The sequence below is a fragment of the Bos indicus x Bos taurus genome, chromosome 3 (assembly GCF_003369695.1).
Source record: "Bos indicus x Bos taurus breed Angus x Brahman F1 hybrid chromosome 3, Bos_hybrid_MaternalHap_v2.0, whole genome shotgun sequence".
Classification (NCBI taxonomy): Eukaryota; Metazoa; Chordata; class Mammalia; order Artiodactyla; family Bovidae; genus Bos; species Bos indicus x Bos taurus.
This window is the reverse complement of record NC_040078.1, coordinates 20,170,159-20,452,959: the sequence shown is the minus strand read 5'-3', so window position 1 is coordinate 20,452,959 and position 282,801 is coordinate 20,170,159. Positions and strand designations below refer to the sequence as shown.

The 282,801-nt window shown below is 43.4% G+C and overlaps 11 protein-coding genes, 2 long non-coding RNA genes, 1 other non-coding gene and 1 pseudogene across 32 annotated transcripts; 11 read left to right on the top strand and 4 right to left on the bottom strand.

The window, feature by feature from the left end:
- The first annotated feature begins 7,446 nt into the window (after window positions 1-7,446).
- On the top strand, window positions 7,447-14,631 carry CA14 (carbonic anhydrase 14). Of its 3 annotated transcripts, none has more exons than XM_027534667.1 (11): window positions 7,447-8,343; window positions 10,497-10,517; window positions 11,470-11,649; window positions 12,290-12,432; window positions 12,657-12,752; window positions 12,949-13,015; window positions 13,195-13,352; window positions 13,457-13,577; window positions 13,803-13,823; window positions 13,945-14,029; window positions 14,123-14,631. In XM_027534667.1, exons 1-11 carry the CDS (start codon window positions 8,289-8,291, stop codon window positions 14,163-14,165), a joined length of 990 nt encoding a protein of 329 aa, XP_027390468.1. In that variant the 5' UTR covers window positions 7,447-8,288; the 3' UTR covers window positions 14,166-14,631. The 3 variants fall into 3 exon arrangements, with proteins under 3 accessions (XP_027390468.1, XP_027390458.1, XP_027390478.1); XM_027534657.1 differs by having other exon boundaries at window positions 7,448-8,343; window positions 14,152-14,631; XM_027534677.1 differs by having other exon boundaries at window positions 7,448-8,343; window positions 10,497-10,593; window positions 14,152-14,631.
- Window positions 14,632-14,941: 310 nt separating this feature from the next.
- APH1A (aph-1 homolog A, gamma-secretase subunit) lies at window positions 14,942-18,782 on the bottom strand. The gene is made up of 7 exons (XM_027534688.1): window positions 18,460-18,782; window positions 17,503-17,673; window positions 17,258-17,331; window positions 16,899-17,021; window positions 16,617-16,744; window positions 16,086-16,209; window positions 14,942-15,740 (listed from the first exon to the last, which is right to left on the bottom strand). The coding sequence occupies exons 1-7, from the start codon at window positions 18,570-18,572 to the stop codon at window positions 15,676-15,678; spliced, it is 798 nt and encodes a 265-aa protein (XP_027390489.1). The 5' UTR covers window positions 18,573-18,782; the 3' UTR covers window positions 14,942-15,675.
- Window positions 18,783-20,539: 1,757 nt separating this feature from the next.
- On the top strand, window positions 20,540-27,981 carry C3H1orf54 (chromosome 3 C1orf54 homolog). Of its 2 annotated transcripts, none has more exons than XM_027534708.1 (6): window positions 20,540-21,177; window positions 22,388-22,471; window positions 23,086-23,144; window positions 23,561-23,668; window positions 27,187-27,285; window positions 27,905-27,981. In XM_027534708.1, the coding sequence occupies exons 1-5, from the start codon at window positions 21,132-21,134 to the stop codon at window positions 27,280-27,282; spliced, it is 393 nt and encodes a 130-aa protein (XP_027390509.1). In that variant the 5' UTR covers window positions 20,540-21,131; the 3' UTR covers window positions 27,283-27,285; window positions 27,905-27,981. The 2 variants fall into 2 exon arrangements, with proteins under 2 accessions (XP_027390509.1, XP_027390502.1); XM_027534701.1 differs by having other exon boundaries at window positions 27,184-27,285.
- Window positions 27,982-30,315: 2,334 nt separating this feature from the next.
- On the top strand, window positions 30,316-33,825 carry CIART (circadian associated repressor of transcription). Of its 2 annotated transcripts, none has more exons than XM_027534636.1 (6): window positions 30,316-30,400; window positions 30,971-31,396; window positions 31,559-31,634; window positions 31,865-31,943; window positions 32,045-32,156; window positions 33,170-33,825. In XM_027534636.1, the coding sequence occupies exons 2-6, from the start codon at window positions 31,031-31,033 to the stop codon at window positions 33,692-33,694; spliced, it is 1,158 nt and encodes a 385-aa protein (XP_027390437.1). In that variant the 5' UTR covers window positions 30,316-30,400; window positions 30,971-31,030; the 3' UTR covers window positions 33,695-33,825. The 2 variants fall into 2 exon arrangements, with proteins under 2 accessions (XP_027390437.1, XP_027390443.1); XM_027534642.1 differs by having other exon boundaries at window positions 30,326-30,400; window positions 31,225-31,396.
- A 6,100-nt stretch (window positions 33,826-39,925) lies between these two features.
- MRPS21 (mitochondrial ribosomal protein S21) lies at window positions 39,926-52,910 on the top strand. Of its 2 annotated transcripts, none has more exons than XM_027534618.1 (3): window positions 39,926-40,026; window positions 40,481-40,595; window positions 51,155-52,910. In XM_027534618.1, the coding sequence occupies exons 2-3, from the start codon at window positions 40,513-40,515 to the stop codon at window positions 51,333-51,335; spliced, it is 264 nt and encodes an 87-aa protein (XP_027390419.1). In that variant the 5' UTR covers window positions 39,926-40,026; window positions 40,481-40,512; the 3' UTR covers window positions 51,336-52,910. The 2 variants fall into 2 exon arrangements, with proteins under 2 accessions (XP_027390419.1, XP_027390425.1); XM_027534624.1 differs by having other exon boundaries at window positions 40,006-40,160.
- Window positions 52,911-60,391: 7,481 nt separating this feature from the next.
- On the top strand, window positions 60,392-79,101 carry PRPF3 (pre-mRNA processing factor 3). Of its 3 annotated transcripts, XM_027534612.1 has the most exons (18): window positions 60,408-60,510; window positions 61,684-61,775; window positions 62,772-62,962; window positions 64,316-64,446; window positions 65,661-65,756; window positions 66,393-66,539; window positions 67,852-67,935; window positions 68,163-68,383; window positions 69,042-69,348; window positions 70,023-70,189; window positions 70,933-71,012; window positions 72,828-72,971; window positions 73,669-73,768; window positions 73,941-74,054; window positions 75,120-75,238; window positions 75,492-75,575; window positions 76,612-76,673; window positions 78,736-79,101. In XM_027534612.1, exons 6-18 carry the CDS (start codon window positions 66,522-66,524, stop codon window positions 78,880-78,882), a joined length of 1,647 nt encoding a protein of 548 aa, XP_027390413.1. In that variant the 5' UTR covers window positions 60,408-60,510; window positions 61,684-61,775; window positions 62,772-62,962; window positions 64,316-64,446; window positions 65,661-65,756; window positions 66,393-66,521; the 3' UTR covers window positions 78,883-79,101. The 3 variants fall into 3 exon arrangements, with proteins under 3 accessions (XP_027390417.1, XP_027390413.1, XP_027390406.1); XM_027534605.1 differs by lacking the exon at window positions 65,661-65,756; XM_027534616.1 differs by lacking the exons at window positions 61,684-61,775; window positions 65,661-65,756 and having other exon boundaries at window positions 60,392-60,510.
- Window positions 79,102-88,086: 8,985 nt separating this feature from the next.
- RPRD2 (regulation of nuclear pre-mRNA domain containing 2) lies at window positions 88,087-180,469 on the top strand. Of its 5 annotated transcripts, none has more exons than XM_027534505.1 (11): window positions 88,087-89,304; window positions 135,436-135,565; window positions 152,805-152,905; window positions 155,044-155,096; window positions 155,679-155,805; window positions 157,275-157,450; window positions 169,349-169,631; window positions 171,045-171,305; window positions 173,314-173,514; window positions 176,897-178,078; window positions 178,219-178,307. In XM_027534505.1, the coding sequence occupies exons 1-11, from the start codon at window positions 89,100-89,102 to the stop codon at window positions 178,305-178,307; spliced, it is 2,808 nt and encodes a 935-aa protein (XP_027390306.1). In that variant the 5' UTR covers window positions 88,087-89,099. The 5 variants fall into 5 exon arrangements, with proteins under 5 accessions (XP_027390306.1, XP_027390291.1, XP_027390275.1 ...); XM_027534474.1 differs by adding an exon at window positions 153,703-153,780 and having other exon boundaries at window positions 88,088-89,304; window positions 171,042-171,305; window positions 176,897-180,048; XM_027534483.1 differs by adding an exon at window positions 153,703-153,780 and having other exon boundaries at window positions 88,588-89,304; window positions 176,897-180,469.
- LOC113887441 lies at window positions 132,754-135,428 on the top strand (annotated as a pseudogene).
- Window positions 180,200-200,233, top strand: TARS2 (threonyl-tRNA synthetase 2, mitochondrial). Of its 4 annotated transcripts, XM_027534553.1 has the most exons (19): window positions 180,200-181,475; window positions 187,156-187,347; window positions 188,969-189,165; window positions 189,490-189,613; window positions 190,281-190,405; window positions 191,197-191,314; window positions 191,432-191,496; window positions 191,746-191,824; window positions 193,004-193,150; window positions 193,346-193,444; window positions 193,958-194,175; window positions 194,634-194,796; window positions 195,011-195,148; window positions 195,329-195,406; window positions 197,553-197,653; window positions 197,854-197,955; window positions 198,134-198,206; window positions 198,720-198,834; window positions 199,732-200,233. In XM_027534553.1, the coding sequence occupies exons 2-19, from the start codon at window positions 187,288-187,290 to the stop codon at window positions 199,878-199,880; spliced, it is 2,151 nt and encodes a 716-aa protein (XP_027390354.1). In that variant the 5' UTR covers window positions 180,200-181,475; window positions 187,156-187,287; the 3' UTR covers window positions 199,881-200,233. The 4 variants fall into 4 exon arrangements, 3 of the variants coding, with proteins under 3 accessions (XP_027390354.1, XP_027390363.1, XP_027390347.1); XM_027534546.1 differs by lacking the exons at window positions 180,200-181,475; window positions 187,156-187,347 and adding an exon at window positions 187,391-188,646; XR_003509732.1 differs by lacking the exons at window positions 180,200-181,475; window positions 187,156-187,347; window positions 199,732-200,233 and adding an exon at window positions 187,386-188,646 and having other exon boundaries at window positions 197,858-197,955.
- A 154-nt stretch (window positions 200,234-200,387) lies between these two features.
- On the top strand, window positions 200,388-206,281 carry ECM1 (extracellular matrix protein 1). The gene is given in 11 exon segments (XM_027534574.1): window positions 200,388-200,876; window positions 201,974-202,036; window positions 202,117-202,218; window positions 202,323-202,400; window positions 202,663-202,743; window positions 203,455-203,565; window positions 203,568-203,776; window positions 204,044-204,418; window positions 204,903-205,123; window positions 205,292-205,379; window positions 205,796-206,281. Coding segments are annotated over 11 exon segments (1,629 nt in total). The 5' UTR covers window positions 200,388-200,806; the 3' UTR covers window positions 206,027-206,281.
- Window positions 206,282-206,744: 463 nt separating this feature from the next.
- Window positions 206,745-238,671, bottom strand: LOC113887449. 3 transcript variants are annotated; one of them, XR_003509743.1, is made up of 4 exons: window positions 238,582-238,671; window positions 234,937-235,095; window positions 230,616-230,796; window positions 206,745-207,186 (listed from the first exon to the last, which is right to left on the bottom strand). It is a non-coding gene; the product is annotated as an uncharacterized LOC113887449 (long non-coding RNA). The 3 variants fall into 3 exon arrangements; XR_003509745.1 differs by lacking the exon at window positions 238,582-238,671 and adding an exon at window positions 235,515-235,802; XR_003509744.1 differs by lacking the exon at window positions 206,745-207,186 and adding an exon at window positions 226,694-226,844.
- Window positions 231,767-231,838, top strand: TRNAS-GGA. The gene has a single exon. It is a non-coding gene; the product is annotated as a tRNA-Ser (tRNA).
- ADAMTSL4 (ADAMTS like 4) lies at window positions 236,162-247,099 on the top strand. 3 transcript variants are annotated; one of them, XM_027534526.1, is made up of 19 exons: window positions 236,189-236,284; window positions 236,779-236,893; window positions 238,588-238,819; window positions 239,036-239,093; window positions 239,382-239,737; window positions 239,919-240,600; window positions 240,825-240,927; window positions 241,664-241,800; window positions 242,163-242,367; window positions 242,635-242,807; window positions 242,953-243,064; window positions 243,156-243,341; window positions 243,521-243,650; window positions 244,203-244,407; window positions 244,716-244,892; window positions 245,188-245,394; window positions 245,489-245,668; window positions 245,940-246,084; window positions 246,235-247,099. In XM_027534526.1, the coding sequence occupies exons 3-19, from the start codon at window positions 238,800-238,802 to the stop codon at window positions 246,369-246,371; spliced, it is 3,213 nt and encodes a 1,070-aa protein (XP_027390327.1). In that variant the 5' UTR covers window positions 236,189-236,284; window positions 236,779-236,893; window positions 238,588-238,799; the 3' UTR covers window positions 246,372-247,099. The 3 variants fall into 3 exon arrangements, with proteins under 3 accessions (XP_027390316.1, XP_027390327.1, XP_027390335.1); XM_027534534.1 differs by having other exon boundaries at window positions 236,195-236,284; window positions 236,729-236,893; XM_027534515.1 differs by lacking the exon at window positions 236,779-236,893 and having other exon boundaries at window positions 236,162-236,284.
- A 9,999-nt stretch (window positions 247,100-257,098) lies between these two features.
- MCL1 (MCL1, BCL2 family apoptosis regulator) lies at window positions 257,099-261,865 on the bottom strand. Its single transcript, XM_027534463.1, has 3 exons — window positions 260,978-261,865; window positions 260,385-260,632; window positions 257,099-259,847 (listed from the first exon to the last, which is right to left on the bottom strand). Exons 1-3 carry the CDS (start codon window positions 261,663-261,665, stop codon window positions 259,731-259,733), a joined length of 1,053 nt encoding a protein of 350 aa, XP_027390264.1. The 5' UTR covers window positions 261,666-261,865; the 3' UTR covers window positions 257,099-259,730.
- Window positions 261,866-273,057: 11,192 nt separating this feature from the next.
- On the bottom strand, window positions 273,058-275,741 carry LOC113887356. Its single transcript, XR_003509720.1, has 2 exons — window positions 275,087-275,741; window positions 273,058-273,748 (listed from the first exon to the last, which is right to left on the bottom strand). It is a non-coding gene; the product is annotated as an uncharacterized LOC113887356 (long non-coding RNA).
- Between the last annotated feature and the right edge of the window lie 7,060 nt (window positions 275,742-282,801).

Below are 282,801 nucleotides of genomic sequence, written 5' to 3'. Positions count from 1 at the left end.
GGGTGAATTTTACTGTACATAAGTTATACTTCCAGAAACCTGACTTTAACAAAAGGAATGAGTGTGAAATTATCATAATAATTTTTTAAAGTATACACCCTCTTTTGATTTTACTTCTAGAAAACAGTTGAACAAATGTGTAAATCTATATGAACAAAAATATTCTAATTGAAGTATTGTTTGTCACAGGTAAAAATTGAAAAAAAAAAAAAAAAAAAACAACACTACCAGTCCAAAGCTACAGGATTCTTTAATCGGGTTTCTATTATACAATACTTTGCAGTTTAAATTTTTGACAGAGATATACACTTACTGATACAGAAAAATGCTCACCAAATAGTGTCAAGGAAAAAGGTTACAATTATGTATACAGTTTGGTCCCATTTTTGTAAAAAAAATGTATACACACAAAATATATACATTTAGTTATAGCTTCATAGAAAAAAATTGTAAGATAGCAGAATGGTAACAGACTTATCTCTAATTGGGAGAATTTTGAGTGATGTTATTTTTCTTTTTTGCTATTTTGAATCTTCTCTTTTCCTAAAAATGATCTTCTCTTTTCCTAAAAATAATCAGGTATTATTTTTTAAAATAATATTTAAGAGGAAAAAAGACAAGACACTGCTAAGATCTGATATTCTCTACCATTCTGGAGCCAACTCCAACATTTCCTTTTCATTTTTTAAAAAAGGAGTAAACAGTCAATTTTTCCCCATGTGTATGGATTTGTAACCAACCTGTGACAGCGCTATTTATATAAAATACATGAAACAATAAGCATGTTCGATAGTAGAAAATGAGGGAAAAGGGGAGAATTAATAACTGCATTTCACGTTTGCAGATGTTGCCCGGAAATGACTTGAAGCTTTAAAAAAAAAAGGTTTGTTGATTTTTATTTCCTCCTCAAAGCAATGCCTCCCCACCAGCTGCGAGGAATAGGCAGAAGCAGCCAGAGTCAAAAATGTCACCAGTTTTTTTAAATTTTGGTTTTGTTTTTAAAGTCTCAATGCATTTTGAGCAGTGAGTCTGTCAGAGCCTGATTCTTTGTCCTAGTAATATTTCTATACGACCCCAGCCAAGTCATTTTACCCTTTAAGACCCATGCTTTTAAAAAAAAAAAAAAAGTATAGATATTTAGAAGCAAATAAAATGTCAGTGAAAGCACAGCCTGTTCTTTTGCTTTAAGGTTTCAAAGAAAACCAAATCATTTGTCACAATCTGATCTGAGAACAGACTAATTATCTGGGGGATGATTAAGCCAGTAATAGGGGTGTCCCAATGGCTCAGAGGTAAGGAGTTTGCCTGCAATGCAGGAGATGCAGGAGCCAAGGGTTCCATCCCTAGGTCTGGAAGATCCCCTGGAGGAGGGCATGGCAGGGTATTCCAGTATTCTTGCATGGAGAATCCCATAGAGGAACCTGGCAGGCTACACTCCAAAGGGTCACAAAGAGTCAGACACAACTGAAGCGATTGAGCACAGCACTAAGCCAGTAATAAGCTACCTGTGGTCACAAGATCTCATTTTGCTATATTATTTTCTGATGCCCATTCCTACAGCTATTTGCATATAACAATTCTTTAAAAACCAAAGAAAAAAAATCTTCAGAATCTTCTCACTATTGAAGGGAAGCAGCGTAAGTGTTAGTGTTTTTTGTATGGGTTGTCACACACAACCTTCACTTGAATTAGATGAATGGTAGAGAATAAAAAGAAAAGGGAAAAGTCAGGCAGAATGAGGAGGCCACCAGAGCAGCTGGAACAAATTATTATAATTTCCAGGGTGGCGCTAGTGGTAAAGAACCCGCCTGCCGATGCAGAAGACATAAGATACCTGGGTTTAATCCCCGGAGGAGGGAAAGGCAACCCACTCCAGTACTCTTGCCTGTAGAATTCCATGGACATCGGAGACTGGCGGGCTACAGTCCAGTTCAGTTCAGTCGCTCAGTTATGTCTGACTCTGCGACTCCATGGACTGCAGCACACCAGGCTTCCCTGTCCATCACCAACTCCCGAAGCTTGCTCAAACTCAAGTCCATCAAGTCACTGATACCATCCAACTATCTCGTCTTCTGTCGTCCCCTTCTCTTGCCTTCAATCTTTCCCAGCATCGGGGTCTTTTCTAATGAATCAGTTTTTCACATCAGGTGGCCAAAGTATTGAAGTTTCAGCTTTAGCATCATTCTTTCCAATGACTATTCAGGACTGATTTCCTTTAGGATTGACTTGTTTGATCTTCTTGCAATCCAAGGGTCTCTCAAGAGTCTTCTCCAACACTAATTATCCAACACTTCAATTTTTTGGCACTCAGCTTTCTTCACAATCCAACTCTCACATCCATACATGACTACTGGAAAAACCATCACTTTGACTGGATGGATCTTTGCTGATCTTTGTCAGCAAAGTAATGTCTCTGTTTTTTAATACGCTGCCTAGATTGGTCATAGCTTTTCTTTCAAGGAGCAACCGTCTTTTTCATTTCAGGGCTGCAGTCACCATCTGCAGTGATTTTGGAGCCCAAGAAAATAAAGTCTCTCACTGTTTCCATTGTTTCCCCATCTATTTGCCATGAAGAGATGGAACCGGATGCCATGATCTTAGTTTTCTGAATGTTGAGCTTTAAGCCAACTTTTTCACTCTCCTCTTTCACTTTCACAATGAGGCTCTTTAGTTCTTTGCTTTCTGCTATAAGGGTGGTGTCATCTGCATATCTGAGGTTATTGATATTTCTCCTGGCAATCTTGATTCCAGCTTGTGCTTCATCCAGCCCAGTGTTTCTCATGGTATACTCTGCATATAAGTTAAATAAGCAGGGTGACAGTATACACCCTTGATGTACTCCTTTCCCAATTTAGAACCAGTCATTGTTCCATGTCCAGTTCTAACTGTTGCTTCCTGACCTGCATACAGATTTCTTAAGAGGCAGGTCAGGTGGTCTGGTATTCCCATCTCCTTCAGAATTTTCCAGTTCGTTGTGATCCACACAGTCAAAGGCGTTGGCATGGTCAATAAAGCGGAAGTAGATGTTCTTCTGGAACTCTCTTGCTTTTTCCATGATCCAACAGATGTTGGCAATTTGATCTTTAGTTCCTCCGCCTTTTCTAAATCCAGCTTGAACATCTGAAACTTCGCGGTTCATGTACTGTTGAAGCCTGGCTTGGAGAATTTTGAGCATTACTTTGCTAGAGTGTGAGATGAGTGCAATTGTGCGGTGGTCTGAGCATTCTTTGGCATTGCTTTTCTTTGGGATTGGAATGACAACACCTTTTCCAGTCCTGTGGCCACTGCTGAGTTTTCCAAATTTGCTGGCATATTGAGTGCAACACTTTAACAGCATCATCTTTTAGGATTTGAAGTAGCTCAACTGGAATTCCATCACCTCTGCTACAGTCCGTGGGGTCGCAAAGAGTCGGACATGACTGAACGACTTAGCATGCATCATGATATGCTTCCTTGAAGGGAAGGCAGCTTCTTAAATATATTAAGGAGAAACCTGCTTTGACATAACACATTCTTGGGTGTCACTCTTAGAGACAAATGAAGCATGGGTCTGCCTGCTGTGGAGTGGCATTTTTTATGTTCTTATATATAACTATAGGCCCAGGCTATGCAACCATCACAAGACTGTTGACATCAGGTAAAGAAAATCTCACTACTAATTACCCATCCCTCTTGGTTCCCATAAAACTTTGTTTCACCACTATTTAGAACTTCTCATGGCTGTATTCTGATAATTGGGTAAGGTATCTGCATCCCCTAAAGAGACTGTGAAATTCTTGAGGGCCGGGATTGTGGTTTATTAATTTTTTATTTCTAGAGTCTGCCCTGTTGCCTAGCACTCAATGTATGTTTGTAAATTAGTGACGGTATTGTTGCTAAGCTCTGCAAAAGTGACTGCAAAGAACAATTCTAGTTGGCTAGAATCTCTGCAGAGAATGGCAAACTCCTGGGAATTCCCTGGTGGTCCGGTGGTTAGGACGCGGTGCTTTCACTGCCATGGCCCAGGTTCAATTCCTGTCCAGAGAACTAAGACCTTGCAAGCCACGTGGTGCAGCCAAAACAAACAAAGAAAAAGGCAAACTCTATCACCTCTGCTCCTTCAGTAGATATACAGCATTGATTCTCAAGTGTGGACCCTCAGACCAGTACCATCTAACAGGTCCCCAGGTGACCTGTTAGAAATGTAAATCTCTGGGCCACTCTCAGCTTCTGAGAAGGACCCACATTCTGCCTATGGAATGTGTCCTCTACTTTCACTTTACTATGGCTTGCTCTTGAATTCTTTCCTGTGCCAATCCAAGGACCCTCACTTGACAGCCTGTCCCCAGGAATTTGACTAAGACCTGGGACATGACCATCCTCTTGTGCCCCATTTTCCTGCAACGTCTTTGCAAAGTATATTAATAAATCTACTACTTGAGTTTATGTGCATGCTCAGTCATCTCTAACTCTTTGCGACCCCATGACTGCAGCCCACCAGGCTCCTCTGTCCATGGAATTTTCCAGGCAAGAACACTGGAGTGGGTTGCCATTTTCTTCTCTGGGGATCGTTCTGATCCAGGGATCAAACCTGTAGCTCTTATGACTCCTACATTGGTAGGTGAATTCTCTGCCACTAGGGCTACCTGAGAAGCAAATCGACCTCTTAGCTATCAAAAAAATGCAAATCTCTGGACATACCCCAGACCTACAGAATCAGAAGCCTTAGGGGCAGAGGCTCAGAAATTGGTATTTTAACAAGCCTTCCAGGTGATTCTGATGCACAATGATGTTTGAGAACCCAAAGGAGAAAGTTCAACGGTGCCTATGTCCTTATCCTGGTTTAGCTTAGCAGCTATATACCTAGCCAAGGGAGAATCCATAAATCCCTCAAAACTCAGTCTTTAAAGGGTATAACAAGGGAGCTGAAATGATGATTGAGGACCCTTCTAGCCTAAAATTCTGGGAAAAGGCAGAAAGTAAATAAATGTTCCAATGACCAGATGCATTCATTCAATCAGCAAATATTTATGTACCAGGCAGTGCTTTGAGCATGGAATCAGTGCATGACACAAATTTACTCCTTTTTAATTAAAATTTTAATTTTTAATTAAAATTGTTCAGACCACAAACTTGGAACTGTCTTCTGTCTATAAGATTCTTCTACTGCATCTGCCATGCAATGTGAACTGGAAAATCGAGAAATGATCCAAAAGAGTTCTGGCCACCTTCTCCCCTAAATTACTTTGACTTCAATTCTTGAAAGCTTCTGTGTTTGTTTAAGAGCCTTCAGTATCAGTGTGTTAGAAGACAAGGGAGTGATAATAAATGTGAGTATCAAAATAGACTATCTCTGGATCTGTGTTACTTACATCACAAAGTTGCTTGCTCTTTTAGGAAACTGAATCCATCTAATTCCGTCTCCTCATCGATTCTCTCTTCTCGGCAGTGAGTCACCACCTGGACTGTTTGAGTAAGTTCCCTGTGTCTACCATTCCTCTTTCCTTCTGATCTGCCTCCCTCCCTCACTGAACTCTTTTTCCCCACCACACAAATTCAGAGCACTTAGTGAGTTACTGTAAGGTATTTTAGACTATTTAGAATGTTTAGTCAGTTTAAATCTTTTTTAAAAAGGACCTTTTAAGAAAAACCAACCCAGAAGTCACCACACTTGGATACCATCGATTCTCTGCCCAGTTCACATTTCACTGCATTTGGAAGGACAGGAGATGGCGCCAGAAAGCCATTTTGGTTTCCAGTCGGGATTTTCACCAAGCTCAGAGTGAGCAAAGGGCTACAGAAGGAGACCTAGGAATTGAAACAAAACCGCCAGAGTTTTAGTAGCACCTAAGTTGGGGGGAGGTGAGGTGGGAAGAGTTTTTTGTTTGTTTTTTTATCATATAACGGTCCTCTTGACACTACTCCAAATCAGCCCGGTGACAAAAGAAATATCCATAGTAAAGCCAAAGATAAAGACATTGCCAATAAAAATTTTAAAAATAAATAAATACAGGCAAGCCCCTGGAGTTTGCCGCCTTTCCCCTCTTTCCTACATACCAGGGCCTTTGTCCATTGGGGACACAAGGGCCGGGAGGGGCTGCTCACTCCCAAGTGGGAAGCCGCTGATTTGAGGCTGAGACATCTCTGTGAAACAGTATCCACTTGTACAGGCAAAATCCCAAAGCCCACCAGCAGTGAAACACTTCTGAGAAGGAATCACATGCAAGACATTTTGAACTGGAACTTTAAAAAAGTTTAAAAATTCATGGACAACCAGGAGGTGGCGCCTGATAAGACACATTATCTATCTCGGGAGGCTGCATCTCAGCCCCGGACACTCCAGGGAACTCTGTCCCGGCAGAGGTCATTCTGTCCAGGCCTCTTCTTTCCTACCTTGCAAAAGAGGTCTCTGCTTGCTTGCTTTTTTCTGTTCCTCTGTGTTAACGGTCCTGATTCCCAGGAAGTCTAATTTACACTTTAAGCCTTTTCTTCTTCTTAGATGGGATGAGAGGGGTTTAGGGGGAACCTCAAAACAAAATTTTTCTGGAAGGGAAAAATAACTTGAAGGGTGATGAAAGAATTAAAAAGGATATGGCATCTGCAAAATGGCTTTGCTTTGCAATCAATCACAGTGGACGGAAAAGCACCCAGGCTCCTGTTTCAGCAGGGGCTGATGATCTAGCATATGCATTATTTCTGTTCACTTGGCTTTTATCCTTCCCCCTTATTTAGCGTCTGCTCCCTTTGTTTTGACTATATTGCCACTGAGCAGGAACAAGGAGGGCAGAAGGACCTCACATGGGTGCCTCCTCCAGTCTGAGACTCTGGTGAGGGAAGGGAGAACTGGGGCCAGTGTTTGGCCTGAGGTTATCTTTGAGTCTCACAGTTCATAATGAGGGATTTAGGATGTACATTCCAATCAGGATTTCCAGTCCCATGGGGGAACAAGCACCAGCCTGCATTCCTGAGATTCAACGGCCTCTCTGCTCCACTTGCCCAGCTCTCCGGTGGCAGTTCTTACTCAGTCCCCAAAGTCCTGCCCCAGCCTTTGATTGGGCGGGTGGGAAGACCCTGGGCCCCTCTCCCACTCCAATGTGATCACATGGCCTCTCTCTGCTCCCTCCCCTCTCTTAGCCTGGAGTCCACCTTTTTTTTTTTTTTTTTTTTTGATGGTGGTAGTGATTGTTTCTAAGGTCTCCCCGCCTTTCCTCCTGCCCTGGCCACCGTGCCCAGGGTCTGTGTCCTCTTCAGTGACAAAAGCCGCCCTAGATCTGGGCTCCCAGGGGAGGGAGGTGGCTGGGTCTGGCAGTTGCAGCCGCTGTCTCTTCATGGTGCTGCTGCAGCCCCTCCCCCCGCTGGGCACACAAATGAGCTTTATCTAGCAAACAAAACCACCCCCCACCCAGGCCACAAAGGCACGTGGACCCAGCCTCACCGTGGGAAGGGGGTGGTGACAGGCGCAGGAGAAAGAGCGCTCCAAACGAGCTCTCCTCGCCCGCCTCACTTCTCTTCCTCACTTTCCACAACCAAGATTTTAGTCCTTGACTTCCTACCCTCCAGCTGCACCCTGAGTCCCCCAAGTCCCTTTAACTCTGCACTCTTCCTATTCCAGGGCACCTCACATTCTGCAGGGATTTGGGCACGGGTCCTCCCACTATCTGTCCCACACCCAGGGAGCGGCCCCTCAGAGGAGAAGCCAAAGTCCCTCGGAGGGGGACTGGATGGGACCCCAAAGGATCGGACCCCCAAAACCTCCGTTCCTGCTCCTGCCCGTTCCCAGGGACACCTTTCTCCACAGTGTCTGTGTGGATAGCAGAGGAAGGAAGAGCTCACCCCAGCTGGGTTCCTGAGCCAGGGCCAGGACTCCCGTTTTCACAGCCGCGCTCTACTCTGAGCAGGGCCATCCTGCATGCTTAATCGGCTATTTAAGGAGCTGTTCGCCAGCAACCCGGGCAGCCCCCCCCTCCCCACGTACACCCGTCCAGAGCCACCTTAAAAGCAGGAGGCAATTGGAAGTAGCTGGCCAGCAAGTGAAGACTGCAAAGAGAGGTAAAAAGAGAGAGGGCAGAAAGAGAAGCAGCGAGAGATTTATCCTGGGACCAGAAACTCACGGTACCCCCACTGAAAACCAAATCCCCTGGAAGCCCGCAGAGACACAAAGACAGCAAGAGAGAAAGACAAATACACTCAACTCCAGGAAACTCCTGTCCCCCGCCCCAACCCTCTCTCTCTCCCTCCCCGCTCTCTCTCCCTGCCCTAGTCCTCTAGTCCCCAGACCCCCAGTACCTTGCACTCCTTCCGGGCACACCATGTTGTTCTTCACCCTCCTGCTAGAGGTGATTTGGATCCTGACTGCCAACGGGGGTAGGTACATCTGGGTGTCTGTGTGTCTGTCTGTGCTGATGTACACATGTTGCCTTGCATGTTTAATGGAGGAAAGGAAGCCTGGGGGCTAGAATAATAGGCTCAGGCTCAGAGATGGAGGGAAAGAGAGAGGACTCGAGAGGAGACCACTGTCCTTCTTTGCCCTTTGATTTTCCAGCTTTGTTGTGGGTGGGGATGGGGGCAAACTGACCTGGGGCAGAATATGTACACACGCCTCCCGCAGAATCGATTTGCAGACTACAAAGTCTCTTCAGAGCTCTTTCCCCACTGCCCTAGTCCCTGGCTACCCTCCTGGCCTTCTTTATTTACAAACTCATCCAATTAGGGAGCCAAAGAGGCCTGGAGAGAAAGGATAGAGGACTCATGGAGGGGGTGGTCAGGAGAATATTCCTACACTTCCTGCCAAACTCAGACCCCGATCCCTGACTACGAACCTCGTGGCCAAAGTCCCCTCTCCTTTCTAGGTGCGTGTGTGCTAAGTTACTTCAGTCGTGTCTGACTCTTTGCGACCCTATGGACTGTAGCCCACCAGGCTCCTCTGTCCATGGAATTCTCCAGGCAAGAGTAGTAGAGTGGTCTCCGTTCCATGGGGTGACCAATTTCCTGGTTTTTCCTGAAAGCAGTAGCAATAATAGTCCATATTGTTAGTCCCTTACGATTTACAAAGGACCTTCAGGAGCTCCTAGGAGAGGAAGAGGGTCTCTCAGGGGAATGGCTGAGGTGTTCCGGGAATGTCCCCAGGACCCCTACCACTCATTTCTGTGATCCCTGTGTCTGGTGCAGTATCCAGCAGTGGAATTAAGATGTTTTGGAAGAACGGGCTTGGGAGGTGTCTAGAGGGCAGGAGGAAAATGCAAAGAAGATGACTGGGCAGAGGGGCTGCCAAGGAGAGCCGCAAATTCCACCCTAGGAGAAAGGAAAAAATCAGGAAAGAGGAGGAAGAGATGTGAGACCAGTGTGTTGAGAATTTGGTGGGAGGGAAAGGGCAAGGCTGTTAGCCTGCCCAGAACCAGGGGACTTGAGTTGTTGAGGTGTCCCACTGAGCTGGTGAGTGCAGGGCTGCCTCCAGCCTTCCTCTGGGTTGCTTTTCAGAATTGTGTGAACTGAGGGATGAGCCAGTCCAAGAGCCCAGTGATGAGATCAAGGGTATCTTAGCAGTCTAAGGGATTTATTTAAGTTAATAAGAGAGCAGAGGTCGCTGGAGGCAGGGGACAGGGGGTGGAGATTTAGAATTTTACTCCCAAGTTTCTAGCAATTTGAAAAATACAGAGACAACCTGCAGGAAGGCCTCCTTTTCCCCTTGAAGCAGTTTGGTCCTGGGTGAGGGCTGGACCAGCAGACCCCAGACCTTCCATCCAGAAGACAGGACTGCATGAGAGCCTGGCATGTGACCCAGCTGGCAGCTCTCATTTCCACACACAATGCTTTACTTTCATCCTGTCCCTGCCAGCCTGGCTGCCTGTGCCCACCCACCACGCTCCACGTAGAGTAGACCCTGCCTGACTCCCACCTCTCCTAGTCATCTGGGAACCTCGGGAGCAGAGGTTCCTGGTGATGGGGAAAACTTCCTTTAGAATTATTGGGACAAGAAGGAGAAACGCAAATGTTCATTTACAGCTCAGTGCCTGGGTTTGTTCATTTACAGCTCAGTGCCTGGGTTCGTACATTTACAAAGCTCAGTGCCTGGGTTCGTACAAAGCTTCAAAGCAAAGGAATACTCACCCTCTCCTCTCAGCAAGATGGCCCCCGACTCTGAACTTCTTGCCCCTCCCCTTGTTCCAGTCCCCTTCCTCCAAACCCTCTGCCTACACCCTCACCTCAGCCCAAGTGTTAGACTGGCTTGGCACAGGCTAGAGAAAAGTGAGGGTTGGGCATTTTGCACATTTGGATCCAGGTTAATTTTAGTCTCCTGGCTTTATCTCTTTTCAATTCTCCTCCCCCTTTACTCAGGGAACACAAGCACAGCCTGGCTGATTTTAAATAGACCCCCCGACCTTTCCACTGCGGTGTCCAATTTCAGGGCTTCCTTTGGGAAGGGCTGGAAGGAGGGAGGAGAACGGGAAGGGGGGAAGTGGAGGAGCTCCCTGCCTGGGGCTGTGCTGGCTGTAACTCAAAGTTACTCTGCCTTGCAGGTCAACACTGGACGTACGAGGGTGAGAGCAGAACCCAGGCCTACCAACGCCCTTTCCTCACTGGGACTTCTTCACCTGGCGGGAAGACTTATGCCACGTGGGTGGGGAGGTTTCCGTTAGCTTTTCATCCTAGCTCCTCCATTCCCCAACTCCCTGTGCCCCATCTTTCGCTCAGATTGATTCTTAGATCCTGTTCTAACCATCAAATCCCACACCCCCTGATTCAGCAGAAAAGCCAGTTATGTCCTCAGTCAATCTCTGTGGGAGTGAGGGAGCCGGAGTGGAGAGGGAAGTGGGTGGGGGAAGGTGCCATGAGCTTAGCTGCCCCTTCTCCTCCTTGCTCATTCTATCCTGATCGATCCTACCCCAACCTGAATCTGGAACCGGGACAGAACCTGAGGTCAGGGGTGAGGGAGAGGCCAGCAGGACAGTGTGTGACCCTGGCAGAGGTGCAACCAGATTCCTTTCAACTTAAGGAGTCCCTGAGTCAATGCAAGGTCCAGTGTGAGAGCAAGGAGTCAATGATGGGAAGTCAGCAGGTCTGAATCTTAAGGCCGCTTGATAGGGGTTCCCCAGAGACCCTACCTCTCTAGAATAATTTTCCCAGCTTTCCTGCTCCCACTCAAATCCACCTCTCTGGCTCTGCGGACTTTCTACCCATCTTCTCTTCCTCTCATTAGCTCTTGTATCCTCCAACAAGAGAACCAGTAAGTAAAGGCAACTGCTCCCCATTCATCAGGAGAGCAGGGGAATCATTACTGCCCCTGGATAGGCGATGGGAAGGATGGGAAGGAACTGCCGCATTGAGTCCAGCAGGGACTCCCCCCTCACCCAGCCCTGCATAACTAAGGGCTTCATATGGGGTAGAGAGAAGTGCATGTCCGCCTCCACGTAGGTAAATAGCTTGGTGGAGGGTTGCTGAAGGGTGGTTGGGGCTAGAGGGCAAGACAAATGTCTGTGATAACCCCACCAGGTCCACATGGTCAAGACCACTGGCCCGCCTCTTACCCTGAATGTGGAAGCAATGCCCAGTCCCCCATCAATATCCAGACAGACAGTGTGACTTTTGACCCTGACTTGCTACCTCTGCAGCCCCACGGATATGAACAGCCTGGCACTGAGCCTTTGAACCTGCACAATAATGGCCACACAGGTAAAAAGACCTGGCCTCCAAGGAGATTAAGCTTCAGTTCCAATCTTAGGAGTCAGAGGTGAAGAAGCATTCTCCTAACTTCTAAATTCTCAGGAGGTTTTATCTATAAATTTGGAGACAAGAGAATGGGGATGAGGTTCCTGTAGCCAAAGGTGGTCGAGGGGTGGGTGAGCATCATAGTACTGCCTTGATCTTCACTAGAGAAGCAGTGGCTGGGACTTTCAGCCAGTGGTCCAGTGGTTAAGACTCCATGCTCCCACTGCAGGGGGCACGGGTTCAATTCCTAGTTGGGGGACTAAGATCCTGCATGCCAATGCCCCAGGGTGCCACCAAAAAATAGAAAAGCAGTGTCCTATGGGAAGAACAGAGGATGATATGGTTGAATGGCATCACTGACTCAATGGACATGCATTTGAGCAGGAGATAGTGAAGGACAGGGAAGCCTGGAGTGCTGCAGTTCATGGGGTCTCAAAGAGCTGGACAGGAGTTAGCCACTGAACAACATGGAAAAAACTGGGTGCTGTGCAGAGAAAGAGAAAAGGCTGGCCAAGTTTCCCAAGAAGTGGTGGCAACTGCGGGGGAGGGTAGGAATGCATCCAGATTACTCCAACCCTAACTACTTGCTCTCTTTCCCTCATAGTACAACTCTCTCTGCCCTCTACCCTGTATCTGGAAGGACTTCCCCGAAAATACGTAGCTGCCCAGCTCCACCTGCACTGGGGTCAGAAAGGAACCCCCTGGGGGTCAGAGCACCTGATCAACGGCAAAGCCACAGCTGCAGAGGTACCAGGAGCAAGGCCTGGACTAGGATGTAGTGATAGGCACTGTCGGTCCCAGGGATCTGGAAACTGAGAACATGGTTGGGGTGAAAGGGCAAGCTTTGTGGGGCAGATTTACTGCATGCAAGAGGTGGTGGTGGTGGTGGTGGCAGCGGCTAGGATCAAAGCCTTTGGGACTGGGTAGTGGAGAAAACATCAAATGATTCAATTCCCTGTCCTCTCCCTTAGCTCCACATTGTACATTACGATTCTGAGTCCTACGAAAGCCTGAGTGAGGCTGCTCAGAGGCCTCAGGGCCTGGCTGTCTTGGGCATCCTCATTGAGGTCAGTGGCCCCCGATCCCTCCGAGGCCCCCCTCCACTCCCTCTGCATCCCTCAGTCCTATTCTGTCCATGTCTGTTGCTGGTCATCCTCCCAAGACAAGTCAGCAACCCATTTACACCATGTATCCTACACACAAATGTCTGACTTCTAACATGGACTCATCCTGAACACTCTCCCCCATTTCTTCCCCATCCAGGTGGGTGAGACTAAGAATCCAGCTTATGAACACATTCTGAGTCACTTGCATGAAATCAAGTATAAAGGTGAGCCCTAAAAATCTATCTGAAGACAAAGTCACATTAGACTTCAGGGAAATTTCTCAAGGCCTGAGAGGCCTGGGATGAGGCACTGAGTTAGGGACCAAGGTGTTTGCTTCTAGGAGCCCTGTCTAGGTAAGCGAGGGTGCAGTGAGGGAGATGAGCCTGAATCTGTCCTTGCCCAGATCAGAAGACCTCCATGCCTCCCTTCAACGTGAGAGGGCTGCTCCCGCCGCTGCTGGCACAGTACTTCCGTTACAATGGCTCGCTCACCACTCCGCCCTGCTACCAGAGTGTGCTCTGGACTGTCTTCCATCGAAGGGCCCAGATTTCCACGGAACAGGTGAGCAGTGGAGAGGTGAGGCAGTGGAGTTATAACCTCAAACCCTTCCCCACTCCCCAAAGCAAGGGCCACTCGTCCCTGAGTCCAACGCTTCTGCTCCTCAGCTGGAAAAGCTTCGGGAGACATTGTTCTCCACAGAGGAGGAGCCCTCTGAGCCACTGGTACAGAACTACCGAGCCCCCCAGCCTCTCAATCAGCGGATGGTCTTTGCTTCTTTCATCCAAGGTGACTGTACAGGGCTTGGAAAAAGGGACAGGAAACTGGGGGATTCAATGGCAGGAACTAGGATGCCCTTAAGAAGGAAAAAGCTACAGGGGGAAGGGATTCCCAGGCCTTGCTTGGACTGAGACCCACCATGCCCCAACGTACCCAGCCCTCAGGACTGGCACAGGGCAGCTTCTAGCTGGGTGGGGATCTGGTCTCGCTGACCCAGGTTTTCTTCCCTTGCAGTGGGACCCTCGTATACCACAGGTAAGACAGTCTTTCCCAGGTATCGAGGTGTGGGGTACAGGGTATGGTGCTCCTCAGCAAGTTAGGGAAAGGCTCACTATCTATGTCAGTCCTAGGCAGACACCCTCCATCTCTCTCCCAGGTGAAATGCTGAGTTTGGGAGTAGGAATCCTGGTTGGCTGTCTCTGCCTTCTGCTGGCTGTTTATTTCATCGCTAGAAAGATCCGGTGAGGTCCTACTCTCCAATCTTCCAGTCCTTTCTTTTGTCCCAAAAAGCATGCTCCTAGTCCACCTCTAATCTGTTTCACATTGGACACTAGGCATTTCCACGAACCATTCTCCCTTCCAGGAGGAAGAGACTAAGAAACCGGAAAAGTGTGGTCTTCACCTCAGCACGAGCCACCGAGGCATAGACTCCTTCCTGGACACTTCAGATGCCTTCCACTTGCTCGGCTGTCAGGGTGCTTGTCAAGTGAGGCGCCGGGACTGGCCAGGAAATACTGTAGGAGTAGGCCAACACCCCTCTTTCCTCCAGACAGTCCCTACACAGAGGTAGGGACAGGCTTTCATTCAAGGAAGAAAAACAGAACCTTCAGCCTCTCAGAACATGGAGGAGATCAGGACAGTCCTAAGGTGACAATGCAGAGGCTCAACTGTGTGTAGTTGTAGGAGGATGTGGCCCATAGTCCCCTGTCCCCTCATCTTTATAACCCTGTCCCTAGATATAGCTGTAAGATCTCCCCTTAGGAAAAAGGGTTGCTGCTGTTTATTTTGGTGTTTTGTTCTTTTTTTTGCTCAATATATTTGGAAATTAAAGCTGCTGACCCCACGTCTGGTTTTACTCCTGGAGCTCTTGAGAATGGGAGTGTTCCTTAATGCCTCAGATGGCAGAGGTGGGCAAACGGAAGCGTGGGTGAGTAACTCCTTTTACTCCAATCCTGGAGGAGGGGAGATCCACTTCTGGAAGATGCTTAACCCAGAGTTTCTGACATGAGTTCAGACTCCCTGCCCTTGCATCGAAGCTATCCTTGGAGGGAACCAGAAATTGCCAGGTTAGAAAGGAGGTGGAAAAGAGCCATGAGAGGGCAGAAACCTCATTAACATGTTTTCCCCTCCTTTTAAAGCCAAGTTCCCCCACAATTATAAAGTCCTTTTTATTAGTCAAAATCACAAACACCTCGATTAAAAGGATGGAATACACCACCCTCAGCAGAAAATGATACAGTTTATAGAAAACCTCCCTGCCCCCCACACACCCCAATTAAAAACTAGAAAAAAATCTGCCCTCCTTCCCTGTGATGTCATGGTAGGCTGACTCCTCCAGGAGCACTGCAACTCTGGAGTGGGCCAGCTCCCCGCAGCACCCTCCACTTCACCTTGGGGAGAGGAGGGATGCTGGTGGTCAAGGAGGTTAAAACATTAGTTCCAGTAATACCAGTTCCCAAACATGCACTTCCTTCCTTTCCCCCAAAGTCTGGGACCAAGGGGAAAGCTGGACAGTTATAAGCCCAGTCATAAGGAGCAAGTTGAGGAGGGAAAATACAGTCCCAGGAGGTTAGGAGAAGAATTCCAACATACCTCCTCCCTCCCCCCACTCAAAAAAAAAAAAAAAGGCAATTTGGGGTCTTTATCACACCAAAAATAGTTCCCCTCAGACCTGAGAAAAAGACCAAGATGTCCAGTCTGGGGAGGGGGTACTGGGAAACTCAGAGCTCGTCTACCCTTGAACCTCCATTGACTTCATCTCCACGGCAATGGCTAAACTAGGTCCCTTTTCTTGGCCACCTGCACTGTCCAGAACTGGAGATGGAGAAATACAGGGCGAGGAGATCAGGAGGGCACCCCAGGCCCAGGGGTCCCCCCCAAGGTTCCCTCAGTCCTCGGGTGGGATGCGCAGGGCAGAATACACCATCACCCGACTGTCCTCCTGCCGTCGGCCTGCAGAGGGGAAGGGGGGTGAGTCTTGGGCAGGGTGAGGGCAGAGCACTGACACATGGGGAGTCCTGGACAACACGGGGAAAGGGGAGTCCCCAGATGGTGGGGACAAGTGCAGATTCAAACCCGCCAGTCACTGACTGGCTGAACCCAGACTGCTTCTGGTAAAGCCTAGAGACTAAAGGTCACACACGAGTGGACAAAGCAAGACCCTGAAGGTGGTGGAACAGACCGACGAGGAGACAGAGAATGCTGGGCAATGGACCGGGCTGGGGCTGGGCTCAGTCATGGGCAGTGGGCAGGCAGGTGGGATCTGTCAGGCGATCGGTCCAGGTAGTCAGTCCTTACACGAGAGACTGCGCTGGATACTTCGGAAGGACCCTCCAGCTGTGATGAAGGCCCAGAGCCCCATGGAAATAGTGACTGCATAGATGGGCAGCAGGCTGGCCTCATACCAGGGGTTCAGGAATGTCTGGTGATGGGGGAAGAATAGAAAAGAAGTTAGATTCTCCCTCTAATCCCTATATTCCCATTGTGCCTTTGACCCAAATCTCCCTAGAGATCTCCCTCAAATCCCCCAGTCCTTCAGAGCACCAGTAAGTATCTTGTGATGTTCAACTCTCCCAAAGATTTCTGCTATTCCTGCTCACCTCAGGCCATCTGCATTATGGTTTGATTAATTCATTCAAAGTCCTCCCCAGAGAATCCCCAGAGCAGGATATACAATTGATGCTGAGCTGAGAGATGTCTCAAGACTCACCTTTCTGCCTCTTCTCAAGACAGATTTTTAAATGTTAAGAAGTGAGGATGTATTTCCCCTCCATCCCACTCACCATTAAGTTCTTTTCTCTCTAACTCAGGCCCCTGTCCCCAACTCACCAGTCCTGATGTCAGTAGGTGACTCCCAACCACCAGGCCCAAAGCCCAGTACCGTCTCCTCTCACAGGCATCAAAGAACACAACTCCCCAAAAGGTATGGAGCAGGATAATGGCTGCTGTCAGAAAGGCTGCAGGGGGGAGATGGGGATGAGATACATCCCTCGTCTTCTCCCAGCCTCCTGAGATGCTGAGCCAAAGAAGTCTCCCAGGGAGGGCCAGTAAATCAGGTCAGGGCTAAGGGATGGATGGGGCAGGACGGCAAGAAAAGAAAGTGGACCTTACCTGAAGTCAAGAAGTAATAGGGTGAGTCTCCGTGGATCCCAACCACACCTGGCCCAAGTGCATCAGCCAAAATATTGATAACAGAGAAGACACCACTGATGATACCGAAGGAAAGACCAGAAACTGGGGGGAGGGAGGGTCTCATCAATGCCAGAGATCACTACAGCCTGACTGCCAGTGATCCCTCCCCATTCTCAGGCACAAGTTCCCCCCCACCTTCTCTCCCTCCAGGCAACCTATCCTTGGAAGTCAGGTGTGAAGAAAAACAAGAAGCCACTTAGGACATGTGGATGTTTAGAGGCTTCCCTGGGAGAGACGAGTGTCCAACTCCCTCCTCCAGTCCTTCTCCCTTGGCTCACCATAGGCCATCTGGCGGATGGAGATGGGTGATCTTCCGTCCTCACTCAGCGATGCTAACCCTTCATCTGCCTTCCTGGGGTGTGGTGGGGTGGGTGGGACAGGGGAAACATGAGGGAGGGCAGGAATCTCCTTTCCCTCTAATGTCTTCCCTTAGTGCTTCCTCGTCCAAACCACCACCCAGGGTTGCCCCATTTATAGTTCAGTCCTCTGCCCTTCTCCCCTTCAGACCATCCCATCTTCTTACTTAAGCAGCTTGTAGTAGGCAAAGCGGAACACCTCCTGTAGAAGGACGGAGACTGCAGCACCAAATATCAGAAGGCCATACTGGAGCCGGGCATCTGACCGGTCGGTCACATGGACCAAGATGAACCAGACCACAGAGGCCAGGAGCAGGGAGACCAGCCAGAAAAATGCCCTAAGGAAAGACAAGGGCAATCAGACAAGCAAGGGTAGAGGGCATCCTGAGAAATCAAAGAGGGAAACCAATCAAGGCTGCAGCATAAAAAGCGGAACTTAGACTTCCGGATGGCCAGGGAGACAAGGAGGAGATAGGATAGGTGTCTCCACCAAGGGAGTTTGTAGGGATCTGAATGCAGGGGAAGGCTTAGAAATCTGATTAAAGGGTCTGCAGAGCTATGAAAGCCAGAGTGTAGGAGCACAAGAGGGCGAGGTATCCATTCCTGGATACTCCCGTAGGGACGGGTGAGGTCAGCACAGCCCCTTCACTAGACTTGGCCCTGGGCCTCCTCTGACGTCGCCAGGAGGAGTATAGGAGGAATCTGTGCGATCCCTGCAAGGCGGAAACCAACTGCGGGAAAGGGCAAATCAATCAGATCCCTTCCCAATCTTCACCTCCAACTTGTCTCCCCCTACTAAGGCTTCCCTTGGAGCGTCCCAGGTGGCTCAGTGGTAAAGAATCCGCCTGCTAATGCAGCAGACTCAGGAGACGCGGTTTCCATCCCTGCGTAGGGAAGATCCCTGAAGTAGTATCTTCAGTACGGCAACCCACTCCAGTATTCTCGCCTGGAAAAATCTCATGAACAGAAGAGCCTGGCGGGCTACAGTCCATAGGGTCGCAAAAGAATCGGACACCACTGAGCAGGAGCAAGACTCAGGTTCCCAGGCTCGCCCCAGGTCCTCAAGCTCCTTTCGGATCTCACTCTTCGGCGTCCTTCCGCGTCTCCCCAACCCCCTAACTTACCCGGCGACCAAGATAATGACGCGAAGCGGGTCTCCAGCCACAGTGATCAAGAAAAGCGCAAAGGCCGGGCCGAAAGCGACGAAAGTGCATCCAAAAAACACTGCGGCCCCCATGGCTGGGCAGCTGGGGGGGGGGGGGGGGGTGGAGACCCGGCCAAGAGAGGGGAAGGGGAGGAGCACGCCAGCTAGGGTGTCCGGGTGGGGTGGCGACGCGACCCCGTGAGGGGCGCGGTGCAATGTCACCCCCGGACCCCCAGGAAGGCGGGGATACCGAAACCCCAGACACAAGTCCGCGCGACTTCCTCTACGGAAGCCGAGGAGGGAACAAACCCCTTTGCAGCCTCATGGCCACCTCCCATCTAATCCCCACCCCCTGGAGGCCAATGGAGGGAGAATCCGTAGGGGCGGAGCTGCGGAGGTGGGGCGTGGCTTCACGACCTGCTGGGAGTTGTAGTCCAGGTTTCCTTGCCCTGGACCTCGGACCTGGGAGTGGCTCCTGCCGGTTAAAGCAGTGGGCTGGGCCCGGCCCAGGTTCCTTGGTTCGGTTCGGTTCGGCCTTGGTCGCTGTTTCCTTTCGTTATTTTATGGGGCAGAGTGGTAGCACTCCTACCTTTTCTTGAAGACCTGCAGAGGGGGAAGATCCTGTTAGAAACTAAAGAACAAATACAAAGAAATCACAGGATAGAGGATGCCGGGAGATAGGGACGGGTATTGTTCTTACTTGAATGAGAGGAAATGAGCTGGAGATACTGCCCAAGAAATGAAGGTTACACTTAAAAGTAGGTGCGCTTTGAACAGGCTAGTGTAGGAAACATACAATACAGTGTCGCTAATGAAGCTTTCATCTGTAATGACAAGCGAATAAGAAAGAAGTTTAAAAGAAGCCTGGATAGCAATGTTAGGTAGGTTAGAGGGGATTTTGAGTTAGAATTGGGAGTTAAAGCTGTTTGTAAAAAGCAATTATAGCTGTGGAGTTGAAGGAAAACTATCTCCCTCCCCCCCACACCACCAAAGTTACTCAGTTCCTTTTATGTCATACTTCCTCTATTTATTTTCTGAAAATGAACATCAGTGGTGTCTTTTCCTCAGACTGGGGGAAGGGAAGGCAGAAGGGATGCCTTTTAGAGAGAAAGAAAGTTAAAATGTAAGAGGGTACTGTAACTTCATAGCAGGGTTAGTCCTTAGGGAGGATGTTTTGGCAAAAGAGTGCCAGGATGGGAAGATGAGGGAAACCAGAACATTGCTTTTGAGAAAGTTATCAAAGTACCCCCAAAATACTATAAAAATTGTTCAAAGAGAGCCAGCCTTCCTTTCTTTCTGGAAATGATTTATGGCAATGCATAGATGTATATCCACATAAGAGTTTTACATTTTTTTCTAGAAAATTCTGGAAAGGAGCCAAAGGAGTAGATTATATAGAATTATATGAGAACAAACCATGCAAATCTGCCCCCAATAAGGTTGAGAGGGTGGGAGCATCCTGGTTGGTACTCAAGACTCTATATTGTCTTGCTTCTGAGCATAGCAATCCAGAAGAGATGCGGATAAGACATCATTTCTCCTCTGAGCTGTTATCACAGCATCTTCTGACTTAGGAACAGGCGCCAAACCTATCTTGTTCATTAGTGTTTCCACGGAGACTTGCATAGTGCCTAGCTCATAGTAGATGTTGAATAGATGTTTATTAACTCCCTTAAAAAAAATTCTTTATTTCCTTGCCTCTGAACCCTGAATTGCCTGTCAGACTAGGCCTAGCACACTGTGCCCAGCAATTTGTCACTAAATGTTTCTACACTGAATGGAATGAAAATAGGAACTATAAAAGCAGAGAGAAGAATAAGATGAACTCCACCCCTGTAGGCTAGGAGGAAGGGAACACACCAAATGACTGAAAGGGGAGAAGAGGTGTGGCATATACCTCAGGGAAAGAGTACCTGCTTCCTCCCTTCTCCCATCCTGTGTGCAGAAACTTGAGAAAGGGGTGAGTTGAGGTCAGTACTTAGCAGAGAGGAAGGAACTAGTCTTGACTGAAAGTTGTTTTTTTTTTTTTTTTAAATCAGAATCGATGCAGCAGGTGCTTGTAGAGTCGGATGGTGATGTTGACACTGCTCCCATACTTCGTAGTCTGAGATAAGCAGGGATAGGGAATTGTTCTCACTCTAGAAAAAATGCTTATTCCTTCCGCAGAATATTTTGACTGTGAAGAAAGAGACTGTGATGAAGCCTCAGAAAGAAGGGCAGTTCTGGAGAGGATAGTCAGGGACAGTGAGAGGGAGAGTGAGCTTTTTGTGAGGACTGGGAATAAGGAAGGAAAGTAGGGGAGAGGGGAAATTTCAAGGTAAGCTGGGTTTTTTGTTGTTGGTTGGTTTGTGTGTTTTGTTTTTCAGAAAGTGGCAGCAGGTGGCCTGATTGGATCTGGTCTAGGGCCAGGGAGTCTCAGTGAACATGTTCCCGTCAAAATTCACTCTGTCTCTCTAATCTGGGCCGCTGTGACTGAGAACTGTACCGGTAGTAGCTGATGGCCTAGCCAGGCAGCAAGTGGGCGGGAATTCCCCCCGTGGGAGAAGAGTTGCTGCAGCTCCTTCGCTGCTTTGGGGGAGGGCAGAAGGCGGGGTAAGTTTGGTGGGAAACGCTGCAATTTCCTTTTTACAAGGAGCTAGAGCAGAATCCAGAATGGATGTCCTCTTTGTAGCCATTCTTGCTGTGCCACTCATCCTGGGTAAGTTCATATCTCTCCCTGGGCTTTTGAGCCAGGTCTTCTAACCATAAATGGGGAGAAACCATAAATGGTGGGAGAAAAGCAAATGAGAGGGCAGGAGGTGCAGTTCAGTAAGGAGGGATAACACTCTCCCATCGGAGTTAGATGTCAGGGGCAGAGGGAGGACCTGGAAATTAGAGACAGGAAACGGGGAGGAGAGCAGAGTCCTGTCAAAGAAGAGACAGCTGGTGCGGATGGAGCCCCAGACATGGGGAGGTTCTAACAAGAGTGAACTCAGCTCGCCATCATCACAGACTTCAGTGAGATGAGAAGGACTAAAGTGAGAGTGGACTGAGGCAGACTCCTTGAAGGTGGAGCAGTCTGAAACTATCGAGGGAAGCCAGGGTATCTTCTTTGCCAGAGAGCTGGAGAAAAAGCCTTGTATTAGTAAAGACCCAGGAGGGCTGACCTTTAGAATACTGAGTACGGGCTGCCTTCAGTGACAGGGTCCCAGAAGTAGCTTGGCTTCTTCCCTGCTTTGTTCCCAGTCTTCCAGGTGCTCTCATTGTTTCCTTTTCCTCCAGACTGTTGTGTCACTGCTTGGGGTTAAGAGAGCGAATTCAAGGAGTTTAGAAAAGATTAGCAGGAGGCCTAGAATTCCTGACCCAGTCCTGTCAAAGCCACATATTTTTAATCCTGGGAAGGAAGAAAAACTAAGGCAGATGGTTCATTTAGTCCGTCTGACTCATTCGAAGAAAGCGGGTGTTAACTGTGTTGTTCAGAGATATCCTGGAAGTTAGCATTGAAAGGAGAACCAACGCCCAAGTCCAAAAGCCTAAGGCCGTGTGTATTAGTTAATTGTGAGGAATACTGCTAAGAGGAGATCGCTCACAAATACAGTAGGTCTGGAGCATAATACTGAGAAGTAGATTTGGAGGTCTTAATTTCTGGTGTCTCCCTGCTTCCTACGTTTTTAAGGCTTCGTTTGGGTTCCAGTATGTGAAGGGACCCATTTTCAGTTCTGGGGATTCCCGGGTTGAAAGGGCACAGAGTAACAGGCCTTGTCAGCATTAAGGAGCCCGGAAGACTGAGAAGAGTTTAGAGATACAGAGGCAGGGAGATAAAAGAGGGGATGCAGAGACAAAGAATACTGACAGAGCTGAGGTCAGCGTCTGGTGTCTGTGTTGCTAAGGCTTTCCAGATGCCTCTTGACCTCTAGTCCTTGTCCTAGGACAAGAATATGAGGATGGAGAAGAACTGGAAGAGGATGAATATTATCAGGTGATCTATTATTACACAATCACCCCCAGCTATGGTGAGTACATATAAGGTTCTGATCCTTCACAGGCTGGAGAGAGGTTTGGGAGCTACTCAGTTCAGAGACTCTGACTTTTCCTTTTGCAATGGCATAACTAGATCAGAGAGAAATTTGGCCCTGAGCAAAAGCCATCAAACTCATGATGTTATTTCTCAGACTGGTGATCCTTTAGAAACAAATCTGTGCATGATTTTAGATATCAGGTTGAAAATATAAATGCATACACATTCACAAACATTTTTAACATTAGAGTTTGTTGTGTGCATCTGCTTAGTCGCTCAGTCCTGTCCGACTCTTTGCGACCCCATGGACTTTAGCCGATCAGGCTCCTCTGTCCATGGAATTTTCCAGGCAAGAATACTAGACCTGGTTGTCATATCCTATGCCAGGGTATCCTCCTGTCCCAGGGATCAACCCAAATCTCTGCATCCCCTGCATTGGCAGGCGGATTCTTTACCACTCTGTCATCTGGGAAGCCCTTAAAGTTTGTGGAATTATATTATACCGGTTAATTTTATAACTTGAGCAAACTGAAGTATTTCTTCCTCTTCTCTTTTCTGGATCTAGTGCTACCTTTCTGATTTGTAACTAATTTTTTTTCTCCTTCCCAGATGAGTTTGGTGTGAACTTCACTGTTGATTACTCTATGTTTGAGTCAGAGAACACAGTGGTGAGTGACATCTACATGATCCTCTAGGAGGATCAGGATAGGTAGCAGTTAAAAAGAAACTAGACATTGTTGAAATGTGAATAATGAACAGGAATAAAAACTAGTTAGGTGAAGCGAAACTAGGTAGTGAATCTGAAACAAATATGTTAACCACAGCTGGGAATGAAGCCAGAATGCAGTAGGTTTGCTAAGACACCGAAAGGGAGGAACAGTCCTCGAGTCAAGGGAGTTGGTGAATGGGGTGGGTACATAATCCATGCAAACATGAAGTAGGAAAAATCCCTGAGTGTAAGTCTTGGATGAGGGGTTGGAGGGAAGAAGAGGTGGTGAAGTAAAAAAGAAATCTAAATAGAGAATCTATGAGGATGTTGAACGGAGGCAATGATAACTCTGTTTCCTAATCCTACGGAGGGCAGAACAGGTTGGATGAGAAGGTGGAAGCATCAGAGACTACCATTAGTTACGAAACAGACCGCGCTGACCATCAGAAGCCTGTAATAGAGAAACCAGTGACAATGGAACCAGTGAGTGGATTGGGGATAAGGGGGGGAGGGAGACAGACATCCCTTACCCCGGATGGATCCCCAGACTGGTGACGTGGAGCAGAGGGAAGCTTTGGTGGATGGGGGAACCAAATAACTAGTACTACAATGCACGTGTTCATCTCAGATTGGCCATCATTTCTTTCACGGAGATTTAATACTAACCTTGTATACAGAACACAGGGAAGAGTTGGTGCAGTTAAATTTCAGTTGAATAGTGTTTAATGTGTTTATATACAAATACAGAGTCTAGTGCTCTGTCATGTCCAACTCTTTGAGGTTTTGTGGTCTGTAGCCCACCAGGCTCCTCTGTCCATGGAATTTTCCAGGCAAGAAATACTGGAGTGGGTTGCCATTTTCTTCTCCAGGGATCTTCCCCACCCAGGGACTGAACCCCTGTCTTTTGTGTCTCCTGCACTGGCAGTCAGATTCTTTACCACTTGGCCACCATGTTTTTGTAACCTATGTGTAAAGCTGCTAAGGATGTTGCTGCTAATGAAAAATAAATCTATGATGTTATGGTCCTCAAAGTATTCATAAAACTTTATGAAACATTTGGAACAAAATGGAAAGGTTTTTAACAGTGTTAAATTGCATACAAATTTGACAGCATACAACAAACAATTGCTTTAGGCGGTGGAAGGAGAGAGATTAGTACAGGTTGAAGTTGTCTGGAAGACTCTCAGAAGATGACTGTGCTTGAGATACTTCTTTGAAGAATAGGTGAGCTTTTGATTGGCAGTAAGTTATAAAAGGTTGAAAGCAATTCGGAAGAAGAATAGTTCTTCCAAGAGTGAAAGAGCTGCACAGACAAGGAGGATGGAACAAGAAGGGTATATTTAGTGGTTGAGGTATGACTGAAGGAGATGGTATATGAAAAGGAACAATAGGAAATTAACAAATAAAATGTTCAAGGATACATGTATTTGCTTGGTAATTTCACATATGGGAACACAGGGCCAAATTACAGAGTCTGAAGTGTCAAGGTAAATTTCAGACTTATAAACAATAGGGGGCCTAGTATGTTCTCCCAAGTGCTAAATGCACCATGAAAGTGGTATTTTTGAAAAATGATTTATCTGGTCGTATGAAGGATTCAATGGACTGGAGAGAAATTAATGAGATTTGCATCCATTAAAGGTCTGGATGAGGGAAGTGGCATTTTGTTTGTTTGTTTATTCTTGGCTGTGCTGAGTCTTCAGGGCTTCTCCTTGCAGTGGCTTCCCTTGTTTCGGAGCACAGGCTCTAGGGCAAGCAGGCTTCAGTAGTTGCAGCTCCTGGGCTCCTGAACACAGGCTCAATTGTTGTGGCCCACAGGCTTAGTTGCTCCAAGGCATGTGGGATCTTCCCGGATCAGGTATCGAACCCATGTCTCCTGCATTGACAGGTGGATTCTTTGCCACTGAGCCATCAGGAAAACCCCAGAAGTGGCATTTTTAATGGAGCAGAGAAAAATAAACACTTTGAAGAAAATGCCTTGCTTCAATGATAATTTCATATGGGCAATAAATAAGGGAGAAGGAAATGGCAACCCACTCCAGTATTCTTGCCTGGAGAATCCCAGGGATGGGGGAGCCTGGTGGGCTGCTGTCTATGGGGTCGCACAGAGTCGGACATGACTGAAGCGACTTAGCAGCAGCAGCAGCAAAATAACTTGAGTTTTAAAAATAACTTTAAGTTTTAAATATGGGCATCTCGGAAAATGGTTGACTGAAATGGGAACTGTGATCAGAGATCACAGTGATCAGAGTAATTTAGGGGGGGAGTTATAAATTTGGTATTGGCCAAGTTGAATTTATGGTCACAGCCTATGCTGCTGCCTATGCTCCAGCTCTAAGTGCAAAGTTATGAATGCAGACAAGCTCAGTAGATCCAGTATTTACAGAATACGGAAAGGCCAATGAGTGTGCCTTTAGTTAGTAGGAGAGGAATCAACCAAGGAAAAGGAAACAAATTGATTGGAGAGGTAGGTAGATAGCCAGATTTGTATTATCGAGTCTAGAAGAGAAAGTTTAATATAGTCAGTCAAAAGCTACCAATAAGTCAAGAAGGAGGTCATCGATAACCACAGAGAAAGCAGTTTCAATTGAGTGGTTGTACCAAAAGCTACTTTCTGTGGCATTAGAGAGGAAATATATTGTGAGGAAGTGGAGGGAGAGGATAGACCAACTAGCTGAGAAATCTGGTAATGAAAAAAGAAACAGATGACTTCCTTGAAAGTCCAACAGCTAAGACTCTATGCTTCCAATGCAGGGGTATGGGTTCAATCCAGGCTGGGGAACTAAGATCCCCCATGCCATGAGGTGTGGCCAAAGAGAGAAAGAGAGGAGCAACAACTAGAAAGGGCCACAGAACCAATGCAGTCTGAATACAGTTGTACATAGATGGGAGGAATCGGTAGGAATGGAAAGCTGATGACTGACAAGGACAGATAAATATTTTAAAGTATATAGTAGGCTCCCTTTTGGAGAAGGAAACGGCAACCCACTCCAGTATTCTTGCCTGAAGAATCCTGTGGACAGAGGAGCCTGGTGGGCTGCCATCTATGGGGTCGCACAGAGTCGGACACGACTGAAGCAACTTAGCATGCATGCATGCATGCATTGGAGAAGGAAATGGCAACCCACTCCAGTATTCTTGCCTGGAGAATCCCAGGGATGGGGGAGCCTGGTGGGCTGCTGTCTATGGGGTCGCACAGAGTCGGACACAACTGAAGCGACTTGGCAGCAGCAGGCTCCCTTTAGATTGTAAACTCTGTGAGGGTAGGACCAATGTCTTAATCATATTATCCCCCTATGTGGGCTTCCCCAGTGGCTCAGCAGTGAAGAATCTGCCTGCAAAGCAAGAGCCACAGGAGACCCAGGCTCGATCCCTGGGACAGGAAGATCCCCTGCAGAAGGGCACAGCAACCCATTCCAATATTCTTGCCTGCAAAATCCCATGGACAGAAGAGCCTGGTGGGCTACAGTTCATATGGTCTTAGAGACCCAACTGAAGTGACTTAGCACACATGGCACCTGTGCCTGAACCTGGTGCCTCAGACAGTAAAGAATCTGCCTGCAATGCAGGAGACCCAGGTTCAATCCCTGGGTCAGGAAGATCCCATGGAGAAGGGAATGATTATCCACTCCATTATTCTTGAAAATTCCATGAACAGAGGAGCTTGGTGGGCTGTAGTCGATGGGGTTGCATAGTCGGACACTACTGAGTGACTAATATGGCACCTAGCACGGTGACTAGCACAGTCATGTACATAGGTTAAGAAACAAAAAACATGTCACTGAATTGAGTCAGGCCTCCCTAGTATGGTCAGGAATGACTGAAAAGCACAGGGGAAAGGACTTCTTATAGTGATGGGGAGGAGGGCTGGATCTTTCTCTAAGCTCAGAGGAAAGAAGACAGAGGTTGGCATAAAGACATGGTTATCTTTCCAGAGTGGGAACTGGGTGGTGGGAAGGATGATACTAGCCTCCTATGAGGGGATGTCTGTATTTTAGCAGAGTCCAGATCTGAATGACGCTGTATCCGGTCTGCAGAGTCCTGGTCCACTCCTCCTGTCCTGGGCCCTCATTCAGGGGGTGATGTATTTCCTGTAAAAGGTAAGAGTGCAGCCACTGGCCTTGGGGGAGTTTTGAAGTTTTACCAGTATCTCCAGCTAGTGTTCCCAGCCTGGTCAATTCTCAGCTGCTTAAAGGAAGAGGGATCACATTTAGAAAAAGCTTATCTAACTTTAAGGAGGTTTAGGAGATGTTAAGGCAAAGGCCTTTGTAATAAGAGTCATTACTTTTTCTGAACTGGGATGATTTCAGGACCTCCTACAGCAGAAGCAGGTAGAAGGGACAAGAAACTTCTCCAGGTTTCCAGTCTGCCTTGAGGAATCAGAGCTGGTTTCGGCCTGGACTGGTTTAAGGTTCTGCAGGTGCCAGAGGGCAAAATGAGAGGGGCCCTGCAACCTGACAGAGTTGAGAGGCTGAAGTTCAGAAGCAGGGGCAGGAAAGGAAGGAATTTAAGTTGGTAACCACAATAAGAGGCATGAAGAAGTTTAGCAGAAGGAAGGAATGAAGGAGGGAGACACATCTAATAGATGTCATGAGGAAATCTAGCTCAAAATATAAAATCCGGGCAGTTTCCATAGAGGTGGGAGATCCTGGAAGGTTTCCTGAGTCCCCTGACCCTGATTTTCCACAAACCGCCTCCTCTCCCGATTTTTTTTTTTAGGAGAAGGAAGACTCGTTGATGGGGATTTGGGAAGAGGAGAGTAGAAGATTAAATAAATAAATGAAGTAATCTGGTTACTCTCTACTCCTTTATGAGGGCCAGTTCTAAAGCCACAACACTGAAGAGAGCACCAGGATATGTGGGAAGGATGGATTAGAGACGGAGCTCAGTTCAGCCGCTCATTCACGTCGGACTCTTTGCGACCCCATGAATCACAGCACTCCAGGCCTCCCTGTCCATCACCAACTCCTGGAGTTCACTCAAACTCTTGTCCATCGAGTCAGTGATGCCATCCAGCGACCTCATCCTCTGTCGTCCCCTTCTCCTCCTGCCCCCAATCCCTCCCAGCATCAGGGTCTTTTCCAGTGAGTCAACTCTTCGCATGAGGTGGCCAAAGTACTGGAGTTTCAGCTTTAGCATCATTCCTTCCAGTGAACACCCAGGACTGGTCTCCTTTAGGATGGACTGGTTGGATCTCCTTGCAGTCCAAGGGACTCTCAAGAGTCTTCTCCAACACCACAGTTCAAAAGCATCAATTCTTCGGTGCTCAGCTTTCTTCACAGTCCAACTCTCACATCCATACATGACCACGGGAAAAACCATAGCCTTGACTAGACGGACCTTTGTTGGCAAAGTAATGTCTCTGCTTTTCAATATGCTGTCTAGGTTGGTCATAACTTTCTTCCAAGGAGTAAGTGCCTTTTAATTTCATGGCTGCAGTCACCATCTGCGGAGTTAGGTGACAGTAGACTTAAGAGGGAATTATTAGGACCTTGGGGAGGGGGGTGGAACTTAAATTTTGGGAAGAACAGAGAAAAGCACCCACAAACAGGTTTATTCACAGCCTATAATTCCCTCTAATTCTACCGTTTTACCTTATCATATACAGGATTGAAACAATATGCTTGGAGAAAGTTGAAGTAGAACCCTTTTATCCTTTTTATAAAATAAGCACGTTGTTAAACAAACATAAACCATCAAAAGCTACTTAGAATAGATTTTAAAAATTCACACCCTTTTCTACTTACTTTCCCCACCCCTACCCCCTGCCCTCCGCCTCTAAATATGTACCTTTTTCAGTTAGTAATTAGGGCATGCAAGGACAAACTTTAAATTTTTTTTCCCCCCTTTATCCTTGCGACCCTAATCAGAACTAGGCTGCCCCCTTGTGGTCTCTTCAATGTTACAGCTTTAATCAGCCCACAGTCCCTGAGTCCCCGTCCCCTTCTCTCCACAGTGCTCTCAATACTGCAAGGGGCGTTCCCTGGTTGCTTAGTGGTTAGAACTCCCGAGCTTTCACTGCTGTTGCCCGGGTTCAGCCCCTGGTTGGGGAACTGAGATCCTGCAAGCCTCCCGGTGGTGCAGCAAAGAAAAAAAAAAAAAAAAAAACCTGCAAGGGGCAGTGAATAGTAAACTCCAGACTTTGCCACCCTCCCTTCTTCAAATCTTCTCTAGAGGACCAATGAAGAAACTAAAGCTGAACAAAGGCATAATCTAGGAAATCAGAGACCTACCCGCCTCCCCATTCCTTGTGCTAAGTAAAATAGAATTAAGGGCACAGGGCCTGAGGAACCCGGGTAGAAGTCAGGAACAACCCGGCTGGGCTTTGACCTCTAGATTGATGGCGGGCTGGCATCTGAGCTGGTAACGTGCGTGGCGGGTTATATAAGGAAAGGGCTGGAGGAGCCGCCCCAGTGGGAGCCGGGGAGAGGACGCGGTGTTCTCGGCAGAAGTCCCCACCCTCCTCACCCAACAGGGCAGGAGGCACCCAACTTGTAGGATAAGGAGGAGGAGGGGAGAGTGAAACAGAGACCGGGGAGTCACGAGGGCTGGGCCACGGAGAGCGGAGGGGGGAGGGGGGAGGAGGAGGATACACAGTGGCACACGTCCATGTTCTCACACACGTTGCAGACGCAAGTCGCTGACGGGTTCCACGTGCTGCACTTGTAAGCGGAGGCGCTGAAAAAGCGGGGACAGGGGTCGGTTACCAAGGAAGAACCAAGAGTCCCACACGGCAAGGCTCACATCTCAGATCACACTACTAGTCTGCACACTCCAGCCGCGCGGCTGCAGCACACCACCATCCTATTTAAGGCCACGGGCTCCGCCCTTTTTCTCCCCTCCCTTCTTTTCCACTCTTTTTCCATCCTCCTCCTTTTCTCATCACCGGGTCCTCCTTGCTAGCCGCATGTAGGGGCGGAGCACAGAATACTTACCATCCAACCAATCGTCCCCTGAGAGCCGCTTTATTGGCCGGACCCCTGTAAGCTGTAGCAAATGGGATGTGAACGTCAATAACGAGAGTCACGTGTCACCGGCTACACAACCAATGAGGGTGCGAGGTCTGTGTAAGCAGGGGGAAGGCACGTGCGGAGCTGCACGTGTCCTGGAGGGGGAAGGGGCGGGACCCAGTGGGAGGGAGCCGGAGGTGGGTAGCAGAGACTCGAGAGTCTGAGTAGGAGCTGCACACAGCCTGAACTGAACCAACTGACACAGGTGAGGAGACTCTGACGCCAGGGAGCGATCCGCGCGGGAGGATCAGACCCGGTGGGAGTGGGCTTTGGGACTCGTTGCAGATATTGGTATTGCAAGGATTCGCATCACGTGGCAGGTGCGACTGGAAGTGGTCCGGCGCAGGGATGGCAATCAGAAAGGTTGGGAAGAGGCGGGAGTTTCCTACAGGGTCCCTAGGTGGGTTCAAGTGCAGCAGATTTCCGGCTTGCTGGTGGTGTGAGCTCAGGTAGAGAGGCTCGCTACGGGGTCAGGATGAGACCAGAAAAGCGAACCGGAGAAAGGGGTCATATCATGTCATTTACTCTGAACTGAGGGAAGAAAGAACAGCCTGTGTCAGGCTAAGAGCTGCTCCGCAGAGGGCACAAAGGCAATCCAGGTTCTTAGTGGAGAGGGGGAGGTAGGGAAGATGACTTTTTCTATTGTGCCCGAGACAGGATAAATATTGGGAAGGGAGAGAAGAGATGTTATTATCGTATACAGTACACCCTACTCTCTCAGTCCATTTCCCAATCCTCAGATTCTGGTTTCAGACTCCCTCGCTTTGCTCTTCAGTTGCAGGTCCCGATCTTTGGGTACTCCGGGAGCTGCTCTCCAGACCCTGCTTCTGAACCTATGGATTCTCCATCTAGCGTTTCTTCCTATTCTTCCTACTCTCTTTCGTCCTCTTTTTCCACCTCCCCAGTGAACAGTGACTTTGGCTCCCCCTCCGATAGTGAGGGGGAGGACAAGTGGGCTCCTGGCCCCAAGCCAGACTCTGTTGGGCAGAAGGAAGGTTCTCGGCCCAGCCCTGGTCCTATCCGCTGCAGGCAACGACCCAAGGTTTCCAGTAACCAACATGTAGCATCTCACTCGGAACAGCGGGGCTTGGCTTCTTCTATGTCAGGATCTGGGATCAAAAGATCAAGAGATGGTGAACTGGAGACCTGTATAAACATCCAGGGTTGTACCACAGAAGGAGACCTGCTCTTTGCTCAGAAGGTAAGAGAAAGCTGGGAAAAGGAGATGGGACCAGAGTGGCTTAGTATTCATTTGGTTGATAAGGACCCCACAAGGAGAGTATTGGCTCCCAGGGATGGAAAAATAAGTACTGGTGTGGGCAATTCTTGGTCTTCTCATACCATTTGTCCTATTTTCCTACAGTGTAAAGAGCTCCAAGGATTCATACCCCCTCTCACAGACCTACTGAAGGGGCTGAAGATGGGTCGATTTGAGAGAGGTAATTATCTGATTAGTTGCATTCATTTGAGCTAGGCTCATATCTGTCTCTGTCTCCACATGTGTTTTAAATGTGTATTTCTCATAAATCTTTGGGGCCTAGATGATTCCGGTTTGCTCCTGTGACAATTTACTTAGGTGAATCGATTTTAACTCCCTTCTGTCTTTCCTTGCGCTCACTAAATTCTTGAATCTCAATCCTTGATCTCATCTTCTCTCTCCTAACCCCAGGATTGAGCACTTTCCAGCAGAGTGTGGCAATGGACAGGATCCAGCGTATCTTAGGAGTTTTGAAGAAGCCACAGATGGGGTAAGTCCCCTTCTTTTCTCTTCTTCATAAAGTGCTATTTCCAATCCTGTTCTGTGGCTTTTTTCACACCTAATGGCCTTTTTTTTAACTTTCCCTCACAGAGAACGTTATCTAGGAACTCTGTTACAGGTGGAAGGAATGTTAAAGACTTGGTTTCCTCATATAGCTGCTCAGAAATCATCATTGGGTAGTAGCAGGAACCAGCTGACCAAGGTGAGAACTTATTATCGGAGGAAAAGTTGGGGAAATAACCAAAGAAATGACGTGTACATACAGAAAGGGGCTCCCGCTCCCATTTTCTTCTGGGTCTTTTCATCTTTTCAATAAGTTTCTTTTCAAGGAAGAGAATGCCTAGATTCCTTCATAGTCTGATTTCTAGATGTTTTTTGGCTCTATTTTGTTTGGGTCATTTCTAAGAACTCTATGGAGTTTAACCCCATACCGTGTCTTGTAGCTTATCTGCTTTCTGTATAGATAACAGAAGACTTTTTACCTGGCCAAATGAATCATGCAGGAAGATTCCACAGCTTGTCTATGAAAATCTTTTCTCCTCTGCTGCTTCTAAGCTGCTTTTCCTCTCCTTTTTACTCCTACCGAAGGATCCTTGTATCCCTCTGGAAGCATGGGTATTGAGGAATGATCACAGTTCTTAAGGAACTCAACACAGAAAATTAGAACTTAAAATACAAAAATTGGAAAATGATGATTCCAATTAAAAACTTTAGAAAGACGTTCTAAAATGAATTTGTTTATAAAGAGTGGAAATTTGTGAGACTGTTAGTTTTATTTTGTATACATCTGAATTGTTGTTTAGTTGCTAAGTCATGTCCGGACTGTAGCCGGCCAAGCTCCTCTGTCCATGGGTTTCCCAGCCAAGAATACTAGAGTCGGTTGCCATTTCCTTCTCCAGGGCATCTTCCCAACCCAGGGATCAAACCTGCATCTCCTGCATTGGCAGGCGGATTCTCTACCACTGAGCCACCAGGGAAGCCCTTAAATGTCTGAATAGCCAGTGCTATATAGTATGTGGTATATATAGTAGGGCTTCAAAAATTTGGTTACTAAAACTTTTACTTAATCATGGCCTGGCAGGAAATTATCTATTGCATAAAGCAAGGTATGTTAGCATTACAGAGTTCCCAAGGAAACCAAGATTTAAGCATCCAGGTGGAAGTAATCTGAAAGCTTTCTCACATAATTTTTTCTCTTTTCTTCCCTCTCCCTAGTATTTTCCAAGCCACCACAGTTATCCAGCTGCTTCCTCTCCTGCACCTTCCATGGAAAAGATGGACCAGACACAGCTAGGACAGCTAGTATTAAAACCAAAGCAGCCTTGGCACCTCACCGAATGGCCAGCTATGAACCTCACTTGGATCCACACTACTCCAATTTGCAATCCCCCTCTCAGTTCCCCAGGTACCATCTCCTTTAGCCATGGTCCTTTAGGCACTGGAACCAGCATTGGTGTCATCCTTTTCCTCCAGCATGGAGTACAGCCCTTGACTCACTCAGCCCCAATCACTCCAGTTCCATCTACGACAGCATCTCCTGTCATCCCTGGTAATCATCAGAAACTATCTGCAGAGGGGTCTCATTATTACAATTTTCCAGTAACTCTGCCATCAAACTGTAGCTGTGCCCTTTCCCCTCTTGGTCTACCTGCCTCGACCAGAGAGAGGACCACAGGACACCTGGAACAGATGAGAGGCCATCCTGCAGTTGCTCCTGCTGTCCATCCTCTCGACCCCTAATCCAGGACCTGAGACTGTAGTTTCTAATTTGTGTAAATATATGTCTCTCTCTCTTTTTTTTTACTTTTAATGTGTGCATTTGTGTTGAAGAAAGAGAAATCCTTTATGATTAAATACATTTTATACCTAAAGAGTTTACTCACTGGGGGAAATTGAAACCTTTTGCCTCAACCTTTTTTCCTCTGACCTGCAGAAAAGAAAGGGGAGGGAAATGTTTGTGAACCCAAGCTCCACCAAATTAGAGGTCTGGATGGGACAATATTATGTCCTGCGGGAGAGGAAAAGGGACTCTCTGCTGCTAAGTTCCTAGGAAACACCTTTGGGACAGTTAGGGGTTCAAAGCTGGGTCTGTTTTTTCATTCAGGCTCAGAGACTAGTACCTTTCCCTTTGTGTGTCTCATGCTTGTAACCTTCCAGCTGGTCCAGACTAGCAGGTTCTACCACTCAGGGGTAGCTCTTTGCTTCACTGGGAGCTGTTGATTCTTGTGGATAAATGCATAATGTAATGTACTGCTGTCAGGAAAGGGACACCAAAGCCAGAACAGCCACCGTGGTTGCTAGTTTTGAAGAGGAAGGGATGCCTTAGAACTGTCAGAATGGTGAGTCCTCTTAGATGCTGGGCCTAATCATTATTCAAAAGCTTCAGCTGCTAAATGTATGTTACCCAGTGTCATCAGACCACAAAAGTGAAGTCTGTGAATTTACTTACCTCTGCTCTTCTCCATGTATTGTTCTTTCTGATCTATCCCAGTTTCCATCACAACCATGTCCTCTCCCAGCCTTAGCGATGTATCAGGCTACCTTGTCATTTTACTTATATTGCATATTGGCTGCGTAGCATATTTCTCATAGCTAATTGTACATCTTTCACCTGTTTCTCAACTCTGTTCTCAGTAGATTATTGTCTCCTTTTATTTCAGACAACATGCTCTCTCTTCTAAGGCAAACTGCTCCAGTTGTGCTTTTGATTACCTTTCACCTCTGGAATTTCTGCTGAATCACTTGTCCCTTCTTTACTTTGCAACTTCCGATTGTTATTGATTTGTTTATGCTTTCTTCCCTCCTGCAAGTATGATCAGGTACCCTCTTCATGAAAATATCTCTTGACTCTACTTGCCCTCTTTCCCGTCTTTTTTCTCTAATTCTTTTTATTTATGTATGTATTTATTTAGCTGCACCAGGTCTTATTTGTGGCACCTGGGATCTTCATTGCGTAGGCTTAGTTGCCCCGCAGCCTGTGGGATCTTTGTTCCCCAACCAGGGATCGAATCTGTGGCCCCTGCATTGAAAGGTGGATTCTTAGCCACTGGACCACCAGTGGCTAAGGGGAAGTCCCTTTTCTTTATTCTTTAATTCTTGACAGAGTAGTCTAATCATACTCTTTCTGACTCCTTCCTATCACATAATCCTTAAATCTTACAGCCTAGCCTCCACCGCACCCTCTTAGTCACTAATGATCTTACAGAATTTGAGTATCATAAAGTAGCTTCCACCCAATCAATAGCTAAATCCAGGGGCTTTACAAAGGCTAGGTACTCAGTGCTCTCAGAGTGCTCTTCTCCCTTGGATCCCATGTCAGCACACTATCCTAATTCTCCTCTTACCTATCTGGCAACAACTTCTATATCTCGTAATAGCCTCACTTCTGCCCACTCCAGAGTATGGGTGTTCCCTTAGGCTCAATCCTTGGCTCTTTAACTATATTCTTTCACTTCAAGCTTTCATCTTCTTCATGGCTCTAATTATTACCTCAACTTAGAAGACTTCTGAAGCTTCCTCTCCAGTCTCAATCTTTCCCATGAGATGACATACTGAATGTATACATTTCTGCTGGACAGTTTCATTTACTCATTACTAATACTTAAAACTTATTAAACGTTTCAGCATTTTAGAGCCAAGAGGGTGACATGAGAGTGTGATTAGTCTATTCAGTTGTGTCCTAATCTTTTCGACCCTGTGGACTGTAGCCTGCCAGGCTCCTCTGCCCATGGGATTCTCCAAGAAAGAATACTGGAGTGAGTTCCCATTTCTTCCTCCAGAGGATCTTCCCAATCCAGGGACCAAACCGTGTCTGCTGTATTGGCAGGCAGATTCTTTACCTCTGAGCCATCAGAGAAGCCCCAAGAAGGTATTATTTGTAATTTTATAAATGAGGACACTTAGGTAGCTTGTGTAAGACAAAACAATGTGTCATACAGGACTCTTGTTTTCCAGTCTGATGCCTTTTCTAGTGTTGACCAATCAAATTAGTGTTCTTCCTGTTCTGCCTTTTTACAGCCTCTTTTTCTTCTGTTAATGCTGCCTATAGTACCATCTTTTTTCTAGATAACTAGGTTTAAAAGTTGGTGCTATTTAGTCACCAAATCCTTTTTATTCTATATTTGGAATGGCTCTTAAAATCTGTTTCTTCCTTTCCATTCCATCACCACCTCTTTGGTCTAAAACTTGGCTATAGCAATAGCTTCTCTTACCTCTAATCCCTTCTCACTTAAAAACAGATTAATTTTCCTGAAACAATGCTTTGCATGTCATTTCCTATTCAATGGCTCTCTGATATTTTGAGAAGAAAATCCAAAGCAAAGTCAAGGCCTCTGTTTCTCTCTCTGCTCCCATGCATGATCCGTCTGTTCTACGCTGTTTTGTTGTTGCTTGCTCCCAGAAACTGTAAGCCTTTTTGCCTCTAAACTCTTGTTCATGCCACTCACCTTGCCCAGCCTTTCTGCCCTCTGTTAACTAAGCCCTCCGCTTCTTTCAGTGACTAACTCAAGTCCTCTCAATTGTTTGCCCCATTAAACACGATCTATATGCTTAGGCTTTGGCCCTTTACTCCATCAAATGAAAGGAGGTATATAAACTGCCTAGTATTTGGTATCTAATTTGGTATCTAATACCCTGATATAAGATTCTCAAAAACACTACTTTTCCTCTTCCTTTCTTTCAAAATATTTTTCCGTGTTATCCCTTTTGATTCCCATGACAAATTATGTGTGATTGAAGGCACATATTAGTTCAATTTTACAGATGAGGGAACAGACTGAGTTTAAATAAGTGGTCAGCAAAGCAAGATACATGCTTTGTGGGCCATACATCTTGCTGGAACTACCCAGCGCTGTCATTGTAGCCCAAACAGTCATACCTAATATATAAACACACAGCAGAACTGTGTTCCAATAAGTTTTTTTTTTTAATTTTTGATTCATTTTTTTTTTGGCTGTCAGTCTTCGTTGATGTGAGCAGGTTTCTCTAGTTGAGGCAAGTGGGGCTTGCTCTTCATTGCAGTACACAGCCTTCTCGTGGTGGCTTCTCTTGTTGGGGAACATGGGCTCTAAGTGCTCAGGCTCAGTAGTTGTGGCACATGGCCTTAGTTCCTCCAAGGCATGTGGAATCTTCCCAGACCAGGGATCGAACCCATGTTCCCTACATTGGCAGGCGGATTCTTAACCAGTTGACCACCAGGGAAGTCCCAATAAAGTTTATTTACAAAAACAAGAATGGGGCTGGATTTGACCTGTAGGCAGTACTTTGCAGACTACTGATTTAAGTGATTTGTTCAAGGTCATATGCCTGATGAGTATCAGAATTTTGATAGAATCCAGATCACCTGACTTCCAATCCAGTGTTTTTCTACTACAGTATGTTGCTGGCTATATAATTTATTTTGCATTCATCATACGCTACCTTGTTGTACTATTTATCTTTTTGGACACTTACTATGTTTTGGTAGTTCAAGAGGCAGTGGAGGAACTTCCCAGGTGGTATAGTGGATAAGAATATGCCTGCCAATGCAAGGGACAAGGGTTTGATCCCTGGTCAGGGAAGATTCCATATGCTGCAGAGCAACTAAGCCTGCCTGCCACAAATATTGAAGCCTGAACACTCTAGGGCTGGAAAGCTACAACTAATGCTACAACTCTTTAGTTGTAGCAACTAATGTGCTGCAACTACTGAAGCTCATGCTCCTAGAGCCTGTGCTCTGCATCAGGGGAGGCCACTGCAATGAGAAGCCAAGCACCACAATGAAGAGTAACTCCTGTTCACTGCAACTAGAGAAAACCTACATGCAGGAACAAAGACATAGCGCAGTGGTGAACGTTTGTGAAAGTCGCTCAGTTCAGTTCAGTTCAGTCGCTCAGTCGTGTCTGACTCTTTGCGACCCCATGAATCACAGCACACCAGGCCTCCCTGTCCATCACCAACTCCCAGAGTTCACTCAAACTCATGTCCATTGAGTCAGTGATGCCATCCAGCCATCTCATCCTTTGTCGTCCCCTTCTCCTCCTGCCCCCAATTCCTCCCAGCATCAGGGTCTTTTCCAATGAGTTGACTCTTTGCATGAGGTGGCCAGAGTATTGGAGTTTCAGCTTTAGCATCAGTCCTTCCAATGAGCACCCAGGACTGGTTTCCTTTAGGATGGACTGGTTGGATCTCCTTGCAGTCCAAGGGACTCTCAAGAGTCTTCTCCAACACCACAGTTCAAAAGCATCTTCCGCGCTCAGCCTTCTTCACAGTCCAACTCTCACATCCATACATGACCACTGTGAAAACCATAGCCTTGACTGGACAAAACTTTGTTGGCAAAGTAATATCTCTGCTTTTTAATATGCTGTCTAGGTTGGTCATAACTTTCCTTCCAAGGAGTAAGCGTCTTTAATTTCATGGCTGCAGTCACCATCTGCAGTGATTTTGGAACCCCCAAAAATAAAGTCTGACACTGTTTCCACTGTTTCCCCATCTATTTCCCATGAAGTGATGGGGCCAGATGCCATGATCTTAGTTTTCTGAATGTTGAGCTTAAAGTCGCTCAGTCGTGTCCAACTCAGGGAATTCTCTAGGCCAGAATACTGGAGTGGGTAACCTTTCCCTTCTACAGAGGATCTTCCCAACCCAGAAATGGAACTGAGGTCTCCTGGACTGCAGGTGGATTCTTTACCAACTGAGCTATCAGGGAAGCCAACCAAAAGTAATAATAAGTAAATAAGAGGTAGTCGGATGACACAAAGTAGGCACTCCATAAAAGTTTGTTGATAAGCAAAATCATGTCCCAGACTAACTCTATTTTGGTTACTTTGAACCTGGCTTACTTTAAGGCAGGCTTCAGTTTTTGTGAGTCCTATTAGCATAACTGATGTGGATGCATCTGTCTCTGTGTATGTTCCTGTGTGTTTCAGGGGAGTTACCCAAAGAACGGTATTGCACAAGTACCTGATTGACATGCTTTCTTCTTCTGAGCCTTTCCCTACTGTTTTCCAGTAGCCATTTCCAGTAAATCTGAACTTATATGAATACCCATAAAATAAGATATATGTAGACATAACATATGAATAAAAGGAAAGCTGGTTCCACAATGAGGAAAAAGTAAAAAAAAAAAAAGTTTCTACTAAGTCTCACTAGGAGACAAATGGGATAGAAGCTGGCATAAAAGAGTCTGATTCTAAATCCTTTAGATGAGTTTTCTGACTCTTTAGTGATTCCACTTTGTTTAGTGAAATGTCTAGGGAGATGGTGATATAGGAAACTGATAGTATGTTATTTCATTTCTTGCCCTTAGATTTTTGGGTGTAAAACTGTTTTCCATCCGCAGTTCGCTACGTTGTGTTCTATTCTTTTGTGACCACCCACCACCCTGCCCCAACCCCCCCCCCCCCCCAATGGACTGTAGGTAGTAATGTGCCAGGCTCCTCTGTCCATGGGATTTCCCAGTAAAGGATACACAGTGGAGTGGGTTGCCATTTCCTTCTCCAGAGGATCTTCCCCACCCAGGGATCGAATTCGGGTCTCCTGCACTGGCAGGTGGATTCTTCCCACTGAGCCACCATGGAAGCCCCTTCCACCCTGAGAGCAGCTCTCCAAGAATCCGTGTCCTTTGTGAAAACAGGAACCATGCCAGGAAGCTTCGCCTATTTCTCTCATTTTCCGTCCGGAAAAAGAAATAGATTGAATATCTATTTAAGGTTTAATAGGATTACGGCAGAGATTGGCACAACATTTTAAATCAACTCTACTTCAACTGGAAGGGGGAAAAAAAAGATTTAATAGGATTAAAGGGTACAGAATCGGGCTGACCTCAGAGGCCAAAGGACCGTGACTCCGCGAGAAAGCGAAGAATCTGTTTTGGGACAACATAAGGCAACAAGTACTTTGCTTTGCCAGCTGTAGAGTGCTGGCCCGGGGGTTGGCAGTGGCTGACCGAACCGAAAAAGCCCCTACCCCGGCCAGACGGTTGCCATGGTTTCTTCGTAGCGTCTCTTCCTTTTCGGCTTCGTTGTCCCCTTGCGATGACCCAACTTCCGCTTCCTGTTGGGGCGGGCTTCCAGTTGGCTGGGTGCTAAGGGGTGAGGGGCTCCTACTGGGAGGTGAAAATAAGGCGGGTGTGGCGGAGGGAGAGATTCCGCGCGGTTGCCCCCTTTCCGAAGCACAGAGAGACTGTGCCCAATTGCCGCCCCAAACCATCCTGGGAACTTTTGCGGTAATTAGGAGAGGGAGGGGGCGCCCGCGGCGCGTCCCAGTTCTTCCGTGCCTGGCCAAATAAATCTCCGTCGGTACACCCTGCTACTGTCGCGTTTCTTCCCTGTGGCAGGATTTGTATTGGCAATGAGAGTGGGGGAATCTTGATAACGAGTCACATGTACCTTCCAGGATATGAGGTCTTGCACGTGTCCCAGTCTCCTGTTCTGAGTCCGTTGCATTTCCAGACCCTAAATAAGCCACGCGGTTCTGTATTCTATTGTGTTTCTCTTTCTTAGCGGGTCTCTATACTTAACTTCCCCATTCTCCATCGTACTTTAGGTCCTGCAGATTGAAGACTTAAATCCAAGGTCATGGCAAAACATCTGAAGTTCATTGCCAGGACTGTGATGGTACAAGAAGGGAACGTGGAAGGTGCATACAGGACTCTAAACAGGTAACTGGTTGGGGACCAGAATCACGTCTAGGCCAACTCTCTTGAGAAGTGGGGTGATTATTCTGTCCCTCCCTCTGTCATTTGCTGTTGATCAGTCGCTCAGTCGTGCCTGACTTTGCGACCCCATGGACTGCAGCATGCCAGGCTTCCCTGTCCTTCACTCTCTCCTGGAGTTTGCTCAAACTCATGTCCATTGATTCGGTGACGCCATCCAGCCATTTCATTCTCTGTCACCCCCTTCTCCTCCTACTCTCAGTCTTCCCAACATCAGTGGGAAGACTGATGAGTGAGTCTTCCCAGTGAGTCAGCTCTTTGCCTCAGGTGGCCAAAGTATTGGAGCTTCAGCTTCAGCATCAGTCCTTCCAATGCATATTCAGGGTTGATTTCCTTTAGGATTGACGGGTTCGATCTCCTTGCTGTCCAAGGGACACTCAGGAGTCTTCTCCAGTAGAATTCAAAAGCGTCAGTTCTTCAACGCTCAACCTTCTTTATGGCCCAACTCTCACAATTCTTACATGACTACTGGAAAAACCATAGCTTTGACTATTTGGACCTTTGATGGCAAAGTGAGGTTGTTTCTAACCAGTGCCAGCCCAGGTGTTCACAGTCTTGGAACTTCTCAGTCCCTCAGTTTACTGTCTTAAAATTGAAGTTCTTCCCCAATCCTAACAGTGTGAGGCATATTCATCCACAATCATTCCTTTGATGATGAACCTGAATTCTATCCAAGACTTTAGGAAAGAGCCCAAAGGGAAAACCAAGTTATAAAATTGCTAGTCAGCAGGAATATAGTACATGATACATGGAAAGCTGAGCGAGAGATTGGTGTGGGACAAGGCTAATGGAAAAGGTGAGCTCAGATTTAGGATCTTAAAGGAGCAAGCAAGTGATGGAAAACTGAAACAGGTTCAGAAAATAGGTTATAACATAAGCAAAAACATGGAAATAAACTCTCTGAAGTGGAGGAGCTGTGTTGAAAGGTTTTGAATGCTAGGCTGATCCCTAATAAAGTTATGTTTTCTAAAGAAAATAGTTCATTAATCTGCTCTTATCACTAGTTTTAAGGATTTTGACTTTCATTTATCATTTTCTCTCCCCAGTGAAGCAGAGTTTGGAGAAACAAATGCTTGTTGAATTGAATTATATGAAAGAGATAATACATGAGCTGATCTTCTGCCTTAAGGCCACTAAGGTGGTTGCTTTATTAAAGAAGTAAGAGAAGCCTGGGAAGATTAAGTTATATTCCTTGGGTTACAATTATTGAGTGGTTGAAAGAAGTATAAAATACACACATTTTTCTAGTGCAGTGTTCTTTGCTCCATGTTATAGATTACTTACTGGCTTCTGTGGAAATGAGGAGACCTATGGCAGTCATTCTCCAGTTAAGAATCCTTATATGATTAGGTTTAAATGTAGGTGGGGTTCTTGGGGACTGAGAAGATAAATGAAAGAGAACTACTTCTTAGCAGAGCAGAGAGTTCTAAGTGTGGAGGACAGAAGACCATAGTAGGTGAAGACAAAGATGCTGCCAGAAGCTGTGTGATTGAGAAGCAGTTGCAGGCTCAAGATGATTTGTATGTCTTTTTAAAAAGTCAGCCTCTTTACCTCTTATGGTGTCTGAACATGCCAGTCATATCCTTGTATAGTAGAAGCTATTCCCACTGTACTTTCACTTAAGTTGAAAGGATAACAGGGCAAGTAAGATAATCCTATTTCATGTTTCTCTATAATTGCTCATTCTAGACTCTTCTATTTCAGACTTTTAAGTGGCATGTCTGTGGGAAGGTTGAGATGTCTAATGATCTCTGCTCTTACACTGGAAGCACTAAGTGAATATCTTTACAGATTCTGTAGCTAATTAGCTAGTGAGATGAAATGATGAATTTGGGGAAGGAAAGTCTTTCAGATTACCTCACCCTTTTTCTGACCTATCCCTATAAGTTTTTTTCTGTGTGGTTTATTTTGGTGAATTTAGATAGGTTTTGTTGTTGTTGTTCAGTCAGTAAACCATGTCTCTCTCTTTGCAACTCCATGGACTGTAACACACCAGGCTTCCATGTCCTTCACTATATCCTGGAGTTTGCTCAAATTCTTATCCATTGAGTCAGTGATGCTATCTAACCATCTTATCCTCTGCTGCCCTCTTCTCCTTTTGCCCTCAAGTCTTTCCTAGTGTCAGGGTCTTTTCCAATGGGTCAGTTCTTCACATCAGGTAACCAAAGTATTGGAGCTTTAGCATCAGTCCTTCCAGTGAATAGTTAGGGTTGATTTCCTTTAGGATTGACTGGTTTGATCTACTTGTTTTCCAAAGGACTCTCAAGAGTCTTCTCCAGCACCACAGTTCAAAAACATCAATTCTTCAGCACTCTGTCTTCTTTATCCAATTCTCACATTTGTACATGACCACTGGAAAAACCATAGCTTTGACTAGTCGGACTTTTGTGGGCAAAGTGATGTCTTTCCTTTTTAATACCTGTCTAGGTTTGTCATCGGAGAAGGCAGTGGCACCCCACTCCAGTACTCTTGCCTGGAAAATCCATGGACAGAGGAGCCTGGTAGGCTGCAGTCCATGGGGTCGCTAAGAGTCAGACACGACTGATTGACTTCACTTTCCCTTTTCACTTTCATGCATTGGAGAAGGAAATGGCACCCCACTCTAGTGTTCTTGCCTGGAAAATCCCAGGGATGGGGGAGCTGCCGTCTATGGGGTCGCACAGAGTCGGACACGACTGAAGCGACTTAGCAGCAGCAGCAGCAGGTTTGTCATAGCTTTCCTTCCAGGGGGCAGGCATCTTAATTTCATGGCTGCAGTCACTATCCACAATGATTTTGGAGCCCAAGAAAATAAAATCTGTCACTGCTTCCATATTTTTCCTCTTCTGTTTGCCATGAAGTGATGGGACCAGATGCCACGATCTTAGATTTTTGAATGTTGAGTTTTAAGCCAACTTTTTCAGTCCCCTCTTTCACCTTCATCAAGAAGCTCTTTAGTTCTTCTTCACTTTCTCCCATTAGAGTGGTGTCATCTGCATATCTGAGGTTGTTGATATTTCTCCTGGCAATCTTGATTCCAGCTTATGTTTCATCTAGCCTGGCATGTTGTGTGATGTACTCTGCATATAAGTTAAATAAACAGGGTGACAGTATACAGCCTTGTCGTACTCCTTTCGCAATTTTGAACCAGCCAGTTGTTCCATGTAAGGCTCTAACTGTTGCCTCTTGACCCCAAATACAGGTTTCTCACAAGACAGGTAGGGTGGTCTGGTATTCCCATCTCTTTAAGAATTTTCCACAGTTCATTATGATCCACACAGTCAAAGGCTTTAGCATATATAGTCAATGAAGCAGAAGTAGACGCTTTCTGGAATTCCTTTGGTTTCTCTATGATCCAGCAAATGTTGGCAATTTGATCTCTGGTTCCTTTGCCTCTTCAAAACCCAGCTTGTATATTTGGAAGTTCTTGGTTCATGTACTGCTGGAGCCTAGCTTGAAGGATTTTGAGTATTACCTTGCTTGCATGTTAAATTGTACAGTAGTTTAAACATTCTTTGGCATTGCCCTTCTTTGGGATTGGAATGAAAACTGACCTTTTCCAGTCCCATGACCACTGCTGCCTTTTCCAAATTTGCTGACACTGAGTGCAGCACTTTAACCGCATCACCTTTTAGGATTTTAAATAGCTCAGCTGGAATTCCATCACCTCCACTAGCTTTGTTTGTAGTAATGCTTCCTAACGCCCTCCTGGAGGAGGAAATGGCCACCCACTCCAGTATTCTTGTCCTTTAGCTGCCTTTTCTGTATGTCTCTCTTAAATTCCGGCTTCTTATTTCTCTCATATTTTTGATAATAAGTTGCATATTCTGCAGTTGAATTACAGCAATAGGTATGACAACAAATGAGAAGAAAGGAAGGTGGTTAAAGCTTTAGCATGTTTAGAACACAAATATAGTCTTACAAAGAAAATAGTCTATGTGTCTGTACAGTGAGATCACCACAGAACGCTTTTTATATAACCAAGGGCCCTCGTTGGTGCCCTGAGATGAAGAGATGGAGACTGGGGGTTGCTAGGAAGCCCTGCATGATTGGCTGGCCCCCAGGTAAGGAAAGTCAAGTACTCAGGAAGTGTGCCCAGTTGACCCCTTTTATTCCTGGTAGGAGAGCCTCTGGGCCCATTGAGTCGTCCTGTGTACACTCTTGTCCTGACATAGGCTGGCTACAGTGACGTGTGTCTGTCGCCCTCAAATTCCTCCCGCTCGGGCAGCTTAGCTCCTTTTACATAATCTGTTGAATTTCACTGAAACTGGAAGCTGACTGTCCTGCAGTATTACGTTGCCAGGCACCCAAACTCCAGGCTGATCTGTTTACTGTGAGCCTCTTGGTCTGCTAGTCCTTGAACTACCTGTGGAAGCAGAAGCATCATTATTACTTCTATTTACTTCATAAGTTCTACAAAGCTCTTCTTACATCCTTGTTTATTAGAAATAAGTAGATGCCTTTACTGTAGGGATTCTGGAACATTTGAGGATAATCTGTTCTATTTTCAGGATAACTAGAAAGTGCAGCGGAGAAGGCAGTGGCACCCCACTCCAGTACTCTTGCCTGGAAAGTCTCATGGACGGAGGAGCCTGGTAGGCTGCAGTCCATGGGGTCGCTAAGAGTCAGACACGACTGAGCAACTTCACTTTCACTTTTCACTTTCATGCATTGGAGAGGAAATGGCAACCCACTCCAGTGTTCTTGCCTGGAGAATCCCGGGGACGGGGGAGCCTGGTGGGCTGCCATCTATGGGGTCGCACAGAGTCAGACACGACTGAAGCGACTTAGCAGCAGCAGCAGAAAGTGCAGGGTGAGGAAGGAAATCCTCACCTGGCACCTTGGAATTTATTTGATATGTGTTTTGGAAATAGAACCATCCAAGGAATACCATTTAGCAACTCCATCATTATGTTAGGGGGCACCGATCTTTTCATTTTTTTTCCCCTTCTTCTATTCTTTTATTCCTTTGATACTTTTTTCTTGTTTTTCTTTTCTGCCTGACCACACAGGCATTTACTTGATAAGATGATCACTTTTGTCTGTTTCAGAACTCTTTCGAAACTCCAGTAGGATACCTAGTCTGTTTCTCAACTCTTCCTTTTGCACTTCTCTTTCATAGTACTTTTAAACTGTCCTTGTCATTCCAGTAGGCTCCTCTTCCTAGGTGAAGTCATATCTAGGGTCTGTGTTCTTTTCGTGTGAAAGTGTAGTGTTACTCAGTCATGACTGACTCTTTGCGACCCCATGGACTGCAGCCCGCCAGGCTCCTCTGTCCATGAGATTTCCCAGGCAAGAATCCTGGAGTGGGTTGCTATTTTCTTCTCCAGAGTATCTTCCCACACCAGGGCTTGAACCTGCATCTCCTGCATTGATGAGTGGATTCTTTACCCCTGAGCCACCAGGGAAGCCCAAACAAAGCCTAGACAGAAATAAATACTTAGTTGTTTGGATCAATGCCTTTCCCTTAGTGTGCCATGTCTTCTTCGCTTGCATCTTTTTACTCTAATTAAGGAGTCTGGCTCAGCTTTTTCCTCTTTTATTTTCTCTTTGCCTGTGGGCACCGCAGTAATTTGTCTTTTGAACCTCCGTGATTTTTATTGGAGAAGCAGAGTGCTGTTATAAAGCACTGCACTAAAGACCTGAATTCTACTTCTAGCTCTATTTTGTGATCTTGGGCGGGTCAGCCTCACTGAACTTCCGTTTTCTAACCTGTAAAGAGATGCTGGGGACTTCCCTGGTGGTCCAGTGGTAAGATCTCGAACGCAGCACAGTGCAGCCAAGAAAAAAAAAGATGACGTTACCTGCTTAATCAGTTTCATAGAATTATGATTAGGATCATGGATGTGAAAATGCTATCTAAACTCTAACATGCCATTTTAGTAAAGGTAATGTTGTGGCCTTCTGAGCTAATACTCCCAAGAACTGTGTCTCTTATAAAGTAACAATCCCTTGAGCTGTGGACATTTGTCAGTCACTTACAGCAGCACTCCCCAACCTGTTTGGCCCCAGGGGCCAGTTTCTTGGAAAATTTTTCCACGGACTGGGGTTGGGGGATGGGTCAGGTGGTAATTCAAGCAATGAGGAGTAGCAGATGAAGCTTTGCCTGCTCATCTGCTTTGCGGCCCAGTTTCCTAACAGGCTTTGGACTGAACCAGGGGTTGAGGACCCCTGACCTAGAGGATTCATTTTTGTCATACATTTACTGATATTTGCTCTTTGCCAAGTATAATATTAAATGCAAAAATGAAAGACTTAATCTGTAACCTTAGAAAGCACACAGCCCAGTAAGGGAGATACACTGTCTGATCAGTGTTTTAACAGTGTGCTGTGGCATTGGTTCTCCCTGGACCGTCAGCTGCAACATCACCTGGGAGCTTGTTAGAAATGCAAATTCTTAGGCTCCACCTTAGACCTGTATGAAGTCAAAAACTGGAGGTGACACAGCGATCTGCAGGGTTTTTAATTTTTAAACATTATTTATTCTGGGCAGCACTGAGTGTCTTGCTGCATGTGGGCTTTCTCTAGTTGCTGCAGGTGGGGCCGCTCCCTAGGTGCGGTGCACAGCTTCTCATGTGGTGACTTACCTTGTTGCAGAGCATGGGCTCTAGGACTTGCAGGGTTCAGTAGTTGTGGCTCACAGGCTTAGTTTCCCCGCTTCCCGGCCCAGGGGTTGAACCCCATGTCCCCTGCATTGGCAGGCAGATTCTTAACCACTGGACCACCAGGAAAGTCCCAGCAATCTGTGTTTTAACAAGTTTTCTAGGTGGCTATTGCATGAGTCTCAAACTTTAGTTTGAGAACCACTGTGCTTTGGGAACAGAGGGAAGGCATGATTAATTTCTCCTGTATCAATTTACAAATGTCGTTACCCATTGGTTTACGCCTTTGAAGAGTAAATAGCATTTTATACAACAGAAAAAGAAAGGAATAGGGCTTCCCTGGTGGTCCAGTGGTTAGGTGTCTGTGTCGCAATGCAGGGGACACAGATTTGATCCCTGGTCTGGGAGGATCCCACATGCCTCGGGGCAACTGAGCCGGTGCACCACAACTGTTGAGCCCACATGCCGCAACTACTGAAGCCTTCGAGCCCTAGAGCCTGTACTCCACAACAATAAGCCACTGCAATGAGAAACCCACGCGCTACGACTAAAGAGTGGCCCCTGCTTTCCACAACCAGAGAAGGCCTGAGCACAGCAACGAAGACCCAGCACAGCCATAAATAAATAAATAAATAATTTTTTAAAAGTTTTTTTAAAAAGGAATCATTGTAAAGAGGATTGTGAACAAATGTAAAAAATAGATATGTAATGTGTTTGAAGTAAACACATAGTTCAGTGTGACTAGACAGGCTTTTTAGGGCAAGTTATTAAAGATAAAGCTAGAGAGAAAGGGACGATGAAACTCAGTTGTTTAGGGCTTTGAGCTTAGACTAGTGGTTCCCAAATGTGCACTTTGCAATTACTAGGGGAACTTAACAAACCCTGCTCATGTCCCTCCCTACTTGTAATTTAATTGGCCTGGAGTGGCCTAGGGTTTGGAATTTTTAAAAGATCCCCAGGATTTGGATTTTTAAAAGATCCCTAATATGCAAACAAGTGGGAACCACTGGGTTAGACTATTTTGTTTATTGGGAACAATTTTTATTTTTTTAACATCAGAGTGACATGCTCTGATTTATGTTTTAGGACAATAATTGGTGTAGGGAAAGAGAATGGAAATAGGGCAACCTGTTTATCCTTCACAATTCAAATAAAATATCCTTTAGGAAGCTTTCATAACCACCTTATCCTCAAGTCCTCTCCTGTGGGCTTCTATAACAATATTTCCCTTATCTTTGCATCTGTCACACTCTATTGTAATTCTTTTGTCTTTACTAGACCACAAGGGTAGGAAACCATATCGAAGTTTGTTTTCTATCCTCAGCATTTAATGCAGTATCTGGTATAGAGTTGATATTTCATAAATACTTACTGATTAAATGACCAGTTAGGTGATCATTTCAGTACAGGTGTAAGATAAGGATCATAATTAGAGCTGTAGCCATAGGAAGAGAGAGAAGGAAGAGATCTAAGAACTATTTCAGGTTATAGAATTTATAAGATACTGTAAATGTGGGTGTAGCAAGAAAAGAAGTCCTAGTCCAGGAACATGAGATTTTAGCTTGAGTAACTGATGATGCCATTAACAGATAGAGTATAGAGGAGGAAGAATGAATTTTAGTTGGAGAAAATAAGTTTGTTTTTTGTGAGGTTTAAGGCAATTGGAAGCATTGGCCTAGCTCTTAAGACTGGAACTAGAGATAATGATTTAAGAGTCAGCAGTGTCTAGGTCAGTTCTCAAGTGTGGCCCTACATTAGAATTACCTGTGGGGTCTTTTAAAATATACCCAGTATATAACCCCACTGTAGACCAATTAAATCAGAATCTCTGAGGAATGGGACCGAGGCGTGAATACTTTTTAAAGGCTCTTAAGGAGATGATTCTGTTGTGCATCAGGGTTGAGGCCCATGTTATAGTTTAAGGGAATCATGTAGAACCAAAAAGGAGGAAATTTACAGTCAGAATCTGGAGTGATACCAACATTTAAGGGTAAGATGAGGAAGAAAGCCAGCATTGGAGACCCTCTGTGGGCAAAGGTATTGAGTGTTTGGTGCCCTGCTTTTCTACTGTACAACTCTAGTGTTGGATCCACTTTTGGGCATGACTGTGTTTTCAATAGAACCCGAATTATCTGCTCCTTCCACCGCTGGGAGTTTGAGACAGTTCCCTCACCTCCCATCTCCCTGCCATTAAAACCTAGACAAACTGATCTTACAAATCAGCAGGAGTGTAAAAGTGTCCCAAAGGACAGTGGTGCCCATGTCTATTCACATTAGTAATGTACCCAAAGCTCAAATCTTTTCAAGCTCATGTTCAATCTATTATTGTTACCTTGGGCTTCTGGTATAACATAGCAGCAATACATAGGGTTTCCCACTGAGCAGAAGGAGCAGGTAGTTTCTCTTATTTCCTGCTTCTTCTGTCTCCCCTCTAATTATGTGCTTAGTTGTTCAGTCGTGTCTGACTCTGTGTGACCCCATGGACTACAGCCCACAGGCTCCTCTGTCCATGGGAATTCTCCAGGCAAGAATACTGGAGTGGGTTGCCATGCCCTCCTCTAGGGGATATTCCCAACCCAGGGATCGAACCAAGCTTTCCTGCATTGCTGGCGGATTCTTTACCGACTTAGCCATCTCCAGTTGTGTTTCTGACTGACTTTTTACGTGTAATGAAAGGAAAGAGTAGGCAGGATTGGGGTCATGTAAACAATGCAAGATTGGAGGGCAGGTGCCTCCAGACTTCTCAGGACCAGCTGATGATGGGTTGAGAGGGAGGAACAAATTGCAGATTGGAGCCAGAGCTCTCAGGTGCCTCGGGATAAAGTAAGTTATAGAATAAGCCCCTGTGTCTTCTTGGCTCAGTGAGAACAAAAAGGTGATTTTGAGGTATGCATGTTATGAATCCAGCAAGAGGAACTGTTGAAGTAGTTAGGTGGGCAGGAAAAAAACCTGAGCTAAATTAAGATGAATAAAACACACTTTCTGCCTTCAGGGATTTTCAGTCTAAGGAGAGAGACATCTGTATAAATAACTAACAGAATGGCAAAATGAAATAATCTCTACATAGGTGTTCAACAAAACAAATTATCTTCTCTCTAAGATGAGAAAGGTTTGTGGAGAGATGGTATCTGGATTTGGCCTCAGAAAGATGTGGAAAATCTCCCAAGGGGAAAAAAAAACATGGAAAACCTCGAAGGTTGGCAGTTTGGAGCTGTGGATGGCATTCTAGGCTGAGGAAGCAGCCCTGAGTAAAGACCTGGTATTAAAAAAAAAAGCTCCTATGAACACTTAAAAAGATTTGCTATTAATGTGTGTTCAGGGAGTAGTCAGATGTGTGGTTGGAGCATGTGGTACATGGGAAAAACATGGTTGAGGCTCTTATTTTGATGCTTCTATCTGTATCACTGGTGTGATAAGGGTCTCTTCTTTCCCTGTATGAAGTAGGCCGAGATTTCCTAAATGTTCATAATTGAGCTGCATCAGCTCTTAAACACAGTAGGGGTGGAACTACATTCTCCCTTAAGGACCAGGTAGGAATCACCTCTAGTTATTTTCTTTCCTACTGCAAATGACTTATCCCATTTGAAGATTCTGAAATGGTTGAGACCATTGGTTGAGACCCCCTGCCACTGCCATCTCTCTCAGGTGTGTTGTGGTAGGAAATAAAAATGGTTGAGAACATGATAATGACGATAAACTCCCCAAGAACAAGGACTGTATAATTAACTGCCTTTTTATTTCCCCAGGTATTCCTGTTTGGGGCCTGGCCTGTATATGTAGGCAGTGAATGCTGTACTGTCACCATTGCACACTATCATTTTTACAGATACCATTCGTTTGGTCAGTTGACTTCTGATCATTGTGAAACTGGAAAAGAATAACAATGAGCCTAAGCCTCTAACTTCATTGCCTGTCCTTAAACAGAATCCTTACCATGGATGGGCTCATTGAGGACATAAAGCGACGGCGGTATTATGAGAAGCCTTGCCGTCGGCGACAGAGGGAAAGCTATGAAACCTGCCGGCGGATCTACAACATGGAAATGGCTCGCAAGATCAACTTCTTGATGCGAAAGAATCGGGCGGATCCATGGCAGGGCTGCTGAGGCCTGTGGATAGGAGGCCCAGTATGAAAACCCTTACCAGTTGTCTGCACCTCTTTTCTTCCTCCAATTCCATTTACCTTTCTTAAAATAAACTCAATCACATATATGCAAGAAGCAATTCCAGTAGTCAGCAGTGGATACTCTTTTATTAAGTCAAAAGACAACTGAGTCAAAAAGTAGTCTAGGGATAGAATGTTGGTTGCCAAGGGCTGGTTTGACAGGAGGGGGATGGGAAATTATTGTTTAATGAGTATGAGTTTCAGTTTGGGAAGATGAAAAGGTCTGGAGATGGACGATGGTGGAACTTGCACAACAGTGTGAATGTACTTAATGCCATGGAATTGTATGCTTAAATGATCAGTTATGGTACATTTTGTGTTTTGTATATTTTACTGTAATTTTTTAAAAAGCAGTCTGAGGTGGGAAATTTTTCTCAAATGTAGTAGAGTATATCTCCCATGTTCTGACTAATTTTTATGAAACTCAAAGCAAGATCTTATGATTGGAAAAGGATCTATTCCTCTTTACTGAACTGCCTTCCAGCTGTTGGCAGGCAGTTCAGTAAAGAGAGAGGAAGTATGTATGTATTGGGAGTAAGTTCCACTTCTGAAACACCCATCAACCAGAGTAGTAGAGAGCTGAAACCCTTCCCCAAAAGAATCTTTAAGTCAGTCTAACATTTACCCCTGTTTTGTCTTTTCTTTAATTTTCCGAAAGGAAGCTAATGGAGGGTTGGTATACGTGAAAGCAGTAGATGGATGGTAGGAAAGAGGGAATGGGGGAGTGTTAAGAGAAAGCCAGAAAAACCTACAGTGGTGGTTCTCAAAATGTGATCTTCAGATCAGCAGCATCACCTGAAAAACAGCTTGAAATGTACGTTTTAGACCTACTTTAGACCTTCTGAATTGGAAATTGAGGTTGGAGCCCAGCAGTCTAAAGCCCTGTGGGTGATTCTGATGCCTGATAACATTTGAGAATCATTGCCCTATAGTACTCAAAAGAGACTCCAGGTGGAGGTTCTGACTACTACCACTCCCTGTCCTCAGCAGGCACTTCCAGGTGAGAGCTGGGGCAGCTGACCAGCTGCTCTGCTTCCTCTCCTGTTGTGTTTTTTCTGACATTGGTCCCCTTACAGTCATGCCTGCTGGTACAAAGAGAGTTAGCGCCAACCCCTGTAGAATGCAAAGGGTAGTCACCTCTCCTGACCCTGACTGGAGCCCTCTCAGATTTAACAAGAGCAGACTGCCTCACCTCCTACCTCTCCACATCAGTAGCGTTCAAACATTGCCCCCTTGTGGTACAGCAGCATGACTTCAGATTTCTTCTGGTTTTAATTCTGTCTTCAGTGTTTTTTCTCATTTTCATGATAACCATATTTATTGATTAAATATGTGATGGAACAATTTTATACAATCTCATAAGAAATATTTATACTTCTGAATCTGATTGAACCTTTCAATCTCTGAATTTTGTCTTCAGTACATCACTTTTGAATGATTTTGAGCCATGGCATGGTATCATCTGCCAATTGCTGTTGCTAAAGAATAAAGACCTGGCTTCTGCCAAAATGGTAAATAGGAGAACTGGGTCTGTTACTTGTCAGCATTTCCCTGAGGCTAAAGTTGTTTTTGTCTTCCCTGCAAAATACTAAGGGGTGGCTAAGGTCTGGAATTTGTCTCTGAAATTATCCCCTGCTTGTCCTAATCTCCAGTCCTGACCATCTTCCATGTTCCCTGGAGCAGTGAAAAATAATGGGTTGTAGCAGGTAGCCAGTTGAAAAGGCCTCGTGTGTGAAAAGGGAGTAGCTGGCTGGCTGAAGTCCTAATCAGCTTGTGCTGTCGTGGAAGGAAGAAAGACCTTCCACTCCCTGCTCTGGAAGCTAGAAGATACTTCATGGTCACTTAATGAATGGGGATTACCCTAATCTTTTTATTTCTGCATTAGCTTTAGAAGAGGGGTGGTTTAGTACCTTTTGCATTTCCAGGTAGCGTTAGTGGTAAAGAACCTGCCTGCCAATGCAGGAGACATAAGATGCAGGTTTGATCCCTGGGTTTGGAAGATCCCCTGGAGGAGGGCACTGCAACCCACTCCAGTATTCTTGTCTGGAGAATCCCATGGACAGAGGAGCCTGGTGGGCCACAGTCCATGGGGTCGAAAAGAGTCGGATGTGACTGAGCATACATGCAGCACGGCTTAGTATTTACACAGTTACAGGATAATAGATACAATACCTCCTACCTTGATCTTAGGCATCTTTGCCCTCTCTTAGATGTCCACCTGATTGCCTCTGGCAGGCCTGTTCTGATCATAATTTAAGGATCTTATCTTTAGTGCTCCAGAAACAGCTACCTCTTTAAAATCGGACTCTGAAAAAAAAATAAAATCGGACTCTGTTGAGTAACTTTGACGTTGCACTTTAAAGTTTTCAGAAGTGCTCTAAGTACAAAATAAGTATGCCTATGGGTTAACTGAAAATACTAAGGAATAAAAACTCACTAAACAAGTAAAGTAATAATGGATTACTGTATTAAAAGGTAGTTGAAGGAAAAGGAAAAGATTGGAACTTCTAGTGTGTGCCAGCTACCTAATATACATAGTTTTTTACATAGTCAAAAAGATCTAGATTCAGTCATGACCTTGGCAAATTATTTACATAAATTCTAAGAATTTAAATCTATCTGATTCCAAATAATGGAAATAAAATCAGTTCCTAAAAACCTATTTCCCTATGGGGAATTGAATCCAGGTGACTGAAAGCACTGAACCTAAATTTACAACTACAGAGTTGGAACTCATTAACCCATTTAACAGACTTTTTGGAGTGACTATTTGGAGCCGCAAGAGTCAGACACGACCTAGCGACTAAACTACCACCACCATTTATGTGAGACATTAGTTTTAAATATTGCAGATAAAATGAGCAAACAGGCATGAGTAGTAGTAAGTTGAGCAAGAGGCACCCTCAGCTTCTTACTCAAAGCCAAAATGTATTCATTGTTTCATGCTGCACCATCAGTGAAGGTTGATTTTAGTACATTTTTCTCAAATTTATTAAAAGCCAGACTTTAAATATAAAAATCTTGTGTTCCCTGGGAAACTCTAATAATCTCCTTAAAGAATAACTGCAATTTTCCAGTGAACCTATTATCTTAAAATACTGGAATTTCTTAAACATTTTGGAATTTTGGTTTTTGTAGTTTGTAATCTGAAAATAACAATTTTTTAAAAGATGGAGAAGCCCTACACAGTCAGCAAAAACAAGACCGGGAGCTGACTGCAGCTCAGATCATGAACTCCTTATTGCAAAATTCAGACTAAAATTGAAGAAAGTAGGGAAAACTACTAGACCATTCAGGTATGATCTAAATCAAATCCCTTACGATTATACAGTGGAAGTGACAAATAGATTCAAGGGATTAGATCTGATAGAGTGCCTGAAGAACTATGGATGAAGGAGCGTGACATTGTACATGAGGCAGTGATCAAGACCATCCCCAAGAAAAAGAAATGCAAAAAGGCAAAATGGTTGTCTGAGCAGACCTTACAAATAGCTGAGAAAAGGAAAGATATACCCATCTGAATGCAGAGTTCCCAAGAATAGCAAGGAAAGATAAAGCTTTCCTCAGCGATCAATGCAAAAAAATAGAGGCAAACAATAGAATGGGAAAGACTAGAGATCTCTTCAAGAAAATTAGAGATACCAAGGGAACATTTCATGCAAAGATGAGCATAATAAAGGACAAAAATGGTATGTACCTAACAGAAGCAGAAGATACTAAAAAGAGGTGGCAAGAATACACAGAACTATACAAAAAGATCTTCATGACCCAAATAACCATGATGGTGTGATCACGTACCTAAAGCCAGACATCCTGGAGTGTGAAGTCAAGTGGGCCTTAGGAAGCATCACTATGAACAAAGCTAGTGGAGCTGATAGAATTCCAGCTGAGCTATTTCAAATCCTAAAAGATGATTCTGTGAAAGTGCTGCACTCAATATGCCAGCAAATTTAGAAAACTCAGCAGTGGCCACAGGACTGGTAAAGATCAGTTTTCATTCCAATTCCAAAGAAAGGCAATGCCAAAGAATGTTCAAACTACTGCACAATTGCATTCATCTCACATGCTAGCAAAGTAATGCTCAAAAAATTCTCCAAGCCAGGCTTCAACAGTATATGAACCAAGAACTTCCAGATGTTCAAGCTGGATTTAGAAAAGGCAAAGGAACCAGATACCCAATTGCCAACATCCACTGGATCATAGAAAAAGCAAAAGAGTTCCAGAAAAACATCTGCTTTATTGATTATGCCAAAGCTTTTGTATGGATCATAACAAACTGGAAAATTCTTAAAGAGATGGGAATAGCAGACCACCTTACCTGCCTCCTGAGAAATCTGTATGCAGGTCAAGAAGCAACAGTTAGATCTGGAAATGGAACAATGGAATGGTTCCAAATTGGGAAAGCAGTATGTCAAGGCTGTATGTCAAACTGGCACCCTGGTTATTTAACTTATATGCAGAGTACATCATGAGAAACGCTGGGCTGGATGAAGTACAAGCTGGAATCAAGATTGCAGGGAGAAATATCAATAACCTCAGATATGCAGATGACATCACCCTTATGGCAGAAAGCAAAGAGGAACTGAAGAGCCTCTTGATGAAAGTGAAAGAGGAGAGTGAAAAAGTTGGCTTAAAACTCAAAACACTAAGATCATAGTATCCAGTCAAATAGATGGGGAAACAATGGAAACAGAGACTTTATATTTTCTTGGGCTCCAAAAACCACTGCAGATGGTGATTGCAGCCATAAAATTAAAAGACACTTGCTCCTTGAAAGAAAAGCTATGACAGACCTAGACAGCATATTAAAAAGCAGAGACATTACTTTCCCTACAAAGGTTTGTCTAGTCAAAGCTATGGTTTTTCCAGTAGTCATGTATGGATGTGGGAGTTGGACTATAAAAAAAAATGAGCACAGAAGAATTAATGCTTTGAACTGTGGTGTTGGAGAAGACTCTTGAGAGTCCCTTGGACTGGGCAAGGAGATCAAACCAGTCAATCCTAAAGGAAATCAGTCCTGAATATACACTGGAAGGACTGATGCTGAAGCTAAGGCTCCAATACTTTGGCCACCGATGTGAAGAACTGACTCATTGGAAAAGACCCTGATGCTAGGAAAGATTGAAGGTAGGAGACGGGTACGACAGAGAATGAGATGATTGGATGGTGTCACCAACTCGATGGACACAAGTTTGAGCAAGCCATGGGAGTTGGTAATGGAAAGGGAAGCCTGGCGTGCTGCAGTCCATGGGGTCACAAAGAGTCGGACATGACTGAGTGACTGAACTGAACTGGACTACAAAATGTGGAAGGCTTATGAAGGTAAAACCCACAGCATTATAGGTACATGAGTTATTTGTCAATAATTATATTTTGGAGCTGGCAAGAAGTAAGGTTGTTTGTTTTTTGTGTGTGTTGTGGCTGCACCAGTCAACTCGTTGGGTCTTAGTTCTGATCCTGGACTTCAGCAGTGAAAGCACCAAGTACTGACCACTGGACCGCCAGGAAATTCCCAGTGGTAGTTGTTAAGTAAGGGTCAGCTGGGGTTCGAATTTGTTACATGGTTATAAGGGAAGACCCTGAGACCATAAGTTGCAGCTGGCATGTATTGTTCTGAATATGACTAGTGTCATATTCAGACACTAGTGGTGTTTTGGGGTCTGGTATAGTCAAGGCTATGGTTTTTCCTGTGGTCATGTATGGATGTGAGAGTTGGACTGTGAAGAAGGCTGAGCGCTGAAGAATTGATGTTTTTGAACTGTGGTGTTGGAGAAGACTCTTGAGAGTCCCTTGGACTGCAAGGAGATCCAACCAGTCCATTCTGAAGGAGATCAGCCCTGGGATTTCTTTGGAAGGAATGATGCTAAAGCTGAAACTCCAGTACTTTGGCCACCTCACGCAAAGAGTTGACTCATTGGAAAAGACCCTGATGCTGGGAAAGATTGAGGGCGGGAGGAGACGGGGACGACAGAGGATGAGATGGTTGGATGGCATCACCGAGTCAATGGACATCAATTTGAGTAAACTCTGGGGGTTAGTGATGGACAGGGAGGCCTGGTGTGCTGCAGTTCATGGGGTTGCAAAGAGTCAGACACGACTGAGTGACTGAACTGAACTGAATCATAGTTCAGATATACAAAAATGCAGCTGGGAGGCCATTAAGGATCTGGTTTAAGACACATCTCTGCCTGACTGAGAACTTGAACTTTCTTTGAATTATCAGTTCAGTTCAGTTCAGTCGCTGAACTGGCCAAAGTACTGGAGTTTGAGCTTCAGCATCAGTCCTTCCAATGAACACCCAGGACTGATCTCCTTTAGGATGGACTGGTTGGATCTCCTTGCAGTCCAAGGGACTCTCAAGAGTCTTCTCAAACACCACAGTTCAAAAGCATCAATTCTTCTGTGCTCAGTTTTCTTTATAGTCCAACTCTCACATCCATACATGACCACTGGAAAAACCATAGCCTTGACTAGATGGACCTTTGTTGACAAAGTAATGTCTCTGCTTTTCAATATGCTGTCTAGGTTGGTCATAACTTTCCTTCCAAGGAGGAAGCATCTTATAATGTCATGGCTGCAATCACCATCGACAGTGATTTTGGAGCCCCCCAAAAGAAAGTCAGTCACTGTTTCCCCATCTGTTTGTCATGAAGTGATGGGACTGGATGCCATGATCTTAGTTTTCTGAATGTTGAGCTTTAAGAAAACTTTTTCACTCTCTTTCACTTTCATCAAGAGGCTCTTTAGTTCCTCTTCACTTTCTGCCATAAGGGTGATGTCATCTGCATATCTGAGCTTATTGATATTTCTCCCAGCAATCTTGACTCCAGCTTGTGCTTCCTCCAGCCCAGCATTTCTCATGATGTACTCTGCATATAAGTTAAATAAGCAGGGTGACAATGTACAACCTTGATGTACTCCTTTTCCTATTTGGAACCAGTCTGTTGTTCCATGTCCAGTTCTAACTGTTGCTTCCTGACCTGCATACAAATTTCTCAAGAGGCAGATCAGATGGTCTGGTATTCCCATCTCTTTCAGAATTTTCCACAGTTTATTGTGATCCACACAGTCAAAGGCTTTGGCATAGTCAATAAAGCAGAAATAGATGTTTTTCTGGAACTCTCTTGCTTTTTCCATGATCCAGCAGATGTTGGCAATTTGATCTCTGGTTCCTCTGCCTTTTCTAAAACCAGCTTGAACATCAGGAAGTTCACGGTTCACATGGTGCTGAAGCCTGGCTTGGAGAATTTTGAGCATTACTTTACTAGCGTGTGAGATGAGTGCAATTGTGCAGTAGTCTGAACAGTCTTTGGCATTTCCTTTCTTTGGGATTGGAATGAAAACTGACCTTTTCCAGTGCTGTGGCCACTGCTGAGTTTTCCAAATTTGCTGGCATATTGAGTGCAGCACTTTCACAGCATCATCTTTTAGGATTTGAAAAAGCTCAACTGGAACTCCATCACCTCTACTAGCTTTGTTCATAGTGATGCTTCCTAAAGCCCACTTGACTTCACATTCCAGGATGTCTGGTTCTAGGTTAGTGATCACAGCATCATGATTATCTGGGTTTTGAAGATTTTTTATCTATGGTTGCTGCTGCTAAGTCATTTCAGTCGTGTCCAACTCTGTGTGACCCCATAGATGGCAGCCCACCAGGCTCCCCTGTCCCTGGGATTCTCCAGGCAAGAACACTGGAGTGGGTTGCCATTTCCTTCTCCAGTGCATGAAAGTGAAAAGTGAAAGGGAAGTCGCTCAGTCGTGTCCGACTCTTAGCGACCCCATGGACTGCATCCCACCAGGCTCCTCTGTCCATGGGATTCTCCAGGCAAGAGTACTGGAGTGGGGTGCCACTGCCTTATCTATGATTACTCCATTATAATTTCAATTTTTCATCACCTGTAAAAATATGGTGGCCATTAAGTGAGATGAGGGAGACTGTGTTGGGAGCTGGTTTGGGGAGGACGGTGGTGGTTAGAATCAGGAGTTTAGACTTTGTCATGTAAGTTTAGGACCTCTACATGTATGTAACCAACTGCATATATTGTTATACACCAAGCAGCTTTACTGAACTCTCTGAGAAGCACTGTCACTCTTGTGGTCTTCACAGCAACCCTATGAGGTGAATTTTTTTTTTTTTTTACACGTGAGGAAACAGCTTAAGGAACTTGCCTAATGTCACAGCTAATGAGTGGGAGAGCTGGAATATAAATACAGACGGCTTTAAAACTCGTGCTCTTGCTTAAATCATTAAGTAATACTGAATCTCAGTGGATGCATGACATATAGTAATAGATAGTCATTAATTATTTGTTCCAAGAAAGAATGGAAGGAAAAAAAAAAAATACTAAAAGGGGGGAGGGGCTACCATCTTCAGAATCCTATACTCACTTTTCCTGAGTGATCTCTGGCACCACTGTTAGGTTAGGGACAGAAGCTAATGAGGGAATGCTACAGATCCTTAACGCTAGGAATCACGACTCTCGGAGGGTTTACTTTGTACTAGAAAGTCCAGGTTTAGCCCAAACGCAGAAGCCCTGCTTTTAGTTGTAGCATAACCTAGTGTGGCACTTATTCGCCACACTAGGAATACTACCAGTGAAAGTGAAGTTGCTCAGTCGTGTCCGACTCTTTGCGACCCCATGAACTGTAGTCTACCAGGCTCTTCCATCCATGGAATTTTCCGGGCAAGAGTACTGGAGTGGGTTGCCCCTTCTCCAGGGGATCTTCCCCACCCAGGGATCGAACCCAGGTCTCCTGCATTGCAGGCAGACGCTTTACCGTCTGAGCTACCAGGGAAACCTGGAAGGGATACTACAGTCAGCCCGATTTATGCTTCACGTAACACTAACGTTGCACACCTTTACCTGGGGAAACCGATGAGGCGAGGAACTAGAAAACGTGTAACTTTAGGACTCCGCTACGCATGCGCTCCCTCTCTCGGGGAAAGTGGCAACTACGGCTGCGCGAACCGGCGGCCCCACCCTCCCTCGTCACGCGTTGTGGGACCGCGGCGTGGCGGCGGCCGCGGCGGTAGGACGGCAGGCCATAGGGCGGCCAGAGGGTTTCCGGTTCCGGTGTAACGTTCGGGCTCCGTCTCAGGGGCTGAAGTTTGTGAGGTGAGTAGTGGCCCGGGGCCCGGAGAGGGTATCCTGTTGTCCAAGTGATTGGGGTAGGGTTCAGTTCGAGAGAAGGACAGAGGCGGGAAGGTTCAGCGGAAAGGAAGCTGAGAAAAGAACAAGGTTCTGTGGGAGAACGGGTTGGAATGAGGTTGTTGAGAGGGAAAGGGCGGGGGCGGGAAAGGGACGAGCTGAGGGGACTAGCACCGAGATGAGGAGTTGGGGTAGAACAGGTGAGTAGCGGGCTGCTCAGAGAGGCGGAAAAAGCAAAAAAGAAACGAATGGGAGTTTCAGGGATGAAATTCGACTTCAAGCAAAGAACACAGAGAAAGGAAATCCTTCAGAAGATTAAATTGTGTTCCCTGCTCATTCAGAGATCATTCTGCCTTCCTCTCCTTCCACACCAGAACCACACCCCACCCCTACCCCACGCAGTCACTGTTGAACAATTGATTAGTGACAAAGCTCGTTACTGTTTGGAACTTTTATTTTGCCTATTGGCTGTTTAGTTTGCACGTTATCTTACGGAGAAATGGGTTGAAGTTGTGTACATTTGTTAGTATAGTGCTTGGGCACACCTTTCATCTAATAGAGTGATGCCCCATTTGTAACTCTGGATTTTCAAATTGTTTACCCTTTCTAGCCTATGATTCAGTTCCAGTGGAATATAAGTTCTGTTAAGGCAAGAATTCCTGTCTGTCTTTTTCACCGTTGTGTGTATCCTCAGCACTCAGTAGGCTGCCTGAAACTTACTAGGTTTGCAGTAAATATTTATTGAATGAATTAAGTGCCTTGTAAGAATGACAGTTGTCCTCATTTTGTAGGATGAGTGAACTGAGGCTCAGAGGAATTACTTTTCAGAAGGCTGGTAAATAGTAGAGGTGCATGTGAGCTCTTCACTCTATGGTGTCTGAATATGCATCTTTTGAGCAATGCACAGTTAACATGTTGAGATTGATAGGCTATCCTGCTATCTCCTGATGGGTAAATAAAGCCACTGCGGATTTATTCATATTACATGTCACCGAGGCACAAAATACGACACCCCTAGTTTCTGACTTTAAGCTACTAGTTTCATATGGTTATACCAAAATTACATACATTATTTAGCAATAGGTCTTCTGGAGGATAAACCTGCCAACAATTAGAAGTTAATCAAGCTGTACCTTTTAGGGAAAAGATGTCTTAAAACATCTTGAAAAATTGACACCCAAATCGAACCCTGATGTGTGGCACTTCTGGGAGGAGGTTAACTTGGATTTGAGGTCAGTCTAATTTATTGTCTTTTAGACAATATGGAGAAAATTATAGAAATAAAATTTTCTTTCTGCTCATGTAGAGTTTTGAGGTTTCAGTAGGAGATAAGACTGTAAACATGAATAAAGTTCAAGAATTGTACCAATTTGCATTAAATAACAGATTGTTGTAGAGTCTTGTATGATGGTTTCTGTATTAAGCTAAAAAGTAGAAGGATAAAGGTGAAAAGAGTACATCCAAAATGAGGGTGATCTTTTTTTTAATTAATTTTTGTTGGAGTATAGTTGCTTTACAATGTTGTTAGTTTCTACTGTACAGCAGAATGAATCATACATATACATATATCCCCTCCCTTTTGGACTTCCTTCCCATTCAGGTCACCACAGTGCATGAGGGTAACCTTTTCTGAACTGAGGGATTACTTATGACAGAGACCCTGTAGAACAAAAGAGAAAAGGATCTGGGTACAGAATTCTCACTGGGATGACAATGAATACAGAGAAATGTGACAGAACAGTCTTGAGGATTAGGAGCTTTAATGTAAGATGTAACCCGGATAAGCCATCTCTTATTTGTCTCCCTTAAAAGAAGCCCTGGGTTAAGGAATGCCTGCCTGGAAGTAGGAAGAATAGAAAAGTTGGCCTGTGAGTGGGCTTTTTCAGTCTTGTTTTCATGTTATATGTTTGACAGTCCTTGTTGAATATGATAATCAGAAAAGAAGCTAGAACTCATTTCTCAGACTAGGTTCTTCACGAGGGTTGTTTGTTTATTCCACAGATTTCATTGATTAGCTGATGATATTACTGAGTTAGGGTTAAAAATCAAACAGAATGTAGTTCTTTCTGTTTTGAAGTATAAGTTGAGAGTATTTGGCTTGAAATGAGGTTAGAGGAACTTGCCTAGGATTGAGAATAGCAGTGGGGAAAGTATTCCTGATATACTAATCATTGCCTGGGGTCCTTTTAGTCTTTTCCTGTTCTCTAACTTTACTGATTTCTTTTTAGGTGCAGTATTGAATCCTGTTTTGAGCTATCCTCCTTTTCCCAAAGAATGGCACTATCTAAGAGGGAGCTGGATGAACTGAAACCATGGATAGAAAAGACAGTGAAGAGGGTGCTGGGTTTCTCAGAGCCCACAGTGGTCACAGCAGCACTGAACTGTGTGGGGAAGGGCATGGACAAGAAGAAAGCAGCTGGTATGTGTGATCTTTCTGAATCTTTTGGCTTAACATGTTGGATGACTGCAAATGCTACTTTGAAGTTCCCCAAAATTCTCTATGTTAGGAGCATCTGAAAAAAGGTCAGGCCACATTTTATTTTCTCTTGCATTATAATTGTTGTTGTTCAGTCGCCAAGTTGTATCCGACTCTTCATAACCCCATGGATTATAGCACACCAGGCTTCCCTGTCCCTCACCATCTCCTGGAGTTTACCCAAGTTCATGTCCATTGCATTGGTGATGCCATCCAACAATCTCATCCTCTGTTGGCATCTTCTCCTTCTGCCTTCAATCTTTCCTAGCATCAGGGTCTTTTCCAGTGAGTCAGCTGTTCGCATCAGGTGGCCAGGGTATTGGAACTTCGGCTTTAGCATGAATCCTAAATAAAATGCTCAGGATTGATTTCCTTTAAGATTGACTAGTTTGATCTCCTTGCTGGCCAAGCGACTTTCAAGAATCTTCTCCAGCACCACAGTTCGAAAGCATCAATTCTTCAATTCTCTGCCTTCTTTATGGTCCAGCTCTCAACAACCGTACATGACTACTGAAAAGATCATAGCCTTGACTATATGGACCTTTGTCAGCAAAGTGATGTCTTTGCTTTTTAACACACTGTCTAGATTTACCATAGCTTTCCTGCCAAGAAGCAAATGTCTTTTAATTTCATGACTGCAGTTACCATCTGCAGTGATTTTAGAGCCCAGAAAGAGGAAATCTGTCACTGCTTCCACCTTTTCCCCTTCTATTTGCTGTGAAGTGATCCGGTTGCCATTCTCTTAGTTTTAATATTTAGTTTTAAAGTGGCTTTTTCACTCTCCATTATAATGGAAATAGCCTAAATAATTAATTTTCCTTTTTTTTTAATACTATTTGTGACGTATTTTGAATCTCAGACTGATTTCCTTTGACCGCTGCACTGAGTTACCTAAATTATATTTACTTAGGAAATATGCTAAAGTCAGATGGGTATATTCAGGTCAACATCTAAGCATATAGAAGTCTCTATAAAATACATTTAAAAAGTTGAGGAGGTAGATTTTGTTAATGGTAGTCTCCTCCAGCTTGCAGTTTAGGAAAAGTTACAGTGGTTATTCACCCTAAACTTTGATGCTCAACCTAAACAGGTTGCTCTGGCTCTGCTACTTCCTACTCCAAAAAATTAAAACTGTATTTTTATCTCATGGGGCAAAATCATTCAGTGTAAGAGAATTTATGAGAATCCTACAAAAAACTTAAGAAAGCATTTCCGTCCCTCTTAGGCATAAAATTCCAGTGTTGGTATCTGGATGAAATACCTTTTCAACCTTGCCACCTCTCTTTTTCTTGTCAGACCATCTGAAACCTTTTCTTGATGATTCTACTCTCCGATTTGTGGACAAACTGTTTGAAGCTGTGGAGGAAGGCCGAAGCTCTAGGCATTCCAAGTCCAGCAGTGACCGGAGCAGGAAACGAGAGCTAAAGGTAGGTTACAGTTAACTATCTGATGAGTGTTTTGAATGGTAACAAAGTTGCTGAGCTTACCTGGCTCACACTTTAATATCCATTATTAGAATACCTGATATTTAAGAGAGATACTTAGATATAGAAGTAGAAGGGGTGAACTTGTATTATCACCATCTTATGGTGATGAACTGCCTAAGTTCATGGGTTAAAATGTTCCAAGAAAACGGTTGCTTTGTCCTTTTTCATATACAGTTAGGAGTTTGGGTTCTTATGTTTCCCTAAATCTCCTTTTTAAAAAAATAAATTGATTACTTTAAGATTTTATGCTTGAGGCCTAATAGATTGCTCAGAATGTGACTTTACTGCTCCTTGAGCTATAGACCTCATTGTTCTGCTTTTCAGATATTTCTCTGCAATGACTTGCAGATGGGATACCTAAGAACTCACTTTTTACCATATGTCCTGAGAGCCTGCTCTTTGCTGTATAGCATATTGCAGGTCACCTGGCCCCATGAGTGGAATACTTAAAGGGACCATCATTACTCCCTTACTTTCTTCACTTTTTATCCAGTAGCTGCTGATTGGTCATGGTCTCTTTCAGTATTAACAGTGTCAAGTAGCTGATCAGTCTCTTTTCTTTGTCTGTCTCTTAAAATCTTTTCTGTGACTTCTATCAAACCTTCTAAAGTGCTTTTGATTCCTTGGCTATCCTTTTGCTTTTCCTGAGGCACAAGAGTGAATAAGCTGTGTCTGTTTGGTTCCTGACCAGGCTGTGGAACCAAGAGAAATAGAGATTTGTGTGCTGTTTGTGTTGAGGGTTTTGCAGGGTGATCAGAGGAATGAAAGATAGTCCTTGCCTTAAGGAATTTTCAGTTCAGGGGTTTGGGGATGGGAGGGCTGAACAAAATACAGTCACAAAAATGATAAAATCCAAGTAGCAGTTTTCATGGAAAGTTTAAGGTTGACTATAAAGTTTCAGACTTAGTTGAATTTTGTTACACTTAAGGAGAAATTCATAGATCTGTAGAGTGAAGATTATGTTTTTGGTAGGACATGGTACTGTATGAGTGCTGAGGGCCTGCTACAAATAAAGTGACTACATTGGGTGGGATTAATAAAAATGGTTTCTTGAAGGAAATCTAGATAGCCTTGGGAGTTGGGTCCCATTTTGGTCCATTCAGTCCCCATCCCACACAATATATTATGGGAGAGTCCTTTTTCTTGAACTGTAGGAGTTCCAGGAAGCGCTCGCCCCTGGCCGAGGATATGTCCTTGCAAAACACGAGCCCTCCTAGTGAAGAGGGGATGTCACCCAAAGCCTACCACCGGTGTGTACATTTGCTTTTTCCCATTGTCCCTTCCAGTTGGCCACTCTTGGTCCTGTTAAGTTCATCCTGCAAATTAGTCAACATATTTGAGTTCCCATTGTTAGATGAGAACAAAGTGTTATTGGGGAATATTGAAGAAGAGAGAAAACCCCTATCCTGGAAGAGCTTAGACGCTAGCTGGGAGAAAGTACATAGTGACATTGAAAGACTTAACACTTGGCAAGCAAATACCAACAATGTAATTTTACTTAGTATGAACCAAGTTCTTAAGTACTAAAGGGATGTGAAACAACAGTTTGATCAGAGTGGGATGAGATTATTAATGAGGAAAACTTCCTGGAGGAGGTGAGTTTTAGGGAGGGTTTGGATTGGGGGAAAAGTTGAGGGAGATAATTACAAATGTGGGCGGTAAGATTTGCAAAGACCTTGGGATGGGAACATTTATAAGAATATGGGGATGAAATTTGTTTGACTGGAGTAGGAAAATAATGAAGTTGAGATGGGTGAGATGGTCCATTTGGTGGAGGGTATAGAAGACTCTGGGAAAAGCCACAGAATACTGATAAGGACTAGAATTGTTCTTCCCTTCTCCCATGGGCAGGGATACAACTCTTCTTTCACCTTGGGTTCCCTTAGGAAGTGTTTGGTGATGACTCTGAGATCTCCAAGGAATCATCAGGAGTAAAGAAGCGACGGATACCCCGTTTTGAAGAGGTAGAAGAGGAGCCAGAAGTGATCCCTGGGCCTCCCTCAGAGAGTCCTGGCATGCTGACTAAGCTCCAGGTTAGTAGTTAAGAACTGGAAGCGGTGGTTTTGAGAGTTGAAGAAGAAAGAGATGGATTTATTGTATCCTTAATTTAAACTAAATGTTAGCGTTGGGGAAATTTTCTTTTCTGTTTTATGTTTCATCATTTCTTGGTTTAACCAGGAGAGATTCCAGTTGAATGGAGAAGGAAATGGCAACCCACTCCAGTATTCGTGCCAGAATAATCTCATGGACAGAGGATCCTGGCGGGCTACAGTCCATAGGGTCGCAGAGTCAGACATGACTTAGTGACTGAATGACAACAACAGCAGCCCAGTTGAAGGCTATTGAAATAGCATTTTGAGCACCTATTATGTGGCAAGGAAGGTGTGTTACATACATCATTTGCTCAGATATCTACCTCACTGTGTCATTAAGAAAATTATTGAAATAATTAGAACTCAGCATGATGGCAGAGAAGAATTTCCAAATAATATAATGCAGAAAGCTTAATCCACTTAAATAATTTCAGATTGACTTGGTTTTCTTTTTAATAGAAATTATCTATGTATTTAAAATGGGCATTGTTTAAAAATTCTGATACCATATAAATAGTAAATATTTTCAGAGTATACTTTTTGTACTTCTTGAATTTTAAACTATGTAAATATGTCACTATTTAAGAAATTGTTAAAAGTAAATTAAAAAAAATAACCTTGAAGCACCTTGACAGCAGACTCTTTTGGAAAATTCAAGAAGAGTTACTGGATCATGTTCTCAAAGCTTATTTTTCTGAATTTCCTTAGGACAGAGGAAGGGATTGATGGAGACTAGGAAGCAAGTCTACATTGTGGACTCTGGTTACCCAAACTAGGAACTCAAAGACCAGTAGTGTTGTTTTTTTTTTTTTTTTTAATAATGTTATGGATTCTATTTTGCATTATTTAAATGTTCACAGTTGCCCTGTAAGGTAGGTACTGTTTTTACTCCTTTTAGACACTTGGAGATTTAAGAATTAAATACAATGTTCAAGGTCACACAGGCATTAAATGGCAGAGTTAAGATTCAAACTAAGGTTTCCCTGACTCCAGAGTCTTACTCATCAAGCTGTGTTACTACTTAACATGCCAGTCCTGCCTTGGGAAGATAGGTTGAAAAATTCCAGTGATCAACTGTGTAAGCTTATCTTTACTAAATTTGCTAGCCTATGGTACAGGCAGAATATGATGGGATCATTCAAAAAATACTAGTTTCTCTAGACCTAAAAGCCCTTTGAGTTGAGGAACCTGTATGGGAGAAATAAAAAAGAGCTGTTAACTGTTTTTCAACTTTTTACCCCACTGAGAGCAGATCAAACAGATGATGGAGGCAGCAACACGGCAAATTGAGGAGAGGAAAAAGCAACTGAGCTTCATTAGCCCTCCTACACCTCAGGTATTGTAACCTCTTTTCAGGTTTCTCCAAAAAGAAGACTGTTAAACACAGAATTTCTTGCCACGTACTCAAATGAGAGTCCAGAAAATGACTGCATGTTCCACCCTCAATTTACCACAGTCCACCGCTCCGTGTGTGTGTGTGTGTGTGTGTGTGTGTAAAAGAGAGAGATCTGTTTGCCTATGTTAATTTTTTCTGATTCTGATTTCTTTTTCTCTATCTCACAGCCAAAGACTCCTTCATCCTCCCAACCAGAGCGACTTCCAATTGGCAACACTATTCAGCCCTCCCAGGCCGCCACTTTCATGAATGATGCCATTGAGAAGGCAAGGAAAGCAGCTGAACTACAAGCCCGCATCCAAGCCCAGCTGGCACTGAAGCCAGGGCTCATCGGCAATGCCAACATGGTGGGCCTGGCCAATCTCCATGCTATGGGCATTGCTCCCCCGTGAGTATCTATTTCATGGAATTCGTTTTTTCTGAAGCTTGAGAAGCAATAAATACCTTTGAGTGTTACTTATCCTTTCCTTCCAAGGAACTTAAATCATTTCTTGGTTTCATATTTCTTACATATGTTCAGTAAATACCAATTGAATTTTTTCTCTTGGTTTTTTTGTTGCAGAGTTTAATTATCTTCTTTTTATGAATGGTAGAACTAAAATTAAGATTATTCCTCCAGTATTAGAGCTAAGAACAGGATCAGGTCTCCTGGTTCCTAACTCAAGAGCTATTTCCATTAAACCATATTGAGTGAGACCAGATCTGAGAGTTCTCTGCAACTGGGTAAAGGTGATAGGCTTTATTTTTAGTATCTCAATTGGCTTGCCATTCCCTGACTCAAGAATTCAGGAGTAAAGAATGATAGGATTCCAACTTCTTGCCATTGTAATTTGTAAGTTCATTTCATCTGATTATACTCCATACTCAACTGTCCATCTTCATATATTCAGTCAAGATGTTATTACTCATTGATGGGTTTATATTCCTTAGAATTTTGTACCCTAATTGTGTTTGGTGGGTTTTGATTTGTTTGTATTTTTTGTCTATTTGTTTGCCTGCCTTATTGTTTTATATGGGATTTATTCCTCTTTCGGGCTATTTTTTAGGAAGGTGGAGTTAAAAGATCAAACTAAACCTACACCATTGATTCTTGATGAACAAGGTCGAACTGTAGATGCAACAGGCAAGGAAATTGAGCTGACACACAGAATGCCTACTCTGAAGGCCAATATTCGGGCTGTGAAGAGGGAACAATTCAAGCAACAGCTAAAAGAAAAGCCATCAGAAGACATGGAATCTAATACCTTTTTTGATCCACGAGTCTCAATTGCCCCTTCCCAGCGCCAGAGACGCACTTTTAAATTCCATGACAAGGGCAAATTTGAAAAGATTGCCCAGCGGTTACGGACAAAGGTATCTGGCTTAGAATAAAATCTAGAAATTTGAAGAAGTTAGGAAGGTAACAAAGGAAACTGAATATAATCCTGAAATACTGTCAACTTAATTCTCTATGTTTTTGGCAATTAAATAAATAAGTAGTAAAGCAATGAGTAATTTTTAAAATACTGTATTTATTCCTGGAATACTTGATTTTTAGTGATTTGTTTTCTCAGTTACTTACATTCTACTTAGGTAGAAAGGAAATTGAATTTGAAAATTCTGTACATACAACGATCAGTGGAGGGAACTGTTCAGAAACCTCAGGACATCTGAGGAAAGCTAGCCTGCTGTTAAAATTTGCTGCAGACAATCCACATTCCTGGATAGTTTAATTGACCATATATTCAATGACTTTTACCTTCTTGTTTTCATCCTCTCAGAAGTTTTCCATAAAATTCCATTTCTGCATATTTGCTGCAGGCACACACTGGGATAGAGGGGTGATGATGAGAGCCAAATATATGGAAATCAACCAAGTAATGAATAAAGTAAAGCAGAACAGCTCTTTTTTCTTAGCTTTCAGAAAATCTGAATTTGTTGTGTTAGATGTAAAGAGTTCAACAAGGGAATGTTTTAAGATTTGGGATTCTACTACTTCCTTGTTTTCTTTGATTCCCGTTTATCTTCTTGTCTTACCTTGTCTTTAGGCTCAACTAGAGAAGCTGCAGGCAGAGATCTCACAGGCTGCTCGAAAAACAGGAATTCATACTTCAACTAGACTGGCCCTCATTGCTCCTAAGAAGGAATTGAAAGAAGGCGACATCCCTGAAATTGAGTGGTGGGACTCTTACATCATCCCCAATGGCTTTGACCTGTGAGTTTGTTGGTAAATACCTTTTAATAAGGCTAGAGTTTTAATGGGAAAGATGGTACTCATGCATTAAGTAAAAATTTTAAATCTAAGGCAAATAGATAACCATATACAAGCTCCATAAAGAATATGTTCTATGGGTTGCTTTTAGTTTTTTGGGTCAATAAATGTAGGAGGATTGGACACAAATATTTTCTGCTTGCTTTGTTATACATTGTTAGTGTTTTAGCATATTTGTTTTCTTAATTACCTTCTTTTGCTACTTAGATGTTTACATTTCTTAAAGATCCAGTCCTAGAATAGAGAAAGGATTCTTAGTTGATGAGGGAGAGAATGATAAAGTATATAAGAAACATTCAGAGACCTTTAATCATATCTGCTCCATTATTCTGATACATGACTTAAGGAGACTGTGTCTCAGCCTTTCCTTATGCCTCCTTTGTCAACCACTGTCCCAGAGAATTATTGTTACTAATGACAGAATATGGTATCTGTTAAGTGTGTTAGGGTAGAAAAAAAAGGTTGAGAATGACTGGTGTAGAGAGTGCATCCAACCTTAGTGGGACCATTTTCTTATCTTGAAAATTACATGTAATCTAATTGCATATATAGATATGCAAATACTTTTAATAAGTACTAGAATGCACTATGGCGAGTGGATTTTTTTATTGTGTTTCTGAGATTGCCTCTCTCTTGGAATCGTCTCTACCCACATATCCTGTTTTCCCTTCTTCCTCCAATTTTAGTACAGAGGAAAATCCCAAGAGAGAAGATTATTTTGGAATCACAAATCTTGTTGAACATCCAGCCCAGCTCAACCCTCCAGGTAATGTAGAGATTACTCAGTCAAAGCTCTAGACAAGTATTAGCCCATAAGAATTTATGTGATAATGGATATAATCTCTGGGCTGTCTGTACTATAGCTGCTATTCACACATGACTACTGAGAACTTGAAAACTGAGTTGCACTAATATAGCTGAGGGACTGATTTTTTTAAATTTTTTTCAATTTTAATTTAAATGTAAATAGTACATGTGGCTAGTGGCTACAGTGTTGGAGAGTGCAGCTATTATAGAGCGTTGAGGTCTAAATTAGAGATGGCCTCACTGATGTATATCTGTATTTCAAATTGGGCTTTTGCAATAGTGTTGACTCCCAACTCTAGTCTAGCACACCACCACTAAACCCCTGCCATCTTCAGTCTGCCTTGTCTTCAGCCTTTCTGTTTATCTGTTTTGTAGCGAAAATCTGTTGGCTTAGTCAGAAGAGATAGGTTTTAGTTGTACCTGAAACCCCTGGATAAATCACTTACAATACAGAATTTTCTCATATGTACAGATAACACTATCTAACATTCCTTTTTCAAGTGATAACAGAAGATGCTAACAGTTTGATCAGATTTGAGATGAACAGAGAAGGTTAGTTTTTACTCAGTAAATTTGTTTATCAGGATCTCTAATAAATTCAGAAAAATAGATTCAGACTTTGAGATAATAAAAATAATAATAACCACTGAATTGTACTTAATCAGAATCTATTTAGTTGTCTTCAGTGTGAATCATTAGAAGAATGTAGGGGGTTTTGTTTGTTTTAATATATTGACTTGGGAGCCCAGAGGATTTTTCCCAATCCCTGTAACTCTTAAATTAGAAATTTCATCATCTTGGCCAGTGGTTTTAAGTTGGATTCCGTAGACACCTTGAGGTTTAGTAGGTAGGATCCAGATGGGATTCTGGATACCCTCTGCATACCCCAAATCCTCACACAGAGCAGTCAGAGCAGCTCTAATCTTTTTTTCGATATCTGCCACATTTCAGTTTATCAAATTCAGTTGCTTAAAGAAAAACAAGTTAGAACATGACTCATGAAAGATAAGAATGCTTTTTACTCCTTTTTTTTTTTTTTAGTATTTATTTATTTGTTCGGCTGCACCAGGTCTTAGTTGCGGCATGCAAACTCTTAGTTGAACCATGTGAGATCTAGTTTCCTGACCAGGGATTGAACGCAGACTCCCTGAATTGGGAGCACAGAGTCCTAGCCACTGTACTACCAGGGGAGTTCCAAGAATACTTAATAAAAACATAACTGTAATACTACTATGATGACCTAAAAATAACTAAAAACAAGCTAAAGGTCCTTTTTTAAAAAAATTTTTATTGGGACATAGTTGATTTACAATGTTATATTAGTTTCAGGTGTACAGCTCAGTATATCATTTATACATAAACCCACTCTTTTTTAGATTCTTTTCTCATATAGGCCATTATAGAGTATTGAGTAGAGTTCCCTGTGCTATGTAGTAGATCCTTATTAGTTACTTTATATATATATAGTAATGGGTATATGTCAATCCCAGTCCTCTAATTTATCCCTCTCCCTCTAGCCCCTGGTAGCCTTAAGTTTGTTTTCAGCGGCTGTAACTATTTCTGTTTTATTAAAAGATAAGTTCATTTGTAGTTTTTTTAGGTTCCACATATAAGCATTATATATTTGTCTTTATCTGTCTGACTTATATCACTCAGTCTGACAATCTTTAGGTCCATCTGTGTTGCTGTAAAGTTCTTTTTAATGTGATTGATATTCACCCATATCCCTGTAATATGCTAATTGCTTTGGTATATTCATTTCTCTGCCTGACAGTTGACAATGACACACCAGTTACTCTGGGAGTATATCTGACCAAGAAGGAACAGAAGAAACTTCGAAGGCAAACGAGGAGGGAAGCACAGAAGGAGCTACAGGAGAAAGTCAGGCTGGGCCTGATGCCTCCTCCAGAACCCAAAGGTACAGATCTTAGAGGCAGGGAAGAAAGGGTGGAAAGTTTTTCTTCCTGTCATTATAGAGGATCTTTAGTATTTCTCTATATTTGAATGCTTTTTGTTTCTCAGAATCATTCATTGGTTTTTCCTTTCCCAAATTTTCTACTGTCTTTCTTTATTAAATCAGGTCAACATAGTCATTGTAGAGGTCATTTAAGCCTGTTTCTTAAGTAATATTGACCATATAACATTCTTACCTTCCTGGAAGAAGAATAGTCTTGAAGTTTATGGAGATAGTAGTTGGAGTATTTGCACGGAGTTGTGGTATACATAATTCTTAAATGTTTAAAAAATGAAAATGCAGTTTAAAAAACCTCACTCCTATAGTTTCCAGGATCAGTTAGTAGTATTTTGAGTGAGCACTGTTATGTATAGGATCTTTCACTAAATGCTGCAGTGAAAGTGAAAAATGCCAACAAAATTAAGTTCGTTTTCTTTCACGAATTTTCAAGCAGTGTGAATAAATGTATACCAGTTACTGAGATTAATTGACCTCCTGCAAATGCTGAATTAATTGGGCTTTCAAGGTAGAAGTATTTGGAGGAAGTGAGTTTTGAGCAGATTTGAAATAGGTGAACAATATGAATTAGTAGGAAGAGATTGCCAGATTACCCTAGCTGGAGTGGTGACTTAGATTGATCTCTATCATCTCTTCACTGCAGTGAGAATTTCAAATTTGATGCGAGTATTAGGAACAGAAGCTGTTCAAGACCCCACGAAGGTAGAAGCCCATGTCAGAGCTCAGATGGCAAAAAGACAGAAGTAAGTGCCATGGGATTGGGTGGAAACCCAGGGCAAGTACCTTTCCCGAACTCTTCTGGGGGATCCATATTTGGAGGGAGGGGAGAGTTCTCCGTTGCTCTCTCTTTCCCTCAGCCCTGCTTCTGATCTGCAATGCCTTTCTCACTTGTGGATGTCCTTCCTGTCACGACAGAGCGCATGAAGAGGCCAATGCTGCCCGAAAACTTACAGCAGAACAGAGAAAGGTCAAGAAAATTAAAAAGCTTAAAGAAGACATTTCACAGGGGGTACACATATCTGTATATAGGTAGGTGTCCAGACTGGGCCAGCGTTTCCCTTAGAAATACCAAAACATTTTCCAAGTGCTCAAGGCAGAATCACTGGTATAAAGCATACCTAACATCAGCTCTACTCTCTTTAATGATCCTGGTATACATCAAGAGCTAGTAGATCTTTTACAGCGATGAGGGTTAGAAACTTACTCTTCTGTCTCTGAGGTCTTAGTGAACTAATGTTAGTTCTGAAGAATGAATGTGAATATGCTTGTTCAGGTCAAGATGTGAACTAAGGCTCATTCATTCTTTATGAAGCATAAAATACTGTTTTTGTAGGAAACATTAAAAGTTTTTTTCCTCAGTTAACTGTATCCTTATCCTAGTGTATTGCAGTAATCCTTTTATTTCCACTCCAGAATGGACTTTATGTGTTGTAATTATTTTCTACCGTTTGTGTTGATTTAATGTTTTCATTTTACTCTTTTATGTCAAGTATATATATGTCTTTTATTTAGATGTGCTCATGTTTAGTAACTAGTTCTTTATTATAGAAACGGTACATTATTATAAAAGTAGTGAATGCTTACTAAGATAAAAAACATTCTAGCAATACAGAAGGACACTTACTGAAAAAGTCCCCTTCCTATTCTCTGATCCTCAGGACCACTCACTATGGGTAATTGTCTCTAACAGCTTTTCATGTATTCTTGTAGAAATTTTCATGCATAGTATTGTGACTACTTTACATTATAAGCATCTAGAGGGCAAAGAATTTGTTGATCTTTATATTGTCAAGAATAACCAAGCATATAAATATTTGTGGATGATGGTTAATAGCTCTCCTTTGTTCTTAGAGTAAATTTTGATTACCTGCTACTTGTTGTAAAGTGTACTGTGTTAGACTTTGAAGAAGTTTAAGGCAGTAGAAGCACTTGTAGATTCATCAATTCTACCTTTCAAGCATTAGTATATTTGCCTACTCCAAATGCCTTTGTTTTTAGAAAGAAAACTATTTTGGACCCATCTTTATTTGCCATTCCATTCAGTCAGCTACTGATGCTAAAATGAAGCCCATAACTAAACTTTCCCTTCTCCAGAGTTCGAAATTTGAGCAACCCAGCCAAGAAGTTCAAGATTGAGGCCAATGCTGGGCAGCTGTACCTGACAGGGGTGGTGGTACTGCACAAGGATGTCAACGTGGTAGTAGTGGAAGGGGGTGAGTCTGAAACACGCGAGGCGCCTAGGCCTTGAGTGACTAGCCTGGTGGGAGAATTGAGCAAAAGAGTCATGCCTGTGTTCAATATCTTGGGCCTCTGTTTCTTTATTTATTGAAGTAGAAGAACCTAGGATGTGGTTCCTGGGATTGCTTCAACTACCATATTAATGTCTGAGCGTTGAGTGAGCTCAGAGGTTCCTTCTACCCCATGGTCTTCCACAACTCTGGCAAAATTCTTCTTCTCTGTTTCTAGGCCCCAAGGCCCAGAAGAAATTTAAGCGTCTCATGCTGCATCGGATAAAGTGGGATGAACAGACATCTAACACAAAGGGAGATGGTGAATGGGGGTTAGAGGGGATTAAGTGGGAGGTGGGTGGGATGGTACTCGGTCCATTCATCTATTCCCTCTCTCTCACACTCTTGCAAATACTAGATAATGTTCAAGAATCTTAGAAAAACCCTTTTGGACTTTAAATATGCTAGACATTCATAAAGTATTTACTGTATGAATATTAGCTATTCTCCTGCCTGTCCTGTAAGGCCTTTCTACTTGCTGGTTTCTCTGTTAGCCCAGAATTTAGATACCGACTACATGAGTACATTTAGTTTGTGAATTTTCAGCAAGCTGCACGCTCATATGTGCATTGTCTATATTGTATAGTTTTTTGATAAAAAGCTTTTTAAAGGATTGAAGGCAAAAAAAATTTTTTAGACCAAAAAAAGTTCTGCTTCATTCAGAAAAATACACTTTTCTTTTGCCCAAGTTTATCTTGTATATATTTATTTGACATCCTCCTGGCCATCATTCTTCCATCAATATTTATCCTTGCCTTCTTTGAAGACCTAGGTTAGCATTTACCATGTACAGAGAACCTTATTTTTCATAATTTTGGCCTTCTTATACTTTTTGTTCTTCCTCATTGTATTTTTGTACTTTAAGTACAGTTTTTATGATAATTGACTTGTATTTTGTTTTGCAAGTGTTCTAAGATATTTTCATTCCATATATCTGCCCTTCTTCATTAGACTAAAAACTCCTTGAGAATGGGCTCTATTGTTTTGGCATCTAAAGTGCTTAGGACAAGTTTTTATTGTTCTTTATCTCCTTATTCCCAGTACCTGGCACAGCTCTTGACACAGAGTTGGTACTCAATCCATATTTGTTGAATTAATTAATGTCCCTGCCAGATAGGAGATATCAGTCTAATTGGGGGGAAATAAAGAGTAACAGAAGATATTTGATCCCAATACATGAGGAAAAAATGGTAATATTTAAAAGAATTTGGGTAGGCTTGAATACTGTTTGTTTGAAACCTGAATCTTGGTGTCTAGTCTAAGTCTAGAGCAAGATTTAGCTATATTGTCTTTTCCAGATGATGAGGAATCTGATGAGGAAGCTGTCAAGAAAACCAACAAATGTGTACTAGTCTGGGAGGTAGGTGATCCTCTGTTAAACAGTGAGGCAAAACTTTAGCTAATTCCTGACTGTTTATACATAATAACTAATCCCTTAAGTACTTTGTGTTTCTTTTTGGAATTCATAGTTAAGTATTTGGCAGCAAATCCTTCCTGATTATATTTTAGTTAAACTGATGGGTGTATAGTTTATGCCATCTGGGGAAAACTATGGAAAACTGGTGGCAAGAATAAAAATTCTCTGTTTATTTATTTCAGTCATGGATATGACACTTAGAAAGAGGGGAATGAATTGTAGGATTTTTCTTTGGATATAGTGAGAGAAGTACTAGACTTAGGAGTATAAAGTTGCGGACTTCCCTGGTGGTCCAGTGTTAAGATGCTACACTCCCAATGCAGGAGGCATGGGTTTGATCCCTGGCTGGGTAACTAAGATCATGCATGGCATCGCCAAAAAAATATATATATATAAAGTTGACTAAGTTGGCAGTATCACTTACTAGCTGTGCAACTGGGCAACGAAGTAACACTTAATATAAAATACTGTTGCTTTGTCTATAAAATATGGATATTATTTTCCCTTGCTATTTTTTTTTTTTTGGTGGAAAACCTAATTATTATGTAATGATGCTTCGTAAAATGTGACTAAATCACTGTTTAAATGGAACATTTTTATGGTTGTACAATTCTTTCATCCCTAAAATTTTCCTAGTGAACCACTATTAGTTCTGAAGAATGAAGAAATGAGTGCATATGCTTGTTCAGGCCAAGTTGTGAACTAAGGGCTCATTCACCCTTTGTGGAGTGTAAAATATTATCCTGTTTCTCCAGAAAGCATTAAAAGTTTATTTCCTCAGTAACTGTATTCTTAATTTGATATACTGCAGTAATCCTTTATATTACCACTTTAAAATACCTTTTATACATTGTAAGTATTTTCTACCTTTGTGTTAATTTTTTCATTTTATTCTTTTAGGTTGAATACATGAGTATCTTCTAGTTTTAAAATGTGCTCATGTTTAGGAACCAGTTCTTTATTATAAAAGTAGTACTTTGGGAATTCCTGGTGGTCCAGTGATTAAGACTCCACACTTCTGCAGGGATCATGGGTTCAGTCCCTGGTTAGGGAACTAAGATCCTGCATGCCCCAAAGTGTGGCCAAAAAGAGTAGTATTTTAATTCAAAAGTAGTGAATGCTCATTACAATACATTCTAACCACACAGAGCCTGACTGAAATAGTCCCTTCCAGCCCCCTGATTCCTTAAGACCACTCTATAGGTAATTGCTACTGATTGCTTTTCATGTGTCCTTCTGTCTTATCCCAGATCCCTCCAATTTATGCATACTAATTAGGTGATAATAACCATTATAACTGTTTCTGTGTCTCATAAGTCCCCACTTGCATATTTAATATTCCAGCCCCATCATCTCTTTAAAATTCTCTTCATTTACCTCTGAGAGTCCTCAGGAATTGTCTCTCAGATTCAGAAACAAGCCAAGTTCTGCTCTTGCCTCCTTTTTGGAATCTGGTCCCTGAAAAGCCTCTTGAGGTTGCATTTGTGACTGACATTGCAGCCTTTGGTGAGAACACGATTCTACCACGTACTGTATCTTTCTGTTGTAGTTGTCTGCAAGAACCCCCCCTCACTCCCATTCCTCTCTCCCCCTCACCCTTGTATTGTTCTTTGTCACTGGGCCCCAAACCCTCCTGCTCGTATGAAAATCTCACTAAGTCTTGTGAAAAGAGTCCTTTTAGCCTCTAACTCCTTTCTCCTTAAAGGTCCTAGAGGCCTGGTGGGAAACAAGTTCATCCCATCTCCCATAGTCCTTCCTGACGTACTCTTCCATCCAGGCACCTGAGCACAGAAATCCTGTATTCAATTAAAAAAACAAACCCACAGAAAGTCATGAGAACTCAGCAGATACCCAGGGGGGTAGAGGTTAGAATTGTTTTTACCATAAAATCACTTTCAGCTAGGCACTTTGCTACACAGTGTTACCAGGTTTTATAAAGGACTATTATATCTGATTTAAATTAGAAATTGCAGTGTTTCTATTACATGTTTTGTCTCTTTCCCAGGGTACAGCCAAAGACCGGAGCTTTGGGGAGATGAAGTTCAAACAGTGCCCTACAGAGAACATGGCTCGGGAGCATTTCAAAAAGCATGGGGCTGAGCACTACTGGGACCTTGCGCTGAGCGAATCTGTGCTGGAGTCCACCGACTGAGACTACTGCAAGCCCTTCCTCTCCCCTCTTACCTTTGTCTCTTCAGTCCTCTCCCTTATTCTACTTCCACACCCAGCCCCACTTGTGTGTGTAATCTCAGAACGGTGCCAGGCTGACATCTGGACAGAGGGAGAACTCCTTGCTCCCTTCCCTAGTCAGCCTGGTGCTGCCCTTTATTCCTCTTATGTGAATATGATTAAAGAGTTATTTTTAAAGTCAGTATGATATTTTTCACACACTCATAGGTATCAGAGTTTGGGTCTTCAGGTGATCTTTCCTCCAGACTTCTAGCAACTGCTATGGAAAAAGAAAATTTTGTCATTGATATTTATGTATATATAAATGAATGAATGAATGGATGGATGATTGGATAATGGAAACTTCTGACCTCATCTTGGAGCAAAAGCGATCAATACCATTTTCCTGGAACAGAGTGAAGAAGGAAGAGGTGGATAGAGGAGAGGGAATGTCTCTTAACCTTCAGTGGTTAGTCACAAGGTTGACAGATTACTTCTGGTCTTGGCCGAATAACATTAACAGGAAATCCCTTCCTCACACGGGTGAATATATGAGAATGTGTGTTGTGAGTGAAATGGACACAGAGGGAGAGTCCAAGGATGATGTTATAGGTCAGTTTGTAAAATCAAATAGGATTTGAGAATTTAGCCTATTTCTTCTCTTTACTAATTAAAAAAAAAGCAATCCTTTTCTAAAAGACAGTGTGTAGTTTCTTTTTTTACCCCCCTAAGAATCTGACAAGATGCAGTTCTGTTAAGCACTTAATGTTTTTGGTTTGTTTTTAGGAGTCTTTGGGTCAGAATAAGTGTCCAAAGAAGTCCAAATTCTTACCGTAAATATCCTATTTCATGTTGCCTGTTGAGGACATACTGAGAATGGATTGTACACAGGAGCCATTAGAGCTCCTTCCTGCTAACTGAAGTTTACTAGGCAATAGTATCAGAGAATGCTTGACCAGAAGTTAAAACAGTCTATGATATCAAATTAACCCTTTTAAAAAAGGTTATGTGGGGACTGCTCTGGCAGTTCAGTAGTTAAGACTCTGTGCTCCCAATGTAAAGGACAATGTGGGTTTGATCCTTGGTCAGGGAATCCCACATGCCCTGCATCACAGCAAAAAATAAAAAGTTTTAAAAAGTAACATGTTTTAGGTCCTAGTTGGAGTTTAAGGCAGTATTCAGTTCAGTTCTGTTCAGTCGCTCAGTCGTGTCCGACTCTGCGACCCCATGGATCACAGCACGCCAGGCCTCCCTGTCCATCACCAGCTCCCGGAGTTCACCCAGACTCAAGTCCATCGAGTCAGTGATGCCATCCAGCCATCTCATCCTCTGTCGTCCCCTTCTCCTCCTGCCCCCAATCCCTCCCAGCATCAGGGTCTTTTCCAATGAGTCAGCTCTTCGCATGAGGTGGCCAAAGTACTGGAGTTTCAGCTTTAGCATCATTCCTTCCAAAGAAATCCCAGGGCTGATCTCCTTCAGAATGGACTGGTTGGATCTCCTTGCAGTCCAAGGGACTCTCAAGAGTCTTCTCCAACACCACAGTTCAAAAGCATCAATTCTTTGGCGCTCAGCCGTCTTCACAGTCCAACTCTCACATCCATACATGACCACAGGAAAAACCATAGCCTTGACTAGACGAACCTTTGCTGGCAAGGTAATGTGTCTGCTTTTGAATATGCTGTCTAGGTTGGTCATAACTTTCCTTCCAAGGAGTAAGCATCTTTTAATTTCATGGCTGCAGTCACCATCTGCAGTGATTTTCAAGCCCCCAAAAATAAAGTCTGACACTGTTTCCACTGTTTCCCCATCTATTTTTCCATGAAGTGGTGGAACCGGATGCCATGATCATTTTCTGAATGTTGAGCTTTAAGCCAACTTTTTCATTCTCCACTTTCACTTTCATCAAGAGGCTTTTGAGTTCCTCTTCACTTTCTGCCATAAGGGTGGTGTCATCTGCATATCTGAGGTTATTGATATTTCTCCCGGCAATCTTGATTCCAGCTTGTGCTTCTTCCAGTCCAGCATTTCTCATGATGTACTCTGCATATAAGTTAAATAAGCAGGATGACATTATACAGCCTTGACGTACTCCTTTTCCTCTTTGGAACCAGTCTGTTGTTCCATATCCAGTTCTAACTGTTGCTTCCTGACCTGCATACAAATTTCTCAAGAGGCAGATCAGATGGTCTGGTACTCCCATCTTTTTCAGAATTTTCCACAGTTTATTGTGATCCACACAGTCAAAGGCTTTGGCATAGTCAATAAAGCAGAAATAGATGTTTTTCTGTAACTCTCTTGCTTTTTCCATGATCCAGCGGATGTTGGCAATTTGATCTCTGGTTCCTCTGCCTTTTCTAAAACCAGCTTGAACATCAGGAAGTTCACGGTTCACATATTGCTGAAGCCTGGCTTGGAGAATTTTGAGCATTACTTTACTAGCGTGTGAGATGAGTGCAATTGTGCGGTAGTTTGAGCATTCTTTGGCATTGCCTTTCTTTGGGATTGGAATGAAAACTGACCTTTTCCAGTGCTGTGGCCACTGCTGAGTTTTCCAGATTTTCTGGCATCTTGAGTGCAGCACTTTCACAGCATCATCTTTCAGGATTTGAAATAGTTCAACTGGAATTCCATCACCTCCACTAGCTTTGTTCGTAGTGATGCTTTCTAAGGCCCACTTGACTTCACATTCCAGGATGTCTGGCTCTAGGTCAGTGATCACACCATCGTGATTATCTGGGTCATGAAGATCTTTTTTGTACAGTTCTTCTGTGTATTCTTGCCACCTCTTAATATCTTCTGTTTCTGTTAGGTCCATACCATTTCTGTCCTTTATCGAGCCCATCTTTGCATGAAATGTTCCTTTGGTATCTCTAATTTTCTTGAAGAGATCTCTAGTCTTTCCCATTCTGTTGAGGCAGTAGCAGTATTAGTACTAGGATAAAAAAGGTGGAAAGAGACAAAGGACTGCAAAAGACCTGAAGGAAAAGAAGCAACCTCCCTCTTAGAGATGAACCATAACGCAGACAGATGAAATTAGTAATTCCTAGAGCAGGAAGAAATCTTAAAAAAGAAGCCTATGTCCGTGAGATTTAGCAGCTAGAGAACTGAACTCATTTTTTATATTTCTTGATTCAAGCAAATCCAGGAGAAAATGTCAGAAATACATGCTTTTGGCTTTTATTACAATAATTTATTACAATAATGTGTGTAAATAATTTATACACAGCTTCAAAAATGTTTGCCGAAGAACTAAAAGGAGTTTTATGTTCTTTATAAACTACCCTTAATGAGACTTAATCCTTGTCTTGAGTAAGTGTGTTTAACTCCCTGTGTCTCAGGATGTTACTTGTTTGTTTTTTTGGTTTTCCTGATCCTATACTATATTGAGCACTGCTCAGTAAGCATTATCTCTTTTATCAGAACAGACTTATGAGGAAAGTAGGTCTTACAGGTGAGAAATCTGAGGCTTAGAGTAAGTAATTTGCTCCAAGGTTATGGCTAATAAGTGATAGAGTTTAATTTGAACCCAGATTTCACTAGAACCCAAACTTAGTCCCTACATATGCTATGTCACTTGTGAAATAGGTGTTAAGAACAGATGTGTTATTTTCCAATGAACGCTGATCTCAGAATAGTTCCTACCTTGGGATGCTGTCACCACTTAAAATACCTTGTGGACTTTAATAATTTCTTTCATAATCTGTTTGAATATATATCTTTAGTTAATGGTAGTTTTTTGTCCTCTGTAGACTTCTGGTAAGAATTTTAAAAGTCATTTGGAATTTGTTAAGGAGAATTAAGTGATATGGTCAAGATAGATAATAACTTTCTTTGTTTAAAAATGTGAATATAAAGTAATTGATTTTTCCTTCCTCTACGTGGCTTACCTTGATGAATTTCCAGAAATATCTTGAACAATGGCAGTATCATTGTCATATACCAATAATTATTTTTGGGTAAGAATTTTGTCATAACTAACATGGACTCGTTGGAAAAGACCCTGATGATGGGAAAGATTGAAGACAGAAGGAGAAAAGGGTGACAGAAGATGAGATGGTTGGATTGCATCATCTATTCAATGGATATGAACTTGGGCGAACTCCAGGAAATGGTGAGGGACAGGGAAGCTTGATGTGCATCAGTCCATGGGGGTCATGAAGAGTCAGACATGACTTGGTGACTGAACAACACCACCACTATTTAGCAATTAGGGTGCTTTTGCATGTTACTCAATGCAATATTACTGTAGGTAAGTAAATATAAATAATTTTATTCAGGGCAGAAAATGCTACTGTTCAAAAGAGAAATTCAGTTGGAATGATCAGGGAAGTTTACATAAAAGAGGCAATTCAAGATAGTTCTTGAAAGATAGGTGGAATTTTGGTAATAGAGGCCATTTTAGAAAGAATTTATAAACAGAAAATTACAGATACATTTAAGAAACAGTTTGGAGCCCAAAGAACCACTGTGGAAAGGTATTTGAGATAATACTGGGGAGATGGATTGGAACCATTGTGGATGGTCTTCAAAGCTAGAGCATTTACTTGGTAGATTGTTATCTGCAATCTAGAAACAAGTTTTTTGGTTGTGATTGAGTAGAGGAAAACTAGGACATTATATACTGGTAATGTATATAAGCTAAAGAGAGAGACTAGGAAGCTGATCATGATGCTGTTGACATAGTTGATTAGAATGGTGATGATAACCTTTAGGTAGAAGGCAAGGGGATGGAAAGAAGAGAATTTATGCAAGAAATTTTTAGGTAGAAGTCTATAGGATTTGATAACTAGGTGAAAGTGAAAGTCGCTCAGTCTTGTCTGACACTTTGCAACCCCATGGACTATATGGTCCATGGAATTCTCCAGGCCAGAATACTGCAGTGGGTAGCCTTTCCCTTCTCCAGGGGATTGTCCCAACCCAGGTCTCCCGCATTGCAGGCGGATTCTTTACCAGCTGACCCACAAGGGAAGCCTAAGAACACTGGGGTGGGTAGCCTATCCCTTCTCCAGGGGATCTTCCCAACCCAGGAATCAAACTGGGGTCTCCTGCATTGCAGGCAGATGCTTTACCAACTGAGCTATGAGGGAAGCCCTTGGAACAGGTAAAATCAAAGGTAACTAGGATAACAAAGATAACCAGGATAACTTTGTAAGTGAATGCAGGTGATAAATTTAACCTTTGAGAGAGAATAAGCAGAAAGATGAGAGAAGGGCTAAAAATGGAACTTTGGCAAACTCAAGTTATAAAAACTAGCAATGGGCAGAGAAAGGAGCCATTTAGTGGGATCTGATTAAAAACTGTATAATAGAAGTAAACGGAAAGAATTTTAAGAAAGATTTAAATATAATAATAGCTGACATCAACATCATCATCAAGCCTTACTAAGCTAGACAGCACTGCTTTGAGCACTACATGCATTAACTCGTTTAATAATTATAGCACCACAGATAGGTAAAGAAATTTATCTTTGGCCACTGGCAAGTAAATTGCCACTGAGAGTGGCAGAGTCTAAATTTGAGCTGTCTGGTTCTATGTTTGTACTCTAAACCATTACAGTACTTAACAGAAAAGATAAGGGTTGAGATTGTAAACGGTGCACTGGAATTGGCAATTAACAGATCTTCACTCTTTTTTAAAAGTGTGCTTCCTCAGCACATATTTCACTGAGAAAAGAAAGCAATTGAAGAGAATTTCTGCACAGTCTCAACAACTATCAACCTACTGGAATTTCTACCTAGACTCTCTACTTTCCTGTTACAAGAAAGGAACTGTCTATGGACTTAACATTTTATCTATCCTCTCCCACTTACTCAAGGAAATCAATTCAGCAATTGTCCCATCTTACGTGTATCAGCCGTAGCATCTGAAAATAGGTACATTATTTTCCATCTTAGAAAAAAAGAAATGACCTGTGAGCCCACGTTTCCCTTCAGCTTCAGCTCCATTACTCTGCTCCCACTTTATTTCTTGAAAGAGTTGTCTATATATGATAATGCCACTTCTCCCATTCTTTCCAGAGCCCTCTCCAGTCAGTTCCTGGAAACAGCCTTTGTCAAGCCCACCAATTACTAGTGTGTTTCCCAGATTCAATGATTATCTCAGTTCTCCTGCAACCTATGTAGCAACATCTGACACAATTACTCCCTCCTTAACAAATTTTCATGACATGGCTTTCAGAATACTACTTTCTGGGTTCTCCTTCACTGGTCATTGTTTTTCTATCTCCTTTGGAACTTGCTTCTGATTGCCCAGTCCTTAGACTTTTATTAATACCTATGCTCACTCACTTTCTGGGCGGCCTCATCCATGTCACAGCTTTAAGATCATCTCTATACTGGCAATTCTTAAATTTATGTTTCCTACCAAGATTTCTTTTATGAACTTGAGGGAATGAAAGTTTTAGATATTGCAGTGCTTTGTGACTTTCCAAAGCTGAACTCTACCCAACAAAATCTTTTTTTTTTTTCCCCGCCCTACCCAACAAAATCTTACCCTTTATTTAACTTCTCTCATTTTCTTGGCTATGACATAAGAAACAATGACATTGAGTTCATGGAAGATACAAAAAATGTATGCAAAATCAGTGCTACAAAACTATGAGGAACAGATGGCTGTGATTGGAGAACTTCATCTCTCTCAAATGACCTATTTTGAAGTCAGTGGCCTACTGACTGTGAAGTAGCGGGCTTCCTAAGAAGTAGTGAAGGAAATGCCTACACACAATTACTGCTGTCAGAAATGTTATGTTTGATTCTCTGTGCTTCTGTGCATGATTTGGACTTGGAGAAGCAAATAAAAATTGTTTATATTGTATTATTCAATTCTACAAAAATTATTTAACTCATCACTAACTATGTCAATTCTGAGAAGAAAAAATGTCAATATTTGAATCTCTAGCAGCTAGCAATTTTCTCATGTTGAATAAAAGTTCACTAAAATTTTTTAAAAATTAATTTTTCAATTATTTTACTGGAAAATAAGTTTTGAATGATTTTTTAAAAACTGATTACATTCTGTTATGTATTTATATATATTGGTAATTTACATATGTAGTGTAATGAATTACAACTTATAGAAATAATGTTTACTCAGTAAATAGTTATAAAATCATTATATATTACTAGGACTAAATTTTTTTTAATTTAAAAAACGTATTTTTTGGCTGCTCTGGGTCTTTGTTGCTGTGCTCAGGCTTTCTCTCATTGTGTGTGTCTGTAGGGCTCCTTTCTAGTTGTGGTCCAAGGGCTTCTCACTGTAGTGGCTGCTCTTGTTGCAGAGCACTGGCTGTAGAGCTCCAGCTTAGTAGTGGTACACGGGTTTTGTTGCCCCTTGGCACGTGGAATTCTCCCTGATTAGGGATTGAACCCATGTCCCTGCACTGGCAGACAGATTATTAACCACTGGACCACCAGAGAAGTCCAAAATATTTTAATTTTTAACTTAAAGATTTTAGTCATCCTTAATTCTGCATTGAATACAAAGTTCATTCTTATTCTTGTATAAAGAACAGATACATAGACAGTACATAAACAGATGTACAGTATATTTGTGGCATTAACATTTCATGGGGGCTAGGGGGAATAGGAACAAATACCTAAGCAGAATCTTTAGGGTCAACAGTTATGGAAAAAAAGCTGAGAAACACCGTTTTAGTTGCTCAGGTCTAAAACCTTGGTGCCATATTTGCCTCTTTTTTTTTTTTCTCATATTCTCCTTAAATTCATGAGCAATCCTCTGGACTCTACCTTCAAACTATATCTAGGATCTGACACCACTTCTCTCTCTCTTTTTTTTTATTGCCACCCTGTAGAAGCCACCATCATTTCCTTGTCTGGATTACTGCAATAGTCTCCTTAACTGGTTACTCTGAAGTCTATTTTCAATATAGCAACCTATGTAATCTTTTAAAAAGAATGCTATGTAACTTTCTTGTTTAAAGCTGCTCTGCTTAAAAGTGTTTCAAATCCCAAAGTTAAAAGCCAAAGTTCTTAGAGTGGACTTCCAGGCCACATGAATTATCTGTCTTCACCTCTCAAATCTCGTGTTTTACTATTTGTCCCCTCTTCGTTAGTCAAACTGGCCTCCTTGTTCTTGCTCTATTTCAAGACATTTGTGTTTTAGGTCTTTTGCACTAGCTGTTCCTTGTGCCAGCATGCTTTTTTCTCTTCCCTTCCACATATTTGCTTGGTTACCTTGAGCTCAACATTCAGATCAAATTATCACTTCCTTCCAAAAGCCGTCCTTGGTCACCAAACCACCATTCCACACACACACACACTACCCTCTCTCTCTCTCTCTCTCTCTCTCTCTCTCTCTCTCTCACACACACACACACACACACACACACACACACAGTACCCTCTCTCTCTTACCCTGCGTGGATAGAACTTATTGGTGGTGGTTTAGTCGCTAAGTCATGTCCGACTCTTGGGACCCCATGGACTGTAGTCCACCAGGATCCTCTGTCCATGGGATTCTCCAGTCAAGAATACTGGAGTGCGTTGCCATTTCCTTCTCCATGGGTTTTCCTGACCCGGGAATCGACCCAGGAATCGAACCCTGGTCTCCTGCATTGCAGGAGAACTTATTATTCCTTGATATTTTTATGGTCTCCTGCCAATAAACCCCAGAAGAAAGGGATTTTTGTCTGTTTTGCTGTGTTACCGCCCCACATCTAGAACTGTACTTGACACAAGACACTCAACAACTTTTTGTTGGGTTAACATATATGAAATGTGAGCTTGACAAAACAGGTGAATGTGAGTCTAATGTGGAGACGTGGGAGAATTAAAATACAGTAATTGTATGTGCTTAGTGGAACACAGAAGCCTCCAAATCCATCCAGAAGTTTTACATAGGCAGATGCTATGGCCTGGTTAATTTAGGCTGTGCTAATCAATATAATAGATTTCTAAGGGTTTTGTAAACTATAATGCATTATGCAATTGCGAGACTGTATGATAATTGGAGAAGGTCAATCACATCTTGCCTTTTATTGTTTCCTTGTCTCGAAAATTCTACAGGGAAAATTTTCGTTTCACGTCATTTACTTCCTCTTCCTATAATCCAGTCAAGGGGCTGTGAATGGTATCGTCCAAGGGGAGTGTAAAAAGTTGTTTCGTCTGGGAGTCTGCGTAGTGAATGGCTTGCCGAGGCTGGCGCATGCGCACCTTCGGAGGCACCGCAAGATGGCTGCCATCTACTTTGTCGCGCGTCAGTGTCCCGAGGAGTTAGCAGCGGCGCCGGTAGCGGCAGCTGCAAGTGCCAGAAAATAAGTGGCCGCTGAACGGTGGGAGTTTCTCGGTCCTGTGATGTGAGCTGGACAGCTCCAAAAGAGACACCTCGCTAGGAAGCAAAACGCGGGGTTGGAGCGGTGAAGCCCCTCCCCCCAACCTCTCTTTAGTCCGACCAACTCCCTCGCCTTTCCCTCCCCTTTTTTCCTCCCAACCCGCTACACGCTGGCCTGTCGCGCAGGCGCACAAATCTTCGAAGCGCCTCCTTAGCCCTTGGGGCTTGTGGGCTTCTGCGCGCGCTTCTTCGTCTTCTCCTTTGATTGGCCAGATTGCCCCGCCATGACGTCTCCCTCTGCTTTCTAGGTTGAGAAGGAAGCAGGGGGGCGGGTCCAAGCAGCGCGTGCGCGATACTGTTGCTGTCCCTTTGCTGCTATTGCGTTGCAAAAAAATTCCTGACTAGGTAGCCTTGGGCTTTTCTGTGCTAGAGGACCTAAAGGAGAGAGAAAGATTTCTGCAACTGAAGGGGCAGTCGGGTAGTATTTACTTTAAGATATTAACGCCCACTCTTAGAAGAGTGTTGGGGAAGGGCCTTAAGCGTTGAGAGCCGAAGAGTATAAAACCATTTAATTTCCGGGCCAGACGTTTAGAAAGGTTTTGCAGGAGCTGTTCTCTGCGTAATTCTTCGTGATTGCTGACTGGTTTAAACACAATCCCTTGAACAATTCTGATAAACCTTCGAAACCCGCAGCCCCTCCTTGCAGCGTGTAGGAGCCGCCAGCGTGCCCAGCACCTGGTCCTCCCGTCCTCCCTCCAGAAGAGCCTAGCGCGTGCACCATCCCCACCCCCTGGCCTCCCTCCCCACCTGCGGCTTTCACGCACTCGCAGTGATTGTTTTGCCCGCTCCCGCCGCCGTCGCCGTCGCCGCCGCGGCCGCCAGAGGAGAGCAGCGCTTGTGCAAACCGGGAAGATGGCGGCCGGCGGCGGCGGAGGCGGCAGTAAGGCCTCCTCCTCGTCGGCCTCTTCAGCAGGGGCTCTGGAGTCCTCGTTGGATCGAAAATTCCAGTCGGTAACTAACACCATGGAATCTATTCAAGGCTTGTCGTCTTGGTGTATAGAGAACAAGAAACACCACACTACTATCGTCTACCATTGGATGAAGTGGCTACGGAGATGTGAGTGTTGGGGGTGGCCAGGGAAGGGAAGACTGGGGAATGGAAGGAAATACTGCTCGAAACGTTTAGGGTTTCCCTGTGGAGCCGCTGCATTCGGTTGGGGTTGTTCAAATTAGAGCTTCAACCCAAGTGTTGCCAAACCCTGACTTATTTCTCACCGGGATTGTCTGAACTGTAGGAGGTTCATCATTTCTTGGATTTTACAGCCACTGACTTGGTGTGACCTTGGGCCGCTGGGCCCAATTCTGTAGAGATTTATATGTTATTTCAGAGCCTTGTGAGGTGGTGGTGTATTTACTGAACGTTCACAGAAATTGTCGCGTCCGTTTATTTCTAATAGGCCTTGATGTGTTAATGATTTCTCGTACTGCTATGGTTTAAGCAGTAGTAAATGCACCTACTTCGCGGGAATGTGTTGGACAATTCTATTTTCCACTGGCCTAAAACTTGTGATGTGTAGTAAGAAGAACCTTACCTAGATGAAGAGGTAACGTGAGCGCCACATAGAGCTCAGGCGACCGACCACCTGAGAGGTTTTCCTCGACTTGTGTTCGCTGCAGTAAAGTACAGGCTTCTTAATACTGACCAGAAACAACCGTAGTCCGTATTGCCACTAATACCTTAAAATGGAAAACATATCCGTCTACTTTTCAGTCAGTTCAGATACGTTTTTAAAGAATAGGAATTGGTTTCTTAGGTAACCAAAACAAGGAATCAGAAGTGCTCCTTTTGAATATATACTACTCCCCCTCTCACCGCGAGTTAATTGCTTTTTTGTCTACTTCGCTGAATTTATTTCACTTTGCTGCTTTACTGCGGAAAAGAAGTCTATTAAATTGTCAGGAAGCATGGATTGTTTGCAGATTTCAAATCTTGAGGACGAAGGAAGTGTGGAGAAGTCATTGTTGCTTCCTACACAGAAGAGATGGTTGACCGTAAATCCCTGTGTATCTGAATTTTATGTTTGTTGTTGCTTCTTGTCTATGGCTGTCACCAGTGAAACCCATCATTCAGTTATTATTATTATTCCACTTTTGCTACTCACTCTGTAGTGTTTTGATCTGTGTTTACTTTTTTAGGGAACCGATGGATAAAACTTGCAAAATCATAGACCCCAAAACTTCAAACTATTTGTGTATAGTTATTGTTGGGAGAGACGTTTTGCGAGATTACCTGTATTTACCAATAGCAGATCAAAGTTACCTTCTTTCCAAGAGGTAAAATTAGAAAATACAATATCAAGTACGGTACTCCTCACTATCAAAGACTCACATGATAAGTATCTACTATGTGCCCAGGCCATTTGTCATTTACAGTGTATCTAGTATCTCATTCTACCTTAAACTAACCCAAAGTAGATTTTTTAATCATTGATTTACCCATGGGGAAACTAAGGCTCAGAAATATTAAGGAAGCTACTAAGCTTATGGTGGAGTTGGGATTTGACTCCACCATATCAGATGACAGCGGTCACATTTAATTTTGTAAAATAATGTTTTCATGCTTTTTCTTTAATGTATTTGGTCTACCAGTGGTAGCAAGCAGTGCTCAAGCTTGAGGACATACTGTTCTTAAACATATTTTTCTTCCTGTTTTAAAACGTTTTCCTACCTTTGGACTCTGGTGCTTTAACTGTATGGGTAAGTTGGTCTCTATCCCTGCCTGTGGGATTATATATGACAATTACAGTATATTTTTTCTAGTCAGCGATGATGAGATACACTGGAGCCAGAATTTTTCTGCCTCTACTTTTTACATTGTGCCTGAGCTTATTTCCCTTGCTGGTATTTTAAGAGTGAAAAAGAGTGGTTGCTCTAGGAAGACAATACTTCATTTGAAGTGCATTATATGTAGTTTGTGTCGCTAAATGCTTTTGGCTTTCTATAAACCTGATTTTTTTCCCCTGGTGAAATGGGCTTAACTTTCTAAAATGGTTAAGGGTAATTTGTAGCTGTTTTGTGTTTACGTTAGTGAATGTCATCTGTCTTATTGTAAATAAAACCTTTTGAGAGAAATATTCGGGAGAGTAGTGTTAGAATTATTTTGGAGTTTGGCTTCTAAATCAGGTTTAGGCAAATTTGTGCAATAGATAGATGTCTTTGGCATTCACAGCCTTTCTGTCCATTTTCCTGATGCCACTTTTGCTTCTCTTTTGGCATCTGTTCTTTAGTAATTTATATTTAGACTTCAGCGTGAATTTACGTAACTGTATAACTCTTCCTGAGATATTTTCATTTTATCTTTTATTTCGTAATGTATATTAAGAGACTTTAGTTCACTTTAAAGGAAATAATTTTGGGAGTTCTTGGTGGCCTCGTGGTTAGGATTCTGGGCTTTCTCTGCCATGACCCAGGTTCAGTCCTCAGTTGGGGAACTGAGATCTGAAAGTTACGCGGTATGGCAAAAAAATAAATAGAAATAAAGAAAATAATTTATTAGAGAAGGCAAGTAGTCTTCCTGAAGACACACTCCATGGTGGGTTTTACCAATTTTATTCAGGTTTGTTTTAATTTGTTTGACCCTTCCACTGCTATCATTTTCCAAAAGTGATCTTTCTGTAGCATGAACCCATGTCATTTCTGTGCTTTAAAACCCTCCAGTGACATTCCATTGCAACAGGCTTAAGAGTTAAACTTCTTTTACTACAGGTAAAAAGGTCTACACATTCTTATACTATCAGCCCTGCCTACTACTTGTCAGGCTTCTTCCACTGCTGTCTTCTCATCATTTTAGATCCAAGCTCAGATACTACTTCCTCAGAAAGGTCTTCTATAATGATCTTATTTTAAGTGGTTTCAGTTGAATTCTATCATATCACTTTATTTTTCATTTTATGAAATTACATTATTTATTTATTGTGTGTTTGCTATGTTATTTCACTAGGGCTATGTCTTCTTTGCTGCTGTATCCCAAGCAACTAGAACAGTGTTTGGCACACAATAAGTAATCAGTAGATATTTGCCAATATAATTTTGTGAAATAGTTAATCAAGAACTTGAATGGTTTTAATTTCTGTTTATCAGAAGGCCACATTTATAATTTAGTAAAAGAAATAATAGATATGGTTGTTTACAGTTTCAAAATGTGGCTCTTGCATAGGCTTGATGTGCAATATGACTATTGTCATTTCTGTATTTCATTCATCCCTCCCATTTTTAATTGTAAATGGAAATCAAGATGGAAAAGTAGAAAAATACAGACTCTAGACATAAGTTCACATCATAATGCCATCAGTTAATAACCTGGGTGATTCTACGCATAGTGCTTAAGTTGTGAGCCCCAATTTCTGATTTGTGAGTAGAGAGAATTATCTCTCATAGGCTTGTTGTCTAGATTTAAAAAGATAATGCATGTGTTTTAGTATAGGTCCTAGCATATAGAAATATGTTCAGATTACTTATGATAATGATAGCGATGATGTAGTTAATCTTAAGGTCCTGACTATTTGAAATAATAACTGTTTTGGGAATGGTGTGGAAAACTATACCTAGTCAGGGGCAGATGATTTGAGCTAGCCTTTCTGTAGTGAATTAGCAAGTTCTCTGAAGAAGTAGTAGGAAAAAATAAAATATGTTGTGTTCATGATATCTCCACGATGTTCTGCTTCCAGCCATTGAATGGGTTGGTCTGTTTTAGAAGGTGTATGAGAATTTAAGTGAGTTTTTGAAGAAAAGCGGGATATAGGAAAGTAGAATCATTTGTAGAACAGAAAAATCTGTTAAGATTTCCTGTTAGCTGTTTCTGATACGAACTTTAAATATGAACAAAATTAGAAAAGTAATGACATCTCCCCCCACTGATCACCTCACTTCAGTAGTTATCCTTTTAAGGGCCGATCTTTTTTCTCCTATCCCCTTAACTTTCTCCCCCTCCCATTTGAAACAAATCTCTACAATCCGGTATTTTGTCCACAAGAGAAACTGTCATATAAACGTGGACTGGGAAAAACTTTTTTCTTCATACAGGATTAATCTGTTGCAGAGAATTTGCGAAGTGCAATTACTAGTTTTGGTGTATGGCAATGGTTTCTCAAATCCTTGGGTGAACCATGAAGATGGCAGTTTTCTAGCTCAGTTTTATCGAGTGCTTATTATGTGCCAGGTACTGCTCCAAGCATTTTACATACATTAATTCATTCGGTCGTCACAATTCTTTGAAGTACGTATTATTATGATTCCCATTTTACAGATGGGAAAACAGAGGCCCTGAGAGGTTGAGTAGCTTGCCCAAGGTTAGAGAGGTAATAAGTGATGGATCCAGGATTCAACCCAGGCATTCTTGATTTACAGCATACACTCACACTCAGAGCCACTGTACTAGTCTTTCTTACATTTTCTACAATGCAAAAAACCTTTGATAACCTGCCTATTTATTCATTGTTAGGCCAGATTAACTAAAATGTCTAGATCTTGAAGCTTTGCAGGGTTTGTTTGTTTTTACTTTTGCTTTCTGTGGGAAAACTGATTATCTTGTATAGATTTGAAGTTCTGATAGTCGTTCATAATTTTTAAAAAAGGGGGAAACAAAGCTGAACATGTTAGGTATTAAAGTTGTCTACTTGATAGAAATCTCTAAATGTTAAGTGGTTTTAGATTAAATAATAGAATTTTTTGGTGGTAGAAAGTTTAGGGTACCACACTGGTAGTTCCACTGGTCAGTGGAGAGTGAAGTCTTTAGTCTTTTATTTACTATTCCATAAATCTGAGGATCTGGAACTATTTTCTGTGGCTCTGGTATCTGAAATGTAGCTGTTCCTTTAACTGCTTAGTTTCCTTGTAATTCATCCTTTGTAATAGGTATGTTGGTCAGGCATATACAGTATAACAGTACTGCCTTAGGCATATGATTTTTTAATCATGTATCACATGTGTACAAATGTAAGTGGACTTGGTACAGATTTAAAGTTTCAAGATGAATTTTGCTTATAAATCCTTACATTCAGTGCTTTTAACAATGCCTTATTGGATACCTGCTGTGCCTGGCACTGGGGATATATCAGGTGAACAAAATGGAGGAAAACGTTTGCCCTCTTGGAGCTTATACTCTCGTAAGGAGAGACAAGCAGCAGACAAACAATGTTAAGTACATTGGAAGGTAAAAAATACTAGGAGTGCTGTAGAGAAATATAAAGCAGGGAAAGGGGATACAGAGTGTTCAGTTCCATTTAGTCACTCAGTTGTGTCCGATTCTTTGCGACCTCATGGACTGAAGAGTCTTCTCCAACACCACAGTTCAAAAGCATCAATTCTTCTGTGCACAGCTTTCTTTGTAGTCCAACTGTTATATCCATACATGACTACTGGAAAAAATATAGCTTTGACTAGATGGACCTTGACTGGGCAGCTTCACTTTCACTTTTCACTTTCATGCACTGGAGAAGGAAATGGCAACCCACTCCAGTGTTCTTACCTGGAGAATCCCAGGGACGGGGCATCCTGGTGGGCTGCTGTCTGTGGGGTCGCACAGAGTCGGACACGACTGAAGTAACTCAGCAGCAGCAGATGGACCTTTGTTGGCAAAGTAATGTCTCTGCTTTTTAATATGCTGTCTAGATTGATCATAGCTTTTCTTCCAAGGAGCAAGCGTCTTTTAATTTCATGGCTGCAGTCAGTATCTGCAGTGATTTTGGAGCACCGCCCCCCCCCCCCCCAAAAAAAAGTCACTGTTTCCATTGTTTCCCCATCTATTTGCCATGAAGTGGTGGGACTGGATGCCATAGTCTCAGTTTTCTGAATGTTGAATTTTAAGCCAGCTTTGTCACTGTCCTCTTTCACTTTCATCAAGAGGCTCTTTAGTTCTTCTTTGCTTTCTGCCATAAGGGTGATGTCATCTGCATATCTGAGCTTATTGATATTTCTCCTGACAATCTTGATTCCAGCTTGTGCTTCATTCAGCCCAGTATTTTGCATGATGTACTCTGCATATAAGTTAAATAATCAGGGTGACGGTATACAACCTTGATGTACTCCTTTCTCTATTTGGAACCAGCCTGTTGTTCCGTGTCCAGTTCTAACTGTTGCTTCTTGACCTGTATGCAGATTTCTCAGAAGGCAGGTAAGGTGGTCTGGTATTCCAGTCTCTTTCAGAATTTTCCACAGTTTGTTGTGATCCACACAGTCAAAGGCTTTGGCATAGTCAATAAAGCAGAAGTGGTTTTCTGGAACTCTCTTGCTTTTTTGATGATCCAGCGGATGTTGGCAATTTGATCTCTGGTTCCTCTGCCTTTTCTAAATCCAGCTTGAGCATTTGTAAGTTCACGGCTCACATACTGTTGAAGCTGGCTTGGAGAATTTTGAGCATTACTTTACTAGTGTGTGAGATGAGTGCAATTGTGCGGTAGTTTGAACATTCTATAGGAATTTAAATTGGGTGTAAGGGAAGGCCTCACTGAGAATGTGACAGTTGAGCAGGGAGATGAGACACTATAAACAATATCGATACGAGTGTGAGGGGAGAACAAAAACACAAAGGTCTTGAGGTTAGTGTGTGCCTGGTGAGTTTAAGGAACAGCAGGAAAACTTTTGTGACTGGAAAGGAGTAGAGAAAGAGAGGATTAGCAGATGAACTCAGATTTTGGTGGGTAATATGGCAGGAGGGACAGATCACAATTTTATAGGCATCCTTAGACTTTTATTTTTAATGAGATGGGGAACTTAGAGCCAAGGAGTGATGTGAACTGATTTGTGTTTTTAAAAGATCATTCTAATTGCTGCAGAAACAGGAATGCCAGTAGGTGGCTGTGGTAGTAGTCCTGGGATAAAATATTGGTGGGTTTTGGACCAGATTGTGAAAGAAATAAAAAGTAGTTTAATTCTAGATTTGTTTTTGAGAATAGATCCAATCGAGGTTCTAAATGAATTAAATGTGTGGTAACAGGAGGAGCCTGGTAGGCTGAAGTCCATGGGGTCACTAAGAGTCAGACGCGACTGAGCGACTTCACTTTCGCTTTTCACTTTCATGCATTGGAGAAGGAAATGGCAACCCACTCCAGTGTTCTTGCCTGGAGAATCCTGGGGATGGAGGAGCTTGGTGGGCTGCCGTCTATGGGGTCGCACAGAGTCGGACACGACTGATGTGACTTAGCAGCAGCAGCAGCAACAGAGGATAATAATCAAGAATGAGTGTTGTTTTTTTCCTTGAGTGACTAGAAAGAGTTAACATTTATTGACAAACTTCACTTATTTAAAGTGTACAATTCATTTACTAATTTCAATGTATTCACACAGTTGTGTGACAGTCACCACAGGGTGTCTGTTGAGTCTGTAAATTGTCTTTAGAGACAGCCTGGAAGAGATGTACTAGAAGTTAAGTGTAGATAGAGAAGCCACTGTAGTAAGTTAGGGTGGTAAGTACAGATAGAGAAGAAGTCCAGAGAAAAGGCTCTAGGGCATTCCAGTGTTTTAGATATCTCTTTCTACTTAGTTGGTGTTCTGTGTTATTGGCTTTGGTTCTTTTTGAAGTTCAGGGTAAACTAACTTTCAGCTCCCCGAAGAAGTTATAAATCTATTTTGATCTCTTTCATGTTTCTACTCTTGGCTTGGGTTTAACGGCACTTGTGAATCAGTTAGGCGTTAGGTCTGTTGTAATTCCCAATTGTAAAGTTATTGCATAATCAGTCTTCTCCCTGCCCTTTGGATACCTTGGTCACCTTTTCTTCCTTCTCCTGCCCTCCTTTCATAGAGATGTAGATCATTTCCATGTTTTCAGACAGTGTTTCAAAACATGAAGTACCTTAGTTATACACCTGATTATTATAATGGTGTGTACTAAATGAGCCTTTTTGTGTGTATTGAGAGACTTTACAAGTAGTTGTTGCAGTCTTCATTTACCTGCTTTGTCTCTCATGCTGAAGGGTAGTATTATATACATGACCCTAGGTAGATTTAAAACAGTATGTAAAACATAATTTTGTTATGCATCCTATAGTAAGCTAAAATGTTAAATTATGTAGCAGATAAACATTTCCATAACTCAGAGTGTGAAACACTATTGAAATAATTCAAATGATTTTGTGGTGTGGAAATACCTTGAAATTCCATTGGAAATTTTCATTTCCCCTGGAAAATTACTAACATTTCCTTAAACAGGCCACCCCCCAAATTACAGTTTTGTTGGTAGAGAAGGGGTTGACTGTATGTATGTGTGTAATGTTTTAGAGAGTGAAGACTTACTGATTTTATTTTAGTGATTTGGCTTCCTGCCTTTCATAAACTAATAATAGTTGCATCCAAACTTCTTTTTCTCCTAAGCTTTTGTCATGCAGTTACCATCTTTCCTCTCTCTTTTCCGCCCCAATTTCCCCATGTTTAGTGTTTTCTAGCAGTACTTTAAGAAATCCTTAGGGTATATTTTGAGTTCATTGCTTTAAATTTTCAGCTATCTGAGAACTGAGAATACATAAGAGTTGTGGAATTTTTTTGTTTGTTTAACATGAGGTTTTTTTTAATGTGTAGAAGGATTTCAAGAGACCCTAGTAAAAAAAAGTTACCCCAAAACTTAACACTGTTGCACAAACCACCTTGACTAAGCTGCTCCTCGGTTTGTCAAGGAAACAGAAAGGAGTTTGTACTTCGTAGTGCTTTTGATTCCCCTGCACCCACAGATTTTAATTATAGAACAGTGGAGAAAGGCACATCTTGTGGAGAAAGTAGTAGAACCCAGTTACTGTTTGGAAAAAGGCAACAGTTCCATTTGTGCTTTAGAACATTAAAGTATCTTTCAGACTAAGATAAAGATAGTTTTAAAAAAATACCTCTTTGTTTTTCTTGTTCTATAAAAACACTGGATTAGAGGCTGTTTGTTGAAAGAAAATGTTTAGAATGCTGGTTTTATATTTTGGTTGCAGCCTTTATCTTTCCCTTATCTCTCTTCCTTCACTCACTAGTGATTAGTTTCACTGACTTTCAGTTTATTGTTCTTTGGTACTCACTGAGGGGCAGAGAGAGAGAGAGAGAGAGAGAGCAGATTGAGTATTTCCGTTAGTGAAAATTTCACTGTTAGAAGGGAAAATTTTTTTTAATGTTAGGTTTTATAACTTCATTTTTAATTAAAAAAAAAAAAAAAGACCCAAATGGGTCCTGTTCTGTTTTTGTGTTCCCTTTATCATCGTGATAGTTTTAAAGTGGCAGGATCATTATTTTAAAATTATGATCTCTGTCCAAGAGGCAGTCAGTATTACTTGAGTTATTAAAACCTCTTTTATTGTGTGTATTCCTATGTCTAAGGATACAGAATTCAGAAAGTGAATTTGGAAATACTATATGTTTACTCTATATAAAACTTTCTTAGGTTGCGGAAAGAGATGGAGTTACAAGGAACTTAATGTTTTGTAACTAAGATAAGAATTGAACAAAAATAGCTGGTTCTGGGAAGTATGGTAATATGAGTTTGTATATGCTTTTCCAGTTTAGAAGAGGTATCATGTTTTGGTTGGAGTGAAGGTATCATTCACTGAGCACCCTTTCTGGATGTCATATGTATATATGTTACCTGTAATCCTAACATAAGCTCTGTGAGATAGGAGTTATCCTCACTTAAAATTTTTGTAAAATGAGGCTTAGAGATGTCAGTTGATTATTTTGAGGCAATTGTCAGAACATTTTTCTAGCATAGGAAAGGGAAGCTGCTTGTTTTCAGGGTGGCTAAGCATAAGCTAGTTTGTTTTCTGAAGGCAGAAGGTAACAGCAAGTGGGAGAAAGAAAAGATGTACAGTGGATTCAAAGCCTGAGTTACTTACAAGTACTTTGTTATTATTTAACAGTGTTCTTTATTAAATTTCTCATCATTAGTACAGTTACCTTCACAAACATTGTCACTCATAGATTTAGTAATAAATAGACAATGTTAACTGAGTTCTTAGCATGTGATCTCATAACAATTCATGAAGTAAGTATTATGTAATGTATTGCTTAGTAAGTCTACTAGTGATATATATGTAAAATTAGCTATGCTGGTGAGGGGCAAAATAATAAAATATTATAGATGATATAATTGAAGCACTTGAAGACTCAGTGAGGTAAAATGAATTGTTTAAGATTCACAGCTAGTGAACAGTAGAGCCAGAATTCAGATGTAAATAGTTTGACTCCAGAGCCTACACTCTACCTTTGTGTTAGACCGCTTCCCACTTCTTTCAAAGTTTACTGGTATTTTGTAGTGTTGTATAGTGTAGTATATAGAATATAAGACAGTAGCCCTTGTGCCTGTCTTTTTCCCAGCTTTTTGATATATTATTGACATAACATTGGATACGTTGTGATGATTTGATACATGTATGTATATTGCAGAATGATTACCACAGTTAGGTTGTTGAACACCTTCATCACCTCACATCATTACCCTCCTTTTTTTAGGAGAACATTTAGGATGTTGTCTCTTAGCAACTTGTGAATATATAAGGCCACATTGTTAACTGCAGTCACCCCGCTTTACAGTAGGCGCCAGAACTTATATAATTGTAAGTTTGTACCTTTTAGCCATCATCTACCCATTGCCCTACTCTCTGGCTCCTGGCAACCACCATTCTATTCTCTGTTTCTGTGATTTCTGTGCCTGTTGATTTTTTTTTTTTTTGCAGGCATAAAATTTATTATTACAGACATAGCGTAACAAGTGGGAGAGTACATAGAGAAATGGTCTGCTAAGATAGAAGCAAGGCAGAGAAAGGGCTTGGGCGTCACCCCCAGGGAGGGGGACCTGTGCCTGTCTACTGTGATGATTTTGCTAAGCTGCAGAGGTGAAAACAATCCATTAACTTGTATACAGCAATAAATTGGATATAGAAGCAGATGTGAGAGCCTACCTGTCTTCTATTAAGCCAAACATTAGATTTTCAAGAATATAAAACAGTGCTGCGGTCCTCACTAAACTTTTTGTCTTGGAAATATAGTTGCTTTTAATAAAGTATATATAATTTATTAGCTGAATGGTTTATTATTGTTTTTAATGAGTTGATAGATATTTTAAATTTCTTAGTTTTAATTAATTATACAGTAAATAGATACATCTAACCCACATAAGCTTCCCAGGTGGTGCTAGGGGTCAAGAATCCACTTGCCAATGCAGGAGACACAAGAGACGTGGGTTTGATCTCTAGTCTGGGAAGATCCCCTGGAGTAGGAAATGGCAGCCCATTCCAGGATTCTTGCCTGGAAAATTCCACGGGCAGAGAAGCCTACCAATTACAATCCATGGGGCTGCAAAGACTCTAACACGACTGAGCACACACAACCCACTGAAACAAAAGATGATCAGTAGTTTTTAGGGGTATAAAGGGATCCTGAAACCAAAAGTTTTGAGAGTTCACTGATTTATATTGTAAAATGACCTTTATCAGTTTCTACAAGGTCAGCATCCATTGTCTGTCATCTTAATGCCTTCTGTTGCCCAGAGGTTTCCAGATGTTATTTTATAAGCATTATTATTTTTTAATTTGTGAGATCTTAAGTTTACTGACTTTTATCTTGCCAAATAAAGTTGTAAAATACACTACCATTTATATTATCGCTACCATTTTATAAATTACAACTTTATATGAAAAATTTGCCTTGAAGTCCGTGTCTTTCAAGTCTTAACTCAAATGTCATCTCCTTCGAGGTTGTTCCCTATCGTCCTAGCCAAAGAGCTAGTGCCTACTATCCCTTTTGCACCTGCCTGTCATTCTCTTTAATGCATCACTGTGTTTTATTTTCTTTGTATACCTTTTCTAATTGTAAGATTCTGCCTTATTTGTTTATTTCCTGAGATGTCTTCTCTTGGAAGCCCCACGTGGCTGCCACTGCAGGAGACAAAAGAGACTGGTTCAGTTTCTAGGTTGGGAAGATCCCCTGGAGGAGGGCTTGGCAACCCACTCTAGTATTCTTGCAGAATCTTAGTTCGCTGATCAGGGATTGAATTCATGCTCCCTTTTTTGAGAGGGCAGAGTCTTAACCACTAGACCACCAGGGAAGTGCCCACAATTGTTTTAAATGCAATTATGTTATGTATTAAAAAAAAAAAAAAAACCTTTATTTTGTATTGGAGTATAGCTGATTAACAGTTTTGTGATAGTTTCAGGTGGACAGCAAAGGGACTTAGTCGTACATATACATGTACCCATTCTCCCCCAAATTCCCCTCTTATCCAGGCTGCCACATAACATTGAGCAAAGTTCCGTGTGCTATGTAGTAGCTTTGTTGGTTATCCATTTTCTCCCAGTTTTTAAGTTTTTGGTTTTATATATATTTTCTTTATTTTTAATTGAAAGATAATTGCTTTACCGTGTTCTGTTGGCTTGTGCCGTACAACAATGTGAGTCAGCTAAAAGTATACATATATTCCTTCCCTCTTGAGTCTCCTTCCTCCACCCCTCTAGGTCATCACAGCACCAGGCTGAGGTCCCGGTGGTATACAGCAACTTCCCACTAGCTGTCTGTTTTACATATGGTAATATATATATTTCAGTGCCACTCTATTCTAGATTTCATATCTACGTGTTAATATACGATATTTGTTTTTCTCTTTCTGACTTACTTCACTCTGTATAATAGGCTCTAGGTTTGTCTGGGTTATTCATTTTAAATATAGCACTGTGTACATGTTGATCCCAAATTCCCCATCCGTTTCCCCCATTCTTCCCTCCTGGCAACCATAAGTTCATTCTCTGAGACTGAGTCTGTTTATGGTATTTATTTTTATTACACCATATTTCATGCAGGCCTGTCTGCTTAAGCTGTAAATTCTTCCAGTTAATCCTGCATACGCTAGGTGAAATTTTAAGGTTAATAGTCCAAAGAAATGAACATGGAATTTTTGGTCTTTCCTTTGTTAATATTAGAGAATACCTGGAAAATGCACTAATTTGGGAACTGTTTACCTATTTTGAGTATTTGAAGTGCCTATTCATATAATAGCATCTTGCAGTTCTAGAAGTTCATAGAATTTAAGAATCTTTCATATGTTTTTATAGCTATTGTGCTAATATGAAAATGCACCTCCATAGGGAATTTCATAGAGACAGCAGTATCTTTAGTGTTGCTGGATTTTTTAAAATGACCCGTTAAAAACAAAGGGTTTCTAAAAATTGAAGTTGGAATAATAAAGACCAAATGTTAATCATTTTCATGTGCATTTTTCTTTTTTTTTTTTTTCATGTGCATTTTTAAATTAAAGATTTTGTAAAAGAACATTTCATTTCATAACACATTTTGGAAGGTCAGTGTCACGTTTTTAAAGTCTTTAAAAACTTGATAATAAAAAAGTGAAGAGCTTTTGAAATCTGCTTTCAGGGCATCCTTACACATATATACTATGTTTAGTGTAAACTAGGATGAGAATTCATTACTGTTCTCTTACTTACCCTCAGATTGTCATGTACAATTGTATAAGATTGCTATGTACATATGTGTAAACTGAGAAGTGTGGATAAGATACCGAGAAAATAAAACGTAGCAATGAACATCAAATACTGTATGAATTTGACTTTGTGCAGCAGCATTCCCCCAGAAAATGGTGATGTTTAGGGTGTCACTGTCAAACCTTCAGTTCAGTTCCGTCGCTCAATCATGTCCGACTCTTTGCGACCCCATGAATCACAGCACGCCAGGCCTCCCTGTGCATCACCAACTCCCGGAGTTCACTCAGACTCAACGTCCATCGAGTCAGTGATGCCATCCAGCCATCTCATCCACTGTCGTCCCCTTCTCCTCCTGCCCCCAATCCCTCCCAGCATCAGAGTCTTTTCCAATGAGTCAACCCTTCGCATGAGGTGGCCAAAGTACTGGAGTTTCAGCTTTAGCATCATTCCTTCCAAAGAAATCCCAGGGCTGATCTCCTTCAGAATGGACTGGTTGGATCTCCTTGCAGTCCAAGGGACTCTCAAGAGTCTTCTCCAAGACCACAGTTCAAAAGCATCAATTCTTCGGCGCTCAGCCTTCTTCACAGTCCAACTCTCACATCCATACATGACCACAGGAAAAACCATAGCCTTGACTAGACGAACCTTTGTTGGCAAAGTAATGTGTCTGCTTTTGAATATGCTATCTAGGTTGGTCATTCATAACTTTCCTTCCAAGGAGTAAGCATCTTTTAATTTCATGGCTGCAGTCACCATCTGCAGTGATTTTTGGAGCCCCAAAAATAAAGTCTGACACTGTTTCCACTGTTTCCCCATCTATTTCCCATGAAATGATGGGACCGGATGCCATGATCTTCATTTTCTGAATGTTGAGCTTTAAGCCAACTTTTTCACTCTCCACTTTCACTTCATCAAGAGGCTTTTGAGTTCCTCTTCACTTTCTGCCATAAGGGTGGTATCATCTGCATATCTGAGGTTATTGATATTTATCCCGGCAATCTTGATTCCAGCTTGTGCTTCTTCCAGTCCAGCATTTCTCATGATGTACTCTGCATACAAGTTAAATAAGCAGGGTGACAATATACAGCCTTGACGTACTCATTTTCCTATTTGGAACCAGTCTGTTGTTCCATGTCCAGTTCTAACTGTTGCTTCCTGACCTGCATACAAATTTCTCAAGAGGCAGATCAGGTGGTCTGGTATTCCCATCTCTTTCAGAATTTTCCACAGTTTATTGTGATCCACACAGTCAAAGGCTTTGGCATAGTCAATAAAGCAGAAATAGATGTTTTTCTGGAACTCTCTTGCTTTATCAATGATCCAGCAGATGTTGGCAATTTGATCTCTGGTTCCTCTGCCTTTTCTAAAACCAGCTTGAACATCAGGAAGTTCACGGTTCACATATTGCTGAAGCCTGGCTTGGAGAATTTTGAGCATTACTTTACTAGCGTGTGAGATGAGTGCAATTGTGTGGTAGTTTGAGCATTCTTTGGCATTGCCTTTCTTTGGGATTGGAATGAAAACTGACCTTTTCCAGTGCTGTGGCCACTGCTGAGTTTTCCAAATTTGCTGGCATATTGAATGCAGCACTTTCACAGCATCATCTTTCAGAATTTGGAATAGCTCAACTGGAATTCCATCACCTCCACTAGCTTTGTTCATAGTGATGCTTTCTAAGGCCCACTTGACTTCACATTCCAGGATGTCTGGCTCTAGGTCAGTGATCACACCATCGTGATTATCTGGGTCATGAAGATCTTTTTTGTACAGTTCTTCTGTGTATTCTTGCCACCTCTTCTTAATATCTTCTGCTTCTGTTAGGTCCATACCATTTCTGTCCTTTATCGAGCCCATCTTTGCATGAAATGTTCCCTTGGTATCTCTAATTTTCTTGAGATCTCTAGTCTTTCCCATTCTGTTGTTTTCCTCTATTTCTTTGCATTGATCGCTGAAGAAGGCTTTCTTGTCTCTTCTTGCTATTCTTTGGAACTCTGCATTCAAATGGCTTATATTTTTCCTTTTGTCCTTTGCTTTTCGCTTCTCTTCTTTTCACAGCTATTTGTAAGGCCTCCTCAGACAGCCATTTTGCTATTTTGCATTTCTTTTCCATGGGGATGGTCTTGATCCCTGTCTCCTGTACAATGTCACGAACCTCATTCCATAGTTCATCAGGCACTCTTATCTATCAGATCTAGGCCCTTAAATCTATTTCTCACTTCCACTGTATAATCATAAGGGATTTGATTTAGGTCATACCTGAATGATCTGGTAGTTTTCCCTACTTTCTTCAATTTCAGTCTGAATTTGGCAATAAGGAGTTCATGATCTGAGCCACAGTCAGCTCCTGATCTTGTTTTTGCTGACCATATAGACTTCTCCATCTTTGGCTGCAAAGAATATAATCACTCTGATTTCGGTGTTGACCATCTGGTGATGTCCATGTATAGAGTCTTCTCTTGTGTTGTTGGAAGAGGGTGTTTGTTATGACCAGTGCATTTTCTTGGCAAAACTCTATTAGTCTTTGCCCTGTCAAAGCTTAGGTACTATGAAATTAAAGATAAACCTGTTTGATGCTGCTGGACTTGAATAAAATGCTTCATAAATTCCCAGGAGAGGCGGGGGATAGGCTGTCAGTATTTTCTAAACTTACTTAACCGTGGCATTCCTTTATTTTCTCACCATCTCATGTGAACATGGAACACACTTCGGGAAGCTTTGTTATGAAAGTTTTTCTAGGAAACCCCCAGTTAAAGAACAGAGAGAAATTTATATTTGTGTGTAGTAAGAAAGACTTCATGAAGGAAATACTTGTACAAAAATAATGAAGTAGGTGAGAGAAGACATTCCAAATACAAACAAAAGTATACGAGAATCAGAAGCAGGGAGTGAACAACCAGAAGTACATGTAGACAAGTGAGGGTGGGAAAGACAAAGAGAAGCAACAAAAGCCGTGATTCTTAAGACATAGTTGGGGGAGGAGGGGGAGCGTATGTTGAAAACAAAGTAACTGTGTCAAGGCACAAAAGCTGCAATAGATAGTGATTTTAATACTGGGCAAATTATTTTTTTGTAATACTGGTATTATTAATAGTATATTTTTAGGATTTATTCAAAACTTTAAAAATTTAAAAATTGAAGTCAGTGAGCTCAGATTTTTAATGTATTTTGTATTTTAAAAATTATATTTTAAAACCCATTGTAATATAAATCATCGGCTGGTCCTGGACTTTGCTGCTTTCTTTGACTTTGATCTTTTTGTCTGAGGCACTCTTGTAATTGCTATGTGGTGATGTAGCTGATTGGATTGAACTTTAGTATCTTCTTGCCATGTTTAACTCCCCTGACCAGTGCTTTCAAAACCACCTGTCTGTGTTCAGTAATATAAAATTGCCAAAGTTTTGACTTTTTCTTGGCCAACTTGGAAAACATTTCCTAAATGGAGTTTAAATCCTTTCTTTTCCCTAGGCGAGATTCTTCATTATGGAACGTTCTTTCCCTCAGGTTCAGACTCACCCTATAAGTGGCCCATGACATGGGTAGAGGTGGGTGAGTCTGGGGAGTTTCCTGAGCTATGTGGTAATTAGGGTAAGGAGTTTGGGTGAAAGGGAAAGAATGGGAATGGGTGAGTAGGTAGCAAAGAGATAAAGACAACCAAGAGAATGAATGAACTGCTTTTGTATTATGCCCCCCAAAATATGTATTTTGGTTTTTAAAATAGCAATACCTGAGGCTGATATTACAGTTTCTAAAAATAAATAGCCCCCAAAAATATGTATTTTGGTTTTTAAAATAGCAGTACCTGAAGCTGATATTACAGTTTCTAAAAATAAATAGCAACATATTTGGGGGAAATGTCAGAAGCCACTAGAATAATATAACCAAATTACAAAGATCTGAAAGAATATAGTGGTAGCGCCGGGCAGAATGACTGCTATCAAAAAGTCTACAAATAATAAATGCTGGAGAGGGTGTGGAGAAAAGGGAACCCTCTTACACTGTTGGTGGGAATGCAAACTAGTACAGCCACTGTGAAGAACAGTGTGGAGAGTCCTTAAAAAACTGAAAACAGAAAACTGAAAATCCTGGCTTATGACCCAGGATTCCCACTGCTGGGCATACACACCAAGGAAACCAGAATTGAAAGAGACACGTGTACCCCAATGTTCATCGCAGCACTGTTTACAATAGCCAGGACATGGAAGCAACCTAGATGTCCATCAGCAGATGAATGGATAAGAAAGCTGGTACTTATACACAATGGAATATTACTCAGCTTTTAAAAAGAATGGGTTTGAATCAGTTCTAATGAGATGGATGAAACTGGAGCTTATTATAAGTAAGTCAGAAAGAAAAACACCAATACAGTATACTAACGCGTATATATGGAATTTAGAAAGATGGAAAGAATGACCCTATATGTGAGACAGCAAGAGAGACACAGATGTAAAGAACAGACTTCTGGATTCTGTGGGAGAAGACAAGGGTGGGATGATTTGAGAGAACAGCGTTGAATCATGTATATTACCATATGTGAAACAGATGACCAGTCCATGTTCGAAGCATGAAACAGGGCACTCAAAGCCGGTGCGCTGGGACAAGCCAGAGGGATGGGATGGGAGGGAGGTGGGAGGGGGGTTCAGGATGAGGGACACATGTACACCCGTGGCTGATTCATCTCAGTGAATGGCAGAAACCATCACAATATTATAATTAGCCTCCAATTAAAATAATAAAAAAAATAGAATATAGTGGTAGTGGAGAGGACAGATAAGATCTAAGAGGTATTTAGAAAGTAGAATTTGATGGAAGTTGCTGACCACTTGGATGTTGGGGATGAAGTTAGAAGAAAGCTTCGAAAATGGATTCTGTGGATTCTGTCTTGGGTGACAGGAAATTTGGGAGGATAGGTGATGAAAATGGACTTGAACACAAGGATTTGGAGTGTTTGGAGGGCATCTGAGACAACTTGTTTAATAGATAACCGTTTTCCTAGTGCTTATAATCCTAATATTGGCTAATATTTATTTTCAGTTATATACTTGATCCAATTCTAGGAATTTCATGTATATTACATAAGTTTGAGAAAAATCTTTGAAAAGGTAGATACTATTATTATCTCATTGTATAGATGAGAAGAGCAGTCTTGAGTCATGCAGTTGGAAATAGGGGCTGGCCTTTAAAACTAGTTCTGACTTAAAAAATAAATTCATAACTACTCTGTTGTGTTTATTGTATTTGAGAGGGAGCTTTGGAACAGAGATGTAGACTGGGGAATTGCAAGCTTATCTATAGCAGTTAATGAATGAGCACTTAGGGGCATGATATCTTAAGTGAGAAGAGAATAGGGCCAATGAAAGAACCTTGGAAACACGAGTGTTTCAGAAGAAAAGATATCCTAGGTAGAGAAGAGGATCAGCAAAGTAATTTCTCAGAAATTAAGGGAAGAGAAAGTGTGCCAGTGGAGTTTCCCAGAACATGGTTCTGGGAAAGAGCAAGATTGTTCTGGGCAGAAGGGTGAACAGGACAATTTCTGTCTCAGATGATAAGACAGACTAGATATTTTGCAGGGAGACTATATTTTTTGCACTAAAAACATAGCTAAATCCTGCAGAAATTGTAATATAACTTAAAAAAATACTTTATTCTAGAATAGCTTTAGGTTTACAGGAAAATTGCAGAGTTAGAATAGAGGGTTCTGGTATACCCGACACCCAGTTTCCCGTGTTGTTAACAGCTTACATTGGTATATGATACATTTGTTACAGCTAATGAACGAATTATTGATATGTAATTGCTAACTAGAGTCCATACTTTGTGGTTTCCTGAGTTTTTGCCTAATGTCTTTTTCTGTCCAGGATCCCATCCAAAATTTCATCTTATATTTAGTCATCATGTCACTTTAGGCTCCTTTAGACTTTTAACAAGTTTTGAGGATTATTAATCAGGTATTTATAGACTGTCCCTTAGTATGGATTTTTCTGGGAATTCCCATCTGGTCCAGTGGTTAGGAATCCACAATTCCACTGTAGGGGATTTGGGTTCCGTCTCTGATCAGGGAACTAAGATCCCACAAGACACTCGGCATGGCAAAAACAAGCAAATAAATATATGAATTTGTCTGATATATATATATGTGTGTGTGTGTGTATATATGTGTGTATATATATATTTTTTTTTTTTTCATGATTAGCTAGAGTTACAGGTTTTGGGAAAGAAAACAGGAAAAGTGCCATTTGCATCACATCATATCAGGAGCATCCTGTCAGCATGACTTACCACCAGTGGTGCTACCCTTGATCACCTGGCTGAGGCAGTATTAGTTAGGTTTCTTCATCAGCCTGTGCGCGCCGCATCCCCCGCCCCCCCCAATCAAACAATACTCTTTGGAAAGAAGTCACTGCCCACAGCGCACACTTAAGGAGTGCAGAGTTCATGTCTTGTCTCTTTGAAGGGGCAGTATCTTTGCAAATTATTTGGAATTCTTCCGTATGGAAGGTTATAAGCATAATTTCTAATATATTACTGAGTATGCTAAAAAAGTAAGGCACTCTCTGAGGGCCTGTTTTCACAAAAGGGAAGAGGCAGATGAAGCAGGATCAGTGAGCTGTGGACAAACAAAAAAGGCAAGGCTGCTCTCTCTCTAAAGGCAAATGGCCACACTAGCAGTGATGGGAAACTAAACCTTTGACCCACAGCAAAGCGCAATAACCCTCGGAGAAAGATGCGAAATTGGACCAAGGTCAGCTCTACCCCCTTTCTGCCGGAGCAATTGGAAAGATATTTTGAGAGGAAGTTTTTTTCTGGTTAGGCTGTTTGAATTCCCACAAATAAAATTCAGCAAAGAATTACTAAATGCAAGGATAAGTCACTTTGAGTGAGATTTAATAGGAATAAGCCCCTAAAAAGTTAAACTGTTGGACTGATATAAAATAGTCATATATAAAATGTTTAATAAAAGATGGAGTTGCAAATGTAGCAAGAAATGAAAGACCGTCAAACATGATTATGTAGATATATAGAAGAACCAAAGTGAAATGTTAGAGATGAAAAATATAACTGTTGAAATTAAAATCTTGGTGGATTAATGAACTGAGGGATAGACCTAAATTACTTATCCAAAATGTAGTGCAAGAGACAAATTGATTGGAATGATACAATAATGAATCTAACATACGTGTGATTGAAGTCTCAGGAGAGAATTGAGAGCAAGCCATAAAGGAATAATGGCTGAGAAATTTTAAGAATTAATGAAAGACATGAATGTACAGAAAGTAGAATGTATATTAAGAATATTAAATAAAAAGAAATTTATACCTACACACTCTGTAGTTAAACTGAAGAATACATTCAAAGATAAAGAGAAAACCCTTAAAAAGAGCCACAGAGAACAGACAGGTAGCTTTTAAAGGAAGGACAATCAGTCTGGTAGCCACAATGGAAGGCTGAAGACATTGAGATCAACTATTCAAAGTGCAGAGAAAAAACAGCTTTCAATCTATAATTGTACACCTAGCAAAGTAATTTCTTAAGAACAAGGGTAAAATGAACTCATCTCCAAAAAGATGGAAGCTGGAAACCAACAGATCTTTGCCTTATGACCTTCTAACCGTCTTCCCTGGTGTCTCAGACAGTAGAGAATCTGCCTGCAACGCAAGAGACCCTGGTTTGATCCCTGGCTTGGAAAGATCCCCTGGAGAAGGGAATGGGGGCCCACTCCAGTATTCTTGCCTGAACTCCATGGACAAAGGAGTCTGGTGGACTACAGTCCATGGGGTTGCAGAGAGTCAGACACAACTAAGTACTAACACTGCTGTACCACTGCCAGTGGTTGTGTACTGAAGGACGAAGGAAGATAACCCCAGGAGGAGTGGCTGAGAGAGAAAGTGAGTGTTGAGCAAATAGGTTGGTGAGCATGAGAGTACATCTAAACGTTATCTGTATGAAATAATGTTTAATTTGCAAAGTTTAAGAGAAGTCAACTAACACTAGACAACATATTGTGGATCAAGAAGAAGTTGATTTGAAATGAAAGTTTTCTAAAATCCTTGTATTTTTTCAGGACACAAGATGTTTAAAATATTGTTTAACTTGAGACCTTGTTTATACACATACACGCGCACACGTTCACACATATATATGTCCCCCAAGAGTGGATGCTAAATGACTGGAATAGAATATGTGATTTCCAGCCCTAGAAGGGGAGGAGATGGAATTTAAATAAACTCCCCAGAGGCATGAATAGAGAAACATGAATAAAGGAAAAGCAGGGTAGATTAAAAGTCCAAATATATCAGTCACAATTAAATGTAAATATAATAATCCTGTCAGTTAAACAAGAGATGATCAGTTTGGATTTTTTTTTAGCAGTCTATTTATACAGACACATTTCTTTTCTTAGGGATGGTCTTGATCCCTGTCTCCTGTACAATGTCACGAACCTCTGTCCATTGTTCATCAGGCACTCTGTCTATCAGATATAGGCCCTTAAATCTTTTTATTTGTCACTTCCACTGTATAGTCATAAGGGATTTGATTTAGGTCATACCTGAATGGTCTACTGATTTCCTCCATTTTCTTCAATTTCAGTCTGAATTTGGCAATAAGAAGTTCACAATCTGAGCCACAGTCAGCTCCCGGTCTTGTTTTTGCTGAATGTATGGAGCTTCTCCATCTTTGGCTGCAAAGAATATAATGGTCTGATTTCGGTGTTGACCATCTGGTGATGTCCATGTATAGAGTCTTCTCTTGTGTTGTTGGAAGAGGGTGTTTGCTATGACCAGTGCATTCTCTTGGCAGAACTGTATTAGTTTCTGCCCTGCTTCATTCCATATTCCAAGGCCAAATTTGCCTGTTACTCCAGATGTTTCTTGACTTCCTACTTTTGCATTCCAGTCCCCTATCATGAAAAGGACATCTTTTTTGGGTGTTAGTTCTTAAAGGTCTTGTGGGTCTTCATAGAACCGTTCAACTTCAGATTCTTCAGTGTTACTGCTTGGGGCATAGACTTGATATTGAATGTGATATTGTGATATTGAATGGTTTGCCTTGGAAACGAACAGAGATCATTCTGTCGTTTTTGAGATTGCATCCAAGTACTGCATTTCGGACTCTTTTGTTGACCATGATGGCTACTCCATTTTTTCTAAGGGATTCCTGCCCACAGTAGTAGATGTAATGGTCATCTGAGTTAAATTCACCCATTCCAGTCCATCTGAGTTCACTGATTCCTAGAATGTTGATGTTCACTCTTGTCATCTCCTGTTTGACCACTTCCAATTTGCCTTGATTCATGGACCTGACATTCCAGGTTCCTATGCAATATTGCTCTTTACAGCATTGGACCTTGCTTTTATCACCAGTCCCATCCACAACTGGGTATTGTTTTTGCTTTGGCTCCATCCCTTCATTCTTTCTGGAGTTATTTCTCCACTGATCTCCAGTAGCATATTGGGCACCTACTGACCTGGAGAGTTCCTCTTTCAGTGTCCTGTCATTTTGCCTTTTCATACTGTTCATGGGGTTCTCAAGGCAAGAATACTGAAGTGGTTTGCCATTCCCTTCTCCAGTGGACCACATTCTGTCAGACCTCTCCACCATGACCGACCCATCTTGGGTGGCCCCACAGGGCATGGCTTAGTTTCATTGAGTTAGACAAGCTGTGGTCCGTGTGATGAGATTGGCCTGTGGTCTGTGATTGTGGTTTTGGTCTGTCTGCCCTCTGAGATGCCCTCTCTCAGTGTCTACTGTCTTACTTGGGTTTTCTCTTACCTGGGACGTGGGGTAGCTCCTCTCGGCTGCTGCCCCCGCCTCCCAAAAAAAAGAAATGCAAAAAAGCAAAATGGCTGTCTGAGGAGGCCTTACAAATATCTGTGAAAAGAAGAGAAGCGAAAAGCAAAGGAGAAAAGGAAAGATATACCCATTTGAATGCAGACTTCCAAAGAATAGCAAGGAGAGATAAGAAAGCCTTCCTGAGCTATCAGTGCAAAGAAATAGAGGAAACCATTAAAATGGGAAAGACTAAAGATATCTTCAAGAAAATTAGAGATACCAAGGGAACATTTAATGCAAAGATGGACTCAGTAAAGAACAGAAATGGTAGGGACCTAACAGAAACAGAAGATATTAAGAAGAGATGGCAAGAATACACAGAAGAACTGTACAAAAAAGATCTTCATGACCCAGATAATCACGATGGTGTGATGACTCACCTAGAGCCAGACATCCTGGAATGTGAAGTCAAGTGAGCCTTAGGAAGCATCACTACAAACAAAACTAGTGGAGGTGATGGAATTCCAGTTGAGCTATTCCAAATGCTGAAAGATGATGCTGTGAAAGCGCTGCACTCAAGATGCCAGCAAATTGGAAAACTCAGCAGTGGCCACAGGACTGGAAAAGGTCAGTTTTCATTCCAATCCCAAAGAAAGGCAATGCCAAAGAATGCTCAAACTACCACACAATTGCACTCATCTCACATGCTAGTAAAATGATGCTTAAAATTCTCTAAGCCAGGCTTCAGCAATATGTGAACCGTGAACTTCCTGATGTTCAAGCTGGTTTTAGAAAAGGCAGAGGAACCAGAGATCAAATTGCCAACATCTGCTGGATCATGGAAAAAGCAAGAGAGTTCCAGAAAAACATCTGTTTCAGCTTTGACTATGCCAAAGCCTTTGACTGTGTGGATCACAATAAACTGTGGGAAATTCTTCAAGAAATGGAAATACCAGGCCACCAGACCTGCCTCTTGAGAAACCTGTATGCAGGTCATGAAGCAACAGTTAGAACTGGTTATGAAACAACAGAGTAGTTCCAAATAGGAAAAGGAGTACGTCAAGGCTGTATATTGTCACCCTGCTTATTTAACTTATATGCAGAGTACATCACGAGAAACGCTGGGCTGAATGAAGCACAAGCTGGAATCAAGATTGCCAGGAGAAATATCAGTAACCTCAGATATGCAGATGACACCAGCCTTATGGCAGAAAGTAAAGAGGACCTAAAGAGCCTCTTGATGAAAGTGAAAGTAGAGAGTGAAAAAGTTGGCTTAAAGCTCAACATTCAGAAAACTAAGATCATGGCATCTGTTCCCATCACTTCATGGTGAGTAGTTGGGAAAACAGTGGCTAACTTTATTTTTTGAGGCTCCAAAATCACTGCAGATGATGATTGCAGCCATGAAATTAAAAGACACTTACTCCTTGGAAGGAAAGTTATGACCAACCTAGATAGCATATTAAAAATTAGCGATATTGCTTTGTCAACAAAGGTCCGTTTAGTCAAGGCTGTGTTTTTTCCTGTGGTCATGTATGGATGTGAGAGTTGGACTATAAAGAAAGCTGAGCCCCAAAGAATTGATGCTTTTGAACTGTGGTGTTGGAGAAGACTCGAGAGTCCCTTGGACTGCAAGGAGATCCAACCAGTCCATACTAAACGAGATCCGTCCTGGGTGTTCATTGGAAGGACTGAAGTTGAAGCTGAAACTCCAGTACTTTGGCCACCTGATGCGAAGAGTTGACTCATTGGAAAAGACCCTGATGCTGGGAAAGATTGAGGGCAGGAGGAGAAGGGGACGACAGAGGATGAGATGGTTGGATGGCATCACCAACTCAATGGACATGGGTTTGGGTGGACTCTGGGAGTTGATGATGGACAGGGAGGCCTGGCGTGCTGCGGTTCATGGGGTTGCAAAGAGTCGGACATGACTGAGCAACTGAACTGAACTGATACATACACAAAGAGACGTGTAAAATGGAAAATTAAAGGTAAAATGTAATTATAAACAAAAGCATACCACTATGGTAGCTGACTGAATAACAAATAGATGAGACTTTAAGGCAAAAAAATTTATTAAAAACAGAGCCCCTAAAATGACAAAAAAAATTTAGTTTACCTGGAAGAGTCAACAATTTTAAATTTATATGCATCCAATAAAGGGATGTCAGTATATACAACAAACATTGATGTACAGGCATACCTTGTTTTATTGCAGTCTGCAGATAATAATGTGTTTTTTCTTACAAACTGAAGGTTTGTGGCAATCCTGCATCAACCAAGACTATTGATACCATTTTTTTCAACAGCTTTTTAAAATTATGGTGTGTACATTTTTTTTTTAGTCATAATGTTATTGCACACTTAATGGAGAAGGCAATGGCACCCCACTCCAGTACTCCTGCCTGGAAAATCCCATGGACGGAGGAGCCTGGTAGGGTGCAGTCCACGGGGTCGTGAAGAGTCGGAGCCGACTGGGCGACTTCACTTTCACTTTTCACTTTCATGCATTGGAGAGGAAATGGCAACCCACTCCAGTGTTCTTGCCTGGAGAATCCCAGGGACGGGGGAGCCTGGTGGGCTGCCATCTGTGGGGTCGCACAGAGTCAGACACGACTGAAGCGACTTAGCAGCAACAGCAGCACACTTAATAGACTACAGTATAGTGCAAACATGAGTTTTACATGTACTGGGAAACCAAAAAATTCATGTGACTCACTTTATTTCTATATTTGGAACTTGACTTACAATAAACTGGAACTGAACTCGCAGTATCTCCAAAATATGCCTGTATGGAAAGGGAAATTTACCAGCTTTGTTATCTGAGTGAGAGAGTTAAAATGTAGCTCTAAATTTTTGGTAGTTTAAACAGATACAAATTTGTAAAAATACAGAGAATTTAATACTATACCAAATCTGATTTAGTTGCCTCACATGTAGAGAACCCTGTGCTCTAAAATTACAAAGTATGCTTTTTTTTTTTTTAACAAATCAGGACTATTTTAGCCAATTAGTGATGCGTAGTGGCCCCTCAGAAAAGATTTATTTAATTTCAGATGCTCTATATCATATGGATTCATGTACTTTAGTCATGTAGTAGTATTAATTTAGATGTTATAACCAAAAGAAAAATTTTCCCTTTGCTTGGAAATTAAAATGTATATTTCTGAATAACTCATGAATCAAAATTCATGAAATTTAAAAATATACAGAGCTGAATAGTAATAAGAATACTGTGTATGTGCTCAGTCGCCTCGGTTGTGGCGCATCTTTGCAACCCCATGGACTGTAGCCTACCAAGCTCCTTTGTGCATGGGATTTTCCAGGCAAGAATATTGAAGTGGGTTGCCATTTCCTTCTCCAGGGGATCTTCCTTTCGCAGGGATCAAACCCACGACTCCTGTATCTCCTGCATTGCAGGCGGAGTCTTTATCCACTGAACCACTACATCAAAACCAATGACTCATTTTTTTGAGTGCTTACTATGTGTTTATTTGGGATCCATCAGTGACTGCATTACAATTTCTTGTGGAGCAATAAATATGAAAAAGTAAATTATCTAGTATGGTAGAAAATGATGAAGTCTTATGGGAAAAAAGTAGAGAGCAGGGTAAAGGGCATTGGAATGAATGGTTGAGATTGTGGGAAAGGTTGTGGTATTAAAGGAAGCACTTAAATTAGGCTTCATTGAGAGAGTGAGAGCTGAGCAGAGACCTGAAGACACTGAGTTAGCCCGGTGGATATCTGGAGGAAGAGGATTCTAGTTAAAGGGAATAGTTAGAATTAAGACCTGAAAGTTTGAGGGAATCTGGTGTGTTCAAGGAATAGTGTTCCAGAACACTGTGGCTGAATTGCATGAAAGTAGACAAGGTCAGAGAGATGAGGGAGATGGCAGATCACAGAGGGCAGTCTTTGGCTTTTACTCAGAGTGGAAGTAGAAATCATTGAAAGGTTTTGAGCAGAGAAACAATGTGCTCTGACTTTATCTTTTAAAAGAATTGTCCACTGCCATGGTAAGAATAGACTATAAGGAGGAATAGAAAAAAGCAGAGAGACCTATTTCAAGAGTAATGTAACAGTCCAGGTGAGAGATGATGGTGGCTTAGATTGCAGTGACAGAGATGAAAGTAGTAAGAAATAAATGATTTCTGGATGCATTTTGAAGATAGAACAAATTGTTGACAGTATGAGAAAAAGAGCAATTAAAGATAATTCCAGGGTTTGTGTCCTGAGTGATAGAAGGATGGAGTTGTTAATTAAGTGATGAAGGCTTTGAGTGAACAAGATTTGGTGGTAATCAAGAATTTAGTTTTTAATATGTTGAGTTTGAGGTATCTTTTAGATACATCATTGGAGATGTCATTTTAGGTGGGTATATGGATCTTGAGTTAAGGGAAGAGGTCTGGGCTGGGATGCAGTAAAAACTGTAATTAAGGGAAATATATAACCTAAAATGCAAGAGGCTGGAAATTAATAAGCTAAGCATCTTTTGTTTAAAAAAAAAACAGGCAAAGAACAACAGAGTAGGCCCAAGGAAAGTAGAAGAAAGGAAATTAAAAAGAAAAACAATAAATACAGAAGAAAGAAAAGATCAGCAAAGACAAAATTTGCTTCTTCAAAAAGCACAGTAAAAGATAAACCTTTGTCTGATTGACCAAGGAAGAAAAAAAGAGAAAGCTTAAATAAAAAATATTAGGATTGGAAAAGGGGGCATGACTACAAGTAAAGTAGAAGTTTAAAAATCATATTAGCAACATTAGCCAGTAAATGAAAACTCAGATGAAATGGACAAATTCCTTTAAAAATAAATAATGATCCAGAAGAGTTAGGAAATTTGAACAGTTCTGTAAGTACCAACCAGATTGAATCAGTAGTTTGTAAAATCTTCTTATGTAGAGGACATCAGGCTCATGGAATGAACATCTTTGGCCAGAGGGCAAGAATATCTCAAAAGACCTCAAAGATGAATGAGATCTTCATCAAAAGGATATAAGAGCTGGCTTGAAAAGGATTTTGCTGACTAACTGTGGGACAGTTTGCACATCAAAAACAATGACAGTAATGAAGTATGAAAAAGTCCCTGTGTCTGTAGTCATATTCATGAAAAGAGAAAGAGAACAAGGTGGGGCAAAAAAGAAAAACTTTATAGAAGAATGTCACCTAATAAATTGTGTATTTTTGTATGTTTAATATTAAATGACATACATATTTTTTTAAGTAAATAGTCCTAGGTGAGGACATGGAGAGACATCTGGCCATTGTAGTAGATATATGAATGAGGAAGGCAAGTAAGAAGTGAGAAGGTAGCTATGATAGATTATGTAGTTAAGGGAGGATTATTTTCAAATGAGTCACTTCAGTATACATTGTTAGGGAGCTATTCACTAGTCTGATTTTTAAACTATATTATAAAAGTGCATGGTAAATAAAATTCAAACTCTGTATGTGTTAAAAAATGAAAAGCAAGTTACCCTTCACCTTCATCTGTATGCCCAGTTCCGTTATTAACAGTTTCTTATTTACTACTTATGTACATTAACATTGTTGAACAACCATCATCACTGTCACTCTTGAAATTTTTGTTTTTTTAAACTGAAACTCTGTACTCATTAAACAGTAACTCCCCATTCCTACTATCCCCCAGCCCCTGGTAACCAATTTCTGTTTCTGTGAATTTGATCCCTTCAGAAGAAATGGAGTAGCCATCATGGTCAACAAAAGAGTCCGAAATGCAGTACTTGGATGCAATCTCAAAAACGACAGAATGATCTCTGTTCGTTTCCAAGGCAAACCATTCAATATCACAATATCACATTCAATATCAAGTCTATGCCCCAAGCAGTAACACTGAAGAATCTGAAGTTGAACGGTTCTATGAAGACCCACAAGACCTTTAAGAACTAACACCCAAAAAAGATGTCCTTTTCATGATAGGGGACTGGAATGCAAAAGTAGGAAGTCAAGAAACATCTGGAGTAACAGGCAAATTTGGCCTTGGAATATGGAATGAAGCAGGGCAGAGACTAATACAGTTCTGCCAAGAGAATGCACTGGTCATAGCAAACACCCTCTTCCAACAACACAAGAGAAGACTCTATACATGGACATCACCAGATGGTCAACACCGAAATCAGATTGATTATATTCTTTGCAGCCAAAGATGGAGAAGCTCTATACATTCAGCAAAAACAAGACCGGGAGCTGACTGTGGCTCAGATTGTGAACTCCTTACTGCCAAATTCAGACTGAAATTGAAGAAAGTGGAGGAAATCAGTAGACCATTCAGGTATGACCTAAATCAAATCCCTTATGATTATACAGTGGAAGTGAGAAATAGATTTAAGGGCCTAGATCTGATAGATAGAGTGCCTGATGAACTATGGAATGAGGTTCGTGACATTGTACAGGAGACAGGGATCAAGACCATCCCCATGGAAAAGAAATGCAAAAAAGCAAAATGGCTGTCTGAGGAGGCCTGTGAAAAGAAGAGAAGCGAAAAGCAAAGGACAAAAGGAAAAATATAAGCCATTTGAATGCAGAGTTCCAAAGAATAGCAAAAAGAGATAAGAAAGCCTTCTTCAGCGATCAATGCAAAGAAATAGAGGAAAACAACAGAATGGGAAAGACTAGAGATCTCTTCAAGAAAATTAGAGATACCAAGGGAACATTTCATGCAAGGATGGGCTCAATAAAGGACAGAAATGATATGGACCTAACAGAAGCAGAAGATATCATATAGAAGAGATGGCAAGAATACACAGAACTGTACAAAAAAGATCTTCACGACCCAGATAATCATGATGGTGTGATCACTGACCTAGAGCCAGACATCCTGGAATGTGAAGTCAAGTGGGCCTTAGAAAGCATCACTACGAACAAAGCTAGTGGAGGTGATGGAATTCCAGTTGAGCTATTCCAAATTCTGAAAGATGATGCTGTGAAAGTGCTGCACTCAAGATGCCAGCAAATTTGGAAAACTCAGCAGTGGCCACAGCACTGGAAAAGGTCAGTTTTCATTCCAATCCCAAAGAAAGGCAATGCCAAAGAATGCTCAAACTACCACACAATTGCACTCATCTCACACGCTAGTAAAGTAATGCTCAAAATTCTCCAAGCCAGGCTTCAGCAATAACGTGAACCGTGAACTTCCTGATGTTCAAGCTGGTTTTAGAAAAGGCAGAGGAACCAGAGATCAAATTGCCAACATCCGCTGGATCATGGAAAAAGCAAGAGAGTTCCAGAAAAACATCTATTTCTGCTTTATTGACTATGCCAAAGCCTTTGACTGTGTGGATCACAATAAACTGTGGAAAATTCTGAAAGAGATGGAAATACCAGACCACCTGATCTGCCTCTTGAGAAATTTGTATGCAGGTCAGGAAGCAACAGTTAGAACTGGACATGGAACAACAGACTGGTTCCAAATAGGAAAAGGAGTACGTCAAGGCTGTATGTTGTCACCCTGCTTATTTAACTTATATGCAGAGTACATCATGAGAAACGCTGGGCTGGAAGAAGCACAAGCTGGAATCAAGATTGCCGGGAGAAATATCAATAACCTCAGATATGCAGATGACACCACCCTTATGGCAGAAAGTGAAGAGGAACTCAAAAGCCTCTTGATGAAAGTGAAAATGGAGAGTGAAAAAGTTGGCTTAAAGCTCAACATTTAGAAAATGAAGATCATGGCATCCGGTCCCATCACTTCATGGGAAATAGATGGGGAAACAGTGGAAACAGTGTCAGACTTTATTTTTGGGGGCTTGAAAATCACTGCAGATGGTGACTGCAGCCATGAAATTAAAAGACGCTTACTCCTTGGAAGGAAAGTTATGACCAACCTAGATAGCATATTCCAAAGCAGAGACATCACCTTGCCAGCAAAGGTTCGTCTAGTCAAGGCTATGGTTTTTCCTGTGGTCATGTATGGATGTGAGAGTTGGACTGTGAAGAAGTTTGAGCGCCAAAGAATTGATGTTTTTGAACTGTGGTGTTGGAGAAGACTCTTGAGAGTCCCTTGGACTGCAAGGAGATACAACCAGTCCGTTCTGAAGGAGATCAGCCCTGGAATTTCTTTGGAAGGAATGATGCTAAAGCTGAAACTCCAGTACTTTGGCCACCTCATGTGAAGAGTTGACTCACTGGAAAAGAGTCTGATGCTGGGAGGGATTGGGGGCAGGAGGAGAAGGGGACAACAGAGGATGAGATGGCTGGATGGCATCACTGACTCGATGGACGTGAGTCTGAGTGAACTCCGGGAGTTGGTGATGGACAGGGAGGCCTGGTGTGCTGCGATTCATGGGGTCGGAAAGAGTCGGACACGACTGAACGACTGAACTGAAGTGAGGTACCTCATTAAGTGAAATCAGACAGTATTTGTCCTTTTGTGACTCACTTATTTTACTTGGCATAACGTCTTGGCAATATTCCTCCATATTATGACGTGTTGAAGTTTCTGTCCTTTTAAAGGCTGAATAATATCCCATATATGTATGAGATTTATATATATATATATATATATATATATATATAATTTTATTTTTACCCAGAGTGTTCTTAAAAGAGGACTCACGTAGATGCAGAGATTTTTTAAAAATTGTAAACAATACATGTTCAACTTTAATAAGTTTTAAGGCCTAAAGGAAATGGGAAAATGTCCATAAACATATTAACCCTTATTGGCTCAAGAAGTAGAAAACCTAAAAGAGGCCTCAGACTCAGCTGGTTTAGCCGCCACATATATGACCATATATGTGTGTTTAACATTGTTTTGTGGCTGAGTATTAGTTTGAAATAGTTTTTTATCTTCAAAATTTTAAATGAGATGGTTTTTCCTGTCCAAGTAGATGTCTTTGCCAGACTGCATCAGATCTCATCAAATTAAAAAAAATAATGTTAGTTACATTCAAAAAATCATAACTACTCAGGATTCAGTCTATATTATAGTTGCTTTTCTGTGGTAAGTAGTGCTGTTATGGATACTTTTGGTTCTATACCTGGGCACATGTGCAAGAGAATTGCCAGATTGAAGGGATTTGACTTTGCAAATGTATATTGTCAGTTTGTTTCCCATTTAAAATGCCATTAAAACTACTTTGAGATGATTGATGAAATTAATAAATATTTAGCCAGATTCAGGGAAAAAAGAAAAGATGCAAATTACTATGCCTGAAATGGAAAAGGAGCAACAGTACAGATCCTGCAGACGTTGAATTTACAGAAGTTTTATAGTTAGGTTTTACATTTCAGTCTGTAATACATTTTGAGTTAATTTTTGCAAATGGTATGAGGTCTTTTTTTTTTTTAATGGATGTCAAACTATGTCCTTTCTTCATTAAATTGCCTGTGTACCTTTGTCAAAAATCAATTAACCAGACAAGTCTATTTCTGAACTCTGTTTTTTGTCCCATTGATCTGTGTGTCTGTCCTTTTGCTAAAGTTTACTGCCTTGATTATTATATCTTATTTTGAAATCAGGTAATGTGAATCCTCCAGCAAAATTTTCAAAGTTATTTTAGCTATTCTAGGTCTTTTGTCTTTCCATTTAAATTTTAGAATCAGTTTGTTTTTTTCCAAAAATGATGCTGAGATTTTGATTATGATTATGTTGAATCTATACATTAAATGGGAGGAGAATTGACATCTTAACAATATTGAGTTTTCTGACCCATAAATACGATGTCTGTCTCAACTTATTTAGGTCTTATTTGATTTCTTTCATCCATGTATTGTATTTTTTTTTTTTTCTGCATAAAGATCTTATTTTGCTAGATTCTGTCTTTCATGTTCTTGTAAATGGTACTACTAAAAAAATTTTTTTCCCTACCTATTGCATATCCTACAACTCTACCAAAACTCACTCACTAGTTCTAGTACCTATTTCGTGAACAAATCTTGTTGTTTGCCACAAGAGACAGTTTAATTTCTTCTTTCCAGTTTCTATGCCTTTTATCCCTTTCTCTTGTCTTACTGGTCTGGCTGGACATCTAGCTGTAGAGGAAGGGTGAAAGTCAACACCCTGCAGTTTCCAGGCTTCTCACCTTCATGTCTGAGAAAGTCTTGGTGACCTTAAGGTAGGCGGAGACTTCTTAGATAGGACACAAACAACACAGGCCATTAAAAAAATTTTTGTAAGCTAGACTTCATGAAAATTATTAAATTTTGCTATTTTAAAGATATTATTAAGAGATATTTGTAGTGACTTTACTCATAATTACTGAAAGTGAAAAAGTTGGCTTAAAACTCAACATTCATAAAACTAAGATCATGGTATCTGGTCCCATCACTTCATGGCAGATAGATGGGGAAACAAGGGAAAACAGTGACAGACTTTATTTTTTGGGGCTCCAAAATCACTGCAGATGGTGACTGCAGCCGTGAAATTAAAAGACATTTGCTCCTGGGAAGAAAAGTTATGACCAACCTAGACAGCATATTAAAAAGCAGAGACATTACTTTGCCAACAAAAGTCCATCTACTCAAAGCTATGGTTTTTCCAGAAGTCATGTATGGATGTGAGAGTTGGACTATAAAGAAAGCTGAGCACTGAAGAATTGATGCTTTTGAACAGTGGTGTTGGAGAAGACTCTCTTGAGAGTCCCTTGGACAGCAAGGGGATCCAGCCAGTCCATCCTAAAGGAAATCAGTCCTGAATATTCATTGGAAGGACTGATGTTGAAGCTGAAACTCTAATACTTTGGCCACCTGATGCGAAGAACTGACTCATTGGAAAAGACCCTGATGCTGGGAAAGATTGAAGGCGGGAGGAGAAGGGAACAGTAGAGGAAGAGACGGTTGGATGACATCATCGCCTCAATGGACATGAGTTTGAGTAAACTCTGGGAGTTGCTGATGGGCAGGAAGGCCTAGTGTGCTGCAGTCCATGGGGTCTCAAAGAGTCAGACACGACTGAGTGACTGAACTGAAGCCCCTAATAATTTTAGAATATTTCTAGTCTTTTGTTGAAAATAGTGCTGTAAAGAATATCTTTGTACCTAGGGACAAGCATGCTGGTGGAATTAATTCCCAGGAGTTTGGAGAATGCACTGAAACTAGAGATACGGATGAGTAATAAAGAGGTTTGTTGTTGTAATGATGAGAAACTGAAGTAGGGTAGAGGCAAAAGAAATGGGTATTTTGCCAAAAGTTTTACTTTTTGTTTCAGGTTCTAAGAATTCGTTAACAAATAGGTTCAACTTTTAATAGAAGATTGCTGCTGCTGCTGCTAAGTTACTTCAGTCATGTCCGACTCTGTGACCCCATAGACGGCAGCCCACCAGGCTCCCCCGTCCCTGGGATTCTCCAGGCAAGAACACTGGAGTGGGTTACCATTTCCTTCTCCAATGCGTGAAAGTGAAGTCGCTCACTCGTGCCCAACCTTCAGTGACCCCATGGACTGCAGCCTTCCAGGCTCCTCTGTCCATGGGATTTTCCAGGCAAGAGTACTGGAGTTGGGTGTCATTGCCTTCTCCAATAGAAGATTATGTAATTTCAATAGTCATTAGAAAAAAAATAGAAGTAGCAGCATGTGTGTGTTACTTGCGCAGTTGTGTCTGACTCTTTGCAACCCTTTGGACAGTAGCCCACCAGGCTCCTCAGTCCACGGGGTTCTCCAGGGAAGAATACTGGAGTGGGTTGCCATGCATTCCTTCAGGTGATCTTCCCAATCCAGGGATTGAACCTGTGTCTCTTATGTCTCCTGCATTGGCAGGCAGGTTCTTTACCAGAAGTGCCACCTGGATAAACATCACCATATTGAGCTGACCTACATCCGGATTTGAACAGTCCTGAGAAGTCCCACATTAACAGTGCTGAGAAGACTCCAGCAGTTTGGAGTCTCCATTGGGAAAGGATTTGGGGGCTCCTGTTTATAATCCCAGGCCACAAACCGATATCATCATCAGGGCTGGCCAGGCCCTCAGGGGCTTAAGAGGTTCGCAGAGAAACTCCTTTTCTTTTCTTTTTTTTTTTGAGAAACTCCTTTTCTTACCTAAAATGCCACTTGACTAGCTGGTAACAGTTGGTGTGCCAGCAGGCAGGCTTGTAGTCCACGCAGGGTTCAGGCAAAGTCAGAAGTTGGTCAGAGGCCTGTTCCCCTACTTCTGAAGCCTGAACAAGATACCTCCATTTTAATTTCCCTCACAGTGAGGAGGGGAAAAATGAATTAGAAGTTATGTACTTCATCAGTTCTAAGATGTACATTGTCTTTTCACATTTTAACATGTTTGAAATCAGTGTTTATTTTACAGTTGATGGCTTCGTTCAGCTTAACTGGAAGTACTTTTCAAATTTCTTTAGTAGCAGTATGTAAAATGTGCATGTTATAAACAATCTTATCTTAAATTCAGGAATATGCAAGAAAGGATTAACAGGAAGGATTGAAATGTAGAAAATAAGGGGAAGCAGCAGGCAAGGTTGATATTCCTTTTTTGTTTACTTTCAGTATGTAAACCATTTTTCCATTTTCTGTATGGTTTTCATATTTGATTTAATGATTGTCAGCTCTACTATTAGTGGATATTTAGATTCTAATTTTCTTTTGCTCTTTACAGATCATTAATGACACTGAATGGTTTTCTGTTTAGAGTTAGGGAATGTTTGAAATTAGTCAGTTGTTGTATATAATGATATTTAACAAATGTTCTGAGTGGCAAATTATTCAAAGAATTTCTGAGTTGATACTTCACAACTGTTAAGAGACCAGTTTGAATTTTTTAGCTTAGATGTGGTTCTTTCAGTGTACATTGAAGTCATTTACTCGGGACTTGGGTTCTAAAATCAATACCTAAGAAAAAAGATTATTCTTAAAATTGTGCACTAATTACAATACCTAATGGTATCTAGTTCTTGTCTACCCTGTGTAGTTACTCAGAGGCAGCTACTTTATGGGGTTATTAACCAAACTGAAAAGACTATAGTACTCATTTTTTAATTCCTTTTCTTTGTATTTTCCTTTCTTTTTTTCTTATTTACTTTTCCAAGAAATAGTGATTGAAAACCTACTCTGTTAGGCATTGTCCTAGGGGCTGAGAATTCAACACTAAACAAAACCGACAAAAGCCCTTACCCTCGCAGTGCAAGACAGGCGAAAAATAAATTAAGTAAATTATATTGCTGGGGGGGAGGGTAACACAGAAGGACAATAGTATTGGTGGTTTGATGTTGCAGTTTTCCTGGTCAGGGAAGTACAGAAAGCCACTGAGAAAGTGACATTTGGGTGAAGATTTAAAAAACAGTGAGAGCATAAACTATGAGATTATCTGGGAAAAGAATGTTCCAAGCAGAGGGAGCAGGGAGCTCAAAGGACTCTGAAGTGGGTATATGCCAAGTAGGAGTATGCCAGGCGTGTTGTACATCTTGCAGCTGCAAGGTGGCCAGAATAGCTGGAAAGGAACGAATGGTTACCAGGACTAGGGATTGGAGAGATAATGCAAGGTCAGAATTTAAGGACTTTGATCTTTACCCTGAGTAAGGATGGGAGCCATTATGGGAGCAATTTAAAGCAGCAGAGTAACATGATCAGATTTATATTCTGAAAGGATCTAGACTGAAGTGAGGCAAAGGCAGAAGCAGGGAGACCAGTTAAGAGGCCCATATAGTAATTCATGCAAAAGACTATTATAACTTAGACCAGGAGGCAATGGTAAGTAGTAGTTGAAGTCTGTTTTTTTTTAATTGTTATTTTTGGTAAATAGTAGTTGAAGTCTATTTTTTTTTAATTGTTATTTTTGGTAAGTAGTAGTTGAAGTCTATTTTTTTAATTGTTGTTTTTAAATAATTTCAAATTAAAGTTGCAGTATACTATGAAGATCTCTTGTGTGCCTCTCTCCAGATTCCCCAGTAATTAATGTTTTACCATATTTACTTTAATCTCTTAACTGCTCTTTTATACACATATGTACACTTACACACACTTCAGAACTATTTGGAAGTATGTTGCAGACATGATACCCTATTTAATACTTCAGTGTCCATGCTGCTGCTGCTGCTGCTAAGTTGCTTTAGTCGTGTCTGACTCTTTGCTACCCCATGGATTATAGCCCGCCAGGTTCCCTTGTCCATGGGATTCAAGTAAGAATACTGGAGTGGATTGCCTTTTCCTCCTCCAAGAGATCTTGCTGACCCAGGGATTGAACCCAAGTCTTAAGTCTCCTGCACTGGCAGGCAGGTTCTTTACCACTAGTGCCACTTGGGAAGCAATGTCCATAAAAGCAGCTATTCCCCATATATAGTTGTATTAATAAGCTTGGGATGTGATAACAAAATACCACAAACTGTGTGGCTTAAACAGCAGAAATTTTTCTCAGAGTTCTGGAGGATGGGAAGGCTAGATCAAGGACTGACAGGGTTCAGTTTCTGGGAAAAGTTCTCTTCCTGGCTTGTAGACAGGCTACCTTCTTACTGTGTCCTCATGTGGTGGAGGAAGGTTGGGAGGAAGGAGAGTTCTCTGATGTCTATTATAAGAACACTCATGTCTTTTTATCAAGGCCCCTTTTGTCCTCATTCAACCTTAGTTACCTCCGTATAGACCTTATCTCCAGACACAGTCACATTGGGGGTTCAGTTCAGTCATAGCTGACTCTTTGCAATGCCATGGACTGCAGCACACCAGGCCTCCCTGTCCATCACCAGCTCCCAGAGTTTACTCAAACTCATGTCCATTGAGTCAGTGATGCCATCCAACCATCTCATCCTCTGTCGTCCCCTTCTCCTCCCACCTTCGATCTTTCCCAGCACCAGGATCTTTTCAAATGAGTCAGTTCTTCGCATCAGGTAGCCAAAAGTACTGGAGTTTCACCTTCAACATCAGTCCTTCCAGTGAATATTCAGGACTGATTTCCTTTAGGATGGACTGGTTGGAGCTCCTTGCAGTCCAAGGGACTCTGAAGAGTCTTCTCCAACACTACAGTTCGAAAGCATCAATTCTTCAGCACTCAGCTTTCTTTATAGTCGAACTCTCATATCCATACATGACCACTGGAAAAACCATAGCCTTGACTAGATGGACCTTTGTTGACAGAGTAATGTCTCTGCTTTTTAATATGCTGTCTAGGTTGGTCATAACTTTTCTTCCAAGGAGTAAACATCTTTTAATTTCACAGCTGCAGTCACCATCTGCAGTGATTTTGGAGCCCCAAAAATTAAAGTCTGTCACTGTTTTCCACTGTTTCCCCATCTGTTTGCCATGAAGTGATGGGCCCAGATGCCGTGATCTTAGTTTTCTGAACGTTGAGCTTTAAGCCAACTTTTTCACTCTCTTCTTTCACTTTCATCAAGAGGCTCTTTAGTCCTTTTTTGCTTTCTGCCATAAGGGTGGTGTCATCTGCATATATGAGGTTATTGATATTTCTCCCAGCAATCTTGATTCCAGCTTGTGCTTCTTCCAGCCCAGCGTTTCTCATGATGTACTCTGCATAGAAGTTAAATAAGCAGGGTGACAATATACAGCCTTGACGTACTCCTTTCCCTGTTTGGAACCAGTCTGTTGTTCCATGTCCAGTTCTAACTGTTGCTTCCTGACCTGCGTACAGATTTCTCAAGAGATAGGTCAGGTGGTCTGGTATTCCCATCTCTTTCAGAATTTTCCACAGTTTGTTGTGATCCACATAGTCAAAGGCTTTGGCATAGTCAATAAAGCAGAAATAGATGATTTTCTGGAACCCTCTTGCTTTTTCGATAATCCGGCAGATGTTGGCAATTTGATCTCTGGTTCCTCTGCCTTTTCTAAATCCAGCTTCAACATCTGGAAGTTCATGGTTCACATACTCTTGAACATTGGGGGTTAGGGACTTCAACATGCGAATTTGGGAAGACACATGAATTTCGGGAAGACACAGTTCACTACATTGCAACAATTGTGTAACATCTGAACAGCCACCCAAATCAGGAAATGAACATTGACACAGTACTATCCTCGAATCCACAGACCCTAGCTGAATTTTGCTAGTTATCTCAGAAATAGTCTTTAAAGATCCAGGGCCATTTGTTAGAATTAATTGTCATGTCTCTGTAGTTCTTTTTAGTTTTCTTCAGTCTGAAACAGTTCTTTGATCTTATCTTTCATGTCCCTTTAATTTTTTAAGACTATAGATCAGTAACTTGTAAAATAACCACAAATTTGTATTTGTCTGATTATTTTAAAAATTAGATTCAGGTTATTCAGTTTTGGGTAGAAATACCACAGAAGTGATGCTGTGTTCTTAAAGCATTATGCCTGTTTGGAGGAACATAATGTTAATCTGTCAGTTTTGTGGGCAGGAAGTTTGAGACTTTACAAATAATACTATTCTGCATTAAACTGTCTCTCACCAGGTTTAGCATCCATTCATGATTGTTGCTTGAGTCAGTTTTTGGTGTGATGTTTGCCAGATGTTGGTTTTTAATTCCTTCATTCCTTACACATACATAGATTGGCATTTGATTATAAGGCAGGGCTTTCCCCCTTCCAGTGTATTTCTTTCATTACTTTCATCAGTATGTATTCATGGATTGCTACTTTATTCAGTTGGTTATAGTCTTTTCCTAGTATTTATTTTGACATGGTTTATCCATGCAATAGATTTGGCCAGTGGGAACCTCTTGAAGGTAGTGCCTGTATTCTTTGGACATCACTGTTTGTGCACTTGACTAGTATAAGATGTTCTGAGCTCTTGTATCGATACTTTCTTTCCTGGCCTGGAATCAGCCATTTCTCCTGGTTCCTCTAAGAAACAAAGATCTCGGTATTAGGTGCCTGGGATGTTATTACTTCTAGGCCTTTTCAATGGAGAGATTTAAGAAATAATTGTATGTAGACAAATACATTTATTCACTGTATGTTTTCTGTATATAACTATGAATTCATGCCAAGACTTCCAATTACAATCCAGCACCACAGGGTTTATTTCTAACCTTTTTCCTTCCCACATTTGTAACTTCCTAAATCTGTATATATTTCAAAAAGTAGCATTAATGAAATGTGTATTTTGAATTTGGATATGTAATGTGAAAGAGAGGAGTCAAAGATGACTTGATTTTTGGCTGAGAAAAGCCACCGCAGAAGAAATGCCATTTATAGAGATGGAGAAGACTGTAGGAGAGAAGAGAATTAAGAAGAAATCACAACATCACATGTTGAGTCTGAACTGTGTATTAAACATCCAAGAGAGACATTGGGTAGGCATTTGGGTATCTGAGTCTGAAGTTCAAAGAACAAGTCCAGGCTGAGATACAAATTAGTTCAAGACAATCAGTTAAACTTTTTGGACAGAAATTATTATATTTCCTTAATCAGTTATGAAAGGATCAAAAATGTATCATATTAATAGAAAATTAGAATACAAGCAGGGAAAAGGGAAAAAACTAGAGATCTGTACTCTTAAAACTTAATTCCATATTCTTTCTGATCTCTTTCATTGATTTTTTTTCTAACACGAGATCATTCTGTAATTACTGTTTTTTTCCCCCAGTTGATGATTTCTTTATTTCCATTTCTGTAAATTTTCATTTTCCCTAGTCCCAGACCACATTCAGATTTCTTCAGTTGATCCAGAAATGTGATTTACAGCTGATGTCCAAACCTGTATCCATTTCAGGAACACAGATTAGTTATATTAGATTACTCTATACCTTGAGTCTCTTAATCTCTCCAGTAATAGTTGAGGGTGGGAATTCCCTGGTTAGAACTTTGTATTTTCATTGCAAAGGTCCTCAGTTCAGTCCCTGGTCGGGTGAAACTTAAGCTCCCACAAGCCATGGGGCATGCTCAAAAAGAAAAAAAGAAAACAAAACTTTGGGATGATTTGTTCTGGGGAAAAGTAGAGATGAGGTGGAGAGGGGTCAGAATCTGACATGAATTAAATTTAAAATTTGGGGCTTTTTTCTATGGGTGAATAGAAATCACTGACGATTATGTAGGATAGGGTATCATAGAAAAGGAAAGTTCTTTGTGAGGTGTTTCTGGGGACTGTGAGTAATTCATTAAGGGTAGAACTTTGAAGGGGAAGAGATGAGACTGGAAGAGAAGGTAAAAATCCAGAAAATGAGTGAAAACTAAGGTGTTTGACCTAGAGAACATATTAAAAAGCAGAGACATTACTTTGCCAACAAAGGTTCGTCTAGTCAGAGCTATGGTTTTTCCAATAGTCATGTAATGATATGAGAGTTGGAATATAAAGAAAGCTGAGCACCAGAGGATTGATGCTTTTGAACTGTGGTGTTGGAGAAGACTCTTGAGAGTCCCTTGGACTGCAGGGAGATCCAACCTAAAGGTTCCGTTAGTCCATCCTAAAGGAAATCAGTCCTGAATATTCACTGGAAGGACTGATGCTGAAGCTGAAACCCCAATACTTTGGCCACCTGATGTGAAGAACTGACTCATTTGAAAAGACCCTGATACTGGGAAAGATTGAAGGCAGGAGGAGAAGGGGACAACAGAGGATGAGATGGTTGGATGGTATCACCGCCTTGATGGACATGAGTTTGAGTAAGCTCCAGGGTTGTTGATAGACAGGGAAGCCTGGCGTGCTGCAGTCCATGGGGTTGCAAAGAGTTGGACACAACTGAGCAACTGAACTGAACTGAAGGTGTTTGGACATTCTCTAATAAGCAGTTGGAAATCATTGACAGATTTCATATGAGAAATAATTGGATAATGTTTACATACTAGAAGATGAATTTGGCCAACAAGGTATAGAATAAATTTGAGAAGATCAGGTCCAAGGCAAGATAAACAGAAAAGAGGTTATTGCAGTAGTTGTCCAGGTCAAAAGTGATAACCCAGCAAAGAGCAGTGGTAGGAAGAAAAGGAAAAGAAAGAAATTTAGCATATATTGGAGATAAAATTGGTTGGACTTGCAGATTTATCAAAATGGAGTAAGGATTAGGTAGGGAGAAAGAAGAGCCAAAAAAGACTGCTGAAATTCTAGCTAAATATAAGAACAGTAACAGATGGACGAGGAGGAAGATTATTAATAAAATATTGAGAAATCAAGTTCAGGGTACCTCTGAGATGATTGAAGTAGATGTCTGCGTTGACTGGTAAGGGAAATCCAGACATGAAATCTATGGGTGTTGGAGTCATTGATACACAGATGGTAGTAGTTAAATGTGGATAGTTCTGCTGATAGCATTCCATTTTCTGTTGACTGAGTGCTATTCTAAATGGTTTACATACAATGTTTTATTATTTAATTCTTTTAACAACCCATGAAGTTGTCATTTCTCAAAGGAAAAAAGGTAGCATACAGAAGAGTTAGGTTATGTATAAGCCCCTAAAGCTAGTAAGTGACAAAGCCAGGAATGGAACAGACTGATTTCGAACCTGAAATCTTAAAACACTGCACCTTGGGAAGCACCAGCATTTAAAGGAGGAGGATCACAGGCAGAGCTGCCTGTAACTATACATGCCCCCTGTGTATATATATGGAGGAGCAGCTAGAGATGTCAGAGGAGAAGTAAGAGCGATTAAGACAGAGCCCAAAAGAGGGTTTATTAGATTATTCTGTGTACCAAAAGCCTGGTGGAAATGATACTTCTCTGTAGAAATAGCATTTAGAAAAAACTCGCCTTGACCCTCCGCCTCGGCCCTGAAGGGGCTGAATGGGCGAGTTGGGTGCGATGGCTTGAGCCTGGGTGGCTGCGGCATTAGCTGGAGGCAGTGGTGCGTCCTCCTCGCCCCAGCGGTGATTGGAGCGAGCGGCCCCGGCCCCGGCCCCGGCCCCGGGCGAAGCTGCTAGTGAGCTGACTGCCTAAGCCTGGCGTCCGTGTAGCTGGTGCGGAGGGTGTGGACCCTGTGGAACCCACTCACCCGCTCCCTGTAAATGAACATGATGAGTGGCCGGGGCGCCCGGCTGTGGCCACAGGCGGCAGGAAGGAGAACCACCGTGGTATGTGTGCAACAGAGAAATTAAGCTCCAGGCTGTGTCTGTTCAGAGTTACCTTGATCAGGGAACACAGATCTTCTTAAACAACAGCAGTGAGAAATTGGGCTAGCTGTTTATCCAATTATATCACTCATTCACTTGTTTTTAGCCTGTTTATGTCTAGAACATCTATCAGCTAGATCAGATCAGATCAGTCGCTCAGTCGTGTCCGACTCTTTGCGACCCCATGAATCGCAGCACACTAGGCCTCCCTGTCCATCCCCAACTCCCGGAGTTCACTCAGACTCAGGTCCATCGAGTCGGTGATGCCATCCAGCCATCTCATCCTCTGTCGTCCCCTTCTCCTCCTGCCCCCAATCCCTCCCAGCATCAGTCTTTTCCAATGAGTCAACTCTTCGCATGAGGTGGCCAAAGTACTGGAGTTTCAGCTTCAGCATCATTCCTTCCAAAGAAATCCCAGGACTGGTCTCCTTCAGAATGGACTGGTTGGATCTCCTTGCAGTCCAAGGAACTCTCAAGAGTCTTCTCCAACACCACCTAGAAAGAGGCTCAATGTTTGTGTTTTCACCAGATCAGTTTCAGAGACTGCTTAAAATTAACCCGGACTGGAAAACCCATAGACTTCTTGATTTAGGTGCTGGAGATGGAGAGGTCACAAAAATCATGAGCCCTCATTTTGAAGAAATTTATGCCACTGAGCTGTCTGAAACTATGACATGGCAGCTACAGAAGAAGAAATACAGAGTGCTTTGGTATATAAATGAATGGCAGAAGATAGGGTTTTAGTATGATGTCATCAGCTACTTGAATTTGCTGGACCATTGTAATCACTCTCTGACTTTGTTAAAAAGATATCAGAAGTGTCTTGGATCCAACCAAAGGCAGGGTCATCCTTTCTTTGGTCTTTATGTGGAGAACGTAGGTGGCAAATGGTATAAACCATTGGAAATTTTGGAAATCAAGGAACAGAATTGGGAAAAACAAGTAAATAGTCTGCCTGACGTTTCCAGAAAAGCTGGTTTTGTTATTGAAGCTTTCACCAGACTGCCATAGCTGTGTGAAGGCAACGTGTATAACGACTACTACGTTCTGGATGATGCTGTCTTTGTTCTCAAACCCATGTAAACATGTGAAGGTTGAGGTCTTCCGAGTCCATCCCAAGAATGTACACTCTGGAAGAGGGTCTGTGTGTTCAGTTATATGAAAGGAGGACCTTTGGGGACTGCCATTCTAAATATCATGTAGGATTTTTAAAAGCCAAAATACTAATTATTTCCTTGTAGTGTGTAAAAGGAATGTTTTTTAAAAAACAAAAAACCCAACTCTTTGAGGATTTTTAACTCTTACGCAATTATGTAGGTCACAGTCTGATTATGGAAGATATTTTTTATACTTAATTGCAGTAGGGACTCATTCCCAAAGCAATAGTCATGACTTCACAGGGAACTAGTAAATGTGGGTTGTTTGTAATAAAATGAAGACTGGGCAATAAATCTGTCTTTCCAGTTGAAAATACTGGTTATAAAGTATAGCCACTGATCCTCTTTCATTATTCAACAAAATTTTTTAATCATGCTAATCTTTTTTTGGAGGTGGGAAAAAAAAACTCGCCTTTGGGTTTAGTAAGTTGGAGTTTATTGGTAACCTTAGTAACTGCCGTGTGAGTAAGTACAAAAAAAAGGTAGCTCCTATAATTATGGAGTTACTAGAAATCAAAGTGGAGACAGTGACTATATAATACTCTTTCAGATCCCTAAATCTGAAAGATCTTAACCGTCTCAGCTAAGTTGATTTGGATTGGTTTAAATATGGGTACATTTTTTTTTGTCGGAGCCCTGTGGCATACGGACTTTTAGTTCCCCGACCAGGGATCAAACCTGTGCCCCCCTACATTGAAAATGTAGACTCCCAACCACTGGACCACCAGGAAAATCCCCATGGATACATTTTTGAGAGAACATAAGTTCCATCTAATGATTTCTGTTTCTCTGAAATAGCATATTAAGGTTATCTCCTAAGAGTGAGAAAGAATGTGGTATACGTAAGGGTGCATCATAAGAGTGGTAAAAGTTTGAAATAGGTCTAACAGCAAAGTAGAGAAGATGCTAATTAAAGACACGTGGAAGGAGGGCCCAGTGAGGAGGAGACTGAATTGTTTCAATACTCTTGGTGTGATTTTTCTTTGGCAGAACCCAGGGACAGAAATATAGGTGCAGTAAAGGCATTCAGTTGGATTGATCCAGATTTAGGATTTTGTTGAATACATGTGATAGGCTATAAACTGTAGGGAGAATGAAAAGTATATGAAGGTTTTAATATGAGTGATTTAGATAATCAAAAAGACTCTGGAATTGGTAGAGAAAGAATTGAGTACTAGAAGAGACTATACATGAGTTAGAGAAAATAAAGAGACCTTGATGAAATTGAAGGACAGATACAACAGAGTGGGTGGTTGTGGTCAGAAAGGGTGATTTGAAAGTGTAGAAAGAAGTGGTTCTTGGAGGTCACTGAATTTGAGGTTGAAACTAGAAAATGTGATGAATCATCCATATGGACATTAAGATTGTTCAGGATAATGATGAAACTTGGGTTTGCTTGGCTCAAGTTTCCAGATAGTAAATAGATTGGGCCTTGCCTTGGACCTTTAAAAAAGATTGACCGAGGTATGTTTGGGGGCTCAAATTACTTATTTCCCAGGACATTCACCTGGTGATGAAAGTGGCAGCAAGCCTCTCTTCAGTAGATGGGAAGGTGAAAAGAGTCTGTCTACAATAATAATGGAAAGGAGGTTAAGCAGTTTGTCTAAGGTCACATTCTGATTGGATCCTAAAGCCCACACTCCTTCCACTAACCCTGGTGTCTTTGCAACAAATTGAACTACTTCAGCTCAGTTTTTAATCTTCCCAGATGTTTGGGAGAACAGTTTTGTCTTATTTTAGCTTCTCCAAAGTTAATGTATTTTTTAGTGCCAAACATATACAAAGTAAAGTGGAAATCTGCTCAAAGGAACACTTTGAACAGAAACTTAACCTGAAACAGTCAAGGTTTTTAGGCATTAGGTTCAGTAAATTGATCCATTAGTTCGTTTGTCTGTCTGTATTTGGAGTAAGTTACACCAAGTATAACTTGACTAATTTGGTTTTCTTTATTGTCTTTTCTCATCTCCAGCTGCCTATCCCCACCGTTTGAATCTCTTTTACCTTGCCAATGATGTCATACAGAACTGTAAAAGGAAAAACGCGATCATATTCCGCGAATCATTTGCTGATGTACTTCCTGAAGCAGCTGCTCTAGTGAAGTAAGTAAATTCTCACTCTTCTTTGGGATCTAAGCTTAGAAAATTTAGAATTTCAATTTCCCATCCTGCCCATTAGTAAGAATTATAAAAGTTGCACAGGCTTGAAGATTCAAGGGTATTTTGTCTCTATTGTTCATTATAATCTTTTTGGTAATAAACATATTTTTCTTTTAAAGAGTTTTTCTTCCCTTTTTGAAAACTTGTCTGTTATCTATGCTCTGCCTGTTTTCTCCTTATTTGACCAGGAGAATGTATCTCCTGTTCATACTCTCTGATTGTACTTCTTTCTGTTTTCTTCTGTTTTGTGATTTTTATATATTTCCATTTTTCTTACAGTCTTCCTGAAATCTTGCCCTCTTCATGAAATCTGTGTAATTAGGAAAAATGAAAATATATACTCCTAACTCCATATTAATTTACTCCATTCTTAGCAAAATTGTATCCAGCATTTTCCAAAGTGCTGGAACACTCGTATTTGATCCTATTTGCCCTGTATTAATAGTGTTTTCCTTGTGTTTCATGCATATTTGTAAGTTGTTTGCTTGGTGCAAGAAGCACACACATATATACACAATTGAAGGATAAACAGTTATGTGGAAAAATAAAAGTAGCCAAATATTTCCTCAGATTATATACTTGTTGTGATTGTATGAATATATAAATATTCTGTTTTATTGACCCATTTCTTAGTATTAACCCAGTCACAATGGAATGATCCTTGTCCTTTCCATTGGATTGTAAACCTGAGATGGTCTACTTTGGTATCATAAAAGATTAAGATGTGATCTTACTTTCAGGTACTAAGTAATAAAGATTTATACACACGTCAGAAGAACATAAAGTAATAACAGTAATAGTACCTACCTTTATTGAACATTCATCATTGATCAGATACTTACACAAAGTGCTCTGTGTACTTCAGGTTGTTTAATCCTGAGAACAACATTTAAAGTGGCTACTACTATTGTTCCCGTTTTAAGGAGAAGAAAACTGACTTAGATTGCTTTGCTTGCCTAAGCTCTCACAGCTGTGGGGGGGCCGGGTACGGGGTAGTGGTATTTGGCAGAATTCCTATCCAAGCCTATCTAGACCCCAGAGCTTATGTTCTGTGCTGCCTCTTTACGTATTTAAATTCAGTATAATTTTGAGTAAGAAAAGCAGTGTCCTAAATGATCTCCACTTATGATTTCTGCTGTAAATATCATTATAGTCTGGAAAACTTAACCTAGTGTTTCTTAGACTTAGGTTTCATGACCTAGTTCATGGATTAATATAGGGTTGCCAGCTTTTATTTTACCATGTAAAGATTTTTTTATGAACAACTACTTTGTGTACAGTCCTTTAAAATAAAATTTTAAGCTCCAAAAATGTTTTCAACTGAATGGAGGTTATCTTCAGAAACCTGTAATAAAATCACTTAATGGTGAAATAGTAAAAGCATTTCAGGACAGCGATACCCTTTATCATCATTACTATTCACCATTAGGTTGAGATTCCCTTTATTTCTAAATAAGTAAGAAGAAGAATGCATTTAGAAGAGATAGAATTATCATTATTGGCAGATAATATGATTACCTATATCAGGGGTGGGCAACCTTTTCCTATAAAAGACCAGATAGTATTTTAGTTTTTGCAGTCCATAGGATCTCTATTGCCACTATTCAACTCTACTGTTCTATCATGAAACCTGCCATAGACAGTACATAAGCAAATGGTTATGGCTGTGTTCCAATAAAACTTTATTTACAAAACAGGCAGCAGACCAGATTTGGCCTGAGGTTTGTAGTTTGCAACCCCTTGGCCTACATAGAATCAATGAATAAGAGAGTTCAGTTAAATAGCCAGATTCAAGTTCAACATAGAAAAGCAGTAGATTTCCTGTGTATGTTAATAGTAACCAATTACCAGTGTAATTAGGGGATTTATGGAAGGCTTGCTTCTGCCATGAAGCATAAAGGCCACCTTCTTCCTGTAAGTTTGTTGGTGGGCCCAGTGCACCTTTGTGGGCCTCTGCCAGTGTTGAGTAGTCATGGACTAGCAACCAGTTGTTCGTTTGAACTGTTTTTGTATTGTAAAAACTAAACATTCCAAGGACAAGACACTTAACATCCTGATAGAGAAACGAGCAAAGAATGGGGACAGGCAGAAGACATATAAATTAAAGAATTTTCAACTCAACTATACAAAGAAATAGAAGTTTAAACGCAACTTTTCACACTAATCAAAAGAGTGGAGTTCTTTTTACTAATGGAAGCCAGGCGTCTCTGTACTGCTGGTGAGAGTATAAATTAGAACCTTTCTTGAAAGCCATTTGGCAGAATTTGTTGAAAGGCTTTAAATGATCTGTCCTCCAGAAATTCTCGAGTAATTGAGAGCCTATAAACTCTCCATCCTCTTTGACCCAGGAATGTGACTCATAGAAATCTATCTTGAAGAAAAAAATCAGAAATACAAAGATTGTCTTCAAAGGATGTACACTGCAGAATTTATTGAAGTTGGAAACAAATGGTTAAATTGTGATTATTTTCTTTTAAATGTAATTAGGGAAAAAAGATTCTTTTTGCAACACAAAGTAATGCCTCCTGTCCCCCAAGTAAAGGAAACCTTACCCAAAAATAACATAAAAAGTATGTAAAGCTTTTACAGAGAAGAATTTTTAAACTTTACTAAAGGATATTAAAGAAAATGTGTAAATCAAGTGATAGATATATAATTTTGAAGGGAAAGATCTGGTATTGTTATTCTTTCCCAAAATGTAGACTATAAATTCATTGTAATCATAGTCAGAATCTCAATAATATTTAATGTAGAAGGATAAAATGTCCAAGATGATTATTTATAAGAACATTGAAGTCAGAGCTCCCCTGTCATATATTTGTATATATTTTAAAACAGTAATAGAATGAGGAGTAGAAGACTGTTATGAGTGAAACAGAATATATCCTCACTTATAAAGAAATTGATTGTAATATGGTGTTAGTTGCACAGTCGTGTCCGACTCTTCGCACCCCTATGGACTGTGGCCTGCCAGGCTCCTCTGTCCATGGAATTCTTCAGACACTAATATTGGAGTTGGAAGCCATTCCCTTCTCCAGGGGATCTTCCAGATCCAGGGGTCAAACCCAAGTCTCCTGCATTGCAGGCAGATTCTTTACCATCTGAGGTAAAGTATATGATAAATGAGAGGATATTAGGATATGAGCTTTAGTATTCCGTAAACAGCCACATCCTAACCACCATTACCCCCTTTTAAATTTCTGTTCACAGTTACACCTTGCAAATTCATTTCTCTTAATTTAAGGCTATCATTTTAATCGCTTTAATTTAGGAGGGGCAAATGTTTAGAAATTCCAGGCAGGTAACCTAGGTGAGTGAAGTGGGTTGATTGTAAGGAAAAATCCATCTAAAAGGGACAGCAGCCATTCAGCTCTAGCCTATGGCCGTAAAGAAACATAACTTCAGTGTTAACATATGTTGTCAGACCTTCCAAAAATCTTTGTCATTTTTAAGCTAGGTCAAAATCTAGATTCCTATATGAAGTTTCCCAAATTTTAAATGTGTGAAACTAAGTCATATTCTAAAAAATTTATTGCTAGCCAAACAAAATATATCTGAGAAGTAAATTTTAGGGTTACAAATAAATTTTAGCACGTGGGTGAATTTGCAAATACAAAATCTGCAATTAATGAGAATCAGCTATATTTAGAAATCTTAACAAAAGATGTATAAGATCACATTGAAAAAATTATAAAACATAATTGAGAAACAGTATGGAAAACTGAAACAGATAATTCGTGAATAGGGAAGACTCAATATTTAATGATATTATTTCTTCCCAAACTGATTTATAAGTCCAATGCAGTCTTAATTAAGATCTTAATAGTTTCCCCCCATTTTACAAATTTATTTATTTGCTTTTGTACAATTTATTAATTCCTGGAACATATGTTGTGTATTTACTAAGTGCTTCGCACTGTTAATGATCTGAGATTTAGACAACGAATAACACACGGTGTAGCCTGGACACAGCATGAATAGGTGTGGACCAGTAACGTGATGACTGCTGCAGTGGAGTTACCTCAGCTTGCAGTGGGGGCAACTAAAATACAAATTGATTTTGAATTTTGTATGGAAGTGCAGAGAGCTCCCTCTTCTTCCCCCACGAAGAAAAAGCCGAGAAACTCTTGAAGAGTAACAAGGTGGGAAGACAGGCTCTACCAGGTTTCAAGACTGGTAAAAAAGCTATGATAAATAAAGCAGAATGATATTTGCCCAGAGATAAGCAAAGAAAGCTGTAGAACATAATACAAAGTCAAAAACAGACCAGTGTATGTGTATACTTGGTTGCTGTGTGAAAAAGAACTGTTTCATAATATTGCTGGGGCAGATTTGCTATATAGGAAAGATTAGATCCTGTGCACATCATACACAAAAATCAATTGCATATTAAATACAAATATGAAAGAGCTACAAATCTTTTGGAGACAACACAGGAGATTGATAAATTCAGCTACATTAAAATGAAGACCTACCATTTAATCAAAAGATACTATAAAGAAGGAAAAGACAAGCCACAGAGTGAGAAAAAATATTCTGCAGTCAACAAAAGATTTATATATAGAATATATAAAAAATTGCAAATAATAAGAGAAAGATAATATATTAAAGATTTTAGTTTTAACTGGCTTATATGAGAAATCAAGCCAGAAATTGTTTAAATATTTATTAATGACTTTTTAAAACAATAAATGTTAATAATCAAAACTTATAGTTTTAATAGTGTTTTGTGTTCTTGCAGATCTCTTTAATATCTGGCTTAATAGCAGACAGCTGTATTTTCTTACCTGCTTTTGCATTCAGTCTGTTTTGATAGCACATGTCATGTAGCCCTAGAATTGCTGAAATATATCATTACATATCATATATGTTAAGTCCTGATCGGGAGAGAGAAATCACATACCAGTAATTTAAACAGGGAAAATTTAATACAATGGATCGTTGAGGGGCTTTTCTGCCAGTCCAATGGTTAAGACTCCATGCTTCCAGTGCACGGGGTACAGGTTCAATCTGTGGTCAGGGAACTAAGATTCCACATGCCACAGGTGTAGCAAAATAAATTTTAAGAAGCTTAACTTTGGGGGGGAAAAAAGGACCGTTAAGTAGGTAAAAGGTAGCTAACTACTAGAAAGAATAAAATAACTCTTAAGGTGATATGGAATAGTATGTGCTGAAAGCAGCTACTACTTCTGAACCTGAGGGAAAAGTAAATAACTACCCCCACCCTAACCCACTCCAAGCTGAGACTCAGACCTCAGGAAAGAGTAGATGGCTGTAAGAACATGCTACCTGTCACTAGTGGTTTAGAAACAGGTCAGAGAGCGCTCACCACTGAACTACAAGAGCTGTGCTGAAATGCTGCCAGGGTACCTCTGTGCTGATCCACTTGAAAATATAACCCTGAAAGAGGAATCCCTACTGCTTCTTCCAGCCTCTCAGTGTCACTCCAGGGCTCTCTGTTGGCAGAGTCCAACTCTGAACCAATGGGAAATAGAGTTTTCAGTGTCTGGCCCCAGTACAAGGAAGGACGTGTTGGAGCTTAGAGTCAATAAAGCAATAACTAGCACACATACAAATCTTTAAGTCCACCAGTACAAACATTAGCAAAATTGTGGCACAGTGGAAGCTCTCTTATACTGTTGGTTTTGAGGGTTGATTGGTATAAAACAACCTCATTTTTTTTTTAAGTTTGTTATATATACCCTATGATCTTGTAGTTCCAACCCTAAGCTTTTAAAAACCCTGAGAAACTTACATATTTGCAGCAAGATCAGTGGAAGGGAATTTTTAATACCAACTTTGTCTATGGTAATAAAAATTTGGGGTAATTCCTTGGCAGTTCATTGGTTAGGACTCCATGCTTCCACTGCAAGGAAGCCAGGTTCAGTCCCTGGTTGGAGAATTAAGACTGCAAACCACACAGTCCAGCAGAAGAAGAATAAAGTGAAAACCTTAATTAAAAAAAAAATTGGAAACACTTTTTACAGTAAGGTGAATGAATTGTGGCATACTGGAATATCAAACAGCAAAGAAAAGTAATGGATTTCAGTTATATGCAATGATATAGATAAATCTCACAAAATACTGGTTGGAAGTACAAAGGAATATTTCTGTATACATAGTATGAATCCATTTATATAAAGTTCAAGTTTGGCAGAAAAATAAACTTGTTTATACTTCAGCCAGTCAGTGCAGTCACTCAGTCATGTCTGACTCTTTATGACCCCATGGACCTCAGCACGTCAGGCTTCCCTGTCCGTCACCAACTCCTGGAGCTTACTCAAACTCTTGTCCGTTGAGTCGGTGATGCCATCCAACCATCTCATTCTCTGTCATCCCCTTCTCCTCCTGCCTTCGATCTTTCCCAGCATCATGGTCTTTTCCAGTGAGCCAGTTCTTTGTATCAGGTGGCCAGAGTATTGGAGTTTCAACTTCAGCATCAGTCCTTCCAGTGAATATTCAGGACTGATTTCCTTTAGGATGGACTAAAGGAACCTTTAGGTTGGATCTCCTTGCATTCCAAGGGACTCTCAAGACTCTTTTCCAACACCATAGTTCAAAAGCATCAATTCTTCAGAGCTCCGCTTTCTTTATAGTCCACCTCTCACATCCATACATGACTTCTGAAAAAACTATAGCTTTGAGTAGATGGACTTTTGTTGGCAAAGTAATGTCTCTGCTTTTTAATATGCTGTCTAGGTTGGTCATAACTTTTCTTCCAAGGAGCAAACGTCTTTTAATTTCGCGGCTGCAGTCACCATCAGCAGTGATTTTGGAGCCCCCCAAAATAAAGTCTGTCACTGTTTTCCCTTGTTTTCCCATCTATTTGCCATGAAGTGATGGGACCGGATGCATGATCTTAGTTTTCTGAATGTTGAATTTTAAGCCAACTTTACACTCTCTTCTTTCACTTTCATCAAGAGGCTCTTTAGTCCTTCTTTGCTTTCTGCCATAAGGATGGTGTCATTTACATATCTGAGGTTATTGCTATTTCTCCCGGCAGGTCTTGAGATTCCAGCTTGTGCTTCATCCAGTCCAGCATTTCGCATGATGTACTCTGTATAAGTTAAATAAGCAGGGTGACAGTATACAGCCTTGTTTATACTTGCCTATTTTTAAAACAAAATTAAGGAAATAGGCATAAAAGTCTAGGTAAATGGTAAATTTACACAATCCCTTCCATCCCAGGTAAATGGAAGGGATTGTGATCTTGAAGGGACCCACTCAGGTCCTCTAGGTAGCCAGTAGTGTATTATTTCTTGACCTGGGTTGTGATTACATGGGTATTCACTTTTTGAGTATCTGTTAATATATATCATATGTAATTATATATTATATGCAGCTTTTCTGTAAGATTTATTTGGACTAAACAGTTTTCAAATTACAATTTTAAGTAAATGAATTTAAGAAGTTGGTTCCCTTTGAAAATTGAATTGGCAGCCTGGTAGAACAAATTGTGTAGTCAGTCATAGAGCACTACAGTATTCCCAGTTAGGTATCAGTTCTGTAAGATTTTATTTACTCTATGCCTTCACCTTTCTTATAGATCTAGTATCCTCAAGAAGTTTTCCTAACTGGTTTTTCAAATTTTACTTAATCTTTTTTTAAATTTAAACGTATTTATTTTTGATCGGAGGATAATTGTTCCATAATTTTGTGTTGGCCCTGCCATATATCAACATGAATCAGCCACAGGTACATGTATGTCCCTTCCCTGTTGAGCCTTGCTCCCATCCCCTACCCCACCCTTCCTGACTTCTCTTCCCCAGTCTGGATTAAGCAGGTCTTCTTTGCTATCATTATACCTACCGCTTCTTTTGTCATAGCCCCTAACACACTGCTTTATAATTGATATACTTGCTTTTTGTCACCAGTTTCTATCTCCCAGACTTCGAGCTTCTGCTCCCAGCACAATGCTTGTCACTTCATAGGTGGTTGGTTAGCTTGATGCATGGATGGAAATACCATGGAGTGCTATAAAGCTGTGTTTCTTAGGTATAGGCCTAGTTATTCATTGGTGGGTCCATGCATATAGTTTAAAGCGTCATTGGATTGTCTAAGCATATTGAATATCATCTGTATGATCACCTTATTAGCAGTTCTGTGAGTCATTTTCAGTGGCTCTATTGTGTGTTTGTATTTTGGTATAAGACAGTATTACTTTATCAGAGGCTAATGAGGAAAGGTTAAAGGTAACTTTAAATAATTGTATCAGTTGAAGGCACTAATAATTTTAGCATACACTAAAGAAATAAATTTGTAGTAGTTCAAATGGATAAAAATGGTGAAATACAGAATGATAATGGTATTATGGTCTTAAAAAAGTTTCAAACAATGTATACAGTATCATATTTGCATTGCAATTTGGTTTCAACAAAATATCAGTTATAACTTTAAATCAGTGTTTATATGAATGGTATTTACTATATTTTTGTTTAATTTGAAAATTTTGACTTGTAGTTGTTGAAGAACTATAAAATGTTTTCCAGAGAATCATATAGGGTAAAAAGATATAGAGACTTTGTGATCATCTTCATAAGCAATCCAAGAGAATTTACAGACTTATGAGGGTTCAGTGAGGTTGCTGAATACAGATCAACATATAGAATCAGTAGCATTTCAGTTGGAGAAGGCAATGGCAACCCACTCCGGTACTCTTGCCTGGAGAATCCCAGGGACAGGGGAGCCTGGTGGGCTGCCGTCTATGGGGTTGCACAGAGTTGGACACGACTGAAGTGACTTAACAGCAGCAGCAGCATTTCAGTATGTCAGATATAACCAGTTATAATAAAATGATATTATTAACAGTAACAAAAAAGCTCTAGATACCTAGAATAAAAGTGTGTTGAGACCTTTATGGAGAAAACTGTAAACTTTCAAAAAGATAAAAATCAACATATAAATACAGTACACTTTAATCAAGTTCCCAATAGGATATTTTAAGAAATTTGTTATACTGATTGTAAAATTCATATAGAGGAGTCATTGTCTTAGGAGTAGCCAAAACTGTTGATAAAAAGCAAGTAGGGGACTTCCCTGGTGGTACAGTGGATAAGAATCCACCTGCCAGTGCAGGGAACACAGGTCCAACCCCTGGTCCAGGAAGATTCCACATCCCTCAGAGCATCTAAATGCTTTGTGCCGTAACTCCTGAGCCAGTGCTCTAAGCCCATGAATCACAATTGCTGAGGCCTATGTGCCTAGAGCCTGTACTCCACAGCTAGAGAAGTGAGCACACTGAGAAGCCTGAGCACCTCAACAAAGAGTAGCCCCTGCTCACTGCAATTGGACAAAGCCTGCAAGCAGCAGTGAAGACCCAGTGCAACCAAAAATAAATAAATTTAACAAAACAACCAAGTAGGTCTTAACCTATGAAATATCAAGAGTTATTATTTGGTTTAGTTTCTAATACATGTTTTTAGTGATACTGTGTGTGGAGGGATGATGGGATGGCTGAAATAGCTCTGCCTATAATTTCATGACCTGTATTTTTGACAAAGTGATAAATAAAAAAGTGAGATTATTCTCAGTAAAAATCTGATATAGGGAAAAATAATTATTATTTGGTACAGTAATTAAAAGAGGATGATATTAATGCAAGGATAGACAAATAGATTTAAGGAACAAAACAGAGAGCCCACAGATGCACCCATACCTATATGGGACCAATGTAAATGGTAGAAGTCGCATTGCAGTTCATTGGGGGGAAGATGCAGTCTTCAATAAATGATTCTGGGACATGGGCTTTCTGTGTGGAAGAAATAAAATTAAATGTTTCCCAATACCGCACACAAAAGCTTGTTCCAAATGAATTACTCTGATGTATAAAACAAAACTTTAAAATGTTAGAAGAAAATGAATATTTTCCTGACTGTAAGGGTTAGTTTAGAAAGCTCTTAAGACCTAAAGAACAGATAATAAAGAAAAGTATAAATTTAATTACATCAAAATTAAACTGCATTATAGAAGACACCCTAAAATTAAAGACAAGTGACACACGAGGGAAAACATGTTATAGGCAAACAAAAAAGATACATTTTTATAAATGGGGGTTATTTTAGGCTCTACAGAGCAGTGCGTTTTTATTTATTTTTCTTTGGCTGCCCTGGGTGTTTGTCACGGCGTGTGTAGGCTTCTCGTTGCAGAGCGAGAGTGCTCAGTAGTTGTGGCTCGTGGGTTTCTCTTGTTGCCATGCATGGGCTTAGTTGCCCTGCAGCATGTGGGATCTTAGTTCCTTGACCAGGCATCGCACCCGAATTCCCTAGATTGGAAGGTGGATTTTAATTAAGTATTGACTACTTGCTCCTTGAGTTGACCCCATTATTTGGTCTTCCGTTTGGTGAGTTGGCAAATATTTATTAAGAAGCTTCAAGATACAGCACATTACTGTAATGATGTACCAGAAATAAGATATTGATAAAGAAAAGATATTCCCTCAGGGAATATCTTGTGAGGCACAAAATTATGCGGTTTGGTTCTGGTTGGTTGTTTGGTTTTGTGTTGTTCATGTTTGTTGTTGTTGGGTTTTGGCCACATGGCTTGTGAGATCCCAGTTCCCCAACCAGGGCTTGAACCCGGGCCCTTGGAGTCCTAACCACTGGACTGACGGGAAGTTTCCTAATTCTGTTTATTTTAACTCTGATAACTGGGCATCTCTTACACTGTTCATCAGCTTTGTGCTTTACTTTTTTGTTTTAAAAGTGGTCCAAGGCAAGGGTTGCTAGTATACAAAACATCTATTCAGCATCCTAGCAATTGTGCAAATCAATGAATTTTTTTGTTACTTACAAGTCAAACAGCAAAGTCTATATTTAATTATTTTATGATGTGTATATGTGGTAGTAGTTGTATGTTCTGTAGAAATTGAGGTTGTGATCAGTAATGGCTGAAATAGAGGTCTAGAATTACAAGGTAAGTAAAACAGCTATTCTGGATTTTTTTTTTTTTTTTTTTAATTTTACTTGAATCTGTAAATTCAAGAGATGGTTATATTGTGGGAGTTTGAGAGCTCTGTGTTCATATAAATGAAAAACAAATTTAGCCAAGAATTTTAAACCTAACAAATTATCTAGTAAAAATAATTTTACAAATGAAGAAACCTAGTTCCCCAAAGACTTTTTACTAAAACCAGAACTAAAATGTCTAGTTTCCTCATCTCATGCTTTGTTTACTATATTTTACTCTAGTCTTATTTACATGATTTTCTATCAATTGCTGTTTCTCCAGCGTATTTTACTTGAGGATTTTGGTGAATAGCTCTTGGGACTTCATAATGAATAGTTGGGTTTGAAAATGACAAAGTCTAGTTGTCATTCATTCATTTACTATTTAGTGAACACCTTGTAGATGCTGAAGAGTTCAGTTCAGTTCAGTCGCTCAGTCGTGTCCGACTCTTTCCGACCCCATGAATCGCAGCATGCCAGGCCTCTCTGTCCATCACCAACTCCCGGAGTTCACTCAGACTCACATCCATCGAGTCAGTGATGCCATCCAGCCATCTCATCCTCTGTCGTCCCCTTCTCCTCCTGCCCCCAATCCCTCCCAGCATCAGGGTCTTTTCCAGTGAGTCAACTCTTCACATGAGGTGGCCAAAGTACTGGAGTTTCAGCTTTAGCATCATTCCTTCCAAAGAAATCCCAGGGCTGATCTCCTTCAGAATGGACTGGTTGGATCTCCTTGCAGTCCAAGGGACTCTCAAGAGTCTTCTCCAACACCACAGTTCAAAAGAATCAATTCTTCGGCGTTCAGCCTTCTTCACAGTCCAACTCTCACATCCATACATGACCACAGGAAAAACCATAGCCTTGACTAGACGAACCTTTGTTGGCAAAGTAATGTGTCTGCTTTTGAATATGCTGTCTAGGTTGGTCATAACTTTCCTTCCAAGGAGTAAGCGTCTTTTAATTTCATGGCTGCAGTCACCGTCCGCAGTGATTTTGGAGCCCCCCAAAAGAAAGTCAGCCACTGTTTCCGCATCTATTTGTCACTGAGTTATACATTTAAAAAATGATTAATGGGCTTTCCTGGTGGTCCAGTGGTTAAGAATCCATCTGTTGATGCAGGTGACACAGGTTTGATCTCTGGTCCAAGAAGATCGCACGTGCCACAGGACAACTAAGCCGGTGTACCACAACTATTAACCCTGTGCAGCGCCCCCCCCCCCCCAAAAAAAAGACATTAAAATGGCTTAAAGAGGAAGACTTGACACCATAAAACTTTAAGAAAACATAGACAAAACATTCTCTGACATAAATGTTTTCTTTAGTCGATATCCCAAGGCAAAAGAAAATAAAAGCAAAACTAAACAAGTAGGGTGTAATTAAACTCAGAAGCTTTTGCACAGCAAAGGAAACCATTAACAAAAAGACAAGTTATGGACTGGGAGAAAGTATTTGCAAATAATGTGACTGACAAGGGTTTATTTTCCAAAATATAGCTCATTCAGCTCAATTAAAAAAAAAAACTGTCAAAAAATGGACAGAACACTTAAAATTGTGTTTTCTCCAAGGACAACATCCAGATGGCTAACAGGCACCTGAAAAGATACTCGACATCACTGTATTAGAGAAATACAAGTCAAAACAATAGTGAAGAATCACCTCACACAGAACTGGTCATCATCAAAAAGCGTACAAATAATAAATGCTGGAGAAGGTGTGGAGAAAAAGGAACCCTCCTATAGTGTTAGTGGAACTTAAATTGGTACAGCTACTATGGAGGACAACATGGAAGTTCCTTAAAAATTAAAAGATACATATTCCCCAGTGTTCATGGCAGCACTGTTTACCACAGCCAAGACATGGAAGCCACCTAAGTATCCATCAGCAGATGAATGGATAAAGAAGATATAAGTTATAAATGATACAATGACTTTATTTACAAAATAAAAACAGATTCACAGGTATAGAAAACAAATTTATGGTTACCAAAGGCAGAAAAAGAATGGATAAATAAGGTTCGGATTAATAGACAGATTCTGCTATGTATAAAATGGATAAACAACAAGGTCCTACTGTATAGCACAGGGAACTATATTTGATACCTTGTAATAACCTATAATGGAAAAGAATAGGAAAAAGAATATATATGTGTATATAACCAAATTACACTGCTTTACACCAGAAATTAAAGCAACATTATAAATCAATTCTACTTCAATTTTTCTTAAAGAAAAATACATTAGGAAGCCAAATCAAAAGGATCATATACCATGATCCAGTGTGAGATACATTCCAAGGATGCAAGGGTGGTTCATCTGTAAATCAACATAATAATCACATTAACAAAAAGAATTAAAAAACATGATCATCTTAATAGAGGCAGAAAAAGCATTTGACAAAATTCAACACCCAGTTATAAAAACTCTCAATAAAGTGGGTACAGAAAGAACATCTTTCAGCATAATATTATAGGCAGTATATGACAAATCCACAACTAAAATAATACTCAGTGGTGATGAACTGAAAGCTGTCCTTCTAAGAATAGGAACAAAGCAATGATGTATACTCTTGCCATTCTTATTCAACATAGTATTGGAAATTCTAACCAGAGCAATTAGGCAGGCAAAAGAAATAAAAGGTATTGGAACAGAAGAAGTATAACTGTCACTATTTGTGGATGACATGATTTTATATAGTTGTTATTTACTCACTTAATCATGTCCAATTCTTTAGTGATCTCGTGGACTGTAGCCCACTAGGTTCCTCTGTCCTTGGAATTTCCCAGGGATTGAATCTGTGTCTCCTGCATTGCAGGCAGATTCTTTACTGCTGAGCCACCATGGAAGCCATAATTTTGTATAGAGAAAATTTTAAAAACTCCACCAAAAGCTTATTCGAAACAATAAGCAAATACAATTAACTTTCAGTATACGGAATCATTATACAAAAATCAATTTCATTTCTGTGTTAACAACGAGATAGCAGAAAAGCAAATTAAGAGAAAAAGCAATCCCATTTAGAATTACAACAAAAAAGAATGAAATACCTAGGATAAATTTAATCAAGGAGGTAAAAGACTTGTGCACTGAAAACTGTAAGACATTGTTGAAAATAACTGAAGACACAAATAAATGGAAAGATATTTAAAGCTCATGGATTGAAAGAATTAACATTGTCAAGTGTTCATACTACCTAAAGCAATCTATAGGTTCAGTGCAATCCCCATCAAAATCCCTATCAAATATCAAAGGATGTTTTCCACCAAAATAGAAAAGAAATTCTAAAATTTATATGAAACCACAAAAGAACCTGAATAGCCAAAGCAATACTGAGAAAAAAGAACACAAAACTATAGTAGGCATCACACACCCTGATATCAAATGATACTACAAAGCCACAATAACAAAAAACAGCATGGTATTGATAGAAAAACAGATACATTGATCAGTGAAACAGAATTGGAAGCCCGGAAATCTATGCATTTACGTACAACTAATTTACAGCAGAGACGCAAAGAATATACAATGGAGAGTCTCTTCAGTAAATGGTGGGGTAAGAAACAAGAGCAACATAAAAAAGCTAAACTAGGCCACTGGACTCATACTGTACACAAAAACTAACTCAAAATGAATTAAACTTAATGTAAGATCTGAAACCATAAAACTCCTAGAAGAAGAAAACATAGGCTGTACATGCTGACATTGGTCTTAACATTATTTTTCTGGATATGTCTGCCCAGGCAAGCAATACAAAAGGAAAAATAAACAAATGGGATTACATCAAACTAAAAAGTTTCTGTATAACAAGGAAAACCATCAATAAAACAGAAACATAGCCTACTGAATGGGAGAAGAGATCTGCAAATCAAATATCTGATAAGGGGTTAATACCCCAAATATAAATAACCCATACAACTCAACAACAGAAAAACCAATAACTTGCTTTAAAAAATGAGCAGAGGAGCTGAATGGACATTTTTTCCAGAGAAGATATACAAATGGCCAATAGGCAGATGATGTTGAACATTACTAATTGTTAGGGAAATGAAAAAAACCACAGTGAGCCATCACCTCATACCCATTAGAATGACTGTTTTCAAAAATGCATGAAATAACAAGTGTTTGAGAGGATTTGAAAAAAATGGAATCCTCATACACTGCTGGTGGGAGTATAAATCCATGCAGCCACTGTGGAAAACAGTATGGAGATTCCTCAAAAAATTAAGAATAAAACTACTGTATGGTCTGAGTATTTATACCAAGAATACAAAAGTACTGATTGGAAAAGATTAATGCACCCCTATGTCCATCACAGCATTATTTACAATAGCTAAGAAATGTAAACATTGTAAGTGTCCATTGATAGTTGAATGGATAAAGAAAAATGTGACATATATATATATATATATGTATGTATGTATGTATACACACACACACAAAATGGAGTACCACTCAACCATTTAAAAAAAAGATGATCTCTTTCCCTTTGGCTCACCACTGAAAATCCTGGTGTCACCATGGGCCGCCGCCCCGCTGGGTGTTACCAGTATTGTGAGAACAGATCAGATCAGTCGCTCAGTCATGTCTGACTCTTTGCGACCCCATGAATCGCAGCACGCCAGGCCTCCCTGTCCATCACCAACTCCCGGAGTTCACTCAGACTCACATCCATCGAGTCAGTGATGTCATCCAGCCATCTCATCCTCTGTCGTCCCCTTCTCCTCTTGCCCCCAATCCCTCCCAGCATCAGTCTTTTCCAATGAGTCAACTCTTCGCATGAGGTGGCCATAGTACTGGAGTTTCAGCTTTAGCATTATTCCTTCCAAAGAAATCCCAGGGCTGATCTCCTTCAGAATGGACTGGTTGGATCTCCTTCAGAATGGACTGGTTGGACTCTTGCAGTCCAAGGGACTCTCAAGAGTCTTCTCCAACACCACAGTTCAAAAGCATCAATTCTTCGGCGCTCAGCCTTCTTCACAGTCCAACTCTCACATCCATACATGACCACAGGAAAAACCATAGCCTTGACTAGACGAACCTTTGTTGGCAAAGTAATGTGTCTGCTTTGGAATATGCTATCTGGGTTGGTCATAACTTTCCTTCCAAAGAGTAATCGTCTCTTAATTTCATGGCTGCAGTCACCATCTGTAGTGATTTTGGAGCCCAGAAAAATAAAGTCTGACACTGTTTCCACTGTTTCCCCATCTATTTCCCATGAAGTAGTGGGACCGGATGCCATGATCTTCGTTTGCTGAATGTTGAGCTTTAAGCCAACTTTTTCACTCTGTGTTTTAAAAATTAAAAATAAAAATAAATAACCAAACACACACACACACAGATACAGAGGACCAAGTAGTGGTTACCAGCGTGGGAGGGTGGTAAAGTGTGAAGTGGATAAAGGGAGTCAGCTGTATGGTGACGGATGGAAAATTAAACTTTGATTATAAGTATGCTCATGAATGTATATAGAAGTAGAAATATAAGGTACTCATTAAACATGTAAACCAGCATTAAAGTTCAATATGTCATCCATAACCTCATTTATGTTACCAATAAAAAGTGTCGAACAAGACTTTTTTAAGATTTTAGCCCTAGACATCAGAAAAAAATGATTTAAAATAAACATGAAAAGACATTTGGAAAATAATTTTTAAATTAATTTTTATTTATTTATTTTTGGCTGTGCTGGGTGTTCGTTGTGGCACACAGGGTCCTCACTGCTGTGCACTGTGTTTCTCTAGTTGCAGTGGGTGAGAGCTGCTCTAGAAGCGGTATGTGGCCTGCTCCTTGCAGTGACTTCTCTTGTTGCGGAGCAGGGCTCTAGGGCATGTGGGCTTAGATGCCCCACAGCATGTGGGATCTTAGTTCCCAGACCAGGGATGGAACCGTTTCCCTGCATTGGGCTTCCCTGGTGGCTCAGCTGGTAAAGAATCTGCCTGCAGTGTGGGATACCTGGGTTCCATCCCTGGGTTGGGAAGATCCCCTGGAGAAGGGAAAGGCTACTCACTCCAGTATTCTGGCCTGGAGAATTCAATGGACTGTATAGTCCACGGGGTCACAAAGAGTCGGATACAACTGAGCGACATTCAGTTTCCCTTTCCCCTGCATTGGCAGGTGGATTCTTAACCACTGGACCATGAGGTAAGTCCCTGGAAAATAATTTTGTTGACAACTTTATTTTCATATTTCTAGTTTGAGACGCAAGTTTAACACTTTTGTGTCTCACTTTTTCTTTCTTCTCAGGGATCCATCTGTCTCTAAATCTATAGAACGAATCTTTAAAATCTGGGAAGATAGAAATGTATACCCAGAAGAAATGATTATGGCATTAAGAGAAGCTTTGAGTAAGTATCCTTTCTCTCTGAAAAGAAAGACTGAATCATTATTCAGTCTTTAAAATTATATGTACTTTACAGGTCCAGTCCTTTTGCTTATTAATGAAAGACAAAGTTTGGGATATGGCCCTATTTGTTTAAAATTAAATAACTGTACAAATCTGTTTGCATTAATTTAAGTAGAATGGTTTGGAGAGGGTTGAATTTGGGTTTTTTGACTTAAGAAAAGGCAAGCATATTAAGTGATGATCATTAATTAATTTTCTCCAGCCCTGTCCTCTTACTTTTGGGAGAGTTTTTAGACAAGGTTTCAGTTTTCACTAAATTATTTGATACATTAATCATATATTGATATTCTTCAGTCTCTTTTAGTTTAGATTTACAGTAAGTTTTGTACAGGTGTTTTTAAAAGTATTTAGTTTCTATGTTACTAGATTCGTGTAATAAAGTCAGTGAGTAGAAGTTGGTGATATTTGATAACATGACTGTAATTTGACTAGAAATTTGCTTTAAAAATAGCATCTTCTAAGAAGCTGTTAAATTCTTCATTTGAGTGAGTTACCTAGTGTTTTTAAACTTCCTACCCTATTCTTCTCCAAATTAGTTATTTCTTTGATACAGAAATCATGTTTATTTGACAGCTTCTTAGATCTGGTGGGTGTTTTTATCTTTTTGTAAAAATAAAAGAAAAGGAAAGAAAGAAACAACACACAGTCTCGGATTGCCTTTTTTCAACTTTGACACTGAAGTGGACAGACAGAACAGCTTCCCATAACGCCAGATTGCAAAACTGAAATGTTTTCCAGGTACCACTTTCAAAACTCAGAAGCAGCTGAAAGAAAATCTGAACAAACAACCGAATAAGCAGTGGAAGAAATCACAAAGTAAGGAACAAAATCTCAACTAATATAAATTACCTCCTCTTTTTGGAGCAGAAGAAAATGTAGACCATTTGACATCGTACCTGGCATAAACCATGGGCAAGCCTGTGTTTTCCAGGCCTGGGAGGCTCCCAGTGACTTACACTAACCAAGCCATCATGGAGTTACTTCTTTAAAAAAAATAAAAATACTTTTAAACAAAGGAAATGCAGAAAAAGGGTTTAAATGTGTGAAGATTCAAGAGTAGTTGGGGGATTGGAAGAAGAAAAAAATACATGATAGTGCCCGGGGTACCTTTAAGGTTCAAAGCTATGTGAAGTTAGAGGCAGCTGGCATTACAACCGAGCTGAAGAGGAGACTAGGCGTTAAGAAGCATTTCTGTGGGAGCCATGAAATCCTTCAGATTTGGGGAGATACTCTACCAGATTAGACATGAGCCTCAAATCCTGGCCAGAAGCCATTCTCTTAACAGGAGCTCCTGCTGTGTTTATCATGTTTACCCAGCATGAGATCATGGGAGTGGAATACTGCATGTGATAGGCTGCTGTGGGCCAAACTGAGGAATGTTGAGAAAGATTTGAAGGTGTGGAGGGAACAAGGTAAAAGACAGACTTGGGAGGTGAAACAAGACACTTGGGATGGTTTTGCTCCAGCAAGCATGTGATATTCATCATGATTAAGGGAGTCCTTTCACATCCTTTTGGTCATAAGTTGCATGCTTAGGAACAGCAAGAGTCATCATTTCAGCCAAAGTTCAACCACAGTAGTATTGTACCTAGAACTTTTCCTGCCTGTTTTTGCTTTGAATTGAGTCAGCAGAAAAAAGAAATCCAAAACTAAATACATAGGAATAGAGTTGATGCTTGGAAGTAAATTTTCTTCAGCCAGTGATCAGAATTAATTGGATGTCCTGCTCCTGGACACCCTTAATTTGAGGTGTTAAGATCCTGTTACACTCAGTCAGTATAGGCAGAAAGATACTTCATGTATCTCCAAGTCAGTAATTCTAGGACTTCAGACTTACAGAATATATTGGAGGTAAGTAGGTTAAACCTATCTAAATAGTACATATTTTTATACTGACCATGCTTGGGAGTTTTCAGTTTACATATCCACTGTATGTTCTAAGCGTTATGATTTAAATGTGCATGTTTGACATATATTCAAAGAGTATATACCCTCAACTATAAAGCTGAAAATTTTCCTAAATAATTAGTCAACATTTTTTGTCTATATTCTTAAATAACCTTTTGTTTAATTCAACAGCATCCACGAATCCAAAAGCTGCTCTCAAGTCTAAGATAGTTGCTGAATTTCGAGTAAGTTACAGAATATGTCCCCTGTGCCAAAGTATTATCCAATCCTTTTGTGTTATAGTTTTCTGTATAGTTCATCCTGTAAGATTTCTTTTTATTGAATTATGCATCCATTATTTTTATTTATTTTTTTTTTGCTTCATATATTTGCTTCATATATTTTAAACATATTGAAACTCTCTAAAACTCAAGAGTTTTATCTATATGCCAGTTGAAGTCTGTATTAAACCCGAAGAAGGGGTTCATCTTCCTATGAAACTATTAAATTAAAATTTACTTAAAGTTAACATACTAAAACTATCTAATTCAAATTGAAAGAAGAGATAAATGGATCTTTGCCTGTTTCAATCTTAACTTTATATCCATAAATTATCTTTGAATAACATGAAAAAGATCTTTTAAAGTATATAACTAAAAATATGGTTTTGATACAAGAATTGATGTTGATATCCCTGATTCTGAGGAAATACGAAGGTTTTTGCTTCTCATGGTTTAGTTAGGTGTTAGTCATGTTTTACTTTGGTGTAGAAAGATAGAGTAAGAGGATGATTTCATAAATGAAGTATGACCCTGGTCCGTGTTCAGTCTCAGGCCCTCATTGAAGAGCTGTTGCTGTACAAGCGCTCAGAAGATCAGATAGAACTGAAAGAAAAACAGCTGTCAACCATGAGGGTGGATGTGTGCAGCACAGAAACTCTCAAGTGCTTAAAAGGTAATCTTACATCCTTCTAAATAGAATAAGTCAGGTTCTCTTTCCAGATGTGTCATTTCAAGTAATCAGACTGACTGCTTCCATAAAGAGAACCTCAGGTTGTAGAGAACTGCTGTGGCACCTGTTTCCCAGGTTGTGATTTCATGCATGTCAGTTTCATAAATAAATTCCTAGCCTTCAAATTTTACACCTTAGAAACAATAGTACATGCCACTTATATCTCCATTAAGTTAGAGAAAAATAAATTTAAAAAATTTTTAATAAGTATATTCTAGCCTTTTCCCCACTTCTAGTCCTTTCTTGATGTATCAGGCTATGATGGACAGGTGTATTTCATGTGTGTGATTATGTGGTTTGTGTTCACTCTTCAGTAAGGTCACTGTAGGGAACTCCCTGGCAATTTCAGTGGTTAAAACATGGCACTTTGATTGCCGTGGCCTGGGTTCGACCACTGGTCAGGGAACCAAGATCCTGCAAGCCAAACAGCACAGCCTAAATAAATAAGGTCACTATAATACCTCATAAAGTCTAATCACTTTCTTTCCCTTACATTGTAGATTATAAATAATAATCATAGTAATTTATTAGAATGTGAATCTCATGAAAGTAGAAATTATCCTTATTTGTTCTTCCAATATCTTAGTGCCTAGACCAAATACCTGGTATGTAATAAATACTTGATAAATATTTTTGAAATAATAAGTAAATAGCTACCGAACTATTTGTTGTGGCACCTATTTTGTTCTTGTACCATGCTTTAAATTGAACATGTATTATCTACTTTAATCCTCAGAACAACCCAGAAGCATGTTAAAAACCTCCACTTTGTACATAAGAAATCTGAGACTTCATAAGGAGATACGAAACTTGCCCAAGTTCCACAGCTAATAAAATGCAGAGCCTAAATTTATATCTATACCTAAGGCTCTATTCCAACATCACTGGGCAAAAAGTACTTAGGAGAATAAGTAAAAGATGGTAATGTCACTGTTCTTGAAAAACAATTCATGGTACTTTTCTAATTTCAAATTACCAAGGATCTTCTCCAGAGAGGAAAGAATTTCTAAGCATGATACACACAGAGGTCACTTTATCTTTACTTTTTTGAGCCTCTGTTTTTTTCCTCAAAGGGATACATCTTACTATAATCTATAGTGTAAAAGTTAATGGTATATAAAAAAAAAGTTAATGGTGTATAAGTGTATAGAATTGAGCCTCATTCCGTTATTCCTAAGTAGCAGGGTGACATCAGATTTGTGAATTAAAGCAATCAGCAAACTTTCATTTAGTTGAACTTTATCTTAATTACAAGTGCTTTCATGATGCACTCTTGCTTCAACCTAGCAGGATCACATGAAACATTTAAATAATCTGTTTTGTGATTTTTTGTGTGTGTGATTTAGGGAAGCTTCTTTAAGGTGTAACTATGAGACTAAGAAAATATAGAATACTTCCTCTTGTTATTTTAGATAAGACAGGTGGGAAGAAGTTCTCCAAAGAATTTGAAGAGGCAAGTGCCAAGCTGGAGGAATTTGTGAATGGATTGGATAAGCAGGTGAAAAATGGGCCCTCGTTAACAGAAGCACTGGAAAATGCTGGAATTTTCTATGAAGCACAGTACAAAGAAGTAAAAGTGGTGGCCAATGTAAGTAATGATTAATACTGTCTTAACATCAGTTGCTGTCTGTATATCTGTGACTATTTATAAGTGTTATTTAACTCTATAGGGATAAGCATTATTATTTCTAGTTCACAGATGAAGAAGTTACTTTTGAAGGTTAGTAACCTTGTACAAGGTCGTAATATAGCTAGCAAGTGAAGCCATCTGAGTTAAGACCTAGGTCTTTCTGAGGATTTCCTTGGTGGTACAGTGGTTGAGACTCTATGCTCCCCATGTAGCAGGTATGGGTTCGATCCCTGGTCGGGGAACTGGATCCCACATGCTACAAATAAGAGTTCCATATCGCAACTGAAGAGTCGCACATGCTGCAACTAAGACCTGACGCAGCCAAATAAATAAATCTTAAAAAAAAAAAAGAGCTAGGTCTTTCTGATGCTAAAGACCATTAAGCTTTGCTAAAGCCTTATGTCTCAGTTTTTCAGTGGCTATGTGCCACGTTACTATTACAGAATATAAAATTGGGCAGAAGTATGTATACTTTTTTTAAACCCAGAAAGCTACATGGAAATATTGTAACTGAATTTCAGCTCAGTTAAGGACCCTCTTTTTCCCCACCTCGACTGGAAGAGGGATTGATATTTGGACATTTGTCTGTAACGGCTCTTGAAAGAAACTGCTTTGTACTTTTTTTTTTTTCTTTTTTTTTTAAAGTTTTAATCACTGTATACGGTTATAGAGGGGCTTTCCAGGTGGCACTAGTGGTAAAGAATCTGCCTGCCAATTCAGGAGACGTGGGTTCAATCCCTGGGTCAGGAAGATCCCCTGGAGGAGGAAATGGCAACCAACTCTAGTGTTCTTGCCTGGAAAATAGACAGTGGAGCGTGTGGGCTACATACAGTCTATGGGATCATGGAGTCAGACACAACTGAGCATGCATGCGCACATGGTTATTAGAGTATGTAGTTCTTTAATTATTACTATTTTTTTGGCCACACTGGAGCTTTTGGGATCTTAATTCCCCATCCAGGTATTGAACCCACGCCTTTGGGAGTGAAAACTCTGAGTCCTAACTACTGGACCCCCAGGGAATTCCCAGTATATAATTCTTTATATCCAACGAATCCCACTTCTTAGACACAGTTTCTTTTAACTCATTTAGCTGTTTTTTCTGGTATTTACCTCTATATTTCTGAATTATGTACTCATATTATTCTTTCTTGATTTATACTGTATAAGAAATATTCATTGGGACTTTAGCAGTCCAGTGGTTAAGATGCCATTCTTCCACTGCAGGGGATATGGGTTTGATCCCTGGTTTGGGGAACTAAGATCCCACTTGCTGTGGGGCGTGACCAAAAATAAAAGAAAAAAGGAAATATCTGTTAACTTCTTCATGTGACAAATGAAGATTTAGCTTATAGTCACCTCCCTAGCCTCTTCTCCCAGTATCATTATAACTTTAAAATCTGTTGATTATCCTGTAATTTGAAATACTAAATTTACTATTTTTTTGAGCACTTATTCTAGGTTCCCCACTTTATAAAATTAAAATAATAACATTCCTGTTCTTTGCCATTATTTTCTTCTGTCCCTTCAGTTTCTCAGCATCACTAAACTATACTTTTACATTTTCTGGGTTGATAATACTTACATTCCACCCTATAATTATAATTAAGTCTTCTTTGCTTTAAAGGCTGAAAATTAATAAGCAAAAAACATTCACCATAACTGTGTGAACATTGTTCACTACAAGGTTTTATAGTAACTTGGTTATAGTAGAGAGTTTTTGTTTTTTCCTAGAATTTCTGTTTTTCTTGTTTGCCTTTAGCTTTGTTTTTTTTGTCTCTTTAGATTCTGTATCCCATCAGATATTCCAAATCCGTGTTTTCCCCCAGAGACCTTCCTATCAGAGCTTGTATTCTGCTCTATTTTAGGTATTTAGATCTCATCCTAGGACTATTCTTTACTCCTTTTCTGAGCTGAGGCCTCTATTTGCCAATTTCCATGTCTTCTTTTCTTGGTTTTCTCTCCTGTTTTGCTAGAGTATATCCTCTATTAATTTCCCAAAAGAAGAGTTTGTGAAGGATGACTTCTGGGTCTCTCTATTTTAAAATGTCTTTATTCTGTTTTTACATTTGCTCTGATAGGTTGGCTGGTTGAAGATCATTTTCCCTCACAGCTTAAAAAGCATTAGTCCATTGTCATTAATGTTGTTGAAATGAAATCTTTGCAAGGTCTTTGTAGGTGAAACTTTTTTCTCTGGAAGCATTTAGGGGTATTTTTTGTGATGTTCTGACATTTTGCAATGATATATTTACAGGTGAGGTTTTTGTTTTGCATTCATTATGGGTTGGTTGGAGGGCTTTTTCAGCCTGAATTCTGAGATAATTTCTTTATCTCCTTTTTCTTGGAAATTGATTAATCAAATGTTAGACTTTCTAGGTTGATCCTCTAGGTGTCCTGTGTTTTTCATGTTTCATCAACCTTGATCTTTTTGTTCTGCTTTCTGGAAGATCTAGAGTCTTTTTCCTTCCTCTAGTTAACTTGATTTTTCTCTTTTATGATTCTGACTTTCTTAAAAATCAGATACTACCTCTTTTTTCTTTTCATATTTAAGAATGAGCTATGAAAAAATTGATTGGGAAAGCTCTCTATACATAGATAGGAATTATCTGAGTTTATCGCAAGTATAGTAAAGTCTGTGTAGATAAGGAGCTGGCTGTTAGGGTGGAAGGAGTCCTAAATGTCAGAAAGCTGGAATCTTTTTGCCAGGATACTGTAACTCTTTAGAGAAGAACTCATATTTTTTTGCCTGGGGCATAGTGCCTTACCTGCCACATCAGGATTGCAGAGGAGTTGGTATTGAGTGTTGGGTATTCACACTTTTAATGTCTAATTTCAACCCCTCTATTCATTCCACTTTTTTATACTCATCGTTTCTTGGAGCAAAACTTCTCAGGGATTCTGCAAGACAGAATCTTTCCCAGGTGTAACTTCCTTTCTGCATATTCCTAACCTCATTTTTCTCCGCCCTCACTTATTACCGCTCATCACTTCTTACTCTTACAGCTCGTTCTGTTTTCTAAAAATTTGTAGAAACCTTTTTCTCAAATATGCTGCTGGTTTATACTTTTGTGTTGCATTACTAGTCATTTATAGGTGTTCAGGAGGGAGAGACACTAAATGGGAGTGGTCAGTTTACCATTTTTACTCAAAGACCATTTTGTGATTTTTGAGTAGTGAACCATCATCACTTACTTATGAAATTATATAAAATGATTTAGTGTGCTTTGGAGGATCCACAGCAAATGGCTGGGAGAAGTTTATTCAGCTAACAGTCATTCCAACTCTTTGCTAAATCATGTCCAACTCTTGGCAACCCCATGGACTGCACCCTGCCTGGCTCTTCTGTCCATGGGATTTCCCAGGCAAGAATACCGGAGTGGATTGCCATTTCCTGCTTCAGGGGATCGTCCCGACCCAGTGTCTCCTGCATTGCAGACAGATGCTTTACCATTGAGCCACCAAAGAAGCGCTTCATTGAGCACATGCAATTGCAATTCTGTATAATAGAAACTGTAGTAAAGGTAACTATAGGGTGGTAGGAGAACAGATTGAATAGGTACTTGAGCTAATTTGGGAGTAGGGATCGGGCATATGGAGAAAATTTTTCCCAAAAGGAGCTAAACTCTGAAGTTGCAGTAATTAGCTAAATGAAAGCTCTTATTCTCATTCTCAAGCATGGGAATAAAAGTGAGCATGGCAAAATTGGTGGGCCTGAAAGTTGTTTCTTATAGGTGAGCATTTATGAGGAAGTGATAAGTAAAACTGGAGAGGGCGTCAAGAACATGGTCCTGAAAGGTGTATGTTTATTCTAAGGTCTTTGAATTTTACCCTGAAAGCAGTGGGAAACAATTGTAGCATTTTAATTTTGCTAGTGATGTGATCAGGTTTGCATTTTAGAATCAAGATAGCAGAATGGAGAATAGGAGACTATTAGAGCCAGGGAGGGAGAAGGCAGTGGCACCCCACTCTAGTACTCTTGCCTGGAAAATCCCATGGATGGAGGAGTCTGGTAGGCTGCAGTCCATGGGGTCGCTAAGAGTCGAACATGACTGAGCGACTTCACTGTCCACTTTTATGCATTGGAGAAGGAAATGGTAACCCACTCCAGTGTTCTTGCCTGGAGAATCCCTGGGACAGGGAAGCCTGGTGGGCTGCCGTCTGGGATCTCACAGAGTCAGACACGACTGAAGGAAGCGACTTAGCAGCAGCAGCAGCAGCAGACCCAGGGAGACAAGTGAGTAGGTTATTTAAATAATCTGGATTGATTTATATGGAAACACTTAAACCTTTAAACGATATTTTCAGAAAGATTTTACTTGGAAACTGAGAGCTACAACATGTATATGCGCACACACAGTTAAAATTTCACAAAATAAAACTTGTTCTTGTTATATGCAATACACTGGGAGATTTTCTTTTATATTATTTCATTTCCTATACTTTTTCTTATTTTTAAGATGAATATTTATTTATTTAGACTTTTTTTCTTTTTTTTGTTTTGCTGTGCTTGGTCTTTGTTGCCGTGTGCAGGCTTCTCATTGCAGTGGCTTCCCTTGTTGCAGAGCATGGGCTCTAGAGCCACGGTCTCAGTAGTTGTGATACACAGGCTTAGTTGCCCCATGGCACGTGGAATCTTCCTGCCTCGGGGATCGAACCCATGTGCCCTGCAGGACTAGCAGGAAACAATAGTAAGATTCCCTTCCCTAAGATCTTTATGCCATTGTTAACTTTTTACTTATGTATATTTTATATAATTTTTATTATTTTTCTTAAACAGTCAGTAGACTTTTAAATTAAGGGGAAAATAGTCCTCTGTATTTACCATTTCTGGTATTTTTCATTCCTTTTTGCAAATCCGTATTTCCATCTAAGATCATTTTCCTTCAGCCTAAAGTCTAACATTTCTTGTAGTGCAGAACTGTTGGTGATGAACTTCTCAGTTTTTAATCTTAAAAATGTCTTTATTTTACATTCTTGAGAAATATTTTCACTGGATAAAGAATTCTAAATTGGCATTTTTTTTTCTTTCATTACCAAAAAACATTCCTTTACCTGTCTTCCCTTGTTGTAATGAGAAGTCAGCTGTGCCTAGATTTCTTCTTTGTAGTTATCCTGCTGCAGAGGGATAAAGAGGGTTCACTGAGTGTTTTGCATCTGTGGTTTGATACTGTTAATCAATTTTAGAACCTATACAACTATTATCTTTTAAAATATTTCTTCTTTTTCATTCCTCTTCCTTCTGGGACTCCAGTTATACATCCCATGTGTTCTTAGATTTCTGCTCTTTCATTCCTTTTTCTCACTGGACTAATTTTTGGGTACTTAGTATTTGTTGTTGTTTAGTTGCCAAGTTGTATCCAACTCTTTGAGATCCCATGGACTGTGGCCCGCTAGGCTCCTCTGTCCATGGGATTTCCCCAGCAAAATTACTAGAGTGGGTTACCATTTCCTTCTCCAGGGGATCTTCCCAACCCAGGAGTTGAACCCACGTCTGCTGCATTGGCAAGTGGATTCTTCACTGCTGAGCCACCAGGGAAGCACTTGTCTTCAAATATTCTTTATTCCACTGAGTGAAGTCTGCTGTATTTTTCAGTTCTAGAATTTTCATTTGGTTCTTTCTTAGAGTTGCTTTTCTTTGTTGAGTTTTCCAGTCTAGTCATCTGTTCTTCATCTTTTCCTAAAAATTTTTCAATGGATTTGTAATTACTGTCTTAAAAACCTTATGTATGTATTCTAGTATCTGGGTCATCTCTAGGTATACTATTGACTGTTTTATGATTTGTGTGTGCGTGTATACTTTAATCATATCTATATGTTGTCTCTTTGCATGTCTAAGAATTTATTTTTTAGGAGACATTTTGAGTGATACTTGTGGAAGCTCTGAATTGTGTCATTTTCCTTTAACAAATGTTTTTGGGTTTTTTTTTTTTCCTGGCAATTAGTTAAATTATCTGTGGATTACTATGATGTAAAGGCTTTGGTTTTAGGCTTTCTTAGGATGAGTTTATTTGGACATAGTCCTTAGTCTTAGAACATGGTCCTTACTCCTAATCCATGGCCTTTGTGGCATTTTAATAAGAAGTAAAGGTGTTTACTAAGCCTCTCTAACTTATTGCATGAACTCTTAACTCTGCCTGGCACTGGGCACTGCTGAAATCTCTGCTCAGATCTTTAACTTCATAGTTTCCTTGGAGATATCATCAAAGGAGCTATATCCACCATCCAGATTTATGTTTTTATTGTTATATATTTTAATTATACACACACAGATTTTACAGTTGTTTCATCTCATCAACATTTATTTAGTGTTTAAACTTTTTTATTGTACTGCATTTAGTTGCTGTTAATATTTTCTCTTTATCTTTGGTCTTCAGTAGTTAAAACAGTGATCTGCCTAGGTGTGGTCTTCATTCATCTGATTTAGGGTTTGCGGAACCTTGAATCAGTGGTGTATTAATTTACTAGGACTGCTGTAACAAAGTATCTGAGAGTGGATAGCTCAAACCTACATTAATTTATTGTCTTATACTTCTGGAGACTGTAAGCCCAAAATCAAGGTGTTATTAGCAGTGTTAATTCTTTCGGAGGGCTGTGAGGGAACGTTCTGTTCCTGGCTTCTCTATTTAACTTGTAGAAGAGGGTTGTTTCCTCCTTATGTCTCTTCACATGGCCTCTTTGTTTCTAAATTTTCACTTTTAATTAAGACTACCTGTCATACTGCTCTAAGGCCCATCCTGATGACTTCCTTTTAACTTGATTACCTTTAAAAACTCTTGTCTCCAAATAAGGTCATAGTCTGAAGTATAGGGTTAGGACTTCAGTATACAATTATGAGGGGATATAATTCAACCCTTAACAAGTGCCTTAATGTTTTTCATAAATTTGGGGGTGTTTTCTTGTCAAATACAGTCTCTATTACATTATATCGCCTCTCTTCTTGGAACTCTGTTAATTTGTGTATTAGATCTCATCGGTGTTCCAAATGTCTTTTTATGTTCCTCTCTGTATTTTCCATTCTTTCCCTTCAGTGCTTCTCTTCTAGATATTTTCTACTAACCAGGCTTCTAATGCATTAATTCTTTCTTCTGCTGAATTTTACCTATTATTTAACCCATTGGTTAATTTAGTTGGCTTATTTTTCAGTTTTAGAATTGCCTTTTTTTTTTTCCCCCAGAAAGGATTCTGTTTTTATGGTGAAATTCTGTTAACCTATTTTAATTTTTTCCTCTCATTTTTTTTCAGTCTTTATTTTGTAAAACTCTCAAACTTTAATATCTTAAGTACATTATGAAGACCTTTTTGGGGGGAATCATTTGAAAATAAGTTGCAGACACCCCATTACCCCCAAATATTTTCATGTGTGTTTTCCTCCAAGGTAATTTTCTCTTTCATAACCATAAGAAATTTAATACATTGATGTACTATTATGAAGATTACAAATCAAATAGTTTGTCCAGTGTCTCCTAATTTGGATTTATATGATGTTTCTTTGTGATCAAATAGAGGTTATCTGTCTTTAGTAAGAATATCATAGAAGTGATTGTGTTCTTCTCATTTCATCCTTTCAGTTAGCATACAAGTTTGATTTGTTTTACTACCTGTAACATTCCCTTTGATATCTTAATAAGATATTAATAAGTGGCATCTTCTCAGCTTGTCCACTGAAAAGTTTTCACTTGGTAATTGCTGTGGATTGAATTGTGTACCCCCACAACGATAATGATGAAGCCCTAACCCTTGGTACATATGAAAATGACCTCGCTTGGAAATAGGGACTTTATGGATGTGATCAGGTTAAGGGGAGGTCATTAGAATAAGCCTCAATCCAGTGTCACTGGAGTCCTTATAAGAAGAGGGAAATTTGGATGCACAGGAAGAATGTCGTGTGACAACCAAGACAGATACTGTAGTGATGCATCTGACAAACCAAGGAATGCTAAGGGTTGATGGCCACCACCAGAAGCTAGGAAGAGGCAAAGAATTCTGCCCAGTCTCAGAGGGATCATAGCCCTACTTGTACCTTGATTTTGGACTTCTAGCCTCCAGAATGTGAAAGTCAAAGTGTTAGTCACTCATTCATGTCCAACTCTTTTCAATCCTATGGATTATAGCCTGCCAGGCTCCTCTGTCCATGCAATTCTCCAGGCAAGAATACAGAAGTGAATTGCCGTTCCCTTCTCTGGGGGATCTTTCTGACCAAGGGATCAAGTCCAGGTTTTCTGCATTGCTGGCAGATTCTTTACAATCTGAACCACCAGGGAAGCTACTCACTACATTCATTGCTAACTACTAATTCATTACAAAATAATTGTTTTGATGCTCAAATTATTCCACGTGGCCAGCGGGAGCTCCTTTCAAGCTGCTTTCTGTGTTCTTTTGACATGTCCCCGTTGTTTTTTGTGTTTCCTTACTTTGGGAGCAAGGTATTCCAAGTTCATATTGCACTTTTCTGTCCAGCCTTGGAATCAGTCATTTCTCCAAGGAGTCTTGGTTCCTTTTAGTAAAAAACCGTATTTGGAAACTGCGATCTGAATACTAGGTGTATTTATTCCTATTGGGATATCACTGCTGCCAGACCATATCAGTGTACAGAGCTAGGAAATATATGCATACATACTTAACCTATATACTCACATTCACATCTGTATATATTTCTGTATCTGTCGATGCATGTTAGAAACCATGCGTTCACACTGTTGTCTCCAGTCCCAATCCAACGCTACAAGGTTCATTCTAGTTTTCTTCCTTTCCACATTTGTAATTGCTTTTTCTAAAAATGCAAAATCTTGCTCCCCGTATCTTCAACATAATTGCTTATTTGATCATTGCCCATGTGTATAACCAATTTTCCAGCACTTCCATTCCTCCCATCACCTCTCTAGGCTTTCTTTTTAAAAAAAAAAATGTTTATTTTAGACTGTGTTGGGCATTTGTTGCTGTGCGGGCTTTTCTCCAGTTGCAACAAGCAGGGCTCCTCTTCAGTTGTTGTGCACAACTCCTCGTGGTTGTGGCTTCTTCTCCAGAGCATGGGCGCGGGAGCATGTGGGCTTCAGTAGTTGCGATGCGTGGGCTGAAGAATTGCAGCTCGTGCATCTCAGGGCTTAGTTGCTCTGTGGCGTATATCCTGAACCTGTGTATCCTGCGTTAGCAGGTGGACTGAAGCACCAGGGAAGCCCTATAGGCTTTCTTTTTATCTTGCTTAGGCTTCAAGTTCCCATGCAGTGCCTTCCTCCCATGCAGTCATTTTCCTTACTCCATTTTGGCTCCATTACCTAACCTAGGCACCCTTAAGCTCTTGCTCTGATGAATTTTGGACTGAATTGTTCAAGATGATATTTTTCTGTGTCTTCTTGAACGTGTAAATGATAGCTATTTGGATTTTGTCAGATGATTCCAATATTGAATATACTTGTTTTGAGTATGTTCATAGTGTCTGTTTTTTCTTTTAGGTCATTTGGTCCTATCTCTTGGCATGCTTGCTGATTTTTTCTTGAATACTGAGCATTGTATATAAATATATTTCTATAGAGTGTCGGTGATTTGTTTTCCTTCAGAAAGGATTCACCCTTTGTTTTGCTAGGCGATATTGTGAGAGGTAATCATATTAATCAAGTATGATTAATTATTTGGCTGAATAATCACGCTTCAGGCTGAATTGCAGTTTGGGGAAGCCTTTGATTTTGTCTTGTTCATCCAGCTTCTGGATCACAGATTTTTCCCACCAAGAGCCTGGGCTGATCACTAGGCCCCTTCCTTCATTGTGTGATTTGAACTCTAATCCTTGTCTCTTCTGTACCACGAGACTGTGTTTAACTGCACTTTACTTTTCAGAAATTTTATGCTTAATTCAGCAAATAATGTGGTTTTTTTTTTTAATTCAAGTACAGTTGATGTTTTGTTAGTTTCAGGTATATAGCATAGTGATTCAGTTACATATATACATGTATTTGTTCTCTTTCAGATTCTTTTCCCTGTATAGGTTATTACAGAATATTGAATAGAGTTCCCGTGTACTATCCAATAGGTCCTTGCTGGTTATCTGTCAGCAAATATCTTGAAGGAAAAACAGTAGCATATTGTTAAGCCAGTTCTGTCCTTTCTCTTTCATCAGAATTTCGGCCTTTCTAATTTTTTTTAATGTTTCTATAGGCCAGCAAGACTGTTAAAAGTTCTGCATTTTTCTTTATATTATTTAGTAGTAACTCTCTGCCTTTTCCTTTTGCCTAAATTGTCAGATTTTTGCTTAGCTCCCCCATATCAGCAGAACTCTAAGAAAAAGACAGCTGCAGTATGTCAGCTTGACTTTACTCATGGTTTCCCCCTGCTGGAGAATTGCCACCTGGGTTTTGGTTGCCTTGGCTCTCTACAGTACATTCAAATGCGTGTGTGTATGTGTGTGCTTGTGAAAGTGTATAGATAGGTATATGTATATATCTGGCTTTTCTAGTTGTTCTTGATGAGAGTGTTGCTTTGCTACAAAGTACTCAATTATATCCAGAAGCAAAAGCTCAATTATAATATTTTATTTTCTGCCCCCCACCACCCGTTATTTTGTTTGTTTGTTTTGCCCCACCACATGGCATGTGGAATCATACTTCCCCAACCAGGGATTGAACTTGTGCCCCCGGAATTGGAAGCATGAATTCTTAACCACTGTACTGCCAGGGAAGTCCCCCACCCCATTTTAAAAATAATGCTCCTTGCTCAACCAACTGAAATGATTCCATGATCTAATAGTCCAAGACCCTTAACCAAAAGGAAAAAGACACAGAGCTTCAAGACAATGGCAGTTGAGATAATCAGATGACTAGTAGCATTTAAGCCAGGTGATCAAGGTTAACAACAACAGTGGTACATCATATTGATTGTATGTACCTTTGAAGTGATGTGATGACAGTTACACTTTACCTCTGTGGTCTTCCTCCCCACAACCCATAACCCCAGTCGAATCATGAGAAGAACAGTAGACAAAGCTCAGTTAAGAGACCATCTACAAAATACCTGACCAGTATTCTTCAAAACTGTCAGGTTCATCAAAAACATGGAAAGGAACATCTAGCAAACTATCACAAACAAGAGAAACCTAGGAAATTTGACTACTAAATTACAGGATCCTGGAACAGAAAAAGAACATTAGATAAAAACTGAGGAAATATTCATAAAGTATGGACTTTAGTTAATAATAATAAAGATCAAAATTGGTTTATTAATTGTAACAAATGTATCATACTAAAGTGTCAATAATAGGGAAAATTGGGAACTTCCCTGGTGGTCCAGTAGTTTGAAATGTGCTTCCACTCAGAGGGCGTGGGTTCGATCCTTGGTCAGAGAACTAGGATCCCACATGCTGTGCATATGGCCAAAAAAAGGGGGGAAATTGGGTGTAAGATATATGGGAACTCTCTATTTTATCTTCACAGTAATTTTGTACACCTAAAACTTTTAAAAAATAAACAAGTTTATTTTTTTTTAAGTCAATAGTGTTTGACCTCTCAAACGGCTTTATTTATGAATATAATTTTTGTCTTCTTGGTCATTGTTGTATCTCCAGTACCTAGAAGGTTGGCCAGCACATTTAGGCTCTTGATAAATATTGGTTGCCTGGAGGGATAGAAGAGAGCAAGGGAGGGTGAATTACAGATAACTTGTAAGTTTCTGCCTTGGGTAACTGTGGATGGTAATAATGACTTAGGAAATACAAGAAGCAGAGATTGGAAACTGTTCCATGCTTGACAGATGATATGTTCTTGTTTTATACCAGTGATACAGTTAATAATAATGAAGAAATCTGATCAAGTCAGAATGGTAGCTTCTTGGTTACTTCTCAGAGGAGTAAACTCTTTTTTTCTCTTTTAGGCATATAAAACCTTTGCTAATCGAGTGAACAATTTAAAGAAAAAGCTGGATCAGTTGAAGTCAACCCTTCCTGATCCTGAGGAATCACCAGTCCCTTCCCCAAGCGTGGATGCTCCCTCCCCGACTGGCTCTGAGTCCCCTTTCCAAGGAATGGGAGGTGAGGAGTCCCAGTCACCAAATGCAGAGAGTGAGAAATCTGCCACACCTGAGCCTGCGACAGATAATCGTGACGTGGAAGATATGGACCTCTCAGATGTAGAAGACGATGGGTCAAAAATTATTGGTACGCCCTGTGTGATTAGTAGACCACTTGCTCCTTGTCTGTTTTGCTTTCCCCACCAATAAATCTGTCACTGGCAGGTATTAGAAAGGTAGTTCAATCCTTATAAAATTAGAGCACCAAGGTGGTAGTATTGTCTCTAGAGCAGTGGTTCAGGTTTGGTATGCCATGTAGATTAAGAATCTGTGCTATTCAGAGAATTCTTTGGTGGTGCAGTGGTTAGGAATCTGCGCTTCTGCTCCCGGGGGCCCAAGGTCCAAAAAGCCACATAGTGTGGCAGAAACAACATATACACTGGATTCTAGAAACTGAGGACCATAAAAAAGAGTGAAAATATCTAATTAATAATTGTTTTACTAAACCGAAAATATTTGGGGTGTATTGAGTAAATAAAATATATTATTAAAATTAACTTTACCTGTGGGTTTTTTGTTTTTTGTTTTGCTATGGTTACTAGCAAATTTATACTTATATACGTGTCTTGAATTGTATTTCTGTTGAACACGCACTGCTCTAGAGGGAGGGCCGCTTATGCTGAAATTCCTTGTTCTCTGTCACTCTTGACCTTGAAGATTCCAAGATTCTCATTTTGTTAACCACACTTTGACAATTAACACAGTTAACCTGGATGGGTGAATTGTTTCTCTGGCATCCCCAGCTTTTATAACTATTTTTATTAGGCAGTTTGACCTAGGTTGAATTTGATGCACTATCCATATATACATTGCCTTTAAAGTATTAAGACAGTCTTATTGCAGGAGGTATAACATTGTATTAGTGTCTGATTTTACCCCCAGTAGACCAATTTCGGGAAGCCAAAGGAAAGTAAGTACACTAACGTATGTACAGAGTTTCTGTCTCTTAGGAAGCTCCCAGGTTAACGGCAGAGAAAAGACAGGACAGTTTATGACATAAACATTACTGAAAAAACACAAATGTGTACCAAATAATAACATGCTTCCAGAAATGTACAAATTCAGTACACAGATACTAATATGGAAGAAATCATTAAAAAGTAAAATGAAAGAAGCTTTAGAGGGACTTCCATGGTGGTCCAGTAGTTAAGAATTTGCCTTGCCATTCAAGGGATGTATGTTCGATTCCTGGTCAGGGAAGCAAGATCCCACATGTCTCAGGACATAAGCCCACATGTCACAACTAAGACCCAACACAGCCAAATAAATAAATTAAAAAAAAAAAAAAGACATGCATTTGGGAAATTCAGTTTAAGCAGATACTAAAGGTGGGAAGGTTCATGAGTTATTAAGAGTATGGCTTTAAAAAAAAATGATGAATGATTTTTCTCTAATAAATCATAATACATTTTAGGAAATATTAGGACATGTGATTCTGCATTGGAAGCAGAGTCTGGAAAGCAGTAGGATGCAATATCATCTCTTCTTTTTTTTTAAGCAGTAGAGGACAGGAAGGAAAAACCTGTGGAGAAGTCAACTGTATCCACTGCTGTACCTACAAAGCCAACAGAAAGTATCTCAAAAGCCTCTTCGTGTACTCCAGCACCTGTGACCATGACAGCAACGCCACCTCTTCCGAAGCCTGTGAACACATCCCTTCTCTCCCCTACTCCAGCATTGGCTTTGCCAAACCTAGCTAATGTGGATCTGGCAAAGATCAGTTCCATCCTTAGCAGCCTGACATCAGTCATGAAAAATACTGGTAAGTAGGCCTAGTAAAGAAAATAAAAAGCTTATTTCTGTCTTTCGAATTGAACCATCAATCTGAGTTTTGTTTTTGTTTTCTAATTAAAAGTAGTTTTTTAATTATAAAGTAAAAATACAATACATGGTCACTATAGAAAAATTAGAAAATAAAAGAATAAATATTCATAGTCTGCCACCCCAAAGGAACTCATTTCTGTTTATTAACCTTTCAAGTATGTGTGTGTGTGTGCATATATATGTGTGTTTGGGGAAGTAAAATATTTACATTAATTTTTCTGTCAATAATTGAAGCATTGGGAGGGGAAATAGTTGAAGTGCATTGCGTGTACAGTTGGTTCTCCATATTCATGAGGTCTGCAGTTGCAGGTTCCACATCCATGGATTCAGCCAACCATGGATTGAAAATATTTGGGGGGAAATTTTTTTCAGAAAGTTGAAAAAACAAAAACATGAACTTGCCTTGCCCTGGCAATTACTTACATAGCATTTACATTGTAATGTGTATTTTAACTAAATCTAGAGATGATTTAAAGTATATGGAAGATGAGGAGTTCTCTGGCAGTCCTGCTTAGGACTAGGTACTTTTACTTTCATGGCCCAGGTTCAGTCCCTAATCAGGGAACTAAGATCCAGCAGGCAGTGTGGCCTGGTAAGTATATGCACACATAGGTACTGTATATAGAAGGATGCGCATAGGTTATATGCAAATACTGTGCCATTTTATAAGGGAGTTGAGCATCCGCAGATTCTGGTATATTCAGGGGTCCTGAAAAACCAGCCGCCCATTGATACTGAGGGACAACTGTACTGTTTTGAAATCAGCTACTAAAAATTTAACTCCGTATCATGAACATTTTTGTAAGTCATTAAATATTCATCTACATCATCTGATAGCTATACAGCATTCAGTAATTTATATAAGCCTTTATTATTAGACCATCTAGTGTGTTTGCAGTTTTTCACTATTGTAAAGAATACTTAATGAACAACCTTGATGCTAAAAATGTATGCACAACCCTTCTTAAAAGGAATTTTAAATAGGACTTTTTTTTTTAATGGAAATCTTAATAAAAATTTACAAAGTAGAGCCCTTGTATATACTTATCACTCATTTTCAACAGTATAAACACATGGCCAATCTTGTTTCTGCTGTGTCCTCTCCAATCCTGATTATTTTGAAGAAAAGCCCAATTATTTCATTTCTTCATAAATAATTAAATATTTATTTCTAGAAGATAAAGACTCAAAAAAATCAGCATGTAAGTTTTTAAGTTTTTTATAACTAAAACAATCTCCAAAAGATGTACTATTTTGTGTACCAACTATATGAAAGTTCCCATTGTTTCTCAGTCTTTCCAACACAATTTAGTTTTGCTTTATACTTTGTCAAATTCAGTCTTAGAAAAAATTGTTTGTTGGAATCTGCATTCCTTTCATTAAATATGTAAAATTTTCTTTCATTTATCAGTAATTTTTTCTTTACTAAATACCTGTTTATATTAAAAAATGACTTTCTATTTATATACCTTTTTTCCTGTTAAAAATTAACCCAGTGTTTCAAAACATAAAAATGTAAAGATTGCTTGAATGAAAAGTCCATGTAAAAGGAAATAACTTATTTATCTCAGAATTATTCAGTGACCAAGTCTGATCATAATTAACCAGCAGTATTTATTGAGCACTTACAGAAGTCTGATGTGTAGGTTTCATTTGGTAGAGAAAAAAGAAATCAGTTTTCCAATCTCTTTCTCCTGGGGCTCTGAAAGCTAGTAAATACATATGAACAAAAACTTGATATTTGTCTAATTTAATGGTGTTCCAAGTAGACGGGAGCAAGTCTTGGTTTTCAGAGTTTTTCTTTCTATATGCAATGGACAACTAGTGGATCATGCACAGAAGAATTCCTATGAGACATATCAGACTCAATTCAGTGACTCGAAAGTGTCATGCATTTAAAGGTCATTTTGAATTGCGTATTCTTGAGTTGATCTTTCTGCCACCAGGGGTCAGTCCTGCATCAAGACCTTCTCCAGGAACTCCTACAAGCCCGAGCAGCCTCACCAGTGGCCTGAAAACACCTGCACCTGCCACAACAACATCTCACAACCCTCTGGCAAATATCCTCTCGAAGGTGGAGATCACCCCAGAGAGCATTTTGTCTGCTCTTTCCAAAACCCAGACACAGTCAGCCCCTGCACTGCAAGGTAAACTGACATGTGCCAGAGGGATTTGAACTGTGAATGTTTGTCTCTGGCTTAATCCTGGGTACCATTTCTGAGAAATCTAAAGCCATGAAATATATAATACAGTTAGTTCATTATTCTCTTTATCATATATGACCTGTCATTTATAGAATTTTGAAATGTCAAGGAAGAGACTTTAAATATGCTCTAGTCTAATCCCCTCTTTGGGTGAGGAAATTTAGGCTCAGTGAGGTGATGTGACCAGGTTAAGATCACACATCGGCCTTTTTAGTGAGCTGAGACTAAAAGCCAGATTTCTTGACTGGAGTCCAGTATTCTTTCACTTATTTATCCCGTACTCTTAGTATACATGAGTAAGTGTTGAATTGTACATATTTTAATGTAATTGAAACTAAAAACAATAAAAAAGATCAGTCTGCTATCAGAAATCTTAGAAGACATGATTATCTCCTTTTTTATGTCCAAATGGCCTCTATAGATATCATACCTTTTTCTGTTTTCTGACTACCTATGAAAGTGAAAGTGTTAGTTGCTCAGTCATGTCCAACTCTTTGCAACCCCATGGACTGTAGCCCACTAGGCTCTTCCTTCCATGGGATCTCCCAGGCAAGAATACTGGAATGGGTTGTCATTCCCTTCTCCCAGGGGTCTTTCCAAACCAGGGATCAAACTCAAGTCTCCTGCATTGCAGGCCGATTCCCACCAGGGAAACCTACCTATTATCTTTTACCTTGTTTGAATCTCTCTATTCAGCTTTGCTAATTATGTTTTGTGCCTAAAACTGTCTGCTGCCTTTTTTTTTTTTTTGCTTCTAACATTTTTTCTTAAAGCTTACCTTGCTCTTTGTTCTCAGATCCTTCAAATACCAACCTGAGTATAATTATGCAGTGAATTACAGCTTCAATATAGTAATTTACTCTGCATCAGTAGTTCTTAACTAAAAGTCTCCAGGGGACATTTGGCTGCGTCTGAAGACATTTTTGTTTGTCACAGCTGGGGTTGAGGTGGGGAGCCACTCCATTTGATGGGTAGAAGCCAGGGATGCTACTTAATCCCTGCATAGGAGAACCCCAACAACAAAGTATACAACCCAGAATGTCAGTGGTGCTGAGATCCCACTTAAAATGAATAGAGAGCAGCAGTACAGGTATCTCTTCATTTTCTTATTTCCTATACTTCTATAAGTGGATCCGCCAAGCACTGTATTATAGTGAGCTTTGTCTTACAATATAAGAGAATTTTGTTACACATGACTAAATACTACTAAATAATAATCCACACCTCTACATATTGGCACCAGCAAAAGAATTAATACTACAGTGCAACTCACACTACTAATTTCAGGGATAAGTAGTTTGAGAGATTGGCATGTTGATGATTTCTCCTTTCTAGTTTCTCTTCTATTATCATTCTGTAATTACATTAAAAACCATGAACTCACTTGTATTTTAACTTCTTATGTAGATATAATACATAGATCTTAAGAAGCTTTTTCTTTAAGCAGATTGTTAAAACAATATCATGTAGACCTTCTAATCAGGCAAAATTTGAACAGAACTAGGTGTGTTGTGACAGAATAAAAAGTGGGACTCTCAGAAAAAAAACTTTGTGGAGTAACAGGGCAGTTCACCACCTTTGAGTTCCTCATGGAAAGTGGAATTCTCCTTACCTTTTAAAAGGACTATGTCTGACAACTTAAATAGATACCTTTCTTCAACAACCATAGAGGAAATCTCTTAGAACTTTGCTCTCAATGTCTCACCTACAGCCCTTAATGGTATTTTCAGCACAAAAGAATGACTTTAGTGGGCAGACACTATAGTGTATATAAATAAAGTAATATTTAGTGGTAAGAGAGTAATATTTCCCCTATTACCAGAAATCTGAGTAGTATCTATGTTAAGAAGATGATCTCTTGAAGAATTCATTTCACAACATCTGAAAGATATGCTGAAATACCATTTTATAATCATAGGATATTATCACTTTGCAGTGCTTCAAGACTTCTGATTTTGGTAAAAGCAGTTGCTGTTAAGAATTAAATCAAACTATTAAAAAGAGGAAAATTGTACAGCCAGGGAGATTATTTAAAATTAAATACAGATATTTTTTTCAGGAGGATAGCAATGAAAATAAACTGTTTTAATTGTTTGGATTTTTCAAATATTGCATAATAATAAAAGCCATGCATCATTGTTTAGAAGTCAGTGGCATTTGAAAATGCTGCAAAGATGGAACAACCTTAAAAATTTTAAGACCTTAACTCTCTTAGCAAATAAGGATAAAAATTGAAATTTTAAAGAGACAATAATTGAAATATCAAATGAAATATTATTTTTTTTCATATATCATTATGAAGGAACAGTTTTAGTATATGACTGAAAGCTATTAATTCAGGTGAAGTGTATGTAAAATTTTCGTTTGTGATCAGAAATTGAGTAAATTTTCCAAAATATGATTGGATTTTAAATAAAGAACCTTCTGTTATTTCTTTATCAAATATTTTTTCAAGAAATTTTCTACAGGAGCAGTTTGCTTTGGTGGACTTCAGCCTGCCTTTGCCCCCAAAGAATTCTTTCTTGGTGCTCTGAGAATGTTTTGTCTGTCAGCGAGTAGAGGTGGATCTCATCAGTGTCAACATGTATAGACCAATAATCCTTGAATTTTCCAAGCTATAAGAAGGGGATTGGTGTGTCGTCTTGTCAAAGGATCAGTGTCCCCAAAGGTCTAATTCTATAAGCTTTTTGGTGTATATTTATTAGTGCTACATTCTACAACTAAAAATTTCACAACCGAAGCCTTGTTTCCCCAAATATAACACCAATCCAGCAAGATATGCTTCTTAAAAAAAGCATCACAGGTCACATAAGTCCCTGCAATTTGCATGTCGTTCTCTCTGTCCTAAGAATAACTGTACATTAACTTATTAGAGACAGTTGCGGAAGTTGGAAAGGAAAGATAGGGCAGAATATCTGTTTGCGTTTAGAGAAACAATTCTGCAGACCAAACATTAAGAAATACTGGCTTAAAGTGTTATTTTACAGATAATTATGCCCCCTTTCTTTTCCTGTTTTGTCTTGTTTAAACTCTGAGTGATTCTGACACTAAAATCTCCCTCTTCCTGTTGCGTTTTATTTTTGCCATGTTGGCCTTGTTTCATGGCTACTAGAAATATTTCAGTAATTTGCTCTCCTTATATTGATAAATCAGACCAGTGTTTTCTGTGACATTTAGCCATTACTTGTTTGTTCTGAATCCCTTTGATCTCATATTTTAATGTCTGTCTAGTTCCCACTGGAATGAATATCTGATTAGCCTACATTGTTTTCATTGGAAAGTAGGGAGTTGTTGTTCTTAACTTCTCTAATCTTTGTTTCTACAGGCCTGTCATCTTTACTTCAGAGTGTTACTGGGAACCCAGTTCCATCCAGCGAAGCTACACCCCAGAGCACTTCAGCTTCCCCTGCTAACACCACAGTCTCTAGCATAAAAGGAAGAAACCTGCCCTCCAATACCCAGTCCTTTATTCCCAAAAGCTTCAACTACTCTCCTAATTCCTCAACTTCTGAAGTCTCGTCAACTTCAGCCAGCAAGGCCTCCATTGGGCAAAGCCCAGGGCTCCCAAGCACTACTTTCAAGCTGCCCTCCAACACTTTGGGGTTCACAGGTAACCACAGTGCTAGCCCTGCTGCACCGCCTACTGAAGTTGCCATGTGCCAATCCTCAGAGGCCTCCAAGCCAAAGCTGGAGTCAGAGTCCACCTCCCCAAGCCTGGAAATGAAGATCCACAACTTCTTAAAAGGTAATCCTGGTTTCAGTGGCTTAAACTTAAACATCCCAATCCTGAGCAGTTTGGGATCCAGTGCTCCAGCAGAAAGCCATCCATCAGACTTCCAGCGTGGCCCTACTAGCACGTCAGTTGACAACATTGATGGAACCCCGGTACGGGATGAACGGAGTGGGACACCCACTCAGGATGAGATGATGGACAAGCCCACGTCCAGCAGTGTGGATACCATGTCCCTGCTTTCTAAGATCATTAGCCCTGGGTCCTCAACACCCAGCAGTACAAGATCACCACCCCCTGGGAGAGAGGAAAGCTTCCCCCGAGAGCTCTCCAGTTCTGTGTCTACGTTTCGGCCCTTTGGCTTGGGCAGTGACTCCCCCTATAAGCAGCCTTCCGATGGAATGGAGAGACCGTCTTCTCTGATGGACTCTTCACAGGAGAAGTTCTATCCAGATACTTCTTTCCAGGAAGATGAAGATTACCGAGATTTCGAGTATTCAGGGCCTCCACCATCTGCCATGATGAACCTAGAGAAGAAACCAGCCAAGTCTATCCTGAAATCAAGCAAGCTTTCTGATACCACTGAGTACCAGCCAATCCTGTCCAGTTACAGCCACAGGGGTCAAGAATTTGGGGTAAAGTCTGCCTTCCCTGCATCTGTGCGGGCCCTCCTGGACTCTAGTGAGAACTGTGGCCGGCTTTCGTCTCCCCCTGGACTGTTCAGTGCCTTCGGCGTCAGAGGGAATGAAGCGGGGTCTGACCGGTCACCATCGCCGAGTAAGAATGATTCATTTTTCACCCCTGACTCCAACCACAATAGCTTGTCTCAGTCTGCCACGGGGCATCTCACTTTGCCACAGAAGCAGTACCCAGACTCTCCTCACCCAGTCCCACATCGGTCCCTTTTCTCTCCGCAGAACACCCTTGCTGCTCCCACGGGCCACCCACCCACGTCAGGCGTGGAGAAAGTCCTGGCCTCTACCATTTCCACCACGTCGACGATTGAGTTTAAGAATATGCTTAAGAATGCCTCACGAAAGCCCTCAGATGATAAACATTTTGGCCAGGCCCCCAACAAGGGCACTTCAAGTGATGGTGTCAGCCTGTCAAACCTCGCCCAGCTGAGCTTGACGGCCGCCGATCAGCAGCAACAAGAAGAGCACTATCGCATAGAGACTCGAGTCTCCTCCTCCTGCTTAGACTTGCCTGACAGTACCGAAGAGAAGGGGGCCCCTATAGAAACCTTGGGTTATCATAATGCATCCAATAGGAGGATGTCAGGGGAGCCGATACAGACTGTAGAGTCCATCCGAGTCCCTGGGAAGGGAAATAGAGGACATGGGCGTGAGGCTTCAAGGGTGGGTTGGTTTGATCTGAGCACCTCAGGAGGCTCCTTTGACAATGGCCCCTCAAGTGCCTCTGAGTTGGCATCCCTTGGGGGTGGGGGCAGCGGAGGCCTCACTGGCTTTAAAACAGCACCATACAAAGAACGAGCACCCCAATTTCAGGAAAGTGTCGGCAGCTTCCGTTCCAACAGTTTCAACTCAACATTTGAGCATCATCTCCCCCCATCCCCCTTGGATCATGGGACACCCTTCCAGAGAGAGCCAGTGGGGCCATCATCTGCCCCACCTGCCCCTCCTAAGGATCATGGTGGTATCTTCTCTCGAGATGCACCTACTCATCTACCCTCTGTGGATCTTTCGAACCCCTTCGCAAAGGAGGCAGCCCTGACCCACGCTGCCCCACCTCCTGGGGAGCACGGTGGAGTTCCTTTCCCCACCCCACCCCCTCCTCCGCCCCCCGGGGAACATAGCAGCAGTGGCGGGAGTGGCGTCCCTTTTTCTGCTCCTCCTCCTCCTCCACCTCCTGGTGACCATTCTGGGGTTGTACCCTTCCCAACCCCACCACTGGCAGAGCACGGAGTGGCGGGGGCCGTGGCAGTATTTCCCAAGGACCATAGTTCCCTCCTTCAGGGGACCCTGGCTGATCATTTCGGGGTGCTCCCAGGACCCAGGGACCATGGGGGCCCCACCCAGCGGGACCTCAACGGCCCCGGCCTTAGCCGTGTGCGCGAGAGCCTGAGCCTGCCTTCCCATTCTTTGGAGCACTTGGGCCCAGCCCATGGAGGAGGAGGTGGGGGAGGCAGCAACAGCAGCAGTGGCCCCCCCTTGGGTCCCTCACACAGAGACGCCATCAACCGGAGTGGTATGATCTTGCGGAGTCCCCGGCCAGACTTCCGGCCTAGGGAGCCTTTTCTCAGCAGAGACCCTTTCCACAGTTTAAAGAGACCCAGGCCACCTTTCGCTAGGGGCCCTCCGTTCTTTGCACCAAAACGCCCATTCTTCCCTCCCAGGTACTGATGGAAACTAAGGGAAAGGCATTTGAACAGTAGAGAGCATTGGAAGTAGGAGTTTGGTTTATTATCATTGTTTTTATTTGTTCTCCCTCCTTTGATCTATTTTTTTCTTTCTTTTTTTATTATGACAAAGGACCTCCCTTCCAAATTAAAAAGTTATATATGCTTACATTTCACTATTCCATCCAGTCCTCCCTCCCACTGCACTTATACCTACCTTTTCCAAGATGTTTGTATTTTAAGGGGGTGGGGGGCAAAGAAACACAACTAAAGCCACTTCATTTGGCTGGGGGTTTGAAGGGTGGGGAGGAAGACAAATCTTATTTTACCCCATCTATTGAAGAGTATTACTACATTTGAAATAAAACTTCCATCAGTACAGATAATACCATGTGCAATGTTGGGATGTTATTTGGGGCTTGGCTTATCAAGTAGTCAATGGAGGGATTCTTGTCCCCTTCTCTGTCCAGCTCAGTCACCTGCTGTAACCAGTGTGGCTGTCTTCTCTGTGTGCTCTGTGGCCTGCTGACAGCCAAGAGATGTTGCAGGGGAGGAAATGTGGGGGACCTCGGACCTGTCAAGTTATTTGGGGGCTTTCTTTTGTTTTAAAAGGCATATTGAAGTTGAGTTCTTGACCTTTCTCCCAAAGTCTAAGCCCTTGTTTTTTAATTCAGCCTCTTCTGAGGTTCTATCAGGCAACAACTTTGAGGAAATACAGACCTCATTTTATCCTAGTAAAGAATTTTCCTCCTCTGAGTAGAAGAAAGGGGGCCAGGTATATTAAAATTAAAGAATAAGTAACTGCAATACAGAGAGTGAGAGAAAGGAGCCATTGATGGTATGATCTGACTTGGCCATCTGTCATAAACATATTTCTGAGGTGGTTTCACATATCTGGAATCAAGCTCTTGCTTCCTGCTTTTTTTTTTCCTTGACTTTTTCTCCCTCAGTTTTCTCGTCTACATTTCTAGTCTAGCCGGAAAGTCACTGTAGTTGACAGTAGATACAGAGGTGCAACTGAAACATTCTCCCAGTTGTTGTTTTTTTTTAAGTAGACATTTTTACCATGGTGCCTCCCTAATGTGACATTTGTTGGTAGTTGTCACCAAAAGTTAACTATGAGGAAAGAGAAATATTTGTCTTTATCTTTCTTTTACCCTTGACCTAGTCCTGTATTCACCCCTCCTCTTGGTATTCTGAAGGAGGAAGTTCAGTAGCATCTTTCTTTATACCTCTTTAGCTCTGTCTTAGTGACAAATGGATGTTATACATATCCTTGCAGACAAATATGAGGACCTGATTAGTTTAAATTTACCCCACTCTATGGATAGCAACCTGTCACATTTCAAGGCTCAAACCTTATCCTCATCTCCCACTCTCAATAGAAAATGTTTATGCCCTTAGTCATTTTACATGAAAAAAAAAAAAAAGTGTTTTTTTTTTTCTCCCTGAACTGAAAAGCTCCTTATTTGTATTTCTACAGCTAGTACTGGGAAAAGACAATCACTGCGCTTTGAGTGTTTAGGGACACTGAAAAGCAAATGTTGCTTTACTACATTTTTTTATTTAGTGTCTTACCCTAAAGTACACACTGGTAGTCTCCAGCCAGATGAGTAAAAGACTATAAAAGGAAATCCTAGCAAGTTTCATATTTTCTTCCAAGTTAGTGTAGAAGTAACTAGGAAGTGTGGGGATTGCTTTGGATTCCCCCGGTGAAGTTTTACAGATGGGAGACCGTGGGCAATATAGTGACAGAAGATGATTCTTTGCCTCAGAATAAGCTTGCCTTGCAGGTAAAAGAGCAGCTCAAACCAGGTGTGCATCATAGTTTGGGTGTTTTTGTGTAATTTATTCCATGTTACTTGTTTGGTTTCTGTGGTTTTCTGTGGTTAGGATCTTGCAAGTCCTCCATCTTCCTAATGCATTTCTGGTCTTAAGCCAGCTGTTCTTTCTTTGACCTTCTCAAGCCTCTCTGCCCTGTAGCTCTCCCTGCATAAAAACGCATGATACCACAACATTTAAGTGGGATGAGATATATAGTGTAGCAAAGCAAAGAAACAATACAGTTATACTGAGTCCTAAAACATTTGTTTAGAGAAAAGTATAAAAGAGTGTGAGGGTGGGGTGGGGGGAGGTAAAGGGAGAAAGTTTTAACTCAAAACTGAAATAGGTTTTTTTTCTTTTGCAGAAAATTAAGTGGGATGTTTTTCATTCTAGAATAAAAGAATGTGAATTCTTTCTGCTGCTCTCGATTAATCTAAAAGTAGCGTTTACTTGAAAAGGCTCTCTGACCATTTGATTTTATCAGAAAATGGGGGGTTGGTCAGCAAAGTGGTTTCCTGAATGTTGGGGCAGGTTAATTGTCCTCAGAAGCATGATAGCTAGTACATGAAAGGGAAGACCTTGTACAGTTATAAAAGATGGACTTTAAGGGTTGGGTTTCTGTGGAGTGTGTTTTGTTTTTTTAAGCCACAAAATCCATTTGTTTCAGGATGGAAATGAGGATTTGTATGTAACTGTCAGCTGTTTGTTAACTTGAAGGACATCTGCCTACGGCAGTCAGTGAAGACAACGATGTGTGTATATATATGTGATATAGTGAAATAAGATAATTCTGGTATTCATAACATGAAACAAAGGGGTTTTATTCTTTCTGTGTCTGTGATTTAAAACTCCGTGCCCATGCTCTGACTTTTGTATTTCAACCTCAGAACAAGATTTTTAAAAAAGCATAGTATAGTGTGTCTTGGCAAGGACATGATTCAGTATGCAAACAGATAATGCGAAGTTGTTACTAAGGTTCTTGGTGCTCACTGTAAAATCACAGACAGAGAATCAGTGGGTACGGCATGAGTACACTGGTACCACTTAAAATTCAGTGATCCAATATCAGAAATTGAGTCCTTAAATATTCTGTAAAAGTTTACCCTTCAGTCAGCTTAGATTCAACCTCTGTCCCTGCTCCCATTTGCCCTCCCAAATTCTGTTGAGAATAAATAGAATTTGGTTTATTTCCAGGGAGGGTAAAATGATAAGAGAATAGGCCTTTCATCCTTTCCAGTCCCAGGAATACAATGTTTGTGATGTATATGGTACAGCAAACCTATCTAGATAATGGGAATATGCTAAAACTCCTAATTGCAGAATATTCACTATCAGTGGTTCATGCAGAAGTAAGCTTCAGCTGTTACTGTTTTGAAGCCGCTGTAAATTACTGCTTTTTCTCCTTTTTGCCTCCCCTCCTTCCCCTCCTTTTTTTGAATGGGCTGGGGTGCCTGTTAAGATTTAAATTAGATATGTTGGATTGATATTCTCACGTGTTCAGTGTGGAAAACAAAATAAGTACATGCTTTAGAGGCAACAACAATGAAATCCTTTTGAAATGTGTATTAATATCATTTAATAAAATAACTAGTTCTAAAGGTTTGACATTTTTCTTTGAGATTTGGGGCTTTGACCAAGGGCCCCTGGCTTCTCTGGTGAATGCAAATAGGAAGGAACTTCTCCAGAAGCTGAAACTGCTGCTTTGAGGAACAGGCCTGTTGTTGGAAAGACCTAAGTTTTCTCCAGCAAAGACCCTACATGACTGTCCAGGGCTGAAGGTGAAACCAGCTACAGGATTGCAGGAAGAAAAGCCTGAATATATCTCTGAAGATACAGTTGTATTTGCTTTTGGTCTAAACGTGCAAGGAGGGTAGAGGGGCTGGTGTGTGTGCACCTGCACAGGTCTGAGGCAAACACACGCCCAAGACCCCCCATCTCAAGCCTGCCTTGCGACTGCTTGCGCTTTCCTCTCTTCCAGCCATTCCTTTTTTTTAAAATCTCTTTGCCCCCAATATTATGTTTTTGTTTTCCTGTTTAATAAAGTATGGTTTCCTTTGTTGTGTGGTTGACTTTTCCCCTCTCTGATCTTGTCCAGCTGTCCGCTTTGACTTCTGCAGTCAATGTCACTGAAGGCATTCTGAGCTTCTTAAGATCTTTATGGCCTTGTGGGTTTTGTTTGGTCCTTTATGGCAGTTCAATTTTGGAAAGGGACAATGGGTGGGGCAAGATCAAGATGTTCAGGAAGTGCTTGGTAATGAAGTGGGTATACCGTATGGATAATAATTTTGTACGTCTTACCAAAAAATTGTATGGTTGTGAGCAAAAAAAGTATTTTTAAAGCAAGCATAAAATTGGGGCAGTGGCAGTCGGGATCCTTCTGGCCAATTCTTTGCCCACATCTACCCTTCTCACGTATTGCCAGTAAGAGAAGCCACACTTAACCTCTCTCTCACCCCATCCCTTTTCATGACCCAGTGAGGCTTAATAAATGTTGGCTAAAGGGGTAAAGAGAGTCATTGCATCTAGACCAGGCCTGGATCCCTGGCAGGGTAGAAGGCCCTAAATAGCAGCCTTGAATATGTGAAACTGCACACATGTCACCAGACACTTCAGAAATAGCACAGTTTAGGAACACACCCAGCAAGTAGGGGTGTACACTGTACTGGCCGCTTCTGGAATCCGGCTCACCCTAACTTCCTGGTCCCCACGTGGGGCCTTGACTTGCCACCTGATTCCTGTCCCCATCCCAAGGAAGCAACAGCTTTTAGAACTCATTGGCCTTTCTGGGCATGTTGAAAATACACAACTTCCACAAAATTGTTTTATTTGGGCCAATATAGTATAGAAGGAATGAGTTGCCCCCTCATGTATGTGGACAGAGTATGTTTTAGGGTATGGAGGCGTTTCTCATACTTGATTATGAGTAAACCGTATAGGCAAGTCTGGTCAGCTGCTGTTCACAGTTGCTGAGTAATAACTGGTTGAGGCTGCAAGAGGGACACCCATGAGATGGCTCTTAAGTAAACATCCTGTTCTCCCCCCATGTAGAAGTAGAAAGAATCACATGTGCTTTAAAGGAAAGGAGCAAGTGCCATGTAAAATAAATTATTTCTGACAAACTAGGGGGTGGGAGAGGACAGAAGAAACAATACTTAAGTTACAAGTTTCAGGGGAACCGGATAAGAAGGCCGAGATCTATTTAGAAACTGATAATTGCAGTTACCTTATGGTTCCATTTTTTACCCCTGTCCTTTTCCTTTATCACTGTGGCAGGAGTCAAAAGTTGAGAACACAGATGTGGGTGGAAGGGCTAGTGAGCAGTGCCAACAGAGGAAACAAATACAGGCTGCAGTTTCTTTGTGTTTGACTCAAAAGGGTGTTGACTAACCCAGCACACCCTGGATCTGCTGGGGTTCTTAGCAAATTAGATGTTCCAACATGCCTTCCTTTCCCTTCCCCATTGGATTCCTTTCTTGAGAATTAAGTCCTTTGTCACTTAATTTGTGGGAAGGAGGAGATAAGACTTGAAACTTCCTACATTTTTCTTGGGGTGTTTCAGTTGGAATGGGTAGAAAGGAGATGGGCAACATCTAGTTTGGTTTCCTCCTCCCCTGGCTAGAAATCCTTTGCACCTACATAAGGCAATACTCAAGGTCTCATGTTTTCTAAGTGGCCAGTCGTTGCCAAGGGCAGTAGCGGTAATAAAGTATTAAGTTGGAATTTTGGATTTTGGGTAGTGGCCATAGTTGTATACTTGTACAGATAATATCTAGGACCTTCCTTCAGGTTACTTAGGTCTTTGTTTTTGTTACTTTATTTCAGCATCCCTTAAGTTGACACTGGCTCCTGTGTTTGGGAGACTTCATATTTTCTTGAACTGACCAACCAGGGTCATTTAAAAGGCATGGTGATGGCTGTATTTCTCTTGAACAGACTCAAGAAATGTCTTAGGAAAGGACAATCTTAGTAGAGACTGTTCAGGGGAGCCCAGGGTTTTATTTTCAGTTTATCCCCATGCTCTGGCTAGGATGTTTCCCCCTCAATTTACTCAGCTAAGTTGGCTGGACTCTCTCTTTGTAGTATGTTTAAAGCAAAGTTAAAGTTTGGCCCCATCCTAGATCTTTATTACTAAGGGGGGGAGGAAATTTTTTTAACCTAACCTCCCACAGCACCTACTGTAGCTTTAGCCACGCTGCTAGTTCTTTGGGCCTCAAAACCACTCGGTGGCAATGAAACAAACCTTTCTTGTCTTTTACCTTCTTACATTTTTCCTTTTTCCCTCAATATCTCTTCTACCGCTTTGGTGTAGGGAAATTTTGCTTCTAAGAATGAAGATTTGGAGGTGTGTGTTGCTCCTGCTAACAAGGGGGAAATGTACTGTACTTTCCATGGAGAGAATTCTTATAAACAGTTAAAAGATGATAAAAACAATACCTCCTCAACCAAAGCTGTAACTAACAAGATGTCTATTCTAAGAGTGGAGTAAAGCTGAGAGTTTCTCAAAGTTGATTCAGGGTCTAGTGTACCCTTTTCTGAGGAGTTCTTTTCCCTAGACTTCTATGAAAACATCTGGTATTATTTCCTAAACTCTTCTTTTTCCTTAACCTTAGACTGGTAGAGGTTATTTGGTAAGATGCCTCTTTGCCTATTTTCTTGGCTTTTTATTACTTTCTCTCCACCCTATTAAAGGCCTCTTAGGGCCCAAAGGCTCCTAGTACTGTGCCCTGGAGAGAAAAAAAAGAGATGAGCTACTAAACATGATGCATGGTGATGATCCTGGTCCCTATGAGACAGCATAACATGTTATAACACTGCTCCTACATTCAGATGGAGTGGGGTTTGAGTTCTTTGAGAGTCATTTTCAACATTTTAAAGGGTAGTAGAAGAAGAAGTAGTAGTAGTTCTTCATTGTAAGAAGAACTACTACTTGTTGGGTTCTCGGAATTCAGTGAGATAGTGAAGCATGGCACTTGGCACATAGGGGTTGTTGAGTAATACTCCGGTGGAAGGGAGGAGCAGTTCTAGCAACAGATATTTTCCCAGCAGGCTAATTGGCTAAAATTCTGAGGCTGAGACGTGCTAGTCACAGATCAGACATTGTGAAGTGATTAATGTGTTGGCCTTCGCTAGCTTACTCTTGCCTGCTTGCTTGCTGGCTTGCTTATGCCACAGGGAGGAATGGAATAACGTGACATTCCTTCCTTCCTCCACTGCAAACCAGATCACATAAGTGATGATGTAGCAGTTGGTTGATTGGCATCCTGTAGCACCCAGCTCAGTGCATCGTGCATAGGCAGTAGTCAGTACATGTTTGAGGGATGAGTGCAGGCAGCTACTGTAACTGTAATTAATCTACTTATCCCACCATCCCTCTACTATCCTCCCAAAGCAGAACGGTTAAAGAAGGTGTGTGTCAGTATACAAGTCCTAAGGGGTTTCAAGTCAGTACAGTGATTGGTATATTCTTAATTACTTACAGAGAAGCTACCATTTTGTTGCATGCAGTGTAACACGTCCCTGTTCCTTTTGGTGCAGAGCCATGGGAAGAGTTCTGCCTGCTGTCACACTTCCTGATTGCCACTTAAAAATTCTCCTAACCTTCTCCCAAACTCACACACATGCAAGTAATCTTCCTCTTCCACACTCTTGTCTATTTCTTTTTGTATTTCAGGGTGTCTAATATACCAGAAGATGGAGCCAAGATCCGGAGTGGTGCCTGTGACTCAGATCAGCTGCTGCCTCCCCAGACAGAACCTCTGGAAACTTAGATTAAACATCTTTCTATGACAGCTCTTCCTCCACAATGCTTGATAACATCACCATTGGAAACTTGAGAACCAACACCAACCATCCCCACCCCCAGGTGAGGGGACTAATGGGAATTACTAAGAACCTCACATCTGTCCCTAAATCCATTTCCCCTCATACTTTACAAATCTGGTTGTGTTTCAATTTTTACTATAGAAAACAAATCAAATACACCTAGTCCTGTATTCTGGATATAGCAGGGAGAGGGCTAAAGGAGAGCTAGGATGGGAATTAGAGGCAGTTTTGGTTGGCAGCAGAGAGCTAAGGTTCTAGGGTCAGGCACTTCTTTCTGAGCTGTTGGGGGAATTGTATTGGGAGTAATTTCTTATTACCAGAGAAAGTCTGTTGTGGTAGAAGAATACGAAACTTGGATTCAGAATCCAGCATCATTTGGTATTAAACCACTTACCTTCTGTGACCTTAAATTCCTCATCTGTAAGTTAAGGGATCTCTAAAGGGCCCTCTTTAAGCACCATGAGTATGAAGGGATGCCAAAGAATGCCCTTTGCGGTTTCTTTGCTCTAGCCCCAAAGTGGTTATATTCATTTATTCTCATAGCTTGTCACTAGTGTTGCCCATTACTATGTACTATGCAATATATTAGACAATATAAAATTAACAATTCAGAATGAGAATTATTATTCCCATTTTATAGATAAGAAAATTGAAGTTCAGAAGTTTATTTTGTTTGGGGGTGTCTGTTTTTGTTGCATTGCCTGGCTTGTGGGCTCTTAGTTCCCTGACCAGTTCCCTGTGGCTTCTGCCATGGAAGAGCGGAGTCTTAACCACTGGACCGCTAGGGAATTCTAGAAGTAAATTACCCAAAAGACACAATTCCCAGGATTTACACTAGATCTGTCTTATCTCAAAGTATATGCTTTTATCTGTTTCCTACCTGCCAGTGAAGGCTATGTAAAAGAAAAAGTATGGTTTAAAAGGAAATGACTACCCTTTCCGATCTCTTCTCTTCCGCTTGCATTTTGGGAAATTTTCCTGCCCTTGTCCTCAAAGCCTCAGGATATCTTACTGCTCTTTTGATCTGAAACTGCAGGTCTCTGAAATTGCCCACGTGTGTAACAGTTTAGGTCTTCCGGTCAGGCGGAATCACCCACACCGCTGCTAGTGCTGCGTGGGGTGTTCCTCTTCGGAGTTCCTGGAGGCGGTCCCAGATTGGAGTGGCAGCTGTAGTAACCAATAGGCATGGATATTGTTGGGCCAGACGTCAATGAGGAATCTGGCGAAGGAGAAGCGGCGATCATTTGAGCATGTAGGACCGGACTGAGGGAAAATGGGGCTGTATCAGAGGTGTCGGCGGCTTCGGTTCCCAGGGTTACACGCCTGCGGGCTGCACACGGTGCGTGAGGTACCCAAAATTTCCGAGCCACATTGGACCCAGCCCAGCGGAACCCCAAAGTGTAGGCTCTTAACCCTGCTTGACACCGTCTGCTCCCGCCCAGAGGCCCCGAACCCGACTACCCTGGCCCTTAGATGCGCCATTGTTTCCCTCCTGTTAGCAGCCTGGGGAGCCTAGAGCTAGCCTAGGGCCCTGTATCACCCAGTGTTTTTAAAGGCCCAGGATTCGGACCACGGGCACTTAAATGTTCTAATTTCGCGCGGTCCCAATCCCAGGAAGGAATGATGGAACCTGTGTTACTTCTTAACATCTTTCCCTCCAGGCAGCTGTGCCGACCCCTCCACACTGGTTGGTAGAGCGGCTTGGCTATTTTGAGGAGCTATGGACTGCTCAGGTAAAGAGGTTAGCAAGCATGACACAGGAGGAACAGCGGACTATTAAGATATCACTTCCTGGAGGTCAGAAAGTCGATGCTGTAGCATGGAAGACAACCCCTTACCAACTAGCCCAGCAGATCAGGTACTAGGCTCATTCTGTACCTACCAGGATAACGCTTCTATCTCTGCTTTCTCTTTCTTAATTGGAGTAGGGAAAAGACTTTGTATGTTTATCCCATCCTCCTCAAGATAGCATTTCCTGCCAATTCCTTTTCAATCTGCATTAGTTTCATAGTCTCTGACCTTCCTCCATTAGGCATGGAGGGTGGAGGGGAATGATAAATTCTATTGCTCCCGTAACCCGTTTCCTCTTTGCAGGTTTGGAGTTGCTAAGAGATTAGTTCCTGTCTTCGCCTTTGGATTGTAACCTTGTCTTTTTCTTTACCTGTATTCCTCACTGCTGAAGTTCAAACCTGGCGGATACTGCAGTGGCTGCTCAAGTCAATGGAGAACCTTATGATCTGGAGCGGCCCTTGGAGACAGATTCTGACCTCCGGTTTCTGACATTCGATTCTGCACAGGGGAAAAAGGTAAGCTTCTTCCTTATCGGGGATACAGTGGCTACTAAACTAAGAGATGTTTATGTGGGCATTTCTAGCGTTTATTTCTCTTGCCACAGTTTCTCCAAGTGCACTTGGGAGGCTTACGGCATATTGCTTGTCTTGACTGGTCCTGGCTAAGCTGGAAACTTAGGATGAAAGTTTTTACTTAGCCTGGGTCTATTAAGCAGTGACCAGTTGTGCTAGTGAAAGGGAGAGAATTAAGTTGAAAATAGATAATATGCCCCATTAGCCCCCCAGCTCTTGAGACCTATATTATAAGTCATCAGTAGCACATTTTTAATTTTAGTGTGGCTTGCACAATTGGGCACATGACCTGGCTTTCCTTCCACTTTTTCATGTCAGCTTAGATGGTATGAAAACTGACTAACCTCCTACTATGCTCTGAAACTGGAAAGCAGTGAGGAGTGGGGCTTACTCTTTTCTGTGCATTGCTTCTAGGGGTCTTCTTTCTTTTATATTCCGTTTTGTTGTTGTCTATTTGTCTTTTACTATTCAGCAGTCACCCCCAAGCTCAGGGGCACATTTTGTGATAGTTATTCATAACTGGTTCACAAAAGCTTTTCTGAGGAGGTCAGAGAGGTAGGGACTAAAGGAGAAGGCTATGAACTCATGAACTCCTTTCTTGTGAACCCAGGTATTCTGGCACTCCAGTACCCATGTCCTGGGGGCAGCAGCTGAACAGCTTTTAGGTGCTGTCCTCTGCCAAGGCCCAAGCACAGAATGTGGCTTTTACCATGATTTCTTCTTAGGAAAGGAACGGTGAGTGATGGAAGGAAGGAGGAGAATAATTCTGGGGTGCTTTTTTTTTTTTTCAGAGATATCACCATAATTTCTTTTTCTTTTTTAGAGGTCTGATTGACAAATACAGTTGTAATTTATTTAAAGTATAGTTATGGTGATTTGATATATGTCTACATTGTAGAAGGATTCTCATAATCAAATTATCACATGCTTTTCTGTATGTATGAGAATGCTTAAGAACTACTTTTAGAGAATTTCAATTATACAATACAGAATTCATCAAGTACAGTCACAGTGTTATATGTTAGTTCTGCAGGCCTTATTCATCTTATAACTGAAAGTTTGTACCTCTTTACTGGGATGGTTTCTGAGGCCTTTTCTGGAGCCTCACGCATGTTCAATTTGGAGGAGAAAGAAAGCTGGGGCCAGGGTCCCTCCGTGCCTCCGCTGTGACACTGGTATCACCGTCTCTATTAGTCCATGTCCTTCCTTATCTAAATCAGCTTGAAACTTACCTTCTATAGCGTTTATGTATTCAACTTTTACTTCATCTCTCATTGCTGTTTCTCTAGTTTTGTTTATCCAGATTGCCTGCATGCAACATTTAATTTCATACCTAGAGCTGTTTTCCTCCAGCCGTAAACTTTGTACCTGATTTCCTATTTGTTTTCCCCTAGTCTCTTTGTCTTTGCCAGTAACTTGATATTTTTGGAGGGCAGGATTTCACCCCCTATCCAGTACCCAGGTGTGTCACCCAGGTGTTGCTCCCTAGCAGACAGAGGCCAGCCAACCATTCTTCATCTCTCCAGGACAGTCAAGGGCTCAGAGCTGCCTGTTTTGGAACGGTTTTGCCAGGAACTTACAGCTGCTGCTCAGCCCTTCCGGAGACTGGAGGCTTCCCGGGCTCAGCTTCGCCAGCTCTTCAAGGTGGGGTGGAGACACACAGGTTTAGGAGAATGATCAAGAGGTGTGAGGGGAGGAGTGGCTCTCTCCAGGATGTCTTTGTGAGAATGAAGGCTTGTCCTCACTCTCCCCTTCTTCCAGGATAACCCCTTTAAGCTTCGCTTGATTGAGGAGAAGGTGACGGGTCCAACAGCAACAGTGTATGGGTGAGAGCTGCTGACACTGAAGGGACAGGGAAAGCTGGGGATGCGCTAAGGAAGGCCAGGGCTGGCGTGAGGGAAAGAAGAGAGGTCATCTGGTGCTCCCAAAAGAAATGGGCATTGGTTTTTATCTCTCACTGCTCTCTCCGTGGAGTAGATCTTTGCATCTCTTTCTGTCAGCTAAATACCCTGAGAGGGAGAAACTTAGAAGCTCAAGAATTTGGAAACCACTCACTGGCCCCTTCTTTCTCCCAGGTGTGGCATGCTGGTTGATCTGTGCAGGGGCCCCCACCTTCGGCATACTGGACAGATTGGAGGCCTGAAACTGCTGTCGGTCAGTCATGAGGACTGGGTTAGGTTGAGATTCCTGTGTTTTCAGTCGAGTGAGTTGAGGAAGGGGAAGGTGATTCTCAGCCCCTTCTCTGCTCTGATAGCTAAGGGAGGAATCTGGAAGGAGAGAGAAACTTTGTCTCTGCCTTCTAGAAATTTCCCATCTAGTGACAGATACTCAACACCCTGCCAGGGCCCAGAAGCCAATTCAAATTCTGTAGTCGGACATTACCACCAAGGGAGATGGCAAAGGAGGGCATAAACAGACTGGACAGGGTCATTAGGGAAGACTCATGAGGAGAGAGCAGGTGTGGAACACCATTTGACAGGCACAGAGAGAATATTCTTTTAAGTCAGAGGCCTGCCCTTTATAAAAAGACTGCTCCTGGGCAAGGTGAACTATCAGTTGGAGTAGGAGCAGGAAGCAGGGAGTGAGGGGACAGGCAGATAGGTAGAGCAAAAGCCCTGGACTGAAAACCTAGGCATCTGCTCTGAGTTCTGTCTCTGCCACTGATAAGTATATGGCCTTGGGTAAATCTTGCCCATGATCCCCAGCTGTAAAGTGAGGCTGTTAATTGCTGTCCTGCCAGTAGGGCCATATCATAGACACAAAACCAACTAACACAAGAGAAAGTGTTTGAGGACAAGTTAAAAGTACTATAAAATGCAAGCCATTTCTTATTAGTACTGTAGTTCAAGGAACGAGAAGCAGAGGCGTTTGAATTTCATGAATCCAGGAACAGCATGGGAGATGGGGTTTTCTCATGACTGTATGGGAGCTTGATAAGGGGATGGATGGACTTAATATTTGACCAGTGCTTAGGGTTACTTCCCTGTGCCATTGTTGATTAGAAGGGGAAGGAAGGAAGTACAGGATTGCTGGTAAGATAGTGCTGGTGAGAATGCAGAGGTGACAAGATACAGTTAGAGTTGAGCAGTACATGTGTAGAAACCAAGGCCCAGGTACCTCCAGGGTGCTAAATGTGGCAGGGGTTGTCTGGAGGATGGGGTGGGCATCCTGCTGCTGGTGATGGTTGGAAAAGTGGTGAGAGAGATGAGATGGGATTGTTGTCAAGTGGGTACCTCTGATGCTTGTTCCCAGAGTATCATCTGAGGATTGAAGGAGGTTGGGTGGGTGCCTTCAGTCCTCATCTTCCCTTTGACTCCCTCTGTCCTCCCACAGAACTCATCATCAGTGTGGAAATTTCCAGACGCCCCAGAGACACTGCAGAGAGTGTCCGGCATTTCCTTCCCAACTGCAGAGGAGCTGAGGGCCTGGGAAGAATGGAGGGAGGAAGCAGAGTTACGGGACCACCGGCGCATTGGGAAGGTATAGAGAGAGACTGGGGGAGTGGGGGCAGAGGAGGTGGTGATGATAAGGGTTGCAGAGCAAGGAGGGAACCTGATCTGTGAAGTTGGGATCAAATTCAGAATCCCACAAACTGAGCAACTCTGTCAAGTAATCTCTTCTGGGTTTTCAAGCCCTGCTTTCACTTTGAAGTGACATTGCTGATTCCAACTCCAGGAACAGGAGCTCTTCTTCTTCCATGAACTGAGCCCCGGGAGCTGCTTCTTCCTGCCTCGAGGGACAAGGGTGTATAATGCACTGGTGGCTTTTATCAAGGTAAGGAGGACCCATGTTCAGGGGGAGGATGACTGGAGGGGGACTGAGGGCCTAGAAGAATCCAACTGTTAAAAGAGAGGGATTAGAAGTTTGAACATTAATACCATAGAGTGCATGTGTGCTAAGTCACTTCAGTTGTGTCTGACTCTGCAGCCCCAGGTACTATAGCGCACCAGGCTCCTTTGTCCATGGAATTTCCCAGACAAGAATACTGGAGTGGGTTACTATTTCCTTTTCCAGGGGATCTTCCCAACCCAGGGACTGAACCCACATCTCTTTTGTCTCCTGCATCAGCAGCGGGTTCTTTACCACTAGCGCCACCTCGAATGATAGAGTGCAAGTGACCTTAATCAAGAACAGCACGTCTACTGTGGGGAGTGTAGAGAGGGGGTGTGGTAATTACCAGGTATAGCTGTGATCAGCATGACTTGAGGGCCCGGAGAGCCACACAGCTGCCACCCTGCCTCCTTTCCTCCCCAGTCACTCTGGTCTCCCATGTCTTCATCTCTGCAGGCTGAGTACACCCGCCGCGGTTTCTCAGAAGTGAAAACCCCCACGTTGTTTTCTGCGAAGCTCTGGGAGCTGTCAGGGCACTGGGAGCATTATCGGGAAGACATGTTTGCCCTGCAGCCACCAGGCCTGGACAGGCCTTCCAGCTCTCAGAGCGACCACTCTGCCAGCCCCCACACAGACACACTCGCCCTCAAGCCCATGAACTGCCCTGCACATTGGTGAGCTGGAAGCCAGGAGACCTGGTTTCTTCTGGGGCTAGGCCTAGGCAGCCTGTTTGCTAAATATTAATAGAAGGCACCTTGGAATAGTGTTGGAACCCTGAATTTGAGTCTTGAATCTGCCCTCTATCTCCCCATGTGAATTTGGGGAAATCATTGTACCTCCCTAAGCCTCAGTCTCATCATGAGTAAAATAGCAAGGGTTTGGAGCTGCTGTCTCAGGTTCCTTTTTCAGTTCAATGTCTGTCACAGAACAGGGGTACAGGAAGTGATGTCTTATTGTTACTGAGAAATTCACTTGAGAACCAGGCAAAATTAACAGGACTCAGCAGGAGACAGGGTGAGGCCCGAGAGGGCGTAAGCTGATGGTGCAAAGAAGGGAAGTAGACCGGGCGGGGGAGCAGGCCTCAGGGGTTAGTATTCCCTGTGGCCCTGACTCTTCTCCACCCCAACCTCAGCCTAATGTTCGCCCACCGGCCCAGATCCTGGCGAGAGCTGCCCCTGCGACTGGCCGACTTCGGGGCCCTGCACCGGGCTGAGGCCTCTGGCAGCCTGGGTGGCCTGACCCGGCTTCGGTGCTTCCAGCAGGATGACGCCCACATCTTCTGTGCACCGGATCAGGTGGCCCTTCCCCAGCTCCACTGAAGCAGTCTAAACCACCTTTCATTCTCCTTGTGAAGTGCCAACATTCCTGACCCTCAGCTGCCCCCTTTATATAAGTCAGCTGCATTCTATCTCCAACTTTCCTCAATGTTTTTGCTTTCTTTCCCCCAAACTACCACCCTGACCCCAGAGCTCTAGCTGTCACGCAGCTCACCTACCCTTATTCCTCCAGCTGGAAGCAGAGATCCGAGGCTGTCTTGATTTCCTCCACTCTGTCTACACCATCCTTGGCTTTTCCTTCCACATGGCACTGTCTACCCGGCCATCTGGCTTCCTGGGAGAGCCTTGCCTTTGGGACCAGGCCGAGCAGGTGAGCGAGTCGTAGGGAAGCAGAGGCGGATAAAGCAGTCTAATGGAAGGGGAGGGGAGGTGGGAATCAGGGTCCCTGGTAGAGGCAGGTGCCAAGAGGGTCATTGCGGGGGCTAGTGGGATATGTTGCTTGTTAAGTCTAAGGCGACATATTTCTTCTCTTGTCTCCTTCTCTCTAAAGGTCCTGCAGCAGGCCCTAGAAGAATTTGGAGCACCGTGGGATATCAGCCCTGGAGATGGTGCATTCTATGGGCCTAAGGTAAGCTGGGCACCCAGATAAGAGTCTTACTTACTCATCTTCTGGTTTTGTTTTATTAAATGTTTAATAGATACGGAAGAATGTGTTTAAACTTGTGTAGGATGTAAAGAAGAGCAATACATTTCCTGCCCTCATGGAACTTAGGTCTGGTGAAGCTTCTGGGAGGTAAAGAAGGCATTTTCAGCACCATGGGATCAGTACTGTGTAGGTACTAAGGGAGCATGTTACTCTGGAGGGTCAGAAAAGGTTTCCTGTAGGAATCTCTTTCTAATCTGAAAAGTAATTGTTGGTTAAGTAAAAAGATGTCTCAGGAGGGAACATTGTAGGCAGGGGCTGGGTCGAGGAGTGACATGGCAGGTTGAAAGAGGTGAAAGAAATCAGTGAAAAAAAGCCCTGAGAAGGGCCTGCTGGATATAGTGAAAAAGCTGTTAGGTTTGTTTGTTTGCTTGTTTAATAAAATTTGGCTGCACTGAGTCTTGGTTACTGCATGAGCATTTTCTCTAGTTGTAGCAATCAGAGGCTCTTCTTCATTGCCGTGTGCAGGCTTCTCACTGCAGTGGCTTCTCTTATTGCAGAGCACAAGCTCTAGGCACATGGGCTTTAGTAGTTGAGGTTTGCAGGCTCAGTAACTCGGGTGCACAGGTTTAGTTGCTCCTAGGCCTGTGGGATCTTCCAGAATCAGGAATCGAACCTGTTTCCCCACTCTGGCAGGTGGAATCTCAACCCACTGGACCACCAGGGGATCCCCAAGGCTGTTAGGTTTTGAGGGGCCATTTTCCAGTAAAATGGGGATGGGGGTTGGAATCAGAAGTGAATAAATGAATATAACTCTTTCAAAAACATTGGCTGTAGGGAATTTCCTAATGGTCCAGTGGTTAGGACTCGGCACTTTCACAGCTGAGGGCCCAAGTTCAATCCCTGGTTGGGGAACTAAGATCCCACAAGCCACACGTGGTGTGGCCAAAGCAAACAAATCTTAAAGATCATTGGCTTTTATAAAGGCAAAGGAGAGTAGCTGTCAGATCCAAAGAGGTGTTGCTTGAGGATGTTTAAATGCTGTGATGAGAGGGAGCCTGTTTGGGTCGGGAGAAGTTGAAGTTGTAGAAGGGGTTTCAGTAGAGGGACATTTGTGAGATGTCGTAAGGGATGGGATCCAGAGCCCTCCATAGACAGGACCCCTGTGCCTTTGTTTAGGAGATAGGCGGAAAGGCTGGGGTAGGTGCGAGGAAATGTATAGATGTGGTGACAGAAGCTGAGACATTTTTCCTTTCTCATGCTGTCAGTTACTGGAATTCTCCACAAGGTTGGAGGCAGGAACATTTGCTGAGATGGGAGTGGGGAAGAGGAGAGTTGTTATGAGGGAGCTAAAGAAGGGAAATGAGGAGAAAGCTTGAGCATCCCTGAGGAGAACAGGGCACAGAGCTGGTTAGGCTAGCCCGTGGATTGCTGGCAACAGCATGGCTTCTGTTGAGGTTCACAGCAGCCTCTGGCATCAGTGTTTCTGCATCTGTAGTATGTGGTATGCTGGGCAACGCAGAGCAGCTCTGTTGCAGGGCCAGGCAGGTGGGCAGCGAGGATGCTACCAAGGTGGAGTTTGTCATGTGGATGTGACAGAAGAACAATGATACCAGGGAACTAGAAGAGTGGTTATAGCTTCATGGAGAGAGAAATGGGGGCGGGAAGAGCCGAGGGGCCTATGAGTGTGAAGAAAAGTGAGTTAAGGAGCTGAGAAATTGAAGAGTCATTATAGGAATAATTGTCAGACCTGGAAGGACAGGATACAGGAATCAGAGCAGGTGTCTGATGGATTGTTTCAGAGGCGTAGCCATTCTGGGAGATGATGGGATGAAGGTCATGGCCACAGTGTGGGCTCGGGTGAAGGTCTCTGAGATGAGAGAAACTCATGGAATTGAGAGGCCAGGGTGAAGCTGGGCCATTCATGTGAATGTTGACGTCCCCTAATGTTACATCACTATTAAATGGAAAGAGCCACTGCCAGAGTCTCCAGGGAGTGACATGGAGCAGGATGCCGTGGGTGATATGTCTTCTCCACACAGCCCGGGATGTGGGTAGATAGAGGGGGCGGATGTGCAGTGGAGTGCACTGGCTCTAGTTTCTCGCGTGTCCTCCCTTCTGCCTTCTCCAGATTGATGTGCACGTCCGCGATGCCCTCGGTCGACCCCATCAGTGTGGGACAATCCAGCTTGATTTCCAGCTGCCCCTGAGATTTGACCTCCAGTACAAGGGGTATGGCACCTTATCCTCTCACCTTTCCCCTCGGCTCACGGAGTAGGTGGAGGCCCACTTCCCTTTCTACCCTTAAAACTTAGCCACATCCTCTACACCCTCCCTTGGCGGGGTTGAAGATTTCTTGGAAACTGGAAGGTAATCTTGGGTGCTCATTTTGTGATGCTTCTCCATTCCGTCCACCCCCATCTCCCTCCAAGGCAGTTGGGGGCCCTAGAGCGTCCAGTCCTCATTCATCGCGCTGTGCTCGGTTCCGTGGAAAGGATGTTGGGAGTGCTGGCAGAGAGCTGTGGGGGGAAATGGTGAGACCTTTGACCCCGATTCCTGTCTGTTCTGGCCCTCAAACCAGGCAGTGCGTGCTCCAGATCCTGGTCCCCTTCAGACTCCAGCTTCTGTTTCCTTCTAGAATCTGCCCTCTGCAGCCACACTTGGGGTCCATGCCAGGATAAATAATTTGCCTTCCTCTCTTCTCTCAATCAGGCCACTGTGGCTGTCCCCGTTCCAGGTGGTGGTCATCCCTGTGGGGACGGAGCAGGAGGAATATGCCAGAGAGGTGAGGATGGGGGTCGACCCAGGCCTAATAGAGAGGCCCGGGACGAGCAGTGGGAATTGCTGCATGCTGGGAATTCCACATCTGAAAACTGAGCTAATCCCGCCTTGCCTGGAGATTTGTGAAAATTAAACAAGTCAGTAAATGTTAGACAATAAGGTGCATGGCACAAAAGGGGCCTTGGATGAATGTTGTTCTTATTTTTCGTTTCTAGAGAAAAGTAAGGATAATGGACAGTACTAGAGCCGAGCAGCTGGTTGGTGGCGCAGAGTGGTGTCTAGAAACAGGCAGAGTCCAGGGAGGCTTGGCTGCAGGATGAAGCAGACAAGGAAGCTGTGGGGGCGGCAGAGGGGCCTCAATGTAGAGAGTGAAGAGGGTTCGTCCCTGAGACCCAGAGAGCCTGGAGGCAGAGGAAGGAGGAGCAGGTGGGGGAGCTTGAGGAAAACTGGCATTGGGGTATTCTACCTCCTCAGCCTTCCGTTAAATCAGGTTCCTATCAATGACCCTCTACCCCAGGCACAGCAGAGCCTGCGAGCTGCGGGACTGGTTGGTGACCTGGACGCTGACTCAGGACTGACCCTCAGCCGGAGAATCCGCCGGGCTCAGCTCGCACACTACAATTTTCAGTTTGGTAAGACCCGGTCATCACAGCCCCATGGCCCTATACTCTTCCACCCGGCCTGTATGTTCTTTCCTGTATGTCAGGCCTGGTCATTTGCACATTTGGGTAATTTGCGGCTCATGACCCGAGCTGGGCAGGAGCCAGGATTCAGCTCAACTGAGCCATTGGGGCCTAGGCTCTTGCACCTCCTGGCCTGCGCCTCTGACCCTCAGGACGGTTTTCTGCTGGCCTGCACCCTAACTCTTGATGTCTGTCAGGTTAATTAGTCAAGGGAGCATCAGACAGAAAGGGACAGGAAGGGCTAATAAGACGTTAATTAGTTAGTTTTATTTATTCTAGACCTAGGTGGAGTCAGCCCTGAGGGATGAGAAAAAGGGCCATAAGGGGAAAAGTCTAAGCCAACCTTGTGCCTTTTTTCATTTTTCCAAGATTCAGAGCTCTGTCTTGAAGGTAAGAAGTTGAGATTTCTCAGCCAGATTACCTGATTTTCTAGTTTTGCACACCCACTCATCTTGCCAGTCTTGGCACAAGCTACGCCATGACCCACCCCATGGACTTACCTACGTGTCTCCCACCCTGCCACCCTCCCCTTTCTCTAGTGTACATGCACACACACAGACACTTTTCTCTCTGGATCTGCTTCTTGATCTGTTTGTCTTTCTTTGGCTGACCATACTGCCTCTCACCCCTGGGCTCCTGAGTGGAAGTGATAAGGCATGTAAGAAAATGTCTGGAATCTTTCAGGAAGACCAGGGAACTGGAGAGCGAGAGATAGCTAAATATATCCTTTCCCGGAACCGTGTCTGAGCTCTGCTTTTCCTAAAGATTTCTGCACAGCAAAAGGAGGATATCCTCTCCTTTTGGATACACTTGCCCTAAGATTCCCAGACCTCCCTCTTCCTGCAGTGGTTGGCCAGAGAGAGCAGAGTAAGAGAACAGTGAACATTCGGACTCGAGATAATCGTCGACTTGGAGAACGGGACTTGGCCGAGGCTGTACAGCGGTTACTGGAGCTACAGGACACCAGGGTCCCAAATGCTGAAGAAATTTTCTGAGCATTTGTATATAGATGTGGAAAAGACCTGCAGGAGCCCCCAGCCCGCCTTAACATGGGGGAGCCCAACCTAACTGACAGGACTGGAGTCCCTCAGACTCAGAACTCCTGTGAAGGCGTGAATCTACTTCATGAAGAGATTTGGTCTGGGAGAAGCTGTAGCTGTTTGGATGTGAGGAGAGTGAAACTAAAAATAATAAACTTGGGGAACTTCCCTGGTGGTCCAGTGGTTAAGACTTTGTGCTTCCAATGCAGGGGCTTGGGTTCAATCCCTGGTCAGGGAACTAAGATCTCACATGCTGTATGGTACAGCCAAAAAATTAAAAAAATAAAAATAAAAACAGTAAACTTGAAGCTAGTGGTGTATGTCTTCATCTCTGATTCCTGACAGGGACATGAAAGGGAATTTGACTCTGTCTCCCTCTCTTTTGTCCTAGGGGCTTGGGGGTTTGAGAAGGGGCATTCCAGAGCTCTCCCTGCTGGGGGAGCTCCAGTTTGGAGGGTGTTCCTGTCTCAACTCCTCAGTGCCCTGTTGCACACTTCAGTTCAGCAGGTTGTCAGAAGCATTCTCCACAGAAGGCAGCACGCAAACGGAGAAGTTGGGGCACAGAATAAGGCCTCAGACCTCTCTTTCTCCGGGATTCTCAAAATCAGTTTCTTCTGGAGTTGGGTGCACCTCTGTTCTTAGTCCTCTCAGGAGGCTTCAGGGTGAGTGCAAGAGGAGGAGTGGCTGGGACTGAGTCATGGCAGGAAGCTGAGGAGGGCGGGAGCTGTCTCTCGTAGCCTATAAAGAGGAGAAGGAACCGGCCCTGAAGTTCACAATAGCAGTAACAGCAACTGGACAGGCAGGCTCCCATCTGCCCGGCCCTTCAATCAGATCTGCCTGAGAGGACGTACTGGTGGCCGCCCACCTGTACCTGCCCCAGGATGGGGACCATGTCCGGAGCAGCCTTGGTCTTGGCCTGTTTAACTGTTGCTTCTGTGGCCTCTGATGGAGGTGAGTTGGGCTTGGAGCCAGCACTTGGACAGGGGGCCTGGGTCCAGCCATCCTGGATAGCTCATCACCAGCAGAAAGGTACCCCGCTTGGCTGGCCGTTCTGAGCAGGCCTGTGGTGGGCCTGGGCACTGGAGCCTTTAACAGGAGGGGGAGCAGGCGTACAGAAGGGGAGGGGTTTGTCAAGATTGCTGCCAAGAAACAACTGGAGTCAAATGGACAGCAGAGAGGGCGGGTAAATTCACAGAGTGAGGGACATGCTATTTCTGTGGGACCTGTTACCCAGAAGAGAAGATCAGGAGCCCCCGGCTGCTCAAAACCAGTGTACTGGCCCAGGGAACCTTGAGTGACTCCTTACCTGTTGAGGGGAGGTGAGGGGGTGTTACCTGTCCACAGGGGACCAGGCACAGCCCCTCTAGCTCACACACATTATCTGCTTGGATGCCCAACAGAACATTACTGTGGAAAACTTGAGAGAGTGTCATAGATCTAATCTATGGGAGGCTCAATCTTGTCCCTCCCAGTCCTAGCCTTTCGTAACTGCAAATAGCTACAAGCGAGTCCTTTCGCCGTGACTGTGGGGGTGATTTGCTTCAAGAGTCCTATACCATGCAGTTAGTTCCCCAGGTCCTAAAGAGACCTAGTGAGGAGCTGAGGCTAGCGCAGGGGGGGACCTCAGCTCCTGTGCGGGCTCCTCACCAGAGGCCCCAAGGAGTCTCAAGGGCCCGGGGTAGGCCGGGGGCGGAGCAGACGGGCAGGCAAGGCTCTGGCCTGCTCAAGGCCTGAACTGTGGGAAGAGCCCAGAAGCTCTGAAGGGAAAGACACTGATGCAAGATTAAGGCCTCCTCCCCAGCTCCGTATGTCACAGTTCCTTTAGGCCAGGACTTGGGAGACCCAAGACACTGAGCCTGGTGAAAGTGAGGCTGTCAGATTATCACACCGAATCGGTCTTGACCAGGTGGGTTTGGGGCAGGAGCAATAGATTTCTGGTGTCTTGGTCATCTTTTCTAAGCTCCTGACCTCCAGTGTCTCCCCTTCCTGTACTCAGGGCCAGGAAAGAGCCCCTCAAAGCCACCCCTGATTCACCCTTCCTCTTCCAGGTTTCAAGGCTTCAGGGCAGAGAGAACTGGGGCCACAGCCCCTGACCCACCCCCTTCAACAAGGTAAGCATTTGGGGGCGTGGCATGGTACTGGGGCTCCAGGAGGAAATGCAGGCTCTGACCATCTGCCTTCTTGCCTCCAGTGGGCTATGCTGCACCCCCTTCCCCACCTCTGAGCAGAGCCCTCCCCCAGGGTCACCCTCGCACCTCCCAGCATAGCCTGCACTCTGAGGGACAGAGTGAAGGTAAGTCTCAGTTGCACCTCTAGATTTCTAGTCTGGCCTACACCCTGATCTTCAGAAGGGGAGGGGAGGAAGGGGTGGCTACTCACACACACCCCTTTCTGCAGTGCAGCCCTCTCCCTCACAGGACGCCATCCCCCTCCAAGAGGAGCTGCCCGCTCCCCAGCTCCCTGTGGAAAAGAAAGGTGAGTGCTTCCCTGTTCCCCCCCTGCCCCCCCACATCCTGCTGACATCAGCCTGATCCTTGCTCCTTTGTGGCCTCGGTGACTTTCAGGGGGTCCCCCTTTCCCTCAAGAAGCCATCCCCCTCCAAGAGGAGCTGCCCGCTTCCCAGCTGCCTGTGGAAAAGAAAGGTGAGTGCTTCCCTGTTCCCCCCCTTCCCCCGCCCCCCGACATCTTGCTGACATCAGCCTGATCCTTGCTCCTTTGTGAACTCGGTGACTTTCAGGGGGTCCCCCTCTCCCTCAAGAAGCCATCCCCCTCCAAGAGGAGCTGCCCCCTCCCCAGGTTCCTATTGAACAGAAGGAAGGTAAGCGAGTCCCTCCCTTCTGCCCTCCTGCCTCCCGTGACTGACAGCATGGGCTCTGGGGTCTCTGCCACTTACTAGCTGTGTAATAACCTTGGGTGAGTTACCTCTCCAAGCCTTAGTTATTACTTCATTTGTGAAGTTGAGGAAATAATTCCTATTTTATAAAATTATAAGGTTAAATGACACAAAAGTAGTATTTATTTTCGCTTGCTTCTCCACTGAGTTCCTTTTTATGAATGAGAACTGGCCAGGCCCCTGTCTTCTAGAGGTGCCCATCCAAACATGATTTCTGATTACCTGTCTCCTTCTACCCTAGTAGACCCACCTTTCCAATATCAAGGGGAGTTCACCTTCCAATCTAAGCAGAGAGAGAGTGACTGACAGCTTTTGTCTGTCCCTCCCCCTCTTTAGGGCTCAGACCCTGGTGGGGGTGGGGTGAGGAGCAGGGATTCTGAGCCCAGGGAAGCAACACAGTGGGCAGGCGTGATTTGGGGTTGGGAGCTGTAAGGGTGACACCTTGCATGACTCAAGTCTCTTTTTCTTTTAGTCAGTCATTCTGAAGGTAAGAGCCACAAATTCATTTCTTCTCTTTTTCTTCTGTATCCTCCCCTTTCTCCTTAACTGCAAGTTCTCTCAATCCTCCCAATTTAATCCAGCCTTTCACTGTCCCTCTACATATTCCCCCTTCCCACTCTGTTTTCCCCATTCCAGAAAAGCCAGCTCCCTCCATGGACCACAGCCCCCCAGAGCCCGAGTCCTGGAATCCAGCCCAGCACTGCCAACATGGCCGTCCCCGAGGTGGCTGGGGCCACCGACTGGATGGCTTCCCCCTGGGCGGCCTTCCCTGGACAATCTGGACCAGATCTGCCTTCCTAGTCGTCAGCATGTGGTATACGGCCCTTGGAACCTACCACAGACTGGCTTTTCCCACCTCAGCCGTCAGGGTGAGACCCTCAATTTGCTGGAGACTGGATATTCCCGCTGCTGCCGCTGTCGCAACCGCACAAACCGCTTGGACTGTGCAGAACTCGTGGTAAGGGTTGGGCTCTTGATCCTGGGGGTGTCCTTTAACCCCCAGACTGAGTATGTGTGTTTCAAGGACTAGAGGCCTAGGCCTGGGTGTGAAGGAACCTCAGGTCCCTCTCATTGGTCCTCCCTTGGGCCTCCTCGTGTGCAGAAGCGTGGAGGACAGCCTCCACTTCTTTCTTATCTGCCTGCCCAGGGGCCTTTTCTGGAGCCTGGGAGGAAGACAGGAATGTGGACAGTGGGCTGCTGGACTTACCCACTCCTCTTACTCTAGTGGGAAGACTCAGTGACCCGGTTCTGTGAGGCCGAGTTTTCGGTCAAGACCCAACCCCACGGGTGCTGCAAAAAGCAGGGGGAGGCTCGATTATCCTGCTTCCAGGAGGAAGCTCCCCGGCCACACTACCAGCTCCGGGCCTGCCCCAGCCACCAGCCTGGTATTTCCTTGGGCCCCGAGCTGCCCTTTCCCCCTGGGCTACCCACAGTGGACAATATCAAGAACATCTGCCACCTAAAACGCTTCCGCTCGGTGCCACGCAACCTCCCAGCCACGGACTCCATCCAAAGGCAGCTGCAGGCCCTGACCCGGCTGGAGGCGGAGTTCCAGCGCTGCTGCCGGCAGGGGAACAACCACACCTGTACCTGGAAGGCCGTAAGTGGGCGTCTCGGCATCCCAAGAGCCTGTCTGCCTGCCCACCCGTCTCACACCTCTGAGCCCGCCGGCCTATTCATCCACGTACCTAGCTACCTGCTGTGAGCACGTCTGCCCATCTGCCTGCTTGTGAATGTCCGTCCGTCCACTGTGTTCCTCGTCCAAGTCCTCCATCGTGCGCCTCCATCCTGGCCGCATCCACCCAGTGTCCCCCATGTGCACCTGTCTGCCGTCCACCCGTCTGGCCTCACCCGATCCTCTCCGTCTGCTGCTCCAGCACATATCCCATGGCCAGCTCCGAACCTCAGCTGTGCTTCTACCCCTTCCACCTTCCCAGCCCCACACATCCACAGCTGCCTCTTTGCCCTTCCCTTTCAGCACCGGGGGCAGGGAGTGCGCGTCTCATCGGGTGAGGCAGTGAGGGAAGTAGAGGGACAGGAGGGTCAGTGTCCAGTCATCTGACTTGCCTTTCTCTGGTCCACAGTGGGAGGATACCCTCGATGGGTACTGTGACTGGGAGCAGGCTATAAAGACCCACCACCACTCGTGTTGCAACTACCCCCCTAGCCCCCTCCGCGACAAGTGCTTCGCCCGTCGGGCTCCCTATCCCAACTATGACCGGGATATCTTGACCCTTGACCTCAGCCGAATCACCCCCAACCTCATGAATCACCTCTGTGGAAACCGAAGAGTTCTCAGCAAGCAGTGAGTCTTAACCTAGTTCTTGCCCAGTGCTCTTCCCTTCTCCCAAAACTCACTCTGGGGCACCCTCTGGGACACTATTGGGAAGAGCAAAATCATGGTCTGCAAACACCATTTTGGTGCCTGGGGTCACTCAGAGACCCTGACCCCTGCCCCTTTCCACCAACATAGCAAGCAGATTCCTGGGCTGATTCAGAAAGTGACTGCCCGTTGCTGTGACCTGCCATTCCCAGAGCAGGCCTGCTGTGCTGAGGAGGAGGTGAGTGTGAGGTCAGGGCTCTCCCAGGGATGCAGAGGAGGGAGAAGCCTGGCACAGCGGGCCATGGCTTCTCTGAGTACCTCAAACCAGCCCTCAGAAACAATGAGGACCAGTGGGGAGGTCTTCTTTCTTGGTTCCAGAAGTCTTCATCCCTGACCTGACCTGCTCCCCACCTCTAAGCACCTATGATGCCTTCTCTGGGCCTCTGGCATTTCCAGATGGTCACATCTGTCTGTCACAAGGAGTCTCTCTGGCTGTGGAAGGCAGCCTTGTACTCCCTGTGGGCCCCAGGGGTGGGAGGATCCAGGGAGAAAGCAGTAGAAGCAGCAGGGAAGGGGAACTTGGACATCCAAGTAACCAGTCCTGACTTCTGACAACCCTCCTCCCCTATCACCTCTTCTTTATTTTGTCATCAGAAATCAGCCTTTATTGATGAGCTGTGTGGTTCCCGACGTAACTTCTGGCGAGACTCTGCCCTCTGCTGTAAACTGAGTCCTGGGGATGAACAAATCAACTGCTTCAACACGAAGTATCTGAGGAATGTGGCTGTAGTGACTGGGGACACTAGGGATGCCAAGGGCCCCGGGGAGCAGGGCCCGACTCAGGGAACAAATAGCAGCCCCACCTCTGAGCCCAAGGAAGAGTGAGTCACCCCAGAGCCTTGGAGGATCAGATTGGGGGAACCCCACCCCACCCCACCCATCTGGAATACGCATTACAGTAAACACCTCTTGTATTTGGCCTCGTTATGTCTGTTGTCTCACACAAACACACCCTTGCAAGCCTGCCCAGATTTTCCTCGGTGACTGGCCCCTGAGGCCCACTGCCCCACCCCCACTAGCTCAGCAGAAATCTTTCCACTGGCTAAGTTGGGACCACAACTAAACGGCTTAACATCAGTATTTATCATCTTGAATTTATTATTATTTTTCTTTATTTTGGCTGTGCTGGGTCTTTGCTGTGTGAGTTTTTCTCTAGTTGTGGTGCGTGCACTTCTCACTGCAGTGATTTCTTTTGTTGCGAAGCACTGGTTCTCAGGTGTGCACGCAGGCTCACTAGCTGCAGTCCCCGGGCACTCTAGCACAGGCGCAGTAGTTGTGCACAGATTTAGCCGCTCCGAGGCATGTGGGATCTTCCCGGACCAGAGATCAAACCCATGTCACCTGCATTGGCAGACTCTTCACCACTGAGCCACCAGGGAAACCTTGAATTTATTTACACATTTAAAAGGAATGTCACTTGTTAGCTGGCTATCAGGATTCAGAACTGAAAAAGTTATGATTCATGTCTTTGGTGAGCCCCCAGAATCCCACAGCCCTGCCTGACATTTTTTAATCTTGACTTTTAATCCATGGAGTCCATGTGTTTATTCCTTCAGTATACATTTATTGAATTCTTATGGATGTGTACTGTGCTAGGCTGTGGGATACGCATTTTTACACAGTTCCCTTTCTTCAGGATGCTCACATTCCGGGAAGGGACCTAGCAGGTGTGATTACTGTTGTAATACAGGGCTGCAAAGTCCAGTGTGCTCGGAGCACTTGATAACCAGGCCAGAGCTGGGAGTAGGGCTGGGGGCAGTAGGAGTGCACCACGGAAGGCCTCTGCGCTGGTGAGGCAGAGCTTCTCCAGGAGCATGGAGGGTGCAGGGGGCGGGTACAGCCCAGGAGAAGAGGTAGCTTATACAGAAGGTGGAAATGACCCAACTCTGGTGGTGGTTCCTCCCACATGTGACTGGAAAGATCAGCAGGAGCTCATCACAAATTAAGATAGGAGGTAGATGCCCATCACAATCGGAGTTCATTCCCTGTGGACAGAAATTCCAAAATATCAATAGCAGGACAGTCGAGAGAGGAGGCTGGGCCCTGCCCAGATAAGAGATTAGAGACCACATATTTCTCATTCGCGACCATCCCAACTAGAAAACTCTTTGGAGGTTAAAAGGGAAATGATGCTAAGCTTCCCATAGACCTCTTTGCTGAAATCCCTCTTGGTTGAGATACCTGCACACACAGGAGGATCCTGAGATATACCAAAAATGGACTCAGAACCAGGCAAATTAAAATGATCGGCCAAAGGAAAACGCAGAAGAAATGCCCCATATAAGTGATTCAAATTACCAAGACAATGCGACTTTCTGAGTCCACCCATATGACTATTGCGAGTACTGTACTCTTTTTCCTCCTAATAAACTCTTGTTTCACTGTTTTCCGTCTCCATGGGAACTCTCTTCTACAAAGCTGAAGGGCCAGAACCTTGTCACTGACCACTGGTCTAACAGCTAGGATTCTGCGCTCTCTCAGCCAAGACCCAACCTCAATCTCTAAGCCGGAACCGAAACCCTGCTTCAAGCTGCTGCAGGCCGAGGCCACCCGAGTTAAGGATGACTCATCCACAAGCCTTAAAGTGGATCTTGGCCCTTCTGCCCACAAGGATACTGGCGGCTGCAAGCAGAGTACGCGTTCAGATTTGCCTCTTACAGACAGGCAGGCAGGAACCTGGGCGGCCAGTTCAGACAGTGTCGCGCCAGTGCCTGAAGGGAGGTTGCCGTAGGCCCTAGACCGAAGCTGAAAGAACTACAATGAAGGCTCGGTTCCATGCGGACGAAGCAACTGTGATTCTGTTGCCTGTTAAAAGAAGGACCTTCTCTGCCCAGGTTACTGAGAAAGAGGGCGGAACAAAGACCGCTGTCTTTCCCCAGTGGGGGACTAACTGAGCCCCAGCCGCTCTAAAACTGACACCAGCCCTTCCCTCCTCCGCTCTTCCACAGCCTTTTATTTATTGTTTACATTTTGCGCGCATAGTTGTTTCTAACTCACCAGCGTCTTAGCGGCTCCTTGGCCTGTCCGTCACCTCGGAGACCAATGAGCGAACGAGGAATGAGCTGTGACCCGCCCCTGCGCCCGCAACCCCGCCCGTCCGAGCCTGCACAACCCCGGCAGGGCGCTCGTGCGAAGATCTAACAGGGCGTGATCCCTGCGCGGAATTCTGGCACCTTTCCGATCGCCTCTGGGGGCCAGGGACAGGCAGGGGTTCTTTTCCCATACACCGTCCGCTCTTCCGCCCTCGAAGTACCGTTCCAGACTAGCTCGCGGGGTGGACCCCGGCCGGTGGAGGGACGGGCGGGCAGCTGCGCCAGCAAAGGCACCTCTCTCGGGCTCTGTCCCTTCGGGAGCTTCCCGGAGATGCTTTAGAACTGCATTTGCAAAGGGCAGCGCCAAGTCTGGAGAGGGAGTCAGAGAAGAGAAGGACCACGGTCCCAGCCCCCAGGAGTTTTCAGTCCATCGGGGAGGAGAAGAAGAAAACCAGGAAAGCAGTAGTGAGCAGCTATGATGAAAGAGTGTCGGGTGCTAAGTAAATATAAGCATCATGAGCTGAGAGTTAAAAGAAGTAATTATCTCGAGGAATGGGGTACTGTCTGGAGGAGATGGCTTTCGATAGAGCCCCGCCAAGCGTGGATAGGATTACTGTTAGTTACCAAAAGGTGAAAGTGTTAAAATTTATGGCAACTCGTTGTATGGATAAACTTAAAATATAATATTAAATTCAATACAGTGCTGTGTGTCAATTATACCTCAATAAAACTGGAAGAAAAGAATAAGTAAAATTAAATGTGCTAACTTCAGATAAAGGAGTCAGAGACCCTAACTACTTGACGGGGCTGGGGAAAGTTTCCTGGAGGAATGCAAGCTTGAGTAGGATTTTGCTGGAAGGGGGACGGAGGATGAACAAACCACTGGGTGTATGCAGAGCTCAGCTAAAGTAAACAGTATTTCGTGTTAACAGAGTGCTAAATCTTCTGGCTATAAAGAATATTTTAAAAATTGTCCTCAAGGATTTTTAGCTCTGGAAACTTGAATGTGTATGATAGATATTCTCAGGACGGAGGTCTTCTGCAGGAGGCAGTAAAGCAGGAAGTTTGGTTGATGTACTTGAAGAGCCATTAGGTAGTGAAAAATAGTGTGGGGGAGTAGCTAGCCATGAGGTTGGAAATTTAGGCTTAGTCACACTTTCTGGAAGATCGTGAAGCACTAAAGAAGTCACGCCAGGGACTTCCCAGTGGTCCAGTGGCTAAGACTCCGAATTCCCAATGGAGGGGCCCCGAGTTCCATCCCTGGTCAGAGAACTAGATCCTGCATGCCACAACTAAATATCCCAAATGTTGCAACTAAGGCCTGGTGCAGTCAACTAAGTAAGTAAATAAAGCATTTTTAAGAAAAGAAGTTATGCAGCCAAATAAATAAATAAAACATTAAAAAAAAAAAGACTTATGCCAACCTGGGGGTAAGCACTTGTAAAGGACTGTAAAAGAAAACTGAAGGGAATGAATTTATTTTAAAAAAAGATAAATTAGATGGACAGACAAGTAGTTAGGAGTAGATGAGGTGGAGAGAGGGTAAAGACTGGAACCATCTTCAGTTCAGTTCAGTTCAGTCGCTCAGTCGTGTCTGACTCTTTGCGACCCCATGAATCGCAGCATGCCAGGCCTCCCTGTCCATCACCAACTCCCGGAGTTCACTCAGACTCACGTCCATCGAGTCAGTGATGCCATCCAGCCATCTCATCCTCTGTCGTCCCCTTCTCCTCCTGCCCCCAATCCCTCCCAGCATCAGAGACTTTTCCAATGAGTCAACTCTTCGCATGAGGTGGCCAAAGTACTGGAGTTTCAGCTTCAGCATCATTCCTTCCAAAGAAATCCCAGGGCTGATCTCCTTCAGAATGGACTGGTTGGATCTCCTTGCAGTCCAAGGGACTCTCAAGAGTCTTCTCCAACACCACAGTTCAAAAGCATCAATTCTTCGGCGCTCAGCTTTCTTCACAGTCCATCTCTCACATCCATACATGACCACTGGAAAAACCATAGCCTTGACTAGATGGACCTTTGTTGGCAAGGTAATGTCTCTGCTTTTGAATATGCTATCTAGGTTGGTCATAATTTTTCTTCCAAGGAGTAAAAGTCTTTTAATTTCATGGTTGCAATCACCATCTGCAGTGATTTTGGAGCCCCCCAAAAAATAAAGTCTGACACTGTTTCCACTGTTTCCCCATCTATTTCCCATGAAGTGATGGGATCAGACGCCATGATCTTCGTTTTCTGAATGTTGAGTTTTAAGCCACCTTTTTCACTCTCCTCTTTCACCTTCATCAAGAGGCTTCTTAGTTCCTCTTCACTTTCTGCCATAAGGGTGGTGTCATCTGCATATCTGAGGTTATTGATATTTCTCCCGGCAATCTTGACTCCAGCTTGTGCTTCTTTCAGCCCAGCATTTCTCATGATGTACTCTGCATAGAAGTTAAATAAGCAGGGTGACAATATACAGCCTTGACGTACTCCTTTTCCTATTTGGAACCAGTCTGTTGTTCCATATCCAGTTCTAACTGTTGCTTCCTGACCTGCATATAGGTTTCTCAAGAGGCAGGTCAGGTAGTCTGGTATTCCCATCTCTTGAAGAATTTTCCACAGTTTATTGTGATCCACACAGTCAAAGGCTATGGCATAGTCAATAAACCAGAAATAGATGTTTTTCTGGAACTCTCTTGCTTTTTCCATGAAAAAGAATTGATGCTTTTCCAGCGGATGTTGGCAATTTGGTCTCTGGTTCCTCTGCCTTTTCTAAAACCAGCTTGAACATCAGGAAGTTCACGGTTCACGTATTGCTGAAGCCTGGCTTGGAGACTTTTGAGCATTACTTTACTAGTGTGTGAGATGAGTGCAATTGTGTGGTAGTTTGAGCATTCTTTGGCATTGCCTTTCTTTGGGATTGGAATGAAAACTGACCTTTTCCAGTGCTGTGGCCACTGCTGAGTTTTCCAGATTTTCTGGCATATTGAGTGCAGCACTTTCACAGCATCATCTTTCAGGATTTGAAATAGCTCAACTGGAATTCCATCACCTCCACTAGCTTTGTTCGTAGTGATGCTTTCTAAGGCCCACTTGACTTCACATTCCAGGATGTCTGGCTCTAGGTGAGTGATCACACCATCGTGATTATCTGGGTCGTGAAGATCTTTTTTGTACAGTTCTTCTGTGTATTCTTGCCATCTCTTCTTAATATCTTCTGCTTCTGTTAGGTCCATACCATTTCTGTCCTTTATCGAGCCCATCTTTGCATGAAATGAACCATCTTCAATATCAATAAAGCTTAGAAATTCTAAGATCCAGAATTTTGTCAATGGTATACAGGATGAAAAGGGAGGGGAGATCTTTTAAAGACATTTCTGAGATAAGATTGACAGAAACTGCTGCAGGAGCTGTCTAGGATGACTTCCAAGTTTAAGGTTTGGGTAACTGTAAGGCTATGGTTTTTCCTGTGGTCATGTATGGATGTGAGAGATGGACTGTGAAGAAGGCTGAGCGCCGAACAATTGAGGCTTTTGAACTGTGGTGTTGGAGAAGACTCTTGAGAGTCCCTTGGACTGCAAGGAGATCCAACCAGTCCATTCTGGAGATCAGCCATGGGATTTCTTTGGAAGGCATGATGCTAAAGCTGAAACTCCAGTACTTTGGCTACCTCATGCGAAGAGTTGACTCATTGGAAAAGTCTCTGATGCTGAGAGGGATTGGGGGCAGGAGGAGAAGGGGACGACAGAGGATGAGATGGCTGGATGGCATCACTGACTCGATGGACGTGAGTCTGAGTGAACTCCGAGAGTTGGTGATGGACAGGGAGGCCTGGCATGCTGCGATTCATGGGGTCGCAAAGAGTCCGACACAACTGAGCGACTGATCTGATCTGAAGGTAGTTTCTGCAGGAAGGGGAGCAGGTTTTACTGGCGGATTATAATGAGTTCAGTTTTGAAATCCTTAGTAGTCCAGTGTCCCTAGTGAAAAGCACCTTCATGTAGAGGATATCCAAAACCAGATTCTAAGGAATTGAGTATGAATGGAGGAGGAAAAGAGGAGGCAATATGTGTAACTTGCTCTTTCACTGTCCTTCTAGCTACTTGCAAGTCCCTTAGCCCAAATTCAGCTTGTTCGTAAGTGAACTCCTCTGGGTATATGGGAGATGTGAAAAAGAAAATGTAGTGATAATCTGAGGGGTGGGCATTTGGGTGTTCACCCTTGTGACTCAGCTGGTAAAGAATCTGCCTGCAAAAAAAAAAAAAAAGAAAGAAAGAAAGAATCTGCCTGCAATGAGGGAGACCTGGATTGGATCCCTGGGTTGGGAAGATCCCCTAGAGAAGGAAAAGGCTACCCACTCCAGTACTCTGGCCTAGAGAATTCTATGGACCCTATGGTCCATGGTGTTGCAAAGAGTCAGACATGACTGAGAAACTTTCACTTTCTTTCTTATGCAATTTGTCAACCTTTTTCTGCATTTTTCACCTGAGGTCATCATCTCTACCCTCCAGCTAGCTACTCCTGTGGGCCCCAATTCAGTAAACAAAACCACCATCTACTCAGTTGTTTAGGCAACAGACCTGGGGACTGTCATTCTTTAATTAGTCCATCTCCTTCTCCCTTCTATTCCAGTCAGTCACCAATCTCCTAAATATCTCTTAAATCCATCAATAGTGGAGTTGCACCTTGTACCAAGGTTAGGTTCTAAACCTAAAGTTTCTAAACCTTTAGAACCAAGGTTTAGGTTCTAAAGTTCATACATAAGGCAAAAATTACATAGTCAGCATAACCTTTGGATGGAGAAGGCAATGGCACCCTACTCCAGTACTCTTGCCTGGAAAATCCCATGGACGGAGGAGCCTGGTGGGCTACAGTCCATGGGGTTTCGAAGAGTCGGACATGACTGAGCGACTTCACTTTCACTTTTCACTTTCATGCACTGGAGAAGGAAATGGCAACCCACTCCAGTGTTCTTGCCTGGAGAATCCCAGGCGCCGGGGAGCCTGGTGGGCTGCCGCCTATGAGGTCACACAGAGTCGGACACGACTGAAGCCACTTAGCAGCAGCATAACCTTTGGAAATTCCTCAAATCACTCATTAAATGGAACACCCATGGGACTTCCCGGTGGTCCAGGGGTTAAGACTCCGAGCTTTCACTGCAAGAAGCACAGGTTCAATCCCTGGTCCAGGAACTAAGATTCTGCAGTGTGGCCAAAAGTTTAAAAAATTAAAAAAAAAATTTTAAATACAGCAGCCATGGTTTTGTGTGCACAACTCTGTACACAAAATATGTGCAAGCATGTATGTATAAGCATGTGTATAGTAAGGTATAGTATATAATAGGGTATGCAGTATAACAAAATATTTTAAACTACATACAAAAATGAGAGAGTGCTGTCTCCAGCTACAGGATACCTGGATGCTCAGAGGGTGAGGCCCGACACCGCCAGGACCTTGGTGAAGGGCAGGGTGGATAGCAGGGAGAAAGGCTCTGCTCTCATCTTTCTATAAAGCTGTTGATCTAAAAATATGAGATTGTTGTTCAGTAGCTCAATTGTGTCCAACTCTTTGCAAACCCATGGACTGCAGCACTGCAGCCAGGCTCCCTGTCCTTCACTGTCTCCCGGAGTTTGCTCAGACTCGTGTCCATTGAGTTGATGATGCCATCCAACCATCTCATCCTCTGCTGCCTGCTTCTCCTCATGCAAGGAGAAGCCTGAGCACGGCAACTAGAGAGTAGCCCCTGCCCAACACAGCTAGAGAAAAGCCCGCACAGCTATGAAGTACCCAGCACAAGCAAAAATAAATACATAAAATTAAAAAAAATAGTGTCTTTGATGAAAAGTTTTTAAATCTAATGTAATTGTTACTGTGTTTTGTGCTTTTCCCATCTGCTTTAAAAAATCTCCTACCCTCAGGTCACAAAGATCCTTTCCTATTCTATCTTCTGAAAAGATACTATTGTTTTGCCTATCTCATTTAAGACTCGTATTCACCAGGAGATGATGTTTGTTTATATTGGGATTATGATTCTTATTTTATCCCATTTGGGGATCTAGTTATCCCAGCACCATTTGTGAAAAGATTGCTGTTTCCACTGCTCTGCAGAGCCATCCTTGTCATAAACCAAGTGTCCATATTCGCAGGATTCATTTTGGGGCCCTCCGTTCTATTAGTTGTTCATCTTTGTGCAATACTACACAGGCTGTAGCTTTATAACAAACTTTGATATCTATAGGGCAAGTCCCTCCCACTGTGTTCTTTTTCAAGAGTGTCTTGACTATTTGCTTCATGATCAGACACAAGTTTGTACAGATTCTTTTAAGTATTGAAAATACAAGAGCCATGTTGTTGCAGTCATTTTCTGAACACTTATTACAGTGACTTTCCCGTTTTGTAGTTGGCCATGCTGTCCAGGTCACTCATGAGCATCAAGCACTTGTGTGTGGCTGGCTGGAAGTGCAATGTGCTGTAAGTGTAAAAAAACACCAGATCTCAAAGACTTAGCATGAAAAAAAGAATACAAGATCTCTCACTAATGATTTTTGTTTTGATTACATGTTGACATGATATTTCAGGTATACTGGGTTAAATGAATATATTACCAAAATTAATTTCACCTATCTCATTTTACTTTTTGTTAATGTGACTACTAAAAACTGTGAAATTGTATACGTGGCTCGTCTTTGCAGCTCACACTGTATTTCTATTGGACAACATGGGGGGAACTGGCCAGTGACCCCCAAAGATATCCAGGTCCTTCTCTGGAACCTGTGACGGTTACCTCACATGGCAAAAGGGACTTTGCAGATGTGACTAAGGATGTGGACAATTATCTTGGATTATCTTGGATTATATGCAATTACAAAGGTCCTCAAAGGAGGCAGAGTGAGATATGACAACAAAAGGGAAGGAATTCAGCTGTGGAAACAGAGATCAGAGTTATTCATGTGGGCAGCTCCCAGAATTGGAAGAAACAAAGATTCTTTCCTGGGCTCTCCAGAAGCCTTGCTCATACCCTGATTTTAGCTCTGTAAGACTCTAGCTTCCAGACTTCTGGCCTCTGGAACTGTAAGAGAATAGAGTTTCTGTTATTTCAAGTTGCTAAATTTGTGGTAATTTGTAACAGCAGCCATAAGAAACTAATACAGACAGCATGCTTCTAAAATTATTTTTAATTTTAATATTATACTCACCATATATTCAATAAAAAATTTTAAGTTTTCATAGCACACACATCAGTTATTAGGAAAAACTAGTATTGATGCCTGCAGAATCCCATGGACAGAGGAGCCTGGCAGGCTACGGTCCATAGCATCGCAAAGAGTCAGACACAACTGAAGGGGACTTAGCATGCACGAAAACTACAGTACCGAAAGATGTCAAGGATAGAACATCATTCTGAGAGGGAGCTCCAAGACCAGTGTATAGTTATATGTAAGAGACAATTCTACTGAAGAACAGTATATCCAGAAGAAAATATTCAGAACTCTTATACCTCAACAGTAAGAAAACAATCAGAAAATGAACAAGAGATCTGAACAGACATTTCAGGTAGGAAGATACAAAAATTGTTAATAAGCATATGAGAAGATGCTCAATATCACTAGTGATTGCTGCTACTGCTGCTGCTAAGTCACTTCAGTCGTGTCCGACTCTGTGCGACCCCATAGACGGCAGCCCACCAGGCTCCCCCGTCCCTGGGACTCTCCAGGCAAGAACCCTGGAGTGGGTTGCCATTTCCTTCTCCAATGCATGAAAGTGAAAAGTGAAGTGAAGTCGCTCAGTCGTGTCCGACTCTTCAAGACCCCATGGACTGCAGCCCACCAGGCTCCTCTGTCCATGGGATTTTCCAGGCAAGAGTACTGGAGTGGGGTGCCATTGCCTTCTCCAATCACTAGTGATTAGGGACATGCAAATCAAAACCACAATAAGGTACAATTTCACAGCCACTTAAATGGCTGAAATCAAAAAGACAGAGGGACTTCAACAGTGGTAAAGTGGTAATGACTCTGAGCTTCCACTGCAGGGGGGTGGGAGACGGGAACTGGTCAGGGAACTAAGATTCCACATGCTATGTGATGTGGCCAAAAAAAAAAAAATCTAAAGATGTATCCTTGCCTATATCTTTTGATTGGTCTCAACCTTTTTAGGGCAATCTTGCCCATTTGCCATTGATTCTAACTCCCCTTCAATGGAACTGGCTTGTGAACTGCAGGATTCTGTCTTAGATACTGGAGGGAAAGAAGGTGCCCGTTAGCCATAGAGTTTTGGGGATTTTCTATGCACATGGGCTTCCTGGTGGCTCAGCGGTAAAGAATCCACCTGCAACACTGGAGTCACAGAAGACACAGTTTCGATCCCTGGGTGGGGAAGATCCCCTGGAGGTGGGCATGACAATGTACTCTAGTATTCTTGCCTGGAGAATTCCATGAACAGAGGAGCCTGGCAGGCTACAGTCCATAGTCACAAAGAGTCGGACAAGATTGAAGTGACTTAGCATGCAGGCACACGCACATAATCACATCCACGATGAGTATCAGTAGTTTTATTTCTTCGTTCTAATCCTTTTGCCTTTTGTTTATTTTTTACTTCCCTGGATAGACATTAAAGAACATTGATGGTAAGTGGAGGTAGGGGGCATCCTAACCTCGTGTAGTTCCCGATTGTGGCCATAGCCTCCAAGACGGCCCCAGCCACACTTGCCTGCTGGTGTTCACACCCTTGTTTAGTCCTTCTCTCAAAAACAGTATTTTTAATGATCACAGTGTCTAGTTAACATTTGTCAGCATACATGGTTACATTTTTTCCCCTGTTACATCCCCATGTCTTATTTTGCAACTGGAGCCTTATTTTGTATCCTTTTCTTTTCCTTTTAGTTTCCACAGCTCTCAGTTGTGGCATGTCTGATAGTTGCAGCATGTGAACTCCTAGTTGGGACACGTGGGATCTGGTTCCCTGACCAGGGACCCCACCCAGGCCCTCAGCATTGGGAGCACAGAGTCCCAGCCCTGGATCACCAGGTAAGCCTTCTCATATTGTTAAGTGGTGGTATGTCACTTCTGGGGCTAGGACATGAAAGGTAACAGTAGCATCTACCTCTCTATTACAGTTCCCTGGTGGTCTAGTGGGGCTAGGATTCAGCGCTTTCACCACCACAGCCTGGGTTCAATTCCCGGTCATGGAAGTAACTTTTACGGCTCACCTGATGGCTCAGCAGGTAAAGAATCCTCCTACAATGAAGGAGGAGGGTTTGATTTCTGGGTTGGGAAGATCCCCTGGAGGAGGGCACAGCGACCCACTCCAGTATTCTTGCCTGGAGAATCCCATGGACAGAGGAGCCTGGCGGGCTACAGTCCAAAGGTCACAAAAAGTTAGACAAGACTGAGTGTCTAAGCACACACCTCTCTATTACCTAGGGTACCTATTGTTCTTATTTGTGCTGTTTTATACCCTTGGGTTATATCTGTGTGCTGGACATTGTTTTTGAGCAATTATTTATAGAAAGTTCTTGAGGCTCAAGATAATGTTATCTCTACTAAAGAGAACTTATTTTGCTGGCTCCTGAGGGCACTAGCAAGTTTGGAACCAAGTCACTCTGAAATCTTTGCCCAGCCCCCCAAGGCTGCCAGGACTGCAGCTCCGCCCTTTCTAAACTGAAAACCCCAAAGCATAAACAGCCTTTAGGAAAGGTTTCACTTCACTTACCATCCTCTCATCATCTCAATTCAGTAATTCTTCAAATCTTGTTATTTCTCTGATGTTTTTAAGATGAATTTTTAAAAACCTTTTATTTTACATTGGAGTATATTTGAGTGACAATGTTGTGCTAGTTGACTTTTAAAGTTTTGAGCATGAGGATTTGTTTGAATTATCTAGGCTTCTATATCCAGAATTGGTGGTCCCTTTGATCCTCATGTGAGGGATCCGATAAGTAGCAATATCTTCAGAGAAGGTAGGGTCCTCACTGCTAGAAGATGAGTCATAACTGGGCTTGTGCAATTATGGTAACCCCCTTTGCTCTAGGTCTGAGGTGGCATTATGACTCACTTTTGAGGGAAAAAAAATAAAGATATAAGAGGAAAACCCCTAAGAACTTGTGGATGAATTTTTGTGCCCTTTGGAAAGCGCACTGACTGGGAACCAGAGCCCTTTCTCTTCTTTGTGCTTTGGGATGATTCCATGGAAGGAAGTCACACTTGAGTCTGTGGCACTCCTGTTATGACCGAGGGAAAAGCCAAGAAAATTGCAGAAGTATCAACTCATGGTTTTTTGTATTGTTGAGCCACTTAAAAAATCCTGGAACCCTTTGCTTTCAACCTTCTTAAATATTCCTATGGTTTCACTGTTAGTCAGGTTTTCTGTTATGTGCAGTTCAATGTGTTCCTAACTGATACATTATCCTTTAAGATTCAGCTTTAGGGCCTTCCTTGGTGGTCCAGTGGGAGGATCCCCTAGAGAGGAAATAGCAACCCACTCCAGTATTTTTGACTGGAAAATCCCATGGACAGCGGAGCGACTGAGCACACACCGGTGGTCCAGTGGTTAAGAATCTGCCTTGCAATGCAGGGGACACAGGTTTGATTCCTGGTCACAGAACTAAAATCCCATATGCTGCTGAGCACGAGTACTCTAAGTACTGAGCCCATCCCACAACTAGAGAGTCTGTTTGCCGTGATGAAAGATCTCATGTCCCTCAACTACGACCCCCCAAAAAAAAACAACCCTCAGCTTTAAATGTCACTTCCTCAGGAGGCCTTTCTGAAACCTCCAACACATTCAATAATACTCTCTCCTTTCCCCTCAGTGCCCCTCATCATATTTCAAATTCTCTGTTGAATGACAGTCCCTCTCTGGGCTGAAAGCACTTGAGAACAGAGACCTTAATAGGTATCCTAGAATCCAGCCCAGTGCCAAGCATGGTGCCTCTTATAAATAATTAACTATTGAATAGACAAATACAGGCGTCAAGAGCATAAGTGGAAGAAGAAACTGGATAAAAACTCTGGAGGACATGAATTTAAATTTGTGCATCTACTAACAGATGAAAACTCTTAAAGCTCAGAGAATCATTACAGAAGGGTTGGATGATCATCGTGAGAACTGGGTGTGAGTGTTTATGTGGTACAAGTGAGAGTTGCCAAGTAGTGTTAAAGACCCAGCTGGGATTAGAGACCGTAAATGTGCATTGGCATAAGTCGGCAGAATTTTGAGATTTTCTGCAGCAGTGTTCAGCTGTCTGGGTGTGGGAAAGAAATTGGATAACTGGACTGATCCAAAGATGGGGCTCTCAGGACAGGCTGCTTTCTGCTCTGTTCTCTGGTAAAGTAAGTAAAGGTAGATGTGAGTTTTTATTTCCACTCTCTCAGTAGAGAGAACTTGCAGAACTCAAAGGCTTGCCTTTTCACTCCGGGCTTGGAGACACCCCTTGACTGAAGCACGCACAACAGAGGTCTGCCCCCACCTCCCACTCGCCGTGGAAGGCTTGGGAAGGGGATCTGTGAATTTCCTAAAGCGTGTGTGTGGGTGTGTGTGTGCATGCTGCGGGCATGTGTGGGTGCTTGTGCACTTTTCTGGAGTGAGTGTCTATCACTTCCACCAGATTCTCAAAAGTGTCTGTGATTCAGAAAAGCAAGAACCACTGACTTGGGGTTATAGCTCCTAACCAAGGACCACCGTGTGGATCCACTCTGTCACTCAGGGCTTGACTGATGGCTAATCACACCCCCGCTTATTGACGAGAGGCAGCCTAGGACGACGGTGGACTCGAAGGACAGAAGCCTGGGCTATGGTGCTCTGTGTGTCGGTTTCCTATCAAATGGGAATGACGATCACAGTTCCTTATCTCAGAAGGCTGTTGCAAAGATTAAACGAGTTAGTATATGTAAGTGCTTAGGACCATGCCTGGCACTTAGTAAGAGCTCATTTTTATTATACCTAGAAGGGCTTCTCCAGTGGCACAATGGTAAAGAATCTGTCTGCCAATACAGGAGACACAAGAGATGTGGGTTCGATCCTTGGGTTGCGAAGATCCCCTGGAGTAGAAAATGGCAACCTATTCCAGGATTCTTACTTGGAAAATTCCAAGAGGAGCCTGGCAGGCTACAGACCATGGGGTCACCAAGAGTTGGGCACAACAGCACAGCACAGTGGTCAGCCTAAGCCACACCAGGACAGAGAAGTTCAGTCGGGAGGCGTCATTTGTAGGAGCATATTTGCTACCAATCTTGTGCTAATCTAAGCATTCTCTTCTCTCTGATACTTCCTGTGTAATCTGGGGCAAGTTCCTTAACCACTCTCTGTCTCAATTGTCTTATCTGTAGTATGGTGACAATAATAGTAACTACCTCATAAGATTGTTGTAGGCATTCTACGTGAGCTCAAAGCGTGATTCCAACTCACGAAAGGCTGATGTGATTGTTATTACTGCCTAAGTACATTCTGGGGAAGCAAATGGTAAACCCACTCCTGTATTCTTGCCTGGAAAATGCCATGGACAGAGGAGTTTGGAGGGCTAATGTCCATGGGGTCACAAAAGAGTCAGACACAACTTAGTGACTAAGCAACTACAACACAAAAGTATATTCATGCTCCTCATTTTGCTGAGAGAGGCTGTTTGCAACCGGCTCCCACAGCCTTCCCTCCCACTGAAATCTTCACAACACACAAAGCGCCTCACACATACCTTGTCGGACTCACAGTGGCTCATCGAGGTGACGACTTGAGACCCAAAGAGAGAGGACTAACCCTAAGGCCTCTCTACCCACTCCTTTCCTCACGGCATCCCTTCCCTTCCTGGTTTCCATCCACAACAATCCCGCTTGCGAAATCCCACACTGACCACAAAGCCTTTCCAGTTCCCCTAATCAGAATCCCTGGTTGGAACCAATTGTGTGACACGTGCACAATTCTGCAAGGGCTACACGGCTCACTCCCCATCAGGCCGCAGACTCCCAGGGAACGGGCTGGCCCACCTCCCCCTTCTACTGTATCCGTCACCGTTCTTGGGACAGAGAGTGCCTGCTCTAGAGAGCTGCTGAGTGAAGGAAATGGAATACTTGATGATTCTATTATTCCTAGGTGATCACATGTTTAAGGGAAGGAAGGAAGAGACACTGAGAGGTTGCTCTGCCCTGCAGACTAAGAGACTGTGCACATAAACAGACAGTGGCCAGATCATATGGAGAAACAGAACTCACCCACAACCTTCTGCAACCTGCCCAGGAAACCACCCCCTTATCTACAGTAAACCACCCAGGAAATCTATAAATCAGATTTGCAGGAAGTCAGACTATCTCTAATATCCAGGAAGCGAAACAATAACTTCTATAACAATTGGCTCAAAAAACCCAGGACTTGATTAATCACTGTCAGCTTCTCTTATTTTGGTCCCCAGTTCCAACGTGGGATCAATCATGGAAGTCAAATATGTACCCCTAACCAGTCATATGTGTGCGCGCTAAGTAGCTTTAGCTGTATCTGGACTCTGTGTGACCCTATGGACTGTACCCTGCCAGGCTTCTCTGTCCATGGGATTCTCCAGGCAAGAATACTGGAGTGGGTTGCCATGCCCTCCTCCAGGGCGTCTTCCTGACCCAGGGATCGAACCTACGTCTTTTACACCTCTTGCATTGGCAGGTAGGTTCTTACCACTAGTACCACCTGGGAAGCCCAACCAGTCATATGGAATGCCCAGTATCTAGTGAGCCTGGCTACAAGCTTCATGCCAACAGCCTCAGTCAGGCACGCCTGGAACTTTCCTTTTGTTTTTCACTATTAAATTTTCCCATCCCTCTGCCTGCCTTTGAGTCTCTCCTAAATGCAAGTGACCTTGGCTGACTCTCTTGCTCTAGCAAGGACGGAATAAATAGGCTTCTTTTCTTATTTGGTTGGTTATTTCCACAAGACCCAAGAATGAAAGTGCAAAGCGCAGAGGCCCAGACTTCTGTCAGTTCCCCGGTTTCCCCTGGGGTGGAGCTCTGAACCCTCAAACAGCAGAGTTGCTGGCTGATCCACTGGAAATGCTGAGCAGACCTTTGGACTCCACTGAGTGAGAGCTGGGGAGGCCAAATTGACTCAGATTAAATCCCCCAGGCATAAAATCACAAAAGAGTTTTTGTTAGATGCTGATTGAGAGGGAGACGCTCCAAAGATCTAGTGAGAGGGTAGGACAGCTGGGAGTAAAGCAATGAGGGAAAGGCAGGCATCTTGCCTAGAACTGGAGTAAGGATTGCCTACAGCTGCCTGGGTGGGATGGAGATTTGAGTCAAGATTCTTATCTAACCTCCACCAAAATTCTTTATCTAATACACAGATATTTACTGAGTGTGTAGTGCGTACAGGGCACGGTTGTGACCAGCAAAGCCACTGACCTCATGGAGCTCACACCCTAGTGGGGAAAGACAGACAATAAATGACTAAATTATACATATATAATCTCAGAAGTGGTCATGTCGCAGGATGGGGGACCCGTTCCAGGACCCAAGAGCGGGCTCTTGTCTAACACTTGGCAAACAATTGTCTGAGGACACGCATGCTGACAAAGCAAGAGACTTTATTGGGAAGGGGCACCTTGGTAGGGGCCTTCCCTGGTGGCTCAGTGGTAAAGAATCCGCCTGCCAATGCAGGAGATGTGGGTTTGATCCCTGGGTCGGGAAGATCCTCTGGAGAAGAAATGGCAACCCACTCCAGTATCCTTGCCTGGGAAATCCCATGGACAGAGGAACCTGGTCAACTACAGTCCATGGGGTCACAAAAGAGTTGGACACGACTTAGCGACTAAACAGCAATAACAACCAGAATGGAGAGCAGCAGGGTAAGGGAACCCAGGAGGACTGCTCTGCCATATGGCTCGCAGCCTTGGGTCTTATGGTAAGGGGGTAGTTTCTGGGGTGTCTCTGGTGAATCACTCTGACTCAGGGTCCTTTGTGGTGGTGTGCAAACTCAGTCAAGATGGATTCCGGCCAGAAGGATTCTGGGAGTTGGTAGGATATCTGGACTGGTGTCTCCTCTCTCCTTTTGACCTTTCCGAAATTCTTCTGGTTGGTAGTAGCTTGTTTGTCCCACAGGCCTTACCAGATCCTCCAGCTATAAGATTAGCTCATGCAAGTGGTTACTATCGTGTCTGGCCAGGGCAGGCAGGCGGTTTCAGTCAGTGGTTCCCCTAACAGCTAGAGCCTTGAGGAAAATAGGATGTTGGAGGGCATCCAATAGGATGCTGAGGGTGAGAGCAGAGAATGTGGAAGTGTGATTGGGGAAGGTCTCTCTGAGGAATGACATTTGAGCTGACACCAGAAGGAACCAGAAATGGCAGGGGAAGTTGGGGAAACAACTTAAGCAAAGACCCTGAGGCAGGACTGGCTTTGACACACTCCATGATGCTGCTGCTGCTAAGTGGCTTCAGTTGTGTCTGACTCTGTGCGACCCCATAGACGGCAGCCCACCAGGCTTCCCGGTCCCTGGGATTCTCCAGGCAAGAACACTGGAGTGGGTTGCCATTTCCTTCTCCAATGCAGGAAAGTGAAAAGTGAAAGTGAAGTCGCTCAGTCGTGTCCGACTCTTAGCGACCCCATGGACTGCGGCCCACCAGGCTCCTCCATCCATGGGATTTTCCAGGCAAGAGTGCTGGAGTGGGGTGCCATCGCCTTCTCCGGACACACTCCATATGGAACAGAAAGAGGGAGGGTGTGCCTAGGGCAGCTTGAGGGGAAGGTAATGGAGATGAGACCAGGAATGAAGGAAGGGCTTTCGACATCGTGCAAAGAGTTTAGGTTTTATTTTATTTTAAATATAATATATATTTAAATTTGCTTCCCAGGTGGTTCAGGTGATAAAGAATCTGGCTGCAATGCGGGAGGCTTGGATTCGATCCCTGGATTGGGAAGATCCCCTGGAGGAGGGCATGGCAACCCACTCGAGTATTCTTGCCTGGAGAATCTCCATGAACAAAGGAGCCGGGCAGGCTACAGTCCATGGGGTCACAAAGAGTCGGACATGACTGAGCGACTAAGCACAGCACAGCACATATTTAAATTTAATATATATTTAAATTTTAAATATAATAGGAGGCATTAAATTATTTGCCTGCCTTGCCATTTTGTCCAAGTCCTAGGAGAGCTTCCTTGTTGAGATCTTGTCCAGATGCTGGCAGTCGGGGGATGTCGGTGGGGGGATGGCATTGAGGAGATAGGATGTGGCTCTGACCCAGTTGCTTTAAGTCACAACCAGAATCCCTTGTTCAAAAGGACAAAATGGGCCACAGAGAGTGTGTAAACCCCTGAAGCTGTACACTAATTTTGTACGTGAGTGTACTCAACTTTAGGGATGAACTCAGGCTTTGTCAGATTCTCAGAGGCGTCTCTATAACCAAAAAAAGATAGGAAAGGAAGCTGTTGACTTGTATCTTGCACTTGCGAGCTTCATCTTAGTAAGGACCCACAGACTTGGCCAAGGTTGAGGGAGGGGAAGAAGGAGGGAGATGCTTTTTACTGTGCACCATGCACTTTACCTATTTTTAAATTTTTTTGATTGAAGTATAATCGACTTAAAACTTTATATCAGTTTCAGATGGAAAATTAGTGATTCAATATTTTTGTACATTACAAATGATCACCACTGCTTTATCTATTTTTAAAAATCCACTTCAGGGTAAAGGACTGAAGCTGGAGAAGAATGGACAAGGTAGGGAGGAAGGTGCAGAAAGTTTTGTTTGTGGGCCAGGGCAGGACAGTGAGGTACCCACTGGATCTAACTTGCCACCTCACCCCTAACCTGTGCTCATAGCCCTCAACTCTGAAGAGCTTGTCCCAGACAGGTGGGTCCGGGCAGAAGGGCTTGGCTGCCTAGCGAGCACCTACCGCACTGCTCTGTGAGAGTGGCCACAATAGATCCCCTGCAACTCAGGACCTGCTCGGGACCTGAAGCCACTCAGGAACTGCCACTGTCCTACGCCTGAGCCCCAGGCTCCTCAAGTCCTGCAACTTCACTTCTGAAAGTTCCAGAAGCTGGGGCCTCTGAAGCCAGGTACACTGCAGACCCCACCTGGAGCTCTGGACTCAGACCTGAGTGCATCTCTCAATGGCTTTTAAGAGGGGTCCATCCCCAACATCTTGGTTGATCATTTTGCTTTGAGTAAAAGTTCTCTTGCTCTGCCTGGCCTCCAGGCCCAGCCCTAGCCAGGCAGATGGAGGCTGAGATGGGAATGTTTTCTCTAATTATGTCCAGAATCTTGTGATTTGTCTCCCCACAAATAGGTCTGGTCCAACCTTCAGACCCATCTGTTGTCAGAGATCAGTGAGTGGGCTGGGACCTGTCTCCCTAGGGTGTTCAGATCCCCAGTAATCCTGGCCCACAAGTCGGGGAGCAGAATCAGCTACTGATGACAGGTCCCTGGAAGGGTGCAGAGCAGCCACAGCCTCCTCATCCCCACTCAGGGAAGATATCAGGGTGGCTTTGCGCAGGCCAGTTAAACCACCAAGCTGCTCTCCTGCTGGGGAAAAATTCAGACCTTTCAATAGCTTCCTCCTGCGGCCACCTCTGTCATGTCTTCCCAGGCACGTATACTCGTGTAGCCTAAGAGAATTTTACCACTCAATCCTCTGAGTGATAAATCTTCCGGACTTTTAATTCAGAGTCCCAAAATAAATAAAAGTGCCATACAATATTTACTTACTTACTATGTTCAGTTAAAGCTTGTGTTCTATGTGCATCATCCCACTTAAACCTGCACAAAGCAGAGCCCTGAGGTGGGGACATAGTCATGTCCCCCGTCACACTGCCAGTTGGTCAAGGAGCCGAGAAGTGAACCCAGGCAGTCTGAGGACACTGTGCCTATACAGTTGCATCAATAAAAATAAAGTGAGTTGCAGAAGGGCCCCACAGTCTTGCGTCAAATGGGATGCAATCAGGACCTAGAGAACACCCACATCCTGACTGTTGCACAAGGGCGCAGAGCACGCAGTGGTGGTGCTGCTGCCGGCCTGGAGTCAGGTGTCCTGAGCTGCTGTTCCTTCTGGGAAATAAGGGGCCAGCCTGCACTTCTCTGGAGCTCCCTGCTCGGAAAGGCTGCACGTTCCTTCCCAGAAAAGTATGAGCTCCGCCTGCAGGGATGCTGGCTCTGAAAACCACGACCTGGCCGCCAACCCTTCTCCTTGCGCCAGCGGCTTGGGAAGGTGCCATGAAGGTGCTGGGCCAGGAATGGGGAGACCTGGGTTCTGGCTCCAGTTCTGTCTCCTAAGTCAAGTGCTTGGCATCACCTACTGCCTCGGTGTTTTCATCTGATAAATGGAAGGAATGTCCATCAGTCCACCTCCACTTTATAATGTTTGGGGAGAAGATCAAATGAGATGATGAATCTAAAAAGCTCTTGGAGGGAATTCCCTGATGGTGCAGTGGTTAGGACTCTGCATTTCCACTGCAGGGAGCATGGGTCTGATCCCTGGTGGGGGAAATGAGATCCTGCAAGCCGCATGATGCTACCAAAAAAGAACAAATAAATAAAAAATTTTAAATGAATTTTTTTATTATCCCCCTTGGAGACCAGAGGCTCTATGCAGAGTGAAGACTTGGGGCCAATGTAGTTCTCTTACCCACTGCGTCCTGGTGTTTTTAGATGAGGCCAGGGCCTGAGGTGAGAGAATGGAAGGTGGTGTTGGGTATAACCGCCTCTCCTCACCCTTCACCACAGCCGCCCTCTCTGCCAGGCTGCCCCTCCTGTGGCACCTGCCCCGCCCTGTGGTGGGAGGGTCGGGAGACAGCTAGACAGAGGCCTGAACCATCTTCTGAGGACTAAGGTGAGGAGAAGACACAAGGACTCAGAAACAGGGGTTTTCTTTCTGATACTGCCCCTGGACTGACTGTCAGGGCTTCAAAGGGAAAGCTCAGGGAGCCGAACCCTAAAATGATCGCTCACACATTCAACAGCATAACTGAACACCTACACGGGAAATAGTGAGGCCCCAGCTGCCCAAGGTGGATGCTCTGCAAGCGAGTCTCAGAGTCCCCTGGGCACTGAGGGGCCCAGCAGAGCCGGGGGACTGGGTGGGCCTGTCCGGGAACAGGGACTGAATGGGGATCAAGTGGGAGCAGTGGCAGAAGCCAGTCTAGGGAAGCTGGGGAGCCAGCCTGCAGTGCTGGACTGAACGTGAGGCCACAGAACAGGAACCAATACGCTTCTCAACCCAGGAAGACCTTAGGGCCCGGAAGCCCCACTGGGGCAGTGGGACAGCCAGCGTCCAGGCTCACCTGGAGGAGGGTGACCCTGGCCCTGGTGCCGCAGCAAGCTGGTTACTCCCTCCTTCAACCTGTGCCTCCCTGGAGCAAGCCTCTGCCCGCCCACCTCTGATGTCAGGTCCTTGGTTTGTACATTCTTTCCTCTTGTCCTGGAAGAAGACGCCCACTGCACTGATTTCTTTCCATCACCCTTGGTCAATCTCGAGTTTGCTTACTCCAGTTTTTTTTCTTTTTTTTTCGGCTGTGCTATGCAACGTGTGGATCTTAGTTTCCTGACCAGGGATCGAACCTGGGCCCTTGGCAGTGAAAGTGTGGAGTCCTAACCACTGAACCACCAAGGAGTTACCCCAGAAATTTTTCCTTCTCAGTGGGTGTTCCCAGTTCACTTGGGCCAGTGGCTCAGGGGACACTTCTAAGTATTTTGCTAAGTTTCTCCTCTTAACATACAGCACGCAAGCAGCAACTGAAATGTTATCATGTGGTCCTCAACGCCAGGCCCTGAAGGGGAAACCAAGAAGAGCAAGGCAAGCCCCCACTCTTGGGAATTTAACAAATCATATTTATAACACATTTATAAATACATATAAATTATCATATAAAATTATAAATCTAAATGATACATCGATTAGATTATAAATTCCCTAAATGATATAAACTGACAGTGTAAGGTCAGCCTGCCTACTGTCTCACCTGCCATGAGTTGGGGTGTGGTGCTGAATGTAGCTGTAGGAGGAAAGGACAGGTCAGAGCAGCACCTGCTTTTGGAAGAGGTGGCATCTGAGTGACCTTGGAGGATGAGTTGGATATGAGGGATGGGAATAAGCAGAGAAGGCATTCCATGGATGCCAGAAGCAAAGTATCACACATTTGTAAGGGTCACCGTCACTGTGATCCATGCAGGAGGTGAGGAGAGCTTAGACAGGGGGTGGCCACGGAATGGATGAGGACACATAACCGTGTGAAGGGCAGGAAGTCTTTGGGCTAGGAGGCCAGACTTCATGACACAATCTGGGAATCTAATTCTGGACTTGCCAAAAATTGCCACAATCTCTTCGCCTGGAAAACGAAGGGACTGGGCAAAATGACCTCTAAAGTCCCATACTATTCTGGAATAAAGGAGAGGAGTAAAGATGTCTCTAGGATTTTGAAGATTAGTCCTAATCAGTTTTGTTTTTTTTTTCCATGTAGGATCTTGATTCCCCAAACAAGGATCAAACCCAACCCCCATGCAGTGGAAGCCCTGAACCTTAAGTTCCAAAGATGTCAGTTTAAAATAAACAGAGTGGACCCATTTCTGACTCTCCCTTCCCACTGGAGTCTCGTCACAACTGCCATAGGCTCACTGGTTCTTAGTCTTGCCAGGCAGCCACCGCTTCCCTCCACTGGGAGAGCGTGACCCTGCTACATCAAAACAAGAGCAAGGAAGAGGAACTGGCCTTTGCTCCTGGAGATTTGTCAGCTTCACCTCCGTGAATTTTGTCCGTCATCAGCACAATCTTGCTAGGAAGCACGTGACTGCCCAAAGCCGGCAGGTGAGGGTGTGAAGTCCCTAAACTGACAGATTAAGTTTCCATCACCCCAAGGGAAGGGGGCCTTAAAGCAGAAATGAGGCTGTTAATAAGAAATGAAGGATGGTTTTTGCATACCCAGGTTGGAGGACTCAAGAGAGTACCTACTTCACAGGCAAACTTCCCAAAGAGTGGTTTAGACCGGCTGGCCTCGCCTGCGGGTGTTCATAAAACCCCTGTGGAGCTTAGGAACGAGATCACCCAGACTGGGGACCAGACATCTGTACTTTAATATCCCTGCAGGCAATTGTCAGACACACCTAAGTGTGAGACCCCCTGGCCTAGAGAGCTGCCAGGGCCAGGGCTTTGGGCCAAGGAGCGAGAGGGACAGAGGTGGTCCTGGGAGGTGAGAGGCTTACTCACAGACTGAGCTGTGGCGTGGAAGGTTCCAAGCTCAGAGGAGATGGATGGGGGTGGGCATTTCAGACAAGGAGGCACAGAAGCCCTGGTTGGAGGCTTGGCCTGTTCAGGGTGGCGAAGCCGGAGGGGCTTTGAATGCCAAGAGCTGGACTAGATCCTGAAGCCGCAGTAGCAGGGAAGCTTTGAGCAGAGAAGGGAGACCCTTTACAGCAGCAGGAGCTGATGTGGCCCCTGCTTGTCCGCACAGGGCCCTCAAGGTCTCTGAGATGGGCCTGGGCCTGTGGTCAGAGAGGCAAGTCTGCCCTCCCTCCTGCCTCGACTGTGTTTCCTTCACGGCAAGCCCTGACTCTTCCATATCTGACTTCAAGTCCTTGGTATGTACGAAATTCTTGCCTCTCCTTTGGCTGCCCTGCCTGTCTCTCTGGCCGCAGTTTTGAGTTTTGTACCCTGATTCCTACCCTTTTATGTCTGCCTTTCTTAGGCCTTCAGCACACTCTGTCAAAATTAATTTGACACCAAGCTGGCTTTCTCTAGAAAGTCTGGGAAACTTCTAAGCACGAGAGCAAGATTCATGTGGGAAGAATTACCACAGCCCTTTCCTTAGGGCAGTCCTGAGATTAGAATCCTCTGTCTCCAGTGACAAGCCACTAAAGAAAGAAGCTGTTTATCAAGGCTCAGGTGGGTAGAAATAACTTGCTCAGATTCTGGATGGCAGAGTCCAGCACGTCACCTGATTTCCTGGCTCTGTTCTGTTACTTTGATGGGATGCCCTCTTCAAACCACAAACAGACTCTCATCACCTCAAGAGCCTGCCTCTCTGTACACCTTTGCTCTGCTTGGAGAAGTTCTTCATTTACTTCTGGAATCAGGTGAGGGGTTGGACATTGGGCCCAGTTATTACATGGACCTTTATTCTCTCTGTAGGAGCCTTTTTGGGGCGGGAAGATGGGTTTCTGCCACCTTTCTTACTTGGGACAAAATACACTGTTTCCTGCTCTTAATTCACATCTGCAGTTGATCTTGGAATTGGTCATAGTTCTATGTGTGGCCAGTACATTGAGTGCAATTCCAGACTCCAGAACAAAACAGTTTTTCTGTTTTCTCAAAATGCTTAGAGGCCTCAACCCTCACCGCGCCTCCCCCAAGCACTGCCCTTCTCTCTGTGATACTGGGACGATGTCTTCCCAGTGCATTTTTGCCTTCAGCAGCTGCTGGATCTGTGCCAGCGCACCTCACCTTCTGGTCCAGGAACCGCAAGGCACAAGGAGCCTGCCAAGCTGGGAAGACATCACAGAACTCAGTCCTGGTCGCCCGTTTGCTGCCAGATTTCTTCGTAAGGAAGATAGTTTCTGCCCAGACAGCAACATAATCTTCCCCCAATCCCTGGCACAGAGGCTGGGCCACCGTTGTCAACCTGCTGTGAGAACACATTTAATATATGCTGTGTCACTGGTGAATCCTTGCTGAATCCTGTTGGGCTCTGAGAGAGCACAGAACGCCAGCATCTGTGCATGGGCAAAGGGGCAGGTCTAAGTCTTCACACAGTGCAATTTTGATTCACATCAACTAAAATAAAATTTTAAACATATCATTAATCATAATGCTGGCTGCCTTTTCTATATGACTCTGCAGGTTCATGCTCTTACTATTTATTTATTTATGGCTGCACTGGGTCTTCTTTGCTGCACGCGGGCTTTCTCTAGCTGTGGTGAGCAGGGGTTTACTCTTCATTGTCGTGCTTGGGCTTCTCACTGTGGTGGCTTCTCTATTTGTGGAGCACAGGCTCTGGGGCGAGGGGGCTTCAGTAGCTGCTGCACAGGCTTAGTTGTTCTGAGGTATGCGGAATCTTCCAGGGCCAGGGATCACACCCGTGTCCCCTGCGTTGGCAGGTGGGTTATTTTTTGGGGGAGGGAGATTCTTAACTACTGGACCACCAGGGAAGTCCCCACATGCTGTTATTTTTATTTTGGCTTTTATAATAATCTGTGAACATAAATGGAGTATTGTTGTTACTCCAATTGAGAAGCCAGAAACTTAGCATGCCCAAGGTCACACAGCTACTGAATGGCAAAACTGGGATGGAATCTGCATCAGAGCTGGTTCTTCCGCACTTCCTCTCTTTACGACCCAGGGCTGAATCTTGCTGCAGCAGCAGCCTCAGTGGCAGCACAAAAGGGGACTTCAGGACTGCCTACTGCCCTGAGCCCCCACAGGCCCTAGTAGTTGAGGGGTGTGTGGCTCTTGAGAATGTTCTCTGAGATCCTAAGGACAGGACTAAGTGGAGGCTTGTGTCAGAAGAAGTGTCCTGGCTAATTGTTCCCCATCCCTGGTGATGGGTATCATTTTATTAAATCTATAAATTGGTTAGGTTAAGACTACAACAGGCTTCCCTGGTGGCTCAGAGGTTAAAGCGTCTGCCTGGAATGCAGGAGACCCGGGTTCGATCCCTGGGTTGGGAAGATCCCCTGGAGAAGGAAATGGCAACCCACTCCAGTACTCTTGCCTGGAAAATCCCATGGACGGAGGAGCCTGGTAGGCTACAGTCCATGGGGTCGCAAAGAGTTGGACACGACTGAGCGACTTCACTTCACTTCACTTCACTTCAAGACTATGACAGAGGAAGGATAATATCTGAAGATCTTCCCAATTAGCAAAGAATGAATATTCTCAAACCTGCTACAGGCCTAACCCAGAAACTCTAGCTTATGGCCACGTTTCCCAAACACATATGTAAGAAGATGTACATGAGTTCAACCAGCTTAACACAGTTGTCACAGTACTGATGATTTTGTAAACTTAATGGCTGCCAAGGTTATGTTTGATCAGTTCATTCAATTCCATAAACATTTACTGAACACTTCCTGTGTTTGGAATGCCGATGGACAGACACATGGCTCAGGGTGGTACCAAGGCAACCTCTGTCAGCAGGACCCCAGAACCTGAAGGACTGAACTATGGAAATCAAATTTAAAAGAATCCTAGCTTTGGGAGTTTCTGACCAAACTGAATGTTTTCGAAGCAGTGACTGGTGACCAGAATGTCCTATCCTCATCTTGGACCTCATTTTACCAAGCAGGTCATATCCTGTTTCTTCATGATTCCATCATCCTAGCGCCAGCTCAGCCAAAATGAGTTGACATAGCATCCAGGAAGTGCTGGAATCTGGCCAGAGCTGAGGCAGAGATCACAATTTCTCGTTCAGGGCTCATCCCACAAGCATTTATTGAATGCCTACTATGTGCAAGGCAAGGCGGTGGATGCAGCGGTAAACATGGCCAGGCGGTCCCCACCTCCAGGTTCCTTGTAGTGAGCAGGTCACAACAGTCTGTTCTCATAACTGTTGTGGGGAGTGAGCTAACTAGGCCGGTGTCAGAAGAACAGCATTAGTGAAAGAAAACGGCCCAGAACAACGTGACAGGACACAGAACCAACGGCTGGAGCCCAGCCTGGTGTGCAGCGGCTGGGAATAGAGAGGCTCTTCGGAAACAAAGGAGTTGAGCAAACCACGATTCCCAGGGGCAGAAAGGCAAACAGACTGGGCTTTCTGAAAATGGGTGCTATGACCACAAACCAAGCGTTTCACTAATTTCCGGACGCCACCTACACATATTGGTATTGGCATCAGCGCTGTATTGGAGTTGGGACAACATCTCACAGGAAATATGAGTTTCAAATGTTATTCGGCTCAACAAAAATAAAACTTCTTTAATCGACTACCAGAAAAGATTATTAAGCAAATTCAGCTATAGTTCTCAAAAACTTCACTTGTACACAACATAAACAGATAATAGGTTCTCACTGAGAAATTACCAAATTTTCCTTTGTGTCTTTGTTTCTTTTTCTCTTTGGCTGTGCCCCAATGCTTGTAGGATCTAGGCTTATGGGATCTCGGTTCCTCGACCAGGGCCAGGGCTGGAAACTGGGTCCCTGGAATTCCCTGTATGTTTGTTTGCAGCCGTGTTACCGTGGGGCCTGCACGTGTCGTAAGTGCTATATATGTTTTGTTATTTAGTCACTCAGTTGTGTCTGACTCTTCGCGACCCCGTGGACTGTAGCCCACCAGGCCGCTCTGTCAATGGGATTTCCCAGGCAAGATATTGGACTGGATTACCATTTCCTTCTCCAGGGGATCTTCCTAACCCAGGGATCAAACACACATCTCCTGCATTGGCAGGTGGGTTCTTTACCACTGAGTCACAAGAGAAGCCCTCAGATACATGTTAACTATATTATTATTATTAAGTCACTCTGTTATACTCCAAGTCAGACAAATACTTAGCCTATCCCCTCTGTTGTCCATAGTCCTAGAGGTACTTTGGGGTGAACATCTACTTATTGCATAATCTTTTAAGAAATTTCTTTTTATCCTTGAGACAGTGTCCACAAATTTTATCTGGCACTTTGCACACTGCTGAGGCATAGGAAATTCCTTCCCTAATACAATATTTTCAGACCACCAAGTCCTGGGAGGTGACAGCTGTAATAAATCTCGTGAGCTCTTTGGTCAGCAGCCACTTCTTAATGGAAAGGTCTATTTCTGACCCTCAGTTACAAATGTCAAAGGCAGACCTTTCCCTCCTCCCAGGCTCCCTTCCCACTCTGCTGTCTTTGGTCACACCTTCTGGTCCTGCAGCTTGCCCCCTGGTTGATAAGTGAGTGCTGCTGGGATGTGACTTGGGGGCACAGAAAGGTCCTTGGACCCAAAATATCTTCTGCCCTGTGGGCTGGGCATCTCATCATCAGTATTGTTCTCTAAAGTCTGAGCAAAGGGGCTTCCCCTCCAAATCCAGGACTATAAATGTGCCTCTGAATTAGGACTTGTTAACAGCAGTCCCAAAATAAACCACCCATATGGGGAGGGGGCATTAACCCCTTACCTTCCCAAGCTCTAGGAGTAGAAGACCAAGACTGAAGATGTCTTCAGGAAAGCTACAAACCTGAGGCCTGCAGACCAATCTGCAATGATCCACGTGTTTTAGGTTATACTTGTGGTGTCCTAAAGCTGTTTTTTAGTGACTTGCCAATATTTTAAAACCAGGATACTTTATAATGGTTCTTGAGAAATAAAAACTTAAAAATAGATGCTTCAGCAATATTGTCCTGCACCCCACAAAATAACAGGAGTCTCGGGGATTCCCTGACACTTTACCCACCACCCACTGAGCCTGAGTTTAAAGTCAGAAAGCAAAAAAAAAAAAGTCAGAAAGCAGGCCTGGGCACCTGGGACTCATCTGTTTGTTCTGTTTCATTCCAAATATTTCTATTAACTCTACAAATACAAAAACCAAAACAGAAATACAAAAGATGAAAAAACAGAGATGACACAAAGTGGCCTAAATGGTCCTTGTCTTGAGAGAACTTAGGGATTTATTGAAAAAACAATAAATCATAATGAAATGATAATTTTATCATATAAATTATATAATTTATAAATTAGAACAGAATATAGATGTTAAACTTCAAATAAGGATATAATACTGATACATAAAAGCATTTTATGTTTTCACTTCCCTCATCTCTTGAGATAACATTTGCTTCTGTTGAGTCCAGTACTTACCTCCCAAGTCTGTCTCCAAGTAGACCCAACTCCTTGAGGCCAGAGGCTGTTCTAATTGTGTCCTCCGCAGCAAGTGCAGAAAATGCTCAATAAGTATTAGGTGGGAACACCTGATACACTGCTACTGAAATATCCTGGTTTTAAAATATTGACAAGTCACTGAAAAAAAAAAAAAAACCTTTCAAATACTTGAGAGTAGACCCAATAATACATGACTGTAGTTCATGAACAAATGGCAAATAAAACTTTAAAAATAGTGGTGACAAAAAAAATAATGACTTTATCTACTCTGTCATTTTATGTGTATTATTTATTTCTTTACCATAACTAAAAACAGATAATGCCTGTGGTTAAACATTCAACAACATATAAGCATATAGAGTAAAAAAGTGAAAGCTTATATTTTTATTTTCCTCTCCCAACCCCTCCCCAGCTGCTGCCCCCAATTCCGAGTTTGGGATGTATTCTTCCAGATATAAGTAACTAGGCAGACATATCTCCAAGCCTATTCGTATATGTCAGATTAACCCCATTTTACAGATGAGGAAACTGCAGCACAGAAAGGTTGAAGCATTCACCCAAGATCACAGAGCGGAGATTCAAATCCAGATCCTCTGATTCCTAAATCAGAGCATTCCTTTCGCTACGCCCCGTAGGTAACATTTATGGATGAAGAAACCGAGGCTTAGAGGGTCCCTGAGCAGTCAGAACCACATGGTTCACAGTCCAACTTAGGAGAAGCAGGGATAACTGGGCGTGCACGGGAGGCTGCGTGGTGGAGAGAGCCCTGACCAACGTGGAACCGAGGTCGGGTTTGACCATCTCAGCCCAGCAACCCCCGATGTGGGGCGCGGGGCTCGCCCACGCCGCTCGGGTACCGGCGCCACCCAACCCCTTGGCGCAGCTCGCGGCCACCCCGCCTGGGCTGGCGCAGCGCTCGCACCGCCCACTCGGAGCCGGTCGGGAGACCCGGGTCCCGGAGACCGAATCCCAGCCGGGTCGAGGGACAGCCCTGGCGCGATGGCTCCCTCGGAACCCGGCTGGGACCCCCTCGGCTTCGCCCCCCTGGAGCGGTCCGCAGGTGCCGGGCGGGAGCGGCCAAGGCCCGCAGTCTAGGGTGGGTGGCCCTGGCGGGCTGGGGATTCGGGGGCCGCCGGGGGGCTGCCGCTGGGCGCGTGGCGGGCGGGCTGGCGGGCGGGAGGGGCGGGGGCGGGGCGGGGGCGGAGCCGCGGCCGGAGGCGGCCGTAGCCCGGCCCGGGGGCCGCAGTGGCTGCCGCGGAGCGAGGCTGCCTGGAGGGAGCGCCCGGGCGCAGAGGGGTTAGCTGGCCGCCGGGGCCGCGCAGAGCAGGTACAGATCTTCCCTGGGACCCCTGGCCCCGGTCTCCCTCTCTTCCCCCGTCCGGTTAGACCATCCGCCCCGCGCCCCTGCGCCGCCCCGGTTCCCTGAGCCCCGCGGTCGCGCCCCAGCCACGACCCCGGCCCCAGTTCTTATAGCCTCGGAAGATCTTCCAGTCCCTGGGGTCCAATTCCTGGGGAGGGGGTTCTGATCCCTTGGAACGCTGGCCCCATCACTCGGACGAAGAATCAGCCAAAATTCCTACACAGAATAAAATTGGAAAACACACCCAGGAGCTCCCGGCACCCGCCGGGCACCTCCTGCCCTTCCCCTCAGGAAAGGTACTTCTGGATGATGCGTTCCTCCCCCCCATCCCCCCAACCCTGTCATCCGCTTCCGTCCTGGGTTGGGGGACACAGACGCTGGGAGGGATACAAGTGGGTGCCCTGAATCCAGCTCAGCCTGACGACTAGAAAGGCAGGACACCTGTTGGGATGGGCCTCCAGGACCCAGGAGAGGCACAAGGAGGACCAAGGAGTTCTCGCCCAAGACAGGGGCTCTGCAGCCAGCCCCGGAGCCTGTGACCCACCCCCTGCCCCTCAGCACCACTGTTCCCCAGAGGTAGGTCTCTTGGGGATGAAGGGGTTAGTTCTGCCCAGGTCACTCCTCCTTGATCTCCACTGGCCAGTGTGGAGTTGTGGCAGGGAGGAGCCCAGGTTTGTCTAGACCAGTGTCAGCCTGGCCCAGGAATGACCAGTTCTGTCTGACCTCTCCTTCTTCACTCTGGACAGTGAGACTCACCAGATGAGAAACATGGAAAACATGAAAAGACTCAAAACCACAAATGTGTATCTGTTTCTGCAGTGTGTGTGTGTGTGTGTGTGTGTGTGTGTGTGTGTGTGTCGGCCCCCTGCCCAGCTATGCAGGGGGTGGGGTAGGACTTTTCCAGAGAGGGAGCCAGGCCTGGCCCCGGCCCCAGGAGCTCACGTCACCCCACCCCCCACCCCTCACTTCTCCAGGGAGCTGCCAAAGCCAAACCCAGCTCAGGACAGGATTATGTGTACTGGGTAGACCCATAGAGAGAGACAGCTAGACACAGGCCTGGGGTAGCAGAGAGAAGCAGAGGCAGAGGGAGTGGAGAGGGGACCCAGCAGCAAGAAGTGGCAGTAACCATCCTCCCATCTCCTTCCCTTCAGCCACCAGGAAGGGAGTCAGGCCGAAAGCTGAAGGTTTGGGTGGAATGTTGGCCCTTCTCTGGAGCCCCTACCCGCCTCCTCATCAGGGCGGAGTTGCTGACCTCAGTGATCAGCCCAGCCAAGGGAAGGAGCAGCCATCAGCAACCCCCTTCCCAACCCCAAGTAGCTGAGGAGACCGTTCGGGCACAGGCTCCGCCACTGTGATCCTTCCCTTAACTTCCCAAGCCCTGGGGTCTCAGGGAGGTGCGGGGGAATGAATTTGCTACCTCCAAGCACATTCCTACCCTTCCCTCTGTCATTTTCCTGCCCCTGAACTGGCCCACCTCGGCATTAGCTCCTTGGATTCCTCTCCCGGGTGCCTTTCAGATCCAACAGAAACATTTTTTTTTTTCCTGGAAAGCAGAGCTCAGAGCAGCATGAAGAGTGGGGGTGGGAAGGGTTCATTGTGAAGGAACTGGAGGTCCATGGGGGAGCCAGGCTTAGACCAGGGGAGGGTTCCAAGCTCCACTTCTCCAGTGATCAAGCTGAGACTTCAAGATGGACTTCCTGGCTCTTCAGAAGATAGACCCATGAGTGACCGGGGAGCAACAGCCTCTCTAGCTGTATCTCCCCTTCCCAGCTTCTCCCAGCCATCAGAGTCTTGCCTGAAGAAAGGCCTCATTGATCCAATGCCGGAGGCTGGCCCCCTAGAGGGAAGTTAAATATCACTGGGAAAAATCACCTGCTTCTCTAGAGATTAAACCATCAGGCCATTTAATTTATCCCTTGGCTGAAAAGTTTGAGACAGGCACAGTTGTGTCTGAGTGTTCCAGAAGAAGCTTACTAGCTAAGAAGGCAAGAAAAGGCTGAGAGGCAGGTGGGAATGGAAAGCCCAGGGGGCTTCCAGTCAGCAGCTTGGAGAGGATGTCTGAAAAGCCCTCAATGAGCCTCCCTCAACCCTCTTAAGAAAGATGCATGTGTCTGAACTGGCCTAGAGACAGTCACTGGTTAGGACCCAGGAGCTGAGAAGTTCCTGCAGCTGAGGGGAGGACTGCGCCTGAGCTGGGAGGCTGAGGGCACCCACCCCTTCAGCTTGTGTAGATGGACAAAGGCAGTGTTCCTTTTCCCTCTCACCTTTAGGATCATTAAGAGATGGACCAATCATCACCCCTCCATTCTCACTCTGAGTTGTCCTTCTGAGAAGTCATCCCTCCCAATCTCCAGCTTTCCGGAGACTGGACCAGGCTTGGGTCCTTACAGAGTGCAACCCCCATCCGAGGCCCAGATGCCACAGTAGAGTGTTTACTTCCGGTCCCCTCCTCCCTGGGCCCAGGGCCATCAAGGGAGGAGCAATGGAGAAGTGGGCGGGCAGGTAAGTGGTAGGGGCCAGGGTGGAGGGAATGACTGATTCTCAGTCTGTAGAAGTGAGGGAAAGGACCTCTCTGGGAGGGGCCGGGGGAAGTGATGAGTAACTTCTGCTTTCTGAGAAGTTGGTATCCGGATGTGGGGAGCCAGCTGGGGGCAAGGCGTGATGTAACACCTCCTCAGGCTCCTGTCTGATACCTTCGCTCCTGCTTTTGGTTTGCAGGCCCCAGTTGTGTCTGATGCTGCTTCTGTCCCTCCCTCAGCTCTGCCTGGATCAGGAGGTGAGCCAGGGACTAGAGGCTACGATCCTTTCATCTCTCTGTCTCCCCACTACCCACTATCTCCAGACCACATTTGCATTTTCTGCAGCCTCTGATAAGACCTGGCCCCTTTCTCTCACACTTGGCCCTCCAGCCTCTCCAACTCCCTAACTCCTTGCCAAATCACCTCTGCTACTGAATTTGACCTTGGGTCAGTAACAACTGCCCCAAACCTCAGGATGGACTAGATATTCTGTACAGTTCCCTCGAAAATCATTCTAATTTTGTCTGAACTTTTTGTCTACCTAGGTGTTGTCTGGACACTCTCTTCAGACACCCCCCGAAGAGAGCCAGGGCCCTGAAGGGGTCTGGGGTCCTTGGGACCAGTGGGCCTCTTGCTCCCAGCCCTGCGGGGTTGGGGTACAGCGCCGAAGCCGGACATGTCAGCTCCCTACAACTCAACTCCACCAGGGCCTGCCCCTTCCACCCCGGCCCCCAAGACATCCAGAAGCCCTGCTTCCCCGGGGTCAAGGCACCAGACCGCAGACTTCCCGAGAAACCCTTCCCCTATACAGGCCACCACCTCGAGGAAGAGGTGGCCCCCTTCGAGGTCCTGCCTCTCAATTAGGGAGAGAGGAGGCTCCGGAGACTCAAGGAGCTAGGAGGTGAGGGGTGGGGCTTTGAGGTAGGGGCGGTGCCTTGAGGTAGAGGCGGGGCTTGGGGTGAAGGAAAGGGTAGCAAAGGATCCAGGGCTTAGAAAGGCTTCTCTGGTGCTAGTAAGTAAGATGGGGAGGCCGGGTCAGAGATGGCCAGCGCTGTGACTCCACGTCTGCAACACCTTCTCAGGTCCCGGGTTCGAGACCCCATCAAGCCAGGAATGTTTGGCTATGGGAGGGTGCCCTTTGCTTTGCCGCTCCATCGGAACCGCAGGCATCCCCGAAGACCACCCAGATCTGAACTCTCTCAAACCTCAGATCTTCCATCCCTGACTCCGAGAACAGAGCCATCTTCCTCAAACCACACCCAGAAAACAGAACTGTCTCCCACAGAACCTTCTGCCCACACCCTCCCACCCCAAGCAGAACCCCCAAGCCCTGAAGCTGCTCAGACAGCCGTGCCCTCTAGAGCCAGGCCTGCCCCCACAGGGCCACACCCCAGAGCCCAGGCCTCTGGCACAGAGTCCTCCTTTCATTCCCCATCCCCGGGAGAAGGTAGCTCCTTTCACCTGTCCCTTCAGCCAAGAAGGCCAAGTTCCCAGGGTTGGGCCAGCCCCAGGCTGGCAGACAGACACCCTAATCCTTTCCTTTCTGTGCCTTGGGGCCGAGGCCAGCAGAGCCAGGAGCAGTGGAGACCTGGGGGGAATCTCCACGGGTCCCTCACGGAGTCTGCCCCTCCCCAGCCAGATGGCTGGCTGCCTCTGCTGAGCTCTGGCCCCCACTCCAGCCCACTCTGGAGCCTCTTTGCTCCCAGTAGCCCTGTCCCAAGATGTTCTGGGGAGAGTGAACAGCTGAGAGCCTGCAGCCAAGCGGTGAGTTCCTTCTTTGACCCCTCCCAGACTTCCAATTCTGCTTCCCTGATTAGCCCGTCAGATCTGGACCTGAGGGAGAAGGGCCTTGGCATCCGACCTCTTCAGGGCAGGGGGCTTGGAGCTCTTCCCTAGATCTGACCTTCCTCTCTACCCCCCAAATCCAGCCCTGATCCACACCCCCATTTTCCTCCCCAGCTTTGACTCCTCTGTATCCCCCACCTCAGCCCTGCCCCGCTGAGCAGCCAGACCCCCGGGCCCTGCAGTGTGCAGCCTTTGACTCCCAGGAGTTCATGGGCCAACTGTACCAGTGGGAGCCCTTCACGGAAGGTGAGGTTTCTAACTATCCCTGGAACGGGGGGCTGAAGATTGGGGGATGACGGGGAAGGAGACTCAGCCCTCTTTGTCTCCTCTGTAGGCTCTTGTGTTTCTTCTGAATCATTGTCTTCCTTATTTCCCACGACTGGGGTAAAGAGACAGAACAGGCCCAGAAAGGGGTGGGGGTTTCAAACAGGGCCCCAGCTGTCAGATGTGGTGGATGGTCAGCCGAGGAGTCAGGCTGGGAGAGGGCTGCATTCAGAGGTGTTCTTCAGCGGACCTCCTCTGGGAAGAAACCCGTCCAGGAGGTGGAGTGGACACGACAGGGGCCGGGCATGGGCAGAGAGATCCTGTCCGGTGGTAACAGCCGGCTGGGGGTGGGCCACTGATCCTGGACCATGTTATATCACTTTGTCTCAAGTTACCATTCTTTGGATTTTAGGCCTGTGTCACCTTGATACCAAGACAAGCCCTCCTGAGCTCTGAACTCCCATAATCACAGTTTCAGCTATCTCTCTCAGAGTTGCCTGCCCTTTTCCTGGTCTCAGTGATCCCAGCTGATCTGACTTTTGTGTGACCCTCAAACTGACCTTTCAGAATTGTTGCGTTGCCTTCGACCACAGGGCCCCCGACAACCTCAGGATGCCTTATTGCCAACATAAGGGCTGTTCTCAGGGCCCTTGGAGTCTTTCCCAACTGACCTCCCACCAGGGAACCTAGCTAACCACCCTTCTACCCTGTCTCTTAGTTCAGGGTTCTCAGCGCTGTGAGCTGAACTGCCGTCCCCGTGGCTTCCGCTTCTATGTCCGTCACACCCAAAAGGTCCAGGACGGGACCCTGTGTCAGCCTGGATCCCTGGACATCTGTGTGGCTGGACGCTGTCTGGTGAGGGAAGAGGGGGAGCATGCATGGGGAGAGGGGCAGTGTTAGTAACTACTACACACACACCAAGGGAGCCTCCTTGTTCATTATCACAATGACAAAACACCCGGCTGAGATGGCAGAGAGGAGGGTTCTTACCTGCCAAGTGAGGCTGAGCAAAAGATGTGAACAGTGGGAAAGACCCCGCTGGGCCCGTCCAAGCTTCCTGGAGGCTAGCTGGGGATGGGGTGCTGACAAAGAAACAGTCTCACTTGTACAGCAAAGATCAAGGCCCATGGTGAGCTGAAGGCTCCAAGAAGCCCAGGCCAGGGTGCGAAGTGATGTCTGGCTTCCAGCAGGCTCTGCCTAACTCTGTTTCCCCCCAGAGCCCTGGCTGTGATGGCATCCTTGGCTCTGGCCGGCATCCAGATGGCTGTGGCGTCTGTGGGGGTGATGATTCTACCTGTCGCCTCGTCTCGGGGAACCTCACTGAGCGGGGTGGCCCTCTGGGTTATCAGAAGATCTTGTCCATTCCTGCCGGGGCCTCCCGACTCCAGATTGCCCAGCTCCGGCCCAGCTCCAACTACCTTGGTGAGTCCCTGAGCTCCCTGAGTCTTAGGTCCCCACTCCTTCCCTGGTCAGTTGGTTCTGCCCGGCACACCCCCATTCAGCAGAGGAAACAAGCCACCAGTGAAGTCAGGGCTCCCCTCCCTCTCCTTCCCAGGTGGGGGCAATGAGGAAGCCACAGGAGCATGGGGAGGTGTGCAGGTTGGGGGGATATGTGGGTTCCCTGCCAGTAGGGAAGTGAGAGGAGAGGAGGACAGGATGACCTCACATGTCCTGATCTGCCACCTCCAGCACTTCGAGGTCCTGGGGGCCGGTCCATCATCAATGGAAACTGGGCTGTGGATCCCCCTGGGTCCTATACCGCCGGCGGGACTGTCTTCCGGTACAACCGTCCTCCCCGGGAGGAGGGCGCTGGGGAGAGCCTGTCCGCAGAAGGCCCCACCACCCAGCCCGTGGATGTCTACGTGAGCGAGGGGCCTGGGCTTGAGGCTGCACCACTGCGGGAGGCCTTTTCTCTGAGGGGAGGCTGTGGGTCTCAGGATGGGCAGAAGGCTGGCGGATGCCCCCGGCTATCCCTGGACATTCATTACCTTCTCTTTCTCTCCCCAGATGATCTTTCAGGAGGAAAACCCAGGTGTTTTCTATCAGTATGTCATCTCTTCACCTCCCCCAAACCTTGAGAACCCCACTCCAGAGCCCCGTGTTCCTCAACTCCAGCCTGGTAAGACTTTGACTCCCAGACTTAGAAGGAGGTGGGGTGAAGCTGAGCGTGACGAGGCCCATCTGATTTGTCTACTCAACTCTCTCCGCAGAGATTTTGAGGGTAGAGCCCCCTCCTGTTTCAGCGCCTCGCCCTGCCCGCACCCCAGGCACCCTCCAGCGGCAGGTGAGGATCCCCCAGATGCCTGCCCCACCCCCTCCCAGAACACCCCTGGGGTCTCCAGCCGGATACTGGAAACGAGTTGGACACTCGGAGTGCTCGGCATCCTGTGGGAAAGGTGAGACTTCACACACCAGCCCCCTTGGCCCATATTCCTGGCTTGGCACTCCTGATCCCCTGCCCTGGGCATGCATCACACCTTGACTCTGTGCCAACTCAGACTTCAGTGCCTGGGACCCACTGACACTGGATGCCGAGCCATCCCACCTCCCCCGGCTTCCCTTTATCCCCCTTCAGGTGTTTGGCGCCCCATCTTCCTCTGCATTTCTCGAGAGTCAGGAGAGGAGCTGGATGAACGCAGCTGTGCCATGGGTGCCAGGCCCCCAGCCTCCCAGGAGCCCTGCCACGGCCCCCCGTGCCCACCATAGTGAGTGTGCCCCATGGGAGGGCTAGGATCCTAGGGACATAACAGTTGCCCCTGGGAGACCCATCCCTGCACCTGTAGGATCTCACTTGGACTCTGCACTCAATACAGGGTCTCCTGGCTACATTCTCTTAGTTTCTTATACAACCGAGGATGTGTGGTGTGTGTGTGTGTGTGTGTGTTAGTCGCTTAGTCCTGTCCAACTCTTTTTGACCCCATGGGCTGTAGCCAGTCAGTCCATGGGATTTCCCAGGCAAGAATACTGGAGTGGGTTGCCATTCCCTTCTCCCAGAGGATCTTCCTGACCTGGGGATCTTCCCGACCTTGGGATCAAACCTTTGTCTCCTGCATTGCAGGAGATTCTTTACCATCTGAGCCACCACAAGACAACCCTGAGTCCCACAAGGGATCCCAGACTCCAAATGTTAAATAAGCCCACTCGCCTCTGACAGGTCCCCACTCCCAGTTTGTTGTCCCCTTTCCCGAACATGGCAGCCGCACGTATCTCTGTTTTTGCCATCTCTGTCTCTGTCCCTTTCCTGCCTCTGCCCACAGCTGGGAGGCCGGCGAGTGGACGTCCTGCAGCCGTTCGTGTGGACCCGGCACCCAGCACCGTCAGCTACGCTGCCGGCAGGAGTTTGGGGGTGGCGGCTCCTCAGTGCCCCTAGAGCGCTGCGGGCACCTGCCCCGACCCAACATCACCCAGCCCTGCCAGCTGCGCCTCTGCGGCCATTGGGAGGTTCGCTCACCCTGGAGTCAGGTGAGTGGCTCCGGGCAAGGAGGCTCTCGGACAGGGAGGATCCTGGAGGTGTGGGCACCAGTGAGCTAGAGCTGCAGTTTTCCCAACTCTGTATTAATCGGCAGAAACTTTTACAAATGAGATCTCATATGAGCCTCCAACTGTAAGGCAGCTAAGACATGCCTTGTACTCAGCCTGCTCCTCAGCCCATGAAGCCCTGTAACCTCTGAGCCAGGCATCAGAGGCCCATCCTGGTTCAGAAGCCCCAGAGAGGGAAGACAGTGAGGAAGCCAGGGAAGCCCAGCCCTCCGTGCCCCTCGTCCCCTCAGTGCTCTGTGCGATGCGGGCGCGGCCAGAGGAGCCGGCAGGTCCGCTGTGTCGGCAACAACGGGGATGAAGTGAGTGAGCAGGAGTGCGCCTCAGGGCCCCCGCGGCCCCCCAGCAGAGAGGCCTGCGACATGGGGCCCTGCACCACGGCCTGGTTCCACAGCGACTGGAGCTCCAAGGTGGGCCCCCCTCTCTGCTGAGCCCCAACATCCCTAGTGCCCCCCATCACCCACGACACCCTCTCAGGTGTCTTCCCAACGCAGTTGCATAAACGTTGACTGGGCAAGCACCTGCTGTGTGCTAGACACTGCCAGTGTTGGGAACTTGGAAAAAAACTTACACTAACGTCCTGAACCTGCCTGGCAAAAGTCCCCCAGGGCATTCCCTAACTCCCGGATCCAAGAGGTGTCTGTCCTTGACCCCCTCCCCTCCCCCACGTCACCCCGTCTCCCTTCACACTCTGCTTCCCAACAGTGCTCAGCGGAGTGTGGGACGGGAATCCAGAGACGTTCTGTGGTCTGCCTTGGGAGTGGGGAGGCCCACGGGATAAGCCAGGAGGAAGCAGGGGCAGGAGCCGGTGAGCAGACCTGTGCACCCGGAAGCCGGCCCCCTGACATGCGTGCCTGCAGTCTGGGGCCCTGTGAAGTGTCGTGGTGCTGGTACACCGGGCCCTGGGCAGAGGTGAGCTGAGCGCCTGGGAGGGGCCCATGGGTGGGATTCCCGGGGGCGAAGAGGCAGGAGTCATCCTGCTGTCCCTCCCTGTCTCCTCCGTCAGTGCTCCTCAGAGTGCGGCTCTGGCACACAGCGTAGAGACGTCATCTGTGTGTCCAAACTGGGGACTGAGTTCAACGTGACTTCTCCTAGCAACTGTTCCCACCTTCCCAGGCCCCCTGCCCTGCAGCCCTGTCAAGGGCAGGACTGCCAGGACCGGTGGTTTTCTACACCCTGGAGTCCGGTGAGTGCCTGGCTCTCCTGCCCTACCCAGCGTGGACTACCAGGAAAGGAGAGGTTTCTCTCTTTGGACATCCCTCTGTGCCCCCTAGCTAATGCCAGGGGCAGGTTAACTTGTCCCCCTGCCTAGACTGGGAGGAGAGGTGGGCCCCTCTGCATGGGGGTTCATAATGCTCCAGGAGAGGCCCCCCAACTCCTCCTCTGAGGAGGCCTGGGGTGCAGCAGGAGCCTGGAGCACAGCAGAGGTCTGATTTGATAGCTTGGGGTCTCCCCAGTGTTCTCGCTCCTGCCAGGGTGGCGTGCAGACAAGGGAGGTCCAGTGCCTGACTGCCAACCAGACCCTCAGCATCCGATGCCCTCTTCACCTGCGGCCCGCCAGGAAACGATCCTGTAACAGCCAGCCCTGCAGCCAGCGCCCTGGTAAAGAGCTCCCTCTCCCCCATCCCCAGTAGAGTGGATTTAGCTGAAGTGTGGGTGGAGAGTAGGAAGGACAATTGGGAGTGGGCAGCACGCCTCCAGCGGGATGGATCTTGGTGACTTCTTGTGCCCAATGGCCTCCTCTGTCCCCAGATGATCAATGCAAGGACAGCTCTCCACACTGCCCCCTGGTGGTGCAGGCCCGGCTCTGCGTCTATCCCTACTACACAGCCACCTGTTGCCGCTCTTGTGCCCATGTCCTGGAGCGGTCTTCCCCAGAGCCCGCCTGAAATGGGTCCAGGAGACCCTCTCCTTGTGGTTTTCTCATCAGTCACCCACCATCAGTCACCCCTCAATCACCCCACTCTGTATCCTCTGGCTCTCCAGCCTGTCCTGGTCTTACTAGAGACGTCCCCCAGGGTGATGGAAGTTGGCAAGATGATGGACAGTGATCATCAAGATGTGTGGCTGGGTCTGTGCCCGTGTGGCGGTGTGATGGTGTGTGTGCACACATGCACCCAAATGTGTATGGGCCCGTATGGATGTGTGTGCACCCATACATCTGTATCACTTCTCAAAAAGAAGTTACACAATCCCCCAGGAGGGGATGATGCCTGTTTCCCAGAGAGTTTTCTGGGCTGAGAGGAAAGCAAGTTTGCAGCTCTTTGGGAATCCGAGCTACTTAGAGTCTGGCCTCCACATTAATCCCAATTTTGTGTCCTAACCCTCATTTTTCCTGTTCAGGCCACGTATCATCTAAACCTTCCTTCTGTCCTCTGACCCCTTCTCCCTTTACCTAGTCTCTATCCCTCCCTCTCATAGCTAATGAGGGGTGGGGGTGAGCGCTTGCCCTCCAGGAAGAGAGACTGACCCCCAGAGCAGAGACCAGCTGGGCAGAGGATGGAAAAGAGCAAGTTTAGAACAAGACATCCTAGCCCCTGCTTCTACTCCCCACCTCCTAAAATGGTTCCTACTCCAGAACTAATTTATTTTTATTAAAGATGATTATGACAAATGAGAAACAGGCTCTTCATTGTCCTCGTGGGAACCCAGCTATACAGGCCACCTAAGCAAGCTGTGTGAGATGAGAATGAAGGGTGGGAAGGGGAACAGCGCTTGGAGCCCAGATGGAGAGTCTGGGCACAGAAAGCCTAATGAGGGAGCCCCAGTCACCTGAGACCGGAATGAAGCCTTGGTCAGAGGCAGAGGGTCCTGGCTGATCACAGTCCCTGCAGGTTGGTCATCGACCACTAGAGGTCACCACTTCCCCCAGTTTAGGTACAGAGTTGGGCACTTGGGTCCAAAACAGAAACTGCTGGGTCCACGGTGGGTTTCCTGGTAGGCTGGGTCCTTCTGTAAAGTCTCTTGGGATCTAGCAGCACTTTTTTTCCATCTGGGGCTGAGCTGAATGACAGCTGCCTTTTCAGGGGTCGTTTTTCCTGTTCTCTTTCCTTGGCCCTGCCTTCCTGCCCCTCTCATCTTTTCTGCTATTACCCGTTTCCCTATTAAGCTCTTGGTTTGTTGCTTTTTATAGAGTGGGAGGAAAGGAAATGATCACCCCCTAACCCCACCCCCAGCAGAAAGGGCTGGAGGAGGAGCCTGGCCTGGCTCTAGGGGACTTGGGGGTGGAGTCAAGGGTGGAGCCAAGGCAGTACTGGATGTCCAGCCAAAGACACATTCTTCCGAGATGTCTCACCCTGGTCTCCTCCCAACCCAACGCCCACGTCCGCTCTCAAGGTAAATAGTTTGTTGGAGGTGGTGTGAGCACGGACAGCCTTTTCCATAACACATATCCTCTCCCCGACACCACCCCTACAATTCTGAGTCCTGATCACCACTTGTGGAAGCCACACTTCTGGGGGAGGGGTCCCCATGCTTAGGAAAGGGGGAAGTGCAATAGAATTGAGCTTCTCTCCCCATTAGGAGGATCCCTCCCCCATCCCTTCACCTCCACAAGTCTGGCCAAGTAAGATCATAAATAAAGGCCTGCAGTAACAGCTGAACTCAGTAACTACTGTCCTGAGCATGTACACCTAGACACACCCAGACCCTGAGAAGGACCCCAGAGCTACCCGAGGGGACAGGACTTCTCCATTCTGGCAGCTCCCTCATGTTATTCTGTTGCCTTGGGAAGCAGGCTTTCTTTGGGCTGGAAATGGCTGAGAAGGAAGACTACAGGTACCATCTCAGGCGGACAGTGTATCAGGAAGGAGGCAGAAGAAAATGGGGAGAAAGGAAAATGAAACTGACTCCTCCAGGGTGGGAAATGAAGAATGGGGTACCGAGGGGGTCCAGTCTCAGTGTCTCTGCAGGCATCAGACGGCTCCTCTCTTTGGTGAACCTCTAAGGGGATCAAAGATGTGGGGGCACCAGGGGAGTGGGACCTGAGCCAGCCCTGCAGACACTGAAGGCTGAAGGCGGAGTCGTGAGACCGAGGGAGGGGTGTGGTGAAGAGCTAGGGCCCTCCCAGTGATTCCTGGAAGCTGAAGGCTGGGCGGTGGCCCCAGTTCAGCTGACTTCCCGAAGTTCCTCCTCCCTCTTAGGGCCTCTCAGGACTGTTGCCGGGCAGGTTTGGATTTTGGCCTTAGCCTGAGAGCCAATCACAGGTGGGGAATGCAGCCACAGCCCCTCTTAGGGCTCCCCCAGCTTCAACACCTCCCTTCCCTGACATCCCCCAGCTCCCTCACAGCCTTCAGCCTCTGACTTCTCAGGATGTAGGCTTTCATCTGGGGGGTTGCCCCCTTTCCCCTTTCATTTTAAAGCTAGGATTCAGTGCAGCCCCCAAGGATTCTTTCCTCTGGTCACTGAGGTCAGAATGGGAAGGGGAGTCACTGTGAAACTTTTCAGGAAGCAGAAGCGGACCTCAAGCACCCCTTTTCCTGGCCTCTTTCAGGGGATTACTGCGGCCAGACACCTCTTTGCTGACCTCTGAAACCCTGTGGAGGGACTTGGGAGAGAGGAAGCTGTAACCCAAGTTCAGGGAGATGTGGTGCAGGGGCCCTTAGCCTTGCTGCTCTGGGGGGGAATTTAGGGAAGGACTCAGAGGAACTGGACCCCTGAGAGTTGAGGTGGGGGTGGGGTGGCGGTAGGAACAATCTTGATGAGCACAAGAGAGATCAAGCGTGCAGAAGGCCAGCAGATTGCTGGGGCTTCTCATTTCTGAGTGTTTGCTGGGGGAAGGTGACTGTGGTTCTAATCCGGGGACTTAGAAGTGAACTTCTGAGGACTCTGTTCAGCTGGGTCAGAATTCCCCCCTCCCCCCTCCCAGCTTCCCCAGGGTAATCACCCACCCAATTACGCTTCAGCCTTCAGACTAAATTTAGCTTCTAGACTTCCCCAACTGGGGGCCTCCCTGCAAGCAGGTGCTCACAGCTGCAGGGGTGGGTCTGAAGAGACCCGAACGTTTCACTGGTCCAGATTCAACCTCTGTGGTAACTAGGAGTGAAGCCAAGCGCAAGGGCCCAGGTGCTGACCCACGTGATGGCATGAGTGTCTCAGAGAGTCTTAAGAAACCCTCTCTCAAGAGCCCTTGAGGCAGGATCTAGATAGACCTGGAGAGCAGAGGGATGAGAGTGAGAATAAAATGCAAGGAACTGTTAATTCCTTTCCAGATTCTCTCCAACCAGATCCTCTTCCATTTTCTGCTTTCCCCTTCTCCCCAGTTTTACAAATAGACTTCATTTGAACTTAACACCCTCCCCCACCAGAGTAAACTGAATCAGGAAAACCTCTTCTTAAAGCATGGAGAATCAGGCTAGAGATTATAATTTGGAGGTGGAGTGGGGGTGGGGGTTCCCACATTCCCACCCTCTCTCCTACCAGCATCCCTGAAATCCATCATCTCTGGTTCTGGGAGTCAGCTGGGTGGAGAAGTTAGAGCAGAGGGGGGCTTATTTGTCACAGGCAGGTGATGAAAAGATGTCAGCTATACAGGGTGGGAGGCACCTTCTACAGGAAGTAGAAAGCCTCAGGAAAGTACCTAAGACTAAGTCTGTCAACAAGAGAGATAAACAGTTTGGGTTAACCAAACTAGACAGTACAGATCTTCAATCTGACTTCGGGCTCCTTGACCCTGGAGCCTGGGGAAAACTCTAGAGGAGGGTGTTTCATGGCTGAGGTCAGACCCTAGAAAGGATTGGAGGGAGTAATGCACCAAGTTAGTCCAAAACAAGGCATGCGTGAGCCATGGCAGTCAGAACCTAGGGAACCAATCAGCTACATCAGTTGAAGGGGAGGTGCAGAGATGGCTAGGGACTGGAGAGACCAAAGCACTTTTTCAGTGAGCACCAGAGAGCTGTGTTTGAATCTCAGTATTGGAGAAATGGGTTCAATTTCAGGACGGTTCCAAGTTGGAGTTAGGAGGTATGTCTATGTGAGCCTTGCCTGAATCTTAAGACACAGCTCTACAGAAAGAACTTGGAGTTAGGAGGAAAAGAAACAGGGTGAGAGGCTGAGGTTACTTTCTTCCTCCCTCCCCTTGCCTTGATTCTTGGTTGCCTGACTCTTTCATGACATCGTAAGACTCCTTTTTAGCTCAGGTAGAGGAGAGGGCAACCTCTTTCTAAAGTACCAAAGATGTGACTTCCCTGGTGGGCCAGTGGTTAAGACTCCACACTTCCAGTGTAGGGGGTGTGGGTTTGGTCCCTGGTTGAGGAACAAAGATTCCACATGCTGCAAGGTGTATTAAAAAAATAAATAAAAGCAGAGAGTATAAATATTTTCAATCTTGCAGGCCATCAATCTCTGCTGCAACCCTTGACTCTGCTGTTATAGCATAAAAGCAGCCCTATGGCAACCCACTCCAGTACTCTTGCCTAGAAAATTCCATGGATGGAGGAGCCTGGTGGGCTACAGTCCATGAGGTCACAAAGAGTCAGACACGACTGAGTGACTTCATGACACAACAAATGGTCATGACTTTGTTCCCTTCAAACTTTGTTATCGCTCAGCTGTGACTCTGTGACCCCACAGACTAGCCAACCGGGCTCCTCTGTCCATGGAATTATCCAGGCAAGAATACTGAAGTAGATAGCCACTCCCTTCTCCAGGGGATCTTCCCGACCCAGGGACTGAATCAGCATCTCCCGTGTCTCCTGCATTGCAGGCAGTCTTTACTGTCGGGAGCCAGCAGGGAAGCCCCCCAAACGTGATTTTACTCAATACTAAGGGGCCTGGTGGGCTGCCATCTATGGGGTCGCACAGAGTCGGACACGACTGAAGCGACTTAGCAGCAGCAGCAGCAAGGTCCTGTGTGGTGTGTTTAGTCGCTCAGTCGTGTTCGATTTTCTGTGACTCTTTGGACTGTAGCCTACCAGACTCCTCTTCCATAGGATTTTTCAAGCAAGAATACTAGAGTGAGTTGCCATTTCCTCCTCCAGGGGATCGCCTCGACCCAGGGATCAAACCTGCATCTCCTATGTCTCCAGCATTGCAGGCAGATTCTTTACTCGCTGAACCACTGCTAAGTCACTCCAGTTGTGCCCGACCCTTTGCAGCCCCGTGCACTGTGGCCCACCAGGCCCCTTTGTCCTTAGGGTTCCCTAGGCAAGAATACTGGAATGGGTTGCCATTTCTTCCTCCAGGGGATCTGATCCAATCCAGGGATTGAACCCACGTCTTGTACGTCTCCTGCACTGGCAGGCAGGATCTTTACCAAGAGGGCTGTCCCAAACTTTGACATTGAAATTTTAATTGCATGTAATTTTAAAGTCACAAATTTCTCCCAACCAGTTAAAAAGGCAAAAACTGTTCTTAGCTCTTTTAAAAAATTACTTATTTTTGGCTGCGCTGGGTTTTTGTTGCTGCTCCTGGGCCTTCTCTGGTTGCGGCGAGCGGGGGCTCCTCCCCAGTACTGTGAGGGCTTCTCTCGATGGAGCACAGGCTCTAGGAATGCAGGCTCGGCAGGTGCAGCTCAAGGGCTCCAGGGTCTGGGCTCAGTAGTCGTGGTGCACAGGCTTATTTGCCCTGAGGCATGTGGGATCTTTCCAGACCAGGGATGGAACTGGTATTCCCTGCACTGCAAGGTGGCTTCTTAACCACTGGACTACCAGGGAACAACAAACCAACCAGGGAAGTCCCCCGTTCTTAGCTTTTGACCTATACAGAAACAGGCAATAGGGAAGATGTGGAAGGGCGCTAACTTACCCCTGGGATTTCTGCCATCTGGTTGAACTCCCACAATGCCCAGGCACAGAAAATCCTGTTTATGTCCCCTCTGCTTCAAAATACTGCAGACCCTTTTAATCTAATCTCCTATTTATTGATACCAACTTCTTAGTGGTTTCTCCCTGGGAATTCAATGACTTGGACATGGTCAAGAGTTAGTCCTTATAGGACATTTCCCAAAATCCCATACGTTTGTTTTTAAAGCACTTGTATGTATTCTTTTTAAAAATTATTTATTTATGGCTATGCTCCGTCTTCGTTGCTGCACAGGCTTCTCATTGCAGTGGCTTCTCTTGCTGCAGCTCCGAAGCTCTAGAACAGAGCCTCAGTAATCGTGGTGCACGGGCTTAGTTGCTCCGCAGCATATAGGGTCTTCCCAGATCAGGGATCAAACTCATGTCTCCTGCAGTGGCAGGTGGATTCTCAACCTCGGGACCACCAGGGAAGCCTTCTAATCTCTCTTTAAATCTTTGCGATAATAAGATCGGAAAGACAAATATAGTTTACAGGGGAGAAAATTAAGTCCTGAGACCTAGTATTTTCACTTGCAAACATAGGGTTATGATTTACTAAGTCACGTTTTTCCCCCTCCTAGGACAAACTTTATCAAAGTTGTGTTGATGTGTTCTGTACTTAATAACCTACTTCTGGGATTGCTGACCAAATCCTTACTTTAAGTTTTTTTTCACTCAACAGCATTGAGTGAAATGGATTGATCATTATGGTTCATGAGGGGGAAAACAGGGTACAGAACCTCTGCCCTGTTTCAGATCTGACCCCAAGGACCAAACTTTGAGAGAAAGGGGCAAAGAAGCAGGTAGCCAGCCACTCCTCTGCCATTACCAAGCTCCTCTGCAGAGCTGCTCTTCCTTAGAGCTGAAAACAAGCCACCTCATTTCAAAACATGCAGACAAAACCTCACGTCATTTCAACATGAAGTTGTTTCCCTGTTTCTGTTTCTCTACTCTGCCTCACGGAGGATTTCTGAGAAATGAAAAAAATGTCACCTCCCCCAGTGTCAGTCTGCAGTTTTGTTTTTGGCTTTTCTTTTAAAAAAGAAAACCACTGATGAAGAGTAGAGAGGAAATGAGTATACAGCTTGGGCATACAGTATTAACTCCAAACTTTACAAAGAGAAATGCCCTTCCCATTACCCTTCAGCCCCACCTTGCCTTAGATCTGGGCTTTCACGGTCTAAGGAAATAAACAAGTTATCTTCTCAGGAAATTTTAACAACAAAGCAGTGAAACAGCTGCTTCTTGCAGTGGCCCAGCTGTCCCCCCGCCCCCCACCCCGTTCCCACCAAGGACAAGAGATGGGTGGGAATCACTCCAGGTAACCTCAGGAATAGAGGTGTGAGCTGAGGATGAAAGGCTTTAAAGATCTGGGGATAGAGATCCAGTAGTTTCTGAAAGCAGTGTTTCTAAGGGAAAATCCCTACCTAGCACCACCCCCTCCCCATTCCCAAATCTGAACACCTGAGTCATACCAGCCCTGTAGGCGTGTCTATGAAATGTGCAGCACAATTTTTAAACCAGCTTCTCCTACTAAACTGGAAAAGATTGTTTTTAGGGGCACAGAATTGAAGGCATTTTAAAGTGGAAACTCATCTAATTCAGGTAGAAATCCAGCAAACAGCTTTCCTTGGCTCTTTCCCAGCACACCTTGTTCCAGGATAACCTGAATAAACACACGCATGTGACCACAGTGGGGGTGGTGAAATTCTGAATGGAATGCAGCTTCAGCTAACTAGGGGGCTGGGACTGAGACTTCTGGCAGTCTGTGGATTTATACAGGCAGAGAAGCCAAAACAATGAGCTCATGGGCAAGAATGCAGCCTGTGGGGAAGTCTGGGCAGTCAGAGCAAACTGGTTTTTTGAGCCAGGATGGGAATAGCTGTAATCGAGTCTCCCACGGGAACAGGATTAGGGAGAGTGGCGCCGCATTCAGTTTCTTGGGGTCCAGTTAAATAACTTTTGGGGGCTGTTCTTTATTTTCCTTTCCCTATGTGAACCTGAGTGGGTGAAGATAGCTGGTGAATGTGTGAGTGAACTTAGGTGGTGCTCTTAAGACAACTTCATTCAAAGCAGGTCTGCCAATGCCAGCTCCCACACCAGGATCCAGTCGGCAATGGCTATAATCCTTGGGTTTTGTCTTCAAGACTGCCACTTTTAACAAGATAGAGCAAACAACCAAGTCTGTCTTCTTTACTTCCCGGATAAACACAATCCACTCAGTTGTATGTCATTTACACCAAATTCATACTTCTAAAACCAAAGAGACCTCTTTTTTCTTTTTCTACCAGTGTTCTCCAGTACTTCTATATAAGGCCCTAAATGGAAGAAACTGAAGATACTGTATTCACTGGCCATGCAGGGTGAAGGGGAAGGAAGACAGGGAGGGAAGATGAAATGAGTAAAAAAATTATCTACAAATCTCCTTTTCATAGCCTCCACTAGAGGTTCTTTCCGTTTCTACACTTTTGTGCACGTTTTCTATTCACTTTAAGGTCCAATTTCAAATGTTCCCTGCCTTGTCCCAGCCCTTGTTTTACTATACATATATTTTACAATACCTTTAAGCACCATGTGCACTGTGCTCTTAATTACCTTTGTCTGTTATCACTTTGACTCGATTGTGAACTTTACCACTGTGCTACAGTTGCTTTCTTTCCATGGATTTATTAAGCATAAATTCTTCAGATGTATGTCCTAAGAACAAGGACATTCTCTTACATAACCACAATTAAAACACTCAAGAAATTTAACGTTGCTCAGTACTACCTAACATATTGCTTATACTAAAAATCCCCCAATTGTTCAAGTCCTTTATAGCTTTTTTCCCCCTCATCCAGGACCCAAAGTTCACTGTGCATTTAGCTGTGAAGTTTCCAGTGTTCCCTAGGTATTTTACTTTCAATCCATTCTATATATAAAAGCTTACATCTGCTTACCCTTAACCTCCCACTCCTTCCTTGTCAATTTTGACTGAGGGAAGAATTGGTCCTTTCCTCACTCCAGCATCCCAATGTAGATAGTGCACAGTAAGCAGTCCCCTGCCAGGTGATGGACAAACCTCAAACATCTGGCTGCCTTGAGCTCTTTAAATGTTTCAGTTCAAAAAAAAAAAGTCCCAGTTCATTGCAGTATTGAAATATTCTTAGCAAGGTAACCTAATCCCTAACCAGGGGATGAGGAAGAGAAGGTAAACTGGTAAAAATACAGAAACCCAATGGCAGAAACAAGCCACGGAAATAGATACTTGGAAGGGGTAAAATCCATAGCAGTACTCTTGGCGCAAACACATTTCACAACAGTCAAGAATTATTGTTCTATACAAGTACAGAAATGAACTGCCAGAAATACCAGGTATAGCTGGGAACAAAACCCTGCCACATGTATTCCCGTTCCCCCCGCCACCCCCCCTTCACAAGAATTACCAGTTAACATGAAATTCCAAGAGTTGTTACATCTGCCTGGAGGCAGATTCCCAACCCCCATCTTTCCACATGCTTCACATAACTAAGATAACACTGTAACAACTTTGAAACTAAAGAAGAGGGAGAGTCAAGCTTTCAAATCTTGAAACTAAAAAGCCTTTGAACAGTGTGGGAGGGTTCCAGAAGATAAAGTTCTGTAATCATTGAACAAATAGGGCCAAAAAGAACTAGGATAAATTAAGACTGACTCAGCTGATCATCTTGAACTCCAGGAATTAATGGTCTGTGCTCTGGGCATTTGGCTGGAGCCATGCTACACACCAGTTGGCAAGTTATTACACTTTAACTTTTATAAAACCCTCCAGCTGTCACAACTGCTTTAAGAACAGTGTTCTGAAACAGTATGAAGAGCTGGTACTCAAGTCACAAAACAGGAACTGAAAGAACAAGCCTAGTGGTGTTTAAATGAGGAAAAGTGTTGATTGACTCCCTCAGTGACTCATATTACTGGTTACCATTTGACCCAAGTTTATAAGGTGTTAAACTAAGGAATATTGCCACACAAATCGCTTCAGATAGCTACAAAGCAGTGGGAGAAACAATACTGTTCAGCAGAACTGGACACTGATCATGATTCCGGCTCTCATGTCCTTTGCTAACTCTCCCTGCACACCTCTGTATGAGAGTTCAGTTGTAAAACAGTTTTCTTCGTAACTACCATCTTTTGGCAGTTAGGCTTCAGAAAGAGGAGCGGCCAGATGCACGTAACACGAAGTGGGGGAAGCACAGAATCCGGTTTGCACGATTAGTATTTTGTGATCAGGGCTTAAAACCAAAATGCAAACTCCATATTTGCACATTTCCATGGTGACTCCACTCTCTTTCAAAGTAACTGAAATAAAGACAGGACAGTGCTTCTGAAACTGACTTGCTAATTCACACTTCCTATTTGGGAGGAAATGGGAAAAGTACTGAAACATTAGTACCAACCACCTTATCAAAATTCTTAACTTTGGGTGTTAATTCTTCTAGCTCCTTCAATCACCTCAAAAGGTTGAGTGAGACAGAGTGATACAATAACTGCTATTATGAACCTCCTTACTTTCAAGTTATACCAACATCTGGTGGTTAAAAGAAACCAGGACAGGGTATTGATTTTTGTATTAAAATGTACAGGAACTGCTCCAAAGTACAGCACTAGTACATGTAATTAGAGGCCCAACACCTCTAATTTGAATGAAAGGAGTTATTCTAAAGGGAACTGACCTTCACTCTAAGGCAAATCAGCTTTATGGAGCTTTTGCTGGTTAATTCACCTAGACTGTACCTATTTGCTCAGCTGACTTCCCTCAGATGCTTGCCTAAGAGGGGGAAGGAAAACAAGCATTGATTAGAAAACACCCATACCACACCTTGTATTTGAATAAAATATTTATTTTCTTCTTCTCAGGAAAAACAGGAAGTTAGGGAAACACACTACATTTTATAGCCCACATTAGTTTGTTGGTCCTAACCCTTCTTGGCACAGCTGTCAACAGCATTAGCTGTTTTAACCAGAACCAAGGTGTTCACCCCCAACAGAATGTACACAGACAAGACTAAAGGACTGCAGGGTTTTCCCTGAGAGAAGCATCAGACAGAAGCTGCTGAGAGCCAACTTTGCAAGCAGCGCCTCCCTTTCCACTGTGGAGGATCTGCCTGCACATACACAGTCAGCACTTACAACATGTGCCTCTTCTCCCTACAGAAGCACTCACCTTGCCCCAAAGCACTTGGGCTCCCTAAACCCTCATCGCCAGCTGCTGACCAAAATATCAATTTTAGATCCTCCTTTACATTTCAGCACTCACACCTAGTAAAGTGGAAATGGGGCCCCTAAATTCCATCAATTTACATCTCTGTGCTTATTTCCACAACTGGCTATGGGGAGACAGGCCTTTCAGTCACCTTAACTAGATCTTAAGATTAATTAACTATATAAAGTGCTTTTAGGTCCTTAGAGATAGACATGATATAAATAAATGGTCTCTGATCACAATGATAAATACACAGATAAAAAAATAGCTCTAGCTAGATGACCTTAAGGCTTAGAGATGGGCAGGCAGGGCAATTATTCCCTTGATTACATTCTTAGTCATTTTATTCATGTCTATTTTCGTCTGGAGTCCACAAACTAAAGGTCACATTCAGAGGCTCAATTTTTCAAATGATCCTGGTTCCACTGTAGTTTTCTTCGGTTTACTAGTAACTTTTATATAACTTTGAGGTTTAACAAAAGAACCCATCAGTTTTAAGTGAGCATATTCAAATGCAAAGGTACCTAGAGAAAATCACCTAAGAAGTTGTCCCCTTCTCTGAAAACCCCTAAGGGGACTTTTGAAAATTTCTCCCCAGAGTTAAGCAACACCCAGTAAGATACTAGTACAAGAAGGGACCCTTCTCACCTCATGACCGTTACTGTCAGCATCCACTGTACTGCCATCTCCTAAGATAAAATTCAAAAATGAGGAAGGTCGGTGGACTCTGTGGGCGGTCACTTAGGTTCCTAATGCCAAAAACTAAAAGGGCTAATAAGAGTTCAGGAATGGCAAGGTAAATTTGTAGGGACTAATATAAATATGTGTAGAGGGAGCAGAATAAGCAGCAAATATTTTAAGGAAGGATAAGAAATAAAGTTCAAGAATCATTAATAAAAATGAAGTATTTGTTTTATTCACAGGCTAGGCTTAGACCTGTGTTTTAACAAGCAAGCCTAATAATAGCACCATGGTTAGACTACAGCTTGCTTTGCCAAGCCATTATTGTACAATTTATTAAGCAAATAGGGGTCAAGTGTCTCTCATCCACCTGATGTGATCTTTTTATACATATTCCTAATAAGTCCCATTTGGAAAACCTGAAAATCTTTTAGCAAAAGCTCTAAAGATGAGCTCATGAACTCAGTTTAAATTGCACCAGTTAAATTAGGACAAATGGAAGGAATTCAAATAAGTAGTTGCCCAATCAGAGCCCATCATCTGAAAGTCATCAGCCTGTGTGTTCCACCCCCCAAAATAAAACTTAAAACCTTGACTCAATTATTCAAAACCCAGGTTGTAACAAAGTGAAAGGATTAATTTCCATTAATTTCTCAGTCCCAGGTTAAAAAAAAAAAAAAAAAAAAAACCCCAAACAGCAGTTTAAGAAATACTTACCCAAGTCAAGATAGGAAAATTAAAGCCTGCATAGTTATCAGAATTGTTGTACTACACCAGGTTGCATACCATTACATCAGCTGGTTCTGTATACAATCTAGTATTGACTAGAACAAAGATTAGAATAGAAAAGCTGTAAGAAGCAGGTTCCTAACTATAGAAACTGAATTTAAGGGTATGAAAAAATGAAAAGTAAAATTGTTTTTATCTTTTTGATTAATACTAATTTCCAAACTTATAAACAATTTTTACAGATAAACAGAAGTTTTTCAAACATTCCAAATTTGTAATTCTATTCAAACTTTCAGTATTCTTGGCCATGACATTCGGCAAGTAAGAATCCCTCAAAGTAGAACAGCTACAAACATCCTGAGCATTTGGTCTATTGAAGAATCCCACATGGGAAAGCTAACTAGTACTGAGGCTTCTTGTCATAGTCGTAGCTTAAATTTTACATGTGCCACGGGCGTTGGTAGTGCTTCTGTTTTAACACTATAGAAGTTTCTGAATTCAGTGGGCGTATCTATGACCAGCCTGTCCATTTCCTGTTCTAGGAGAGTTGTCTCTCCACTCGACAGTCTTCACCAAAATGTCCATCTCCATAGCTTCCCAAAGGTTGCCTGTTGCTGAAACAGAACTCAGCTTCTTTCAGATACTGACTCTTTAAGGGAAATTACTTTTCTCATGTGTTTATTACTGTTAGCCACAATCCTCCTGTCACTTGGTTTTATCCATCGCTAGGTGATGGCCTGCACAGCCTGATGTCCGACTTCATAAACAGGTGTGAGTTCACAGTGGTGATTTTGGTGGCTGTTTTGGTGGTTGAAGAATCAATTATTGCACTTAAAAGGCTATCTTATTAGATATGCCAAACCAGCTCCTACTCCGGCAACACCTGCAAAAGCCAGCAGCACATTTCTGATGCCGCCTTCTAGGTCCTCTACATGGAAGAACTCCACAAACCCATCCTAGAAAACGAAAAAGAAGAGCACATTTTCAAGCGCAGGCTTCCACTGACTTAAAAACACTATTTACAAGGAAAAGATGAATTAAAATATCTAAGATTTCCCTCCAAACCTAATGACGAACCAATTATTTACCCCCAACTCTGCAAAGGAGACACATTATGCAATTAAAAGGGAGGTGGGGCACGCTCAAGAATGTATTAACTATCATCCCCAAGGGATTCTTCTTTCATTTCTTCATAATCTGAATTAACTGGGATGAGGAGTAACTAACTGAATAAAAAAATAACCGAAGCAAAACACTCAAACAATAAAACAGCCTAAGAAAATCAGGATTTTTGACGCAACAGTTCAAGACACTCACACCACCATCCTTACGGGCCAACTACTTAAATCAACACCATGCAACCAGAGGTCCACAATTAGGGCCTTGAAAACTAAGCTGTGCATCTTAAAAACCTTTAGATATCCTCTTTCTCTTATTAAATCCTTCATCCATTTCCACTCCAAGTCCCCTACTCGACCTTAAAACAAACTTACCCAGCCTCTTTGTTTGACTATCCAGTCTCGTTTTGACCTTACGAGAACATCTGTGATGCTTTCTGCTAGTGGTTCGATGCAGCTTTCTTGATTTATACTCTTCAAGTGTTTGGCCACAAAGGCACCAAAAGAAATAAGAGTCACAATCCTGCCCCAGTTTGTTACTCCGTCACTGAAAACATGAACCATCACTCGAGACAAAGATTTGACATCGTCTTCATTTTTGATGTCCAGTTTCCGAAGCATGCCTGAGAGGAAGAAAAGCATGCAGATTCCCACGGTCGCTTTTGTCTACACCAGGGCACGATTCGCCTGCCCACCCACGGCGGGGGAAATTGCTATTCGGGCTCTAAAGCACTCTGGGCGATCCCACTTGAAAACTGACATCCCACCCTTTCCGGGCTTTGAACAGAGCTGCCATTCCCAAAAGAATTAAGTGGGCGGAAACAATGACTCACGGCCAGAATATTGGGTTTCAGAAATAAGAAAGTCCTTTCAATACAAACTCGTTTCTGTTTCCACCCACCGAAGATGGGTGAGTCCAGAGAGCTGGGAAAAAAAGGCAGCACGACTTCCAGGACTAACCCCCTTACCTTGGAAAGCCGTCTCGTGGTTGCGCTGCACCCCATCCCCGACTCGGCGCAGGGTCTCCAACGCCTTCCGGCTTGTGGTCCCAGACCCGCCCAGGGGCTTCGCGTCCTTGGCGCCGGTTGCCTGCTCCCGGAGGTACTGAGAGATTATCTCCAGGGACTGCCGATATAACTCGTCCTCCTCCTCCTCTGCTGGGGGCGGCGTCGAGGGCAGCGAGCCGTCCGAGCCTGGACTGTTGTTACTGGCTTCTCCGACCAACAAAGGTAAAGGCCGGACGGCAGGCCGCTTCCCGAGAGGGTCTGGCTCGCACCCGTCCAGCTCCTCTTCGGGCGACATGATGGCGTCGGAGATCGGGGATTCCATCTCTTCAGGCGGCGACGCGAGGCGTGTGGGCGCGAAGAACAGCAGTCTGGTGGGGGTCGCGGTGACGTCGGGGCCCTCGGCGCCAATGGGCGAGGGCCGCGCGACCCTCCGGGCGTCGGGCGCAAGAGTGGCCGGGGGGCTCGGGCCGGCGCTTCCGCCAATCACCGTGCCGGCTTCCCCTCCCCCTACCTCTCGCCGCGCCGTGGCCTCCTTCCCCGCAGCCAAAAGCCGCCCCCCCGGAGAGGAGGCGCCGCTGCCCTGTCCTAATCCGGCTCCCCCACAATAGAGGTTTAGTCCGATTACTGCGTTTCTCTTGAGGCCGAACATCGCGAACCGCTGCCGCTGCCGCCTGAGGAAAGTGGAGGCTGAGCCCGATTCCTAACTTGAAGAGAGCGGAAGTAAGCTCTGAGAGAGGCGCTCCGAGATCACGGTTTTAGGGCCAGTCCTACGCAATGGCGTCAGGAGCTCTTAAAAAAAAACACTTTATCCCGTAAATGGGGAAGGCTGAGAAAGCTTCCGGCGGTTGCGCACGGCACCTAACCGGCGGGGTCAAGTCAGGGGCGGGGCCTGGGGCAGGGCGGGGTTTCCGGCTCCCCGGAGCCTCTCGCGGCTGGTTACGTAAAAACGGCGGCTTCGGCGCATGAGCTGGTGGGCTTGCGCCCTGGCTTCGCGCCCACCTGGGTCTCCTATTGATGGCTCTCTCTGCTTTCCTAAGCCGTGATATGGGAGCCGCTCCTGTTTTTGTGCAAGAGATTCCCCCCCCCCCCCCCATTCCCAAAGCCTTAACTATCGAGTCACTCAGACTTTGAGGAAAAGGGATAAGTAAATTCTGCTACAGATGGGGAACAACAGTCTTAGATAATATGGATTAAATAAGAGGGCACTGTTGGGGGTGGTCTATAGTTATTTTGCACATCCTCAACTCCTTGGAAATGGGGAGGCTCAATGGACTGCCCTATTGTTCCGTCGCTCAGTCGTGTCCTACTCTTTGCGACCCCATGGACTGCAGCAAACCAGGCCTCCCTGTCCTTCACCATCTCCCTGAGCTTGCCCAATCTCATGTCCATTGAGTGGGTGATGCCATCCAACCATCTCCTCATCTGTCATTCCCTTCTCCTCCTGCCTTCAGTCTTTCCCAGCATCAGGGTCTTTTTTAATGAGTCGGCTCTTCATCTCAGGTGGCCAAAGTATTAGAGCTTCAACATCAGCATCACTCCTTCCAGTGAATATTCAGGGTTGATTTCCTTTAGGATTGACTGATTTGATCTCCTTGCAGTTCAGGGGACACCAGATTTTAACACTACAGTTGAAAAGCATCAATTCTGTGCTCAGCCTTCTTTATGGTCCAACTCTCACATCCATACATGACTACTGGAAAAACTATAGCCTTGACTAGACAGACCTTTGTTGGCAAAGTAATGTCTCTGCTTTTGAATATACTGTCTAGGTTTCTCATAGCTTTTCCTCCAAGGAACAAGCGTCTTTTAAATTCATGGCTGCAGTCACCATCTGCAGTGATTTTGGAGCCCAAGAAAATAAAGTCTATTACTGTTTCCATTGTTTCCCCATCTATTTGCCATGAAGTGATGGGACTGGATGCCATGATCTTCGTTTTCTGAATGTTGAGTTTTAAGCCAGCTTTTCCACTCTCCTCTTTCACCTTCATCAAAAGCCTCTTTAGTTTCTCTTCACTTTCTGCAATAAGGATGGTGTCATCTGCATATCTGAGGTTATTGATCTTTCTTCCAGCAGTCTTGATTCCAGCTGATGCTTTATCCAGCCTGGCATTTCTCGTGATGTATTCTCATATAAGTTAAACAAGCTGGGGACTGCCCTATAGAATCACGTTATGTAAACTGACAAAACAAAATTGTTCTGCTCCAGCTAAATTTTATTTCTGTCTCCCTATTTGCTTTCTCCCATTCCCCATCTCTATACTCTGGTGCTATTTACCTACAAGCCTTGCTCTGTCAGCACCTCCTCTAAGACATTTGACTCTAGGGGTAAACTCCTTGAGGACAAGGATCCTGCTACATACCATATGTATGAATTAACATTTATTAAAGCAACTTCTTTTTGTTAAAAGACCTGTAAAAATAATAGCTAAAATTCAAGAGCAAAATATTTGAGGGACGTAAGCACGAAAGGTGAGCAAGTTTCCTATTTCTGAAACTATCTGTTTAGTAAGGAAATAGGGCATTCATAACACACAATTATGTATTTGGGCAAGACCTAAAACCAGGGAGATTTATAATATGTGGTAGAGAGGATGGAGAGAAACATCTTGTGGTTGTAGTGAATAAGATATAGTTTCTCTATTTAAGGAGCTTCCAATCTTGCACAGCAACTAACCATAATGTGAGATGGAATTTATGCTTTATAGGAGGCATCAACAGCTTAATATTGGAGTTGAGAGGTTGGAAAATTTGCTTTGGGCTAGACAACCTAGAGGAAGAAGACATGGAAGTATTCTGCTCTGCTTTCTAGAATGCAGTTTTAGATTGAGGGGAGAGAGGTTGAGCAAATTTTTGTGCTCAATGATGTGGTGGGAGGTGGGAGGGAGGTTCAGAAGGTAGGGGCCATACATATATCTGTGGCCAATTCATGTTGATACACTGCAGAAACCAACACAATATTGTAAAGCAATTATCCTCCAATTAAAAATATATTTAAAAAATTGTGTGTGAAAGCTTTTTCTTCAGAGGCTAAAAAAGGAAATGCATTGCAGGTGTCACCTTAATTATAGCTAGAAATCTCAAGTGCTCAGTAATCCAATTGTGTTTGCTTAATCAATTCAGTCTCCTGTGATCCAAGATGACCATTGCACATCCTCTCTTATGTCCCTCAGCCTCCCATATTCTCTCCTCCCTTCCTCACTCTCAGCTGTTAACTTACTTCACTGAGAAAATGGAAGCAATCACAAGAGATAAACTTTATTTCTCATCACCAAGTCTACTTATTTACAATTGTTTCCATTCTGTTTGCCATCACTATGGTTAAAATGATTGAAATTTCTCTGCTATCTCAGATCAACTGCTTGTGCACTGGATCCCATCTTCTTTGCCTCCGCAAGTACTTGCAGTTATCCCCTGCATCATCAGTTCTCTCTATATATTGAATAATTCCATCACCAAACAAACAAACTTGATGTTCTCTCTCACATCTTTAGAAAGACTTCCCAGAACCTAAATTCTCTCTCTCTTTTTTTTTTTTTTTGGTTGCCCTGCATAGCATGCAAGATCGTAGTTCCCTGACCAGGGATTGAACCTGTGCCCCCTGCAGTGGAAGCTTGAATTCTTAACCACTGGGCCGCCAAGGAAGTCCCTAGAACCTAAATTCTTGATGTTCCCCTGTGTAGCAAAAACCTTCAACTTCCTTATTCTCTCGCTTGAACTCACCCCAACCAAGCTTTCATTCCAACTACTCCACTGAAACTATTCTTGTCAATGTCAGCAATGACCTTCACATGGCCAAACTCCAGTTGTTGATTTGGAGTCCTCATTTACTTGACTTAGCAGTATTTAATACGTATTTAATCATTCCCTTCTTGAAACATTTTCTTCATGTGATTTTTTGGGCACCATAGTCTCCTGGTTTTCCTTCTTCCATACTAGTTACTCTTCAGTTTTTTTCCTCTTTTCCACTGGCAATCTGCTTGGATACCTTGTTTTCTTTTGTAACCCTAGCTATGCCTGACCCATGGCAAACACCCCATTGTTGAATGGATAAATATGAATGTTTATTAATATGGGATATACAAAGGCTAGAAAAGCAGGATGGGGTCATATTATTGAGGACTTTGAAAACCAGTTGAAAAGCTTAGACCTTTTCTAGGGACTAAAAAGGGGGGATCTCTAAGAACTAGAGTGGGCTCCCCTGGTGGTTCAGTGGTAAAGAACCTGCCTGCTAACACAGAAGTGGATTCGATCCCTGGGTCAGGAAGATCCCCTGGAGAAGGAAATGGTAACTCACTCCAGTATTCTTGCCTGGGAAATCCATGGACAGAGGTGCCTGGTGGGCTACAGTCCATGTGGTCATAAAGAGTTGGATATGACTTCGCAACTAAATAACAACAAGAACTACAGTACCATGATATATGCTCTAATTTAGGTTCATTACTCAAATTGTTGGTTTTAGAATGGATGCAGAGAGAAAGGATTGGAAGTAACTCAATTAGGAGGCTACTGCAATACGATAGGCAAGAATTAATGGTGACCTGAACTCAGGTAGTGGTCATGGAAATGGAAAAAATAACATGACATTATGGAGGCAGTCTATAGGGCTTGATGACTAAGAGGATGGAACAACACAGTGTGACATTATCATAAAACAGGCATCCATATTATACAAGATCAGCAGGCAGACCACCTTCCAGACTGCTGTGGATGGCCCTAGAGAAGCACTACTCTAACCAGGGCGGGGAAGGGTCTATACAGCTCAGAGGCAAGGAGTCAGCGTATTTCCAGCATGTCCAGGAGGGCTTGTCCTCAGGGCATTTTAGTTCACTTAGAAGATCTCTGCTTCCCCAGTGACTCAGCTGGCAAAGAACCTCCCTAGCAATGCAGGAAATGCAAGAGACACGAGTTGACCCCCTGGAGAAGGAAATGGCAACCTGCTCCAGTATTCTTGCCTGGAAAATTCCATGGACAGAGGAGGCTGGTGGGCTGCAGACCATGGGGTTGCAAAGAATCGGACATGACTGAGTGTGCATGCACACACACACATCAAGAATGGCTCTTGTTCTTAGGATAGCGATAATGGCCACAGTCCTTAACAGGAAAAGCATTGTTGACATCCTGACTATATGCCCTTCTTGTAGGCATGTATTGAATCCTTTGAAATGTCCCCAAATTATGAGCACATTTCCTCCTTAAAATGAGGCTTTGTTTCAGAGAATTCATTTACATCATTTCTTTCAAAATAGAAAAAAAAAGTCTTAGTATAATATCTAAGATGTACTCCACTAGCTTTGTTCTCCAGTCCTTGGGGCCTGAAATTGGGCATACTTAGCATCTCATGTTGCCTTATGCTTGTGCTCACTCAGTTGTGTCTGATTCTTTGCAACCCCATGGACTATAGCCCACCAGGCTCCTCTGTCCATGGATTTCTCCCAGCCAGAATACTGGAATGGGGTGCCATGTCCTCCTCCAGGGGATCTTCCTGGCTCAGAGATGGAATCCACATCTCTTGTGTTTCCTGCATTGGCAGGCAGATTCTTTACCACTAGCGCTGCCTTCTCCCTTTCTAATTAGAAAACCCTTGCTCTTATTCTTACTCTCTTAATTACTCAACTCTTTTATTCCTCAGCCTAGTAAAGCAACATTTTGTCTTTGTTTTGAGGCCCTATATATAAAAAGTTTGGGAAGACTCTCTACTCGGCTGTTAGAAATTTCTAGAATTCCTACAGCATCTTGTTCTTTCTTCAAATTGAGTCTAATGTTTTGCTTTTAAGCTATTTCTAAGGCCTCTTCTGAATGTTGAGTTTTAAGCCAACTTTTTCACTCTCCTCTTTCACCTTCATCAAGAGGCTTTTTAGTTCCTCTTCACTTTCTGCCATAAGGGTGGTGTCATCTGCATATCTGAGGTTATTGATATTTCTCCCGGCAATCTTGATTCCAGCTTGTGCTTCTTCCAGCCCAGCGTTTCTCATGATGTACTCTGCATATAAGTTAAATAAGCAGGGTGACAATATACAGCCTTGACGTACTCCTTTTCCTATTTGGAACCAGTCTGTTGTTCCATGTCCAGTTCTAACTGTTGCTTCCTGACCTGCATACAAATTTCTCAAGAGGCAGGTCAGGTGGTCTGGTATTCCCATCTCTTTCAAAATTTTCCACAGTTGATTGTGATCCACACAGTCAAAGGCTTTGGCATAGTCAATAAAGCAGAAATAGATGTTTTTCTGCATGGGAAATAGATGGGGAAACAGTGGAAACAGTGTCAGACTTTATCTTTTTGGGCTCCAAAATCACTGCAGATGGTGACTGCAGCCATGAAATTAAAAGACACTCCTTGGAAGGAAAGTTATGACCAACCTAGATAGCATATTGAAAAGCAGAGACATTACTTTGCCAGCAAAGGTCTGTTTAGTCAAGGCTATGGTTTTTCCAGTGGTCATGTATGGATGTGAGAGTTGGACTGTGAAGAAAGCTGAGCGCTAAGAATTGATGCTTTTGAACTGTGTTGGAGAAGACTCTTGAGAGTTCCTTGGACTGCAAGGAGATCCAACCAGTCCATTCTGAAGGAGATCAGCCCTGGGATTCCTTCCTTCTTTGGAAGGAATGATGCTAAAGCTGAAACTCCAATACTTTGGCCACCTCATGTGAAGAGTTGACTCACTGGAAAAGTCTCTGATGCTGGGAGGGATTGGGGGCAGGAGGAGAAGGGGACGACAGAGGATGAGATGGCTGGATGGCATCACTGACTCGATGGACGTGAGTCTCAGTGAACTCTGGGAGTTGGTGATGGACAGGGAGGCCTGGCGTGCTGCGATTCATGGGGTCGGAAAGAGTCGGACGCGATTGAGCGACTGAACTGAACTGAACTGAAGGCCTCTTCATATCATACTTTATCACACGACCCTCTAATTTTTGAAGGTTGAAAAACTGGGTGCTAATCAAACAGAATTGCATCCCCCAAGACAATCTCATGACTCTCTGGTGAACTTATCTGAAAATGCTCTAACATGATATTAAAAGATCATATAGTCATCTTTTTGCCTTATTTCTAAAATGCACATAACTTTCCCTAAACCTTCCCCCATAAATAATCTCTAAAGATCATTGTTGATCACACACTTAAAAGGTTGATCTCATGTTTTTAATGTCAAAATCATTCATTGAACTTCTTTGACATTTTCTACACTTCTTACTGAACATCGTACCCTTTCATACTGTGCCTTCAGTATCAGTATCTTCCTACCTTGCCATTGTTAACAGTTAATCCACCATCTTTGCCTGTAAAATCATAATTTCAGGCCCTAGTCTCCACAGGTAACACTAGCATAGAATTAGGGTTCAGTAGCCCCCCAGAAGGTGTGACAGACACTGCTGTTTGCCCTATCCAATATTCATTCTTATTCCTTTCGAACAAACCCAGAGTTGGCATGGTGGTTCCATAATGATCAGGAACTTATATTCCTTCTATTATGTTGTTCTTCTATCTTCAAACATACTTTTCTACCTCATGGTCCAAGGTGGCTATCTTTACCCATGTTATTTGCATTCTAACCAGCAGGAAGTAGAAAAGGGTAGGCAAAGGGTGCCTAGCTTTCTTTAATGACACTTCCCTGAAGTTGTGTATCTTTTTTGTTAACATCCTGTTAGCTCAAAATTATTGCTTCCCTGATGGCTCAGTGGTAAAGAATCCGTCTGCAATGCAAGAGATGCAGGAGACATGGGTTCAATTCCTGGGTTGGGAAGATACCCTGCAGAAGGAAAAGGCAACCCACTGCAGGATTCTTGTCTGAAAAATCCCATGGACAGAGGAGCCTGGAGAGCTACACTCCAAAGGGTCTCAAAGAGTCCGATATGACTGAGCGACTGAGCACAGGCACACACCACTAGAAATTAGTTACATGGTCTCCTACCTGCAAGAGAGTCTTTACTCTAAGAATAGTCTTTATTCTGAGTGTCTGTGTACTCAGCTAAAAACTGGGAATTCTGTTGCTATAGAAGAAAGGAAGCATAACTAGCAGTCTTTCACTCTGTGTAAAACTATAGGGAGAAAATTGTAAAATTCTATTGAAATACATTAAACAAAACCGAATTAGAGTCACAAATCAAGTTCACATATAGGAAGACTCATAATTGTAAAAATGTCAGTTCTCCTTCAGACTGATGCATAGGTTGAATGTAGTTCCAAATAAGTGAAGTGAAGTCGCTCAGTCGTGTCTGACTCTTTGCAACCCCATGGACTGTAGCCTACCCGGCTCCTTTGTCCATGGGATTTTCCAGGCAAGAGTAATGGAGTGGGTTGCCATTTCCTTCTCCAGAGGATCTTCCTGACTCAGGGATCGAACCCAGGTCTCCCGCACTGTAGGCAGACGCTTTACCATCTGAGCCATCAACTGGCTCAGTTCCAAATAAGGAAATGGATAAATTGATTCCAAAACTTACTTGGAAGACCAAAGGGCCAAGACTAGCTGAAATGCTCTTGAGAAAAACAACGAGGAGGAGTAAACTTGAAAGGGGTAGCAAACTTGGTTTACATTTCAATTTTTCTCATTTTGGCCTGAGATATAGAACCCAGACTTCTCCTCTGTGAAGTCTGACAATGGAGTCTGCTATTGTTTAATTTTCTGTGAAACTCTGTAATAACAAAAAATAGAAACAATCTATGTCCCAATAGGAAAAGGAGTATGTCAAGGCTATATATTGTCACCCTGCTTATTTAACTTATTATATGCAGAGTACATCATGAGAAACGCTGGGCCAGAAGAAGCACAAGCTGGAATCAAGATTGCCAGGAGAAATATCAATAACCTCAGATATGCAGATGACACCACCCTTATGGCAGAAAGTGAAGAGGAACTAAAAAGCCTCTTGATGAAAGTGAAAGAGGAGAGTGAAAAAGTTGGCTTAAAGCTCAACATTCAGAAAACAAAGATCATGGCATCTGGTCCCATCATTTCATGGGAAATAGATGGGGAAACAATGGAAACAGTGTCAGACTTTATCTTTTTGGGCTCCAAAATTACTGCAGATGGTGACTGCAGCCATGAAATTAAAAGACGCTTACTCCTTGGAAGAAAAGTTATGACCAACCTAGATAGCATATTGAGAAGCAGAGACATTACTTTGCCAGCAAAGGTCTGTTTAGTCAAGACTATGGTTTTTCCAGTGGACATGTATGGGTGTGAGAGTTGGACTGTGAAGAAAGCTGAGCGCTGAAGAATTGATGCTTTTGAACTGTGTTGGAGAAGACTCTTGAGAGTTCCTTGGACTGCAAGGAGATCCAACCAGTCCATTCTGAAGGAGATCAGCCCTGGGATTCCTTCCTTCTTTGGAAGGAATGATGCTAAAGCTGAAACTCCAGTACTTTGGCCACCTCATGTGAAGAGTTGACTCATTGGAAAAGACTCTGATGCTGGGAGGGATTGGGGGCAGGAGGAGAAGGGGACAACAGAGGATGAGATGGCTGGATGGCATCACTGACTCGATGGACATGAGTTTGAGTGAACTCCGGGAGATGGTGATGGACAGGGAGGCCTGGGGTACTGCGATTCATGGGGTCGCAAAGAGTTGGACACGACTGAGCGACTGAACTGAACTGATGTCCCAACAACAGAATGGTTAAATTGTTATACATTCATATTATGGGAGCCTTACTATAGCAGCTACAAAGAGTGAGATAGCTTTGTATGTACGTATATGAAAAAGTGTCTGAATTATAGTGAAAAAAGATGTAGAATAACACAAACCATTTGGTACTGTGTGTTTGAAAAATCCTATACAACTACATATTTCTAAATGTATATATACCTGTAAATAGGCAGAAAAAAATCTGGAAGGATGTATAACTAAAGGACCAGAATTGGAGAAATGATCAAGGAAGACTGCCTTTGCAGTTTTTCTGAATGAAGAATGTAATCTCTATTATTTACAAGTTTATAAATGTATTCATATGTTATTTATAAAACAAAAATAAAACAACTCTATTTCATCCCCAACATTACACCTCTAGGTTTTAGTTTTAATGAGTCAACGGTGTGATAGGGTGCACACTGAAGGAAACCTGAGAGGACCGAGGCTCTCTCACAGTCCAAGTCTACAGCCAGGAGGTGATGATTTATTTCTTCTTGCCTCAGTCAGGTCACATCTGGACCAAACTTAGAGACGCATACTGACACCATTGGAACTCATCCAGAAAGTAGTCAGGGAGATACCAGAAGTCCATTCCAGGTCAAGGAGCAATAACTGAAGGAAGTGAGAATGTTTAGACTAGTGAAATGAGATCTATAGAGAAGTTGTCCTCACATACTTGAAGAGTTTTAAGAGGGTGAAGATAGTAGTATATTCTAAAACACTGGAGTTAGTCAAGAAAAAAACTAAATGATCACTTGGCAGGGTGCTGCGGAGAAGATTAATTCAGGAGGAATTAGAACTAGTTGATCCTCGAGGTCCCAAATGACTTTGAGTCTATTTTAAATTCCTTGGTCTCAGCCAGATTTACCAAACCCCAAGTCCCTAAAACTCCCTTCTTTTGAGTAGCTTTACTGTGGAGATGATCTTAGCCCTTCAAAAGCACTTCAGACTACAAACTGGAAGGAATAATCTCATTCCATGAGTGCCAATTAAATGCCTCATAGAATAAATACAAATAGGATAGCTGGAATGTTTAACAAGTACCAACTGAAGGGATGTAATAAAAGTTAAAGTTCAATTCTGTAGTAGCAGAACATACTCATGATTTAGAAATATTTGAACAAACACATCAGTCTTCATTATAGGTGACAGCATATCCACACCCCCGCCCCCAACCCCGGCCACAGTTAGGACCAGTACAGCTGGCAAGCTGGCTTTGTGGAAGGGCAGTAGTTGGCTTCTCCTCTACTTCCTAGATGCTGATACTGACACCTCCTGGAAGGGAGCAGAAGGAAGTGGGAGGAAAGTTCTTGGTGGCTTCAGCTCTTATCCTGACATTGGAAGCCCACTGTCTCGTGGGCATTTGTGTGGATCCATCAGAGGATTTCCTGCTGGTCCCTCCAGAGGCAGTATCAGCTTCCCTGAAGTGACGTGACACAACATATTTCTATGGCCGCCACTCTCTCTCTCATCCTTTTGTTTTCCAGAGGTCCATTCTACGCAGAACCTTGTGTTAAGAGTCCCACTATGTTTCCGGGAGTTCTCTTGAGCAGGATTGAAACTGGCTCCATACTTGGTTCCCAGGATTCATGTATATTTGACCCTTTGTCAGAAGGGGGTGCAGTTACTTCCAAGATGTAGCTCTGTTACCTCAGACTCCCTTGTTAGCCAACTTTTGCCTTGAAATTCCTCTCCTGTGAGTCATACACAGTCTAATGATTACCTCTTACCCAGGAACAAACATCAGATGCTTCAGTGAAAAGAGGGGAGTACTGTCTACACCTTCTCCCCTAGACTGGACATAACTCACGACAGGGTCCTAGCTCTCTCCAAAGAAATCTCCCTTGTAAACCCTATCTCCACTTTTTATACTCTTAAAATGGATAAGAGGGTTCAAAAATTGCGGAGCTGGCCCTTGGCAATTTCCTCTAAACCTCTGCACTTCTGTCTGGTGTCACCCTTTGGAATTCCATATCTATTATATCTTGGTACCCCAGCTGAAACATCCAATTAAAATCTTAAGTGCAAAACATAATCTCCTTTATCAATCCTGCTTTACATCCTTCCCTATTCCCTTTGGGTCTGTGTGATTTAGTCATATTCCACAGACCAAGTCATAGGGTTGTCATCAACTTGGTCTGACATGGTTTGATTATACTACCCTTTAGTGATATATATAAAAAAAAGCAAGCTAAGGTCTAGGGTCCACCACAATGACCCCACTGCCCTTGAGAGGGAAAGCTCAGGACTCCCTCTTGGCTCCACACCTCTCTCTCTCTGAGGGTATGCACAGGACATGTGCTCTGGGTTGGGATGGGGGTGGTAGGCAGCCATGGACCCTAGAGTCTGTAATTATCAAATGACCTTAGATAAATTACCTTTTCTGAGCTTCATTAAAAGTTTGTCAAATAGTCTTACTATTCAAAATTTAATTTTAATCGCATAGTTAACACATAAATACTCTTTGTAAACAAAAGCAAAACATTACAGATGAGACTAAATTTCCTTTGAGTATCACCTCCAATTCCATTCCTCTAATTCCCTTCCAGATGTAACCACAATTCTCAGTTTAGAATTCATCTTTCTTTTTTCAGTCAAATGTTTTTGTGTTTTTTTTTAATCTGTAAAAATAGGACAGCAGTGTCTATTCTGTAACATAGGACAGAGGTGAAAATCAAGGTACATAATAATGTTTTCTTCTATTTTCCTCAGTGTGTTGGGAAGAACTCAGACTTCCTGTAGGAACATAGTTCCACACTAAATTCAAGCTGAAGAAGAGAAATCTTACCTATTTTCACGGGTGGAAGTACCTGCTCTCTATATGGTATTAGAAAATTCCAGTTTAAAAAGAATTATTTATTTATTTGGCTGTGCTGAGTCTTAGTTGGGGCAAGTGGGATCTACTTCCCTGACCAGGGGCTGGAACCTGGGCCCCCTGCATTGGGAGCACAGAGTCTTAGCCACTGGACCACCAGGGAAGTTCCAGAAAATTCCAGGTAGAGCCCAAGGCCCGGGGAACACTCCGCCTCCCGTATGTGCTTCCATTCCAGCCAGGCAATGGTTTTATGTCTTGTGTCATTTCTTTCCCGTAACCTTCATTTCAGACTGCAGAGAGGAAGAGATCATATATGCAGATTTTCCATCCCCAAACAGCTTTCCAACTGCGTACGACAAAGGCAAAAAACAAGGCAATCTTCCCCCCACGCACAATTCTGCTCTTCCATCATTCTACAGGACAAAGGACATTCCCTCAATAGCTTTCTTCTTCCATCAAACAGAAAGCATGAGCTAAGATTTCCAAAGGCACCTGTGGCTGGTTCCCAGGTGCCGCAGAGCAGGCTTTATTTTAGCATAGGAACAAATTCCATTCATTGAGAATGTACGTTGTCATTCCCAAGTTTTTTTATATATATCTAATTTAATTCTAGCAAAAGTCATCTAAGGTTTATAATCTTCCTCATATTATAGATTGAGGGGTGGAGGTTAAGTAATTCTGTTCTTAAACTGTGATTTCTTGAGGCAAAGGAAAGGTTCAAGAACAGTACTGGTCAGTAGGAAGTGTTACTTGGGAGCAGAAGCAGCAGCATGAAAACGTGGGGAGAACAGAAGAGGTGATGGGGTAACAGCAAATTAAGAGAAAGAAAAACACACATCCCAGGAAGAACTGCCACTCATCGCCATTGCGCAGTCTGGGCCATGCCCTAGGGTGTGTGTGAGAGTGTGTGTGTGTGTGTGTGTGTGTGTGTGTATGTAAACAAATCTTCATAGCAACCATCTGGTTTCTGTCTTTCTATGACAACGCAGGCTTGCAGTGCTAAATACGGGCATTGGTGAGGATGAGTGTGGGCTGGGGAGGGGAAGTAGGACAGCTGAGTCAAGGGGAAATAGTGCAGAAAGGGCAGATTCCTTTGGTATGTCCTTATCTCCCCTTCCCAGCCCACTGTCAAGATAGGAAAGGGGCTTAAAGTTCTGCTCTCTCCTTGATTCACTGCAGTTACAGTTGAGAGTTAAGCCTTGCATACATTTTGTCTTATTTTAACCAATTATGTAAATTCCTATCCAGCCAGGGGGATCCCCTTGGTGCAAGAGGGTAAGGGTAGAAACTTTTGCTTCCTATTTTCACCACAGGTGCCACTTTCAGGGCACCCATCTGAGGATCCCATCTGATGAAGGCCTAGAGGCCCCAGGGGAAAAGTGAGAGAGAATCCAGGCACAAGGGTGAAGGAATAACAGGCCCTGCTGGGAGGATTAAACAGCCCCAGGCAGGAGTTACAAGAACCTCTTCCTCTAGTCAGCACAGTGGCTCCCAACCAGGGGATCCCAGGGGACACACGGCAATGTCTGGGGACTTCTTTGATTGTCCTCACTGAGCATCTAGTGAGTAGAGGATGAGGAGGCTGTTAATATCCTAAAATACACAGCACAGTTCCCATAACAAAGTACCTGGTCCAAAATGTTAATAGTCCCAAGGTGGAAAGTAATAACATGCTGGTCCTACGTAAGTCCTCTCCTTGGTCCCATGGGGGAGCACCAGTGACCGGTCAGATTACTTGAAAGGAGCACCATGCAACACCAGCTTGTTTCCCTCAGCCCTGAATTCCTCTCAGACTTCCAACTTGAGTATTTTGTTTGTTTACTTCTAAAAACAACAACAAAAAATTTCAGCTGGAGTCCCAAATCTGCGTGAGATCAGCTTCTAGAGAAGAGGGCCTTGAGCTGTCTGACAGAGCCTGTGCAACTGGGCAAAAGGCACGATCTCCTGGTCACAGTTTCACTGAACTCAATGATTTCAAAAGTCCTGTGGTTCCAAAACTGTACTTTTGGATAGTTTCTGCATGTACTCAGTTTGGGTCAGTAGAAAAGGAAATGACTCAGAAATGTAATAGAGGGAAGTCTGAGGGTGATTCAGACTTTCCTTATCATAACAGATGCTTCAGACATGGACTTTAATGTCAAACCAGGACTCATGATCACTGAATGATGCCAGGACTTCCCTTTGTGTATTTGCATGCATACATGCCAAGTCGATTCAGTTGTGTCTGACTCTTTGTGACCCTATGCTGTGGACTGTAGCCCACCAGGCTCCTCTGTCCATGGGATTTTCCAGGCGAGAGTACTGGAATGGGCTGCCATTTCCTCCTCCAGAGGATCTTCCTGACCCAAGTCTCTTATGTCTCCTGCGTTGGCAGGTAGGTTCTTTACCACGAGCGCCACCTGGGAAGCCCTTGTATATTTTGAGTAGGTGGTATCTACGTGGGGTGATTAAAAATGCTGTGAAAGACAGTTCAAGGAATCCACCTGATTCAGACTGCGTATGAAGGTAGATTAAGTTATCTCTGCTGCTGCTGCTACTAAGTCGCTTCAGTCGTGTCCAACTCTGTGCGACCCCAAAGACGGCAGCCCACCAGGCTCCCCCATCCCTGGGATTCTCCAGGCAGGAACACTGGAGTGGGTTGCTACCCGCCCCAAATTTCCCTCATAGGTCTACTTGTGTTTGAATTTCTACCATGAGAGTTTTATATGCAGTTAAAAATATAAATATTGTAGTGCAAGTATCAGTTTGATGTTACTAATTGCGGTTGGGACTGTAAGGTAGGGAAGTAGCTGGTACTCGATCGAGAACAATCCTTGTTGCTCTAGCAGTTAACGTGAGTAATTTGAGGAAAGTTTTTGTCCTGTGTTCAGTCTTTTCAATCTAAATATAATAATAAAGATTTAATAACTAAGAGTTCATGTTTTGTATTACTCTCTAGTATCTACCCATGATAAATATATCAGAAGAAGGTTCAAAAAAAGTCCGTCTATTATAAAAACACTAAGTGCTTCTGTCACTAAAACTTCCGTTTATACCAAAACTCTTCTCTTACCTGAAGGGGCCACTTTACCACAATGTGGCTGTCAGTGCTGAGTGCTCTTCCTGTCAGAAGTTAATGTTTCACAGAAAAAGCAATCCTTGGTTGACATTCTGAGCACTTGACCTTTACCTGCTCTTAGTCATGGGGCTCATCTAAGTTTTCCAAGAGGGAGACCCAGCTTTGTGTGCGGAGTAACCTTCCAACATGGTTCTCTCTGAAGTTTCATTTCCTGGCTTATCCACTACTGCTGCCATTCAGAGACTGTTGAAAGAGGTCAAACTCTTTACTTTTTTCCAAATACTCACAGACTAATCTGAACATAAGTTAGTGAACAATTTATTCCTTCAACAAATATTTATTGAACACATATGTGCCAAACACTTGATACTGGGGATGTAGCAATGAGCATGACAGAGTCCTGGTAGGAGGCCAATACTCGATAAAGGTGTGAATGAAGGACCCTCCTCCAGCTGTTCCTTTAATCTGGCTTACTTGTTCCTCTTTGTGATCACTGTTCAAACTACTATTCCATTCCCTTTTCCCCAGAATGTCTTTTCGGAGACGGAATGCTTAATCTTCCCCTCAGAGCCTTGAGAGGCAGGCCTGAGGACGCTGAACTCCACAGCCCCGTGAGGCCTTCGGTAAAAACTGGTACCAAACAACTTTTGAACCAAGTTGGGAGCCTTAAGGCTAATTCATTGCACAAGTGGTTGCCATCTCTATAATCTTTGGACTCTGCCCCAAATGCAGAACTCTGCTACTTTCAACCTTGGCCCCGTCATTTCTCTGATACCTCTGATACACAGTAACTCCTCTTCAAAGAATTTCCCTCAACCCACTCATTTAAATTACACTGAAGCTACCCTTAAACATGGCTTTATTTGCAGACCTACAGGGTTTTCCCCTCCTATATCAGAAAGTGGGGGAACTGAGACACTCTAGTTCCCTAGTGCCATCCTCAGGCCCTTATTTTTCCAAGACATTCGTATGTAACCCCTCCTACTTTGGAGTTCATTCCATCAAGCTAAATTCTCCTTCATATTCTCTGCTATTCTTGGTCACTCCTATACCGGGACTGGAAGTTGGCTTCATCTTCTCCTCCCCAGTCTTGCATAATTCTAGATTCATTTAAACACCTTGATTTACTGACCCAACACTCTAAGCCCATAATTCTTTTATTGTTGCTATTATTGTTTTCTCAGTTAAGACTCTTCAATTTTCCTTTTATAAAAAAAAAAAAAAAAAATACAGTTAGGCTTAATAAGACAGAACAAAAGCTCAAACACAAGAGCCACCTACCCTGGCAGCTTGATAGGGAAACTCCCTTAGTTCTTTAACACCCCAACGATCTTTACCTTTACTCCACTTGAAACGCCTGTTCCTATTGCCCTTGTCATGACATGGAAGAGTTCCAACTCTGAAATCTGAAACGCCAACATCATTGTGACACCATGTCCTGAGCTTCCAGCTTTATCACTTCTAAATCATCTGCTCTTTGACCTTATTAAGGCTTCTCTTGACCTGAGTTTATCATACTTTCCTTAGCCAACCTTCTTACCCAGTCTGAATCAAGTATTCCTTCTTTCACCAACACCTTCTACCCCCTTGTTCCTCTGTCAATCCTCTTCATCTGTCTACAAATCATGATCCAGGATCTACACAATAATAAGTCTTCTCTGCTCTTGTACCCAGGCAGCTAGGCGTTACTAGAGAAAACAGCAGAAATAAACGAACTGATACCTTTCCAACGGTGTCACTGAGAGCTGGACCATAAAAAAGGCTGTGCTGAAGAACTGATGCTTTCGAACTGTGGTGCTGGAGAAGACTCTCAAGAGTCCCTTGGACTGCAAGAAGATCAAACCAAATCCTAAAGGAAATCAACTCTGAATATACATTGGAAGGACTGATGCTAAAGGTGAAGCTCCAATACTTGGGCTATCTGATGTGAAGAACCAACTCATTGGAAAAGACCCTGATGCTGGGAAAGATTGAAGGCAAAAGAAGAGGGCGGCAGAGGATGAGATGGTAAGATACCATCACTGACTCAATGCACATGAACTTGAGCAAACTCTGGGAGATGGTGGAGGACAGGGAAACCTGGTGTGCTGTAGTACATGGGGTTGCAAAGAGTCAGACACGACTGTGATTGGACAACCACCACCATTCCAATGGGTTACGCGTTCCAAGGATTATACGTTCACGGTTTCTGTTAGACCCTCACCACTGTTTCCTAATTCATTTACTTAATAACAGTACTATTTGTCATCTCTCTTTCATCCTCCTCCCTTTCATCCTCTCTTCAACACTATGGCCACTCTTCTTAAGTCCACTAACTCCCACCTTCCTAACTCTCAAGTAGTAACTTCACATCCTATTCCACAAGAACAAGAAAGCCGTCAGACAAGGACTCCTATAAATTACCGACCCCTATTCACAAACAGCTGTGAGTTTACCCATTGTTATATCTTCATCTTTTTTTATATTTTGCCACTTTACAATGTTGTGTTAGTTTCTGCTGTACAGCAAAGTGAATCAGCTATGTGTGCTCAGGATCACCTATACATCTATCTACCTATCTTCCCTCTTTTCTGGATTTCCTTCCCATTTGGGTCACCACAGAGCACTGAGTGGAGTTCCCTGTGCTATACAGTAGGTTCTCATTAGTTATTTTATACATAGTGGTGTATATGTGTCAATCCTGGTCTCCCAATTCTTCTCACTACCCCTTCCCGCTGTTGGATCCATAAATTTGTTTTCTACCTCTGTGTCTCTATTTCTACTTTGCAAACAAAGTTCTGTGTCTTCACCTTGAGTCTCAAGCAGGATGAGGCATCTGTCCTTTTGCCACCGCTGCTGCTGTAAAGTCGCTTCAGTTGTGTCAGACCCCTGTGTGACCAGGCTCCCCCATCCCCGGGATTCTCCAGGCAAGAACACTGGAGTGGGTTGCCACTTCCTTCTCCAATGCATGAAAGTGGAAAGTGAAAGTGAAGCCGCTCAGTCGTGTCCGACTCTCAACGACCCTATGGACTGCAGCCTACCAGGCTCCTCCATCCATGGGATTTTCCAGGCAAGAGTACTGGAGTGGGGTGCCATTGCCTTCTCCATCTGTCCTTCTGCTTTAGACCAATTTCTTACTCAGCTGGCTTGCTAACTAGATTAACTTCAGTACCTCACCTTGTACAGAGGCTGGCACATATGTCCTCAGTATATGTTTGCTGAACTACTGTTTAATTAACCACATCCACCTGAGTTGTTTCCACACCCCACCCTTTTTGGAGCCCTGCTTTTTGGTTATCATCCTTCTCTATGATGCCTCTACTTTTACTTTGTAAATATACATGCCTGTCATTCTCATTCTAAAACAACAACAGACAACAAAACCTTCACACACCACTCAGGTTTACAAGCAAGATTCTACCTCTACCAATACACTGAAACTGGTCCCAAAAAATTACTAACTGGTAAATCAAACTGACACCCTTTCGTCCACCAAAAAAAAAAAAAAAACAACTGTGATTTTATTCTTGTTTTTAGAATTAAAAGTACCTCTAATCATCAAATAGATGCTCATGTCAAAATCTTGAAAAGTACAGAAAGTAGAAACATACATACAGTCCTTAAACCATAATCCTGACAGTTATTCACAATTTTGGCATGCTGCTTTCCTGAAATTTGGGGGCACCCTGGTGGCTCAGATGGTAAAGAATCTGCCTGAAATGCACGAGATGCGGGTTCAATCCCTGGGTTGGGAAGATCCCCTGGAGAAGGGAATGGCGACCCACTCCAGTATTCTTGCCAAGAGAACCCCATAGACAGAGGAGGCTGGCAGGCTACAGACTATTTGGTTGCAAAGAGTTGGATGCCACTGAGCGACTAACACTTTATTACACAGTGAGATTTTACTTGTAACAGTGCTTTACACTACTGACTGCTTCAGTTTCTCCATTACCTCTGTTCTTGGGCTCCACATCATCCTGACTCCATTCTGGTGAGCCTGTTTCTGTTTCCTTCAGGTGTCAGCCTTCATCGGGTCAGTTTGTCAGGCTTTCTGCTCTCTGTACTTACATGTCCATGGCTTTACTAGTGTATCCTGAGCTCTACAGAATTTGTATCTCCTGTTCTGAAATTTTCTCCAACCTCCAGATGCATAAATGCAGTAACGTAACATAAATCTAGTAACCTACTCTTGGATGTCCTACAGGCACCTCACATCAACTCTTCTGCAAAATGAACTCATTGTCTTCCATGCCAAACTTGCTCTTCCAGCTGTGTTCTCTCTGGATTACAGCATCATAGTTTACCCAGTAACTCAGGCCAGAAACCTCAGAATTTTTTAATAGTGTCCTGTCTCTTTCCGAGTCCCACTCCTCACATCAGTTTCTGTTGATTGTACTTCTCATGTATCTCCTGAGTCTGCTCAGTCTTCATCCCCACGATCATTACCTTATCTCCTCATCATATCTAACCTATAGTACTCTAGCTACATACAGGCTGTTACTGTACCTCAACTAACCCATGGTTAACAGTTTACAAGTACAGAATTCTCCACTTAGATGTTTGTTAAACTTATGTCTCAAATAGAATTCATCATCTTCCTTTTCACAGTAGCCTTTTCCTTTTCCATCCCATTAGTAGTATCTTTAATACACCCATTTTACCATCTCCAGTCTCCTCCTGACACTACAATCAAAAAAATTATTTTAAGGGGCCAATCTGATCATGTCATTTCCTTGCTCAAAATCTTTATTAAGCAGCTTCACAACGACTCCAGGATGAAGCCTAACGGGCCCTTTGTGACCTAACCCTTGGTTACTTCCACCCAGGTCCAGCCTCGTTCCTTGCATGCTATGCTACAGTTACTCAGTTATTTTAAGTTGCCAGAATGTAATACCTCTGCATCTTTTCAGACTGTTCCTTCCACCTGGAAGGCCCCCTTTCCCAATCTAACCCCCTTTCCTAAGTCCTACTACTCCATCATATTTCAGCTCAGAAGCTACTCTCTGTGTAAGGATTTTCCTGGCTGTCCTCCCATTTACTCAAATTAGGTGCCCAGACTCTGTACTTCCAGACCATTTTACGCTCTTCCCTATCTTAGCTCCGAATCCTTGTGCTCTAATTATTGTCAGTCTGCCTATCTTCAGTATATCCCTCAATAGTCTGTAAGCTCCCTGGGCAGGAACCATATCTTAGGCACTGCTGCAATCCCTGAAGTAAGGGCTTCACGTGTTCTATCTTGTTTAATCATCACGGCAAATCCTGTACAGTGGGTACTACATCATTCCTATTTTATAAAATAAGTAAACTGAAGCAAAGAGAGTTTAAGAAACTCGTCTCAAGTCATTCAAATGTATCAAAACCAGGACTTAAAACCAGGAAACTTGATGCTAGAACCAGTCCATCACTAAATTTATCAATTCTAAATCTCATTGGAAAGACTGGTACTGAAGCTGAAGCTCTAACATGTTGGCCACCTGATGAGAAGAGCCGGCTCATTGGAAAAGATCCTGATGGTGGGAAAGATTAAGGGCAGGAGGAGAAGGGGATGACAGAGGACGAGATGGTTGGATGGCATCGCTGACTCAATGGACGTGAGTTTGAGCAAGCTCTGGGAGATGGTGAAGGACAGGGAAGCCTGGCATGCTGCAGTCCACAGGGTCACAAAGAGTTGGACACGACTGAGCGCCTAAACAACTAAATTTCATCTCCACACGATTTGGCAGTGACCTAATTAAAACACAGAACCAACTAGATTTCTTCTTTGCAGTCACCTCCATGGTTCCCATGCCTGCCTGCAAATCATATCCTTCTGTGTGCCTTTCTGGCCTGGGCTCGTCCCTCCCCAGGACTCACTTGATACGGTATTGCAAAATCAGCAGATTCCACATTGCCTCACCCTTCTCTTAGTGTTGGTCCTGCTACCAAAATGCCCTTTTGCACCTTTCTAGAAAAATCTCGTTTCTCCTTCGGAATTTGCTCCATGAAACCTTTCCTGATTACTTTCTTTTGGGGTGTGCCGTGTGGCTTGTGAGATCCTAATTCCCTAACCAGGGACTGAACCAGGCCAGGTAGTAGAAGCGTTTCCTGATCACTCTTCTCGCCATCCCATTGCAGGCACTGGAATTCTGCCTCCACTCTCAGAAGCTGTGTGATTTGGCCAAGTTACTGATTTAGTTTTCTCACTTGTATAATGGCAATACTATCTACTTCGTAGAACTGTTATGAGAATTAAATGAGATGACGTAAATTAAGGACTTAACAATGGGCTAGATGCTACTATTAAATACTTGTCCCTATTCCTCTATG

What these genes read in the sequence shown, in the direction of transcription:
- CA14 (XM_027534657.1), top strand. Translation starts at nt 8,289, where the DNA reads ATGTTGTTCTTCACCCTCCTGCTAGAGGTGATTTGGATCCTGACTGCC. An exon ending in CCCAGATTTCCACGGAACAG is followed by an intron (nt 13,353 to 13,456) that starts GTGAGCAGTGGA and finishes TCTGCTCCTCAG; the next exon opens with CTGGAAAAGCTTCGGGAGAC. An exon ending in TTCATCGCTAGAAAGATCCG is followed by an intron (nt 14,030 to 14,151) that starts GTGAGGTCCTAC and finishes TCTCCCTTCCAG; the next exon opens with GAGGAAGAGACTAAGAAACC.
- APH1A (XM_027534688.1), bottom strand. Translation starts at nt 18,572, where the DNA reads ATGGGGGCCGCAGTGTTTTTTGGATGCACTTTCGTCGCTTTCGGCCCG. An exon ending in CATCCGCCAGATGGCCTATG is followed by an intron (nt 17,022 to 17,257) that starts GTGAGCCAAGGG and finishes CCCTCCCCCCAG; the next exon opens with TTTCTGGTCTTTCCTTCGGT. An exon ending in ACCTACTGACATCAGGACTG is followed by an intron (nt 16,210 to 16,616) that starts GTGAGTTGGGGA and finishes CCCCATCACCAG; the next exon opens with ACATTCCTGAACCCCTGGTA.
- ADAMTSL4 (XM_027534515.1), top strand. Translation starts at nt 238,800, where the DNA reads ATGGAGAAGTGGGCGGGCAG. An exon ending in TGAGAGCCTGCAGCCAAGCG is followed by an intron (nt 240,601 to 240,824) that starts GTGAGTTCCTTC and finishes CCCCCACCTCAG; the next exon opens with CCCTGCCCCGCTGAGCAGCC. An exon ending in TTCGCTCACCCTGGAGTCAG is followed by an intron (nt 244,408 to 244,715) that starts GTGAGTGGCTCC and finishes TCGTCCCCTCAG; the next exon opens with TGCTCTGTGCGATGCGGGCG.
- TARS2 (XM_027534546.1), top strand. Translation starts at nt 188,581, where the DNA reads ATGGGGCTGTATCAGAGGTGTCGGCGGCTTCGGTTCCCAGGGTTACAC. An exon ending in GAGGCCTGAAACTGCTGTCG is followed by an intron (nt 191,825 to 193,003) that starts GTCAGTCATGAG and finishes GTCCTCCCACAG; the next exon opens with AACTCATCATCAGTGTGGAA. An exon ending in TTTGACCTCCAGTACAAGGG is followed by an intron (nt 197,654 to 197,853) that starts GTATGGCACCTT and finishes TCTCCCTCCAAG; the next exon opens with GCAGTTGGGGGCCCTAGAGC.
- CIART (XM_027534636.1), top strand. Translation starts at nt 31,031, where the DNA reads ATGGATTCTCCATCTAGCGTTTCTTCCTATTCTTCCTACTCTCTTTCG. An exon ending in GATGGGTCGATTTGAGAGAG is followed by an intron (nt 31,635 to 31,864) that starts GTAATTATCTGA and finishes TCCTAACCCCAG; the next exon opens with GATTGAGCACTTTCCAGCAG. An exon ending in TTGAAGAAGCCACAGATGGG is followed by an intron (nt 31,944 to 32,044) that starts GTAAGTCCCCTT and finishes TTTCCCTCACAG; the next exon opens with AGAACGTTATCTAGGAACTC.
- C3H1orf54 (XM_027534701.1), top strand. Translation starts at nt 21,132, where the DNA reads ATGGATGTCCTCTTTGTAGCCATTCTTGCTGTGCCACTCATCCTGG. An exon ending in TTGAGTCAGAGAACACAGTG is followed by an intron (nt 23,145 to 23,560) that starts GTGAGTGACATC and finishes TACGGAGGGCAG; the next exon opens with AACAGGTTGGATGAGAAGGT. An exon ending in AACCAGTGACAATGGAACCA is followed by an intron (nt 23,669 to 27,183) that starts GTGAGTGGATTG and finishes TCTGTATTTTAG; the next exon opens with CAGAGTCCAGATCTGAATGA.
- MRPS21 (XM_027534618.1), top strand. Translation starts at nt 40,513, where the DNA reads ATGGCAAAACATCTGAAGTTCATTGCCAGGACTGTGATGGTACAAGAA. An exon ending in GCATACAGGACTCTAAACAG is followed by an intron (nt 40,596 to 51,154) that starts GTAACTGGTTGG and finishes GTCCTTAAACAG; the next exon opens with AATCCTTACCATGGATGGGC.
- MCL1 (XM_027534463.1), bottom strand. Translation starts at nt 261,665, where the DNA reads ATGTTCGGCCTCAAGAGAAACGCAGTAATCGGACTAAACCTCTATTGT. An exon ending in CCACGAGACGGCTTTCCAAG is followed by an intron (nt 260,633 to 260,977) that starts GTAAGGGGGTTA and finishes TCTTCCTCTCAG; the next exon opens with GCATGCTTCGGAAACTGGAC. An exon ending in TAGTCAAACAAAGAGGCTGG is followed by an intron (nt 259,848 to 260,384) that starts GTAAGTTTGTTT and finishes TTCGTTTTCTAG; the next exon opens with GATGGGTTTGTGGAGTTCTT.
- PRPF3 (XM_027534616.1), top strand. Translation starts at nt 62,818, where the DNA reads ATGGCACTATCTAAGAGGGAGCTGGATGAACTGAAACCATGGATAGAA. An exon ending in ATCCCCAATGGCTTTGACCT is followed by an intron (nt 70,190 to 70,932) that starts GTGAGTTTGTTG and finishes CTCCAATTTTAG; the next exon opens with TACAGAGGAAAATCCCAAGA. An exon ending in GTACACATATCTGTATATAG is followed by an intron (nt 74,055 to 75,119) that starts GTAGGTGTCCAG and finishes TCCCTTCTCCAG; the next exon opens with AGTTCGAAATTTGAGCAACC.
- RPRD2 (XM_027534474.1), top strand. Translation starts at nt 89,100, where the DNA reads ATGGCGGCCGGCGGCGGCGGAGGCGGCAGTAAGGCCTCCTCCTCGTCG. An exon ending in AGATAGTTGCTGAATTTCGA is followed by an intron (nt 155,097 to 155,678) that starts GTAAGTTACAGA and finishes GTCCGTGTTCAG; the next exon opens with TCTCAGGCCCTCATTGAAGA. An exon ending in ATCAGTCATGAAAAATACTG is followed by an intron (nt 171,306 to 173,313) that starts GTAAGTAGGCCT and finishes TTCTGCCACCAG; the next exon opens with GGGTCAGTCCTGCATCAAGA.